Raw genomic sequence first — 288358 nt, 5'->3', positions numbered from 1 at the left:
TTCAGTCTACAGGGACATCAAATCTCAGCCAGGAATCTGCCACAAGAAAGGTGGCTGTCCTTTCTGTTTTCTGTCTTTTTCTGCTTCTCAGTGTTTCTCTCCCTCTTTCATCACTCTTTCCAATTTTTTTCTTTTCCTTCATTTAAACTTTCCCTTCTTTCCCTCTCTCTCTTCATGTTCTACTCTCGTTTGCTCCCTTATGATTTTGTCAGTTTTTGCCCATTTTTCTCCAGGGTTTGGCTCCCTCTATGTTAGGGTGACCAGATGTCCCGATTTTATAGGGACAGTCCTGATTTTTGGGTCTTTTTCTTATATAGGGTCCTATTGCCCCCCACCCCCGTAACCGATTTTTCACATTTGCTGTCTGGTCACCCTACTCGACGTGGAGCAGCTGCCCTTCCTCTGCAAGTGGGTGTACTGGTACCAGCAGTGGGGAGACAAGGAGCTGGAGGGACTCTTCTACTCTACCGTGAATGTATCCGGGACCAACTTCACAGCCAAGCCCATGACAGCTCTGAGGAGCAACAAAAACTGGGACCTAAAATGGACAAACCTTTCATGGTTGGACTCAGCTGTGTATTACTGCGCCTGCAGCACTGCACAGTGACATGGAGCCCAGAGACAGCCAGCAAAATCCCAGAGACAGAGGCAGGGGAGGAAGTAGAGGGAGCTGTCTTTGCCTAGGAATCAGAAGGCTATGGCAGGGCCAGGGTTCCCAGACATTTGGGATGTCTCCAAAGGGGCTGTAAACATTTCTAGGAGCTGCCATACCAGATCCCTGGTCCATTCACACCATTAGTCTCTGGGTTAGGAGGTTTCTCTTCATTGACCTCCTTTCTTTCCTGTCTCTCTGTCTCTGTACTTTTATATTTCCTCCCCCCTTTTCTTTCTTCCTTGAGACTTATTCCAAAATTCCGTCACTGAGCTCATTCCCATTAGTCCTGGTGATTCCTCACCTCCAGTCAAATCACACAGCCTTGTGTTTCTGGGCTTGCAGCCAAGCAGGACAGTGTGAGAGAGCTGCAGAGTGGTGGCACCAAAATAACTGGGGGAATGAGGGAGTCAGAGCAGCTCACCATCCCAGTCCCTGGCAGGTGCCCTTTCCTTCTGCTGAGTACCACTAGGGGCAGAGAGGGAGAAGAAGAGATCTGGCTGATGCTCCTTCGAATGCCATAATGAGGACACTGTCCATTGAACAAATCTCCAGTGTGACCAGCAGCAAATGAGGGTAGTGTCAGTGGGGGGACATTCTATACAAGGGAGAGCGAGTGTTGGTTCTGAGCTTGCAAATGTACCTTCACCTGGGGCTTCAGGAGACCCTGACACATCAGACTGTCAGTATCACAAGTGTGTAAACTCCATTATACAGAGTACAGAGAAGGGGCGCAAGACTGCATGATAAGAAGTAGATAGAGAGACATGATAAGTGTGGAAAATGGCTGGCTAAAGGCAATGCTGTCTGGCATTCCAATGGAGATAAAATCCCCTCATACTTAGGTTTAATCAGAGGTGTATGAGAAGAAATGCACAGGTGACTTGGGGATGAATGTGCACAAACACCATGGCTGTGTACCACATCTGAGAGAGCTGCCCAGACAGTATTATTTCTGCTGTAATAGTACATCCTTGTGAGCTCAGGAATGGTGTCTTTCCATTGGGGCACATGGTGCTGGAAATACAATGACCAGTTACAGACAATCAAAAACCATGCAACCCTAGGCCACAGGAGTGTGGAGCAGCAGCTATAGTTGTGACAGGGTATGGGGTGTGGTTGGAGAATTCAAAGAGTCACCTTCATATAGCAATGCAGTATGTCATACTGCTGTGATCAGAGAGCTGACTGCTCCATCTAAGAGCTGGCCCTGGTCTGTGCTGTCAGGTGAAGGTAAAGTTGTAAGTGAAGGAATATATTTGTTTAGCACAAGTTTTTCTTGAGTTCATGTGGAGAACAAGAAAACAGGTTCCAGTTCAGCTCTGGCAGAGAGTAAAGCCATTCCTATCTGCTGACGATTCAGAACCTGTGTGAAATGAATGGGCTGAACTCAGTGGCACAAAAAGTGATGACTACACACGTTTGTGTGTACAGTGGGAGTATCGAGAGGAGAGTGTTACTATGAGGAGGACAGAAAAAACTGAATCTAAGTATGTCACTTACTGAATTGAAAAAAAAAGACACAAAATGCACCTACCCTTCAGAAATACATCCCACACTTACAAGTAATATCCCATGCACAGCGGCACAAGGGCCATATCTTCTGCTAATTACAATTCTCTCACTGTTCAATAATTCCCTTCCAGCTCAACTGTTGTGCCATTTAATATCCTCATTCTGCCTAGCCCCCCTTAGTACAACATTCTCTCTCATTCTTTCTTTCTCCTACCAAGGTTTTTTTCTTTTCTTCTCTCTCTCGGTCATACCATTTCCTGTCTCACATGTTTCTGCTCCCTGGTTGGCCAGTGGCTGGAAGTTCTGACTCAGGCTCAGGCTGTGTGTCTACGCAGCTGTCTCGGACAGATCCCCAGCCAGATGAGCAGGTACCCAATGGCTCTCCATTTGCTCTTTATTGTTGGCCTGTCTCCCTTGGGTAAGTGAAATCTTTTAAATTAAGCAAAAGCACATGAATGAGTCTATGGATCTGTTCATTTTTAGAGACAGTAGAGATGGGACAGACTATCTTTCCCATTTCCCCCATCCCTAGCCCTTGTGGGGTGGTTTCCAGTGTTATATTCTCCAACACTTTCGACAGTGAGATTATAAAGTGAAGGCAGCAATAAGACTTCGACCCCTTTCCATGCAGCGATCGCCCTCACCTTTGGGAATGTTTCCTGATCACGAGCCTGAAATTCCCCCATTTCTCCAATTTAATCCCATTAAACTCTCATCTCATTTTATTTCTGTTTCCTCACAGGATGGGCCGTCCATCAGCCCCCATACATGGTGATCAGTCAGGGACAGCCACTGACACTGAACTGCTCCCAAAAATCAACCAGTTACACCGGCATGTACTGGTATAAACAGGCCGTGGGGAAGGATGCAAGGCTGCAGCTGGTGTTGTTTTCTATAGAAAGCTTTGATGCAACTGTTGAGAAGCCATTTGAAGGTCACTTCCAGAGCAGTGGAACAAAAAACTATGTCCTGTCTCTGTCTGCAAAGAGAGCCCAGGTGCAAGACTCAGGCACATATTACTGTGCTAAGCAAGATCACACAGTGACTCAACTGCCAAAAGTGCTTAGCATAAACCTCCCTGCAAAGGGAAAGGACTTCCCTTCCCCCACACCCATGTACAGCCCTGCCTCCTGCATAAGATGCACTCCATCTTGCTCTAACACCTCCCACCCCTGTTCCTATGTATCCTCCTCTCCCTTTCCTATCTTCTCTTCTGCCTCTCTTCTCCTCTTTTTCTGAACCTTTCCTTTTTCCTTCTCCTCTCCTACTAAGGCTATGTCTACGCTATAGCTTATGTCAGCGTAACTTATGTCTCTCAAGGGGCTGAGTAAATCACCTCCCTGAGCAACATAAGTTAAATTGCCGTAAGTGCTGGCGTGGACAACTGCTTTCTGAGACTAGAGCAGTTAAGCTGACAGGAGAGCTCTCTCCTGGTGGGCTTAGAAGGCTACATTAAAGAGTTTACAGTGGCACAGGTGCACCGGTGAAGCTGGGCCACTGTAGACTCTCTAGTGTAGCCGTGGATGACAAAGTTGGGGATTTTTGTAGTGTTTTACATGAACAGTGTGTGTGTGTTCCATGTTTAACAAAGTGGTGGGAGAGGGTTTGTTGTTGCAGAGGACCAGCTGTGACCTCGCCTTGCAGCCAGGACCCACGGACGATGGCCTGGAGATGGGGTACCCTAAAAACTGGTGACCTGGTGACTAAGAGGCTCACCCCAGCTTGGCAGTCAGCTGGTTCTGGCCAATGGGAGCACAATGGGCTGAGGAGAGAGGACCCTGGTGACCTGACCAACCAGTTCCAGCAAGAGGGGAATAAACAATGAAAGAGAGAGGGCCCAAGCGACCGTTTACCTGGGAAGGAAGACAAACAGGGGAGGAACTGTTGGGGCCAGTAATATCGGATGCCCAGCAAGAAAGCGCAGGGTCCTTGGACTGGAGAGAGAGAGCAGGCAGAGCCCACCTGGATGAGGGGAGACTTAGATGTACTGTGCTGAGGGAGGCCAGCTCTGCGGGACCTGAGAGTTTCCTGTGCTGTGTTCAGATGCTCAATAAATCCTGAGAGTCATACCGGTGTAGAGAACAGGGTTGCATTGTTCCCTCTGGGAGTGGAGGCTCCAGGGGTCCAGAGTGAGTGGACTCCCTGAGGTGGCCCATGGTGAGAGACAGGCGTGCTAAGGCTCAGAGAGGTACAGTTCCAGGAGGTGGAGGGGCTTAACCCCAAAGAGAGAGTGGACCCCCAAGAAGGGCTGTCACACTGAAGGAGGTTCCCCGCAGGGACTGTCTGGGGCCACAAGTGGGCACAACATGTGAGTCCATAACCCCGTGCCCTAAATCTTTTTCTGTTCTTCCGGTTCTCACTCCTTCTCTCTCTTCACCCTCCCGGTGTTCTTTTCTCCTTCTTGTCTCTATCCCATACCCTCACTTTTCATTTCTTTTTCTTTCCCCCTTTACTCTCTCCTTCTCTCACACCTTCCCTTCTCCATTCTCCCTGTCACCTCATTTACTCCTCCCTCTCTTTCTCCTCCCTTCAATGGAATGAAATTGGGCAATGGGAACCATTTCAAGCTGGATGTAGGAGACATTTCCATTCCTCTGTGCTCTTCTGCCTTCTCCCCTTCCGTTCCCTCACCTCACTTCCCCTCTTTTATCCCATTCCTCACTTCCCTTCCTTATTTCTACACCTCTCCTCTCTCATTCACCAGAATCTCTCCCCCTTTACAAATTAAGGGCCTGGTCTCAAGGCTGTTTCCCGGTGACATCTGTGAACCCCAAAGTCAGTTTTTCCATGGAGTACAACAATTCCAGCCCCAGGGACAGCACCACTGGCTTCTGCCTTGTAGGTGCCATAGTGCAGGAGACAACAGGGCCACAATATGACCCCTGGCCTGCCAGCCTGCTTGCTCAGAGACTCCTGCTTTCAATCCTCTCTCTCTTCATTATGGCCAATACTGAGCTGGGAACAAATATTTCAGATTAGAAAGCAGCATAATTTTCTAACAATGAGCTTGTTAGACTGTTGGATTGTGCAACTCCACCTTCAACAGCCAGCAGAGGTAGCTAGTACATGCCTTAGCAGCTCTGATATATTCCTCCCGGCAGGGGGCAGTGGTGTATAGACACACAAGCCAGGCCATGACCAGATGGGTTCTGCAGGGTTCAGTAATAAAAATAACCCCCCGTACTCTCTGCTGATACTGTTGGGCTTATGGGGATCAAGAATAGGACAGGCGCTTTCACCCCGGGGCACAGGTTTGATTTCACACAGGCTGGGAGTTACTGACTCTGGGGGCTATTCAGGGCCTTGGTCAGATTCCATGTGCAAGGCCCTGGGGGCCGCGTGCCAGGGAACTCTGTGTTTTACTATAAATCCACCTCTGCTCCTGAGGTCTCTTCCAACCCTAATTTTCTGTGATTCCATGATTCTATGAAGTGCTCAGGTGACTTGGGGATGAATGTGCACAAACACCACGGCTGTGTACCACGTCTGAGAGAGCTGCCCAGACAGTGTTATTTCTGCTGTAACAGTAGGTCCATGTGAGCTCAGGAATGGTGTCTTTCCATTGGGGCACATGGTGCTGGAAAAACAATGACCAGTTACAGAGAATCAAAAACCCTGCAACCTTAGGCCACAGGTGTGTGGAGCAGCAGCTATAGTTGTGACAGGGTATGGGGTGTGGTTGGAGAATTCAAAGAGTCACCTTCACATAGCAATGCAGTATGTCATATTGCTGTGATCAGAGAGCTGACTGCTCCATCTAAGAGCAGGCCCTGGTCTGTGCTGTCAGGTGAAGGTAAAGTTGTAAGTGAAGGAACATATTTGTTAAGCACAGGTTTTTCTCGTGTTCATGTGGAGAACAACACAATAGGTTCCAGTCCAGTCTGGCAGACAGTAAAGCCATTCCTATCTGTTGACGTTTCAGTACCTGTGTGAAATGAATGGGCTGAACTCAGTGGCACAAAAAGTGATGACCACACGTTTGTGTGTACAGTGGGAGTATCGAGAGGAGAGTGTTACTCTGAAGAGGAGACAAAAAACTGAATCTAAGTATCTCACTGTTTGGTTCTAATGATGCCTCTTTTCTCCAGCTTTCAGTTCAATCACTGAATTGAAAAAAAAAAGACACAAAATGCACCTATCTTTCACCTTTCACCAAGGGTGGCCCTGAGGAAATATCCTTGATGGAAACATCCTACAGGTCTGAGTGGGTCTGTATCATGCAGCTCAGGCTGGAGATAAAGAAATATCCCACACACAGCTGCACAAGGGCCATATCTGCTGCTAATTACAATTTTCTCTCTGTTCAATAACTCCCTTCCAGCTCAACTGTTGTGCCATTTAATATCCTCATTCTGCCTAGCCCCCCTTAGTACAACATTCTCTCTCATTCTTTTTTCCTCCTTCTAGCCAGGTGGTTTTCTTTCTTCTCTCTCTCTCTCTCTCTCTCTCATATCATTTCCTGTCTCACATGTCTCTGCTCCCTGGTTGGCCAGTGGCTGGAAGTTCTGACTCAGGCTCAGGCTGTGTGTGTCTATGCAGCTGTCTTGGAAAGATGGCCAGCCAGATGAGCAGGTACACAGTGGTTCCCCATTTGCTCTTTATTGTTGGCCTGTCTCCCTTGGGTAAGTGAAATCTTTTAAATTAAGCAAAAGCACATGAATGAGTCTATGGATCTGTTCATTTTTAGAGACAGTAGAGATGGGACAGACCATCTTTCCCATTTCCCCCATCCTTAGCCCCTGTGGGGTGGTTTCCAGTGTTATATTCTCCAACACTTTTGACAGTGAGATTATAAAGTGAAGGCAGCAATAAGGCTTCCATCCCTTTCCATGTGGCGATTGCCCTCACCTTCGGGAATGTTTCCTGATCACGAGCCTGAAATTCCCCATTTCTCCAATTTAATCCCATTAAACCCTCATCTCATTTAATTTCTGTTTCCTCACAGGATGGGCCATCCGTCAGCCCCCATACATGGTGGTCAGTCAGGGACAGCCACTGACACTGAACTGCTCCCAAAAATCAACCAGTTTCAACTACATGTACTGGTACAAACAGGCTGTGGGGAAGGATGCAAGGCTGCAGCTGGTGCTGTTTTCTATAGAAGACTCTGGTGGAACAGTTGAGAAGCCATTTGAAAGTCACTTCCAGAGCAGTGGAACAAAAAACTATGTCCTGTCTCTGTCTGCAGAGAGAGCCCAGTTGCAAGACTCAGGCACATATTACTGTGCTAAGCAAGATCACACAGTGACTCAACTGCCAAAAGTGCTTAGCATAAACCTCCCTGCAAAGGGAAAGGACATCCCTTTCCCCACACCCGTGTACAGCCCTGCCTCCTGCATAAGATGCACTCCATCTTGCTCTAACACCTCCCACCCCTGTTCCCATGTATCCTCCTCTCCCTTCCGTAACTTCTCTTCTGCCTCTCTTCTCCTCTTTTTCTGAACCTTTCCTTTTTCCTTCTTCTCTCCTACTAAGGCTATGTCTACACTATAGCTTATGTCAGCGTAACTTATGTCTCTCAGGGGGCTGAGTAAATCACCTCCCTGAGCAACATAAGTTACACTGCCGTCAGTGCCAGCGTGGACAACTGCTTTCTGAGACTAGAGTAGTTAAACTGATGGGAGAGCTCTCTCCTGGTGGGCTAAGAGAGGCAACATTAGAGAGTTTAGAATGGCATAGGTGCAGCTGGGCCACTGTAAACTCTCTAGTGTAGCCGTGGATGACGAAGTTGGGGATTTTTGTAGGGTTTTACATGAATAGTGTGTGCGTGCCTCAGTTTCCCTGTGTGCTGCATGTTTGACAAAGTGGTGGGAGAGGGTTTGTTGTTGCAGAGGACCAGCTGTGAGCTTGCCTAGCAGCCGGGACCCCGGACAACAGCCTGGAGATGGGGTAAACTAAAAACTGGTGACCTGGTGACTAAGAGGCTCACCCCAGTTTGGCCGTCAGCTGGTTTTGGCCAATGGGAGAACAATAGGCTGAGGAGAGAGGACCCTGGTGACCTGACCAAACAGTTCCAGCCAGAGGGGAACAAAGGATGAAAGAGAAGGGCCCCAGCGACCTGTTTACCTGGGATGGAAGACAAACAATAGGGGAGGAGCTGTTCGGGCGGTGATATCAGATGCCTAGCTACAAAGCGCTGGGTCCCTGCACTGGAGAGACAGAACAGGGAGAGACTACCTGGATGCAGGGGAGACTTAGATGTACTGTGCTGAGGGAGGCCAGGCCTGAGGGACCTGAGAATTTACTGTCCTGTGTTCAGATGCTCAGTAAATCCTCCTGTTTTATGCTGGCTGAGAATCGCAGCGGTCTAGAGAACAGGGTTGCACTGTTCCCTCTGGGAGTGGAGGCCCCAGAGGTCTAGAGCGAGTGAACTCCCTGAGGGGGCCCATGGTGAGAGACAGGCGTGCTAAGGCTCAGAGAGGTACGGTTCCAGGAGGTGGAGGAGCTAAACCGCAGAGAGAGAGTGGACCCCCGAGAAGGGCTGTCACACTGAAGTGGGTTCCCCCCAGGGACTGTCCAGGGCCAAGAGTGGGCACGACCTGTGAGTCCGTAACACTGTGCCCTAAATCTTTTCCCCTTCTTCCGGTCCTCACTACTTCTTCTCTCTCTTCACCCTCCCGGTGTTCTTTTTTCCTTATTGTCTCTATCCCATAAACTCACTTTTTATTACTTTCTCTCCCGCCCTTTTCTCTCCTCTCACACCTTCCATTCCCCATTCTCCCTGTCCCCTCATTCACTCCTCCCTCTCTTTCTCCTCCCTTCAGTGCAATAAAATTGGGCAATGGGAGCCATTTCAAGCTGGATGTAGGAGACCTTTCCATCCCTCTGTGCTCTTCTGCCTTCTCCCCTCCATTCCCTCACCTCACTTCCCCTCTTTTATCCCATTCTTCACTTACCCTCCTAATTTCTACACCTCTCCTCTCTCATTCCCCAGAATCTCTCCTGCTTTACAAATTAAGGGCCTGGTCTCAAGGGCTTGGTCCTGCTTTGAGCAAGGGGGTTGGACTAGATGACCTCCTGAGGTCCCTTCCAACCCTGATATTCTATGATTCTATGGCTGTTTCCCCGTGACATCTGTGAACCCCAAAATTAGTTTTTCCCTGGAGTACAACAATTCCAGCCCCAGGGACAGCACCACTGGCTTCTGCCTTGTAGGTGCCATAGTGCAGGAGACAACAGGGCCACAATATGACCCCTGGCCTGCCAGCCTGCTTGCTCAGAGACTCCTGCTTTCAATCCTCTCTCTCTTCATTATGGCCAATACTGAGCTGGGAACAAATATTTCAGATTAGAAAGCAGCATAATTTTCTAACAATGAGCTTGTTAGACTGTTGGATTGTGCCACTCCACCTTCAACAGCCAGCAGAGGTAGCTAGTACATGCCTTAGCAGCTCTGACATATTCCTCCCAGCAGGGGGCAGTGGTGTATAGACACACAAGCCAGGCCATGACCAGATGGGTTCTGCAGGGTTCAGTAATAAAAATAACCCCCTGTACTCTCTGCTGATACTGTTGGGCTTATGGGGATCAAGAATAGGACAGGCGCTTTCACCCCGGGGCACAGGTTTGATTTCACACAGGCTGGGAGTTACTGACTCTGGGGGCTATTCAGGGCCTTGGTCAGATTCCATGTGCAAGGCCCTGGGGGCCGCGTGCCAGGGAACTCTGTGTTTTACTATAAATCCACCTCTGCTCCTGAGGTCTCTTCCAACCCTAATTTTCTGTGATTCCATGATTCTATGAAGTGCTCAGGTGACTTGGGGATGAATGTGCACAAACACCACGGCTGTGTACCACGTCTGAGAGAGCTGCCCAGACAGTGTTATTTCTGCTGTAACAGTAGGTCCATGTGAGCTCAGGAATGGTGTCTTTCCATTGGGGCACATGGTGCTGGAAATACAATGACCAGTTACAGAGAATCAAAAACCCTGCAACCTTAGGCCACAGGTGTGTGGAGCAGCAGCTATAGTTGTGACAGGGTATGGGGTGTGGTTGGAGAATTCAAAGAGTCACCTTCACATAGCAATGCAGTATGTCATATTGCTGTGATCAGAGAGCTGACTGCTCCATCTAAGAGCAGGCCCTGGTCTGTGCTGTCAGGTGAAGGTAAAGTTGTAAGTGAAGGAACATATTTGTTAAGCACAGGTTTTTCTCGTGTTCATGTGGAGAACAACACAATAGGTTCCAGTCCAGTCTGGCAGACAGTAAAGCCATTCCTATCTGTTGACGTTTCAGTACCTGTGTGAAATGAATGGGCTGAACTCAGTGGCACAAAAAGTGATGACCACACACGTTTGTGTGTACAGTGGGAGTATCGAGAGGAGAGTGTTACTCTGAAGAGGAGACAAAAAACTGAATCTAAGTATCTCACTGTTTGGTTCTAATGATGCCTCTTTTCTCCAGCTTTCAGTTCACTCACTAAACTGAAAAAAAAAAAAGCACCTATCTTTCACCTTTCACTGAGGAAATATCCTTGATGGAAACATCCTACAGGTCTGAGTGAGTCAGTATCATGGAGCTCACGTTGGAGATAAAGTAATATCCCACACACAGCTGCACAAGGGCCATATCTGCTGCTAATTACAATTCTCTCACTGTTCAAAAGCTCCCTTTCAGCTCAACTGTTGTGCCATTTAATATCCTCATTCTGCCTTGCCCCCCTCAGTACAACATTCTCTCATTCTTTTTTCCTCCTTCTAGCCAGGTGTTTTTTTCTTCTTCTCTCTCTCTCTCTCTCTCTCTCTCTCTCTCTCTCTGTCATACCATTTCCTGTCTCACACGTGTCTGCTCCCTGGTTGGCCAGTGGCTGGAAGTTCTGACTCAGGCTCAGGCTGTGTGCATCTATGCAGCTGTCTCGGAAAGATGGCCAGCCAGATGAGCAGGTACCCAATGGTTCCCCATTTGCTCTTTATTGTTGGCCTGTCTCCCTTGGGTAAGTGAAATCTTTTAAATTAAGCAAAAGCACATGAATGAGTCTATGGATCTGTTCATTTTTAGAGACAGTAGAGATGGGACAGACCATCTTTCCCATTTCCCCCATCCCTAGCCCCTGTGGGGTGGTTTCCAGTGTTATATTCTCCAACACTTTTGACAGTGAGATTATAAAGTGAAGGCAGCAATAAGGCTTCCATCCCTTTCCATGCGGCGATTGCCCTCACCTTTGGGAATGTTTCCTGATCACGAGCCTGAAATTCCCCCATTTCTCCAATTTAATCCCATTAAACCCTCATCTCATTTAATTTCTGTTTCCTCACAGGATGGGCCATCCAGCAGCTCCCATACATGGTGGTCAGTCAGGGACAGCCACTGACACTGAACTGCTCCCAAATATCAACCAGTTACACCAACATGTACTGGTACAAACAGGCCGTGGGGAAGGACGCAAGGCTACAGCTGGTGTTGTTTTCTATGGAAGGCTTTGGTGGAACTGTTGAGAAGCCATTTGAAGGTCACTTTGAGAGCAATGGGACAAAAAACAATGTCCTGTCTCTGTCTGCAGAGAGAGCCCAGGTGCAAGACTCAGGCACATATTACTGTGCTAAGCAAGATCACACAGTGACTCAACTGCCAAAAGTGCTTAGCATAAACCTCCCTGCAAAGGGAAAGGACATCCCTTTCCCCACACCCGTGTACAGCCCTGCCTCCTGCATAAGATGCACTCCATCTTGCTCTAACACCTCCCACCCCTGTTCCCATGTATCCTCCTCTCCCTTCCGTAACTTCTCTTCTGCCTCTCTTCTCCTCTTTTTCTGAATCTTTCCTTTTTCCTTCTTCTCTCCTACTAAGGCTATGTCTACACTATAGCTTATGTCAGCGTAACTTATGTCTCTCAGGGGGCTGAGTAAATCACCTCCCTGAGCAACATAAGTTACACTGCCGTCAGTGCCAGCGTGGACAACTGCTTTCTGAGACTAGAGTAGTTAAACTGATGGGAGAGCTCTCTCCTGGTGGGCTAAGAGAGGCAACATTAGAGAGTTTAGAATGGCACAGGTGCATAGGTGCAGCTGGGCCACTGTAAACTCTCTAGTGTAGCCGTGGATGACGAAGTTGGGGATTTTTGTAGGGTTTTACATGAATAGTGTGTGCGTGCCTCAGTTTCCCTGTGTGCTGCATGTTTGACAAAGTGGTGGGAGAGGGTTTGTTGTTGCAGAGGACCAGCTGTGAGCTTGCCTAGCAGCCGAGACCCACAGACAATGGCCTGGAGATGGGGTAAACTAAAAACTGGTGACCTGGTGACTAAGAGGTCCTCTCCAGCTTGGCCATCAGCTGGTTCTGGCCTGTGGGAGGAAAATGGGCTGAGGAGAGAGAACCCCGGTGACCTGACCAACCAGTTCCAGCCAGAGGATAACAAAGGACTGATTGGAGAGGGCCCGAGCCACCTGTTTACCTGGGACGGAAGACAAAGGAGTGGGGAGGAGCTGTTGGGGGGAGTATGATCAGCTGGAAAGAGCAGGGTCCCCTGAATGGAGAGAGAGGGAGCAGGAAGAGCCCACCTGGATGCAGGGGAGACTTAGATGTACTGTGCTGAGGGAGGCCAGGCCTGAGGGAACTGAGAATTTCTGTGCTGCGTTCAGATGCTCAATAAACCGTCCTGTTTTACGCTGGCTAGAGTTGCTCTGGTTTAGAGAACAGGGTTCCATTATTCCCTCAGGGAGTGGAGAGCCCAGGGGTCTAGAGCGAGTGAGCTCCCTGAGGTGGCACATGGCGAGAGAGAGGCATGCTAAGGCTCAGAGAGGTGCGGTTTCAGGAGGTGGAAGGGCTTAACCCCCAAGGGAGAGTGCACCCCCGAGAAGGGCTCTCACAATGAAGGGGGTTCCCCCCAGGGACCGTATGGGGCCAAGAGTGGGAACAACCTGTGAGTCCGTGACACCGTGCCCTAAATCTTCTTTTGTTCTTCTGGTCCTCTCTCCTTCTCTCTCTTCACCCTCCAGGTGTTCTTTTCTCCTTCTTGTCTCAATCCCATAACCTCACTTTTCATTTCTTTCTCTTTCTCCCTTTTTCACTCCTCTTCTCTCACACCTTCCCTTCCCCATTCTCCCTGTCCCCTCATTCACTCCTCCCTCTCTTTCTCCTCCCTTCAGTGGAATAAAATTGGGCAATGGGAGCCATTTCAAGCTGGATGTAGGAGACCTTTCCATCCCTCTGTGCTCTTCTGCCTTCTCCCCTCCATTCCCTCACCTCACTTCCCCTCTTTTATCCCATTCCTCACTTCCCCTCCTGATTTCTACACCTCTCCTCTCTCATTCACCAGAATCTCTCCCCCTTTACAAATTAAGGGCCTGGTCTCAAGGCTGTTTCCCGGCAACATCTGTGAACCCCAAAATTAGTTTTTCCCTGGAGTACAACAATTCCAGCCCCAGGGACAGCACCACTGACTTCTGCCTTGCAGTGAGCCATAGTGCAGAAGACAACAGGGCCACAATATGACCCCTGGCCTGCCAGCCCGCTTTGTCAGAGACTCCTCCTTTCAATCCTCTCTCTCTTCATTATGGCCAATACTGAGCTGGGGACATGTATTTCAGATTGGAAAGCAGCATAATTTTCTAACAATGACCTTGTTAGACTGTTGGATTGTGCCACTCCACCATTAACAGCCAGCAGAGGAAGCTAGTACATGCTTTAGCAGCTCTGACATACTCCTCCCAGCAGGGGGCAGTGGTGTATATACTCAAAAGCCAGGCCATGACCAGATGGATTCTGCAGGGTTCAGTGACAACAATAACCCCCCGTACTCTCTGCTGATACTGTACGGCTTATGGGAACCAAGAATAGGACATGCAGCCTTTCACCCCAGTTTATAGGACTGATTTCACCCAGGCTGGGAGTTACTGACTCTGAGGCTATTCTGGACTTTGGTCATATCCCATGTGTTGGTTTCTGAGTGCAGTGCAATGAATCACTCTCTAAAAAATTGTGTTATTTCTGATCCAGGCTTGGTGATGGACACAAAGAGCCCTAGAAACAGAGACACACAAGGCACTCTGCTTTCACTTGACTGGCTGTACTTCTGTAGACTTGATTTGACTTCAATGGGGTTACTCCTCACTTACATTGGGGACAGTGAGAACAGAATAAGACCTAAAGAGAGAGAAAAACAGAAACATGCAGAGAGAGACACAAATGGAAACCCAAATGGGTGGGGCTGGAGGATTTGTAGCCCTCTTGGCAGCTGGAGATCACTTGTAGAGTGTATTAGCCCATCCCTTTCACTCCCCCTAAGGGACAGAGATGGTAACTCACATCATAGAGAAAACAGAACTAGGAGACACTACTGCAGGGATGTGGAGACATCTCCTCCCTGTACTGCTCATCTGGGTCCCAGGTATGGGCCGAGAAACACAAGGAATGGGGTTAAGGTAAAGAGGGGCAGAGTCCCATGTCTAGGGGACACACTCTCTTCTCTGAGACTGAGGGTGGAGGGGATGTCTGCTCCCCACATTTTATCTGCACTAAGACCCTGGGAGGAATAGAGAGCATAACTAAGGAGTGGGGGAACTAAAGCAAGTTGGGACACCCTTAGCATAGCTCCTACTGATTCAGTGTATGAGAGCCTGAATTCCCAGACAGGACTGGCTCAAGGCAGATCCATTTGTTTGCTCACAGAAGTCACTGTTTTTATTTCCTTCCCATTTTCTCTGCTTGTCATTCCCTCTGGGTTTCCCTTCATTCTTTTCTCACTTGTTCTCTCTTTCTCTCCTCTCACTCTCTGCATGGTTCTGTCACGTAGTTTCCCATTTCCTTCCAGGTGTGGGTTCAGCGTATGTGGAGCAGCTGCCCTTCCTTACTGGGAGCCAAGGACACTCCCTAGTTCTGCAGTGTAGACTCAAACAGTCCAGAAGGAGTGTAAGGATCATCAGGAACCGCCACACCAGATCAGTGACCATGTTGCACACTTGAGATGTAATTGGCTCTATTAATAGCAATGGGAGTTTTGCCCTAATGGGACCAGGATTTCACTGTTGGTCTCTTGAAATTGGACATTGATCATTATTGAGAACACTTTTCTGTCTTCCTTAACATTTTCTTCCATTTCTTTCTGATTCTCTCTCACTAGTTCCTTTGCTCCATCTCTCTCACTTTCCATTTATTTCTCTTCATTTTTTCTTTTTCTTTAAATTAAACCCTCAGATCCAGTTGCTGACCCCAGCTCTCACCCTGTGGTTTGGTCTCACTGTGTCTCTGGGGACTGTTCTGACCTGAATGTAATGCCTTATTCACATGATTGCTGAGCCATGGATGTCTAAGCAGGGGAATATGGAGTAAGAGCAGAGAGGTGGTATTAGCTATGCTGTATACAGAGATGAGACCATTAGTGGAATTACCTGCTTAATCTGGTGCCCACAATTCAACAAGTATGATGATAAATTGGTGAGGGTTCAGAGAAGAGCCACGAGAATGATTAAAGAATTAGAAAACCTGCTTTATAATGATAGGCCCAAGTAGCTAAATGTTAACAAAAGAAGGTTAAGTGGTGAATTGATTATATTCTATAAGTACCTATAATGGGGAAAATATTTGATAATGATTGTGACGGTGTCCCCCTAAGGCCTTATGGAAATATGCTTATGAATATATATGACATAACTGGAATATATTTTATGCTACATGCACAATGTAACATATCTCTGTAAAGGTTATGATCTACTGAAGCTATTAATCCTATTTGTATCCATGTATCATTTTGTATTCGAAATTAGGAATATTGGCTGTGTACTGACTTGATTTTTAAGTAACCTTTGTGAAGCATTTGGTCAGTTTCTTGAGAAAGGAATTTTCAAATTAAGTGCCCAATCAAGAAGCACTTAATGAATAGTGGATCTTGGAAGGCTCCAATCCACATAAGAAGTCTACCTGAGGATGTTCAAGAAAGCATGTGAACCATGGCTGCTACCTGTAAGTTCTGAGTCATGAATGGACATGTGACTTGCCCAGGTGACTCCAAAAGTCTATCTTGTAGCTGGACTTCTACACAGGGGGAGGGAGGGGTATCAACCCACAAGAGAAAGTCTATTTAAACCCTGGGGAGACACCTCCATTTTGTTTTCAGCCGGCTCAATAGATAGCCTCTCCACCCCCAAGGATACCTGAGAGAAACTGAAACAAAGGACAGTAACTACACGGGGTGTGAGTGATTGCTGGACCCAGACTAGAAGGAGACTAGTCTGTAAAAGGAAGCTTACTGGAATTTCTCTAAGAGTGAGGTTTCTATCTGTATTCAGTTCTCTTAGACATAGACTTGCAGGTTCTATTTTGTTTTGCTTGTTAATTCACTTTGTTCTGTCTGTTACTACTTGGAACCACTTAAATCCTACCTTCTGTATTTAATAACATCACTTTTTACTTATTAATTAATGGGAGTATGTATTAATACATGGGGGAGGGGCAAACAACTGTGCATATCTCTCTATCAACGTTATAGAGGGCGAACAATTTATGAGTTCACCCTGTATAAGCTTTATACAGGATAAAACAGATTTATTTGGGGTTTGGACCCCATTGGGAGTTGGGCATCTGAGTGTTAAACACAGGAACACCTCTTAAATTGCTTTCAGTTAAGTCTGCAGCTTTGAGGCATGTGGTTCAGACCCTGGGTCTGTGTTGGAGCAGACTGGCGTGTCTGGCTCAGCAAGACAGGGTGCTGGAGTCCCAAGCTGGCAGGGAAAGCAGGGGCAGAAGTAGTTTTGGTACATCAGTTGGCAGCCCCAAGGGGGTTTCAGTGATCCAACCTGTAACAATGGTCTCTTCAATCTAGCAGAGATAGGCATAACCTGATCCAGTGGCTGGAAGTTGAAGTTACATAAACTCTGACTGGAATTAAGGCATACTTTTTTAACAGTGAAAGTAATTAACCCTTGGAACAATTTACCAGGGGCCATGGTGGATTCTTCAGTGCAGCACTGCAAGACAGGATAGACTGGACAAGGTGCATTGGTGTACTGTGTTCACATGAAATTCTCACTGTATTCTGGGAGACGGCATGCGCCTGAGTTCCTCAAGGTTTAGCAATTCCTTCTACTGTCCAGGGGGCAGAGCAGTTCCTCTCAGTATGGGAGTGTCACACACAAACAACAGACACACTGAGCTAGCACATTTATCAATAGTGTTACCTCTGGCCATGCCTATTTACTACTACACTCGTCCTCTCCCCTCCCCCAGGATCTGCAACCCCCTTCCTCCCAGATACCTCCCAGTGCAGATGCTGAAGGGGCCGTGGAGTTGCTACAGCTCCTTTCTCTGCAAATGGGGCTGTTGGCCACTGCCCTCCTAGGTAAGGTCAGGGCTCCTTGCAGTAGCCATCCTGTAGGATCAGGTTCCCTGGGGAGGTTTCTCACCTATTGGTTGTGACCCCTTTGTCTTCCAGGTGCAAAGGGCAGATTAGTGGAGCAGTCACCCCCCTATTTCATGGTGAGCCCAGAAGTGTCTCAGTGACCTGCACCTTGAAGGACATGACCTACCTTTGGATGAGCTGGTACTGGCAGGTTGCCCATGCCCAAGCTCAGGTTGGAGATGCAGAATGTGACTCAGTCGCAGACCATCTACTGCACCTGCAGTAAGGGCACACTGAGAGATTAGAGTGGAGATGGTGACAAAAACCTCCCCTAGTTCAGACATGGGGGAACCACAGCCCAGCACCCAGAGTCTGAAACAAAGAGGCTGCAGGGGAACTGATTAGTTATCCAGCAGGAAGGAGATGCAATAACACCAACTGTGCAGAGACTCGTCAAGGGAGACCCTTTCTCAATGACAGGGGCACTGTTATCATTTACATCAACAGCAGCCCACTCTGAACATGCTGCTAACTCTCTCCTTTAGGTCCCCTCAGGGGTGCTGGAACAGTTTGTATAGTGGGGGTGCTGAAAGCCTCTGAACCAAACTTTAAACCCTGTATATGATGGAAACCACTTCAATTCAGGAGGTGTAGCAGCACCCACAGTTCCAGCACCTATGGTTCCCCACACACAGGACACACCTGCCCTCTGGTTATGTGTGCTCTATTCTGTTTCCCACACACTTTCATGCACAAACTGGTGTGTTACACTGACACTCTACAGATTGCTCAGTGCTCTCCACACATGAGGGGTAATATGCTCAGAGCTGTAACCTTAAACCTGCAAGCGTTTTAATTTAGAAACTGTGTTTTTTCTGGTTTCTTTTTCTTGTTCAGGGAAGAGCCAGACATACACCTGCACTCACACAGATACATACAGAGAGAGAGATAACATCACAATGAACTGCTGTAGGGAAATGTAATTTAAATAACACATATATTATCCACCCTGTTCAAACCTAAGATCTGTGGCGTGCTATGTAAATTCAAGTGTCCTCTCCTCTGATGCTGTCTTCCCCATCATCATTCCTCAGGAGGAATTCCCATTCCTGTGTTAATGTCAGGAAGGTGTCATCCAGGAGAAGGAGGCACAGACACCAGTGTCAAGGCCATTCATGAAACTGGCCAGGAAGAAAGCACAGTAAGGGTCAGTGTGAGAAACTGGTAAGTCTCTCCTGTGAAATGACACCATAGAGTTTCCCATCCCACTGAGAAGTGTATTTGCTCTTCCCTCTCACTTCCCTTGAGGCAGAGAGAGAGAAAAAACAGAGCATAGAGGAGCCAGAGAGGGGAAACCTGCCACCATGTGCGGACATCTCCTGCTCTCAGCACTGCTCCTGTGGGCCCCAGGTACTGTCTGAGTGACCATGGGGATGGGGTGGGGCAGGCAGGCCCAGAATCCCAAGCTGAGAAAGCACACTCTCATCACCGAGACTGATGTATGAGAGGATCTCTGGAGACCATGTCTCATCAGTTTTGAGTCTCTCAGATGGACAGAGACAACCAGTGAGGATCAAGGAGTTGTGGGTAAAAATGTCTCCACCTGAGATTGTTGAATCTTGAACAATTGAGTAATTCCCAGATGTAAAAAGAAAAGGAGTACTTGTGGCACCTTAAAGACTAACAGATTGAAAGACCTTCAGTGCATGTTGTGTCAGTTCAGTTAATAAGGAAGCGAGATCTCAACCCAAAATATCATCCGATGACTCCAGTGTTTTGCAGAGGGAAGGTGACTGTCCTGTTTTATTTTTTCTCTCTTTATCTCCACTTCTCAATTTTTCATTACCGCTTTCTCTCCTTTACCCTTTCCTTCCTTCCTTCCTGTTGCTCTCTCTCTCTCTCTCTTTCATCTCAAGTTTTGCCCTGAGTTGGCACCAACTGGTTCTTTCATGGGGTATGTCTACACTGCAAAAAAAAAAAAACCCTCATGGCAGCAAGTCTCAGAGTTGGTGGCAACTGACTTGGGCTCATAGGGCTTGTGCTACAGGGATAAAAATAGCAGTGTAGATGTTCAGGCTCCAGCTGGATTTTGGAGTCCAGGTTCCAGCCTGAGCGGGAACATCTACATCTAGGAAGTTTTTAGCTCTATACCATTAGCCCCACAAGCCTGAGCCAGTTGAACCAGGCTTTGAGACTCACTGCCAAGGTTATTTTTTATTTATTTTGTTATTTATTTGTTGTGTAGATGTACCCATGCTGTTTCTTGTTTCCTTCCACGTGTGGGTTCCATCTACATAGATCAGCCACTCTTCTTCACAGTGTTTCCAGGAGACTCCCCAATTTAAAAAGTCTGAATATTACCATATGTACTGGTACTGGCAGCGGGGAGGCAGGGAGCTGGAGGGGCTCTTCTACTCTGGAGGGAAGGACATGGGAACAACCTCATGCTGAAGAGAAACAACAATTGGCAGCGAACATGGACAAGCCTTTCACAGTCGGACTCAGCTGTGTATTACCGCACCTGCAGCACTGCACAGTGACACAGAGCCCTGCGACAGCCAGCAGAAACCCAGGGACAAAGACAGGGGAGGAGATGGAGGGAGCTGTGCATGCTTAGGAGTCAGAAGGACACTTAGGGAGTGACTCTGGCTCTATTAATAACAATGGGAGTTAAGACATTGATTCCAATGGCGCTAGGATTTCACTGTTGGTCTCTCAAAATTGGACACATCTTTCTACTACTTGTACTTTTCTTTCTTGCTTCCCCACTTTCTTCTATTCCTTTCCTATTCTCTCTCATTCTATTTCCTTTTCTCTGTCTCCCTCCCTTTCCCTTTTTTTCTCTTCATTTTTTTCTATTCGTTTAGATTAAACACACAAATCCAATCAGTGACCCAGCCCTTGCTCCTCTGTAGTTCGGTCTGACTGTGTTTCTGGAACTGTCCTGATCTGACTCTAATGGCCTTATTCACATGATTGCTGAGCCATGGATGCCTAAGTAGGGGAATATGGGGTAGGAGCAGGGAGATAGTATTATCTCTTTATATGGCATTGGATAAACCATTACTGAAATACTGAGTCTGGTTCTGGTGTCCACATTTCAAAAAAGGTGTTGGAATATAACAAAAGGTCCAGAAAAGAGCTACAAAAACAGTTCAGTACTAGTGGCACCTTAGAGACTAACCAATTTATCTGAGCATAAGCTTCCGTGAGCTACAGCTCACTTCCTCACAAAAACTTATGCTCAAATAAAATGGTTAGTCTCTAAGATGCCACTAGTACGCCTTTTCTTTTTGCGAAGACAGACTAACACGGCTGCTACCCCAGAAACAATTCAGGGTCTGAAAAACCTGCCTGAAAAGACAGACTAAGGCTACGTCTACACTATGAGCTAGCGGTGTGATTCTCCTACTTGGCTACTCATACTCACACTCTTTCCCATTGTACTACGGTGAGTATAAAAAGCCGTGTACCTGCGGTAGCCAGGATAGTGGAGTGGAGGCATATCTTAGCTGTACCGAGTATGGACCCATGAGGTTCAGGTGGGTTTGTACTGCCAGAACTCTGGCTACCTGTGTTACCACGGCTACACTGCTATTTACATCCATGCTAGCTTGAGGAAAGTTAGCGCAAGTATGTGCATGTGAGTGGGGGAATCACACCCCTATCTCATAATGTAGATGTAGCCTAAAGCTCGTTCTATTTAATTTATCCAAGGAAAGGTGAAGGAGTAATTTGATCACAATCAGTAAATACCTACATCGAGAGAAGATTTGAGGAATCTTTGTGAGGAATGTCAGGAATGATGTCTTCCCACTAGTGCTCAGGATGCTGGAAATGAAGTGAACAATAACAGTCGATCAAAAACCTTTAGTACCACATTTAACGAACGCAAACCATTTTCATAGCGGAAAGCTGACCCATTCAGAAGCAAACCTGTAATGAAGGCCATCTCCAATGTTCAGACAGGTTATTCTATCAGCCAAGGGTGAGTGTGACAAATATAGGGAATCCACATGTTATATAACTGTTATGTTCATAGCCTAAACACAGAGAAATTAAATAAATACAAAAAAAATTCTTGCTGGTTGATTGGCCATAACAGTGCTTTATTTCTTAGAATTCAGAACCATAACACACAAGAACCCCAAAACAGAGAGAAAGAAAGCAGGCTGCTCCCTAAAGACAGAGAGACACAACTTCCCCTACTTTATTCTAGGCTGGCTGGCTACAGATTGATGGCTGCTAGGCCCAGATCACATGCTTCCCTACAGAGCACCACAGCCTGCAAGCAGGACCAGGAAACCTCCCTGAAATTTAAAATGATAGCTTACAACTTTAAACAGTTTAAATATACCACAATTACAGGAATCACTGATAGTCCTGTGGCAGTCCCCATCAGCACCAATATCTGCTGTGGTCCCATGTACGGAGCAACTATGAACCAAGGAAAGCTGCCTGTTCCCTTTAGTATACTGGTCCTATGGGATATCATTTTCAATTCAGCCAAACCCATACCACACACTGGTGGGCCATTACCAAACTTCTACAAGATGTTAAAAAAGAGCAATCTTTGTGCACAGCATTATGTCCTAGCTGTGCTATGGCAGAAAAGTAACATGGTCTCTTTACTTTGTGTAACTCATGTCCTTTCTCAAATGCTCATATCTACATACCTTGCATGATTTTGCCAAGTATAGACAAGAGAGACAAGCTGTTGAGCTCCACAGAGCTCATCTTAAGATCTGACAAAGGTACTCAGAATGCAACATAAAATTTAAAAATTCCTCCGGACGGCGATTTAAGAACCAAAAAACCGACATGGCCGGGAAAATACGGGTGTATGTTAACCCTGCCTAAAGTTCTTTTTTAAAAAGATGGGCCTGAACTAGAATGAGCTCTGTTTCACATGTGTGGGTCTCCGCCACTCCCTGGGGGTGTGCTCGGGTGACCAGATGTCCCAATTTTATAGGGGCAGTCCCGATTTTGGGGTCTTTTTCTTATATAGGCTCCTATTACCCACCACCCCCATCCCAATTTTTCACACTTGCTGTCTGGTCACCCTAGGGTGTGCACATGTGTGGGTCTCAGCTGCTCCCTGCCCCCCCCTCATTGAAGCAGGTGTGCAGGGTTACTGCCCTGGGAACTGCAGGGCACCAGTGGACATGGGGCCAGCTGCAGACAGGGGTGTGGGGCAGGGCTAGCTGGAGGCAGGGAGTGCGGGGCTGGCTGCAGGCAGGAGGGTGCAGGGTTGGCTGGAGACAGGGCAGGGGGTGTGTGCAGCAGGGGCTGGCTGCGGGCAGGGGATGCAGCAGGGGCTGGCTGCGGGCAGGGGAGGGGGTGCGGCAGGGGCTGGCTGCGGGCAGGGGAGGGGGTGCGGCAGGGGCTGGCTGCGGGGGCTGGCTGTGGGCAGGGGGTGCGGGGATGGCTGGAGGCAGGGGGTGGCTGGAGGCATGGTGGTGGGTACTCATGGTGAGAGCGGCTGGGAGCAGCCCGAGCAGCAGGACGCAGCCCAGGCCCAGCAGAGCAGCCGGGGACCCACCAGGCAGCAGCGGGAGCCCCAGGGCCAGGGGAGCAGCAGCAGCATCAGGGCTCGTGCCCAGGGCCAGGTGGCAGCCCACATGGCTCCCGCAGTGCAGCGCCGCCGGAGGAGGAATTACATCACTTCCCGTCCAGAACCCATCAAAGCCTCAGCATCCCCTGCAGGGAAGCAGGTTAACAACCGGTTCTAAAACTGCTTCAAAATTTAACAACCGGTTCGCGCAAACCAGTGCGAACCAGCTCCGGCTCACCACTGCACATGTCCCTGTAGTGTCACAGCAGCCAGGAGTTGGATGCTGTCTGCAGCATCCTCAGGAAGCCCCCCGCCCCAGGTGGAGATAGGCTTCTTCTAAGGATGATTGTTTTATCCTAATGGCTCTGTCAAGGTTCCTCCCCCACTCTGAACTCTAGGGTACAGATGTGGGGACCTGCATGAAAAACCTCCTAAGCTTATCTTTACCAGCTTAGGTCAAAACTTCCCCAAGGTACAAAATATTCCACCCTTTGTCCTTGGATTGGCCGCTACCACCACCAAACTAATACTGGTTACTGGGAAAGAGCTGTTTGGACACATCTTTCCCCCCAAAATACTTCCCAAAACCTTGCACCCCACTTCCTGGACAAGGTTTGGTGAAAAGCCTCACCAATTTGCCTAGGTGACTACAGACCAAGACCCTTGGATCTTAAAAACAATGAACAATCCTCCCAACACTTGCACCCCCCCCCCTCTTTCCTGGGAAATGTTGGATAAAAAGCCTCAGCAATTTGCATAGGTGACCACAGACCCAAACTATTGGATCTGAGAACAATGAAAAAGCATTCAGTTTTCTTACAAGAAGACTTTTAATAAAAATAGAAGTAAATAGAAATAAAGAAATCCCCCCTGTAAAATCAGGATGGTAGATACCTTACAGGGTAATTAGATTCAAAACATAGAGAACCCCTCTAGGCAAAACCTTAAGTTACAAAAAAGATACACAGACAGAAATAGTTATTCTATTCAGCACAGTTCTTTTCTCAGCCATTTAAAGAAATCATAATCTAACACGTACCTAGCTAGATTACTTACTAAAAGTTCTAAGACTCCATTCCTGGTCTATCCCCAGCAAAGACAGAATATAGACAGACACACAGACCCTTTGTTTCTCTCCCTCCTCCCAGCTTTTGAAAGTATCTTGTCTCCTCATTGGTCATTTTGGTCAGGTGCCAGCGAGGTTACCTTTAGCTTCTTAACCCTTTACAGGTGAGAGGAGCTTTCCCCTGGCCAGGAGGGATTTCAAAGGGGTTTACCCTTCCCTTTATATTTATGACAGGCTCATTAACCTGAATGGGCCCTTCCCAGCCAGTCGTCTAGACAGAGACCCTTTTACCTAATGGGCGTTCCCCAGGTGTAAACACATTTGTAATACAGATACATAGTCAATATTCCTAACTTCAGATACAAAAATGATACATGTATACAAATAGGATAATCATATTCAGTAAATCATAACCTTTCCAATGACACCTCACATGACTTATCTTACATAAAATACATTATGATTATGTCATACTCATCATAATAATATATCTGTGAAGAATATGAAGCGCAGTGTCACAGAAGGATCTAGGAGACTAGGGTGGCTCCAAATGAATCCCAGTCCAGTGACCGCAATGCAGATTCACTGAATATTTTCTACATACAGTTGCAGTAGGGAGGATTTTCTACAGTACTTTCATTTTTTATTTCTTCCTTTTTCTTATTCTCTTTTCAGTTTATTTTTTGCTATTTGTTGTCTTTCTTTTAGCCAGCGATCTCCTTCTCCTTTTCTCCACTTCTTTCACTTTTTTCTTTCCTTCTTACATTAAAAAAACAATTGCAGCCTCTGGCTCCCTCACTTCCCTGGAATGCCCTGTAGAAGGCCATTCCACCCATCCTAGTGAATCACTTTCAGCTAGTGTTATTGTATCCATTCCTAATAGTGCTGGAAGAACAAAGTTTTACCTCTTGTAGTATTTTTCACTGGAGTATCCCCAAACAGTTTATTAAAACCTCTTTGTGGTTCATAGTATTGTCACTGTTTTTCAGATGGGGAAACTGAGGCATGGATACTTTAAGTGGCTTACTGAGGTCACATTGAGAATGAGAAGCAGAGGTAGGACTAGAACCCAGGATTCTGAATCTCCAGACCCTGCAGTAATTGCTAGACAACACTCCCTCTACTCCAGGGGAGAAAATTCTGCCTCCTCTCTCCTCCTTTCTTCTTCAGTTTCCTACTCTTTCTTTTTGTTTATCTGCTGTCTCTCCCTCCCTTTCTTCAGTCCTGCCTCCTTTTGTCACTCCTTTCCTTATCCCTCTTTCCTCTGTCCCCATCTGTCCCTTATTTCCCTGTTCCCACAGCCCCTCCCTAGGGAGCAGGATAGTTACCCAGGGGGAGGAAGGGTCCTCGTGAAAATAGCTTAATGTGCTGGAGATTGGCCCCAATCTCTAGTTCAGATCTGAATCAGCACATGAGGACCAAATCACTTTGCAACTTCCTGACTCAGGCCTGTCTCTATAAAAGGCCCAGCTGCATCACTGAATCCAAACACGCTGGAACCTTGGGGAAGTTCCAATCCAAATGGAGATCCAAATTCTCCAGCTTGGTCCCATTTCTAGGATAAATCAAGATGCAAGGGCTAATTCTCATTTGATGTTGCACAAGCACAACAAAATATGCTCATCACAGAAGTTAGCTCTGGGAATTAAGGACCAGGCCACGCAGCATTTCACATCTCAGGCCCTGCCTACATTAAGGAAGTACACACTGGAGTAGCCACATTGAACATACCAGAGTCAGATTCACCACTATAAGCCCTGATTTGCATCAGTGCAGCATTTTTGTATTAGGGTGTGTGTGTCACTATATCAGTGTAGCAACACTACTGCAAATTACTCTCATGCTGGGAGAGCCTAGGCCACAGGTGTGGCTCAGCAGCTGTGGTCATGGCAGGGAGTGGGTTGTGGTTGGAAAGTTCATAGAGAGTAAACTTCACTTAGAAGTGCAGAGCTTGGAATGTTGCTGTGATCAGAGAGCTCCCTCACAGGCACACACAGGACACCAGTCAGGTGTGCTCCCCCCTATCTCCCTCACCCTCTCATCAGCTCTGCCAGCCAATCGCTAGAGGGAGCCATAATCACATGCACTAACCGAAGTGTTACACTGACATGCCCCAGACTTCTTAGTATCCTCATAACTTGATGGATAATTTGCTCAGAGCAATAACCTTGAATCAGCTAGGTTTTAATTTAAGGATACTCAGAAACTGACTGGAATAGCTCCCTGTGAGGATACTCTTATTCCAGGATAGGTTTCAGAGTAACAGCCGTGTTAGTCTGTATTCGCAAAAAGAAAAGGAGGACTTGTGGCACCTTAGAGACTAACCAATTTATTAGAGCATAAGCTTTCGTGAGCTACAGCTCACTTCCTCAGATGCATATCGTGGAAACTGCAGCAGGCTTTATATATACACAGAGAATATGAAACAATACCTATTCCCACCCCACTGTCCTGCTGGTAATAGCTTATCTAAAGTGATTTCCAGCACAAATCCAGGTTTTCTCACCCTCCACCCCCCCACACAAATTCACTCTCCTGCTGGTCACCATGAGGATGGGGGTGGGGCAGGGAGGGCCAGTTGAGGGGACACATTCTTATGACTGAGATTGAGGTATTAGGGGATCTCTAGACATTGTCTGATCCGCTTCAAGACCCTTGGAGGAACCAAGAGAATCACCAAGAATCAGGGAGTTGTGGGTAAAAATACACCCACCTGAGACTGTCCCATCCCAGAGTGAATCCCAGATGGGAGACTCCTAGTACTTATCCTGTCAATTCTCTCCACAGGGTAGGGAAATCTCAGCCAAGAATAACACACAAAGGCCCCTGTTTATTTGCACAGACAAAGTGACTGTCTTGTCCATTTTGTGTCTTTTACTGCATCTCAAGTTTTCTCTCTCTTCCTCCACCCCTCACTTGTCCCCTTGTGTTTTTGTAAAAAACAATTCACATTTTTTCCAGGTGTGGGCTCAGCCTACGTGGAGCAGCTGCCCTTCTTCGTGGGGGGCTTAGGAGAATCCTCAACCCTGCTGTGTACCTTGAAACAAACCAGCTGCCAGTACATGTACTGGTACCGGCAGCAGGGAGGAAGGGAGCTGGAGGGGCTCTTCTACTCTCTAGAAGATGGACCAGGAACCAATTTCACAGCCAAACCTATGACAGCCTTGAGAAGCAACAAAAAATGGGACCTTACATGGAAAAGCCTTTCACAGTCTGACTCTGCTGTGTATTACTGCGCCTGCAGCACTGCACAGTGACACAGAGCCCTGAGACAACCACCAAAAACCCAGAGAGGCAGAGGGGGTGGAGATAGAGCACATGTGTGTGCCTAGGAGTCAGAAGGCTATTGAGAAGCCGTGGTTCCCAGATGAAGTGACCGGAATATCTGGGTTGTCTCCAGAAGGTCTGTTGAGAACCCCAAGAACTGCCATATCAAAGCACTGGCTCATTCACACAGTTGGTTTCAAGGTTCTGTGGCAGGAAAAACACCACAGCAGCCCAACACTGTAGCATTTAATGTCAGAAAGGGGAACTACACAAAAATGAGGAGGTTAATTAAACAGAAATTAAAGGGTCCAGTGGCAAAAGTGAAATCTCTGGAAACTGCTTGGAAACTTTTTAAAGACACCAAAATAGAGTCTCAACTTAAATGTGTACCCCAAATTAAAAAAACATAGTAAAAGAACCGAAAAAGAACCACTGTGGCTAAACAACAAAGTAAAAGAAGCCGTGAGAGACAAAAAGGCATCCTTTAAAAAGTGGAAATTAAATCCTAGTGAGGAAAATAGAAAGGAGCATAAACACTGGCAAATGAAGTGTAAACATACAAGTAGGAAGGCCAAAAAAGAATGTGAACAACAGTTAGCCAAAGACTCAAAAAGTAATAGCAATTTTTTTTTTGAAGTACATCAGAAGCAGGAAGCCTGCTAAACAACCAGTGGGGCCACTGGACGATCGAGGTGCTAAAGGAACACTCAAGGATGAGAAGGCCTTTGCGGAGAAACTAAATGAATTCTTTGCATCAGTCTTCATGGCTGAGGATGTGAGGGAGATTCCCAAACCAGAGCCATTCTTTTTAGGTGACAGATCTGAGGAACTGTCCCAGATTGAGGTATCATTACAGGAGGTTTTGGAACAAATTGATAAATTAAACAGCAATAAGTCAGCAGGACCAGCTGGTATTCACCCAAGAGTTCTGAGGAACTCAAATGTGAAATTACAGAACTACTAACTGTAGTCTGTAATCTATCATTTAAATCAGCTTTTGTACCAGATGACTGGAGAATAGCAAAGATGACGATAATTTTTAAAAAGGACTCCAGAGGTGATCCCAGTAATTACAGGCCTGTAAGACTGACTTTAATAACGGGCAAACTAGTTGAAACTATAATAAAGAATAATATTGTCAGACATAGAGATGAACATAATTTGTTAAGGAACAACATGGTTTTAGTAAAGGTAAATCATGCTTCACCAATCTACTAGAATTCTTTCAGGGGGTCAACTAGTATGTGGACCAAGGGGATCCAGTGGATATAGTGTACTTAGATTTTCAGAAAGCCTTTGACAAGGTTCTCATCAAAGTCTCTTACTCAAAGTAAGCTGCCATGGGATAAGAGGGAATTTCCTCTCCTGGATTGGTAACTAGTTAAAAGATAGGAAACAAAGGGTAGGACAGTTTTCAGAATGCAGAGAGGTAAATAGTGGTGTCCCCCAGGGGTCTATTCTGGGTCAAGTCCTATTCTACATATTCATAAATGATCTGGAAAAAGGGGTAAACAGTGAGGTGGCAAAATTTGCCGATGATACAAAATAAATAAAGATAGTTAAGACCCAGGCAGACTGCAAAGAGCTACAAAAGGTTCTCTCAAAACTGACTGACTGGACAACCAAATGGCAGATGAAATTTAATGTTGATAAATGCAAAGTAATTCACATTGGAAAGCACATATAAAATGATGGAGTCTAATGAGCTGTTACCACTCAAGAAAGAGATCTTGGAGTCACTGTGAATAGTTCTCTGAAAACATTCACTCAATGTGCAGCAGCAGTCAAAAAAGTGATCAGAATGCTGGGAATAATTAAGAAAGGGATAGATAATAGGAAAGAAAATATCATGTTCCCTCTATCTAAATCCATGGTTTGCCCACATCTTGAATACTGTGTGCTAGGTAAGAGATTGAAGTCCAGGACCTCTATGGTAGCATCCTCCAATATATCCTAGATATATTGGAATTGGAAAAGGTTCAGAAAAGAGCAACAAAAATGATTAGGGGTATGGAATGGCTTCTGTATAAGGAACGATTAATAAGACTGAGGGTTTTCAGCTTGGAAAAAAGACAGCTAAGGGGAGATATGATTGAGGTCTATAAAATCATGACTGGTGTAGAGAAAGTAGATAAAGAAGTGTTTACTACTTCTCATAACACAAGAACTAGAGGTCACCAAATGAAGGTTTAAAACAGGTTTAAAACAAATAAAAGGAAGTATTTCTTCACACAACAAACAGTCAACCTGTGGAACTACTTGCCAGAGGATGTTGTGAAGGCCAAGACCATAAAAGGCTTCAAAAAAGAGCTAGATAAATTCATGGAGGACAGGTCCATCAATGGCTACTAGCCAGGATGGGCAGGAATGGTGTCCCTAGCCTTCGTTTGCCAGAAGCTGAGAATGAGTGACAGGGGATGGATCACTTGATGATTACCTGTTCTGTTCATTCCCTCTGGGGCACCTGGCACTGGCCACTGTCAGAAGACTGGATAGTGGGCTAGATGAACCTTTGGTCTGACCCAGTAAGGCCATTCTTATGTTCTTATGTTCCTCCCTCAGTATCTCTCCCTTATTTCTTTGTTCACACAGCCACTACTCAGGGAGCAGGACAGTTATCCGGGGAGAGGAAGACTCCTGCTGCAAATGGCATAATGTGCTGGAGATGGGCCACAACCACTAGCCCAGACTCAAAACATTTCACATCTCAGGCCCTGCTTACATTAAGGAAGTACATGCGGGAGTAACCAAGTTAAACATATTACAGTAAGATTTAACACTGAAATCCCTGTTTTGCATCAGCACAGCACTCTGTATTAGGGGTGTACATCAGTGTCATTATATCATGTAGCAACACGTCTGCAAATTGCCCTCATGAAGAGAGAGCCTAGGCTACAGGTGTGTGGAGCAGCAGCTACTGTTGTGGTAGGGTGTAGAATGAGGTTAGATAGTTCAAAGAATCACCTTTATTTAGCAATGCAAGGCTTGGAATCTTGCTGTGATCAGAGAGCTCCCTCATAGGCTCCCCACACACAGGACACTAGCCAGGTGTGCTCTCTCCTATCTCCCTCACCCTTTCATCAGCTCTGCCAGCCAGTCGCTAGAGGGAGACATGATCACATGCATTACCCGATGTGTTACACTGACATGCCCCAGGCTTCTTAGTATCCTCATCACTTGATGGATAATTTGCTCAGAGCAATAACCTTGAACGAGCTAGGTTTTTATTTAGGGATTCTGGGAAACTGACTGGAATAGCTATTCCAGAATAGTGCCCCGTGAGGAGACTCTTATTCCAGGATAGCTATTGCCCTTCAAATCCACATTCTACTTTATTCTGGAATAACTTCTGACAAAACCTTAGAGATGATTTTCTTCTTCATGCTTTATCCTAATTTCCAGAAAACAGACCAAAGGACTCTAGTACTAACACACATTCATAGATAATGTAAACCTATCCTTCTGATTATCACAAGACTGTATTAAGCAATAAATATAATTCACATTCTGTCCTTCTGTGAATAATCCAGCCTCAGTACCTGAAACCCATTAAGCCTCAAGGAGTCACTCTAGTCACCTGTCAGGAGCTCCTGTCCACATCTTCTAGGATACGTGGCTTGCTACATGGCACAAGTCCTCTCCTGTGATAGCCTCTTCTCCCTCATCATTCCTGAGGAGAAATTCTCATCTCTGTGTTAGTGGCAAGAAGCCATCATCCAGGCAAAGGGAACAAGACAATAGTCTCCAAGGGATTCATGAAACTGGCTGTCCAGGAAGCAGAGAGAGAAGAGGACATAGGCAGCCATAACTCTCTCCATAAAGGGACACCACTTTGTTTCTCCTCCCACTGAGGAGCATATTTACTCTTCAGCTCGCTTTCAACTTGAGGTTCAGAGAGGAGGAAACCCAGAGTGTGGTGGAGACAAAGCAGAGGAAAGTTACCAGCATGTGGCAATATCTCGTGCTCTCAGCACTGCTCCTCTGGGTCCCAGGTACAGTCTGAATGACCAAAGGAATGGGGTGGGGCAGGCAGGCCCAGAGTTCCAAGTTGGTCCCAAGTTGAGGGACACATTCTCGTCACTGAGACTGAGGTATGAGGGGATATTTGGAGACCATGTCTCATCTGCTTTGAGATGCTGGGAGGAATGGAGAGAATCACCAAGGACCAGAGATTTATGAGTTAAAATACACCCACCTGAGACTGTCAGAACCAAGAGTGAATCCCAAATGGGAGACTCCTAATGCACGTAAAGTCAATTCAGTCCACAGGGAAGGCAAATCTCAGCCAAGAATATTGCACAAAGATCCCTGTTTGTTTGCACAGGCAGGGTCTTTTCCATTTTCTGTCTTTTTCTCCTTCTCATTTTTCTCTCTGTGTTTCTCTCTTTCAAACTTTATTTCTCTCCCTCCCCCACCTCCCCATTTTCTGCATTCACGCGTCCCTCATATTTCTGTCAAGTTTTTTTAATGCTTCTTTTCCAGGTATGGAATCAGCCTATGTGGAGCAGCAGCCCTTTCTCACAGGGGCTCAGGAGAATCCGAAAACCCTACAGTGTACATTGAAACAAACCAGCTACAACTGGATGTACTGGTATAGGCAACGGGAAGGCAGGGAGCTGGAGGGACTTTTCAACTCTGGAGGAGATGGACCTGGCACCAACTTCACAGCTGAGCCCATGACAGCCCTGAGAAGCAACATAAAATGGGACCTAACATGGAGAAGCCTTTCACTGTCAGACTCGGCTGTGTATTACTGTGCGTGCAGCACTGCACAGTGACACAGAGCCCTGAGACAGCCAGCAAAAACCCAGAGAGATGGGAGGAAACAGAGGGAGTGCAGGCATCTATGAGTCAGAAGTTTATTGCAGGGCCATGGTTCCTAGCTGAATTGTCTAGGTTACGTTCGGTGTCTCATAGAATCATAGAATATCAGGGTTGGAAGGGACCTCAGGAGGTCATCTAGTCCAACCCCCTGCTCAAAGCAGGACCAATCCCCAATTAATTCATCCCAGCCAGGGCTTTGTCAAGCCTGACCTTAAAAACTTAAACCCTCATCTAATTTCATTTCCATTTCCTCACAGGATGTGCCATCCATCTCCCCTAGACATGGTGGTCAGTCAGGGACAGCCACTCACACTGAACTGCTCTCTATCAACAACCCAATTCATGACCATGTACTGGTGCAAACAGGCCATGGGGAAGGACGCAAGGCTGCAGCTGGTGCTGTTTTCTACAGAAGGCTCTAGTGCAAATTTTGAGAAGCCATTTGAAGGTCACTTCCAGAGCAGTGGGACAAAAAACAATGTCCTGTCTCTGTCTGCAGAGAGAGCCCAGTTGCAAGACTCAGGCACATATTACTGTGCTAAGCAAGATTACACACTGACTCAACTGCCAAAAGTGCTTAGAATAAACCTCCCTGCAAAGGGAAAGGACTTCCCTTCCCCCACACCCATGTACAGCCCTGCCTCCTGCATAAGATGCACTCCATCTTGCTCTAACACCTCCCACCGCAATCCCTATGTATCCTTGTGGCAGTTCAATACAAGACAGGACATGGCTTTAGGCAAGCAAGCAGGCTGGTCTGCTGACAGGATCGCCCCTGTCAGCTTTTCCACCTCTCTTTTATTTCTCTCCCCCCTGCGCATTACATACCCCAACTGACCGCAAAAGGCATCAACAAAGAAAATAATATGACTTTGATTAATATTCCTATTTACTAGCCTCTATCTACTACAATCTTTGTTCTCAGGCCTTGAGCTTAGGCCGAGGAAGCTTCCCACGGTTGATGTCCTTATTTTGACTTCCCAGATGGTCCATGTTTTCATGGTCCATGTCCTTGGACAGAACAGAGCAATGTGTGCATTGCTCCTACACAACAGTCAGGGTGTGCCCTGACTGTTTCCAGGTGCATGAACGCTACATGAACCCTTCATATCCTCCTCTCCCTTCCCTATCTTCTCTTCTGCCTCTCTCCTCCTCTTTTTCTGAACCTTTCCTCTTTCCTTCTTCTCTCCTACTAAGGCTATGTCTACACTATAGCTTATGTCAGCGTAACTTATGTCTCTCAGGGGGCTGAGTAAATCACCTCTCTGAGCAACATAAGTTACACTGCCATCAGTGCCGGCGTGGACGACCGCTTTCTGAGACTGGAGTAGTTAAACTGATGGGAGAGCTCTCTCCTGGTCGGCTTAGAGAGGCTACATTAGAGAGTTTACAGTGGCTCAGCTGCATCGGTGGAGCTGTGCTGCCGTAAACTCTCTAGTGTAGCCGTGGATGACAAAGTTGGGGAGTTTTGTAGTGTTTTACATGAATAGTGTGTGCATGCCTCAGTTTCCCTGTGTGCTGCATGTTTAACAAAGTGGTGGGAGAGGGTTTGTTGTTGCAGAGGACCAGCTGTGACCTTGCCTAACAGCCGGGACCCCCGGACAGCAGCCTGGAGATGCGGAACCCGAACAACTGGTGACCTGGTGACTAAGAGGCCCACGCCAGCTTGGCCGTCAGCTGGTTTTGGCCAATGGGAGGACAATGGGCTGAGAAGAGAGGACCCCGGTGACCTGACCAATCCGTTCCAGCCAGAGGGGAACAAAGGACAGAGGAGAGAGGGACCCAGCGACAGGTTTACCTAGGATAAAAGACAAAGAACAGGGGAGGAACAGTTGGGGACGGTGATATTGGATGCCCAGCTGAAAAGTGCAGGGTCTCGGGACTGGAGAGAGAGAGAGTAGGCAGAGCCTACCTCGATACAGGGGAGACTTAGATGTACTGTGCTCAGGGAGGCCAGGCCTGAGGGTTTTACGCTGGCTAGAGTCACTCCAGTCTAGAGAACAGGGTTGCATTATTCCCTCTGGGAGTGGAGGCCCCGGGGGTCCAGAGCAAGTGAACTCCCTGAGGGGGCCCATGACGAGAGATAGGCGTGCTAAGGCTCAGAGAGATGTGGTTCCAGGAGGTGGTGGGGCTTAACCCCCAAGAGACAGTGGACCCCAGAGAAGGGCTGTCACACTGAAGGGGCCAAGAGTAGGCACGACCTGTGATTCCGTAACACTGTCCCCTAAATCTTTTTCTGTTCTTCCGGTCCTTTCTCCTTCTTCTCTCTCTTCACCCTCCTGGTGTTCTTTTCTCCTTCTTGTCTCTATCCCATACCCTCACTTTTCATTTCTTTCTCTTTCCCGCATTTCCCTGCTCTTCTCTCACACCTTCCTTTCCCCATTCTCCCTGTCTCCTCATTCACTCCTCCCTCTCTTTCTCCTCCCTTCAATGGAATGAAATTGGGCAATTTCCCACAGTATTCTTGTCAGCAAGTTAAAGAAGTATGGGCTGGATGAATGCACTATAAGGTGGGTAGAAAGTTGGCTAGATTGTCGGGCTCAACGGGCAGTGATCAATGGCTCCATGTCTAGTTGGCAGCCGATGTCAAGTGGAGTGCCCCAGGGGTCGGTCCTGGGGCCGGTTTTGTTCAATATCTTCATAAACGATCTGGAGGATGGTGTGGATTGCACTCTCCGCAAATTTGCGGATGATACTAAACTGGGAGGAGTGGTAGATACGCTGGAGGGCAGGGATAGGATACAGAGGGACCTAGACAAATTGGAGGATTGAGCCAAAAGAAATCTGATGAGGTTCAATAAGGATAAGTGCAGGGTCCTGCACTTAGGACGGAAGAACCCAATGCACAGCTACAGACTATGGACTGAATGGCTAGGCAGCAGTTCTGCGGAAAAGGACCTAGGGGTGACAGTGGATGAGAAGCTGGATATGAGTCAGCAGCGTGCCCTTGTTTCCAAGAAGGCCAATGGCATTTTGGAATGTATAAGTAGGGGCATAGCCAGCGGATTGAGGGACGTGATCGTTCCCCTCTATTCAACATTGGTGAGGCCTCATCTGGAGTACTGTGTCCAGTTTTGGGCCCCACACTACAAGAAGGATGTGGATAAATTGGAGAGAGTCCAGCGAAGGGCAGAAAAAATGATTAGGGGTCTGGAACACATGACTTATGAGGAGAGGCTGAGGGAACTGGGCTTGTTTAGTCTGCAGAAGAGAAGAATGAGGGGGGATTTGATAGCTGCTTTCAACTACCTGAGAGGTGGTTCCAGAGAGGATGGTTTTAGACTATTCTCAGTGGTAGAAGAGGACAGGCAAGGAGTAATGGTCTCAAGTTGCAGTGGGGGAGGTTTAGGTTGGATATTAGGAACACCTTTTTCACTAGGAGGGTGGTGAAACACTGGAATGCGTTACCTAAGGAGGTGGTAGAATCTCCTTCCTTAGAAGTTTTTAAGGTCAGGATTGACAAAGCCCTGGCTGGGATGATTTATGTTAGGATATAGATATTCAGGCCTGTCTGTAAAGGCCTGTACTTTAAGAATGTAGGTTTATTCTTATCACTTGGCTAGTTAGAGGTATAAAAGAAAGAATCAAAATCACTGTCTGCCAGTGTAAGAGCCTTCTCTTACTGTGACAGTCTGAGGCCCTGTTCTTAGGCTAAGGCCTTTGGCTAAGCAGCAGAGGCAGCCATAAGCTAGGAAGCGAACAGTCACATCCTCACATTCCAAACTAGTCACGTTAAAATAAGGTGCTATTGGGCTGTCAGGCACTATCAGGACAGGATTGTATTCCTCTCACCTCCAGAGAAAGGGAAGTGCCTAGAAAATGTAAAAGGAAACTTAGTTTGATAGCATCCTGTCAGGCAAGAACTCACTTATCAATAGCTGGGATGTGAAATCCTCACTTTTGTATTATTTTGTCATTATAGTTCCCACTTTGCTATTTTTGTCTGTATAATCTCTGTCCGGTTCTGTGATTGTTTCTGTCTGCTGTATAATTAATTTTGCTGGGTGTAATCTAATTAAGGTGGTGGGATATAATTGGTTAGCTAATCATGTTACAATATGAAAAGGAGTACTTGTGGCGCCTTAGAGACTAACCAATTTATTTAAGCATGAGCTTTCGTGAGCTACAGCTCACTTCATCGGATGCAATACATCTTTTTGCGAATACAGACTAACACGGCTGTTACTCTGAAACCTGTCATGTTACAATATGTTAGGATTGGTTAGTTAAATTTCAGTAGAATGATTGGTTAAGGTATAGCTAAGAATATTACTATATAAATTAGGGGCAAACAGGAAGTATGTTGGGATTCGAAAATAAGGAAAAAGGAACTTGTATTTAAGCTTGCTGGAAGTTCACCCCAATAAACATCGAATTGTTTGCACCTTCGGACTTCAGGTATTGTTGCTCTCTGTTCATGCGAGAAGGACCAGGGAAGTGGGAGAGTGAAGAAATAAGCTCTCTAACAATTAAATTGGGGATTGGTCCTGCTTTGAGCAGGGGGTTGGACTAGATGACCTCCTGAGGTCCCTTCCAACCCTGTTATTCTATGATTCTATGAATGGGAGCCATTTCAAGCTGGATGAAGGAGACCTTTCCATCCTTCTGTGCTCTTCTTCCTTCTCCCCTCCATTCCCTCCCCTCACTTCTCCTATTTTCTCTCATTCCTCACTTCCCCACCTTATTTCTACACCTCTCCTCTCATTCCCCAGAATCTCTCCCCCTTTACAAATTAAGGGCCCGGTCTTAAGGCTGTTTCCCGGTGACATCTGTGAACCCCAAAATTAGTTTTTCCCTGGAGTACAACAATCCCAGCCCCAGGGACAGCACCACTGACTTCTGCCTTGCAGTGAGCCACAGTGCAGGAGACAACAGGGCCACAATATGACCCCCAGTCTGCCAGCCCTCTTGGTCAGAGACTCCTCCTTTCAATCCTTTCTCTCTTCATTATGGCCAATACTGAGCTGGGGACATGTATTTCAGATTAGAAAGCAGCATAATTTTCTGACAATGACCTTGTTAGACTGTTGGATTGTGCCACTCCACCATTAACAGCCAGCAGAGGAAGCTAGTACATGCTTTAGCAGCTCTGACATACTCCTCCCAGCAGGGGGCAGTGGTGTATAGACACAAAAGCCAGGCCATGACCAGATGGATTCTGCAGGGTTCAGTGACAACAATAACCCCCCGTACTCTCTGCTGATACTGTCGGGCTTATGGGGACCAAGAATAGGACACGCAGCCTTTCACCCCAGGCTGGGAGTTACTGACTCTGAGGCTATTTTGGTTTTTGGTCATATCCCAGGTGTAGGTTTCTGAGTGCAGTGCAATGAATCACTCTCTAAAAAATTGTGTTATTTCTGATCCAGGCTTGGTGATGGACACAAAGAGCCCTAGAAACAGAGACACACAAGGCACTCTGCTTTCACTTGACTGGCTGTACTTCTGTAGACTTGATTTGACTTCAGTGGGGTTACTCCTCACTTACATTGGGGACAGTGAGAATAGAATAAGACCTAAAGAGAGAGAAAACCAGAAACATGCAGAGAGAGACACAAATGGAAACCCAAATGGGTGGGGCTGGACGATTTGTAGCCCTGTTGGCAGCTGGAGATCACTTGTAGAGTGTATTAGCCCATCCCCTTTTCTCCCCCTAAGGGACAGACAGATGGTAACTCACATCATGGAGGAAACACAACTGGGAGACACTACTGCAGGGATGTGGAGACATCTCCTCCCTGTACTGCTCATCTGGGTCCCAGGTACGGGCCGAGAAACACAAGGAATGGGGTTAAGGTAAAGAGGGGCAGAGTCCCATGTCCAGGGCACACACTCTCTTCTCTGAGACTGAGGGTGGAGGGGATGTCTGCTCCCCACATTTTATCTGCTCTGAGACCCTGGGAGGAATAGAGAGCATAACTAAGGAGTGGGGGATCTAAAGCAAAAATACCCCTCCCAGTTGGGGGACCCTTAGCATATCTCCTACTGATTTAGTGCATGAGAGCCTGAACTCCCAGACAGGACTGGCTCAGGGCAGATCCATGTGTTTGCTCATTGTTTTTGTTTCCTTCCCATTTTCTCTGCTCATCATTCCCTCTGGGTTTCCCTTCATTCTTTTCTCACTTGCTCTCTCTCTCTCTCTCTCTTTCTGTCCTCTCACTCTCTGCCCTCACGGTTCTGTCATGTAGTTTCCGATTTCCTTCCAGGTGTGGGTTCAGCGTACGTGGAGCAGCTGCCCTTCCTTACTGGGAGCCAAGGACACTCCCTAGTTCTGCAGTGTACACTCAAACAGTCCAACTGTGACAGTATGTTCTGGTATCGGCAGCGGGGAAGCAGGGAGCTGGAGGGGCTCTTCTACTCTTATGGAGACCAATTGGTGAACTTCACAGCCGAGCTCTTGACCGCCCAGATGAGCAACAAAAACTGGGAACTAAAATGGACCAAACTTTCACGGTCAGACTCAGCTGTGTATTACTGCGCCTGCAGCACTGCACAGTGACACAAAGCCCTGAGACAGCCAGCAAAATCCCAGAGAGAGGGGAGGAAATAGAGGGAGCTGTGTGTGCTTAGACGTTGGAAGGACAATGCAGGGGTTTACTTCCAAGATGAAGTGTCGGGAACATACATTGTCTCCAGAAGGAGTGTAAGGATCATCAGGAACCCCCACAGCAGATCAGTGACCATGTTGCACACTTGAGATGTAATTGGCTCTATTAATAGCAATGGGAGTTTTGCCCTAATGGGACCAGGATTTCATTGTTGGTCTCTTGAAATTGGACTTTAATCACTATTGCTAACACTTTTCTTTCTTCCTTGACATTTCCTTCCATTTCTTTCCTATTCTCTCTCATTCTCTCTCACTATTCCCTTTGCTCCAGCTCTCTCACTTTCCATTTCTTTCTCTTCATTTTTTCTATTTCTTTAAATTAAACCCCAAAATCCAGCTGCTGACCCCAACCCTCTCCCTGTGGTTTGGTCTCACTGTGTCTCTGGGGACTGTTCTGACCTGACTGTAATGCCTTATTCACATGATTGCTGAGCCATAGATGTCTAGGCAGGGGAATATGGAGTAAGAGCAGGGAGGTGGTATTAGCAATGCTGTATACAGAGTTGAGACCATTACTGGAATTTCCTGCCTAGTCTGGTGCCCACAATTCAATAAGGATGATGATAAATTGGTGATGATTCAGAGAAGAGCCACGAGAATGATTAAAGGATTAGAAAACCTGCCTTATAATGATAGATTCAAAGAGCTCAATCTTAAAAAGAAGGTTAAACGGTGACTGGATTACAGTCTATATATACCTATAATGGGGAAAATATTTGATATTGGTCTCTTCATTCTAGCAGAGAAAGGCATAACCTGATCCAGTGGCTGGAAGTTGAAGTTACATAAACTCTGACTGGAATTAAGGAATAATTTTTTAACAGTGAGAGTAATTAACCCTTGGAACAATTTACCAGGGGTCAAGGTGGATTCTTCAGTGCAGCACTGCAAGACAGGATAGACTGGACAAGGTGCATCGGTGTACTGTGTTCACATGAAATTCTCACTGTATTCTGGGAGACGGCATGCGCCTGAGTTCCTCAAGGTTTAGCGATTCCTTCTACTGTCCAGGGGGCAGAGCAGTTCCTCTCAGTATGGGAGTGTCACACACAAACAGCAGACACACTGAGCTAGCACATTTATCAATAGTGTTACCTCTGGTCACGCCTATTTACTACTACACTCGTCCTCTCCCCTCCCCCAGGCTCTGCAACCCCCTTCCTCCCAGACACCTCCCAGTGAGGATGCTGACAGGACATGGAGCTGCTGCAGCTCCTCTCTCTGCTTATAGGGCTGTTGGCCACTGCCCTCTCAGGTGAGACCAGGGCTCCGTGCAATAACCACCCGGGAAGATCAGGTTCCCTGGGGAGGTTTCTCACCTATTGGTTGTGACCCCTTTGTCTTCCAGGTGCAACGGGCAGATTAGTGGAGCAGTCACCCCCCTCTTTCATGGTGAGGCCAGAAGTGTCACAGTCAGTGACCTGCACCTTAAAGGACACGACCTACCTCTGGATGAGCTGGTACTGGCAGGATGCCCAAGGCCATCTGCACTTCCTGGTGCAATCAGGAACCAAGGGTGACAAGGAGGAAATAATCCAGGAGGGAACATCCTATCGGTATGAGCGGGTCAGTAACACAGAGCTCAGGTTGGAGATGCAGAATGTGACTCAGTCGCAGACCATCTACTGCACCTGCAGTAAGGGCACAGTGAGAGGTTAGAGTGGAGATGGTGACAAAAACCTCCCCTAGTTCAGAGATGGGGGAACCACAGCCCAGCACCCAGAGTCTGAAACAAAGAGGCTGCAGGGGAACTGATTAGTTATCCAGCAGGAAGGAGATGCAGTAACACCAACTGTGCAGAGATTCGTCAAGGGAGACCCTTTCTCAAGGTCAGGGGCACTGTTATCATTTACATCAACAGCAGCCCACTCTGAACATGCTGCTAACTCTCTCCTTTAGGTCCCCTCAGGGGTGCTGGAACAGTTTGTATAGTGGAGGTGCTGAAAGCCTCTGAACCAAACTTTAAACCCTGTATATGATGGAAACCACTTCAATTCAGGAGGTGTAGCAGCACGCCCAGTTCCAGCACCTATGGTTCCCCACACACAGGACACACCTGCCCTCTGGTTATGTGTGCTCTATTCTGTTTCCCACACACTTTGATCAGCTCTGCCAGCCGGTCACTAGAGGGAGCCAGGATAAGAACTGGATTGGGTTACCTAGGGAGGTGGTGGAATCTCCATCCTTAGAGGTTTTTATGGTCAGGCTTAACAAAGCCCTGGCTGGGATGATTTAGGTGGTGTTGGTCCTGCTTTGAGCAGGGGGTTGGACTAGATGACCTCCTGAGGTCTCTTCCAACCCTAATCTTCTATGATTCTATTCTATGATTCTATAAAACGCACAAACCGGTGTGTTACACTGACACTCCCCAGATTGTTCAGTGCTCTCCGCACATGAGGGGTAATATGCTCAGAGCTGTAACCTTAAACCAGCTACAGTTTTAATTTAGAAACTGTATTTTTTCTGGTTTCTTTTTCTTGTTCAGGAAAGAGCCAGACATACACCTGCACTCACACAGATACATACAGAGAGAGAGATAACATCACAACAATGAACTGCTATGGGGAAATGTAATTTAAATAACAGATATAGTATTCACCCTTTTCATACCTAAGATCTGTGGCATGCTATGTAAATACGAAGTGTCCTCTCCTCTGATGCTGCCTTCCCCATCATCATTCCTCAGGAGGAATTCTCATTCCTGTGTTAATGTCAGGAAGGTGTCATCCAGGAGAAGGGGGCACAGACACCAGTGTCAAGGACATTCATGAAACTGGCCAGGAAGAAAGTACAGTGAGGATCAATGTGGGAAACTGGTAAGTCTCTCCTGTGAAATGACACCATAGAGTTTCCCCTCCCACTGAGAAGTGTATTTGCTCTTCCCTCTCACTCCCCTTGAGGCAGAGAGAGAAGAAAACACAGAGCATAGAGGAGCTAGAGCAGGGGAAAGCTGCCACCATGTGCAGACATCTCCTGCTCTCAGCACTGCTCTTCTGGGCCCCAGGTACTGTCTGAATGACCATGGGGATGGGGTGGGGCAGGCAGGCCCAGAATCCCAAGCTGAGCACGCACACTCTCATCACTGAGACTGAGGTATGAGAGGATCTCTGGACTCCACGTCTCATGAGCTTTGAGTCTCTGGGACGGTCAGAGAACCAGTGAGGAGCAAGGACTTGTGGGTAAAAATGTCTTCACCTGAGATGTTGGATCTTGAACGATTGAGTAATTCCTAGATGTAAGACCTTCAGTGCATGTCGTGTCAGTTCAGTTAATAAGGAAGCGAGATCTCAACCCAAAATATCATACGATGACTCCAGTGTTTTGCAGAGGGAAGGTGACTGTCCTGTTTTATTTTTTCTCTCTTTATCTCCACTTCTCAATTTTTCATTCCTGCTTTCTCTCCTTTACCCTTTCCTTCTTTTTTCTTCCTTCCTTTCTGTTGCTCTATCTCTCTCTTTCATCTCAGTTTGTGCCCTGACTTGGCACCACCTGGTTCTTTCATGGGGCGTGTCTACACCCCATGGTGTAGGGGGAGGTTTAGATTGGATATTAGGAAAAACTTTTTCACTAAGAGGGTGGTGAAACACTGGAATGCGTTACCTAGGGAGGTGGTAGAATCTCCTTCCTTAGAGGTTTTTAAGGTCAGGCTTGACAAAGCCCTGGCTGGGATGATTTAACTGGGAATTGGTCCTGCTTTGAGCAGGGGGTTGGACTAGATGACCTTCTGGGGTCCCTTCCAACCCTGATATTCTATGATTCTATGATTCTACACTGCAAAAAAACCCAAACAAAACCTTATGGCAGTGAGTCTCATGGGGCTTGTGCTACAGGATTTCACTGTTGGTCTCTCAAAATTGGACACATCTTTCTACTACTTGTACTTTTCTTTCTTGCTTCCCCACTTCCTTCTGTTCCTTTCCTATTCTCTCTCATTCTATTTCCTTTTCTCCGTCTCCCTCACTTTCCCTTTTTTTCTCTTCATTTTTTCTATTTGTTCAGATTAAACACAAAAATCCAACCAGTGACCCAGCCCTCGCTCCCCTGTAGTTCAGTCTGACTGTGTTTCTGAGACTGTCCTTATCTGACTCCAGTGGCCTTATTCACATGCTTGCTGAGCCATGGATGTTAGACAGGGGAATATGAGGTAGGAGCAGGTAGATAGTATTACCTCTGTATATGGCATTGGATAAACCATTACTGGAATACTGAGTCTGGTTCTGGTGTCCACATTTCAGAAAAGGTGTTGGAATATAACAAAAGGTCCAGAAAAGAGCTACAAAAACAATTCAGGGTCTGGAAAACCTGCCTGAAAAGACAGACTAACGCTACGTCTACACTATGAGCTAGCGGTGTGATTCTCCTGCTTGGCTACTCATACTCACACTCTTTCCCATTGTACTACGGTGAGTATAAAAAGCCGTGTACCTGCGGTAGCCAGGATAGTGGAGTGGAGGCATATCTTAGCTGTACCGAGTATGGACCCATGAGGTTCAGGTGGGTTTGTACTGCCAGAACTCTGGCTACCTGTGTTACCACAGCTACACTGCTATTTACATCCATGCTAGCTTGAGGAAAGTTAGCGCAAGTATGTGCATGTGAGTGGGGGAATCACACCCCTATCTCATAATGTAGATGTAGCCTAAAGCTCGTTCTATTTAATTTATCCAAGGAAAGGTGAAGGAGTAATTTGATCACAATCAGTAAATACCTACATTGAGAGAAGATTTCTGAGGAATCTTTGTGAGGAATGTCAGGAATGATGTCTTCCCACTAGTGCTCAGGATGCTGGAAATGAAGTGAACAATAACAGTCGATCAAAAACCTTTAGTACCACATTTAACGAACGCAAACCATTTTCATAGCGGAAAGATGACCCATTCAGAGGCAAACCTGTAATGAAGGCCATCTCCAATGTTCAGACAGGTTATTCTATCAGCCAAGGGTGAGCGCGACAAATATAGGGAATCCACATGTTATATTATTGTTATGGTCATAGCAAAAACACAGAGAAATTAAATAAATACAAAAATATTCTTGTTGGTTGATTGGCCATAACAGTGCTTTATTTCTTAGAATTCAGAACCATAACACACAAGAACCCAAAAACAGAGAGAAATAAAACAGGCTGCTCCCAAAAGACAGAGAGACACAACTTCCCCCACTTTACTCTAAGATGGCTGTCTGCAGATTGACTGTCGCTAGGCCCAGACTGCATAAGGTAGCCTGGGGGAACACAGGAGTGTGTGTGTGTGTGCATGTGTGGTGTGTGCACAAGAAATTGGCACTGTTTTCTAGGAGTTGGAATGTGCCTGAGTTCCTCAAGGTTGAGCAATTCCCTCTACTGTCCAGGTGGGCAGAGATCCTCCCCTCAGTACGGGAGGCACACAGAGCTTAATACATGTATGAACACTGTTACCTCTGGCACAAACCTATTCACTACATACAAGGGATGTGTGAGTCTCATTTCCTCCCTTGGACTCTGCAACCCCCCTACAGACACCTCCCTGTGCAGATACTGAGAGGGACATGGGGATGTTGCAGCTCCTCTCTCTGCTAATGGGGCTGCTGGCCACTGCCTTCTTAGGTGAGGCCCGGGCTCCCAGCAGCAGCCACCCGGGTGGACTCAGGATCCTTTGAAGAAGTTCATCACCTCATGGGGCATCCCCCTTTGTTTTTCAGGTACAGGGGGCAGATTTGTGAAGTAGTCACCTCCATATTTCATGGTAAGGCTGGGAGGGTCACAGTCAGTGACCTGCACCTTGAAGGACATGACTGACCCCTGGATGAGCTGGTACCTGCAGGATGTCCAAGGCCATCTGCACTTCCTGGTGCAATCAGGAACCAAGGGTGACTCGGACAAAATACCTTGGGTGGGAACATCCTACATGTCTGAGGGGGTCAGTGGCACAAACCTCAGGTTGGAGATGAAGAATGTGATTCAGTCCGAGGCCATCTACTTCACCTGCAGCACAGGGCACAGTGAGAGAGCAGAGTGCATATAGCAACTAACCCTCCCTTCCCCTCTGCTGCCATTTCTCCTGGTCCAGCACTGCTCTTACCAACAGACTGGCAGCCTCAGTGCTTAATTTGTGCTGGGGCTTGCCAGGGCTGAGCCCCAGCACCTCTAGGCTTGGCAGTTCATAGCTCCGGCACCTCTGGGCTTGCCAAGTCTGTTATGAAAGTAAAAAAAATTGCTTGAGCCCCACCACCTAATTGCTTGATCTCTGGCACCTCTTTCATTGCAAATCAAGCCGTGGGCAGTCTGAGCCCAGGCAAACTAATTAGCTTCCCCAAAAACAGCTACCTGGGAAAGGAAAAGAGCCTGATGTAAAATCTGGTGAAAGACTTGATATTTCTACTGTAATAAACATGATGTGCTCATAAATGTCAGCATCAGCCACCTCACGTGCTACTCACCCCATCCCCCTGTCCTCTGAACATCGTGCTCTCTTCTTCCTTTCTCAGCCTGTCCCAGGCAACATCTGCACTATAGATACATAGATTCATAGATTATCAGGGTTGGAAGGAACCTCAGGAGGTCATCTAGTCCAACCCCCTGCTCAAAGCAGGACCAATCCCCAACTAAAAGCCTCTTAGGAAGGAGATTCCACCACCTCCCTAGGTTACCCATTTCACTGCTTCACCCCCTCCTAGTGAAAACGTTTTTCCTAATATCCAACCTAAACCTCCCCCACTGCAACTTGGGACCATTACTCCTTGTTCTGTCATCTGCTACCACTGAGAACAGTCCAGATCCATCTTCTTTGGAACCCCCTTTCTCGTAGTTGAAAGCAGCTATCCAATCCCCCCTCCTTCTTCTCTTCTGCAGGCTAAATAATCCCAGTTCCCTCAGCCTCTCCTCATAAGTCATTTGCTCCAGCTCCCTAATCATCATGTCCTGTACCACCCATAGCCTGTCTCCCTCCCTCCCTCTCTCCCATTTCTTCTAATTTCCTCTCCTGCATTCCACAGTTGCCAATACTTTCACTCTGGAGGCCACGTGGGGCTTTGGTCATATCCCTGTGTGGTTTTCTGAACACACTACAACGAATCACTCTCTTAGATGTTTTTTTTTTTTTCTGATGCAGACCAGGGGATGGACACAGACAGATCTAGAAACAGAGACACATTGTACATGGCTCTGCTTTCACTTGCACTGGCTGTACACATCTGGAACTGACCTCAGTAGGGCTACTCCTGATTGACAGCAGAGACACAGAGTCCCATAAAGAGAGAAAACCAGAAACATACAGACAGAAACTCACAAATGGAATCGCAAGTCGGGGGCTCCAGGGTTTGCAGCTCCTCTCCTTGTGGAATGTATAAGCCCATCTCCTGCACTCCCCCTAAAGCACAGACAGATGGCAACTCACAGCATGGAGGAAATAGAAGTGGTGGAAACTACTTCTGGGATGTGGAGACATCTCCTCTTCCCTGTCCTGATCATCTGGGACCCAGGTACCAGCCTAGCGATGCAAAGACCTGGGATGGGAAAAGCAGGTGCAGAGTCCCTTGTCCAGGAGACTCACTCATCTCTGAGACTGAGAGGAAGGGGATGTCTGGAACTCATGTCTCATCTGCTTTGAAATCTTGGGAGACAATCATCACAGAACAGGATAATTTGGGGAAAAAATCATCTCTCCGTAGACTGTGAGACCTGTGGAGAGTGATTCCCAGACAGGACATGCTTAGTGCAGCTCCCACTAGTTTAGTGCATGGCAGACTCAACTCAGTTCACAGACAGGACTCATTCAGGAGAGATCAAATGGTTCGCTGAGAGAAGGCAACTCTTTTCCTTTCCTTTCACATTTTATTTGCTTCTGACTTTGTGTTTCCTTCTTTTCTCACTCCCTATATCTCTACCTCTGTCCTCTCATTTTCCTGATGTTGTTTCCCATTTCCTTCCAGCTGTGAGCTCAGCCTATGTGGAGCAGCCCTCTTTCCTCACAGGGTACTCAGGAAACACCCCAACCCTGCAATGTACACTGCAACAATCCAACTCTGACAAGATATACTGGTATTGGCAACAGGGAGGCAGGGAGCTGGAGTGGCTCTTCTATTCTTATGAAGACCATTTGGTGAACTTCACAGCTGAGCCCAGGACAGCCCTGAGGAGGAACAAAAAATAGGACCTAAAATGGACAAACCTTTCACAGTCTGACTCAGCTGTGTATTACTGCACCTACAGCACTGCACAGTGACACAGAGCCCTGAGACAGCCAGCAAAACCCCAGAGACAGAGCGTGATATTGAGACCCTTTGATGACTTGCAACATTTCACATCTCAGGCCCAGCCTACATTAAGGAAGTTCACCATGGAGTAGCCACATTGAACATACCAGAGTAAGATTCACCACTATAAGCCCTGATTTGCATCAGTACAGCACTTTTGTATGAGGGGTGTGTGTCACTATATCAGTGTAGCAACACCACTGCAAATTACTCTCATGCTGGGAGAGCCTAGGCCACAGGTGTGGCTCAGCAGCTGTGGTCATGGCAGGGAGTGGGTTGTGGTTGGAAAGTTCATAGAGAGTAAACTTCACTTAGCAGTGCAGAGCTTGGAATGTTGCTGTGATCAGAGAGCTCCCTCACAGGCACACACTAGTCAGAAGTGCTCTCCCCTATCTCCCTCACCCTCTCATCAGCTCTGCCAGCCAGTCGCTAGAGGGAGCCATGATCACAAGCACTAACCGGATTGTACGCTGACATGCCGCAGACTTCTTAGTATCCTCATCACTTGATGGATAATTTGCTCAGAGCAATAACCTTGAACCAGCTAGGTTTTTATTTAAGGATACTCAGAAATTGAGCAGAATAATTCTTCTGCAATAGCTTGCCGTGTAGACACTCTTATTCTGGAACTGCTGTTCTGCTTCAAATTCAGACCCTACTTTACTGTGGAATAACTTCAGACAAACCCTTAGAGATGATGTTTCTTCTGCTTTCTATTTTCTACTTTCCAAAAAAACAGGCAGACAGACAAACTCTGGCATTAGTAGACATTCACAGAGAGATAGCATAACACTGTCCTTCTGAATACGAGAAAACTGTATTAAGCAATACATGTAACCCATATTCAGCCATTCTGTAAATAATCCAGTGTCAGTAATCGCCTAGACCCTGAACCCTAGACCAGGGTGCCTCTAGTTGAGTGTCAGGAGCCTCTGTCCAGACTTAGAATCTGGTGCCTGCAACACGGCACACGTGTCCTCCCCTCAGCTGCTGTCTTCCCCATTACTATTCCTCAGGATAAATTCTTATTCCCATGTTAGTGAGAGGAAGGCATCACCCAGGAGAAGGGAACCAGAAAACAATCTCCAAAGCGTTCATGAAACTGGCCATCTAGGAGGCAAAGGAGAGGATGACAGAGGCAGAAGTAAGTCTCTCCTCTAAAGTGACACCACAGTGTTTCTCCTCCCACTGCGGAGTGTAGTTACCCTTCCCCTCTCGCTCCCCTCAAGGCACAGACAGGAGGAAGCCTACAGTGTGGAGGAGACAGAGCAGGGGAAAGTTTCCGTCATGTGGAGACATCTGCTCTCAGCACTGCTCCTTTGGGTCCCAGGTACATCTGAGTAACCATGAGGATGGGGGTGGGGCAGGGAGGGCCAGAGTCCCAAGTTGAGGGGACACATTCTTATGACTGAGATTGAGGTATTAGGGGATCTCTAGACATTGTCTGATCCGCTTCAAGACCCTTGGAGGAACCAAGAGAATCACCAAGAACCAGGGACTTGTGGGTAAAAATACACCCACCTGAGACTGTCCCATCCCAGAGTGAATCCCAGATGGGAGACTCCTAGTACTTATCCTGTCAATTCTCTCCACAGGGTAGGGAAATCTCAGCCAAGAATAACACGCAAAGGTCCCTGTTTATTTGCACAGACAAAGTGACTGTCTTGTCCATTTGGTGTCTTTTACTGCATCTCAAGTTTTCTCTCTCTCTTCCTCCACCCCTCACTTGTCCCCTTGTGTTTTTGTAAAAAACAATTCACATTTTTTCCAGGTGTGGGCTCAGCCTACGTGGAGCAGCTGCCCTTCTTCGTGGGGGGCTTAGGAGAATCCTCAACCCTGCTGTGTACCTTGAAACAAACCAGCTGCCAGTACATGTACTGGTACCGGCAGCAGGGAGGAAGGGAGCTGGAGGGGCTCTTCTACTCTCTAGAAGATGGACCAGGAACCAATTTCACAGCCAAACCTATGACAGCCTTGAGAAGCGACAAAAAATGGGACCTTACATGGAAAAGCCTTTCACAGTCTGACTCTGCTGTGTATTACTGCGCCTGCAGCACTGCACAGTGACACAGAGCCCTGAGACAACCACCAAAAACCCAGAGAGGCAGAGGGGGTGGAGATAGAGCACATGTGTGTGCCTAGGAGTCAGAAGGCTATTGAGAAGCCGTGGTTCCCAGATGAAGTGACCGGAATATCTGGGTTGTCTCCAGAAGGTCTGTTGAGAATCCCAAGAACTGCCATATCAAAGCACTGGCTCATTCACACAGTTGGTTTCAAGGTTCTGGGGTTTCTCTCCATTTCCCTCTTTTTCCTTTCCCAATGACTTTCTCTCCCTTCTCTCTGTCTCAGTGCTCTCTGTTATTTTCCTTCCTCTTTTTCTTTATTCCTTCAGATTTATTCCCCTATCGAGTCACTGAGCCTATTCCACTCCCCTGCAATCACACGCTGGCCCTATTTGACCTTCTCTCTTGGCTGCAGTGGCTGCGACAAGTGCCCTGGTGTGTTGTAGGGGGATGGCTGCTGTCTCTGGAGCTGAGTGCCTCTCCCATTCCCTCGTATCTGATCCCATACCCACTCCTTCTCATTGCCGGGGTATTCTGGGGCATCCCCTGCCTCCTGAAGAACACAGCATATTATTTCATCTACTGTGACTGTCTGGCAGTGGGGATCATGCTGATATTAACTCAGATATGCAGTCAAACACATGTGACCCCCCAGATAACTACACAATCGAGAGGTATGCGTGCATTCGGTGCCAGGCGCTCCTGGCCCTCAGACACCGTGTATGGGCTTTGGAGACCAGAGTGGCTGAACTGGAGGAGCTGAAGGAGACAGAGGGGTACATAGATGAGACTTTCCAGGACACAGTAGAACAGTCCCATCCCCGGTCTGACAGCCTCTGTGCTGTTGAGGAGGATGAAAGTCCCAGGGAAGGAGAGCATCTAACTGGAGGAGGGGGAAACAATCCCATAGTAGGTACCCTCCTTCCAGATGATGTTGTGGTATCCTTTTGCACTGAGGATACCATTCCGGGGGAGGGAACTCCAGTTATTAGGAAGAGACAGGTATTACTAATGGATGATTTGATCACTAGAAACATAGATAACTGGGTTTGCGATGACCAGAAGAACCGCATGGTGACTTACCTGCCTGGTGCGAAGTTTGAGGATCTCTAGAGACATCTAGATAGATTTATGTGCAGTGCTCAGGAGGAGCCGGTGGTCGTGGTCCATGTAGGTACCAAGAATATAGGGAAGGATAGGAGAGAGGTCCTGGAGGCCAAAATTTAGGCTGCTAGGTAAGAGATTGAAGTCCAGGACCTCCATGGTGGCATTCTCTGAGATGCTCCCGTTCCACACGCAGGGCCAGTTAGACAGGCAGAACTGCAGAGTCTCAATGTGTTGATGAGATGATGGTGTAGGGAGGATGGAAAATGATAAAATACAGGCAGGGTCTGATCAGAAACAGTCAAATAAAAAAGAGTCCCATTCAATCACATCATGTAATAGCAGACAGCTAAAAGGAGACAAGTTTTTAAAGTGCTTATATACCGGTGCTAGAAGTCTAAATAATAAAATGGGTGAACTAGAGTGCCTCTTATTAAATGAGCATATTGATACAACAGGCATCACAGAAACTTGGTGGAATGAGGATAATCAATGTGATACAGTAATACCAGGGTACAAAGTATATCGGAAGGACAGAACAGGTCCTGCTGATGGCGGAGTGGCACTATATGTGAAAGAAAGTGTAGAATCAAATGAAGTAAAAATCGTAAATGAATCAGACTTCACCATAGAATCTCTATGGATAGAAATTCTCTGTTCTAATAATAAAAATATAGAGGCTGGGATATATTACTGACCACCTGACCAGGATGGTGATAGTTTGAATAAAAATAGATTGAATAAAAAACTCAATAATAATAATGGAGGATTTCAATTATCCCATATTGACTGGGTACATGTCACCTTAGGATGGGATGCAGAGATAAAGTTTCTTGACACCTTAAATGACTGCTTCTTGGAGCAGCTGGTCCTGGAACCCACCAGAGGGGAGGCAATTCTTGATTGAGTCCTAAGTGGAGCACAGAATCTGGTCCAAGAGGTGAATATTGCTGGACCGCTTTGTAAATAGTGACCATAATAGAATTAAATTTAATATCCCTGTGGCAGGAAAAACACCACAGCGGCCCAACACTGTAGCATTTAATGTCAGAAAGGGGAACTACACAAAAATGTAGTTAATTGAGGAGGTTAATTAAACAGGAATTAAAAGGCACAGCGCCAAAAGTGAAATCTCTGGAAGCTGCTTGGAAACTTTTTAAAGACACCAAAATAGAGGCTCAACTTAAATGTGTACCCCAAATTAAAAAAAACATAGTAAGGGAACCAAAAAAGTGCCACCGTGGCTAAACAACAAAGTAAAAGAAGCAGTGAGAGGCAAAAAGATATCCTTTAAAAGTGGAAGTTAAATTCTAGTGAGGAAAATAGAAAGAAGCATAAACACTGGCAACTGAAGTGTAAAAATACAAGTAGGAAGGCCAAAAAGGAATGTGAAGAACAGTTAGCCAAAGATTCAAAAAGTAATAGCAATTTTTTTTTGAAGTACATCAGAAGCAGGAAGCCTGCTAAACAACCAGTGGGACCACTGGACGATTGAGGTGCTAAAGGAACACTCAAGGATGAGAAGGCCTTTGCGGAGAAACTAAATGAATTCTTTGCATCAGTCTTCATGGCTGAGGATGTGAGAGAGATTCCCAAACCTGAGCCATTCTTTTTAGGTTACAGATCTGAGGAACTGTCCCAGACTGAGGTATCATTAGAGGAGGTTTTGGAACAAATTGATAAATTAAACAGCAATAAGTCAGCAGGACCAGCTGGTATTCACCCAAGAGTTCTGAGAAGCTCAAATGTAAAATTGCAGAACTATTACTGTAGTCTGTAATCTATTGTTTAAATCAGCTTCTGCACCAGATGACTGGAAGATAGCTAATATGACACCAATTTTTAAAAGGGGCTCCAGAGGTGATCCCAGCAATTACCAGCCTGTAAGCCTGACTTCAATAACCGGGCAAACTGGTTGAAACTATAATAAAGAATAATATTGTCAGACATAGAGATGAACATAATTTGTTAAGGAACAACATGGTTTTAGTAAAGGTAAATCATGCTTCACCAATCTACTAGAATTCTTTCAGGGGGTCAACAAGCATGTGGACCAAGGGTACCCAGTGGATATAGGGTACTTAGAATTTCAGAAAGCCTTTGACAAGGTACCTAATCAAATGCTCTTATTCAAAGTAAGCTGCCACGGGATAAGAGGGAAGGTGCTCTCATGGATTGGTAACTGGTTAAAAGATAGGAAACAAAGGGTAGGTCAGTTTTCAGAATGCAGAGAGGTAAATAGTGGTATCCCCCAGGGGTCTGTTCTGGGACAAATCCTATTCTACATATTCATAAATGATCTGGAAAAAGGGGTAAACAGTGAGGTGTCAAAATTTGCTAATGATACAAAATTACTAAAGATAGTTAAAAGAAAATGTATGTGTATGATAATGTGTACGATAATCAAGGTGGGCCATTTCCAGCACAAATCCAGGTTTGGTTGCTGGTGAGTATTCGCTTCAGGTTGGGGGGCTGTCTGTAGGCAAGGACTGCGTTTGTGTGTGGGGGGGGGGACCTGGATTTGTGCTGGAAATGGCCCACCTTGATTATCATACACACTGTAAGGAGAGTGATCACTTTTGATAAGCTATTACCAGCAGAAGAGTAGGGTGGGGGGAGAGAAAACCTTTTGTAGTGATAAACACCCATTGAAAGCTTATGCTCAAATAAATTGGTTAGTCTCTAAGGTGCCACAAGTACTCCTTTTCTTTTTGCGAATACAGACTAACACGGCTGTTACTCTGAAACCTGTAAAGATAGTTAAGACCAGGCAGACTGCAAAGTGTTACAAAAGGATTTCTCAAAACTGGATGACTGGGCAACCAAATGGCAGACGAAATGTAATGTTGATAAATGAAAAGCATAATCCCAACTATACATATAACTGGAAAAGCATAATCCCACTGGATTATGGAAAGCATAATCCCAACTATACATATAAAATGATAGAGTCTAAAATAGCTGTTACCACTCACAAAAGAGATCTTAGAGTCACTGTGGATAGTTCTCTGAAAACATCCACTCAATGTGCAGTGGCAGTCAAAAAAGTGAACAGAATGCTGGGAATGATTAAGAAAGGGATAGATAATAGACAGAAAATATCATGTTGCCTCTATATAAATCCATGGTACGCCCACATCTTGCATACTGTGTGCAGATGTGGTCACCCCATCTCAAAAAAGATATATTGGAATTGGAAAAGGTTCAGAAAAGAGCAAGAAAAATTATTAGGGGTATGGAACGGCTTCTGTATGAGGAGAGATTAATAAGACTGGGGGTTTTCAGCTTGGAAAAGAGATGGCTAAGGGCAGATATGATTGAGGTCTATAAAATCATGACTGGTGTAGAGAGAGTAAATCAGGAAGTGTTGTTTACTCCTTCTCATAACACAAGAACAAGAGGTCACCGAATGAAATGAATAGGCAGCAGGTTTAAAACAAATAAAAGGAAGTATGTCTTCACACAATGCACAGTCAATCTGTGGAACTACTTGCCAGAGGATGTTGTGAAGGCCAAGACCATAAAAGGGTTCAAAAAAGAGCTAGATAAATTCATGGAGGATAGGTCCATCTATGGCTATTAGCCAGAATGGGCAGGAATGGTGTACCTAGCTTCTGTTTGCCAGAAGCTGGGAATGAGCAACAGGGGATGGATCACTTGATGATTACCTGTTCTGTTCATTCCCTCTGGGGCACCTGGCACTGGCCACTGTCGGAAGACTGGACAGTGGGCTAGATGAACCTTTGGTCTGACCCAGTAAGGCCATTCTTATGTTCCTCCCTCAGTATCTCTCCCTTATTTCTCTGTTCACACAGCCACTCCTCAGGGAGCAGGACAGTTATCCGGGAGGAGGAAGACTCCTGCTGCAAATGGCATAATGTGCTGGAGATGGGCCCCAACCACTAGCCGAGACTCAAATCAGCACATGAATAGCAAATCCCCCCACCTTCGTGTGTCAGGTCTGCCTCTTTGAAAGACCCAAACTCCATCACTGAATCTGAACACAATGGAAGTTTCGGGAAGTTCCGATCCAAATGTAGATCCAAACTCTGCAGGATTTGTCCCATTTCTAGGTTAAACTAAGATGGAAGAACTATTTCTCATTTCATGTTGCACAACCACAACAAATTATGTTCATCACAGCAGTTAGCTCTGCGAATTAAGAACTGGACCAAGCAACATTTCACATCTCAGGCCCTGCTTACGTTAAGGAAGTACATACGGGAGTAACCAAGTTAAACATATTACAGTAAGATTTACCACTGTAACCCTTGTTTTGCATCAGCACAGCACTCTGTATTAGGGATGTGCATCAGTGTCATTGCATCAGTGTAGCAACACCTCTGCAAATTGCCCTCATGCAGAGAGAGCCTAGGCCACAGGTGTGTGGAGCAGTAGCTACTGTTGTGATAGGGTGTGATAGGGTTAGACAGTCCACAGAGTCACCTTCATTTAGCCCTGGTCTACACTACGAGTTGAGGTCGAATTTAGCAGCGTTAAATCGATTTAATCTTGCACCCGTCCACACGACGAAGCCCTTTTTTTTGACTTAAAGGGCTCTTAAAATCGATTTTCTTACTCCACCCCCGACAAGGGGATTAGCACTGAAATCGGCCTTGCTGGGTCGAATTTGGGGTACTGTGGACACAATTAGACGGTATTGGCCTCCGGGAGCTATCCCAGAGTGCTCCATTGTGACCGCTCTGGACATTACTCTCAACTCAGTTGCACTGGCCAGGTAGACAGGAGAAGGCCCGCGAACTTTTGAATTTCAATTTCCTGTTTCGCCAGCGTGGCAAGCTGCAGGTGACCATGCAGAGCTCATCAGCAGAGGTGTGATCATGATCCGTGCTATCAGAACTACATTCCAGTTTTCGAAATGCCAAAACATTTATCAAAATCTCCCAGGGCATGAAGGACCGAGTCCATAACAGGGACCCAAAGCAGTGCCGCGTGAAACTTAAGGAGCTGAGGCAAGCCTACCAGAAAACAAGAGAGGCGAACAGCCACTCCGGGTCAGAGCCCCAAACATGCCGCTTCTATGATGAGCTGCATGCTATTTTAGGGAGTTCAGCCACCACTACCCCAGCCGTGTTGTTTGACTCCTTCAATGGAAATGGAGGCAACACGGAAGCAGGTTTTGGGGACGAGGAAGATGATGATGATGAGGTTGTAGATAGCTCACAGCAAGCAAGCGGAGAAACTGGTTTTCCTGACAGCCAGGAACTGTTTCTCACCCTGGACCTGGAGCCAGTACCCCCCGAACCCACCCAAGGCTGCCTACTGGACCCGCCAGGCGGAGAAGGGACCTCTGGTGAGTGTACCTTTTAAAATACTATACGTGGTTTAAAAGCAAGCATGTTTAATGATGAATTTGCCCTGGCATTTGCGGCTCTCCTGGATGTACTCCCAAAGCCTTTGCAAAAGGTTTCTGGGGAGGGCAGCCTTATTCCATCCACCATGGTAGGACACTTTACCACTCCAGGCCAGTAGTACGTACTCGGGAATCATTGTAGAACAAAGCATTGCAGTGTATGTTTGCTGGCATTCAAACAACATCTGTTCTTTATCTCTCTGTGTTATCCTCCGGAGAGTGATATCATTCATGGTCACCTGGTCGAAATAGGGTTCTTTTCTTAAGGGGACATTCAGAGGTGCCCTTTCCTGCTGGGCTGTTTACCTGTGGCTGAACAGAAATGTTTCCCGCTGTTAGTCATGGGGAGGGGGGAGGTGTTAGCCATGCACTGGGGGAGGCAAAATGCGACTTTGGAACGAAAGCACATGTGCTATGTATGTAATGTTAACAGCAAGGTATACCATGAAAGAGTGCACCCATTGTTCTCTAAAATGTGTCTTTTAAAATACCACTGTCCCTTTTTTTTTTCTCCACCAGCTGCTTGTGTTTCAAGTATCACGGGATCTTCTCCTTCCCAGAGGCTAACGAAGATCAGAAGGCGAAAAAAACGCACTCTCGATTAAATGTTTTCTGAGCTCATGCTGTCCTTCCACACTGACAGAGCACAGACGAATGTGTGAGGCAGACAATCATAGAATCATAGAATATCAGGGTTGGAAGGGACCTCAAGAGGTCATCTAGTCCAACCCCCTGCTCAAAGCAGGACCAAGCCCCAGCTAAATCATCCCAGCCAGGGCTTTGTCAAGTCTGACCTGGCTGGAAAGCACAAAATGACGGGGAGGAGAGGTGGCAGGCTGAAGAGAGTAAGTGGCGGGCTGAAGGGAGGATTGAAGCTGAAAGGTGGTGGCAGCATGATGAGAGGAGGCAGGACTCAATGCTGAGGCTGCTGGAGGATCAAACTAATATGCTCCAGCATATGGTTGAGCTGCAGGAAAGGAAGCAGGAGCACAGACTGCCTCTACAGACCCTGTGTAACCAACTGCCCTCCTCCCCAAGTTCCATAGTCTCCTCACCCAGATGCCCAAGAATGCGGTGGGGGGGCCTCTGGCCACCCAGCCACTCCACCCCAGAGGATTGCATAAGCAACAGAAGGCTGGCATTCAATAAGTTGTAAAGTTTTAAATTTTTGAAGTGTTGTGTCACCTTGTCCTTCCCTCCTCCGCCACCCCTCCTGGGCTACCTTAGTAGTTATCCTTGGTAGTTATCCTTGGTAGTTAGCTGTGATCAGAGAGCTCCCTCACAGGCACACACAGGACACCAGTCAGGTGTGCTCTCCCATATCTCCCTCACCCTCTCATCAGCTCTGCCAGCCAGTCGCTAGAGGGAGCCATGATCACATGCATTAACCCATGTGTTACACTGACATGCCCCAGACTTCTTAGTATCCTCATCACTTGATGGATAATTTGCTCAGAGTAATAACCTTGAACAAGCTAGGTTTTTATTTAGGGATTCTGGGAAACTTACTGGAAGAGCTATTCCAGAATAGCTCCCCGTGAGGAGACTCTTATTCCAGGATAGCTATTGCCCTTCAAATTCACACTCTACTTTATTCTGGAATAACTTCTGACAAAACCTTAGAGATGATCTTCTTCTTCGTGCTTTATCCTAATTTCCAGAAAACAGACCAAAGGACTCTAGTACTAATACACATTCATAGAGAGATAATATAAACCTATCCTTCTGATTATCACAAGACTGTATTAAGCAATAAATATAATTCACATTCTGTCCTTCTGTGAATAATCCAGCCTCAGTACCTGAAACCCATTAAGCCTCAAGGGGTCACTCTAGTCACCTGTCAGGAGCTCCTGTCCACATCTTCTAGGATATGTGGCTTGCTACATGGCACAAGTCCTCTCCTGTGATAGCATCTTCTCCCTCATCATTCCTGAGGAGAAATTCTCATCTCTGTGTTAGTGGCAAGAAGCCATCATCCAGGCAAAGGGAACAAGACAATAGTCCCTCCAAGGGATTCATGAAACTGGCTGTCCAGGAAGCAGAGAGAGAAGAGGACATAGGCAGCCATAACTCTCTCCATAAAAGGACACCACTTTGTTTCTCCTCCCACTGAGGAGCATATTTGCTCTTCAGCTCGCTTTCAACTTGAGGTTCAGAGAGGAGGAAACCCAGAGTGTGGTGGAGACAAAGCAGAGGAAAGTTACCAGCATGTGGCAATATCTCGTGCTCTCAGCACTGCTCCTCTGGGTCCCAGGTACAGTCTGAGTGACCAAAGGAATGGGGTGGGGCAGGCAGGCCCAGAGTCCCAAGTTGGTCCCAAGTTGAGGGACACATTCTCGTCACTGAGACAGGTATGAGGGGATATTTGGAGATCACGTCTCTCATCTGCTTTGAGCTGCTGGGAGGAATGGAGAGAATCACCAAGGACCAGAGATATATGAGTTAAAATACACCCACCTGAGACTGTCAGAACCAAGAGTGAATCCCAGATGGGAGACTCCTAATGTACGTCCAGTCAATTCAGTCCACAGGGCAGGCAAATCTCAGCCAAGAATATTGCACAAAGATCCCTGTTTGTTTGCACAGGCAGGGTCTTTTCCATTTTCTGTCTTTTTCTCCTTCTCATTTTTCTCTCTGTGTTTCTCTCTTTCAAACTTTTTTTCTCTCCCTCCTCCACCTCCCCATTTTCTGCATTCACGCGTCCCTCATATTTCTGTCAAGTTTTTTTAATGCTTCTTTTCCAGGTATGGGGTCAGCCTATGTGGAGCAGCAGCCCTTTCTCACAGGGGCTCAGGAGAATCCGAAAACCCTGCAGTGTACATTGAAACAAACCAGCTGCAACTGGATGTACTGGTATAGGCGACGGGAAGGCAGGGAGCTGGAGGGACTCTTCAACTCTCTAGGAAGTGGACCTGGCACCAACTTCACAGCTGAGCCCATGGCAGCCCTGAGGAGCAACACAAAATGGGACCTAACATGGAGAAGCCTTTCACTGTCAGACTCGGCTGTGTATTACTGTGCGTGCAGCACTGCACAGTGACACAGAGCCCTGAGACAGCCAGCAAAAACCCAGAGAGATGGGAGGAAACAGAGGGAGTGCACACACCTATGAATCAGAAGGTTATTGCAGGGCCATGGTTCCTAGTCAAATTGTCTAGGATAAATATGGTGTCTCCAGATGGGCTGTAAAGATCCCCAAGAACTGTCATGCCATACATCTCAGGATATGACTCTTTCTCTCCTGCCCTCCTTTTTCTTTCCAAATGATTTTCTCTTAGTCCCTGTCCTCTCTACTATTCTTTCTTTCTTTCTTTCTTTCTTTCTTTCTTTCTTTCTTTCTTTCTTTCTTTCTTTCTTTCTTTCTTTCTTTCTTTCTTTCTTTTCCCCAATCCAGTCATTAAGCCCATTCGCACTCCCCTGCAATGCTATCCCGTTCTGGCCCTCCCTGACCTCCTGTCCTGCCTACAGTGGCTGAGACAAGTGCTCTAGTGTGTTGCAGGGGGGTGGCTGCAGTCTGTGGAGCTGTCTTCGCAACTCCATGGGTTTCTGGGTGTCCCCTCTCGTCCGGTGGACAGTATGTATGACTTCATATATTAGAAGAGACAGGCACTGGAAGGGATGCTGGAAGTCCTCTTCATTCCCTAAGAGGTGCAGACAACACATCACATATGACCCCAGATAACTACACAATCAAGAGGAACACAACAAAGCCCTTCATCCTTGTGATTCCCAATTGCACTTACATCACATAGCCCTGTGTTGCAGGGCCTGCAGCCGAGGAGGGCAGTGAATAAGAGCTCCAGAGATGTGCAGCAAAAGGAAATGGAGAGAAAGAGAGGGATAGGTATCTACATAGAGAGAGAGCAGCTCCCCATCCCAGTCCCTGGTGGGTGCCTTTTCCTCCTGCTTGGCATCACTGTGGAGGGAGAGGAACAGATTTGGTGGCACCCTTCTTCTATGCCCTAATGAGGCCTCTGTCCATCTAACAAATCTGCAATGTGACCAGCAGCAAATGAGAGTGGTGTCAGTGGAGAGGAAGTTCCATATAAGGGAGAGCGAGTGTTGAAACTGAGCCTACAAGGGTATTTTCATCAAGAGCTTCAGGGGACCCTGACACATCAGACTGTCAGTGTCACAGTCACCAGCTCATAGACAGACACAGTGAGCGTGGAGGATGGCTGGCTAAAGGCAGTGCCATCCTGAACTCCAGTGGAGTTAAGATCCCTTAACAATTGAGCTGAATCATAAGTTTAAGAAAAGAAATGGTCAGCTGACTTGGGGATGAGTGCGCACAAACACCACTGCTGTGTACCGCATATGAGAGAACTGCCTATAGTGTTATTTATGCTATAGCAGTCCGTCCTTGTGAGCTCAGTAACGGTGTCTTCCTGTTCGGGTCCCAGGGCATGGCCACTAGGTAAGTTGAGGGGATGGAAGGCCACGAGTGTCGAGGATGTCTCTTTGCTCAACCCCCCTTCACAGAATTCAGTCCTGGCTGGCCTGAGAAAGCCCTTGTACTCCCAAAGTAATGCTGCAGCTGCTGATAGAGCTGTTTTGTGTAAGTTTTGCTGGCGCCATGTTAGGATAATCAAGTGGAGTACCCCAAGGGTCAGTCCTGGGGCCAGTTTTGTTCAATATCTTCATAAATGATCTGGAGGATGGTGTGGATTGCACTCTCACCAAATTTGCGGATGATACTAAACTGGGAGGAGTGGTAGATACGCTGGAGGGGAGGGATAGGATACAGAAGGACCTAGACAAATTGGAGGATTGGGCCAAAAGAAATCTGATGAGGTTCAATATGGATAAGTGCAGGGTCCTGCACTTAGGACGGAAGAATCCAATGCACCGCTACAGACTAGGGACCGAATGGCTAGGCAGCAGTTCTGCGGAAAAGGACCTAGGGGTGACAGTGGATGAGAAGCTGGATATGAGTCAGCAGTGTGCCCTTGTTGCCAAGAAGGCCAATGGCATTTTGGGATGTATAAGTAGGGGCATAGCGAGCAGATCGAGGGACGTGATCTCTATTCGACATTGGTGAGGCCTCATCTGGAGTACTGTGTCCAGTTTTGGGCCCCACACTTCAAGAAGGATGTGGATAAATTGGAGAGAGTCCAGCGAAGGGCAACAAAAATGATTAGGGGACTGGAACACATGAGTTATGAGGAGAGGCTGAGGGTGCTGGGATTGTTTAGCCTGCAGAAGAGAAGAATGAGGGGGGATTTGATAGCTGCTTTCAACTACCTGAAAGGGGGTTCCAAAGAGGATGGCTCTAGACTGTTCTCAATGGTAGCAGATGACAGAACGAGGAGTAATAGTCTCAAGTTGCAGTGGGGGAGGTTTAGATTGGATATTAGGAAAAACTTTTTCACTAAGAGGGTGGTGAAACACTGGAATGCGTTACCTATGGAGGTGGTAGAATCTCCTTCCTTAGAGGTTTTTAGGGTCAGGCTTGACAAAGCCCTGGCTGGGATGATTTAACTGGGAATTGGTCCTGCTTTGAGCAGGGGGTTGGACTAGATGACCTTCTGGGGTCCCTTCCAACCCTGATATTCTATGATTCTATGATTCTATGATAATGGCAGGAATCAGCTACAAGGCCATAACCGCTTATTTGCCTCATTAATCGCAAGGCTAAGCAGGCTGTGCTGTTGTTTTGAATTGCTAAAATGCTCGTTAAAGGTTGCCGGAAAAAGTATTGTTGTACCCATATAAGGCAAAGCAGTTTTACTTGGCTGATGTGTAATGCAATAGAGATAAGAAGTATAAAGGTATGTGACCCTGCCTGCTCAATGTGCAGGATTTGAGATTCTATTCTCCCTGTACCTTCTTTGGAGCTCCAAATAAACTTTTCTGCTTCTCCACCCCATTGTGTTTATTGGGTGACGCACACTGGGCAACGAACCCCTACTGTTGCTTCCCTCCAGCTCTGGGTGCCGGCAACATTCCCATTGGTGCACACGGTGTTGCAAATGCAGTGAATAGTTGCAGACAATATTAGACCTCAAGACGCTAGGCCACAGGTGTGTGGAGCAGCAGCTATAGTTGTGACAGAGCGTAGGGTGTTGTTGGAGAGTTCAAAGTCTCACCGTCACAGAGAAATGTCGAGATAACTTGGAACTGGAAGGCTGCTGTGATCAGAAAGTTGCTGAGAGCAGGCACGGTGCTGTCAGGTGAATGTAAAGTCATTAATGAAGGCATTTATTTGTTTAACACCAGTTCTTCTTGTGTGCATGTGGAGAATAACACAGCAGATTCCAGTCCAGCTCTGGTAGAGAACGAAGCGATTCCTAGCTGCTGACTGTTCAGATCTTGTGTGATATGAATGGGCAGATCTCAGGGGCATGAAAAATGTGATGAGCCCATACAACAAACTCGAAAGTATGCTGTGTGATCTCTCTGTAGCTTGCGTGTTTAATGGGAGTCTCGAGAGAAGAGTGAGGAGGAGAGAAAAAGCTGCTTGGCTCTCATGGTGGCTCTTTCCTCCAGCTCCCAGTTCTGTTACTGAACTGAAAACAAACACCCCTACTCCTCCACACAAATACCCCCACAGTAGCAATTAGGATCATACACACAGCTGTGTATGGGTCGTATCTCCTGCTAACATGTATTACAGTGATTCAGCTGCTATCTCACTGACTATTCTCACTCTGCCTCCCCACCCCCTCCCCGTCACTTCCTGTCTCGCAGTCTCTGCCAGCTCTGCCAGAGGTTGGAAGTTCTGATTCAGGCTCAGGCTGTGTGTGTCTATGCAGCTGTCTCAGACAGATCCGCAGCCAGACGTACAGGTACCCAATGGTTCCCTGTTTGCTCTTCATGGTTGTCCTGTCCCCTTGGGGTAAGTGAACACCACTGAAATCCATTAAATTAACCAACAGCTCATAAACGCGTGTACAGATCTGTTTGCTTATCAGAGACAGTAGAGATGGGACAACTTTTATTGGGCATTTTTCCCATTGCGCACAGTCCCCAGCTCCTGTGGTGTGGTTTCCAATGTTATGTTTTCTAAGGATGTCTGCAGTGAGGTTATAAAATGAAGGCGGTAATGAATCTTCCACCCCGTGGTAGACCCCTCACCTTTGGAAATGTTTCCTGATCTCTAGCCAGAAATCACATTAAACCCTCATCTAATTTAATTTCCATTTCCTCACAGGATGGGCCATCCGTCAACCCCTAAACATGGTGGTCAGTCAGGGACAGCCACTGACACTGAACTGCTCTCTATCAACAACCCAAATCACGACCATGTACTGGTACAAGCAGGCTGTGGGGAAGGACTCAAGGCTGCAGCTGGTGATGTTTTCTACAGAAGGTTCCAGTGCAAATGTTGAGAAGCCATTTGAAGGTCACTTCCAGAGCAGTGGGACAAAAAACAATGTCCTGTCTCTGTCTGCAGAGACAGCTCAGGTGCAAGACTCAGGCATATATTACTGTGCTAAGCAAGATCACACAGTGACTCAACTGCCGAAAGTTCTTAGTATAAACCTCCCAGCAAAGGGAAAGGACTTCCCTTCCCCCACACGCACACACACCTTTGCATCTTGAATCAGAAACACTCCTTCCTACTCTAACAGCTTCATCTCTACTCCACTCATTTCCCTCTCTATCCTCCTCACTTGTCTCCTTTCTCCTGTTTTTCAGCACCTCTCCTCTATCCCTCCTTATCTCTTCTGCATCTTCCTCTGTTTTTCTGTTCCTCTCTCCTTCTCATCTCTCTTCACCCTCACTGAGTTTTTTCGTCCTTCCTTTCTCTATTCTATTCTTTTACTTTTCATGTCTCTTCTCTCCTCTTCCCTCAGTTTACTCATTCTTTTCTCCATACTCCCCTCTCCCTTTTCTGTTCCATAATTTCTTCTTTCATTCCCTCCTCTCTTCCTCCTCCTTCAATGGGATGAAATTGAACAATGGGAGTCATTTCAGGCTGGATGTAGGACTAATTTCTCCCTTCTGTACTCTTCTGCTTTCTCCCCTCGCTGCTCATTCCTCTCATTTCCCCTCTTTTACCCCTTTCCTCTCTTCACCTCACCTCTCTCATTCCCCACTTTTCTTTTTTCTCCTTTACACATTAAGGCCCTGGTTGGAACAACTGCACACCCCTAAGGCCACTGTTCCTCAGAGCACAATTCCAGCCCCAGGGACAGCACCACCGATTTCTGCTCTGCTGAGAGCCATAGCTCAGTAGGCACAGGAAACAGCTGTAATATCAAAAACTGCTACCAGACATAATTTGCTGCTTGGCTTGCACTGAGCAAGCACATATGGACTAAGCATGCTCAGTAACATATTTTGAAGCCATTGCCCTTGTTCTGCCTTCTCTTGTAAGTAAAATCTGCTGCCTGCTGTTTACAGGGGTTAAAAGGGGGCAAAGAGGGGCAAATTGGAGCAGGGGGATGGGCAAAGTCTGTGCAGGAGGCAGAAACGGACTGTGCAGGGGGCTCAAACAGCTGGAGGCAGGGGCAGGAGAGAGGCGAGGGGAAAAATCAGGGAGTGGGGTAGGAGCTGGGGTTAAGGCCCGGGGTGAGGCACTGCTAGGGTTGCCAGGCATCTGGTTTTCAACTGGAACACCCGGTCAAAAAGGGACCCTGGCAGCTCTAGTTGGCATTGTCGACTGGGCCGTTAAAAGTCCGGTCAGCGGCGCAGCGGGGGCCCGGGGCTAAGGCAGGCTCCCTGCCTGCCCTAGTTCCACACAGCTCCTGAAAGCGACCACCAGGTCCCTGCAGCCCCTAGCTCCACAGCTTACATTGGCCGGGAACTGCAACCAATGGGAGCTGCGGGGGTGGCGCTTTTGGGTGTGAGGGCAGCGCACAGAGCCTCCCTGGCTGCCCATGCATCTAGGGGCTGCAGGGACCGGGCAGCTGCTTCCTAGGAGCTGTGGTAAGAGCTGCTGGGACCCTGCACCCCATGCCCCCTCCCACACTCCAAACCCCTCAGCCCCAGCCCAGATTCTCCTTCTGCACCCCCAAACCTTTATCCCTGGCCCCACCCCAGAGCCCGCACCCCCAGCTGGAGTCCTCATCCCCCTCCCGCACCCTGACCCCCTGCCACAGCCCGGAGACCTCTCCTGCACCCCAAAACCCTCATCCCCGGTCCCATCCCAGAGCCCGCACCCCCAGCTGGAGTCCTCATCCCCCTCCTGCACTCTGACCCCCTGCCCCAGACAGGTGAAAGTGAGTGCACGGAGGGGAGAGCAAGTGATGGAGGGAGGGAGCATGGAGTGAGCAGGGGCAGGGCCTTGGAGAAGGGATGGGGCAGGGGCGGGGATTCGGGGAAGGGGTGGGGGTGGGGCAGGGCAGGGGTGTTTGGATTGTGCAATTAGAAAGTTGGCAATCCTAGGCACTACCAGGTGGTGGCAGAGGGCAAAGCCCTGGCACAAGGAGGCACAGAGTTACCCTGGTGGGATGAGCCACCTTCCATGTTTACAGATATAGGGTGGAGGGCAGAGGGGCTTTTTTATTTCCCCTCTCACAAGACGGTACGTCTCAGCACCTGCTTCCCAGGGTTGGGTCCTTAAAGGCATCCTAGTGCCTAGACATAGCAGCTCTTCCCTTTCTGATATAATGTCCTGAGGCGCTAAAGGAGATCTGATTCAGTGAAATATTTTACGCCCCCTTCCCAAGAAAACCTGTGTGGCACACATTTTGAGTATTTTAAAGATTCCCTTATCAGTTGATACACCTGCATAAAGTCTCCTAGTAGTTCACAAATTTGTCTTTGCTGCTGCTGTGATTCCCTGAATTGCACTCCCTTTCTTGCAATCCATTTTAAAAATCGTCTTGCTCCTTGTTTACTTTTTAAAATATTTATTGATTATTCTTATTAGTTTTAGCACTTCATCATTTACCTTTGTCAACATTGTGCAGAGGTCACATGGCATGGCTGGTATGTAGAACTTGGTTCCAAAGTATTCACTAAGGGAAGTATACTATCTCATAATAAAGGCAAAAATATACTGTAATTTTTACTGAACATAAGAATGGCCTTACTGGGTCAGACCAATGGCCCATCTAGCCCAGTGTCCTGTCTGCCGACAGTGGCCAGTGCCAGGTGCCCCAGAGGGAATGAACAGCACAGGCAGTCATCGAATGATCCCTTGTCACCTACTCCCAGCTTTTGGCAGTCAGAGGTTAGGAACACCTAGAACATGGGATCATTGCTCGTTCTGGTGGGGAGGGACTCAGGTACTTGGCAGGAACTTGGATGTCTAAGCAGCCCTAGTTAGGGGTGGCCTGTTTGCTCCAATCTGGGGAAGTTTCTAGAAAAGATGGGTTAAAAAAGCATCCTTCTACCGTCTTCTTTCCAGGCTCTCAACTTGTGGAAACATTTGCATTATGTTAACTGGACTTGAACTGAAAGACTATGAACTTCAGAAAACAGACATAATTGATAGAGAATTACATCAATTGGGAATTGATTTTACAGCCCTCAGTGAGATGAGGCTTTTGGAAATTGGAAGAGAATGGAGATGAGCTGTGAGTAAAGAGAAGGGAGAAATTACCTCTTTTCAAGAAAGACGTGGTGGAAAACTTCCAGTTCCAGTTCAAGTGGAGCCCCAAGGGCTGATTCCTGCATGGGTGGCTAAGTTAAGTGTTTTGCTAGAGAAGCATCAAGAAGTCTTTTCTAAGCATGAGGTGACTAATTTGGATGACTGGGTTTTAGGAGAAATATTTTGGTTTTCTTGGAATTGCACAGCTGGAATATAAATGAGTAATAGAGAAGTTTAATTGTAATGTACATTTCAGTCAAGAAAAAAATCTTAACTCTGTATCTAAAAATATGTTTAGATGCTTGTTTTTGAAAAAAAAACTTGAAATGTAAAGTAAGCTAATTTTACAATATATTATACTACAATAATAAAGTTTCCAAATTTTGAAAAATATCTCTTTTTATTTGTGTCCACATTTAAAATAGAGATTACAAAATTCTAGTAAATTGTGACAGGAACAATCCAGTCTGTCACCACTAGCTACCCCTGGAGCAGAGGGCAAGAAAGGGCAGAGGTAGCAAATTGTAATGGATGGGCATATTTGCCACCTCTCACCTTTCTCATACTCTGCTCCAGGGGTAACAAATTGTGACATGTGGTTGACTTTCTGTCAAGAGTGTGTTACACTGGACCAAAGGATGGGAAAGGTGGAGAGGTAGAAAATTGGGACAGGGCAGAAAAAGAACATCCATAGAGGCCAGTAACTGCTACTGGTAGCAAAATATGTCAGTAGCGGTTTTTGACATTACTTTTGCAGAGGAAACTTGTACATACCTGAGCAGCTACGACTAAGGCTACGTTTATGTCACAGAGGTCATGGAAGTCATGGAATCTGTGACTTCCAGAGACCTCTGTGACATTTCTGCTTCAGCCCTCGGAGCTGCAGGACTGGAGCTGGCAGCCAGCGGGGCCCCAGCAGGGTTCCAATGAGAGGCAACAGCCTCTTCAGGATCCCCCTGCAAGGTTCAGTGACAGCCTCCTCAGGGGGCCCTCCTACAGGTTCCAGCAAAGGGCAACAGCCTTGCATGGGGTGGGGGTGGGGTGGGGGTGGGGTGGGGGTGGGGTGGCAGGGACTCTGCAGCTCCCAGCCACCACGGTGGTGGGGGAAACAATGGAGCCACCGCCACAAAAGTCATTGACAGGTCACAGCTTCTGTGAACTTTTATCTGTTGCCTGTGATCTGTCCATGACTTTTACTAAAAATAACCATGACAAAATCTTAGCCTTAGCTATGACATATCTCTTGCAGGAGGGGGCAGTGGTGTACAGGTGCACAAGCCAAAGTACAAAATGGGTTCAACCATCAAAATAACCCCTATACTCCTGCTGAGACTGGCTTGCTTATGGGGACCAGGAATGGGGCCCACAGCCTTTCACCCCCAGGTCACAGATTTCACCCAGGCTGGGAGTTATTGAAAGTTGTTTCTATCAATGGCTGTTTGGTAGCCTGTGAGAAAGGAGTTTGGTGACCTCTTGCTTCTTCTGTTAGAGCAGGTGTTCCCATCACTCAAATCACCAGCACAAACACTGCCCCATTAGCAGTCTCAATATGCTGTCAAATAATGAATGGGCCATGGAGAGATTTCTGTGAATTGGGGGAGGGCAGAGGAATAGCAGGGGGAGTAAAAGGAACTACTGAAACTTGTAGAGGTATGGGGGTGGGGGGCATCAGGCTGGGAAGCAGCATCCTGGTAGTTCCTAGCGCCATTCTTTTGGCAGTTCTTTGGCAGCTGGTGCCCTGTGGACGCCCCCCCTCGGCAGCTAGTGTCTGGCACCCTGTGCCCCACCTTCCTTGACAGCTGGTGTGCTGAGCACCAATGTCCATCTGCCCTGCACCCAGGTGCTGGTACCCTGTCCCATCCTCTACCCGACCCTGACTGCTGGTGCACATGCTCCTGCTCCTTCATAGAATCATAGACTATCAGGGTTGGAAGGGACCCCAGAAGGTCATCTAGTCCAACCCCCTGCTCAAAGCAGGACCAATCCCCAACTAAATCATCCCAGCCAGGGCTTTATCAAGCCTGACCTTAAAAATATCTAAGGAAGGAGATTCCACCACCCCCCTGGGTAACGCATTCCAGTGTTTCACCACCCTCCTAGTGAAAAAGGTTTTCCTAATATCCAACCTAAATCTCCCCCACTGCAACTTGAGACCATTACTCCTTGTCCTGTCCTCTTCTACCACTGAGAACAGTCTAGATCCATCCTCTTTGGAACCCCCTTTCAGGTAGTTGAAAGCAGCTATCAAATCCCCCCTCATTCTTCTCTTCTGCAGATTAAACAAGCCCAGTTCCCTCAGCCTCTCCTCATAAGTCATGTGTTCCAGTCCCCTAATCATTTTTGTTGCCCTCCACTGGACTCTTTCCAATTTTTCCAGATCCTTCTTGTAGTGTGGGGCCCAAAACTGGACACAGTACTCCAGATGAGGCCTCACCAATGTCAAATAGAGGGGAACGATCACGTCCCTCCATCTGCTGGCAATGCCCCCACATATACATCGCAAAATTCCATTGGCCTTCTTGGCAACAAGGGCACACTGTTGACTCATATCCAGCTTCTCATCCACTGTAACCCCTAGGTCCTTTTCTGCCAAACTGCTGCCGAGGCATTCGGTCCCTAGTCTGTAGCCGTGCATGGGATTCTGCTGCCCTAATTGCAGGACTCTGCACTTGTCCTTGTTGAACCTCATCAGATTTCTTTTGGCCCAAGCCTCTAATTTGTCTAGGGCCCTCTGTATCCTATCCCTACCCTCCAGAGTATCTACCTCTCCTCCTAGTTTAGTGTCATCTGCAAACTTGCTGAGGGTGCAATCCACACCATCCTCCAGATCATTAATGAAGATATTGAACAAAACCGGCCCCAGGACCGACCCTTGGGGCACTCCACTTGATACCGGCTGCCAACTAGACATGGAGCCATTGATACCTACCCGTTGAGCCCGACAATCTGGCCAACTTTCTATCCACCTTATAGTCCATTCGTCCAGCCCATACTTGTTTAACTTGCTGGCAAGAATGCTGTAGGAGACCATGTCAAAAGCTTTGCTATAGTCAAGGAACAACATGTCCACCACTTTCCCCTCATCCACAGAGCCAATTATCTTGTCATAGAAGGCAATTAGATTAGTCAGGCATGACTTGCCCTTGGTGAATCCATGCTGACTGTTCCTGATCACTTTCCTCTCCTCTAAGTGCTTCAGAATTGATTCCTTGAGGACCTGCTCCATGATTTTTCCAGGGACTGAGGTGAGGCTGACTGGCCTGTAGTTCCCAGGATCCTCCTTCTTCCCTTTTTTAAAGATGGGCACTACATTAGCCTTTTTCCAGTCATCTGGGACTTCCCCAAATCACCATGAGTTTTCAAAGATAATGGCCAATGGCTCTAAAATCACATCCACCAACTCCTTTAGCACTCTCGGATGCAGCACATCCAGCCCCATGCACTTGTGCTCATCCAGCTTTTCTAAATAGTCCCAAAACATTTCTTTCTCCACAGAGGGCTGGTCAACTCCTCCCCATGCTGTGCTGCCCATTGCAGTAGTCTGGGAGCTGACCTTGTTCGTGAAGACAGAGGCAAAAAAAGCATTGAGTACATTAGCTTTTTCCACATCCCCTGTCACTAGGTTGCCTCCCTCATTCAGTAAGGGGCCCACACTTTCCTTGACTTTCTTCTTGTTGCTATCATACCTGAAGAAACCCTTCTTGTTACTCTTAACATCTCTTGGTAGCTGCAACTCCAGGTGTGATTTGGCCTTCCTGATTTCACTCCTGCATGCCCGAGCAATATTTTTATACTCTTCCCTGGTCATTTGTCCAGTCTTCCACTTCTTGTAAGATTCTTTTTTGTGTTCAAGATCAGCAAGGTGAAATCACTGTTAAGCCAAGCTGGTTGCCTGCCATATTTACTATTCTTTCTACACAACGGGATGGTTTGTCCCTGTAACCTCAATAAGGATTCTTTAAAATAAACCCAGCTCTCCTGGTCTCCTTTCCCCCTCATGTTATTCTCCCAGGGGATACCGAGGGAGTCAAAGTCTGCTTTTCTGAAGTCCAGGGTCCGTATTCTGCTGCGCTTCTTTCTTCCCTGTGTCAGGATCCTGAACTCGACCATCTCATGGTCACTGCCTCCCAAGTTCTCATCCACTTTACCTTCCCCTACTAATTCTTCGATGTTTGTGAGCAGCAGGTCAAAAAGAGCTCTGCCCCTAGTTGGTTCCTCCAGCACTTGCACCAGGAAATTGTCCCCTACACTTTCCAAACAGTTCCTGGATTTTCTGTGCACCGCTGTATTGCTCTCCCAGCAGATATCAGGATGATTGAAGTCTCCCATGAGAACCAGGGCCTGTGATCTAGTAACTTCTGTGTGTTGCCGGAAGAAAGCCTCGTCCACCTCATCACCCTGGTCCGGTGGTCTATAGTAGACTCCCACCATGACATCACCCTTGTTGCTCACACTTCTAAACTGAATCCAGAGACACTCAGGTTTTTCTTCAGTTTCATACTTGAGCTCTGAGCAGTCATACTGCTCCCTTACATACAGTGCAACTCCCCCACCTTTTCTGCCCTGCCTGTCCTTCCTGAACAGTTTATATCCATCCATCTATGATAGTACTCCAGTCATGTGAGTTATACCACCAAGTTTCTGTTATTCCAATCACATCATAATTCCTTGACTGTGCCAGGACTTCCAGTTCTCCCTGCTTCTTTCCCAGGCTTCTTGCATTTGTGTATAGGTACTTAAGATAACTCGCTGATCATTCTGCTTTCTCAGTATGATGGAGGAGTCCTTCCTTCTTTTGCTTCCTCCTGGTATCCCACTTCCCCACTTACTTCAGGGCTTTGGTCTCCTTCCCCTGGTGAACCCAGTTTAAAGGCCTCCTCACTAGGTTAGCCAGCTTGCGAAGATGCTCTTCCCTCTCTTTGTTAGGTGGAGCCCGTCTCTGCCTAGCACTCCTCCTTCTTGGAACACCATCCCATGGTCAAAGAATCCAAAGCCTTCTCTCCGACACCACCTGCGTAGCCATTCGTTGACTTCCACGATTCGATGGTCTCTATCCAGGCCTTTTCCTTCCACAGGGAGGATGGACGAGAACACCACTTGCGCCTCAAACTCCTTTATCCTTCCTCCCAGAGCCACGTAGTCTGCAGTGATCCACTCAAGGTCATTTTTGGCAGTATCATTGGTGCCCACATGGAGAAGCAGGAAGGGGTAGTGGTCCGAGGGCTTGATGAGTTTCGGCAGTCTCTCCGTCACATCGTGAATCCTAGCTCCTGGCAAGCAGCAGACTTCTCGGTTTTCCCGGTCGGGGCAGCAGATAGATGACTCAGTCCCCCTGAGGAGAGAGTCCCTGACCACCACCACCCGGCTCCTTCTCTTGGGAGCAGTGGTCGTGGAACTCCCAACCCTAGAACAGTGCATCTCATGCCTTCCAATCGGAGGAGTCTCCTTCAGTTCCCTTCCCTTAGATGTCTCATCTAGTCCACTCGCCGTATTCGTACCTGTGGAGAGAACATGAAAACGGTTACTTACCTGTATCTGCGTTGCTGGTACATGGACGCTCCCCTTTCTTCTTCTGGAGGTCACGTGCTGCCAAATTTCTTCCCCGTCCTCCTATCCCTGCTGTGCAGCCTGCTCTGAAGCTTCAGAATGTTATGCCCGTAGAAGCATATCCTGACGTCTGTCCAGGAAATCTTCAGTTTCTCTTATGCAACGCACGGTCGATACCTGTTGCTCCAGACCTTGAACCTTCTCTTCCAATATGGAGACCAGCTTGCACTTTGTACAGAGAAAGTCGCCTCTGTCCTGTGGAAGAAAGACAAACATGGCACATCCAGTGTAGGTCACAACCGCTGAACACCCCCCGTCCACATTGCCTTCCTTCTACGAGCTTCCTCAGGAGTTGTAGTAACCACTCAGAGAAGCCGGCAAGGTGTAAGCCTAAGCAGGCTCTCCCCAGGCAAACTCCCAGGCAAACTCCCTCTGTTAGCCGCTCTGCTGTTCGCTGCTCAGCTGGTTCACACCTGACTGGCTTTTTATACAGTTTCATTCCTGGGACATGTAGTGGCTGGAAGGCAGGAAAAGGCTGGACCGGGACTCCTCCCTGGTACCTGGTGGCTAGCCTGGTCTTGTGTGCCATGAAGGCCATTCCAGCCTGATCTCCTGGTCCAGCTCTCATCTCTGCTCTTCATCATGCATGCACATGGGGAAGAAGCATAATAGGGGTCCCATTCTTGCCGCTGTGAGATATTGGTGGGGGGAAGTGGAAAACATCATGTGTGTGTGTGTAAATATATGTAACCCTTCTGCCCGTCAGAGTTGGCAGCAACAAGGGTCAGGTTCAATATCTAGGGGATCCATTCCAATAACACAATGCAAACCGGCTCGAGCCCCCATCCGGTGACCTGGGACAAATATATACCACCCCCGCTGGGCGCCTCCAAGAGGCAATACTTCCCCTCTCGCAAGCACATAGTCTGAGTGTAGCAAAAAGCCTTTTAATAACAGAGAGAAACAATGTGGCATTATGTTGGGGAAACACCACCAACCGGATTCATAACACAACCCATGAGCAAAAAAACCCACCCCAAGAAAATTGGGGCATGCCCCTTTCCCTTTGGTTCTTGAGTCCAGCAACTCCAAATCACCCAAAGTCCCAAAAGTCCAATGACCCAAAAGTCTCTGTCCCTGGTTAGGGCAGCCCCAGAGTTCGAAAGTTTATCTGCGGAGCTTTACCTCCCAACCTGGGTGGAGATGGGACGGGGGTAAGAGGCACCTTACATGATCTGAAGCTGACCGCCCCACAGCTCCATAGGCCTTTGCTTCGCTCCGCTCTACCATCCGCTCCACGAACTCCTTCGCTCAGCTCCACTCCGTGGCCCACAAGCAGCTCCCGCCGTCCCACGAACTGCTCCACCAGCCGGTCCACAAACTGCTCCGCGTCCCACAAGCAGCTCCCACCGTCCTACAAACTGCTCCACCAGCCTGTCCACAAGGCACTCCAGCCATCCCACAAACTGCTCCACAATATATCTTCAGGCTCCCCCACTACTTAACACAACACTCAGTGATTTCAGCTCTTAGTCAGTTCAGCTCTCTGGTGAATTCAGCTTGCAGTAGGGGAGCCTCAGTGCTGGTGCACTATTAGCCCAAAGTGAGCTCAGCAGCCTGTAACTAGACTCCTAATGGAATCAAAATTAGCTCTGATATTCCACAGTGGAGAGAGGAGGAAATGCAATTAGCATGTAAGGCCCTCACCAAGGGGCCCATGCCACTAAGTATTAATACTTGTCCCCAGCCTCTGTCCAGTCACAGAGTTTTAAAACCCATGACCCTTGCCTAGTGAGTGCTACTTAGTTGATGGTGAGTCCCTCCATCATAACAAAAGGCCAAGTACAGTTCCAAGCACAGTTCCCATAATCAGGGTAATAACAATTTATTCTTCCTGCCCCAATAACAGAGACACTGGGGATCCCACAGCAGCCAAAGTGACCATTTGGGCAGCTATGGCCTCATTCTAGGCGGGGTGGGTGTGCCTATGCAAATGAGATCAGCCCCTGAAGTTCTTTTCCACAACTTGCCACACCTCACCACCAGATGTCAGGGTGGAGCTCATCCTGACACTACTTACATATAGATTTCCCCACAAGGGGCAGAGCAGACTGCAACAACTATTGTGGGATATCTTTGCTCAGCATGGTCGGCAAAGTGCTTGCAATGGTCCTGTTGAAAATATTCCAAGTCCTTGCTGAGAGAGTCTATCCTGAGAGCCAATGTGGGTTCAGATCTGGATGCTCCATGACTGATATGTCCTTCACATTATACTTGTTGCAAGAAAAAAAGCCCTGAACAACAGGCACCTATGTATGTAGCATTTGTTGACCTACAAAAGGTCTTCAACATGGTTAGTGTAGGAATGGCATCTATAAAGTCGTGTTGAAAACTGGCTGACCACAAAAGGTGCTCTCCCTATTCAAAAAGTTCCACAAGGGAGTGAAGGCAACATCCAGTATGAAAACGAAACATCATCTGACTTTAGTATTGATACTGGTATGAAGCAAGGCTGCATCTTAGTGCACAGTGGCTTTGGCGTCTTCTTCTCTGCTCTTTTTAAGTATGCCTTTGGAAATGATCAATCTGGCATACTAACTGAATCGAGGATGGACGGCAGCTTAACATCAGACAATTCCAGAGCAGAAGGCATATTACCCAGCTCACTATTCAGGATCTGCTTTTTGCAGATGATGCTTCATTCATCTCTAATTCACCTGATGAACTTCAGGTCATGATGAACAAGTTTTCCAGTGCATGCACCAAATTTTGCATAGTAATCAGTACGAAGAAAACAGTTGTCATGTCACAAGGTACCAATATTCCACCTAAAATCTATGTCAATAATGAAGTTCTGGACAACATGGATCACTTCTGATATTTTGTCTCAATTATCACCAGCTCACTTAACCTTGATAGGGAAGTTAATGCTAGAATCGGCAAAGCTTCTGTTCCCTTTGGCAAACTTACTTCACATATTTGGAATAACAAGTTGCTAACCCTGAACACAAAGGTGTCTTGTTTATCCAGCTTGTGTCCTTAGTACCCTTCTTTAGAGTTGTGAAAGCTGGGTTACATACTCCAAGCAGGACCAGAGATTGAACAGTTTCCACCTCCACTGCCTTAGAAAAATCCTTGTTACTTGGGCCCAACAGATCACCAATAATGAGATCCTTGAGAGAACTGGCCTACAGTCTATGCAGACTTTGCTGCATGTTCACAGGCTTCACTGGTTGGGACACGTGGAACGCATGCCTCAAGACTGTCTGCCAAAGGCTGTGCACTATGGCCAACCTGGCTGCCATGCAGAGGAAGGCCAAACCTCCGATACAATGACAAGGTCAAGCAAGGCCTCAAGAAATGCAGCACTCCCACTGACCACTGGAAAAATGCTGCACACAATCATTCAGTCTGGAGAAGCTGAGTTAAGACTGGTGCAGTCACCATGGAGAGCCATCAGAGAGCCAGGCTGAGGGTCACAGGCGAGCGGGGAAGCAGAGCTTCAACTTCCGTCTGGCGAGTGGGCAGGTGGGAAGGTTTGCCACTCACGCATCGGGCTCTTTTCCCATACCATTGCTGAGCCCTACTGATGGACTGACTTTGTCGCGTCTCATTGCATCTGTCAAGAGGTTGGAGAGCCATGAGCAATAGGTGGTGTTAGTATTGTACACTCAAGTGATGGCACTCTTCCCTCATCCATACTGTGCTGCAGGGAGTGTTGAGGGAGAGTCAGTAGGGGGAGCTCTTGCCTCAGAGTCAGCACTGACCCTGTATTCGAGCATGATACTAGTGAGTACAATGCTATAGGGGCTACTACTTTCAGATAAGACATAAAACCAAAGCTCTGAGCATTCAGAGTCATAAGAAATCCCACAGCACCTTTCATAACCAGAGGGGGATTAGCCCTGGAGAGCTGGATATATTCCAACTCAGATAGGTCCCTTTTACCACTGTATGATGCCTGCTCTATGTGGCAAAGTCAGGCTGGATAGCTGCCGGAGGGTCTGGGAAAACAGGTATGTTAGCCCAATAATGCTAAATGCTTTTCCTACAGGTTGGTGAGGGTTACTGTTAGGATATAGATATTCAGGCCTGTCTGTAAAGGCCTGTACTCTAAGAATGTAGGTATATGTTTATCATTTAGCTAGTAATAGAGGTATACAAGAAAGAATCTGTGTAAGGGCCTTCTCTCACTGTGACAGTCTGAGGCCCTGTTCTTAGGCCAATGCCTTTGGCTAAGCAGCAGAGGCAGCCATAAGCTGGGAAGCGAACGGTCACATCCTCACATCCCGAACTAGTCAGTATGGGGCTGTTAGGAAGGTGATCTGATCTATCACCTCCAGAGAAAGGGAAGAGCCTAGAAAATGTAAAAGGAAATTTAGGTTGATAGTTTTCTGTTTGGTAAGAACTCACTTATCAATAGACACAGCTGGGAAACCCTTATGTCTTTATAGATGTGGTGGTGAAATTGTCGCTTCTGTATTGTTTTGTCATTATAGTTCCCACTTTGCTATTATTTGTATGGTCTCTGTCTGGTTCTGTGATTGTTTTTGTCTGCTGTATAATTAATTTTGCTGGGTATAAACTAGTTAAGGTGGTGGGATATAATTGGTTAGCGGATTGGTTAGTTAAATTTCAGTAGAATGATTGGTTAAGGTATAGCTAAGAATATTATTATATAAATGAGGGGCAAACAGGAAGTAAGTTGGGATTCAAAAATAAGGAAAAAGGAACTTGGATTTAAACTTGCTGGAAGTTCACCCCAATAAACATCAAACTGTTTGCACCTTCAGACTTCGGGTATTGTTGCTCTCTGTTCATGCGAGAAAGACCAGGGAAGTGGGAGAATAAAGGAATAAGCTCTCTAACAGTTACTTCAGGACAATTAAGGACAGCTGAGTCCAATTAAGGGCTGCCTGAAACCTGTTAAAATCTCTCTCCTGGTGCTGGTGCCGGTGCCGGAGCTGGTGCCGGTGGGGGGACAAACTGCTGCAAGGCTGGAGGCAGCAGGAAGATAGGCTTCTCCAGTGTGAGAGACTGCGCTCCTCCCCATAGGGGAGACACCCAAAATCCAGTGCCTGTTTAGGGGAAGGACTGACACCTCGGGGCCAGTGACAGGACAACCCCTTCCAAGGGGTATTCCCCTTTTGTTTTGATGCGTTCTAGACTTTTTCCCTCTGTTTGGCAGAGGAGCACTCCTCAGGCCTGCTCTGAGGCCTACCAGGAAGGCTCTGAGAAACAAACCCTGAACAGGGAAGACAGACACGCTCTAGAGTGGGGGCTGATTTACCCCAGGCCCGGTTCCTGCCAGAGGAGGGAGCGCTAAGTCTGGTGAAGCAGAAGAGGTGCCTTGCCACATCTATTTTCACTTGGATAAAGTTTTCTTCTTCAGCTGTTCTCTGAAACAGTTGTGCCGCATTAATTTGACTGAGTGCTATTAAACTGCTTCTGCATTCCACTCCAGAAGTGGTTGCACTTCAATACTGGCTGAGTGAATCCTAGAAATACAGACAGTAAAGCGTTTTGAGACCCTTCCATCTGGAAGGCACTACAAAAATATGTGATTACTTTTGTTTTCAGTAAGGTTACCAGTTCCCATGTAGTATACCCAAGCAGAAAAACAGCCAAAGACCATTTATACAAACACAATGTTGCATCAAACTCTATTTATTCCATAGAGTTGGAAAGTCTCATATATGGCTGAGGAAATGGCGTGTGGAAGATAGTACTGGTCACATGACATGAGAGAATCTCAGTTGGTAGCGATGGTATTTTGGATCCAGGAGACATAGTTGCACGCTTTAGTGTAGACCCCGGGGTAGCCTTTCTGTGCACAACCAATTCCCCAGAAGACAATCCCTTGGAGTCTCCCATTGCAGACTACTAGGACACCGGAATCCCCCTGCAACAAAGATTGTAAAATGGTGTTTAGCAGGCATTACAATCAAGAGGGGATTCTGCCTTTTTGACAAAGCAACAGAGATACTAAGTCCTTTTGGTGGCTTATGAGAAAGTCTAGTAATGAGAGGGGCAGTTTGATAGTGCTGATCTCATGTCAGCCTTGATATCACATTTTAAGTGAAAGGTGCTAGATGAAAACCCCACAGGATGGGAATGCTCTGTTTATTCAGAGGGGAAGTATGGCACAGACAGCTTCACACAAATCCACCCTGTCTCATATTAATGTGCTGTGGCCTGGAGACACCATATCTAAGTGCCAAAAGGGAATTTGTTTTTCATGGGTTAGAGACAAAGGACAATCTGCAGGTTAGTCATCCACATACTGATTTGCAAGCTCCCATTGACCCCAAGATAAGTTGAGCTGAAAATTGGGCTATCGAATCATCCTGTGTTTCAGTGTCCCATCAGTACATATGAATTCTGAGGATCAATCCATTCATGTGTTCTGTCGGGCTTAAATATACATGATGATACGTCCCTCAGAACAACCTGCAGAGCCAACATTTCTAAAGTGGGCATTGATTTGGATATCTCCACTTTGGGAACCCACCTCAAGACACCTTGATACTGATTTTAACATATGTTAAGCATCTGCATCTTTTAAGGGCTTGAGTTGGAGCAGCAGGTGTTCACCGCCTCTGAAATCCAGGGCCAAGGAGTCTCAAGTCTGGCATCAAAAAATGGAGGCATTCAAAATCCATGACTAACATTGAAAATTTTAGTCTAACTAAATAAAAATCAGTCCTTGGCCTCTGCTGAGACTGCCAAGAATGAGGCCAAGAAGCACCACTAAAAATGGTTCATTATGAGGTGAGGACAAGTTTCCAACTAGGAAACAGACCAAGAGTCAGCACCATATCAGCCACCAACATATTTCAGTCCTTCAGGCAATAACGAACCATGTGTGATGCCTATTTTGCAGAGGGTTGAGTGGGGGTGGAGGGTAGAGACAAGTGAGAGGTGTGGGGGAGCTATTTTACCTGACAGGAATCTTTGCCCCCCTCCAGGTATCCGATACAGATCATGTTACTAGTGATTTGTCCTGGATAGGCACCGCTGCACTTGCTGGGGGACAGGACAGGAACTTTCAGGCACTGCAGGAGGTCAGGGTAGTTAGCAACAAGAAATGGGAGAAAATTAATAATGGAAATCCTTGAATTCACTGTGAAATTACAGCTGCCCTTTCAATAACTGGAATAGTGCCCTCTCTCTAAGTAGCATTTCTATCCCCTTGGCTTTTTCTCCAGCAGCTCCCAGCTTTCCCACAGGATCGTTATCATTGCGTAGGGATTCCCTTCCTCCAGAGGGATCAGAATCCACAACTGGGGATTTGTTCAGCCTGATCCATTGCACAGTTAATCTCTGGGTTCCAGAAAATGGGCAGCCAATTGGACTTAGAAAAGAGCATCCCAAAGATCAGAGGAAACCAGTAAATGGAAAAGACCAGTTGGATCACTCTGAGCCAGCTTCTGCACTGGAGTCATGGGTGGTGTGTAGCCTATGGATCAGTAGCCGGATACCCCAAGTGGATTTGGCTCATTCTGAGAGGCTGAGGGAACTGGGATTGTTTAGTCTGCAGAAGAGAAGAATGAGGGGGGATTTGATAGCTGCTTTCAGCTACCTGAGAGGTGGTTCCAGAGAGGATGGTTTTAGACTATTCTCAGTGGTAGAAGAGGACAGGACAAGGAGTAATGGTCTCAAGTTGCAGTGGTGGAGGTTTAGGTTGGATATTAGGAAAAACTTTTTCACTAGGAGGGTGGTGAAACACTGGAATGCGTTACCTAGGGAGGTGGTAGAATCTCCTTCCTTAGAAGTTTTTAAGGTCAGGCTTGACAAAGCCCTGGCTGGGATGATTTAATTGGGGATTGATCCTGCTTTGAGCAGGGGGTTGGACTAGATGACCTCCTGAGGTCCCTTCCAACCCTAATATTCTATGATTCTATGATCCCTGTTCCTGCTCCCTAGGCTAGTGCAGGAGTTATATTGTAAAAATGGAGTTCTAATGTAATAAACTTAAATTTGAAATAAAATATTTTCCTCCATCCTTAGAGGTGTGGATAACCCATTGAGTTCACTGATCTCAGGGGGAACTGTGGGTGCTCAGCAACTCTCAGGATCTAGCCCATTGAATGTCTCAAATAATGGGGATGGAGGACTTCCTCCTGAATATCATAGAAGAATGTGTTTGGTGCTTCAGCCTGCCCCATGCCAATAACAAAGAACAAGAGAAAATCAAGGATATTAGAAGAGAACATATTTAAATCAGATAAAAGGCCCCTGCTCTCCACAGGCTTTTCCCTTTGAGCCATAATTCCCCACATGGGCTCTCTCTTCAAACCACCTCCCCTACAAGTGCTCTCCCTTCCCCATACTCTCTTCCCTGGGGCCCACCACTGGGTCAATAAATGTCTCCAGTGTCCTAGAGAAGCTCTACACTCCCAAAGAGCACTTACTGCCACTGCTGAGGGTGTTGCCCCAGCCAGAGATCAGGCACTGGGTGCCAGTGGCCACACAGCTGGTCAGCAGGGCAATTGTGTTGATGTAGGGTTTGAGGGTAGCTGCACTGGCCAGCTTGATGAGCATGATGTCATTGTCCAGCGTCTAGGGGCTGTAATTCTGGTGACGGATGACTTTGGCTGAATTAATGAACTGTTCAGTGCCTTCTCTGACTGCCAGGTTGTGTTCTCCAAGCCTCACCTGGATAGAGCTGAAAAAGAGAACGGAATAACAGCATCCTCACCAGCACTGTCACCATCGTTATTCATCATCATTATCATAACAACCCTCACCATCACTATGGATATTACCACAACTACAGTTGCTGTCAACACCAGCACTAAGGTCTCCGTTGCTCTAGTTCAGTGGGCAGCTCTCTGGCGTCGAGTTCACACACCAGGATTTAGCTTAATACCCAATCCACAGTGCAGGGAAGTCCTGGGAGTACTGCTTTGGCTGAAGCACAACATGGGGAGCAGGGAGAGGAGACCTGGGTGATATTCTGGTTGGCCTACGCCTCTCTACACATGTCACAGAACTAGTGATGGTCAGCTAGAGTGACCAGATGAAATGGACAAAATATCGGGACACATAGGGGATGCAAAAACAAACAAACAAACAAACAAACAAAAAAAAAACACTGGAGCTGCCAAAGCCGCAATATTGGGATGCGGGACAAAGAACTAAAAATCAGGCCAGTCCGGATTTTATCGGGACATCTGGTCACCCTATGGTCAACACACGGGGTGCCCATTTTGCTCTGCTTTGCTATTCATTCATTCATTCTTTGTAAGTCCATCATTCCACTTTTTGCAACTTTGCTTCATGATCCAACTCTTACAAAGCCAGTTTCCTCCCTAAGGCAAAAAAGAGACTCCCAGAAACTACTAGACCACTGTAGGGCACTTTGATCTGGAGGGGTGATTCCAAGCTCAGGGAGACATTCTTGTGCTAGCTCTAATTGAGCAAGCATGCTAAAAGTAAGAGTGAAGCCATGGTGGTGCAAGTTGTGGAAGGCACTAGCAGCCCCAAGTATGTGCCTATGGGCTCGGGTGGGTAAGTGCTTGGGGGTGGCTAACCCTTCCTACCACTCACACTGCTACTGCCTCACTCTATTTTCAGCATGTACATCTCCTTGAGTTGGGAATCACGCCTCCAGCTCAAAGTGTAGACATATCCATCGATGGTCACCACGACAGGTGCCTCATGCTAGGGAAGATTCAGTACTAACGCAGAAAAAGGGTCACCCAGAACCGAATCATCACCTCATGCAGCAGGGCAATTGTGCCAGGCTGCTGGAGCACTGCAGTCAGTACTGACACAGAAACCAGAGCCTCTCCTGAGCCTCTCCAGAGCCTCTCCAGAGCCTCTCTCCACTTCTTGAAGGACTGAGGCATTCCTCTCCTGACCCATGCTTAGTTAATCAGATGTGACACTCTCAGAGCCAACAGGGGCATTAGGGCTGCAGGGGAAGCAGTAGTTTAACAGCACAAATATTTTCTACTCACGATTTGTAGCAGTGAGCGGCTGAGACAACCCATCTGCTGTTAATGAGGGCACCTCCACAGAAATGGTACCCGATGTTCAGGGATGCCTGGTAGAGCAAAAAGTTCTTTGGGCATGTGTAGCCTCCCACGATCTTGTCATCATCAGTGTCATCAATGGGGAAGGCAAATGGGTGAAAGAAGAAGAAATAAATTAATATCCATCATGGGGATCATGGAGCCAGTCTGGATGAGGGGATTGGGAATGGGATATGAAACCTCTCACTTGTAGGATGCTGACTTTGCTTCAAGCTCAAGCTGGTGGTAGCCAAAAGGTCTCCACAGCTGATGGCTCTTTGTTGGTTGCTCTCTGAAATCAGGCTGTGGGACTCAATCAGTCCAGCTTCCAGTGCCATGTGTCCATATCACAATGAAACACTGTGACAATTAGCCAGTGGCTGATAGTCTCAGCAGGGAGGTCAGGATGTATGCATGTTTGGAGGTCAAGGAATATTGCACTAGTGTTGCCTTGACAATTTCGGGGATAAAACGGGACTTCACCCTCCAGCACTACAGAACCTGGCCCTTTTCATCACATCTAAACTTCACTGTAAAGTAAAATAAAAAATGAACTTACCAGCTGCTCCCAGAAAGGCTACAACCAGGATGTATTTCATGGTGTCATAAATATAAAGGAAGGGTAAACACCTTTAAAATCCCTCCTGGCCAGAGGAAAAACCCTTTCACCTGTAAAGGGTTAAGAAGCTAGGATAACCTCGCTGGCACCTGACCACAATGACCAATGAGAAGACAAGATACTTTCAAAGCTGGAGGGGGGGAGAAACAAAGGGTCTGGGTCTGTCTGTGTGATGCTTTTGCCGGGGTCAGAACAGGAATGGAGTCTTAGAACTTAGTAAGTAATCTAGCTAGATATGTGTTAGATTCTGATTTCTTTTAAATGGCTGAGAAAATAAGATGTGCTGAAAGGAATGGATATTCCTGTTTTTGTGTAATTTTGTAACTTAAGGTTTTGCCTAGAGGGATTGACAGAACAAGGAGTAATGGTCTCAAGTTGCAGTGGGGGATATTTAGGCTGGATATTAGGAAAAACTTTTTCACTATGAGGGTGGTGAAACACTGGAATGTGTTACCTAGGGAGGTGGTGGAATCTCCTTCCATAGAAGTTTTTAAGGTCAGGCTTGACAAAGCCCTGGCTGGGATGATTTAATTGGGGATTGGTCCTGCTTTAAGCAAGGGGTTGACTAGATGACCTCCTGAGGTCCCTTCCAACCCTGATATTCTATGATTCTATGATTCTATGATTCTCTATGTTTTGAATCTAATTACCCTGTAAGGTATTTACCATCCTGATTTTACAGAGGTGATTCTTTTTTACTTTTTCTTCTATTCTTCTTTTAAGAACCTGAATGTTTTTTCATTGTTCTTAAGATCCAAGGGTTTGGGTCTGTGGTCACCTATGCAAATTGGGGAGGATTTTTATCAAACCTTCCCCAGAAAAAAGGGGGTAATTTTTGGGAGGATTTTTTGGGGAAAGACGTTTCCAAACGAACTGTTTCCTAATAATAATAATACCTGTGTTAGATGTTTGGTAGTGGCAGCGAAAATTCAAGGGCAAAGGGTAAAATAGTTTGTACCTTGGGGAAGTTTTAACCTAAGCTGGTGAAAGTAAGTTTAGGAGGTTTTCATGCAGGTTCTCACATCTGTACCCTAGCGTTCAGAGTGGGGAAGGAACCTTGACACATGGTCTTCCTATGGATTCCAACACAACTCTGTAAACTAGAGGAGGGAATTGCTGGGTATTTATCTTCCTGAACTGGCCTTATCACGAGCCCAAGGATTTCACCAAAGGAAAATACACAATGGAAAGTTCGAAAACCCAAATTTAGGCGTTTATCAGTCACAGGTAGCAAAAAAGTAAAAAAACAAAAACAAAAAAACCCAGAGTTAATCATAAACTTTTCCTCAATTGCACAGCTATTTTTAAAATGATTTAAAAAGTCAGCCTTCAATTTAAAAATAAAATGGGAGCTTTGGACAATTTTTCTTTGATTTTATTCCAGGTTTTGTTAGTGCACTATTTACCCAGATCAAAGCTCGAAACCTTTTCAGATTCCTCTGCCTTTCTACAATGTACATTTTCTTTCCAGTAGTTAAAATTTCTCCATGTGGGGTTTAAGATCCTATAAATCAGAGTTGGAGAAGACCTTTTATTAGGTTGTCTCTTGTCCATGTCCTCTTTCTGGTCAATGCAGGTTTATTTTTATATAGTAGAACCTCAGATTTATGAACACCAGAGTTACAAACTGACTGGTCAACCACACACCTCATTTGGAACCAGAAGTACTCAATTAGGCAGCAGAGACAAATAAAAAAGCAAATACTATACAGTACTCCGTTAAATGTAAGCTATTTTAGAAAAAGGGAAAGTTTAAAAAAAAAGATTTGACAAGATAAGGTAACTGGTTTTGTGTTTGTTTCATTTAAATTAAGATGGTCAAAAGCAGCATTTTTTCTTCTGTATAGTAAAGTTTAAAGCTGTATTAAATCAATGTTCAAACTTTTGAAAGAGCCATAACATTTTGTTCAGAGTTACGAACATTTCAGAGTTACGAACAGCCTCCATTCCCTAGGTGTTCGTAACTCTGTGGTTCTATTCTAATATACTGTCCCTGTGGTGGTGGTGGTGATTTTCCCACTTCTAATGGTAAATGACCCAAATTATGTGGCTTTCACAACTTCACTTGGGAGACAATTCTTCACTCTAATAAATCTCCCTGGACTCATCAATCTAGCCAAGTACTGCATCTCAGGTTTGTTTGTTTTTTGTTTTGTTTTGTTTAATTTTGGCATGTTCCATAGAAATGTAACATTCCAATAAAAATATAGAACTCCCAATATAATTATGATAGTGATAAATTTATGAATGAGTAGGGAAGGTCAATCAGATCCACCACACAGCACAGAAGGGAAACTGAAGGCAATGCCTTTTAAATTGATAAAAGGTATTTTTAAAATAATTAACCTGTGTAACTTTCTATTGCAATGTATTCTTGAAACACATGGGTTAGGGCCCAGTGCTGCCACCTTAATACCCTTTGAGTAATATCTTACTATGTGAGTAGTCCCATTGATATCAGTGGGAGCTGCTGCACTTTTGAAAACCAGGTCACTAATCTAGATACCTAAGTATGGATTTGGAAGGTTAAACTTTGTGACCATTTTTGAAAGTCTTGGTCAGTGTATCACTTGAGAATCAGCATGTGCTTAAATGGATTTAGTAGGGTGTATAGGTAATAATAAGACCCCCAAATCCCTGGCTGAGGTGAGAGCTCATTTCTGCAAGGACACTGGCCACCAAAGATGAAAGTGTTCACGCAGCTGCCAACTATACTGAGTTAGTGTCTGACTACCATGGGATGACAACAGGTGGTTGTTAGCTCAGGATAATCCCAGGTGGTTGTATACCTGGCCACACTCTGAATTTTCATAGGACACTGATAGTTCTGCTTTACTCTTAGTCTTCTAGTCAGCGCTGAGAGACCTGGTCTGGGGAAGGTATTTGGGAGGGAGGGGAGTTTACGGGGGAATATTCATAAGCCCCTAAAGCGAGTTAGGAGCACAACTTCATTGTCCAGATGGATGGCTGGTCCAAGATGAGCTCATCCTATGTTTTGGATTAATTGTGTAAGGTTGTAAATTTGTACCTCTGCAAGGGGTTCCCTATGAGCACTTTTTAAATCTAAACAAACAGAAAAGGATGAGAATGTTTTATTAAAAAAGAAAAGGTTCTGTATCAACAGTAGCCATGCTAAAAATTACCCGAGCCATCCAATCTCATGCTGCAAGGTCCATGCTCATCATCAGGCAGGGTAGGTGCTGAGGCAGTTGGGAAAGGAAAGTATAATATTGTCCAGTTTGATCCATTTGGGAGGCTTTATTCCCTTCCCACTGAAACAAGAGGCATTGGCACAGGAACAGGATGCTGGACGAGATGGAAAACTGCTCTGTTTCAGGGAGGCTCTTATTTTGTATTGGGTGTCTCCTGCACTAAAGAACTGCTCCAGTAGAAAAGGTGTTGGGGGAACTGGGAAGGAGGAAACTACTTGTGTACATTGGACCAAACTCACCCTTGGTGTAAGTTCAACTTCTTTGACTTGGATAAGTTTTGCTCCTTGTGGCTGAAGCCTTACCTTATACTGGTTTGAAATAAGCCAAATATCCCTTCAGATCAGTCTGCCTTGATAACTCCTTAGAGTATCTTTATAAATGCTCAAGTGAATCACTCCTCTTCCTTCTGGCCTGCGTTCTAACTTTCCTCATTTTGAGACTGTGCTTCTCCAATCAACTCTTTGGGGTCTCCTACAGAGATCCGAATCAGGAGAGTGAAATTATATTTGTTCTTTCTTTGTTATTGTTTTTTTTTAATCTAAAGTGAAAAAAAATCACTCATATTGAAATTGGACTGGACTTTGTGAACTGGAAAAATTCAACTCCAAGGGCTGTATATCCAGCAACTCTCAAGAACACTAAAATTCCTTATTAGAGTAGAGATGGAAGGGTATATCCCATTCTGCATTCTCTTTGTCCTAGTGTCTTCTCTTGCAGAAGAATTTTAGGTCAGTTTCAAATTGGCATTTATATAGTCTTGGAAAATTTTGATTTTAATATAATTTTGATGGATAAAATTGATGTTTATTTTAAAGCATATTTAACGATTTTTACTGATTTAAATTTTTACAGTTGTGGAAAATTATGGCGGGGTCAGACAATAATATTTTAATGAGAGTTGATGCTGAGATTCAAACATTAATGCTTTCTACTCATTAAAACTCAAATTGTCAAGATCACATGTCAAAACATACAGTGTAAATATCCTAAATCAAACTCTAATATATTCTCAAGCAGCATTTTTCTCACTTTGCCTATCTGTAAATTTTAATTATTATCACCTTGATCAATCGGTCCCTCAACCCTCATCCAGATTGCGCTGATCACTACACATCTTACCCTTGCCTTCCTTCTCCATGTGCGACCATCCCATGTCTTTTCATGATGAAATCTTCCCATCTCTTTGGAGGTCAACTGAGTGGTTGTTTCAGTTCCTGTGGGTAGCACTCAGCGACAGCTGGCAGTCCATTGATTGTCAGTGAGCCTTGCTATATGCCCAGCACACCACATTTTACTATACCTGCTTTCAACAACGACAACCTGCATGCCACTCTCCTGTCTGATCACTTCATTAGGGACTTGGTTGCGGATTGAAATCCCCAGAATTCTTCTTTCCATCGCCCTCTCCATGACAGACAGTTGCTGCTCCTCTAGCTTCATCAGCACCCATGTTTTGCTGCCATACAACGTTGCCAGCAGTGCTGTTGAGTTGAAGAGGTTGGCGTGTGTTGCATTTGATTTTTCCTTGGAAGACATCCTTGATAGAACTGAATGCACACCAACCAGCTTTCTTTCTCTGTGAGAGTTCACCTTCCTGATTGTGGCAAATGTTAATTTTTTTGGCCCAAATAGATGTATTACTTGACTTCGTCCATTTGTTCTCCCTTGACTGTTATCTGGGCTTTTGGCAAGGCATCAGACAGCATAAATTTCGTTTTGGAGCCAGTTCATTTTCAGTCCGACTTGGCTGTTTTTGTGTTGAGTTCTTGCAGCATTTTCTGTAATTTGATAGTATTTTTGGCAATCAGTACAATATTGTCCACAAATTTGAGATGGTTTAATTGCTATTCTTTGATGCTGATTCCATCCCTACAATTCATCTGCCTCATTACCATTTCGAGGCAGGCTGTGAAAAGTTTTGATAAAACTGTGTCTCCTTGTTTCACACCTTTTTTAACTGGGATGCAAAGGGGAGTATCAAACAGAGTTATGTCTGTAGTGCAGGTTGAATTTGCTGCCTTTAGTAGTTTGATGTAGTTTGTGTCAATGCCCTGCTTTGCAAGAGCTTTCAACATGGCATCGATCTCTACGCTGTCAAATGCTTTTTCATAGTCGACGAAGGCAATGCATAAAGGAAATAATTAGTTTATAGTGAAAACATTGTCCATTGTGCTGAAATTCCTTTGAAAACCTGCCTGCTCTCTTGGCTGCTGCTCGTCCACACTCTGTGAGAGTCAGTTTGTTATTATTTTGGTGAACAGCTTGTAGACGTGTGAGAACAGGCATATTGGACAATACTTCTTTGGATCTTCATGATAGCCCTTCTTGTACAGCAAAATGGTGTTGGGCTTCTTCCAGCTAGATGGTATCTTCTGCATTTCCAAGTAATGGCTAAACCTCTGAGCAAAGGTTTCCCAGAGGTCCTGCCATCCAGCTCTTATCATTTCAGTTATCAGTCCATCTTTTCCTGGGACTTTTCCTTCCTTCATTTGGTAAAATGCATGTCAAACTTTGCTGACAAGGACTAGGAGTACACGCTCATTGGTCTGTTGAAGGGTTGGTACTGGCACATTTATCTGAGACGCAAACAGTTCTGTGTAGCAATCTTTGTAGACGGCTTCCATCCCTGTTCTGTCAATTATTGCTTTTCCAGCCTTGTTCTTCAGTGTCATTATTGTTGACCTGTACAGCATCAGTTTCCTTTTTCATTTTTTGAGGCTTCTGTGATCTTCAGCCATCTTTAAGAGCCTTTAATTTTGGTACTTCTCAAAGTCCTCCTTTAGTCTTCTTCTTATCAGCTTGCAGAGGAGGAAGTACTCAAGTTTGTCACCATCATAAGTGGGCTTATGTACCGACTGTGGTAAGGTTGTGTGAAGAGACAGAGGTCAGGCCACTGATAGAAGTGAGGAGAGAGCAGTACAAACATAAGGTCAGTGAGGTGATTAGACCAGTCCATGGAGGCTTTTAAAATGAAAGAAGGAGTTTTGGAACTGGATCCTGAAATGCACATAGACCAGGTGAGTCTGTTCCATCCTCTATGGCCCTCATTCAACCTGTCCCCTCCACTCTCCTTTGCATGTCTTTGTAGTGGGGTGATGGTGATGCAGAAGGAGAAGTTTATAGCCACCCAGAATGGGAGCAAAGCAAGAATCCCAAGTGACAGCTCCTACTATACTGTCCGGTGGTATCAGGAGAAAAGTGCAGAAGGGCAGCTTCAGTTTGTAGCCACTTCCATAGGTGGGAATGCAGGAGAACTAGAAGAACAGTTCAAAACCTGATAGAACTTGATGTAGACAGCAACACTGACAACCTCAGCATAGGGATGGTTGAAGACACTGCAGTGTATTTCTGTACAGCTAGTAAAGCAAAATGAGAACTTTGTGCCTCACATTTGTGCAATAACCCACCAGTGCTGTTTACCCCATGTCCCTCACAACCCACACACCTCGGGCCCAGCCACACACAGAAATGGTGTGACGGGAGAAAGAGATGTCACTTAGCACTCAACAACAGTGAGGGGTACCTAGTCACCAATCATGGAAGCCAAGCCCTTTAGTTAGCCAGAGGCGGAGCAGTGCAAGCTTCCTTTCCCCACACACATATCCTCACATGAATGTTCTGCTTAGTAGCTGCTCTGAGGGCACCACAGCTACAAGGGAGAGTGTCATCTGCCAGGGATTCAGTGTAGTCCAATGGACACATCTACCACTCACTTGCCCTATGACCTTGGGCAGGTCACTTACCCTCCTTGTGCCTCTGATTCCCCTTGTAAAACAGAACAAATGATGCTCACCTACCTTTGGAAAGTGCTTAGAGATTAAATCTGGTAAGTGTTCATTAGCAGTGACAGTAGGAGTAAATTCAGTCTATGGGACATTCAGTCTTTGGCCAACTAGTGAAAAGGACTCCACTTTATGGACACCTGTCCCATCTGGAACTGGGCTGAAAGCCAGCAAATGGTTTCACACAGTCTGACAGACTGTAATGATGTAAGTGACAACTGACATGGGTGCAGGTAGAAATTAGTGACCTAGAGGTGAAAGGTTCTGTAAACCTTTCTCAGTCTGTCTGCCCCCAAAGATCTTTGCCCCAGTATGTGCCTGCCTTGCATCACAACCATCAGCAGCTCCTCCAAACACTACCACAGGGACATACCATTGGAACAGCTTTGCTATATTCCAGGAAATAAATAATGCCAAGAGCAATGTAACAGGGTCGCTTGCTTCTGAAGGGCTGGAGAGACTGGAGCTAGTCACCCTTGGCTACTGAATGAGCCACAACCAAGGAGATTGGATGATTTCCCTGTAAAGAGCAGAAGGACACTGCAGGGAATGGGGGTGCTCAGGAAAGTTGTGGCAGAGACTGAGGAAAGGCTGCTGCAGGGAAAACTCTGAAATATGGGGAGTTGCCCCAGGCAGGGGTGAAAGTGGGCCGGTATGGCGTACCGGTAAGAAGTCGGTAGTGTCCTGTACGCAGCCCCTTCCCTGTCGGCGGCCCTGCTGGTAGGGATCTTATCGGCACGGCCGACGATAGGGGAGGCAAAAGGGTCAATGACGTTAAAGTGCTACCGCAGTGCCTTTTGTGAGTTGTGTGTTGTTCGTTCTTATACTCCAGCCCCTTTTGCTGGAAAAATTCTTGCCAGATCATGGGGTCAAACAGTTCCATGGTGTACGTGAGCTGCCAACTGTCCTTCAGGTGAATTGTAAATTTCTTGCTTACAGCTCCCGTGCTGGTAAATCTCTGATTAAGCAGTTAATAGTTTCTCAACATCTGTGCTCCGTCCTTTTGTTGTCTCTGAAGAGCTAGTCTGTGGGTGTTCCCCGGAACCATTTTAGTAACAATACAAGTAAAATCTCACAGTTTCATATGTAGTGTTGTTACACACATAATAATAGTACAGTGGTGTTCATCGGATTGAGTTTTCAAATGATATCTCACAAGGCATACTTTGTATAAAATATAATATAATCATATACAAGTGGTGAATATGGTATACAGGGTTTTACATGGTGTACATGATGTCACGCAAAGGTTGTCCCCTACAACCAGTCCTTCTATGAGGTCTTCACTGTGATGCTGGCAGACCAGGTTCCAGCTCAAGCCAACACCCATAGGCCTCAGTGAACACTTACAAATGCATAGCTGGAAACCAATCTGGCTCACCTGTGCATTAGCATTGCTAAAATAGGTATTAGATTTATAAGGATGTGTTTAGTGTTTAGACTTTTTGAAATGGGGCTTGTATGATGCTGCATGTATTAATCTTACTTATAGAATCATAGAATATCAGGGTTGAAAGGGACCCCAGAAGGTCATCTAGTCCAACCCCCTGCTCAAAGCAGGACAAATCCCCAATTAAATCATCCCAGCCAGGGCTTTGTCAAGCCTGACCTTAAAAACTTCTAAGGAAGGAGATTCTACCACCTCCCTAGGTAACGCATTCCAGTGTTTCACCACCCTCCTAGTGAAAGTTTTTGCTAATATCCAACCTAAACCTCCCCCACTGCAACTTGAGACCATTACTCCTTGTCCTGTCCTCTTCTACCACTGAGAATAGTCTAGAACCATCCTCTCTGGAACCACCTCTCAGGTAGTTGAAAGCAGCTATCAAATCCCCCCTCATTCTTCTCTTCTGCAGACTAAACAATCCCAGTTCCCTCAGCCTCTCCTCATAAGTCATGTGTTCCAGACCCCTAATCATTTTTGTTGCCCTTCGCTGGACTCTCTCCAATTTATCCACATCCTTCTTGTAGTGTGGGGCCCAAAACTGGACACAGTACTCCAGATGATAATATCTGTATCCCATGTTGTAAGATAATATTTACGTGCTCTCTAAGTATACAATTGTTTCTAAAACTCTAAGCCCCTTGTGATACAGCATGGCCAGAGGGCAGCAGGAGAGTGGGTTTTTTTTTTTTTGAAGCAAAAATAATTTTATTTGTGTAACACTTACAAAGAATCACCAAAAAGGATAAAGCAAAACTATGCAACAAACCAAAGCAAACACAAGGTATAACACAGCAGCCTTCAGGAGGGAGAAGCGTTCAGGCTAGCCTGGGCCCAGAGCCGAGGGGCTTCCTCGACACTCATGGTCTTCCACCCCCTCGAGTTACCTAGTGCCACGCCCAGTGTCACCGATTATTCCTCTCCTGAGAGTGCCCGACAAGCAGGAGAGTGTTTTTTTTTTGAAGCTGAAAGAATTTTATTTGTGTAACACTTACAAAGAATCACCAAAAAGGATAAAGCAAAACTATGCAACAAACCAAAGCAAACACAAGGTATAACACAGCAGCCTTCCGGAGGGAGAAGTGTTCAGGCTAGCCTGGGCCCAGAGCCGAGGGGCTTCCTCGACACTCATGGTCTTCCACCCCCTCGAGTTACCTAGTGCCACGCCCAGTGTCACCGATTATTCCCCTCCTGAGAGTGCCCGACAAGCAGGAGAGTGTTAGAAGGGAGCCTTATTCCCTGTAGAGGGAAGAAAGTTTGCTATAAATTAATTCAAGCACCTGAAGCCAATTAAAGCACCTGAAGCCAGTCACATGATAAAAAACCCCTGCTTCAATCAGACAAAAGGAGGAGTTGAGGCAGAGTGGATTGGTGTCGGAGTGGAGAGCAGTTTGGAGGAGTTGAAGCAGAGTGGATTTGTGTTGGAGTAGAGAGCAGTTTGGAGGGAAGCAGAGGACAGTTTGGAGAAGTGCTGTGGTGGGCTAAGAAGACTAAGACCCTAGGTAAAGGGGCACCTGGTTTGTTCAGAGGTAGGGCAGGAAGCCCCACAAACTGAAGACCAGGAGAGGGAAGTAGCCCAGGGAAGGAACCACCAGTTCTAGTGGTTTACTCTAGGGCCTCTGGGCTGGGACCCGGAGTAGAGGGCGGAACCGGATCCCTCCCTCTCCACTCCCCTCCTCTAGGACACTAGTGGGGCAGGTTAATACCCCAGTTCAGGGGCAAGAAACTGTGCTCTGAACCCCCACCCAAGAAGAGAAAGCGCGAGACCCATCATAGTAGTGCTGGCAGTTTGCCACACCCATACACACAGGAAAGAAGCATTACCAAGTGTGAAATATTAGTTTACCACAAGAGGTGAAACTCCTCTCCAACAAAAGAAGGCCTACAGGACCTGACAAACCTTTGTGGAACATCAGTGAACAAAAGACTTTGTTGACTGCTTCCCTCTTGCTCATGAAGAGGGGGTGTGCACAAGCACTCATCCCATCACAGCTTGAATGATGTGGGAAGGGAATAAAAATCCATTTAGAGAAGGAATTGTTTTCACTGTGCTTCCTGGAATTTGGAGAGGGCAATATTTCTAAGCATAACCAAGGGATCTCCAAGCTGCTTAGCTTGAGTTAGTGCTAAAGGACACAGAATGTTTGCATAATACAGCAGCTTCTATTACCTTTTGGAACCTAAGACTGTAACTCATTTGTGCATGTATGTTTACCTGCTTTAATCTTGTAAATAACTTTCATTTCTTAGTTAATAAATCTTTGGTTAGTGAATATAAGATTGGCTACAAGTGTTGTCTTCAGTATAAAATCTAAAGTGCAATTGGTCTGGTTTAAGTGACTGGTCTTTTGGGACTGGGAGTAACCTGAATATTGTTGTGATTTTTGGTGTAAGGGACCATCTATCACAAAGGCAGGCTTGCCTGGGTGTCAAGATAAACTGGAGTGCCCAAGCGTGACTCCATGTTAATGGTATTATAGTGCTCAAGGAGTTCACAATTCTTACTTCAGCACCTCAGCATCCTGTGAAGAAAAAGAGATAAAACACATGATAGAGAAACAGTGAAACACATGGCTCTGTGAAAAACATCCAGAACCATGTACTGTAAACACAGGGATGGGGATTCACGTCTCAGCCAATGATTTACTTACTACCCTGAGACAAATGGCCATGTACCAAAGTATGTGCATCCCCATCTCTGCCTCACTGAGCAGGGACACTACCTTGCATTGGGTTTTACACTGCTCTGCTCTGTAGGGCTGATTCCTCCTAAAATAGACGGGATCAGTTTGTGGTTTGTCTCCAGGCTCCTACACCCACAAATGCAGCAGCTATGCCAAAAGGGCCTCTGCATGTTCCTCCCCCTGCTCTTGAGAGCAGTGATATGGATTCTTAGCAGAGAGACAGATCAGATGTGAGGCGATGTGCCAGTGTGACATAAATACAGGGGTGACTTCAGAGTGACAGGCCTAAATGATCATCTGAGCAGGGAGAACAAGGACTGAATTGGGCACATGGCTCTGGTTCCCCTGCTTAGGGGCTTCTTAAACAAAATCTACACCCTCAGCCCTCAGGTAATTTAAAACCTTCCCATTCTGGTTCTATTTACTCAGTCCTCTGGGTACACATTGGCCCTGCAGGCCCCAACCCTTGTTCAGTATCTCTCTTTGCTTTGGTAGGGAGTTCCCAGCCCTCCTCCCCAGAGCTGAGTCCCAGATCAATCACCACTCCCAGCCTGGCTGGACCACAGCCCCCTCCAAACTGCCTTGGTGTGAGGGTCGTCCTCCTGCCATAGCAGGCTATTCCGAGCCCTCCTAGCTGGGGCCAGGGGTGAAAGTAATATTAAATTCTTACCGGTACGGGGGCCGGCTCTGGCCCCCAGAAGGGGCAGGACCTCAGGAGGAAGGGGCGGGGTTTGGGGGTCAGCCTCAACCAGCCAGCCCATCTACACTTTCTGGCCCCTGCCGCTTAGGGCTCCGGCAGTGATTTAAAAGGGTCTGGGGCACCAGCTGCTGCTGTAGTAGTGGCAGATTTACCAGCAGGGGAGTTGTAAGGAAGAAATTTACAATTCACCTGAAGGACAGTTGGCAGCTCACGTACACCATGGAACTGCCTGACCCCATGATCCAGCAAGAATTTTTACAGCACAAGGGGCTGGGGTATAAGAATGAACAACACACAACACACAGATTACTTCTCCTCCCACATCTCCACTCATGGCAGCAAGATTGTTTGAAAGACAAAAAAACATCATTGAACTGGGGGGAGTGGACCTAACTGGAAGGCTTTCAAGGGAGCATGGACTGCTGAAAGTTTTTGAGTGAGAGATACCTTTTTGCTTTCAAATCTTATTTAACTTGGTAAAGCTTAGGAATTAGAGTGCAATTTTATCTCTTTTTTTTCTTTTGTAACCAATTCTGACCTTTATGCCTTACCACTTGTAAATCACTTAAAATCTATTTTTCTCTAGTAAATAAAGTTGTTTTATTGTTTTGTCTAAACCAGTGTGTTTTAATTGATGAGCTGGGGAATCTCTACTCCGGTTAGCAAGGGCTGGTGCATAATCATTACCCTTTGATGGAATGACAAACTATGAGCTTGTATAGTCCAGTAGGCCACTGGACAGTACAAGACACACGTTTCTGGGTGCAAGGCTGGGGCTAGGGAATTTGTGGGTGTTGCCCTGTATGTAGTCCATGAGTGGTTGGGAGAGTATTCATGTATTTAGCTGGGTATGACTTTGCAGGCTAGTGGCTGTGTGTGAGCAGAGCCTGGAGGGGTTTGATGTTCACCAGCAAAGCAGTATAAAAAGCACCCTGGGCTGGAAAGTTAAGGGGACACAGTAATTCAACAGTGCAGCTTGTGTCCTGGGGAATGTCACACTTGGTTTGAGTGATTATGAGTTAGAATCATAGAATCATAGAATATCAGGATTGGAAAGGACCCCAGAAGGTCATCTAGTCCAACCCCCTGCTCAAAGCAGGACCAATCCCCAACTAAATCATCCCAGCCAGGGCTTTGTCAAGCCTGACCTTAAAAACCTCTAAGGAAGGAGATTCTACCACCTCCCTAGGTAACTCATTCCAGTGTTTCACCACCCCCTTAGTGAAAAAGTTTTTCCTAATATCCAATCTAAACCTCCCCCACTGCAACTTGAGACTATTACTCCTCGTTCTGTCATCTGCTACCATTGAGAACAGTCTAGAGCCATCCTCTTTGGAACCCCCTTTCAGGTAGTTGAAAGCAGCTATCAAATCCCCCCTCATTCTTCTCTTCTGCAGGCTAAACAATCCCAGCTCCTTCAGCCTCTCCTCATAAGTCATGTGTTCTAGACCCCTAATCATTTTTGTTGCCCTTCGCTGGACTCTCTCCAATTTATCCACAATACAATTTAATTGTTGTTAATACAATTTAAACTAAAAGGATGGATTAAGGGAAGCAGTTAGGGAAGTGTACTGAACTGAAGAACTCTGGATATAAATTTGCAGGATGCTTGGAATTACTTTAAATCAAAGTGGTGGAAGTTCTCTGAAGCCAGCATCCCAAGCAAGGGGAAAAATTCATAGGGAAGGGTTGCAAACCAAACTGGATGAACAACTATTTCAAACAGGTTGTTAAGAGAAAGCATAAAGCCTACAATGAATGGAAGATGGGATGGATCTCAAGGACAGCTACATCTTGGAAGTCAGAAAGTTTAGGGGAAAAGAATTGCCCTAAGCCAAGCAGAACTGGAACTTGCATATGTAGCCCCCCTCCTGTTCACTGGCCCAGGATGAGGTTGTTCAAGATAGTCCTTGCGGCTTTTTACACAACTTTAGGAAACTGGGCCTGAGGCTCCTCTGTGTGCTCTGTGTTGTGTGTCAGTGTGTGCTTGCTTCAGACCAGTGGTGTAAGTAAGCGGGTATGGTCAAGTACACCATACTATTAAGACATTTATTGCTAATACACTCTACTGGAAAGACAGATTTTCCGAACCGCAGGGTTCTCCTGGGAACTGCAGTGGGAAAAGGGGCAGAGTGTGGGGCCATGGAGATGGAACCCATCTCACCTGGTCTATGTGCATTTCAGGATCCAGTTCCAAAATTCCCTGCTTGATTTTAAACTTCTCCACGGACAGATCTAATCACCTCACTGACCTTGTGTTTGTACAGCTCCCTCCTCACTTCTATCGTGCATTGACTTCACTGGGCTCCTTTCACCCATTTTCACTCTCTGCCTCTCTCCCTTTCTGGGAGCATGAAACTGGCTTTTATTTCCTAACACAGATGAGTCTCTCTGAACCCGAGTTAATTTTAGACACACAGACTGGGTGTCAGTAACACCTGCTAATGTTGATGCCTGCAGCAGAATTTGCACAAACACCCCTATTTAGCTACCAGCACTCAAATGATGAGTAATTGTTCTCCTGATACATGCAGCTCCTTCCAATAGTTCCCTTGCTCTGCTTTATTTCCAAAGAGCTCCCTATAATGTTCTCTTCACTGTTTGCCTGAAGTCTGAGCATCACTGAACTACAGGATCCATATCAGGCAATGCTAGACAGATGCAAATAAACACTGAAATCCCCACAGTGCCTCCCGGTCTCGAGAACTTCACAGCTGACTGTAGATTGTTCATCTAGCAATCTGCAAAATGCAGTTACACAATTGCAGGTAGGGAAGTGAAGGAAGACAATTTCTACAGGGAGGGGATGAGGAAACAGAAGGAAGTGAAATATCTAGGCAGGAAGATCTCAAGGAAAGCAAAGAAAGATATCTCAGTAGGAAAATTTGTTCAAATGTACTCAAAGAGAAGCCTGAATGACAATGAATCAATATATAAAAAACTACTAACAAATTTAAAACTAATTTATTAAACAACTGTGTATTTCCATTTATGTTTTGACTGTATTTTTTTAAAGTATCCCTGGCTATCCAATGTGTTCCGCAGATTCTGAGAAAACTGGAAACATTTCCATGGCACTGCTGATGCGCCACTGAGACTGCAATACAGTCAGCATATGGTTCAGTCTTCCAAGAAAGGTAGTGAAGAATAACTTCTACTAACATGGGAAGCAAGAAAAATGAAATTACATGAGTTGGGATTTACCCAGGAGCTGGGGGTTAACACCTCTGCATCTCTTGTAAAAAGTACTGAAGAATTTTTTGTGACTATGAGTGCGGAGGAGATCAGTTTTATATTTCATCTGGAAGAATATTATACATCATTCATCATGAAGGTTTTCCCCCTCCTTAGGTCTTTAAAGGTGAAGTCATAGCAGGGGGAGGGGCTCTAACCTCCTCATCACTTCCTGTCACCTTCATAAGAACCAAGAGGTAAAAAGAGAAGAATAAAATTCGCTGGTAAAAATATTGAGATTCCTGCTACTTCTGGTGCCTGGTAAGAACCTAGAAATCCTGCCCAAGCCCTACAAAAAACAGAGTCCATCCAAGTGCACTAGCAGAGCACAACTTCCCTAGAGATATGTACAAACTTCCCTCCTCACTGGATCTCAGAGCCTCCTGCCTGAGTCCAGCCTGAGTCCAAATGTCTACACAATGATTTTTTAACCCTGCAAGCTGAGACCCGCAAGCCTGAGTCAGCTGGCCCTGGCCAGCTGCGGGTCTTTTACTGAAGTGTAGCTGCTGAGAGGCTAAAAGCATACCTGACTTCAAAGAATCAAAACCACAGAGGAATTGTTCATTTCCATGGGAAACAGACTTTTTTGCTGCTGAATGGAACAGACACTGGCATTTAAAGCGAAAGGCCTCTTGTGAAAATCTGTGTTGTGGTTCGCTTTGTGCTTGAAATAATAAACTGTGTCGTGAGGAAAAGGCCTAAAAGAAACTGAGACATGGCATTAGACTTTCCTGACTGGGAAAAACAGGTCAGCATGCCTCCAGTTGCATACAAATATTGCACTGTGCGATACCAGGGATGACCACTGGGGGTCAAGTATTAGAATGGCCTTCTCTCTCTCTGTCCCTCTTTGAGAATGTATGTGTGTGTGTCTTTGCATATGTGCATGCAACTGTTTTTACTATTGTAACGATCAAGTGACTGTATGAATCCTAGTTTATGTTAACTATGGGCAAGGTGCTCATAACACTTCCTAGCAAAGTTCCCTGTCACAGAAGCAGAATTGTTCACACTGACACTTAAGTTTGATCTTGGCACTAGAATAATATATTTTTATTTTTTATTACAGAAGCACATATAGGCCTCAACCAAGATCAAGGCCTCACTGTGCCAAGCCCTCTACAACTCCATAATAAGAGTCTGGTCCCTGTCTGAAAGTTCAACATCTAAACAGAGAAGACAGACAAAGGGTTGGGGGAGAAACAGAGGCACAGATAGGGGGACTGTCCTCCTTGGCCTCCTTCTCCTCCCATGGCTGGGAATGGGCAGGAGCACTTGGCCCAAACTCCTCCACATCCCTGACTATCTTGTAGAGCTGGTAGAAAGGATACCATGAGAGGGAATAGGCATATAGCACATTCTCTACATGGTACAGTCTGGTGGGTTAGTCTGCAACTGGCATCCCATATCCTCTATGGCTTCGAGAATGGGAATGGGATAGTCCTTCCTGGTTCCCGTCAGCTCGTGAATCTAATAAGATCAGACTTTCTATCACGGCAATTGCGGTGCTCCAGCTCCTAGCCAGGACACACTGGTGCTGAGGCCACTGCAGAAGCAGGGGAAAACTCCAGTGAGAACAAGAGTTAACAAAAAGTTTTTGAGACATAATAGTTTTGGGTCTATTCTTATTATATCCACATCTTGGCTCTAGAGCTAACCATAGTGGTCTATTGGAGTGTGCAACTGTCTCTTCAAGGGTTGTAGTGGAAGCCCCATTACTTGAGACATCGAACACTGGGCCAGACAAAGCATTGCTCTATAGTCTGCAAGGGCCTTTCCCAACTCTGGCTTTTCTGATTGGTTTGCTTCTTTTCTACCGTCTACTCAGTTTGTGATTTCACCAGGCAGTAATTTGCAGGAAGTAAATCATGGGTTCAGCACCAGGCAGCTGCTAGAAGAAACTAGGACTGATGGAGAATTTAGGTTTCAACAGGTGACGTCACTAACAAGGGCCATGTGGGCGGCTGCTTGTGGGGCTGTGCAAGATGTATCCCCGAGCAGAAAATCGGATGTGTTCTCTAACTGCCCATTTCCATTTGAAACACTTGAATGCGTTACCTAGGAAGGTGGTGGAATCTCCTTCCTTTGAGGTTTTTAAGGTCAGGCTTGAGAAAGCTCTGGCTGGGATGATTTAGTTGGTGTTGGTCCTGCTTTGAGCAGGGGGTTGGACTAGATGACCTCCTGAGATCCCTTCCAACCCTGATATTCTATGATTCTATTTGTCTTAGGCAGGGGTTTTCAAACTGGGGGTTGAGACCCCTCAAGGGGTTGTGAGGTTATTACCTGGGGTGTCGTGAGCTGTCACCTGGCACCCACAAACCCCGCTTTGTCTCCAGCTTTTATAATGGTGTCAAATATATTTAAAAGTATTTTTAATTTATTAGAGGGGTCGCACTCAGAGGCTTGCTAAGTGAAAAGGGTCACCAGTACAAAAGTTTGAGAACCACTGGTGTTAGGTGACTCAAATGTTCCAAAATTTAGGATCTCAAAGGTGAATATGGAAACCAGCTACAAATGTTTGTAAGGTCTGAACACCAAGGGGGGAGAGGAATTATTTTGGATGGCACACAGGGGACATAATCTGGAGGGAATGAGATTAAATTGGACAGAAGGGAAAAATTTAGTCTAATCAGGAAACATTTTCTCAGATTGAGGTCTTACAGGGCTGTGGAATAATGTACTCCAGGAAAATGGTGGAAGCCACATAATTTAAAAGTAGGAGTAGATAAAGTCCAAGAAAATATACTGTTGCAAAAAATCCTGTTCTGTCTTGGGGTGGGATGAGCAAGATATGAATTTTCCCCAACTCTAATTTCTACGACTTTAGTTCGTGTCTTACAATGCACAGGATGGGCTGGAAAAAACAGCTGAGTTTTCCTGGATAGACTCCAAGTGGCTCATGTTACAGCCATTGGGGTATTTTCTAAAGTTCTGGAAATAACAGTGCTTCATTGTTTTCCATTTCTAGTTGTCATAGTAACAGAAGCTTTTCTTTTACTGGTGTATCTTGGTGTCAGCAAAAGGTACGAGATATGACAGCTCCCTAATCTTTAACCAGAGGACACATGCATTTGTTTGCTTCAGTTGAGATTTGATGAGATCTCAACAGATTTCTCCTCCACCTCTCTGGAAAAGTCTCTCTCTCTCTCTCTCTCTCTTGCTCTCTCGTACAACACCCAAACAAATTGTCAGACACATAGGTATAATTCAGTAGATATATTAATGCACAATCCTGCAGCCCTCCTCCTGTATTTATATTCCTGGCATATAGCTGATCATCAATTGAATGACTGAACATTTTTAAAAAGAACAATAAAGAATAAGGATGAAGAATAATAAGAGTGAGAAAAACAAGTAAATAGTACCATTCACACACAAAAACTCCTGCTTCCATACACCTAAGCATGCGGCTATTTATTTAACAACATGTATTCATCATAGTAACCCCCCAACCAGACTAAAGCTCTTCCGCTTGAATGTTCATTTATAGCAAATAAGTTGCAGAAAAATGGTTAAACTGAAGAGCCATTCAAAATATTGGATGAATGAATATTCATAAATACTGTTTTGTCTGCATTTGATGAGCTCATTCACAGAGATGGATAGGTAGATAGATAGATAGATAGATTAGACAGATTAGACTAGATTGACCATTTCCATACCTATATAAATTCCTACCCCAAACGATTTCACAACAATCTGCAAACTCTGAATACAGGGAACATTCCCCCACTTCCGGACAGGAACCGGCCTGCCATTCTGGCCAGTGCAGTACATGACATTAGCATAGGATGGGAAATCAAATTGAATACTTTATAGCAGGGGTGATTTTGAGAACACACAAAAACCTTTAACCTTGTTGGAATTCTCAGTCCAGGTCTGTTGGAGGTAAACACCGCAGTAGATAGAAGGCTCTGGGATCTTTAACTACCATTAATGCTCAGGTCTTAGTTTTAAAGGCTCATTGGGAAGACTGTAATATAGAGGTAAATATCTGAGACAAAGTGTCATTTCCTTCTTCCCTGACACTCTTTTCAAAGACAACTGGCAGCAATGGGAGGGGTACTGCACTCCTCTCACTTCCTGTTGCCTTAGCACAGTGGTTCTCAAACTGTGGGTTGGGACCCCAAAGTGGGTTGCAACCTCATTTGAATGGGGTCACCAGGGTTGGTGTTGGACTTGCTGGGTCCCAGGGCCAAAGCCAAGGACTGAGCACCACTGCTTGGGGCCAAAGCCCAACGGCTTCAGCCCTGGGCGGCAGGGCTCAGGTTACAGCCCCCTCTCCCCTGGGCTGAAGCCCTTGGGGTTCGAATTTGGCCCCCAGGGGTGGCGGGGATCAGGCTTCGGTCCCCCCTCCTGCAGTCTTGTAGTAATTTTTGTTATCAAAAGGGGGTCCATGGTACAATGAAGTTTGATAACCCCTGTCTTAGCAAAATCCAAATGCTATAAGAACCAATCCTGTAACATTTATTGGTAGAAATGTTGAAAATTATTCTCCTTCTGGTGCCTGGGAATAACCCAGAACTCCCAACCTGCAGTGGGCGTACTGTGGCATGGCTGAGCACAGACAGGGGTGGTGTTGGGCAGAGGACCCTTTGGTGCCGGGCTAATGTATCTCTGCTCCTTTCCCCCTCGCTCACACAGGTGCTGGGTTTGGAGTCCTCATCTCATAGTGGCCAAGAGCAGCAATCCAGAAACCAGGGAAGGCTGTGACCATGAGCTGTTACTAGAACAACACTGCCTGCACAAACATGTCTGGTATCAGCAATCCCAGGAAGCAGTGGCAGATTAACCACTGGGCTGACGGGGTCTATGCCCAGGAGCTCCGTGCCCCAGCCCTGCTCCCCAGCATGTTTCGGGCCCAGCAGCAGGACAGAGCAGCTTTTCCCCTGCACTCTGGGTCCAGCCTCAGCAGCTGGAGGCCACCTCCTGGGTTCTAGTGTTGGCCTGTTTCCTCTACAGCTCTACAGACAATCCAGGAAGTTTTTGGAAAGCGTAGGGGACAATTTCCTGGTGCAAGTGCTGGAGGAACCAACTAGGGGCAGAGCTCTTCTTGACCTGCTGCTCACAAACGGGGAAGAATTAGTAGGGGAAGCTAAAATGGATGGGAACCTGGGAGGCAGTGACCATGAGATGGTCAAGTTCAGGATCCTGACACAGGGAAGAAAGGAGAGCAACAGAATACAGACCCTGGACTTCAGAAAAGCAGACTTTGACTCCCTCAGGGAACTGATGGGCAGGATCCCCTGGGAGAATAACATGAGGGGGAAAGGAGTCCAGGAGAGCTGGCTGTATTTTAAAGAATCCTTATTGAGGTTACAGGGAAAACCATCCCGTTGTGTAGAAAGAATAGTAAATATGGCAGGCGACCAGCTTGGCTTAACAGTGAAATCCTTGCTGATATTAAACACAAAAAAGAAACTTACAAGAAGTGGAAGATTGGACATATGACCAGGGAAGAGTATAAAAATATTGCTCGGGCATGCAGGAGTGAAATCAGGAAGGCCAAATCACACCTGGAGTTGCAGCTAGTAAGAGATGTTAAGAGGAACAAGAAGGGTTTCTTCAGGTATGTTGGCAACAAGAAGAAATTCAAGGAAAGTGTGGGCCCCTTACTGAATGAGGGAAGCAACCTAGTGACAGGGGATGTGGAAAAAGCTAATGTACTCAATGCTTTTTTTGCCTCTGTCTTCACGAACAAGGTCAGCTCCCAGACTACTGCACTGGGCAGCACAGCAATGGGGAGGAGGTGACCAGCCCTCTGTGGAGAAAGAAGTGGTTCGGGACTATTTAGAAAAGCTGGACGAGCACAAGTCTATGGGACCGGATGCGCTGCATCCGAGAGTGCTAAAGGAGTTGGCGGATGTGATTGCAGAGCCATTGGCCATTATCTTTGAAAACTCATGGCAATCGGGGGAAGTCCCGGACGACTGGAGAAAGGCTAATGTAGTGCCCATCTTTAAAAAAGGGAAGAAGGAGGATCCGGGGAACTACAGGCCAGTCAGCCTCACCTCAGTCCCCGGAAAAATCATGGAGCAGGTCCTCAAGGAATCAATTCTGAAGCACTTAGAGGAGAGGAAAGTGATCAGGAACAGTCAGCATGGATTCACCAAGGGCAAGTCATGCCTGACTAATCTAATTGCCTTCTATGATGAGATAACTGGCTCTGTGGATGAGGGGAAAGTGGTGGACATGTTGTTCCTTGACTTTAGCAAAGCTTTTGACACGGTCTCCTACAGCATTCTTGCCAGCAAGTTAAACAAGTATGGGCTGGACGAATGGACTATAAGGTGGATAGAAAGTTGGCCAGATTGTCGGGCTCAATGGGTAGTGATCAATGGCTCCATGTCTAGTTGGCAGCCGGTATCAAGTGGAGTGCCCCAAGGGTTGGTCCTGGGGCCGGTTTTGTTCAATATCTTCATAAATGATCTGGAGGATGGTGTGAATTGCACTCTCAGCAAGTTTGCAGATGACACTAAACTAGGAGGAGAGGTAGATACGCTGGAGGGTAGGGATAGGATACAGAGGGACCTACACAAATTAGAGGATTGGGCCAAAAGAAATCTGATAAGTTTCAACAAGGACAAGTGCAGAGTCCTGCACTTAGGACGGAAGAATCCCATGCATCACTACAGACTAGGGACCGAATGGCTCGGCTGCAGTTCTGCAGAAAAGGACATAGGGGTTACGATGGACGAGAAGCTGGATATGAGTCAACAGCGTGCCCTTGTTGCCAAGAAGGCCAATGGCATTTTGGGATGTATATGTGGGGGCATTGCCAGCAGATCGAGGGATGTGATCGTTCCCCTCTATTTGACATTGGTGAGGCCTTATCTGGAGTACTGTGTCCAGTTTTGGGCCCACACTACAAGAAGGATGTAAAAAATTGGAAAGAGTCCAGCGGAGGGCAACAAAAATGATTAGGGGACTGGAACACATGACTTATGAGGAGAGGCTGAGGGAACTGGGCTTGTTTAGTCTGCGGAAGAGAAGAATGAGGGGGGATTTGATAGCTGCTTTCAACTACCTGAAAGGGGGTTCCAAAGAGGATGGATCTAGACTGTTCTCAGTGGTAGCTGATGACAGGACAAGGAGTAATGGTCTCAAGTTGCAGTGGGGGAGGTTTAGGTTGGATATTAGGAAAAAAATTTCACTAGGAGGGTGGTGAAGCACTAGAATGCATTACCCAGGGAGGTGGTGGAATCTCCTTCCTTAGATATTTTTAAGGTCAGCCTTGAGAAAGCCCTGGCGGGGATGATTTAGTCGGGGATTGGTCCTGCTTTGAGCAGGGGGTTGGACTAGATGACCTCCTGAGGTCCCTTCCAACCCTGATATTCTATGATTCTATGAATGCGGCCTGGGTCCATGGTGGTGGGAGGGGAGACAGAGCTTCTCCGATCTTGGGGCCGCAGTGGAGAGAGTGAGAGAGATGCTGACTAATCAACCTGTACCTGAGATCACAGACTTATGGCCTTCATAACCATGAACAACAGCAGCATTGGCAGTGACACTAGCTATGGAGCCGCATCTAGGCACTCAGATACCCCTGAGATTGGTGCTAGACTGAGAGTAACAACTAACAGGGGCATCAGTCCTCCTGCATAAACTGTTCAGGACCTGAGGACAGAAATAATATTAATATTTAACAAATAATTGCCCCTCCACACACCTGTGTCTCTGTTCCATTTACAGTATTGTGCAAATAGTTGTGGGGGAGTTAACATCTTCCTTTAAGTAGTGGCCACTCTCACAGACAGTCCACCCTATCTCTGCCTGTGCTGCTGGAATTTAACTAACTCCCCATTGCCTACAGTGCGTTGCTTCCTGGGAAAGGAGAAGAAGAAAGTAGCTAGATTATCAGAATGGTCTAATATTAGCCTTCCCCACTCTGGCCACTTGAGGGCAGTGTAGAGCTAACAAACCAAAGCATCCAAGAGCAAAACCAGAAAAGAAGTCAACAATCTTCCTGACTGAGTCTATAGCTTCACCCCTGTAACATACAGCCAGTTATCAAGTGTGGAGGAGAATATCTGAACACAGGAGAGATGGGGAGAGTCAGAGGGGAGGGTGTCCTTGTCTGAGAGTTTGCAGATGCAGAGATTATTTAAAGCACCAACATTTATCTGGTGTCTTCCATCTTCCTGACAGATCCTAAAGTATGCTGCATTCTAACAGTAGGAAATTCTCACCCACCACTGAAATGTAGCCAAGACAGGGATGGAATATGGCAGCTGTCCTTTGCCAGTACTGCTGCAGTGTCATGTGACTTTTCCCTTTGGAACTGCCAGGGGGATCTAGAGAGGCAGAAAGAGATCAAGATTTGGCCAGGACACTGACTGAGCAGGAAACAGACATATCCCAGAATGCTCACTGTCAGGATCACACAACCCTAATGTAAAAATATTTTCACTGATCAATGTGAAGCAGCAACAGGCTTTGTGTAGAGGGAGAGGGGCCGAAGTCACACATTTTGCATCAGAATGTCTAACCACCACAATTCCGACGTGTGCAGATCTGGGCTTGGAGTTTTATCCATAATGGAATGAGAGGCAGTTGCACACTTCAAATCCACATCTGGACCCTGCTTTACTACCTCTCATATTTGCACTGCCTCATGATCATCAGTTCTGCTCCCTTTTGTGGTTTTACAGAGCTCCGCCTGCTAAAGGCACCAGAACTTTGTTCAATGGAAATGATCACTCTGGCTTGTCTTTGCTGCAGACGCAATGTGGAGGGCATTGGGTCTCTTCCTTGGCTTCCAGCTGCTGGCAGGTAAGAAACTGTCTTTGATAAATGTTTTGACTCCAGGATGCTACAGCTTTACTTTAGCGTCTGAGATGAGAAGCAGAATGTGGGGAGGAGGGTGTTTGCTGCAGATGATGGAAGCTTCACAGGAGAAGGCTCCAGTACCAAACTGACAAGAACGTGTGAAGGGACAAAGGGAGGAAACCTTTGCTAGATGAATGGCGGAAGCAGGGAGGAATACGGAGGAGCTGCTTCCAGATGGCAGGAACTGGGCAGGAGTGGGCTTATGTACTGACTGTGGTAAGGTTGTGGGAAGAGACTGAGGTCAGGCCATTGATAGAAGTGAGGAGAGAGTAATACAAACATAAGGTCAGTGAGGTGACTAGACCTCACTCTCCATGGAGGCATTGAAAATCAAAGGAGGAGTTTTGGAACTGGATCCTGAAATGCACAGAGACCTGGTGAGGCGTGTTCCACCCTCCATAGCCCTCATTCACCCTGTCTCCTCCACTCTCCTTTGCAGATCTTTGCAGTGGGGTGACAGTGACACAGAAGGAGAAGTTTATAGCCATCGAGAATGGGAGCAAGGGAAGTATCCTATGTGAACATGATGTCAGCTCCTACTATACTGTCCTGTGGTATCAACAGAAGGCTACAGAAAGGCAGCTGCAGTTAGTAGCCACCTCCGTAGTGAGGGACTGAGTGTTCTGACTGAGTGTTCTCTGAGAGCAAATAAGTTTCAGAAATGGTTAAACCCGAAGAGCTATTCAGAATAGTGGGTAAATTAATATATACGAATGCTGTTTTGGCTGCATTAGGCCAGCTCATTCATAGATAGATACATACATACATGCATACACTCTATGTATGCATGTTAGTGTGCAAACAAGTTCACTGTGGGGGACACGACACCTTCTCGGCACAGGGCAATGTCACAGATAGTCCACCCCATGTTCACCTGTGCTGCTGGCATTTAACTAACTCCCTAGTAACTACAGTGGATTCCCAGAAAAGCAGAAGAAGAAAGGAAACAGGCTATCAGAAATATTTTCTATTAGCCTTCCTGGTAATGGCCACTGGAGGGGGATCAGAGACACGGGAAACCAAAGAGAAACACCTGAGAAGACCTAAATGAGATGTCAGAGGGCAGTGAGAAGGGTGACACACGTGGAATGATGTCATCAGGAGTGAGACCCAGATCTGGAGTGTCAGAGAGAAGTTGCAAGAAAGGAGGCTGAGATGGTATGGACATCTACTAAGGATGGATGAAGGAAATCATGTGAGGGAGGCACTTGAGACTAGAGTTCGTGGGCAGAGAACAAGAGGATGGCCAAGAAAATGGTGGTGGACTGCGTATGGTAGTGGCAGGGAGTGAGCCTTCCACCAGCAAGCCAGGAAAAGACTGATCCAGTGACCTGACCCCAGCTAGCTGGGAAAAGAGAGGAAAAGAAGAAGAGGAAGAGCAAGAATTGATTTGTAATCCAGTGTTTAGGGCACTCACTTGGGGGGTTAAAGATCCCTGTTCAAATCCCTTCTCACTATCAGTCAGAGGGGAGACTTGACATAGGGTGTCCTCCGCATCCCAGGTGAGTACCCTAACCACTGGACAGTTTTGAAGGAGGTTGTCCTCCTCCAGCCATTTGTGTGGAGATAGGCAGCCTCAGACCACATCTACCAGATTGGGCCCACAGACAAGATAGGCAGATAGATACCTGTCTTACCTCAGTTCGTGAATCATTCTGGAGCTAAGACGTATGGGACCCTTGAGTGAGGCGGCAGTGTGCACACCCAGAGGCAGAAAAATAGACACCAGGGGAACTTTTACTCTCAAAACTTTAGGCATTTACAGGGTTAGGCAGCAGCCAAGCATTGCAGTAGTGTCTAAATCTAGGATTTAGGTGCCTATGTATCCAGGCCTTTTTGCCTGAAACTCTATCTGATAAAACTCTGGAATAAGCAATACATTCCTTCAAGTCAATCTGCCTTGATAACTCTTCATATTGTCTTTATAGACTCTCGTGTGCCTCTGCCTTCTCCCTTTGGTTTTAACTTTCCTCTTTTAGAAAATATGCTTCTCCAACCAATTCCTTCCAGTCTCCCTCTGAGATCTGAATCAGAGAAGTGACTTTATATTTGGCTTCATATTTGTTCATTCATTTTTGTTTTGTAAAATAATCAAAAGAGCATTAGACTAGATTTTGTGACCTGGAAAAATCTAACCCTGAATGCTGTCAGTCCAACAACTTTCAAGAGCAGTAAAATTCCCTAAAAGAATAAATGGATCAGAACTCAGGTTCTATAGATGAAAAGGTCCAGATCCCATTCTGCACTATCCTTGACCCATTTTGATGTCTTGCAGAAACATTTTAGTTCAGTTTCAAAGTGGCATTTATAATGTAACCCTTCTTCCAGGTGGAGCTGTCAGCAACTAGGATATCTAGGGTTTCCTTTTCACCAATACCTAGAGGTTTCTTTTCAACAGTACAATACAGAACCAGCTCAAGCCCCATCCAGTAACCTGGGAAAATTAGACACCACCCCTGGGTGCCTCTGAGAGGCAATAATTCCCCACTCGCAAGCACAGAGTCTGAGTATAGAAAATAAACTTTTAATGAAAGGAGGGAAGTTACCTGACATTGATTAGGGAAAATGCCACGAGCAGGATTCATAAGCATAAAACTGTGAGCAGGACACCAACCCCAGAGTGTGTGGGGCAGAGTTTCCCCTAATGTTCTTGAGTACTACAACCAACAGTTCCTTTTTCCATGTCTCCCTTGGCTCCCTCTCCATACCCTACGCACAGTGGTTGTCCTTGGTGAGTTAGGAGTACAACCCAGGGTTCAGGGTGCATTTTGTGAGTTCACCTCCCATCCAGGGAAGAATGCACTTTGCTTGCTCCGCCATCTGAGCACTTGCTCTGGATGGCTGGCCCGCCAGCCACTGTTCCTCGTCACCTGGCTGCCTGCCAGCCGCTCTCCCACTCCACTGGCTGCCCCACCAGCTGCTCGTTCCAATCTGCAGGCCGTCCCACCAGCTGTCTGCTTCCTCCGGCTGTTCCCAGTAGCCACCTGCCTCTCTGCTGTGACCTCTGCAGGTCAGTCTCTTAAGATTCTAACCAACACTTAGTGATTGTCAGCGCTTAGTAATTTTTAGCTCTTAGTGATTGTCAGCTCTTAGTTGGGGAACCTGAAGCAGGCTGGGAGGAAATGCCATCCCACCACAAGTGATTTCAGCTCTACTGAGCATTAAAATAACAAAAGACTCCGAATAAAACCTATTTAGCTCAATCTTTGAACAGTAGGGAGGAACAGGTTAAACCAGATCAGAGACCCTTAGGGAGAACCCACACCTCCTAGCTGAGATACTTGTCCCCACCCCTCTTACTGTCACAGGGCTCTGACATTTGAGCCCCTGGCTTAGTGAGTTCCTTTCAGCTGAGGGTGACCCCCTCATTCATGACAGGTTAAGCACAGTTCTGCTCCCCTTTACTCATACAATAAAGATAAAAACATTGATAACAACATTTCACTACCCCACAGTATTAAAGTGGTTTGTAACCCAACACCAGCCAAAGTTGATCACTTTGAGCAACACCACTCTGTCTGCTGGATATCTAAGCAGAGTAGGTTTGTTCACGTAAATACAGTCTGCACCTGAAGTCTCTCCCCATCCCCAACTAGCTGTCAGGGGAGAGCTCATTCAGACCCTGCTTACAATACCACAACAATATTTCAGGGTGCAATGCCATGGAGAAGCATTAGAGGTCAAGTGATAGACTGGGTAGACATAGACTGGGTGTCAGTAATACCTGCTGATGTTGATGCCTGCAGCAGAATTTGCACAAACACCCATAGTTAGCCATCAGCACTGAAACAACCTTCTCATGTATAAGAGTTCTCCTGACACACCCAGCTACATCCAATAGTGCCCTTGCTCTGCTCTATTTCCAAAGAGCTTCCTATAGTGTTCTCTTCCCTCTGAGCCGGAAGTCTCAGCACCACTGAACTACAGAATCCATATCAGGCAATGCTAGACAGATGCTAATAAACAATGAAATCCCCATAACGCCTCCCAGCTTTGAGAACTCCACAGCTGACTGTAGATTGTTCATCTAGCGATCTCCAAAAAGCAGTTACACATAAGATTTGGATTTTCTCACCTTTGCAGGTAGGGAGGTGAAGGAAGATAATTGCTACAGGGAGGGGATGGGGAAACAGAAGGAAGTGAAAGATCTAGGCAGGAAGATCTCAAGAAAAATAAAGAAAGATCTCTCAGTGGGAGGGGAGTTTTTGTTCAAATGTACTCAAAGAGAAGCCTGAGTGACAATGAATCAATATATAAAAAACTACTAATGAATTTAAAACTAAATTACTAAATAACTGGGTGTTACCATTTGAGTTTTGATTGAATTTGTTTTAAAAATATCCCTGGATTTCCAAAATATTCCACAGATTCTGAGGAGAAAATTGTGGAAAACAAGAAACATTTCCATAGCCCTGGTACTGCAACAATAAAATTTCAATACGCTCAGCACAAGGCCGAGTCTTTCAGGAATGGAAGGAAAGAATGACTTCTACTACACTCCTGGGGGCAGAATGCAATAACATGAGTTAGGATTTGCTCGGGAGCCAGGGTTAATACCTCTGAATCTCTTCTATAAAGTGCTGAAGAAATGTTTGTGACCATGACTGCTCAGAAGACCGTTTTGGATGTCATCTAGAAGAACATTATACACCATTCCAATTTCTCCCCTACCCGGTTTTCACAGGGGAAGTCATAGGAGAGGGAGGGCCTCTGGCCTCCTCATCACTTCCTGTCACCTTCATAAAAACGAAGAGGTAAACAAGAGAGAAGAATAAAATTCACTGGCAAAAATGTTGAGATTGCTGCTGCTTCTGGTGCCTGGTAAGAACCTAGAAATTCTTCCCCAAGCCTGGTGCACAGGTGGAGCACAGCTTCCCTACAGACACACATAGGCCGGGAGATCAATGAGAATGTTTGCAGTGTTCTGGGAACCTGATGTAGAAGATACATCAACAAACTGGAGAGAGCTCTGAGAATATCAGTGAAAGTGTTGAGAGCACCTAGGGACTACCTATTGAAGAAGGGTTAATGGAATTTAATCTGTACAGCTCAGCCAAACTGCTAGTGAGACGAGAACTAGGTACTATGACACAACTATTTGGAGGGTTACATGTCTGTCAAGGAGGAAGAAGAATTGTTTTGGGTGGGACAAGGTGATGTAACTAAGGGTAAATGGGGTGAAACTGTGTAAAAGCGGGAAATGTCTGTCTAGACCCCACGAAAACCTTCCTAACAATGAGGCTGTGCTAGGCTGTGCAACAGTCTCCTAAGGGAAGAGGAAGAAAAAACATGGATTTGGTACTTGGAAACTGGTCTGATGAGTCCATGGAGATGATGCTATAGGGAGCAATCCTACACTGGCTGAGGGAGAGGGAGGCATTTAGAATGTGATTTTAAAGGGTTTTTACATCTCTAATTTCTAGGGTTTTTGTCTTTGCTTCTCTCACACAGGCTCTGGGCTGGGAGTCCTCATCTCTCAGTTCCCAAGAACAGCACCCCAGAGACGTGGAGAAACCATAAAGATAACCTGTGTTCAGAATAAAACCAGCTATACTTACATGTACTGGTACAAACAGCTCCAGGGAGAAAGACCAAGGTTAATAGCCCAAAGTGTGGATGTGTCTAGTACCACTCATGAGAAGGAGTATAATGCATCCAAGTTTCCAATCACTAGACCCAATACCAAGATTTCTTTCATGAGCATTGTGGATCTGAGAACCCAGGATTCAGCCAACTACTTCTGTGCTGCCAGTGAGCACATAGTGCTGTGAGGAGATCAGCAACTCATTCAGAAACTTGCCCCATAAATGAGAGAGAGAGCTGACAACAATGGGAGAGAGAGAGAAAGAGAGAGAGATGCTGACAGGCCAAAGCACACCTGACTTCAAAACCACAGAGGCATTGTTGGTTTCCCATAAAAACGGATATTTTGCAGCTGTCAGTGGCATGCCAAGTAAAAGGCCTACTGTAGCCTGTATTGTTCAGGGGAACAGCTTTGTTTTGTGTTATTCTCTGAGTTTTCTGTTTGAATTAATAAACTGAAAAAAGACCTGAAAGATATTTAGGCGTTAGTCGCTCCTAGACTTTCAGGCCAGCATTTCTACAAACCAATAAAATATTATTGAGTACAATGCTAGGGGCCACCACCCGGGATTAATCTTGAGGTATGATGGGCTCCGCTCTCTTTCTCTCTTTGTGAATGTGTCTGTGTTTGTGCATGCAACTGTTTTTCACTTTTGTAAGGTTCAAGTGACTCTATGAATCCTAGTTTATGTTACCTATGGATTGGAGGCCAGTAACATTTCCTGGTAAATCTCCCTGTCGCAGAAGCACAATTGTTCACACTGACATCCAAGTTTGATCTTGGCACTAAAATCATTTATTCTTATTTTTTTATTACAGAAACACATAAAGGCCTCAAGATCAAAGCCCCACTGTGCCAGGCCTTGTACAAACCCATAGTAAGAGACTGGTCCCTGCTTTACAAGCTCAAAATCTGAACAGACAAGACAGACAAAGGGTGAGGGGAGAAACAGAAGCCCGAGAGGAGGACTGGCCTGCATGGCTTCCTTCTCCTCCCATGGCTGAGAGGGGGCAGGAGTCCTTGACACAACCTCCTCCATATCCCTGACTATCTTGGAGAGCTGGTAGAAAGGATACAGTGAGAGGGAACAGGCATGTGGCACTTTCTCTATCATGAGAGTTGGAGGTTCTCTACATGGTACAGTTTATTCTGGGACGGGCATCCAATATCCTCTTTGGCTTGAAGAATGGGAATGGGACAGTCGTTCTTGGTTCCCATCAACTGGTGAATATAATAAGATCAGACTTTCTCTCATGCCAGTTACGGTACTCCAGCTCCCAGCCAGAAGACATAAGTTCTGAGGCCACTGCAGAAATAGGAGAAAACTGCTGTGAGAAAAATAATTAATGAAACCTTTTTGAGACCTAATAGGAAGTTTGGGTTAATCCTTACATCTTTGGTCTAGAGCTAACCATAGTGGTCTATTGGAGTGTGCAACTGTCTCCCCAAGGAATGTAGTGGGGGCCCCATTACTTGAGACATCAAACACTGGGCCAGACAAAGCGTTACTCAATAGTCTGTAAGGGCTGTTCCCGGCTCTGTCTTCTCTGATTCATTTACTTCTTTTCTACAGTCTAGAAAGTTTGTGATTTCACCAGGCAATAATTTGCAGGAACTAAATCATGGGTTCAGCGCTAGGCAGCTGCTAGAAGAAACTAGGACTGATGGAGGAAGGTGAATTTAGGTTTAACAGGTGATGTCACTAACAAGGGCCAGGTGAGTGGCTGCTTGTGGGGCTGTGCAAGATGCATCCCTGAGCAGAAAATTTGATGTGTTCTCTAACTGCCCATTTCATTTTGTCTTAGGTGACTCAAATGTTCAAAAATTTAGGATCTCAAGGGTGAATATGAAAACCAGCTACACACATCTGAAAGATCTGAACACCTAGGGTAAAGAGGAATTACTTTGGAGGGATACAAAGGGGCCATAACTTGGAGGGAATGAGATTAAATTGGATGGAAAGGAATAATTTAGGCTAGACAATTAGGAAACATTTCCTCAGATTGAGGTCTTAATGGGCTGTGGAATAATGTATCCCAGGGAGATGGTGGAAGCCCTATAATTTAAAAGTAGTAGATAAAGTCCAAGAAAATATACTGTAGGGAAAAACCCTGTTCTGTCTTAGGGTGGGATTAGCAGGATGTGAGTTTTCCCCAACTCTAATTTCTATGATTTTAGTACGTGTCTAACAATGCACAGGATGGGCTGGAAAAAAATGTTTCCTTTTCTTTTCTAGACTATAAGTGGCTCATGTTACAGCCATCAGGGTGTTTTCTCCGTTGTAAAGTTCTGGAAATAACAATGCTCCATTATTTTTCATCGTCAGTTGTCATGTTAAATACACAATAACAAAAAGCTTTTCTTTTACTGGTGAATCTTGGTGCCAGGGAAAGGTGCTAGACATGACAGCTCCCAGAAACTGAACCATAATCTTTAACCAGAGCATACATACATCCCTTTGCTTCCATTGACATTTGATGAGACCTCAACACAGTTCTCCTTCACCTCTCTGGAAATGGCTCTCTCTCCTACAACATGCAAACAGTATGTCAGACATGTGTATAATTAAAAAACATATTAGTGAACTGTAATTGAGCTGCCTCCTGTATTTGTAATTATGGCTCATAACGGTTATTCAGATAGCATGACTGAACATTGTTAAATAGAACACACACAAACTGCTTATTGCAGTGGTTCTCAAAGCCAGTCGGCCATTTGTTCAGGGAAAGCCCCTGGCAGGCCAGACCGGTTTGTTTACCTTTTGCGTCTGCAGGTTTGGCCAATCTTGGCTCCCACTGGCCGCAGTTCACTGCTGCAGGCTAATGGGGGATGTGGGAAGCGGCGCAAGCCAAGAGACATACTGGCCTCCCTTCCCACAGCCCCCACTGACCTGGAGCTGCGAACCGCGGCCAGTGGGAGCGATGATCGGCAGAACCTGTGGATGCAGCAGGTAAACAAACCGGTCTGGCCCGCCAGGGGCTTTCCCTGAACAAGCGGCCGACTGGCTTTGAGAACCAGTGGCTTATTGCATAAACCTAAGCGTGCAACTATGGATGTAACTGCATTTATTCAGCACAGCCACCACAAAACACTGATACAAACTAAAGCTCTTCTGCCTGAATGTTCACTGATCACTAAAAAGTAGCACAAAAATGGTTAAACCAAAGAGGCATTCAGAATACTGGATGAATGAATATTCATGAATATTGTTTTTGCTTCATTTGACCAGCTCATTCACACTTAGATAGACAGAATGTGCATCACTTTCATACCCATATGAATTCCTATCCCAAAGGATCTTCTACATGTAAGCAGACTCAGGATGAGCTCCACCCTGACATCTGGTGGTGAGGTGTGGCAAGTTGTGGAAAAGAACTTCAGGGGCTGATCTCATTTGCATAGGCACACCCACCCCACCCACCATGAGCCCATAGCTGCCCAAATGGTCACTTTGGCTGCTGTGGGATCCCCAGTGTCTCTGTTATTGGGGCAGGAAGAATAAATTGTTATTACCCTGATTATGGGAATTAAGGACAGTGGAACTGCACTTGGCCTTTTGTTATGATGGAGGGACTTGCCATCAACTAAGTAGCACTCGCTAGGCAAGGGACATGGGTTCCAAAACTCTGTGACTTGAGAGAGGTTGGGGAAAGGTATTAATACTTGGTGATATGCCCCCCCGGTGAGGGCCTTGCATGCTAATTGTACTTCCTCCTCTCTCCACTGTGGAATATCAGAGCTAATTTTGATTCTATTAGGAGTCTAGTTACAGGCTGCTGAGCTGAATTCACTTTGGGCTAATGATGCACTAGCACTGAGGTTCCCCTACTACAAGCTGAAATCACAAAAGAGCTAAACTTACTAAGAGCTGAAATCACTGAGTGTTGTGTTAAGCAGTAGGGGAGCCTGAAGATATATGGTAGAGCAGTTTGCGGGACGGTGAGTGGAGCGGCTGGTGGAGCAGAGCAGTTTGTTGGATGCCTAGAGCAGCCCATAGGGTGGCTGGCAGAGCGGAGTCCCGTGGAGAGGTGGGGCCATCAGCTTTGGACCACGTAAGGTGCCCCTTACCTCCCTTCCCCCCCCCCGCCCCCCAATCTCCACCCAGGTTGGGAGGTAAAACTCTGCAGTTAAACTTTTGAACTCTGGGGCTGCCCTGACCAGGGACAGAGACTTTTGGGTCGTTGGACTTTTGGGACTTTGGGTGATTTGGGTTGCTGGGCTCAAGAACCAAAGGGAAAGGGCATGCTCCAATTTGCTTGGGGTGGGTTTTTTGCTCATGGGTTGTGTTATGAATCCTCTTTGTGGTGTTTCCCCAACATAATGCCACATTGTTTCTCTCTGTTATTAAAAGGCTTTTTGCTACACTCAGACTATGTGCTTGCGAGAGGGGAAGTATTGCCTCTTGGAGGCGCCCAGCGGGGGTGGTATATATTTGTCCCAGGTCACCGGATGGGGGCTCGAGCCTATTTTGCATTGTGTTATTGGAATGGAACCCCTAGATACTGAACCTGGCCCTTGTTGCTGCCAACTCTGACAGGCAGAAGGGTTACATACAGGCTCTGAATACTGGTACCATTCACTCACTTCTTGGGGAGGAACAGGCCTGACATTCTGGCAAGTACAATACATGACTTTGGCATAGGATGGGAAATCACGTTGAATACTGTATAGCATGAAATTGCAGGGGTGATTTTGAGAACACACCAAAACTTTTAACCCTGTTGGAATTGTCCAGGGGTCTGCTGGAGGCAAACACGGCAGTAGATAGAATGCTCTGGGATCTTTAACCACCATGAATGCTCAGGCCTTGGGTTAAAAGGCTGATTGGGAAGTCTGTAATATAGAGGTAAATATCTGAGACAAAGTGTCATTTCTTTCTTCCCTGACACACTTTTCAGAGCCAAGTGGCAGCAGTGGGAGGGGTATTGCATTCCTCTCACTTCCTGTTGCCTTAGCAAAATTCAAGTGCTACAAGAACCAATCCTGTCACATTTGTTGCTAGAGATGTTGAAAATTCTTCTCCTTCTGATGCCTGGTAAGAAGCCAGAACTCCCATCCTGCAATGGGGATACAGCAGCATGGCTAGGCACAGACAGGGATGGCATTGGACAGAGGCCCCTTTTGTGCCGGGCTAATGTATCTCTGCTCCTTGCCCCCTTGTTCACAGAGGTGCTGAGACTGAAGACTTCATCTTGCAGTGGCCAAGAGCAGTAATCGAGGAACCAGGGGAAGCTGTGAACATGAGCTGTTACCAGAACAACAATGCCCACACAAACATATTTGGTACCAGCAACGCCAGAGAGAATGTCTGAAGATAATAGCCATTATTTATACAGCGTCAAATCCCTTTTATGAGAAAGACTTCGATGAGAGCAAGTTCCCAGTCAGCAGAGAACACAAAAGGCTATCTGCCATGACTGTGAAGAACATGAGAATGGGGGGATAGCTCAGTGATTTGAGCATTGGCCTACTAAACCCAGGGTTGTCAGTTCAATCCTTGAGGGGGTCATTTAGGGATCTGGGCCAAAAATTGGGGATTAGTCCTGCTTTTGAGCAGGGGGTTGGACTAGATGACCTCCTGAGGTCCCTTCTAACCTTGATATTCTATGACAGCCAGGGATGCAGCTACCTATTTCTGTGCTGCCAGTGAGCACACACAGCTGTGAGTGGATCAGTGACTCAAGCAAAAACTTGCCCTCCCCTGAGTGAGAGAGATGCTGAGAGATGCACCTGAGATCACACTTCAAAACTATAAACAACAGCAGCATTGACACTGACACTAATTATGGAACTGAATCTAGGCACTCAGATACCCGTGAGATTGGGTACTAGACAGAGAGTAACAACTAACAGGGGCAGCAGTCCTCCTGCATAAACTGTTCAGGACCTGAGGACAGAAATAATATTAATATTTAACAAATAATTGTTCCTCCACACACCTGTGTCTCTGGTCCATGTACAGTATTGTGCAAAGAGGTTAGTTATGGGGGAGATAACATCTTCCTTTAAACACTGGCTACTCTCACAGACAGTCCACCCTATCTCTGCCTCTGCTGCTGGAATTTAACTAACTCCCCATTGCCTACAGTGCATTGAATTCCTGGGAAAGGAGAAGAGAGTAGCTAGATTTCAGAGAAGCAGCATTGTTAGTCTGTATCCGCAAACAGAACAGGAGTATTTGTGGCACCTTGAGACTAACAAATTTATTTGAGCATAAGCTTCCGTGAGCTACAGCTCACTTTATGGTCAAATAAATTTGTTAGTCTCTAAGGAGTCACAAGTCCTCCTTTTCTGTTTGCAGAGTAGCTAGACTATCAAAATGGTTTAATATTAGCCTTCCCCACACTGGCCACTTGAGGGCAGTGTAGAGCTAACAAAACAAAACATCCAAGAGCAAAACCAGAAGAAGAGTCAACAATCTTCCTGACTGAGTCTATAGCTTCACCCCTGTAATATACAGTCAATTATAAAGTGTGGAGGAGAATATCTGAACACAGGAGAGATGGGGAGAGTCAGAGGGGAGGGTGTCCTTGTCTGAGAGTTTGCAGATGCAGAGATTATTTAAAGCACCAACATTTCTCTGGTGTCACCCATCTTCCTGAGAGATCCTAAAGCATGCTGCATTCTAACAGTAGGAAATTCTCACCCACCACTAAAATATAGCCAAGACAGGGATGGAATATGGCAGCTGTCCTTTGCCAGTACTGCTGCAGTGTCATGTGACTTTTCCCTTTGGAACTGCCAGGGGGATCTAGAGAGGCAGAAAGAGATCAAGATTTGGCCAGGACACTGACTGAGCAGGAAACAGACATATCCCAGAATGCTCACTGTCAGGATCACACAACCCTAATGTAAAAATATTTTCACTGATCAATGTGAAGCAGCAACAGGCTTTGTGTAGAGGGAGAGGGGCCGAAGTCACACATTTTGCATCAGAATGTCTAACCACCACAATTCCGACGTGTGCAGATCTGGGCTTGGAGTTTTATCCATAATGGAATGAGAGGCAGTTGCACACTTCAAATCCACATCTGGACCCTGCTTTACTACCTCTCATATTTGCACTGCCTCATGATCATCAGTTCTGCTCCCTTTTGTGGTTTTACAGAGCTCCGCCTGCTAAAGGCACACAGAACTTTGTTCAATGGAAATGATCACTCTGGCTTGTCTTTGCTGCAGACGCAATGTGGAGGGCATTGGGTCTCTTCCTTGGCTTCCAGCTGCTGGCAGGTAAGAAACTGTCTTTGATAAATGTTTTGACTCCAGGATGCTACAGCTTTACTTTAGCGTCTGAGATGAGAAGCAGAATGTGGGGAGGAGGGTGTTTGCTGCAGATGATGGAAGCTTCATAGGAGAAGGCTCCAGTACCAAACTGACAAGAACGTGTGAAGGGACAAAGGGAGGAAACCTTTGCTAGATGAATGGCAGAAGCAGGGAGGAATACGGAGGAGCTGCTTCCAGATGGCAGGAACTGGGCAGGAGTGGGCTTATGTACTGACTTTGGTAAGGTTGTGGGAAGAGACTGAGGTCAGGCCATTGATAGAAGTGAGGAGAGAGCAATACAAATATAAAGTCAGTGAGGTAATTAAACCTCACTCTCCATGGAGGCGCTGAAAATCAAAGGAGGAGTTTTGGAACTAGATCCTGAAATGCATAGAGACCAGGTGAGGCGTGTTCCACCCTCCATGGCCCTCATTCACCCTGTCCCCTTCACTCTCCTTTGCAGGTCTTTGCAGTGGGGTGACAGTGACACAGAAGGAGAAGTTTATAGCCATCCAGAATGGGAGCAAGGCAAGAATCCCATGTAAACATAATGACAGCTCTTACATCACTGTCCTGTGGTATCAGCAGAAGGCTACAGAAAGGCAGCTGCAGTTAGTAGCCACCTCCATAGGTGCGGATTCATCAGACATGGAAAAAGAGTTCAAAAACAGATACAGTGTGGCACGGCCAGATATTGTGAACACCTCCCTGACAATCAACCCCGGGATGGTTGAAGACACTGCAGTGTATTTCTGTGCAGTTAGTAAAGCACAGTGAGAGCTTCATACCTCACAGCTGTTCAATAACCCGCCAGTGCTGCTCATCCCTCGCAACCGACACACCTCAGGCCCAGCCACACACAGAAATGGTGTGACAGGGGACAGAGATGTCATTTAACACTTAAGAACCATGAGGGGTACCTAGCCTCCAGCTCTGGAAGCCAAGCCCTTTATTTAGCCAGAGGCAGAGCAGTGCACGCTTCCTTTCCCCACACACATACCCCCACATGAACGTGCTGCTTGGTCGCTGCTCTGAGGGCACCACAGCTGCAAGGGAGAGTGTCATTTGCCAGGGAGTCAGTCCAATGGACAGGGACTCCAGACACCGGGGCTTTGCTCCCACATCTACCACTGACTTGCCCCATGACCTTGAGCAGGTCACTTACCCTCCCCGTGCCTCCGATTCTCCTTGTAAAACAGAACAAATGATGCTCACCTGCCTTTGGAAAGTGCTTGGAGATGAAATCTGATAAGTGTTCATTAGCAGTGACAGTAGGAGTAAATTCAGTCTGTGGGACTTTGTTTAACTGACACCTGTCCCAGCTGGAACGAGGCTGAGAGCCATCAAATGGTTTCACACAGTCTGACAGACTGTAATAACTTGAATCATGATTTATGTGGGTACAGGTAGGAACTGTGAGCTAGAGGTGAAAGGTTCTGTAAACCATTCTCAACCTCTCTGCCCCCAAGGATCTTTGCCCCAGTATGTGCCCACCCTGCATAGCATCCACTGGTAGCTCCTCCACAGAGAAACACCAGTGGAAGAACTTGAATAGATTCCAGGAAATAAATAATGCCAAGAACAATGTAACTGGGTTGCTTGACCCAAAAGGGGTAGAGAGCCTGGAGCTAGCCATCACTGGCTACTGAATGATCCACACCTGGGAGATCGGGTGACTTCTCTGTAAAGAGTGGCAGGACACTGCAGGGCACTGGATGTGCTCCGGAAGCTGTGGCAGAGACTGAGGAAAGGCTCCTTCAGGGAAGACGGTGAGATCACGGCAGTTGCCCCAGCTAGGAGGGCTGGCAGTAGCCTGCTGTGGCAGGAGGAAGACCCTGAAACCTAGGCAGTTTGGAGAAGTCTGAGGTCCAGTCAGGCTGGGAGTGGTGATTGACTTGGTGATCTCCCAGTGCTGGGGACTCCCTACCAAGCACAGAGACACTGAACAGGGGTTGGGGCCTGAAGGGCCAGTGTGTACCCAGAGGACTGAATAAATTGGACCCCAGGAGGGGAATGTTTTAAATTACCTTAGGACTTGGGGTATGGACTTTGTTTAAGAAGCCCCTGAAGCGGGGGAACCAGAGCCATTGTGCGCAATTCAGTTCTTGTGCTCTCTGCTCAGATGATCATTTAGGCCTGTCACTGTGAAGTCACCCCTGTATTTATGTCACATAGACCCACTGACTTGCAGGTGATCTGTCTCTTTGCAGGGAAACCAAATCACTGCTCGCAAGGGCAGGGAGGAAGGTGCACAGGTCCCTCTGGCACAGCTGCTGCATCTGTGAGTGTAGGAACCTGGAGACAAATCACAAATGGATCCAGTCTATTGTCTCCAGAGCTGTGTAAAACCCAATGCAAGGGAATGTCCCTGCTCAGTGAGACAGAGATGGGGATGCACATACTTTGGTACATGGACATTTGTTTCATGGTAGCAAGTAAGTCATTGGCTGAGACATGAATCTCCATCCCTGTGTTTACAGGACATAACTCTGGACATTTCTCACAGAGCCGTGTGTCTCTGTAACGTGTGTTTTATCTCTTTTTCTCACAAGATGCTCAGGTGCTCGGATCAACCAAACCAGAGTCTGATGTCATAGAAGGGACACCAAGCCTAGCTCACATGTGAACAAACCTCTGGGCACAATTACATGTTCTGGTACAGACAGACTCTGGGACAGGGCCTGCATCTACTCATTTTCTCCTGTGACAAAGAACTAACAGAAAAAGGCAATGTCACTGATCGATTCCAAGCTAAAAGGCCGCAGACTGAGCTCCTTCACTTGGACATTGCACCCATGGAGCCAGAGGACTCGGCTGTGTATTTCTGTTCCAGCAGTCTAGACACAGCGCTTCAGAGTCACCTCCTCTCCCTGTAAAAATCTCCTCCCCCTGCTACTGCATCTCCCTTCCCAGAGCGGAGATTCTCCCTGGATCTCTGCTCACAACTGATGCAGGAAGAGGGAAGAGCACAGGAGAAAGTCATAGTCTATTTCCACTCTGTATTCCACCTATGAGAACAAGGGGAATGAGGCCCACACCTCTGGGTAAGAGGAAATGGGTTAGGAGTGCTCCCCTGGAAGAGCCACCGAGAAAACACAAACTCCCTGCTGTGAGTTCTACAATAAAGTCTGGGCTGATGGCAGAGCAAGGCCTAGCCAGAGTCTTCAGAGGTACTAATGTGCCAAGGGGTCTGCTTCAGGGTGTCTTGGTACATGTATAGCATTCATAGGAGTCCATATATGTTTGGACCTCAGCCTGCTTGTAAACTCATGAGAAAAAACAGGCAACGAGGAAGGAGGTCTTCTGGTGGCCAAGTGACCTGCCAACTGATCATCACAGCGCAGCCATAGCACTTCCAGTCAGAGGCATATATGAGTACTCATTGAAATACATTGTCCGAGGGGTCCTCAAACTTCATTGCTCCATGGCCCCCTTCTCACAACAAAACTTACTCCATGACCCCAGGACGGGGGACCGAAGCCTGAGCCCACCCGAGTCCTGTCACCCCAGATGGGGGAGAGGGGGACAAAGCCAAAGCCCAAGGGCTTTAGCCCCAGGCCGGAGGCCTGTAACCTGAGCCCTGCCACCCAGGCTAAAGCCCTTGGCCTTCAGCTTCAGCCCTGGGTTGTGGGGCTTCGGATCAGTTTTGGCCCTTGGCAGTGGGGCTCAGGCTTTGGCCCTGGGCAGTGGAGCTTGGGGTTTGGCTTCAGCCCCAGTACCCACCAAGTGTAACACCAGTCTTGGTGACCCCATTAAAATGCGGTCATGACCACTTGAGGTCCCGACCCACAGTTTGAGAACCGCTGATCTAGACTATCAGGAATGTTCATTCCCTCTAGGACACCTGGCATTGGCCACTGTCAGAAGACAGGATACTAGAATAGATGGACCTTTGGTCTGACCCAGTATGGCCATTCTTATGTTCTTATGTAAATATCTTCTATTAGCCTTCCTGGTGATGGTCACTGGAGGGGGATCAGAGACATGGGCAATCAAAGAGAAGCACTTGAGAAGACTTGAAGCCATTTAAATGAGATGTCTGAGGCCAGTGAGAGAGGGTGACAATGCTTGACCACATGCAGAAAGGTGTCTTCAGGAGTGAGACCTGCAGTATTAGAGAGAAGTTGCTGAAAAGGAGGCTGCAATGGTATGGGCATGTTAGGGAGGCACTAAAGACTAGAATTCATGGGTGGAGAACAAGAGGATGGCCAAGAAAATGGTGGATAGACTATATATGGGAGTATGGAGTGGGCATGGGACGAGCACTGGACAGGGAAGCCTGGAAAAGACTGATCCAGCAACATGTGACCAGCTAGCCAGAAAAAGGGGAAGAAGAGACAAGAGAACAAGAATTGGTCTGTTGTCCAGTGTTTAGGGCACTCACCTGGGGGGTTAAAGATCCCTGTTCAGATCCCTTCCCCGCATCTGACAGAGGGGAGACTTGACCTTGGTGTGTCTCCAAAATCCCAGTTGAGTACCTTAACCACTGGCCAAAGGTTATGAAGGAGGTTGTCGTTCTCCTCCTTCCAACCCAATCATTTTGTGTGAAGCGAGGCGTCCTCAGAACATGCCTACTGGCTCAGGCCCTGCAGGAGTGACAGGTGGCCAAACACCTATCATACCCTGGATCGTTCTGGGCCTTAGGTGTTTAGGCACCTAAAGCAAGGCAGAAGTGGGTATGCCTAGAGGCAGAGAAACATAGGCACCTAGGGAAGGTTTACTCTGAAAACGTAGGTGCCAAGTGAGTTTAGGGATAGGCAGCAGCCAAGAAAAAGTTTTGTGCATCACAGTAGTACCTAAAAATGGGAGTTAGGCACCCAATTCCCAGATTTAGGTGTTTATGTACCTTTGTGGATCCAGTCCTTTGTGGTCAAAACACTACCTGATAAAGGTTTGGAATCAGCTAAATACTCCTTCAGGTTAGTCTGCCTTGTTAACCCCTTATATTGTCTTTATGAACTCCCAAGTGCATCACTCTTCTTCCTTGTCCCTCGTGTTTTAACTTCTGTTTTTTACAGAATGTGCTTCTTCAAAAAAGTCTTCATGTCTGCTTCTGAGATCTGAATCAGGAAAGTCACTTTATATTTCATCTTTCTTTGTTTCTCTTTTTCTTAGACTAAAGTAAAATAATCGCTTAGATTGAAAGAGCATTGAACTGGATTTTATGAACTGGAAAAACTTTACCCCAAGGACTGTCAATGCAGTAACTTTAAAGTAACTAACAGAGCATTAAAATTCCCTAAAACAATAAATGGATCAGAACCTAGGTGTGACCGGGGGTGCCCGGGGCAGCCCTCACTGGAAATGTCAAGGTCAGGGCAGGCTGCAAAAGGGAAAGCAGATACTCCCCAAACTGGTGGGTAACACTGAAGTTAAACCTCCCAACCAGTCGCAAACTGTGCTTCTGATCCCCCACACCGGTTATCAAGAAGCAAAAAAAAAAACCAAAAAAAAAAAACCGCACAGCCCCCTTTATTGCATTCCAGTCTCTGGCTCCCAATCAGCATCTACGTCCAGTACAGTGAGAAGTTATTTTAAACTCTGCTGACATATACAAAATATTCTTCTGACCCCAAAGGGTCAGCCAAGTCACCAGGTCAGTATAGATTAGGATCTTACTCAAAATACCATGCTGCCAGCCAATCCTTTAGTATCTAAAACTAAATATATATTATAAAGAAAGAACAAGAGAGGTGTTAAGTGGTAAAGCAGTCACATACATACAAAGACTTCAAAATCCATATATCAAGTTCCTAGCACTATTGGTGAGTTTGCTGGCTTGAAAGTCCCTCTGGAATGCATCCATGGCTTGGATGGGTCATTCAGTCCTTTGTTCGGAGCTTCAGTTTGTAGCAAAGTTCCTCCAGAGGTAAGAAGCAGGACTGAAGACAAAATGGAGAAGATGCAGCTGCCTTTTATAGTCTCTTGCCATGCGGCCTGAGCTTCCTTTGTTTCAAACACAAGCTGTCCAGCACACAGCCTGAAAAACCTTAGAGTCCTGTCCATAGGCATGCCCCTGCATGCCTTGCTGAGTCATAAGTTGTATCTGCCTTCTCTTAATGGGTCAGTTGTATAATTGATGGTTCTCAATGGGCCATCAATCAGGCAAGGCAGTGCTGTTGCCGAACAATCTGGGGCTGACACCCAGAAGCATAGCACAAGTTTGAAATATGGACATACATATCTATAACTCATAATACAAAGGTGATACAAACACATAAGTGAGATTATTATATCTGACAAATTATAACATTTTTGCAGATACATTACATGGCATATCTGAAATAACTCATTACAATTTTACAATATTAATATTCATAATATCTTCGCGTGTCCCCCAGATTCCATACAGCATCACACTAGGTCCTAGAGATGAAAAGCTCCAGATCCCATTCTGCAGATTTCTTGGCCATTTCTAGTCTCTCACAGAAATATTTTAGGTCAGTTTCAAAGTGGAACTTATATCAAAACAATATTTCAAGGTGCAATGCCAAGGAGGAGCACTAGAGGCCATACATTGATGTCATTGGGCTCCTCTCCTCTGCTTTCATGCTCTGCCTCTCTCTGTGAGTATGAAATTGTTTTTTATTTTCCATCACAGACAAGTCTCTCTGGTTCCTAGTGAATGTTATAGACACAGATTGGGTGTCAGTAACACCTGTTGATATTGATGCCTGTAGCAGAATTTGCACAAACACCCATATTTAGCCACAAGCACTAAAATGACATCCCCGTGGCTAAGAGTTCTCCTGATACACCCAGCAACTTCCAACAGTGCCCTTGTTCTGCTTTATTTCCCAAGCTCTCTCTAAAGTATTCTTTTCCCTTATTATCCAAAATCACCATAGAACTACAGGATCCATATCAGGCAATGATAGATAGATGCTAATAAACTATTCCTATAAATATTCCCAGCCACAAAAAACCCACAGCTGATAGTAAATTGTTCATTTGTAGGCTGTTCATTTAGTGATCATAGCCAGAGTGACCACAGTTGATGTCATCACACCAGACATTATCTAATGAAGTCCCCAATGGTGACAGGTTCAGTCACAGAGACCCCCTTGGGACTGTCACCCGATGTGCTGAAACTACCTCTGAGCCCATTTTCCTTGCCAGCTTGGGACTCCAGAACCCTGCCTTGTTGAGCCAGACATGCTAGCCTGCTGCAACACAGACCCAGTGTCTGAACGACGCCCCCAAAGCTGCAGACTTCACTGTTAACAGCTCAGCAAGTACTCCAGTCTTCAGCACCCAGACACCCAAGTCCCAATGGGATCCAAACCCCAAATAAATCTGTTTTACTCTGTATAAAGCTTCTTCAGGGTAAACTCATAAATTGTCCCACCTCTATAACACTGATGGAGAGATATGCACAGTTGTTTGCTCCCCCAGGTATTAATTACTTACTCTGGGTTAATTAATAAACAAAAGTGATTTTATTAAGTATAAAAAGTAGGATTTAAGTGGTTTCAAGTAATCACATACAGAATAAAGTAAGTTAACAAGCAAAATAAAACCAAACACACTTCTCTGTAAACAAGACAGAGGGGGAGGGATAGCTCAGTGGTTTGAGCATTAGCCTGCTAAACCCAGTGTTGTGAGTTCAATCCTTGAGGGGGCCATTTAGGGATCTGGGGCAAAAATTGGAGATTGGTCCTGCTCTGAGCAGGGGGTTGGACTAGATGACCTCCTGAGGTCCCTTCCAACCCTGATATTCTATGACTTCTCTGTAAGCAAGACAGCATCATTGATGTAATCTTGGTTGGCAAACTCTTCTTGACCAAACTTGATTCTGACATGTAGAAGAGCAAGTCCTAATATCTAGTCAATAGCTCAACAGAATAGTGCCAGGGCAAGATTTCATCCCTGCTCCACACTTGAGGTTGGGTAGAAACATGGTAAAAGCTGTGAACACACATGCTCTCTCACACCAGTACTGGTGGGAAGATCATGCACCAGATTTAGCAGAGCATGTGGAATACCCACTCCTTTCAGTGCAAACCAAAGTGTTGACCTGTCTACCAAATCAAAACCAGCTTTGATGTCAATATATACTATGTGAAGCTGGTGGTTAAATTCTCACTGTGGCTCATCCAGAAGCTGAAGAGTAAGGGCAGCATCCATTGTTGACTGCCCTGCAGTGAAACCTGATTGCTGTGGACAACGGTATCTGTTAAGGAGCAGCTGCATCCTACTAAGAAGAAATGTAAGCAAAGACATTTCCAGGGATGGATAACAATGAGATTGGCCTGTAGTTGCCACACGTGGTGTAAGATGCTTTGCCCTTGCACAGGGACACTATGATGCCATCTTTCCATTCTGCTGGTACTTTGCCTGATGCCCACGCTCGTTGAACAGTTGACGTAGGCTGACGTTCATATTTCCAAGGCACCTATGAGCAGTTCAGGTGGAATACCAACATGTCCATTCTGTAATTTTTGGATGACTTTTCATAATTCCTCGAATGACAGAGGATTAGTGTTCATCCCTGGCTCTGCAACTCTGTGGTTCACCAGGTCACATAGCTCTAGACAGTCATTAGCAGGGCTGTGGGTCAGTGTGCTTTCATAATGTGTTTTCCATCTGTCCAGAACCTCGTCTGACAATGAGCAGGCAGAACTATCTGGTTTCATAAGGCGGATGATAGAAGACTGTTTATTGCTGCCAGCCAGGTGCATAATGGCACTGTAGGCAGGAGGAAGATTATTGTTTTTTAGTCTATCTGCTTCGTCAGCCAGGGATCTGACATAGATCTCACAGACAAATTTTGCCATGACCTGGAAAATGCCTTTCAGATATTTACATTCTTGGACATCTCCTTGCTTATGTGCTTCTGCCATTTTTGCTAATATATCAAAGGCCTCTTCAGAAAGCTGAGGTTTCTTGCATAACCATGTGAAGATGATTTAAGATCCTAGCGGATCTTAAACATAAAAAAGAAGCTTACAAGAAGTGGAAGGTTGGACATATGACCAGGGAAGAGTATAAAAATATTGCTCGGGCATGTAGGAATGATATCAGGAGGGCCAAATCGCACCTGCACCTGCAGCTAGCAAGAGATGTCAAGAGTAACAAGAAGGGTTTCTTCAGGTATGTTGGCAACAAGAAGAAAGCCAAGGAAAGTGTGGGCCCCTTACTGAATGAGGGAGGCAACCTAGTGACAGAGGATGTGGAAAAAGCTAATGTACTCAATGCTTTTTTTGCCTCTGTTTTCACTAACAAGGTCAGCTCCCAGACTGCTGCGCTGGACATCACAAAATGGGGAAGAGATGGCCAGCCCTCAGTGGAGATAGAGGTGGTTCGGGACTATTTAGAAAAGCTGGACGTGCACAAGTCCATGGGGCCGGACGAGTTGCATCCGAGAGTGCTAAAGGAATTGGCGGCTGTGATTGCAGAGCCATTGGCCATTATCTTTGAAAACTCGTGGCGAACCGGGGAAGTCCCGGATGACTGGAAAAAGGCTAATGTAGTGCCAATCTTTTAAAAAGGGAAGAAGGAGGATCCTGGGAACTACAGGCCAGTCAGCCTCACCTCAGTCCCTGGAAAAATCATGGAGCAGGTCCTCAAAGAATCAATCCTGAAGCACTTTACATGAGAGGAAAGTGATCAGGAACAGCCAGCATGGATTCACCAAGGGAAGGTCATGCCTAACTAATCTAATCGCCTTTTATGATGGCGATTATGATGGTTCTGTGGATGAAGGGAAAGCAGTGGATGTATTGTTTCTTGACTTTAGCAAAGCTTTTGACACGGTCTCCCACAGTATTCTTGTCAGCAAGTTAAGGAAGTATGGGCTGGATGAATGCACTATAAGGTGGGTAGAAAGCTGGCTAGATTGTCGGGCTCAACGGGTAGTGATCAATGGCTCCATGTCTAGTTGGCAGCCGGTATCACGTGGAGTGCCCCAAGGGTCGGTCCTGGGGCCGGTTTTGTTCAATATCTTCATAAATGATCTGGAGGATGGTGTGGATTGCACTCTCAGCAAATTTGCGGATGATACTAAACTGGGAGGAGTGGTAGATACGCTGGAGGGGAGGGATAGGATACAGAAGAACCTAGACAAATTGGAGGATTGGGCCAAAAGAAATCTGATGAGGTTCAATAAGGATAAGTGCAGGGTCCTGCACTTAGGACGGAAGAATCCAATGCACCGCTACAGACTAGGGACCGAATGGCTAGGCAGCAGTTCTGCGGAAAAGGACCTAGGGGTGACAGTGGACGAGAAGCTGGATATGAGTCAACAGTGTGCCCTTGTTGCCAAGAAGGCCAACGGCATTTTGGGATGTATAAGTAGGGGCATAGCCAGCAGATCGAGGGACGTGATCGTTCCCCTCTATTCGACATTGGTGAGGCCTCATCTGGAGTACTGTGTCCAGTTTTGGGCCCCACACTACAAGAAGGATGTGGATAAATTGGAGAGAGTCCAGCGAAGGGCAACAAAAATGATTAGGGGTCTGGAACACATGACTTATGAGGAGAGGCTGAGGGAGCTGGGATTGTTTAGCCTGCAGAAGAGAAGAATGAGGGGGGATTTGATAGCTGCTTTCAACTACCTGAAAGGGGGTTCCAAAGAGGATGGCTCTAGACTGTTCTCAATGGTAGCAGATGACAGAACGAGGAGTAATGGTCTCAAGTTGCAGTGGGGGAGGTTTAGATTGGATATTAGGAAAAACTTTTTCACTAAGAGGGTGGTGAAACACTGGAATGCGTTACCTAGGGAGGTGGTAGAATCTCCTTCCTTAGAGGTTTTTAAGGTCAGGCTTGACAAAGCCCTGGCTGGGATGATTTAACTGGGAATTGGTCCTGCTTCGAGCAGGGGGTTGGACTAGATGACCTTCTGGGGTCCCTTCCAACCCTGATATTCTATGATTCTATGATTCTGTGATTGCTGCAGTGGCAGCATGTGATATAGCGTTATGTACACCACTCCAGACAATCTCCACATAATCTGAGAGGGTACCAAAGGTATGTCTGTGACCCTTGATGGCTTGTGCGTATTTCATGGCTTTAACAAGATCCTCAGAAAGACGTTGGTCATTGTACTGTTCTTGGACATCTGGCTTGTGAGGAGTTGGAAGAAAATAGTGAAAGATGAGTGACAACTAGTCTATGGTCTGAGTTGGCTTCTGCTTCTGAAAACCCAGTGAGATTTCACTATAGAATGATTTCTAATGAGGATGTGGTCAATTTCCTTCATGGCACATCCACTGTTTGAAAACCAGGTCCAGCAATGGTTGTTAAAGTGCCTAAATGAGGAGCCCATAACAAACAAGGCCTTGGCGGCACACAATGTCAAACACCAGGTTTCATACCCAGTTCAATCACAGTCAGTCATGGCACTGAAATCTTTGAGCACTAGCAATGTGTCCTGTGGCAGAGTTGACTGGATTTTTGCTGCTAGCTGTTGGTAGAAAGCATGCTTTTCTGCAAGTGATGCATCTTCTGTTGGTCCATAAGCCAAAATGACAGTAAGTGTCCATAATGATATTGGAGCCTAGCATACCATAAGTGTGGAGAGATGGGGTTCCCTGTGATTATACTCTGTGCTAAAGGTTGTCTAATAACAAGTGCCATACCTTGGGTTTGCAGTGGACCACCAGTGTGAAGGAAGGCTGCTCCTTCCACAGTAACTAGATGTGTCAGACAGGCCTCTGTGATGCCAGTGATTGTGATCTCATAATGGGTGAGTTCTTTGACAAGAGCTGTCTTGTACCCAGTCCCTTTCTGTGTTAGCACATTCCACATGGCAACATGGAACACACTTACAGGAAGTTGGTTTTGGGGCTGTGCTTTCTTTAAGTGGGGTTTGGGTCACACCTGTCCTATGTGTGCAGAGTATACTTCTCCTCTTGGAGTTGGTAATAGCAGGGGCTTTAACCCTGGTGTAGTTGCAATCTGTCATGGCTGGTTGCCCTGTCATTTCATTTTGCCTCCTTGGCACTGGAGAGACATAGAGGGGTTTGTAGAGGATAGATAGATGCTAATACACATTGACATTCCAGACTGTGATGATGGGAGAAGCTCCAACCCTCTGGCAAATTTCAGCCCTTCCTGGGGGGAAAGCCCCCTCTGATTGGCTGACTTCCCCAGTGCCCTGCCTCTTGGGGAAGGGCAGCCAACCACAGCTTCTGCAGGAAGCAGACAAAGAGCCTCTTGCCACCAGCAGCCAACACCTTTGGGAACAAAGGTGGGAACAAAGAGACCAGCAGCTCAGTGTGGTATCACCCCTGCCTCCCCACCCATGAACAATGGGATGGCTCCTCTGATCTTTCCCCCTTCCTGTCTCTTCCCTGCAGCACCCAGTCCCAAGAACCCCACAGCTGATTGTAGATTGTTCATCTACTGAACACCAACATGCAGTTACATGACAGATTTGGATTCTCTCTCTCTTGCAGGAAGGGAGGAGATGGGAGAAGATTTCCACAGTGAGGGGATGGGGAGACTGAGGGAAGTGAAAGAGCTAGGCAGAAAGATCTCAAGGAAGGTAAAAAAAGATCTCTGGGTGAAAGGGGCAGATGTGTTAAAACATTCTGAAAGAGAAGCCAGAATGAAAGTGAATCGTATAAAAATCTACTAATGAATTTAAAATGAATTTACTGAACAACTGGGTGTTACCATTTGTGTTTTGATTGAATTTGTTTTCAAAGTATCCCCATTTTCCAAAATATTCCACAGATTCTGAGGAGAAAATTCTAGAAAACTAGAAACATTTCCATGGCCCTGGTGATGCACCAATAAAACTGTAATATATTCAGCACATGGCTCAGTCTTTCAGGAAAGAAAGTGCAGAATAACATCTTCTACACTGCTGGAGGACAGAATGGAATACCATGAGATGGGATTTGCCCAGGGTAATGACTCCTGCTTCTCTTGTCTAAAGTGCTAAAGGATCTTTTCTGACCACAAATACTCAGGAAATCAGTTTTATATCTCATTTATAAGAACTTTATTTATCATTCATTATACAGGTTTCTCTCCTCCCCAGGTTTTCAAAAGGAAGCCAGAGGCAAAGGAGGGGCTCTGGTCTCCTCACCACTTCCTGTCACCTTCATAAAAACCAAGAAGTAAAAAAAGAGAAGAATAAAATTCATTGGCAAAAATGCTGAGTTTCCTGCTGCTTCTGGTGCCTGGTAAGAACCCAGAAATTCTTCCCTGACCCCTACGAAAGACGGGATCCAGCCAGATGTTCAAGAAGAGCACAGCTTCCCTACAGATACATACAGGCCAGGACATTAATATGGATCTTTCCAGAGTTCTGGGAATTGGATGCAGAAGTGATGTCAACAAACTGGAGAGAGTTCTGAAAATATCAGTGAAAGTGTTGGGGGCACCTAGGGACTATCCATTGAAGAAGGGTTAATGGAATTAAACATATTCAGCTCAGCCAAACTGCTAGTGAGAAGAGAACTAGGTACTATGACAACAATATCTGGAGTGTTACATATCAAGGAGGAAGGAGAATTGTTTTGGGTAGGAAAAGGTGATGTAACTAGAGGTAAATGGGGTGAAACTGTGTAAAAGGGGGAAACGTTAGTCTAGAAACTAGGAAATGCTTCCTAACAATGAGGATGGACTAGGCTGTGCAATAGTCTCCCAAGGGAAGAGGCAGAAACAGTGCCGCTGAAATAATTAGAGCCTGAATTGGTGATGCCATGGAGATTATGCTATAGGAGCAATCCTACATTGGCTGGGAGAGTGGCAGGCATTTTTAATGTGGTTTCATTGGACTTTTCATTGCTAATTTCTAGGGCTTTGGCTCTGTTTCTCTCACACAGGCTCTGGACTGGGAGTTCTCATCTCTCAATTCCCTAGAAATGCAACCCAGAGACCTGGAGAAACCATGAAGATAAAGTGTGTCCAGAATGAAACCAGCTACTCTTACATGTACTGGTACAAGCAGCTCCAGGGAGATGGTCCAAGGTTAATAGCCCAAAGTGTGTATGGGTCCAATGCTAGTTATGAGGAGGGGTATAATGCACCCAAGTTTCCAATCACTAGACCCAATACCAGGATCTCTTCCATGAGCATTGTGGATCTGAGAACCCAGGATTCAGCCAGCTACTTCTGTGCTGCCACTGAGTACACAGTGCTGTGAGGAGATCAGCAACTCAATCAGAAACCTTACACCCAAATGAGATAGAGCTGACAATAATGTAAGAGAGAGAGAGAGAGAGAGAGATGATGCACACCTGGCCTCAAACCCACAGAGGCATTGTTGGCTTCCCAGAGAAACAGACTTTTTGCAGCAGACACGGGCATGCAAAGTGAAAGACCTCTGGGCACTTGTAGCCTGTATTGTTCAGGGGAACAGCTTAGTTTTTTGTTACTTTGTGAGTTTTGTGTTTCAATTACTATAAATATTATAACAGGGTTCAAAAAGGAACTAGACAAATTCATGGAGGATAGGTCCATCAATGGCTATTAGCCAGGATGGGCAGGGATGGTGTCCCTAGACTCTGTTTGCCAGAAGCTGGGAATGGGCGACGGGATGGATCACTTGATGGTGGGGACAGACTGGCTAAGCAGCATTTCTGCAGAAAAGGACCTTGGGATTACAGTGGATGAGAAGCTGGATATGAGTCAACAGTGTGCCCTTGTTGCCAAGAAGGCTAATAGCATATCCTGGGCTGCATTAGTAGGAGCATTGCCAGCAGATCAAGGGAAGTGACTATTCCCCTCTATTCAACATTGGTGAGGCCACATCTGGAGTATTGCGTCCAGGTTTGGGCCCCCACCACAGAAAGGATGTGGACAAATTGGAGACAGCCCAGTGGAGGGCAACAAAAATGATTAGGGGGCTGGGGCACGTGATTTATAAGGAGAGGCTGAGGGAACTGTGCTTATTTAGTTTGCAGAACAGAAGAGTGAGGGGGGGTTGATAGCAGCCTTCAACTACCTGAAACAGGGTTCCAAAGAGGATGGAGCTCAGCTGTTCTCAGTGGTGGCAGATGACAGAACAAGGAGCAATGGTCTCAAGTTGCAGTGTGGGAGGTTTAGGTTGGATATTAGGAAACACTATTTCACTAGGAGGGTGGTGAAGCCCTGGAATGGCTTACTAGGGAGGTGGTGGAATCTCCATCCTTAGAGGTTTTTAAGACCTGGATTGATAAAGCTCTGGCTGGTGATTTAGTTGATTTAGTTGGGGATTGGTCCTGCTTTGAGCAGGGGGTTGGACTACATGCATCCGATGAAGTGAGCTGTAGCTCAGGAAACCTTATGCTCAAATAAATTTGTAAGTCTCTAAGATGCCACAAGTACTCCTTTTCTTTTTATGAGGGGGAAAGGAATCCAGGAGAGCTGGCTGTATTTTAAAGAATCCTTATGGAGGTTACAGGGACAAACCATACCTATGTGTAGAAAGAATAGCAAATATGGCAGGCAACCAGCTTGGCTTAATGGTGAAATCCTTGCTGATCTTAAATACAAAAAAAGAAGCTTATACGAAGAGGAAGCTTGGACAACTGACCAGGGAGGAGTATAAAAATTTTGCTCAGGCATGCAGGAGTGAAATCAGGAAGGCCAAATCACACTTAGAGTTGCAGCTAGCAAGAGATGTTAAGAGTAACAAGAAGGGTTTCTTCAGGTATGTTGGCAACAAGAAGAAAGCCAAGGAAAGTGTGGGCCCCTTACTGAATAAGGGAGGCAACCTAGTGACAGAGGATGTGGAAAAAGCTAATGTACTCAATGCTTTTTTTGCCACTGTCTTCACGAACAAGGTCAGCTCCCAGACTACTGCAATAGGCAGCACAGCATGGGGAGGAGGTGACCAGCCCTCTGTGGAGAAAGAAGTGGTTCGGGACTATTTAGAAAAGCTGGACGAGCACAAGTGCATGGAGCCGGATGCGCTGCATCCGAGAGTGCTAAAGGAGTTGGCGGATGTGATTGCAGAGCCATTGGCCATTATCTTTGAAAACTAATGGCAATCAGGGGAAGTCCCGGACGACTGGAAAAAGGCTAATGTAGTGCCCATCTTTAAAAAAGGGGAGAAGGAGGATCCTGGGAACTACAGGCCAGTCAGCCTCACCCCAGTCCCTGGAAAAATCATACAGCAGGTCCTCAAGGAATCAATTTTGAAGCACTTAGAGGAGAGGAAAGTGATCAGGAACAGTCAGCATGGATTCACCAAGGGCAAGTCATGCCTGACTAATCTAATTGCCTTCTATGATGAGATAACTGGCTCTGTGGATGAAGGGAAAGCAGTGGACGTGTTGTTCCTTGAATTTAGCAAAACTTTTGACACGATCTCCCATAGTATTCTTGCCAGCAAGTTAAAGAAGTATGGGCTGGATGAATGGACTATAAGGTGGATAGAAAATTGGCTAGATTGTCAGGCTCAACGGGTAGTGATCAATGGCTCCATGTCTAGTTGGCAGCTGGTATCAAGTGGAGTGTCCCAAGGGTCGGTCCTGGGGCTGGTTTTGTTCAATATCTTCATTAAGGATCTGGAGGATGGTGTGGATTTCACCCTCAGCAAGTTTGCAGATTACACCAAACTGGGAGGAGAGATAGATATGCTGGAGGGTAGGGATAGGAACCTAGACAAATTAGAGGATTGGGCCAAAAGAATCTGATGAGGTTCAACAAGGACAAGTGCAGAGTCCTGCACTTAGGATGGAATAATCCCATGCACAGTTACAGACTAGGGACCGAGTTGTAGTAACTACTCAGAGAAGCTGGCAAGATGTAAGTCTAAGCGGGCTCTCCCCAGGCGAACTCCCAGGCTAACTCCCTCTGTTAGCCGCTCTGCTGTTCGCTGCTTGCTGACATTCTGGCAAGTACAATACATGACTTTGGCATAGGATGGGAAATCACGTTGAATACTGTATAGCATGAAATTGCAGGGGTGATTTTGAGAACACACCAAAACTTTTAACCCTGTTGGAATTGTCCAGGGGTCTGCTGGAGGCAAACACGGCAGTAGATAGAATGCTCTGGGATCTTTAACCACCATGAATGCTCAGGCCTTGGGTTAAAAGGCTGATTGGGAAGTCTGTAATATAGAGGTAAATATCTGAGACAAAGTGTCATTTCTTTCTTCCCTGACACACTTTTCAGAGCCAAGTGGCAGCAGTGGGAGGGGTATTGCATTCCTCTCACTTCCTGTTGCCTTAGCAAAATTCAAGTGCTACAAGAACCAATCCTGTCACATTTGTTGCTAGAGATGTTGAAAATTCTTCTCCTTCTGATGCCTGGTAAGAAGCCAGAACTCCCATCCTGCAATGGGGATACAGCAGCATGGCTAGCCACAGACAGGGATGGCATTGGACAGAGGCCCCTTTTGTGCCGGGCTAATGTATCTCTGCTCCTTTCCCCCTCGCTCACACAGGTACTGGGCTTGGAGACCTCATCTTGCAGTGGCCAAGAGCAGCAATCCAGAAACCAGGGGAGGCTGTGACCATGAGCTGTTACCAGAACGATACTGGTACCATGCTCTGGTACCAGCAACCCCAGGGAGAAGTTCTGAAGTTAATAGTCATTACTTATATTGGGTCAAGTCCCTCTTATGAGAAAGACTTCGATGAGAGCAAGTTCATGATCAGCAGAGAACAACAGAAGCTGTCTGTCATGACTGTGAAGAAAGTGACCGCCAGGGATGCAGCCACCTATTTCTGTGCTGATAGTGAGCACACACTGCTGTGAGCGGATCAGTGACTCAAGCAAAAACTTGCTCTCCCCTTAAGGAGACAGTTCAGAGGGGCATGGCGGGGGTGGGGGGAGTGTATGAGAAAGATGCAAGAGATCAGCTTGCAGCTGAGATCAATGACTCACAGCCTTCAAAACTAGGAACAATAGCAGCCTTGATAGTGACTCTAGCTATGGATCTGCATCTAAGCATTCAAGTAGCACTGAGATTGGTGCTAGACAGACAGAGAGTAACAGTTATCAGGGCCATTGATGCTCCTACTCAGGGCATAAGCTGTTCAGGACCTGGGGACTGAAATAATATTTAATAAATTATTGTCCCTCCACACAAACGCATCTCCATTTCATATATAGTATTGGGCGGGGGGGGGGGGGGATAGCTCAGTGGTTTGCGCATTGGCCTGCTAAACCCAGGGTTTTGAGGTCAGTCCTTGAGGGGGCCATTTAGGGATCTGGGGCAAAAATTGGGGATTGGTCCTGCTTTTAAGCACTAGCCACTCTCACAGACAGTGCACCCTGTCTTTGCCTGCACTGCTGGCATTTAACCAACTCCCCGGTGGGTACAATGCTTTGGATTTCCAGGAAAGGAGAAGAAGAAAGAAGCTAGACTACCAGAACTATCTTCTATTAACCTTCTTGGCTATGGCCACTGGAGGGCAACATAGTGCTAACAAAACAAAGCAGCAAAGAGCAAAACCAGAAAAAGAGTCAACAATCTTCCTGGCTATGTCTATTTTGTCTCTAGCTTCACCCGTGTAACACATAGCCAATGACCTGGTTTGGGTGAGAATGTCTGGACACAGGAGAGATGGGGAGAGCCATAGAGTAGGGTGTCCTTGACTTATTGTAAACCTCAAGCATTTGCAGATGCAAATTACTAAAAACTCCCACATTTCTCTGGCACCTGTGCATTCTAATTAGGAAATTGTCACCTATCACCAAAATGTAGCCAATACAGGGATAGAACATGGCAGCTGTCCTTTGCCAGTAATGCTACAAACAGGTCATGTGACTTCTCCCACTGGAACTGCAAAGGGGATTTAAAGAGGCAGAAAGAAATCACCACTTGGCCAGCACACTGACGGAGCAGAAAACTGACATTTCCCAGAATGCTCACGGTCAAGACCATGAAATCCTAATGTCGAAATATTGACACTCTTCAATGTGAAGCATCAGCAGGCTTTCTGTAGTGGGAGATGGGCTCAAGGTGCACACTTTGCATATGAATATCTAACCACTACAATTCTGGGGTGTGCGGATCAGGGTTTTAAGTTCTATCATAAATGGAACACAACATGGCTGCCAACTTGTTCTGGGTGCTTCGCCCCCTCCAATAAGTGCCCTGCCTCATGATCACCAATTCCTCCCCTTGAGTGGTTTTACAGAGCTCCTCCCCCTGAAAGGCATGCTGCGCCTTGTTCAATTATTGAGAATCATCACTCTGTCTTGTCTTTGCTGCAGATGCCATGTGGAGGGCATTGGTGTCTCCCTTGGCTTCCAGCTGCTGGCCGGTAAGAAACTGTCTCTGATATACTTTGCTGACTACAAGATGGTGCAGTTTTACTTTCTTTAGCATCTGAAATCAGATGCAGCATTAGCGGTAACATGTTTGCTGAATATGAGAGAAATCACAGAGGAGAAGGCCCTATTACCAAATTGGCAAGAGTGTGTAGGACAAAGTGAAGGGGCCTTTGCTAGATGAGTGGAGGAAACTAGAAAGGACCACTTCCAGATGGCAGGAAGTGCATGGGAGAGGGCTTATGTACTGACTGTGGTAAGGTTGTATGAAGAGAGACCATTGATAGAAGTGAAGAGGAAGCAGAACAAACACAAGGTCAGTGAGGTGATTAGACCAGTCCGTGGAGGGGTTGAAAATAGGGTGAACAGACAGCAAGTGTGAAAAATTGGGATGGGGGTGGGGGATAATAGGAGCCTATATAAGAAAAAAAACCCAAAAATCGGGACTGTCCCTGTAAAGTTGGGACATCTGGTCACCCTAGTTGAAAATAAAGGCAGGAGTTTTGAAGGTGAATCCTGAAATGCGCAGAGACCAAGTGAGGTATGTTCCATCCGCCCTGGCCTTCATTCACCCTGCCCCCTCCACTCTCCTTTGCAGGTCTTTGCAATGGGGTGATGGTGACACAGAAGGAGAAGTTTATAGTCATCCAGAATGGGAGCAAGGGAAGTTTCCCATGTGAACATGACGACAGCTCCTACTATACTGTCCTGTGGTGTCAGCAAAAGAAGGATTCAGAAAGGCAGTTGCAATTGGTAGCCTTCTCTGTAGATGGGAATCCAGCAATAATAGAAGATCAGTTCCAAACCAGATACAGTGTGGCACGGCCAGCAACGCTGAACACGTCCCTGACGATCAATCTGGGGATGGTTAAAGACACTGCAGTGTATTTCTGTGCAGCAAGTAAAGCACGGTGAGAACTTTGTGCCTCACACCTGTGCAATAACTTGCCAGTGCTGCTCACCTCATGTACTTTCCTACACATATACCTCAGGCCCAACTACACACAGAAATGGTGTGACAGTGGACAGAGATGTCACTTAGGGTATGTCACCAGAGCAAAAAAAAACCTACAGGAGTTAACAGTGTAGACATTAGGGTGTGAAACCCCATGATGCAGGAGCATCATGAAGCCTGATCTCCAGCCCAACATCCATTAGTTTTAGTCATGCAGAATGACCAGGACGGGGGAGAGAGGCAGCCGCCCAGGGTGTAAAGCTGGTGGGGGCGTAAAAATGGGGCTGCCCAGTGGTATCAGCCAGAGCCCAGGGTGCTCAGTGCCCTGTGCCCCGCAAGCTTGTGGGTCCATTCACCACAGTGAAGCAGGCTCTCCCTGGCAGTAGGACAGATAGGCAGGCAGGTCTTTGAGTCCCATCTGGTGGGAAGGGCAGAAGGCTGGTTTTAAGCGAGCTATGGGCAACCACTGGAGGTAGGAGGCCAGCTGCATAGAGTGCCTGCGGGGGAAAGTGCAGGGTTAGGGGAGAAGGTGGTGCAGGAGGGGAGTGCAGGGTTCACTGAGAAGGGGGCAAAGGAGGGAATGCAGGTGTAATCAGAGTCTGAATGAGCTCTCCCCTGACATCTAGTGGTGATCTGTGGAAAAAGACTTCAGGAGCTGATCTCCTTTGCATGGGCACACCCACCCTGCCTAGGTGATCAGTATGATGGGATTGCTTGTCCAAATGATCACTTTTGGCTGGTGTGAAATCCCCAGTCTCCTTGTTACTGGGGCAGGAGTAATAAAGCGCTGTTATCCTTGTTGTGTGAATCAAGGACAGCAGAACTGTACTTGACATTTCCTGACTGAGGGACTCACCCTCAACTCACAGCACTCACTAGTCAGGGGATAGGGGTTCCAAAGCCCAGTAAGTTGAGTGAGGGTAGGGATGAGTGATTGTACATAGCAGCATAGGCCTTGCCCAAGGGTTCTAGACACCATTAGACACTCTCTTTTTCCACTGTGTCATAATAAAGCTAATTTAGACTTAATTAAGGGTCTTGTTATGTGCTGCAGAGCTGAAATCACTGGCACCTAGATAAGGGTGGCTGCTGGAGTGGCTTGGTGAGCAGCCAGCAGGGTGGCTGCTGCGGCAGAGTGACAGAGCAGAGCCCCACAGAAAGGGACCGTGAGTGAGAGCCTGAGTAGTGGAGCAAATAAGCTGCCTCCTTTCCCTCACATCCAGGGTGGGAGGTGAACTCTGCAGATGCACTTCTGAACTCTGGGTTTCCATTGTCCCAAGACAGCAACTGTGAGTGGGGTGCAGAGAAGGGATGGGCACGTTAAAGGGACTTTTGAGTTGCTGGACTTAAGAACCTGAGAGGAAAAGGACACTGCCCAACTTACTTGGTGGTGGGTCTTTTGCATATGGTTTATGTTTATGAATCCTGTTTGCGGTGTTTCCCCAAATTAATGCTGCATTATTTCCCTCCTTTTATTAAAAAGTTTTTTGCTACATTCAAACTCTGTGCTGGCGAGAGGTGAAGAATTGCCTCTTAGAGGTGCCTGGGGGGTAGTGTGTAATTGTCCCAGGTCACTGGGTGGGGGCTCAAGCCAGTTTTGTGTTGCATTGTTGAAAAGGAACCCCTAGATACTGAAGCAGGCCCTTGCTGCCGCCAACTCTGACTGGCAGAAGGGTTACACAGCGTTAGGGGAGAAAGGGCTGCAGGAGGGGAGTGCAGCATTTGGGGAGAAGGGGTGCAGGAGGGGAGTGCAGGGTTGGGGAGAAGAGGGTGCAGGAGGGAAGTGCAGGAGTTAGGGGAGAAGGGGGCGCAGGAGGGAAGTGCAGGAGTTAGGGGAGAAGGGGACGCAGGAGGGGTGTGCAGGGTTAGAGGAGTGTTACCCAGGGTTTTTTTTAACCCAAAGCTCTTGGTAACTTTTACTTTCTGCGAGGTGGTGTTAGGAAATAAATTAAGAGAGACCCAGCCATCCAACTGATAGATGGCTGGCACAAACAGGACAACACAAGAGTGCTTTTACTTAAAGCTAAACTTTACTTAGTCTTAAGCACTTACACACATCTGGAACAGGTTAGTAAAACACCCCCAACCCTCGATAATTACCGAAGCTGAGTGTAGCTTTCGAGTGGCACAGCGACAGGCTTCCGTCGGCCAAACTTCCTTCTGCCGGTGGGGACCCCAAGATGTGTCCAGAGGGAGTGTTCCTGAAGAAACCTTCCCGAAGAGTTCAGCTACCTTAAACTTTTTCCCCTTATTTATACATTAGTAATACAACATATTACTTAAAGAAAACTTGCTAAGCAAGCAGTTTTTAAATGTTAAGCAAGAGGTTTTTTTATGACCGCTAATTAACCAGATATGTTTTTTTAGAGTGTTTATGCCTTGAGGCTCTGACAGACACATTCTTGAAGGCAAAAATAGACAAGCTTTCTGGTTTTTTTAAATACATATATCAGCAATTTTAACATTCTTAGCAGGAAGGACACGGGGTCAAGCTGCCCTTTCTGTGGCACGCAGTACCCCCTTTCCTCCTGCTTTGGTTAAGCTAAGGCCACTACATGGCCAATTTACGGCCTGCTGACTTGGCTCCTATTAGCAATAAGCAATAGTGGTTTCAGGCACTTTATTGGTTTGCCAAAGTTTTTCCATACAGGAGAAGGGTCGCAGGAGGGGAGTGCAGGGTTAGGGAAGAAGAGGAAGCAGAAGGGGAGTGCAGGGTTAGGGAGATGTGGGTATAGGAGAGGAGCGTAGGGTTAGAGGAGAAGGGTCAAAGGTGGGGAGTGCAGGGTTAGGGGAGAAGTGGAGAAGGAATGGAGTGCAAGGTTAGTGGAAAAGAGGAAGCAGGAGGGCAGTGCAAGGTTAGGGGAGAAGGGGGTGCTTCTGTCAGTGAAACTTATGTCGGTCAACTGGATTTTTTTTCACAACCCTTATCAACAAAAGTTTTACCAACAATAGTGCTAGTGTGTATATAGCCTTAGTTGTATGGCTGAAATATGACCATTGGATATCATTGTTGCTACCACTGTTATAGAATTGCAACAAATCTTGTACAAAGTATATCATGTAAGGTGTCAATGGAAAAGTTATGATTTACTAAGTATGTTTATTGTGTGTATATCTGTGTGTCATCACTGTACCTGAATATGAATATTGGCTATATAGATCTATATACCAAATATGTTTATTTCTGGGGTAGTACACAGAAGGTATAATTTACATTGAAGCCCAACAGCTTTGTATTGATGGCCCATGAAGGGCAATTGACTCTCACAATGAGCCAGAGAAGAAGCTTATCCATGTCCGGTGAGCCTTCCTGAGGATGATTTAGAAAGAATATGGGCAATGGCTGCTCCTGTGAATCAACAAGCCATGTAAGGGCATGTGACTTCTTTTTTGACGCTGGACTCTATCTTGGGCCTGTAATTTTCCACAAACTGAGATAGAGATTTGTTTGGGACAGTAAAATTCCATCCACATGGGAGAGGGTATAACATCTGGAAACATCACCATGTTGTCTTCATTTCCTCCTTCATTTCTCTGGGCTGGATTTCTAACAAGGAAGATCTAAACAAGGACTGATGACCCCCAGACTCTTTGGGTAATTTCCAGAGAGACTTTTGCACAGTAGTAGTTTATTGCATCACTGCTTCAAACCTGATATAAGAACTTTGCAGTCTCTTGTATGTAAATTATTTTCTTAACCATGTTAACTCTCTTCTTCCTTTCTCTTATGAATAAACCTTTAGATTTTAATTACTAAAGGATTGGCAGCAGCATGATTATTGGGTAAGATCTGAGTTAAAAATTGACCTGGCTCTGATCTCTTGAGATCATAGAATCATAGAAGATTAGGGTTCAAAGAAACCTCTGGAGGCCATCTAGTCCAACCCCCTGTTCAAAGCAGGACCAACCCCAACTAAATCATCCCAGCCAGAGCTTTATCAAGCTGGGCCTTAAAAACCTCTAAGGATGGAGATTTCACCACCTCCCTAGGTAACCCATTTCAGTGATTCACCACCCTCCTAGTGAAAAAGTTTTTCCTGATATCCAACCTAGACCTCCCCCACTGCAACTTGAGACCATTACTCTTTGATCTGGCATCTGCCATCACTGAGAACAACCTAGCTCCATCCTCTTTGGAACCTGCCCTTCAGGTAGTTGAAGGCTGCTATCAAATCCCCCCTCACTCGTCTCTTCTGCAGACTAAATAATCCCAGTTTCCTCAGCCTCTCCTCATAAGTCATGTGCCCCAGCCCCTTAATCATTTTCTTTGTCCTCCGCTGGACTCTCTCCCATTTGTCCACATCCTTTTGGGGGAGGGGGGGAAGGGGAGGGCAAAACTGGACGCAATACTCCAGATGTGGCCTCACCAGTGCCAAATAGAGGGAAATAATCACTTCCTTTGATCTGCTGGCAATGTTCTTACTAATGCAGCCCAATATGCTGTTAGCCTTCTTGGCAACAAGGCCACACTGTTGACTCATACCCAGCTTCTCATCCACTGTAATCCCCAAGTCCTTTTCTGCAGAACTGCTGCTTAGCAAGTCAGTCCCCAGCCTGTAGCAGTGCATGGGATTCTTCCATGCTAAGTGCAGGACTCTGCACTTGTCCTTGTTGAACCTCATCAGATTTCTTGTGGCCCAATCCTCCAATTTGTCTAGGTCACTCTGGGCCCTATCCCTACCTTCCTCTCCCGCCATTTTAGTGTCATCTGCAAACTTGCTGAGGGTGCAATCCATCCCATCATCCAGGTCATTAATGAAGTTGTTGAACAAAACTGGCCCCAGGACCGAACCCTGGGGCACTCCACTTGATACCAGCTGCCATCTAGACATCAAGCCGTTGAGCACTCCCTGTTGAGACAGACGATTCAGCCAGCTTTCTATCCACCTTATAGATCAGAAGAACCCTTTCTTTAATTAAATTGGGCTTCAGTAACCACTCATAGTGACTGAGTGGTGAAACATGGGCTGGAATGTCACAGCAGTGCGTGGTGAATTGGCCTCCAACCATTTCCTGTTACCTTAGTATATTCTGACTGTTAAGGAACATCTGTTGTTAGAAATCCTGAAAATTCTGCTCCTTCCAATGTCTGGTAAGGCCCCATAAATCCCAGGCTGCCCTGGGGGGAAAGCAGCACAGTTGTTTTTCTGCAGCTAATGAACACCCTGAGCATGGTCAGCTGGAGACCTGGCTGTCGGGGGAGGCTAGGCCCCGGCCCCTCCCCTTGTGCCAAAGACTCCATCCCTTCCCATCCGCCCCTCCATCTGCCCACACTTCCCTGCAGGAGCCCATAGCACACCCACCACAGCCCCCGGCCCCAGCACTGGGCAGCCTGGGAGCAAGGCCCCAGCCCCAGTGCTCCGGGCAGCGTGGTCAGCCCCTGTTCACCGGGCAGCAGCACTACTGGCCCTGGGGCTCCGGGCTGCCAGGCAGCACGGGCAGCCCCAGTTTACTGGCTGGTGCAGCCCCAGCCGCCCTGACTCCCTGGGGCCAGCCACGGCAGAGTGCTGGGAACCGCAGGAGGGGACCTGGCCCTGGGGCGGAGCATGGGCAGGGCACACTAGGCTATTTGGTAAGACACAGCCTACCCCACCTATGATACTCGCTGCCCATGACCCTGAGTATGGACAGAGGAGGTGGAGGACCCTTTGGTGCCTGTCTAATATACTTCTCTTCTTTTACCTCTTGCTCTCATAGGTGCTAGGGCTGGAGATCGCATCTCGCAATGGCTAAGAGCAGCAATCCAGAAACCTGGGGAGGATGTGACCATGAGCTGTTACCAGAACGACACTGCCCAGACAAACATGTCTGGTACCAGCAAACCCAGGGAGAAGGGCTGAAGTAAATAGCTACTGATATCATTGCATCACCACCCTTCTGTATGAAGGGCTACAAGGAGAGCAAGTTTCTGAACAGAAGAGAAGAAGAAGGGCTGTCTGCTGTAACTGAAAAGAAGATGCTATCTCAGGATGCAGCTACCTATTTCTGTGCTGCCTGTGAGCACGCAGTGTGGTGAGGGGATCCAGAACTCAAACACAAACCTGCCCTCCCCTGAGAGAGAGAGGGAGCAACTAAGGAGAAGAGGAGGGGAGGAAGAAAGAGAGAGAGATGCTGAGACCTGCAACAGCACCTGGCATCAAAGACTCATAATTTTCAAACTATGAAAAATAGCAGCCTTGACAGTGGCACTAGCATTGGATCTGCATAGAATCATCGGACTGGAAGGGACCTCAAGAGGTGATCTCGTCCAGTCCCCTGCACTCCTGGCAGGACTAAGTATTATCTAGACTATCCCTGATAGGTATTTGTTTAACCTGCTCTTAAAAACCTCCAGTGATGGAAATTCCACAATCACCCTAGGCAATTTATTCCAGTGCTTAACCACCCTGCCAGTTAGAAAGTTTTTCCTAATGTCCAACCTAAACCTCCCTTGCTGCAATTTAAGCCCAATGCTTCTTGTCCTATCCTCAGAGGTTAAGAAGAACAATTCTTCTCCCTCCTCCTTGTAACAACGTTTTATGTACTTGAAAGATGTTATCATGTCTCCTCTCAGTGTTCTCTTTTCCAGACTAAACAAACCCAAGTGTTATTATCCTGATTATGTGAATCAAGGACAGTGGAACTGTACTTGGCTTTTTGTTATGATGGAGGGACTTGCCATCAACTAAGTAGCACTCACTAGGCAAGGGACATGGGTTCCAAAACTCAGTGAATGGAGAGAGGTTGTGGCTAGGCATTTGTATCTTGTCGTATAGGTGCCTTTTGAAGGCCATAAATGCCAACTGCGTCACTGCCTCTCTCTATTGTGTAATAACAGAGCTAATGTTGATTCTACTGGGAGTCTGGTTACAGATTGCAGAGCTCAATCCACTTTGGGCTAATGGTGCACCAGCACTGGGGCTCCCCTACTGTAAGCTGAAATCACTGAGTACTGTGTTAAGTAGTAGGGGGCCTGAAGATATATTGGTAAGTGGCTTGCAGGAGCAGCTGGGGGTGAAGGCTGCAGCAGAAACCCACAGAGAGGTGGGACAGTCAGCTGTTGGAGCATGTAAGGTGCCCCTTTACTCTTTTTCCCCCTCCCCTGCATTTCCACACAGGCTGGAGGGGTTAAAACTCTACAGATGAACTTTTGAACTCTGGACTCACCAGAAACAGAGACTTTTGGGTTGCTGGACTTTAGGGTTCTTGGACTTTTGGGACTTTGGGTGACTTTTGTGTTGCTGGACTCAAGAATCAAAGGGAAAGGACATGGCCCAATTTGCTTGGGGTGGGTTTTTGCTCATGGTTTGTGTTATGAATTCTGTTGGTGGTGTTTCCCCAAGATGATGTCACATTGTTTCTCTCTCTTATGAAAAGGCTTTTGCTACACTCAGACTCTGTGCTTGCGAGAGGGGAAGTATTGCCTCTTAGAGGCGCCTGAGGGGGTGGTATATATTTGTCCCAGGTCACTGGGTGGGGGCTCGAGCCGGTTTGCATTGTGTTATTGGAATGGAACCCCTAGATACTGAACCCGGCCCTTGTTGCTGCCAACTCTGATGGGCAGAATGGTTACACCAGCATGGAGCAGAGCGGAAGAATCACTTCTCGTGTCTTGCCTACAACACTCCTGCTAATACATCCCAGAATGATGTCTGCTTTCCTTGCAATGCTGTTACACTGTTGACTCATATTTAGCTTGTGGTCTACTATGACTCCCCAGATCCCTTTCCTCAGTACTCCTTCCTAGGCAGTCATTTCCCATTTTGTATGTGTGCAACTGATTGTTCATTCCTAAGTGGAATACTGTCCTTATTGAACTTCATCCTATTTACTTCAGACCATTTTTCCAGTTTGTCCACATCTTTTTCAATTTTAATCCTATCCTCCAAAGCACCTGCCACCCCTCCCAGCTTGGTATCATGAGCAAACTTTATAAGTGTACTCTCTATGCATTATCTATATCATTGATGAAGATATTGAACAGAACTGGAGCCAGAACTGATCCCTGGAGGACCCCACTCCAGCATGACTGAACCACTGATAACAACTCTCTGGGAACGGTTTTCCAGCCAGTTATGCATCCACCTTATAGTAGCTCCATCTACATTGTATTTCCCAAATTTGTTTAAGTGAAGGTTATGAGAGACAGTACCAAAAGATTTACTAAAGTCAAGATATACCACGTCGATCACTTCCCCCATATTCCACATGGCTTGTTACCCTGTCAAAGAAAGTAATCAGGTTGGTTTGACATGATTCGTTCTTGACAAATCCATGTTGACTGTTATTTGTCACCTTATCTTCTAGATGTTTGCAAACAGAGTGCTTAATTATTTGCGCCATTATCTTTACGGATACAGAAGTTAAGCTGACTGGTCTGTAATTCCCCAGGTTGTCCTTACTTCCCTTTTTGTAGATTGGCACTATATTTTCCCTTTTCCAGTCTTCTGGAATCTCTCCTGTCTTCCATGACTTTTTAAAGATAATTGCTAATGGCTCAGGTATCTCCTCAGTCAGCTCCTTAAGTGTTCTAGGATGCATTTCATCAGGCCCTGGTGATCTGAAGACATCCAACTTGTCTAAGTAATTTTTAACTTGTTCTTTCTCTATTTTAGCCTCTTCTGATCCTACCTCATTTTCATTGGCATTCACTGTGTTAAACATCCAACCACCACCAACCTTCTTGGTGAAAAGCAAAACAAAGAAGTCATTAAGCACCTCTGCCATTTCCACATTTTCTGTTATTGTTTTTTCCCCCTTATTGAGTAATGGACCTATCCTGCCTTTGGTCTTCCTCTGCTTCTAATGTATTTGTAGAATGTTTTCTTGTTACCCTTTATGTCTCTAGCTAGCTTGATCTCATTTTGTGCCTTGGCCTTTCTAATTTTTTCCCCTACATACTTGTATTATTTGTTTATATTCATCCTTTGTAATTTGACCAAGTTTCCACTTTTTGTAGGACTCTTTTGATTTTTAGATCATTGAAGATCTCCTGGTTCAGCCAGCGTAGTCTCTTGCCATACTTCTGATCTTTCCTATGCAGTGGGATAGTTTGCTTTTGTGCCCTTAATAATGTTGCTTTGAAAAACTGCCAATTGTCTTCCATTGTTTTTCCCCTTAGACTTGCTTCTCATGGGATCCTACCTACCAACTCCCTGTGCTAAAGTCTGCCTTCTTGAAATCCATTGTCTTTATTTTGCTGTTCTCCCTCCTACCATTCCTTAGGATCATGAACTCTACCATTTCATGATCACTTTCATCCAAGTTGCCTTCCACTTTCAAATTCTTAACCAGTTCCTCCCTATTTGTCAAAATCAAATTCTAGAACAGCCTCTCCCCTAGTAGCTTTTTCTACCTTCTGAAATAAAAAAAAATGGTCTCCAATACATTCCAAGAACTTGTTGGATAATCTGTGCTCTGCTGTGTTATTTTCCCAACAGAGTAGTTGAAGTCCCCCATCACCACCAAGTCCTGCGCTTCGGATAATTTTGTTAGTGGTTTAAAAAAAGCCTCATCCACCTCTTCTTCCTGGTTAGGTGGTCTGTAGTAGACCCCTACCGTGACATCACCCTTGTTTTTTACCCCTTTTATCCTTACCTGGAGACTTTCCATTTCAACCTCAGTCCAAGTGCATACATTTTTAATATATAAGGCAACACCTCCTCCCTTTTTTCCCTGTCTGTCCTTTCTGAGCAAGCTGTACCCTTCTATACCAATATTCCAGTCATGCATATTATCCCACCAAGTCTCTGTAATGCCAACTATGTCATAGTGGTCTTTATTTACTTGCATTTCCAGTTCTGTCTTGTCTCTCCCTTATCCCTGCTATAACACCCCATGCTTCCCCCAAATTCCGACCCTTCTTCCAAGTCTCCATGTTTTTGACTTACCTTTGGCCTTTGGTCACCTGCCCCCTTCAAACCTAGTTTAAAGCCCTCCTCACTAAGTTAGCCAGTCTGTATCCAAATAGGTTCTTCCCCTTCCTTGATAGGTGGACCCTATCTCTGCTTAGCAGTCCTTCTTCCTGGAACGGCATCCCGAGGACAAGGAAGACAAAGCCCTCCTGGAAACACCACCCTCGCAGTCAGGCATTCACCTCCAGGATGCATCTGTCTCTGCCTAGGACAATACCCTCGACCGGAAGGATCAAAGAGAACACCACCTGTGCACCCAACTCCTTCACCCATACTCCCAGAGCCCTGTAGTCACTTCTGATCTGCTGAGAGTCATACCTTGCAGTATCATTAGTGCCCACATGGATGAGTAGCATGGGGTAGTAGTCAGAGGGCCGGATGATCCTCGATAATCCCTCCGTAAGGTCTCAGATATGGGCCCCTGGCAGGCAGCATACCTCCCAGGATGCCATGTCAGGGCGAAAGATGGGTACTTCCATCCTCCTCAGAAGAGAGTCACCAACCACCACTATCCTACGTATTCCTGCTGGGAGTGGTGGCAGTTGATCATTTGAGGCAGTTGATCATTTTTCTGTATTATTCCCTATGCACAGGCAAAGAGTAACATTGTGGAAGAGTACAGGCCTGAAACAGGAATGAAAAAGCAGGCAGCACAAGCACAGGCTTCATCTATACTTGGCACATCCACCCACCACCTCCTCACTAATGTACCTCACTCAAGAGGGTGGAGTCAGAGCTCATTCAAAAAGCCCTTTTTAGTGGTCGATCTCTCTGCTGAGATGATCGTTTAAGGTGTCATTGTGAAGTCACCCCTGTAGTCATGCCACATAGGCCTATTGACTTGCAGGTGATCTGTGTCTCAGCTGGGAATCAAGATCACCGCTCCCAGGGAGGGAGGAATATCCACAGGCCTCTCTGGTTCAGCTGTTGTGTCTGTGAGTGTCAGAGCCTGGAGCCAAACCACAAACAGACCCCTTCTGTTGTCTCCAGGTGTAGGAGAGGAACCAGCCCTACAGAGCAGTGCTGGGGGAACATCCCTGCTAGTGAGGCAGAGATGGGGATGCAAATAGTCTGGTACGTGTCCATCTGTTTCATGGCAGCAAGTAAGTCATTGGCTGAAAGGTGAATCCCCATCCCTGTGTTTGCAGGACACAGCTCTGAACATTTCCCTGTGTGACATTTCTTTTGTCACCATCTCACGTGTTTTGTCTCTTTCCCTCACAGGATGCTCAGGTGGTCAGATCAACCAAACCCAGAGTCTGGTCCTAGAAAAGGGACACCAAGCCCAGCTCATATGTAAACAAACCTATGGGCATAACAACATGTTCTGGTACCGGCAGGACCCAGGACAGGACTTGCAGCTGCTCTTCCTCTTTGTTCATGAAGAGCTAACAGACAAAGGCAATGTCACTGATCGATTCCAAGCTAAAAAGCTGCAGCCTGAGCGCCTTAGCTTGAACATTTCACCCGTGAAGCCAGAGGACTCAGCTGTGTATTTCTGTGCCAGCAGTCTAACACAGTGCTTCAGAGTCACCTCCTTCCCCTGCAAAAACCTCCTCCCCTTGCTACTGCAGCTCCCTTCCCAAAGAGGGGCTTCCCCCTGCATCTCTACCCACAACCAGTGCCGTAAGAGGGAGGAGAAGAGGAGGAAGTCTCAATCTATGTCAACACTATATGGGTACCTACAGGAATGAGGAGGGGATTAAGGCACACTCTTCTGGGTAAAAGGAAATGGGATAGGACAGCTCCCCTGGGAGATCCATGCAGGACACACAGGCTCAGCACTAATATAATCTGCCACTGTGTCCTGGCCCTGTGTCCATAGATACATCTGCCCCCCAAATCCTTAACTAACCAGTGGTGTGCAGCATCTGGGAGCAGAACCCACACTCTCCCACTCGAAAAGAGCAGGCCTCAGTCTGCCGAGTGAGCAGAGTTCAACCACTTGCTCTGCCCTCGGTGGGAACTGATAGAAACAGAAGGTTTGGCACATCCCACCCAGTAGGGGGCATCAGCACATACAGATAAAAAATGCATCATGGGGCATGTGGTCCTGTACACAGTCCTTAGTACCCTAGAAGACAGAGTCTCATAGCAGAGCAGTCATGGGAGCGGAAGAACGGCTGCATGGTGTTTGATCAGGAGCCCTCTGCCTTTGGATTTTCCATCAGTGCTGAGTGCACAAGAACATTTTTCTCTGTGGGGAGTAACACACTTCCATCTCCTTTGTTCTCTCCATGTTTGTCAGCACCCTTTCATCCTTGTCCCTCTCATGTTCCTTGTTCTCACTGACTTTCCATACCACCCCTTCCAAATGAAAAACTAAAACTGTATCTTAGTTCCTTAGTTAGTAAACTAAGAGTTGTAACTAACAGTTTACTTTTCAAATATTTAGATTGAAAGGTCCTTGGGGCAGGTGCCGTGTCTGTTTTATTTGTCTGTAAAGTGCATAGCACATTTTTGGACCCAATGGCTACGGCCATGTCTACATTGCACTTTTGTCAGTAAAACTTTTGTCACTCAGGGGTGGACAGCTCTCTCTTGCCAACAAAGAGCGGCAACACTGCGTACCTTACAGCGGCATGGCTATAGTGGCACAGCTGTGCCGCTGTAAGGTGCACAGTGTAGACATAGCCTTCGATTGTGTGTTTGAGTTTCTCTGTGACCACCATGAGACATCTTAAAGAGGATTTCAAAGGATTGGTTTTCAAAAGAAAGGTACTTAAGACTTTCTGAAAATCAGACTCCTTTACACTGTTTTAAGTTAAGTATACATTAGATATATCACTGGGTATTTTGGAAAATCTGTATGTCAGTTTATAATAATAATCAACTTCATTCAGTAGGTAGGTGATTCACTACATTAAGTTAATGGGGTACTTGGGACAGAGGAAAGATGCATTGTTAGAGTTTTGTCCTTTCAGAAGATACATTAACCCAAACTCCCCTTCTGTGGCTCTGGTGGGCTGTCTGGACAGACGTTAAAATTCCCCAGATCTTTTCTTAAGGAGATGGGGGATAACCCCAGTCCTTCAGGCTGTATCTACACTACAGAGCCTATGCTGGCCTAGCTATGTAGGTATAGCTATACTGACAGAGCCCCCTGGTGTAGACACAGCATACTCTGACATACTCTGACAGCAGGAGCTTTTCTGCCAGTGTAGGAACTCCCTCTCCCTGAATGAGATTAACTATGCTGACGAAAGCGTGCTTCTGTCTGCATAGCTGCATCTCACTGGGGTTTAGCCAGCATAGCTATGGCACTGGGGGCTGCTTTTATCACACCCCTGACTGACATAGCTATGCCGGTATAAGTATTAAATGTAGACCGAGCCTCCTTAAAATAGGTTATAAGCCTGAGGTTGCTGTGAGCTGATGCTCAGCAGAATGGCCTCTGCAGTGTCTACGCAGAGTCTATACTAGAATGCGCATTGAGCTGATTTCACAATCAGCTCATCCAAATAATGGGTTCCATCTCAGAGCTGGGAATCGAGATCACCTCTCAAGAGGGCCCAGCAGAATAAGCCTGAACCTTCTCAGAAGTCTCCCTTGGGTCTGCCTGTGCAGGAGCCAATGGTGGTGACAATGACAACAGGTCCCGCCTCTGTGTGCTGATAGAAGAGCCATATAAATGTCAGTGCTGGGGAACACCTCTAAAGATGGAAATGCAGATAGTCTGGTGCATGGCCATTTGTCTCTTAGGAGCAAGTAAGTTTTTGGCTAAGTCATGAAATCCTTGTCCTGGAGTTTGCAGGGTGCAGCTGTGGAGGTATCCCCATGAGCCACTGGTTTCACTGTGTCTCTCTCATGTGTTTTGTCTCCTTCCCACAGAAGGTGCAGATGTCCGCTTCAATCAGACACTGAGTCTGGTACTGGAGAGAGGAAAAATAGCGGACCTACACTGTGAACAAAATATTAATCATGATTACATGTACTGGTACCAGCAGCATCAGGGCAAAGGATTGCACCTGATCTATTATTCCTATGATACAGCTCAAGTAGAGCCAGGAAATATTTCTGAGAGATTCACAGCTGTCCGGCCACAAACTCAGCTCTTTCAGCTGAAAATCTCACCTGTGAAGCCAGAGGACTCGGCTGTGTATTTCTGCTCCAGCAGCTTAGACACAGTGCTTCAGAGTCACCTCCTCCCTCTACAAAAAACCACCTCCCCTTCCTGAACACCACTTCAGAAAGAGGAACGCCATCTCCCCATCTCCCACAGAGTAGGGAGGTGTGCTGCCACACAGAGGAAAATAGCTCCTGGTCTATATTAAGAGCTCCAGAGATGAGTAAACTTCCTATTATTACATAAGATGGTGCATTCCCCAGAGATCTCCAGCTCCCATTGTGACAGTCCTCTACTTTTTCAAGCACCACAAACCCCGACACAAACTGCCAAATCCAATACTAAGTCCACCCTAGCACCACTGTGATCCTGATCCCCTTTGTTCATTCCCCGTAGCCAAAGCCTCACCCCATCTTTCCCCCAAATAACCACTCAGGGTACGTCTTGACTGAAATTACAAGGTGTGATTGCAGCTCAAGATGACATACTCGAGTGACCTTTAATCTAGCTAGTTTAGGTCCTGGGGCAGTGAAGCTGCACTAGTGCAAGCTTCGATGTGGGCTAGCCCCACCAGTAATTACCCAGGGTTCTGGGCGGGTTTGTACTGAAACTCACATGGATGCAGCTTAACTACCCAAGTTAGTGAAATTAAAGCATGGCCATTCGTCTCTTGGGAACAGGGCTGTCCTTACCCATACGCAAAGTATGCAGCTGCGTAGGGCACTGGTGCCCTGCGCAGCTCCGTGCTGCTCCAGCCCCTGCTCTTCCCCAGGGCCCCTGCCCCTGCTCCGACCCACCCCCACCCCTTCCCCAAAGCCCCTCCCCCTGCTCCTCCCACCCCCGCCCCTTCCCAGCCCTGCCCCACACCCCTGAGGAGTGCAGCAGGAAGTGCAGTGGCCTGGCCCCAGCCACACCACCAGTGAGTGCTGGGGGGTGGTTCCCCCCTGTTCCCCAAGCCAGCCCCCCAGTGGAGGCCTGGGGCCCCACACACACCCCACGGGGGGGGGGGGGGTGGCTGTGTAGGGCCCCAGAATAGCTCGGGATGACCCTGCTTGGGAACATATATGTCACCTGCTGAGATATCAAACCTCATCCTTGTGTTCGCAGGATACAACTCTACTGCCATGAGCCATTTGCTTGACTGAGTACATCTCTTGTATTTTGTCTTTTTCCCTTCTCAGGACACATAGGGAGTCTGGCAATGGAGAGAGAACAGTGAGGCCATCTGTCTTGGAAACTAAATGATAGGTATGATAGTCTACCTGGTACTAGCAGCCTCTGTGAAGGGCTCTGCAATTCACCTCCTGGTCTGAGACCATAGAATATGTAGAGAAATGTGGTGTTCCAGTGGGATTTGCAGATGCTCACTGGGACATCCGGTTCTTTCAGTCAAATCCGTCTCTAACAAAGTGAATGACTCAGCTGTGTGTTTCTATACCAACATATAGACATATAGCACTTTAAGAGCTTCCTCCTGTGTAGTAGAACTTCTCCTCCCTTCTTTGGGAGAGCAGCTCTATCTCACCAGCCCTGCACACGAACAGGGCTGGAAGTGACACTGGCTATGCTCTAGATTAACCTTTAAAACAAGTAAGTTGCAACTGCAGATAAGTCAAGTTGCTTATGTAACACTGACAGACCCCAGTGGGCAGGATTGAACCCGGGACCTCAGGAGGGTTACACTTACACAGTGCTCCCAAAGCACTCCCTGCCATGTCTCCACCAGCTGTCTACTCCTGCACAGGCCCCTCAATGCCAAGCACCCAAATCCCTGCTCCAAAGTGCTGAAGCTGCTTACAATGCCTTCTTTACTTCTGGTCTTCATTTCTTCCAGACACTGAATCCTCACTTAACTACCAGTAACAACCAGGCCTTGTCTACACCTGGGGAAAAGGTGAGGTTTTTTTTTCCAGTTGTATTAGTGCAATCAGCTAGCTGCACTCCACAGAAATCCCACTTAATTCCAGTGCAAGCACAGTTTAATGCTTCTAGTTCAGTTTTATCAGATCCAGCCCAGGCTCATAAACTCCATCAGTTTAACATATGTTAAAGTACAATCGCTTTGTCCTGTCTTGAGTTTTAGGAGGTGTTAATTAGACTGAGCTAGGTAACTGGACTCAACTTCACACCTTTTAATCCTGATCTAAACAAGACCTCAGTTGACAAGCCCTATCTCATCTCCCCTAAGAAGCCCCCGAGGCAGCCCCAGCTGGTTAACCCTTACTCAGCCCTCCTAACAGACATCTCAAACCTTTACTCCCAGCTTGAACCTCCCCTTAACCACCTTGTAGGGGTCCCCGCTACCAAGTGGGGAGGGAGGCCACCCCGCCTCGCTGTATCAGGCAACAACACTTGGGGTTGAGTCTCACTGGTGGGGCCAAGCCATAAGCAGTCTATAGGTCTGTGGCTGCCTAGCAGAGGCAAAACAAGCAGTAACCATCTGATGCCCTCACCCCTCTTTGGCGGGGCAGAGCACTGAACAGTCTTTAGTCTAAGCATCCTGGCTTAGGCAGCCAGCAAACACACAGTATAGGGCTCTAGCCCTGTACACAGGGCAGAGCATGAGCAGTCTTTAGCCCACAGGCTCCAGCTGGGGCTGACAACACTTAAGAGTCTAGCACGCCCTGGCACTCAGACAGGGCAGAGCAACAAGAGATTTGGCATATTAATTCAGGCAGACCGCAGTCAAAGGTAGGCCTGTTGGGGTGGCAGACGGTATGGGGGACACCCGTCTCCACCATATCCCAGCCCAGGGCCCTAACAGTGGTGGAGTGGTCTGCCACTAGGTCGGGGGGAGGATCCATACAAAACCCGCTAACTCATGCTCTGGCAACAAAACCGGACTACAGTCTGGTTACCCTGGGCTACTTCCTACCACAGTCTGGGTGGGGAAGTCTGAGGTCCAAAGGTCCTCTGGGTACACAATGGACAGCCATCCTGGTGACTCCTTTCCAGGGACAGTCTCCTTCAGGGGCAGGACACTGCAAAGCACAGATTCAGCTCCAGGGTTCTGCAGCAAAGTGAGACATCTGTCTCTTAACTTGGCTCCCATTCAACTGAGCTGCAGAGCCCTCCCTTTCTACTTCCTGTCCCAACCTGGTACTTCTGGTGAGGCCGGTTCAACTCCACCCTACAGGGGGAGTGTAGTGGTCCCTCATTCTCAAGTGCAGAAGAAGATAGGTCGCTCTGCCTCATTACACACCTCTTAAAGAGCATACTGTTCCTTTCTCCACCAGCTGGATGTCTTCTAAATGTCATTAGGCACCATTTCTGAGGGTGGATTTGATAAAGTGCCAGGTGCACAAGAGAAAAATGACACACACCAGAACTTTGTTTTCTTTTCATTAAAAAATAGTAACATACAATCACATAAAAACTTATGGAGAGAGCAGATCTGACAAACCCTGTACAACGAAAATTCACTCAGTATGTGTATGTATGTTTTTTCTCATCATTGTTCCATGTATGGCCCCAGGCCTTATTTTCTGCACATTGTTCAAACCTTGTTCTGAAGAAAGGATTTTAAATTTCTTCATGTTTTTTCCTAGGGTGCTCATCACTACAGCACCTGAGTGCTTCACATTGACTGATTTATTTCCACAAGAGCCCTGTGAGGAGAGGGAGTATTATCTCCATTTTATAGATCAGAAGTCTGAGACCCAGAGAGATTAAGGTAAAAACTTTTCACTAATTGGGGGGGAGGGGCAGTTTGAAATGCCTAGCTCCTGATTTTTCAGAGTACTTAGAATATCAGGGTTGGAAGGGCCCTCAGGAGGTCGTCTAGTCCAACCCCCTGCTCAAAGCAGGACCAATCCCCAATTTTTGCCCCAGATCCCTAGATGGCTCCCTCAAGAACTGAACTTACAACCCTGGGTTTAGCAGGCCAATGCTCAAACCACTGAACTATCCCTCCCCCCTACTTAGCATGTTGTAGCACTTCATATGTTCAAGCATAGTTCCCTTAGGCTTCGTTGCATCTGTGATTGCTCTGCACCTCTGCAAATCAGAACCCAGATTCTCAAGTCGGGCATTCTGAAAATAGGGAAGCCTGGTTTAAGTGACTTACCCAGCATCACAGAGGAACTCTGTGGCAGAAGCTGGGATGAATCCAGTGCACCAGGGTAGCATTTAAGTTCCTTAATCATTAGACTGTCCTTTCCTTCTTGCAATCCCTGTCCTCATTCACTACACACATTCTTGTTTCTGCAACAAATGAGGCAGACAACAGGTTCACCTACTCCACAACCTTGATTCATCCCCAGAATAGGTCCATCCTGTGCACTGAATGAGGCCAAGATCCTGTAGGACATTCCACCATGAGTATCAAAGGTCATCAAAGGGAGTGTGGCCACGCATCCTTACCACTGGGCCCTACAGTGGTGAATACCCTTCACCTAATCTTCCTGCTCCTCCCACGATCCCCCCAGAAAAAAGCCCATCCCTCAAGAGATATGCCCCTCATTTTATCTAATTTGTAGTGGGGTATCGAAACGGAAGGGGTTAAAGGACAATACTGGGCCCAGCTAGCCTTGCCCCTCCAACCCTGCAGAACATGTTCCAGCTGGAAGCAGGTTTGAAAAGGGAACAGCCCCGCTCAGAAGGCTGGAGGCTGGGGAGGAATACAGACCTATCCTGAAGGCTCATGACAAAAGGAGCTAGAGACACCTCGCTGAAGTATCAGGACTGTATGCTGAGCCCAGTTGGGGCTGATGGTTGGATTTCCTTTTTATTTTTCCTTATCTGGGGTCAGAAGCGCAGGGGGCAGTGGTAGGAAGCGACCCAGGGAGGGTAACTCAGAGGGTCCAGGGTGAATGCTGCTGACCCTCCTAGGGCTCTGGGTCAGAGGCTGGTGGAGTGGGTGGGCCTGGGCTCCCCTACTACTATCCCACAACTGACTGGACACTAACCACTAGGCCAAACAGCTCACCAAGGACCCTACTACATCATTCCATCACCAAAACACTCCCACACCCCTCACATCATCCTCATTCCATCACACACATGCCCAAACACCATTTTTTTCTCCCTTTTGTTGCTCTCTCCCACAGCTCTGTGACAACACTTAGTTGCCCTGGTTTCTATATATAAAATCTGGTGACCATGTGCATCACAGATGGCTATGACATCACAGATCAAATGTACTGATGTGTTGTTTGGTACTGATATATTGTATTCTTTATTGTATTGGTATATTGATATATTCTATTGATTTGTTGTATTTTATTGATTATTATATTGTAATGATGCATTGCATAGATTATTATATTGCTATACAATACTGTACTAAAGTTTAGATTGTGTTGTATTGATATACTGATGTATAGTATTGTATAGATGTATTTTATGGTATTCATATACTGATGTATATATTGATGTATTATTGTTTTGATGTAGTCCATTGCATTGATTATCATATAATATTGCATAGATTATTGTAAGGATATATTGCATTGCATTAATTTTTATATTGTAGTGATGTGTAATATTATATTGATGCATATATGTACTGTTTTTATTGCTATATTAATGTATTGATTGTATTTATGTATTGTATAAAAGTAGTCTATCGATGTATGTCATTTTATTAATGTATCAATGTATTTTATTGATGTTGTATTCTGTATTGATATTTTAACTATATATTGTATAGACGTATTGTATGTAATATACTGATATATTGTATTGATTATTGATGTACTGGTGTATTCTATTCCATTGATTACACTTTCCATGTTGCATTTATTGTATTGTAATGATGGTTAATATTGTATTTTATTATGTAGAATTATTGTACTGATGTATTATATTGATGTACTGGAGTATTACATTCCATCCGATGAAGTGAGCTGTAGCTCACGAAAACTTATGCTCCATTAAATTGCTTAGTCTCTAAGATGCCACACGTATTCCTGTTCTTTTTGAGAATATGAACTAACACGACTGCTGCTCTGAAACATTCCATCAATGTATTTTATGGGTGTATTATATTGTGCTGATTATTGACATATTGATGGGTTAATATACTGTGATGTACTGAAGTTCTAGAATATTGGCTTGTCTTGGTGGATTGTATTCATGTAATAATATACTTCCTCCATATAGTGTATTTATATACTGATGGATTGATTTGGATAAATTTTAAAGAATATTTTAAAGAATCCTTATTGAGGTTACAGAGACAAACCATCCTGATGTGTAGAAAGAATAGTAAATATGGCAGACAACCAGCTTGTCTTAACAGTGAAATCCTTGCTGCTCTTAAATAAATAAATAAAAAGCTTACAAGAAGTGGAAGATTGGACAAATGACCAGGGATGAGTATAAAAATATTGCGTGGGCTTGCAGGACTGAAATCAGGAAGGCCAAATCACACCTGGAGTTGCAGCTAGCAAGAGATGTTAAGAGTAACAAGAAGGGTTTCTTCAGGTGTGTTAGCAACAAGAAGAAAGTCAAGGAAAGTGTGGGCCCCTTACGGAATGGGGGAGGCAACCTAGTGACAGAGGATGTGGAAAAAGCTAATGTACTCAATGCTTTTTTTGCCTCTGTCTTCACGAACAAGGTCAGCTCCCAGACTGCTGCACTGAGCAGCACAGCATGGGAAGAAGGTGATCAGCCCTCTGTGGAGAAAGAAGTGGTTCGGGACTATTTAGAAAAGCTGGATGAGCACAAGTCCATGGGGCCGGATGCGTTGCATCCGAGAGTGATAAAGGAGTTGGCGGATGTGATTGCAGAGCCATTGGCCATTATCTTTGAAAACTCATGGCGATCAGGGGAGGTCCCAGATGACTGGAAAAAGGCTAACGTAGTGCCCATCTTTAAAAAAGGGAAGAAGGAGGATCCTGGGAACTACAGGCCAGTCAGCCTCACCTCAGTCCCTGGAAAAATCATGGAGCAGGTCCTCAAGGAATCAATTCTGAAGCACTTAGAGGAGAGGAAAGTGAACAGGAACAGTCAGCATGGATTCACCAAGGGCAAGTCATGTCTGACTAATCTAATTGCCTTCTATGATGAGATAACTGGCTCTGTGGATGAAGGGAAAGCAGTGGACGTGTTGTTCCTTGACTTTAGCAAAGCTTTTGACACGGTCTCCCACAGTATTCTTGCCAGCAAGTTAAAGAAGTATGGGCTGGATGAATGGACTATAAGGTGGGTAGAAAGCTGGCTAGATTGTCGGGCTCAACGGATAGTGATCAATGGCTCCATGTCTAGTTGGTAGCCGGTATCAAGTGGAGTGCCCCAGGGGTCAGTCCTGGGGCCAGTTTTGTTCAATATCTTCATAAATGATCTGGAGGATGGTGTGGATTGCACCCTCAGCAAGTTTGCAGATGACACTAAACTGGGAGGAGAGGTAGATACGCTGGAGGGTAGGGATAGGATACAGAGGGACCTAGACAAATTGGAGGATTGGGCCAAAAGAAATCTGATGAGGTTCAACAAGGACAAGTGCAGAGTCCTGCACTTAGGATGGAAGAATCCAATGCACCGCTACAGACTAGGGACCGAATGGCTCAGCAGCAGTTCTGCAGAAAAGGACCTAGGGGTGACAGTGGACGAGAAGCTGGATATGAGTCAACAGTGTGCCCTTGTTGCCAAGAAGGCCAATGGCATTTTGGAATGTATAAGTAGGGGCATTGCCAGCAGATTGAGGGATGTGATCGTTCCCCTCTATTCGACACTGGTGAGGCCTCATCTGGAGTACTGTGTCCAGTTTTGGGCCCCACACTACAAGAAGGATGTGAAAAATTGGAAAGAGTCCAGCAGAGGGCAACAAAAATGATTAGGGGACTGGAACACATTACTTATGAGGATAGGCTGAGGGAACTGGGGATGTTTAGTCTTCAGAAGAGAAGAATGAGGGGGGATTTGATAGCTGCTTTCAACTACCTGAAAGAGGGTTCCAAAGAGGATGGCTCTAGACTGTTCTCAGTGGTAGCAGATGACAGAACAAGGAGTAAAAAGAAAAGGAGTACTTGTGGCACCTTAGAGACTAACCAATTTATTTGAGCATAAGCTTTCTGAAACAGAACAAGGAGTAATGATCTCAAGTTGCAGTGGGAGAGATTTAGGTTGGATATTAGGAAAAACTTTTTCACTAGGAGTGTGATGAAACACTGGAATGCGTTACCTAAGGAGGTGGTCGAATCTCCCTCCCTAGAAGTTTTTAAAGTCAGGCTTGACAAAGACCTGGCTGGGATGATTTAGTCGGGGATCGGTCCTGCTTTGAGCAGGGGGTTGGACTAGATGACCTCCTGAGGTCCCTTCCAACCCTGATATTCTATTAAATGGATTAAGTTGATGGAGTGTATTGTAGTGATATACTGATATATTTAACTGATGTGTTGTATTGATGTATTGCTGTAGTCTCTTGTATTGATGTATTCTAGAGTGTAGATTATTGAATTATATTGCATTGAAATAATGTATTATAGAATCATAGAATATCAGGGTTGGAAGGGACCTCAGGAGGTCATCTAGTCCAACCCCTTGCTCAAAGCAGGACCAATCCCCAATTTTTGCCCCAGATCCCAAATGACCCCCTCAAGGATTGAACTCACAACCCTGGGTTTAGCAGGCCAATGATCAAACCACTGAGCTATCCCTCCCCCCATAACTAGTATCGTATTGAACTGATATGTCTTGTCTAGATGTATTCATGTATTGCATTAAAGATATATATTGATTCATCTGTTGCATTATATTGATATAATTATGTATTGTATTGTTAAACTGTCCTGGTGTATTGAATTATTGTATTGTATTGGTGTATCACATTAATTATTGTAAAAAGAAAAGGAGTACTTGTGGCACCTTAGAGACTAACAAATTTATTGGAGCATAAGCTTTCGTGAGCTACAGCTCACTTCATCGGATTATTGTATTATATTACACTGATTATTATACTAATAATTTTGTATTGCATTGTTTATTGTATTTTATAGATGTATAACATTCTACTGATATATAGCTTTATTGAAATAAATATATGTATTTATGTGTTGAATTACATGTATTGCATTGATGTATTGTGCTGTACTGACATATTTTATTGATGAGTGCATGTATTGTATTGGGCTGATGTATTAATGTATCAAAGTCTTGCATTTATTATTGTATAGTACTGGTGTATTACATAGATTATTCTATTGTATTGTATTATATTACATTAATGTAATCTATTGATATATTGTATCGCATTGTTTTATGCTGTATTGGTGGATTGTTGTAGCATACTGAAGTGATGAACTGATGGATTGTTTTGTATTCTACCATGAATGTTATTCATGTATTGATATACTGCATGATTAATTGTATTGGTGTATTGAAGTATTGTGTTGATGGATTGTTTTGTATTGATGTATTTTACTAATGTGCTGTATTGCATTGACTTATTATACTCAGGTATAATATTGTACTGGTGTTTGCATGTATTTCATTGTATGGTATTGTATTAATGAATTCTATAGATTTGTATTATCATATTCATATGTAGTAATTTATTGTATTGATGTATTGCATTATAGTACATTGATTATTGTAATGATGAATTCTAGTTGTATTATATTGCAGATGTATATAGGTATTGTAGTTTATAGATATATTAACATATTGATACTTTATATTGATGTATATTAATGGAGAGCTAAAGAAACTTAGATGTGGCATTGTCAGTGGTTAGGGTACTCCCCTGGGATGTGGCGGCCCCCTGTACAAGACGTTCCTTCACTTCAAGGGAAGAAAGGATTTGAACAGGGCTCTGCCATGTGTCAGGTGAGTGCCCGTGCCACTGAGGTATGGGATAGTCTTATACAGGTACTGCCTCACTCTCTCCTTTTGAAAATGTCACACTTTGGATAAATAATCAAAGAACCACTGGTCCAGATAACAAGAGAGCATAACTCAGTAGCCTGGCGATTAGAGCACTTGGGAAGTGAATGACCTAGTCCCCCGACTCCAATGACTTTTCAGAATTATTATTCACAATGGAGCAGCTTTAACAGGAAGGCATGAGGGAAACTCCAAACCAGAATATCCTGTTGTCCAGTGACTAGGGCATTCACCCAACAGGTAGCAAATTCCTTCTTCCTGCTCGGTGGAGGAGGGTTTGAACCAGGAGTCTCCCACATTCCAACCAGTGGGCTAAAAGGGATGAGGGAAGTCTTTCTTCTCACCCACCCGCTATAAGCTTGCCTATAAGTGCCTGAGCTGGTAAGTGAATTCTGAGCACATTTACTGGATCAGGCCTTGCTGGCAAGTTAGGCAAAGGAATACCTTTCTTCCCTAGGTCTTGCATATCTCGGGGGCTTAGGCAGCTGGATGCCTGGTGTAGGGCAAGAGTGTGCATGCACATAGTCACTGAAGGAACTGCTACTGCAAAAATTTAGCTGCTGGTCAAGGTTAAGTGCCTATGGTGTTCGGTGGCTGCCAAGCAGGGATTTTGTGAATTCCATTGGGGCCTGATTCTGGGATTAGGCAACTAAGCCATTTTCTGAATCTAGCCTATAACTTATAGATTCATAGATGGTTAGGATTGGAAGGGACCTTAGGAGGTCATCTAGTCCAACCCCCTGCTTGAAGCAGGACCAATCCCCAATTTTTGCCCCAGATCCCTAAATGGCCCCCTCAAGGATTGAACTCACAACCCTGGGTTTAGCAGGCCAATGCTCAAACCACTGAGCTATCCCTCCCCCCCCATACTATAAAACTTATAGTATTGATGTATGGTATAGATTAATTATATTGATGTATATGTATTGAGTATCTACTTATTGATGCATTAATGTATTGTGTTGATATATTGTTGAGACCATTGATATATTGTATCCTGTTAATGTATTCATTGATTAAATGCTTTCCTGTATTGTATAGAATTGATTATTGTATTATATTGCATTGATTATTGTATTGTAATGATGTATGGGTGCATCCTATGGGATCTGTCCGAGAGGAGGTATGTTAAGTACTGCATTAGGAGGGCTGTGTTGGTGAGTATCTAAGTGTCCATTCCGGGGACAGTTTGTCAGTTTGACCGTGTGCTTGATTGTTTGAAAAGTGTGAATTGGGAGTGCTTTGTTCAGGTGGGCCTTGAGTGGGCCTGATTGTCATAAAAAGGCAGCCACTTGCGAACCAGCTGAGTGGCGAACGGAGAGAGTTAGACTGGGAGTTCACCTGGGGAGAGCCCCCTGAGGCTTTCATCTTGCAGGCTTCTCTCAGTAGTCACTTCAACAGCTGAGGAAGCTCATAGAAGGAAGGTAATATGGATGGTGAGCAATCAGCTGTTCTGACCTGCACAGGATGTGCCATGTTTGTCTTTCTTCTACAGGACAGAAGTGACTTTGTCTGTACAAAGTGCAAGCTGGTCTCCATATTGGAAGAGAAGGTTCAAGGTCTGGAGAAACAAGTATCAACCCTGCATTGCATAAGAGAAAATGAAGATTTCCTAGACAGATATCAAGATATGCTTCTATGGTCACAATGTTCTGAAGATTGAGAGCAGGCTGCGCAGCAGGGACAGAAGGACAGTCAAGAAATTTGCCAGCATGTGACCTCCAGAAGAAGAAAGAGGAGCATCCATGTACCAGCAATGCTGATACAGGTGAGCAACCATTTTCATGTTCTCTCCACGGGTACTAGTGCCGAGAGTGGACTAGATGATACATCTGAGGGAAGGGTGCAGAAGGAGACTTTGCCGATTGGAAGGCATGAGATGCACTGTCCTAGGGACGATGGTTCCATGACCACCGCTCCAAAAGGGAAGGAGGTGGGTGTTGGTGTTCGGGGACTCCCTCCTAAGGGGGACTGAGTCATAGAATCATAGAATCATAGAATATCAGGGTTGGAAGGGACCCCAGAAGGTCATCTAGTCCAACTCCCTGCTCGAAGCAGGACCAATTCCCAGTTAAATCATCCCAGCCAGGGCTTTGTCAAGCCTGACCTTAAAAACCTCTAAGGAAGGAGATTCTACCACCTCCCTAGGTAACGCATTCCAGTGTTTCACCACCCTCTTAGTGAAAAAGTTTTTCCTAATATCCAATCTAAACCTCCCCCACTGCAACTTGAGACCATTACTCCTCGTTCTGTCATCTGCTACCATTGAGAACAGTCTAGAGCCATCCTCTTTGGAACCCCCTTTTAGGTAGTTGAAAGCAGCTATCAAATCCCCCCTCATTCTTCTCTTCTGCAGGCTGAACAATCCCAGCTCCCTCAGCCTCTCCTCATAAGTCATGTGTTCTAGACCCCTAATCATTTTTGTTGCCCTTCGCTGGACTCTCTCCAATTTATCCACATCCTTCTTGAAGTGTGGGGCCCAAAACTGGAAACAGTACTCCAGATGAGGCCTCACCAATGTCGAATAGAGGGGAACGATCACATCCCTCGATCTGCTCGCTGTGCCCCTACTTATACATCCCAAAATGCCATTGGCCTTCTTGGCAACAAGGGCACACTGCTGACTCATATCCAGCTTCTCGTCCACTGTCACCCCTAGGTCCTTTTCCGCAGAACTGCTGCCTAGCCATTCGGTCCCTAGTCTGTAGCGGTGCATTGGATTCTTCCATCCTAAGTGCACTTATCCTTATTGAACCTCATCAGATTTCTTTTGGCCCAATCCTCCAATTTGTCTAGGTCCTTCTGTATCCTATCCCTCCCCTCCAGCGTATCTACCACTCCTCCCAGTTTAGTATCATCCGCAAATTTCCTGAGAGTGCAATCCACACCATCCTCCAGATCATTTATGAAGATACTGAACAAAACCGGCCCCAGGACCGACCCTTGGGGCACTCCACTTGATACCGGCTGCCAACTAGACATGGAGCCATTGATCACTACCCGTTGAGCCCGACAATCTAGCCAGCTTTCTACCCACCTTATAGTGCATTCATCCAGCCCATACTTCCTTAACTTGCTGACAAGAATACTGTGGGAGACCGTGTCAAAAGCTTTGCTAAAGTCAAGAAACAATACATCCACTGCTTTCCCTTCATCCACAGAACCAGTAATGTCATCATAAAAGGCGATTAGATTAGTTAGGCATGACCTTCCCTTGGTGAATCCATGCTGGCTGTTCCTGATCACTTTCCTCTCCTTTCCTGAGTCATCTATCTGCTGACCCGACCGGGAAAACCGAGAAGTCTGCTGCTTGCCAAGAGCTAGGATTCATGATGTGACAGAGAAACTGCAGAGACTCATCAAGCCCTCGGACCGCTACCCCTTCCTGCTTTTTCACGTGGGCACCAATGATACTGCCAAGAATGACCTTGAGCAGACCACTGCATACTACGTGGCTCTGGGAAGAAGGATAAAGGAGTTTGAGGCGCAAGTGGTCTTCTCGTCCATTCTTCCTGTGGAAGGAAAAGGCCTGGGTAGAGACTGTCGAATCCTGGAAGTCTATGAGTGGCTACGAGGAGGTGTCAGACAGAAGGCTTTGGATTCTTTGACCGTGGGATGGTGTTCCAAGAAGGAGGAGTGCTAGGCAGAAATGGGCTCCACCTAACGAAGAGACAGAAGAACATTGTCGCAAGCAGGCTGGCTAACCAAGTGAGGAGGGCTTTAAACTCGGTTCACCGGGGGAAGGAGACCAAAGCCCTGAGGTAAGTGGGGAAGTGGGATACCAGGAGGAAGCAAAAGAGGGAAGGACTCCTCCATCATACTGAGAAAGCAGAATGATCAGCGAGTTATCTTAAGTGCCTAGACACAAAGACAAGAAGCCTGGGAAAGAAGCAGGGAGAACTGGAAGTCCTGGCACAGTCAAGGAATTATGATGTGATTGGAATAACAGAAACTTGGTGGGATAACTCACATACTGGAGTACTGTCATGGGTGGATGGATATAAACTGTTCAGGAAGGACAGGCAGGGCAGAAAAGATGCGGGAGTTGCATTGTATGTAAGAGAGCACTATGACTGCTCAGAGCTGCGGTATGAAACTGCAGAAAAACCTGAGAGTCTCTGGACTACGTTTAGAAGTGTGAGCAACAAGGGTGATGTCATGGTGGGAGTCTGCTATAGACCACAAGACCAGGGGGATGAGATGGGCAACGCTTTCTTCTGGCAACTAACAGAAGTTACTAGATCACAGGCCTTGGTTCTCATGCACCTGGAAAAGAATGTGAACCAGTCACCCATGATCTGCACAAGCTGGCAACTAACAAGAATGACCCCCATTTGTGTGACTTCATTGAAACTCAATGAAGAGTTGTGACTTCAATCACCCTGATATCTGCTGGGAGGGCAATACAGTGGTGCACAGACAATCCAGGAACTTTTTGGAAAGTGTAGGGGACAATTTCCTGGTGCAAGTGCTGGAGGAACCAACTAGGGGGCAGAGCTCTTCTTGACCTGCTGCTCACAAACATGGAAGAATTAGTAGGGGAAGCAAAAGAGGATGGGAACTTGGGAGGCAGTAACCATAAGATGGTCAAGTTCAGGATCCTGACACAGGGAAGAAAGGAGACCAGCCGAATACGGACCCTAGACTTCAGAAAAGCAGACTTTGACTCCCTCAGGGAACTGATTGGCAGGATCCCATGGGAGAATAACATGAGTGGGAAAGGAGTCCATGGGAGCTGGCTGTATTTTAAAGAATCCTTATTGAGGGTACAGGAACAAACCATCCCGATGTGTAGAAAGAATAGTAAATATGGCAGGCGACCAGCTTGGCTTAACGGTGAAATCCTTGCTGATCTTAAAGCCAAAAAAGAAGCTTATAAGAAGAGGAAGCTTGGGCAAATGACCAGGGAGGAGTATAAAAATATTGCTCAGGCAAGCAGAAGCGAAATCAGGAAGGCCAAATCACTCTTGGAGTTGTAGCTAGCAAGAGATGTTAAGAATAACAAGAAGGGTTTCTTCAGGTGTGTTAGCAACAAGAAGAAAGTCAAGGGAAGTTTGGGCCCCTTAGTGAATGAGGGAGGCGACCTAGTGACAGAGGATGTGGAAAAAGCGAATGTACTCAATGCTTTTTTTGCCTCTGTCGTCACGAACAAGATCAACTCCCAGACTACTGCACAGGGCAGCACAGTATGGAGAGGAGGTGACCAGCCTTCTGTGGAGAAAGAAGCAGTCGGGGGAATAGCTCAGTGGTTTGAGCATTGGCCTGCTAAACCCAGGGTTGTGAGTTCAATCACTGAGGGGGCCATTTAGGGATCTGGGGCAAAAATTGGGGATTGGTCTTGATTTGAGCAGGAGGTTGGACGAGATGACCTTCTGAGGTCCCTTCCAACCCTAGTATTCTATGATTGTATTTAGAAAAGCTGGGATGAGCACAAATCCATAGGGCCAGAGGCACTGCATCCGAGGGTGCTAAAGGAGTTGGCTGATGTGAATGCAGAGCGATTGGCCATTATCTTTGAAAACTCATGGTGATCGGGGAGGTCCTGGATGACTGGAAAAAGGCTAATGTCGTGCCCATCTTTAAAAAAGGGAAGAAGGAGGATCCTGGGAACTACAGGCCAGTCAGCCTCACCTCAGTCCCTGGAAAAATCATGGAGCAGGTTCTCAAGGAATCAATTCTGAAGCACTTAGAGGAGGGGAAAGTGATCAGGAACAGTAAGCATGGATTCATCAAGGCCAAGTCATGCCTGACCAACCTAATTGCCTTCTATGATGAGATAACTGGCTCTGTAGATGAGGGGAAAGCAGTGGACGTGTTATTTCTGGACTTTAGCAAAACTTTTGATATGGTCTCCCACAGTATTCTTGCTCGCAAGTTAAAGATGTGTGGGCTGGATAAATGGACTATAAGGTGGATGGAAATCTGGCTAGATCATCGGGTTCAACACGTAGTGATGAATGGCTCCATGTCTAGTTGGCAGCCGGTATCAAGTGCAGTGCCCCAAGGGTCGGTCCTGCGGCTGGTTTTGTTCAATATCTTCATTAATGATCTGGAGGATTGCTTGGATTGCACCATCAGCAAGTTTGCAGATGACACTAAACTGGGAGGAGTGGTAGATATGCTGGAAGGTAGGGATAGGATACAGAGGGACCTAGATAAATTGGAGGATTGGGCCAAAGGAAATCTGATGAGGTTCAACAAGCACAAGTGCAGAGTCCTGCACTTAGGAAGGAAGAATCCCATGCATTGCTACAGACTAGGCACCGAGTTGCTAGGCAGCAGTTCTACAGAAAAGGACCTAGGGGTTACAGTGGACAAGAAGCTCGATATGAGTCAACAGTGTGCCCTTGTTGCCAGGAAGGCTAACAGCATTTTGGGCTATGTAAGCATGAGCATTGCCAGCAGTTTGAGGGACGTGACCATTCCCCTCTATTTGGCATTGATGAGGCTTCATCTGGAGTACTGTGTCCAGTTTTGGGCCCCACACTACAAGAAGGATGTGGAAAAATTGGAAATCATCCAGCGAAGGGGAACAAAAATGATTAGGGGACTGGAACACATGACTTATGAGAAGCTGAGGGAACTGGGATTATTTAGTCTGCGGAAGAGAAGAATGAGGGGGGATTTGATAGCTGCTTTCAACTACCTGAAAGGGTTTCCAAAGAGGATGGATCTAGACTTTTCTCAGTGGTAGCAGATGACAGAACGAAGAGTAATGGTCTCAAGTTGCAGTGGGGGAGGTTTAGGTTGGATATTAGGAAAAACTTTTTGACAAGGAGGGTGGGAAAGCACTGGAATGTGTTACCTAGGGAGGTGGTGGAATCTTCTTCCTTTGAGATTTTTAAGGTCAGGCTTGACAAAGCCCTGGCTGGGATGATTTAGTTGGGGATTAGTCCTGCTTTGAGCAGGGCAGGACTAGATGACCTCCTGAAGTCTCTTCCAACCCTGATATTCTATGATTCTAAGAGGAAAACAAAGTGACAGAGGCAGAGACAAGCACCTACACCAACATAAGGGAAAGCAATAGCCTTGTGCCTTTATACCACTAAGCCCTGAGGAAGATCGGAGAGATAAAAGCCTTTGGAAACCTCACCAGATGCTCCCAGGCAGGCAAGAATCAGGAGGAACTTCATAGTGTTGAATTCAGTGAGCACTGTTGTCTGTGATAGGATTTGCTGGAGAAATCACCCCACTTTATACCTCCCAGAAGGTGTTATCTCCCCAACCCCAGACCCACCTGGCTCCCATTTCCCAGGGCACTGCATGAGCAAGGACAAAGTTAGTTCCTCTATCAGGTTTAGGAGGCAATAATGATAGCATTTCCAGGAAAGGAAAAAGCAAAAATCCACTTAACAACTCTGCTGATTAGCCTTCCCTATGCTGCAACCCACTTTCCCCCTGCTATTCCATTCCTGGGCTCCCCACACAGCCCTGCCAATGCCCCCCAGCCCTGCCCTGCAACTGTCCTGCTATTCTAATCATCGATTCCCCACACAACTCTGTCAATACCCCTCAGATCTCCTCTGCTATTCCAGTCCAGGGCTCCCCACACAGCCTATACTGAACCTTGTGCCCGAGGCTTAAACCAATCTCTAATATTAGTGATCAGGATGATAAATAGTCTAGGAAGCAGATTATTCCCCATCTGCCTACTGCAGGCTTCCTACACCTTTATCTGAAGCATCTGGTACTGGCCAGTGTTGTAGACACAATACAGGACTACATGGATCCCTTGTGTGCCTCTGTGCCTTTGTAACATTTTAAATGTAGACACAGCCTAAAATGGCTGTGATGCTGTATGGAATTGTAAGACACTTTATATTATTATTAATACCAATATTATAAAATTGCAGTGAATGGTGCCAAATTTGCTGTGTAAGGTGTCAGTGAAAATGTTATTTGCCAAGTATTATAAACTTGCTTATATGTTTGTATTACCTTTGTATTGTGAGTTGAAGATATGTATGATATTTCTATATTTCAAAACTTGTGCTATATTTCTTGGTGACATCCCCAAACAAAGTGGCATCAGTACTAAGCCTGCTTGATGGCATCAAAGGACATCAGCTGTAGAATGGACCCACTGAAAAAAGCCAGGGGCTACACCTTATGAGTCAGCAGGACTTGTAGGGGCATGCCTATGGACAAGCCACATGGCAAAAGGTGTAAAAGAAGCTGCATCATCTCCATTTTGTCTTCAACCCTGTTTCTTACCTCTGGAGTAACTTTTCTACAAACTGAAACACTGAACAAAGGACTGAATGAGCCATCCAAGTTTTGGATTATTCCAGGGGGACTTTCAAGCCAGCAAATTCACCTCTACTGCTAAGAACCTGATAATGGACTTTGAAGTCTCTGTATGTATCTGATTGCTTTACCATTTAACAACTCTTCTTGTACTTTCTTTTTTCTTTGTAATAAACCTCTAGTTTTAGACACTAAAGAATTGGCTGGTAGTGTGGTATTTTGAGTAAGATCCAAGCTAGTATTGACCTGGCAATGTGACTGGACCTCTGCGGTTCAGAAGAACATTTTATATATGTGAGCAGAGATTTTAAATAACTTCTCACTGTACTGGACCTAGGTGCTGATTGGGAGCCAGAGAACTGGAATGCAATAAAGGGGGCTGTGTGATTTCTTTTTTCAGCTTCTCAGTAACCAGTGTGGGGGATCAAAAGCACAGTCTGTGACTGGTCGGTGAATCTAACTTCAGTGTTACTCCCAGAACTGGTGGTTATCAGCTCTCCCTTTTGCAGTCTGTCTGACCTTGGCATTTTCAGTGAGGGCTACCCCAGGCACCCAGGGTCATAGTGGCCACAGCTTTTGCATGCAAAAATGGAAGCACCCAACATCAGTGGTCACTTAGGAAAATTCTAAAGTATATCTTTATATTTAAACATAGTCCTCAACCCTTTATTCACCGCTCCATTGTCAATACAGAGGTGACCTGCATCTGTTCATGCTGAGAGACTCCCACTTCCTGTGCTGGGGGCACTGGCCTCTCTCCTGGGAGATGGAGGAATTTGTACAGGGAGGAGGTGATTCTGGAGCACTGTGTAGCTCTGCTGTAGGTCTGCTGTTGGTGCAGAAATACACAGCAGAATGATTCTCTGCCACAGGGGAGTTAGTCAAGTAAAGAGTGCAATCTCAGGGCTGGAGGCTATGAATCTCTCTGTGCTATCATCACCCTCTGACTGCACGGAGTTTATTACAGAAGAATAGATCAACTGCAGACCCTTCCCTTGCTGTAGCTGGTACCAATACATAATGTAATGCTCATCAGTGTGCTCACATGTCAGATGAGCTGTCTGTCCTGTTGCCAGTATCAGATTTGGTGTTTGTGTTTTGCCCACCTTGACAAAGCCCTGGCTGGGATGATCTAGTTAGGGTTGGTCCTGGTTTGAGCAGGGGGTTGGACTAGATGACCTCCTGAGGTCTCTTCCAACTCTAATCTTCTATGATTCTGTGATTCTAAGAGGATTTCAGGAGCTGACCTTGTTGTCATGGGCTCACCCACTCTGCCTAGGTGCTCAGCATGATTGGACTGTTTGGCTCAAACGATAGTTTTTGGCTGGTTTTGGATCACAAGTCACTTTACTTTTGGGGCAGTGAAACTAAAGGGTTGTTATCCTTGTTCTGTGAATCAAATGCAGCAGAACTGTGCTTACCATACCCTGATTGAGGGACTGACCCCCAAATAAACTGCACTCATTAGGCAGGGAACATGAGTGCCAAAGCCCAGTGGAGTTGAGAGAGGGTGGAGACAGGTACTTGTTCTGGGTGGGGTGTGCTTTGCTTAAGGTCCTAGACACCATTTGACCCTTCCTTTCTCCACTGTGTAGTAAAAGAGCTGATAAAGAGTCAATTGAGAGCCTTGTTACACACCACAGAGTTGAACTCACTGATAACGGGGTCTAAGCATTAGATCTGCTTTGGGACAGTGCCTCTGATGCAAGAGGCTTACCAGTGTGCATTAACAGTGAGGTTCCCACACTAACAGCTGAAGTCACTCAGAGCTGTGTTAAGTGGCAGAACCTCAAGACATCCTGGAGCCCCCAACAGATTGGAGAGAGTGGCCAGCAGGGTGTCTAGCAAAGTGGAGCAATGAGCAAGCACTCAGACAGCAGGACAAGCAAGGTGCCTTCTTGCTGGACTTAAGAACCTGAGGCAAAAGGACACTGCCCAACTAACTCTGGAGTGGGGGTCTTGTTCATGGGTTTATATTTATGAATCCTGCTTGTGATGTTTTCCCAGTTTATGTTGGGTTACTTCCCTCCTTTTATTAAAAGTTTCTTCTCTATGCTCAAACTCTGTGCTTGCGAGAGGGGAAGTATTGCCTCTGAGAGGTGACCGGGGGTGGTGCATAATTTCCCCAGGTTAGTGCGTGGGGGCTCAAGCCAGTTTTGTGTTGTATTGTTGAAAAGGAACCCCTATATATTGAATCACGCCCTTGTTGCTGCTGACTACAACTGGCAGAAGGGTTACATATAGAAAGAATTCATAATCTCAAACTGGTATCCATAAACAGTATATAGACAGATTCCCCAAATCATCACAGTGAGAAATTTGTTTTTTTTTCAATGAAAGCTGAGATTCTCTCATAATCACAGGACTCTGGGAGCTGGAGCTTAAGGTAAAAAATAAAATATTGCAAGACTCATTTCTGAAAAACATATTTTCCAAATTGGAACAAAATGTTGGAAATGCCAAGTTTTCCACAGAACAGAAATGTTCCAAAAATTCCAACATGCTTGGTTTCAGAAAAACAACATGGAATTTTTTTGAAATTTTTTGTCTGGACCCTGACTCCTCAGCTGGCAAGCCGGCCAGTTAGCCAGTCAGCCTGGGGAACTGGTCAGCCTGCCCATCTGTAAATGGTTACCCTGGGGAGCCTGGCTGCCCACCCACACACCAGGGTCCAGATAGCCCAGGGAGCTGGTCAAGTGGGCAGCCTGCCTGGCAGGCTTTGTGAGAAGCAGGGAGGTTAGGAGCACAAGACTGATACATCAGTGCAATATGTCATTACAATACAATCCAGCGATACAATCAATCAATTCAATACATTAGTCCATCCATAAAATAAATCAATATATCAGATCAAATAATCAGTGTAATGCATTGGTAAATCCTTACAATACATCAATACATCACATGAGACAGTACAATGCATCAATATATGAATACCATACAGTGCTATAAAACTATTGTATACACCAATACAATATATCAGTCCTTCAGTACAAAACATCAGTATAATACAATACATCAGTACAATAGACTATTTCAATAAAATACACGAGTACAATGCAATAACCAATGCAATATAATATGTCAGTTCAATACATTAGTGCAATACAGTAGAATACATCAAGACAAAACATTAATACATTTATACAAAATAATTGATAAATATATGACAATATTATACATCAAGAACATGCAATAGACCAATTAATCAATATCACACAACACAATATATTAATACGTTAATATAATATAACAGTATACATCAACACAATACTATATATCAACACAATACATTAATACAATAGTATATTTCAGTATATCAGTGTAATACAGAAATGCAATTCATTATATGAAAACATTAACAATACAATACATCACTATAATGCAATTCTTCAATAACTTAATAGAATCCATGATCAATCAACACAATACAGCACTTCAATACATTATCAATACAATTTTCTATATCAATAAAATGCATTCACAAAAATCAATAAGTCTATATAATTAATCAATAAATCAATAAAATACAAATGCTACAGTACATCAGTACAATACAACAGAATACATCAGTACTTTGGGGGGAAGCAGTAGATGTGGTATATCTTCACTTTAGTAAGGCTTTTGATCAGGGGTACCCGAGCAAGGGGCCAGGGGCCATGGTCCTCCCACTTTTTGAAAGTGGACAGGCCCGGCCTGTTGACTTTTCACCAGGAGCCCCACCCTACCCCTCCTCTTCCACATGAGGTCCCACCCCCTGGCAAGGCCAGCAGTTGGAGCCCAGCTGGGGAGCCCATGCAGCTGTGGGGAGTTGCGGACCCTCAGCATTAATGGGGTGGAAGGGCCTGAGAGCAGCCCCTGGCCCATGTCCCCGCCCTCTGGACCTCCCTCTCAGGGTGGGTGGAGGGCCCATGGCTCCCCACAGCTACCTGGGCAGCCCTTATATGGCTGGGCTGTGGCTCCAAGGTCCCGCCCCCTAGCCAGAGCCAGGTCAGGGTGAGATTCTCCACCTGCTCTGGGTGGCAGGCCTAGAGGGCAGAGACACAGCCTGGAGGCTGCTCTCGACCCCCCACCCAGGGAAGGTGTAGAAGCCTGGTCTCTCTGGCCCTGCTTCAGCTTTTGGCTTGGCCAGGGGCAAGGCCTTGTGGAGAAGAGGCAGGGCAGGGGTGGGGCCACAGAGGGAACAGGGCCCCTGCCCCCCCTCCCACACACACAGACTTTTGGGATGGCTCCATCACCCCTGCTTTTGATACCATCTCACATGACAGTACTAGGGAAATACAACCTAGATGGAGCTACTATGAGGTGGGTGCATAACTGGTTGAAAACCATTCCCAGAGCATAGTTATCAGTGATTAACAGTCAAGCTGGAAGGGCATATCAAGTGGGGTCCTGCAGGGATCAGTTCTGGGTCCAGTTCTGTTCAATGTCTTCATTAATGATTTAGATAATGGCATAGAGAGTACACTTAAAAGGTTTGTGGATGATACCAAACTGAGAAGGTTTGCAAGTGCTTTGGAGGACAGGATTAAAATTCAAAATGATCTGGACAAAGTAGAGAAAAGGTGTGAAGTAAATAGGATGAAATTCAATAAGGACAAATGCAAAGTACTCCACTTAGGAAGGAACAATCAGTTGCACACATACAAAATGGGAAATGACTGCCTTGGAAGAAGTACTGAGGAAAGGGATCTGGGGGTCATAGTGGATCACAAGCTAAATATGAGACAAAAATGTAACACTGTTGCAGAAAAAGCAAATATCATTCTGGGATGTATTAGCAGCAGTGGTATAAGGAAGACACAAGAAGTAATTCTTCTGCTCTACTCCGCAATGATTAGGCTTCATCTGGAGTATTAGCAAAAACAACCAGGAGTCCTTGTAGCACCTTAGCCCTGGTCTACACTAGGAGTTTAGGTCAAATTTAGCAGCATTAAATCAATGTAAACCTGCACCCGTCCACACGATGAAGCCCTTTTTTTCGACTTAAAGGGCTCTTAAAATTGATTTCCTTACTCCACCCCTGACAAGTGGATTAGCGCTTAAATCAGCCTTGCTGAATCAAATTTGGGGTACTGTGGACACACTTAGATGGTATTGGCCTCCGGGAGCTATCCCAGAGTGCTCTATTGTGACCGCTCTGGACAGCACTCTCAACTCAGATGCACTGCCAGGTAGACAGGAAAAGGCCCGCAAACTTTTGAATTTCAATTTCCTGTTTGCATGGTCACCTGCATCTTGCCACGTTGGCCAGAGCTCATCAGCAGAGGTGACCATGATGGAGTCCCAGAATCGCAAAAGAGCTCCAGCATGGACCGAACAGGAGGTACGGGATCTGATCGCTGTATGGGGAGAGGAATCCATGCTATTAGAACTCCGTTCCAGTTTTCAAAATGCCAAAACCTTTATCAAAATCTCCTAGGGCATGAAGGACAGAGGCCATAACAGGGACCCGAAGCAATGCCGCATGAAACTTAAGGAGCTGAGGCAAGACTACCAGAAAACCAGAGAGGCAAACGGCCGCTCCGGGTCAGAGCCCCAAACATGCTGCTTCTATGATGAGCTACATGCCATTTTAAGGGGTTCAGCCACCACTACCCCAGCCATGTTGTTTGACTCCTTCAATGGAGATGGAGGCAACACAGAAGCAGGTTTTGAGGACGAGGAAGATGATGATGATGATGATGATGATGATGATGAAGTTGTAGATAGCTCACAGCAAGCAAGCAGAGAAATCGGTTTTCCCGACATCCAGGAACTGTTTCTCACCCTGGACCTGGAGGCAGTCCCCTCCGAATCCACCCAAGGCTGCCTCCCGGACCTGCCAGGTGGAGAAGGGACCTCTGGTGAGTGTACCTTTTAAAATACTATACATGGTTTAAAAGCAAGCATGTTTAATGATTAATTTTCCCTGGCATTCGTGGCTCTCCTGGATGTACTCCCAAAGCCTTTGCAAAAGGTTTCTGGGGAGGGCAGCCTTATTCCGTCCATCATGGTAGGACACTTTACCACACCAGGCCAGTAGCACGTACTCGGGAATCATTGTAGAACAAAGCATTGCAGTGTATGTTTGCTGGCATTCAAACAACATCCGTTCTTTATCTCTCTATGTTATCCTCAGGAGAGTGATATCATTCATGGTCACCTGGTTGAAATAGGGTGCTTTTCTTAAGGGGACATTCAGAGGTGCCCGTTCCTGCTGGGCTGTTTGCCTGTGGCTGAACAGAAGTGTTCCCCGCTGTTAGCCACGGGGAGGGGCTAGCCACGTGGTTGGGGGAGGCAAAATGCGACCTTGGAATGAAAACACATGTGCTGTGTATGTAATGTTAACAGCAAGGTTTACCGTGAAAGAGTGTACCCATTGTTCTCTAAAATGTGTCTTTTTAAATACCACTGTCCCTTTTTTTTTCTCCACCAGCTGCATGTGTTTCAAGGATCACAGGATCTTCTCCTTCCAACAGGCTAACAAAGATTAGAAGGCGAAAAAACCACACTCATGATGAAATGTTCTCTGAGCTCATGCTGTCCTCCCACACTGACAGAGCACAGACAAATGCGTGGAGGCAGGCAATGTCAGAGTGCAGGAAAGCACAAGATGACTGGGAGGACAGGTGGCAGGCTGAAGAGAGTAAGTGGTGGGCTGAAGAGAGGGCTGAAGCTGAAAGGTGGCGGCAGAGTGATGAGAGGAGGCAGGATTGAATGCTGAGGCTGCTGGAGGATCAAACCAATATGCTTCACCGTATGGTTGAGCTGCAGGAAAGGCAGCAGGAGCACAGACCGCCGCTACAGCCCCTGTGTAACCAACCACCCTCCGCCCCAAGTTCCATAGCCTCCTCACCCAGACGCCCAAGAACACAGTGGGGGGCGGGGGCCTCCAGCCACCTGGCCACTCCACCCCAGAGGATTGCCCAAGAAACAGAAGGCTGGCATTCAATAAGTTTTAAAGTTTTAAATTTTTAAACTTCTGTGTGGCCTTGTCCTTCCCTCCTCCACCACCCCTCCTGGTACTTCTCTCCTCCACACCCCCACCCCACCCCGGACTACCTTGGTAGTTATCCCTCTATTTCTGTGATGAATTAATAAAGAGTGCATGAATGTGAAGCAACAATGACTTTATTGCCTCTGCAAGCGGTGATCGAAGGGAGGAGGGGAGGGTGGTTAGCTTACAGGAAAGTAGAGTGAACCAAGGGGCACGGGGTTTCATCAAGGAGAAACAAACAGAACTTTCACACCGTAGCCTGGCCAGTCATGAAACTGTTTTTCAAAGCTTCTCTGATGCGCACCGCGCCCTCCTGTGCTCTTCTAACCGCCCTGGTTTCTGGCTGTGCAAAACCAGCAGCCAGGCGATTTTCCTCAACTTCCCACCCCGCCATAAAGGTCTCCCTCTTACTCTCACAGATATTGTGGCGTGCACAGCAAGCAGTAATAACAGTAAGAATATTGGTTTTGATGAGGTCTAACCGAGTCAGTAAACTGCGCCAGGGCGCTTTTAAACTTCCAAATGCACATTCTACCACCATTCTGCACTTGCTCAGCCTGTAGTTGAACAGCTCCTGACTACTGTCCAGGCTGTCTGTGTACGGCTTCATGAGCCATGGCATTAAGGGGTAGGCTGGGTCCCCAAGGATAGCTATAGGCATTTCAACATCCCCAACGGTTATTTTCTGGTCTGGGAATAAAGTCTCTTCCTGCAGCTTTTGAAACAGACCAGAGTTCCTGAAGATGCGAGCGTCATGTACCTTTCCCGGTCATCCCACGTTGATGTTGGTGAAACGTCCCTTGTGATCCACCAGTGCTTGCAGCACTTTTGAAAAGTACCCTTGCGGTTTATGTACTCGCCGGCTTGGTGCTCCGGTGCCAAGATAGGGATATGGGTTCCGTCTATAGCCCCACCACAGTTAGGGAATCCCATTGCAGCAAAGAAATTCACTATGACCTACACATTTCCCAGGGTCACTACCCTTGATATCAGCAGATCTTTGACTGCGTTGGCTACTTGCATCACAGCAGCCCCCACAGTAGATTTGCCCACTCCAAATTGATTCCGAACCGACCGGTAGTTGTCTGGCGTTGCAAGCTTCCACAGGGCTATTGCCACTCGCTTCTCAACTGTGAGGGCTGCTCTCATCTTGGTATTCTTGCGCCTCAGGGCAGGGGAAAGCAAGTCAGAAAATTCCATGAAAGTGCCCTTACGCATGCGAAAGTTTCGCAACCACTGGGAATCGTCCCAGACCTGCAACACTATGAGGTCTCACCAGTCTGTGCTTGTTTCCCGAGCCCAGAATCGGCATTCCAGCGCATGAACCTGCCCCATTAGCACCATGATGGCCACATTGCCAGGGCCCATGCTTTGAGAGAAGTCTGTGTCCATGTCCCCATCACTCACGTCACCACGCTGACGTCGCCTACTCGCCCGGTATCGCTTTGCCAGGTTCTGGTGCTGCATATACTGCTGGATAATGCGCGTGGTGTTTAATGTGCTCCTAATTGCCAAAGTGATCTGGGCGGGCTCCATGCTTGCCGTGGTATGGTGTCTGCACAGGTAACTCAAGAAAAAAGGCGCAAAATGATTGTCTGCCCTTGCTTTCACGGAGGGAGGGAGGGAACAGGGGCATGACGATATGTTTTTTTTTTGCCTCTGTTTTCACTAACAAGGTCAGCTCCCAGACTGCTGCGCTGGGCATCACAAAATGCGGAAGAGATGGCCAGCCCTCTGTGGAGATAGAGGTGGTTAGGGACTATTTAGAAAAGCTGGACGTGCACAAGTCCATGGGGCCGGACGAGTTGCATCCGAGAGTGCTGAAGGAATTGGCGGCTGTGATTGCAGAGCCACTGGCCATTATCTTTGAAAACTCGTGGCGAACCGGGGAAGTCCCGGATGACTGGAAAAAGGCTAATGTAGTGCCAATCTTTAAAAAAGGGAAGAAGGAAGATCCTGGGAACTACAGGCCAGTCAGCCTCACCTCAATCCCTGGAAAAATCATGGAGCAGGTCCTCAAAGAATCAATCCTGAAGCACTTGCATGAGAGGAAAGTGATCAGGAACAGCCAGCATGGATTCACCAAGGGAAGGTCATGCCTGACTAATCTAATCGCCTTTTACGATGAGATTACTGGTTCTGTGGATGAAAGGAAAGCAGTGGATGTATTGTTTCTTGACTTTAGCAAAGCTTTTGACACGGTCTCCAATAGTATTCTTGTCAGCAAGTTAAGGAAGTATGGGCTGGATGAATGCACTATAAGGTGGGTAGAAAGCTGGCTAGATTGTCGGGCTCAACGGGTAGTGATCAATGGCTCCATGTCTAGTTGGCAGCCGGTATCAAGTGGAGTGCCCCAAGGGTCGGTCCTGGGGCCGGTTTTATTCAATATCTTCATAAATGATCTGGAGGATGGTGTGGATTGCACTCTCAGCAAATTTGTGGATGATACTAAACTGGGAGGAGTGGTAGATATGCTGGAGGGGAGGGATAGGATACAGAAGGACCTAGACCAATTGGAAGATTGGGCCAAAAGGAATCTGATGAGGTTCAATAAGGATAAGTGCAGGGTCCTGCACTTAGGACGGAAGAACCCAATGCACAGCTACGGACTAGGGACCGAATGGCTAGGCAGCAGTTCTGCGGAAAAGGACCTAGGGGTGACAGTGGACGAGAAGCTGGATATGAGTCAGCAGTGTGCCCTTGTTGCCAAGAAGGCCAATGGCATTTTGGGATGTATAAGTAGGGGCATAGCGAGCAGATCGAGGGACGTGATCGTTCCCCTCTATTCGACATTGGTGAGGCCTCATCTGGAGTACTGTGTCCAGTTTTGGGCCCCACACTTCAAGAAGGATGTGGATAAATTGGAGAGAGTCCAGCGAAGGGCAACAAAAATGATTAGGGGACTGGAACACATGAGTTATGAGGAGAGGCTGAGGGAGCTGGGATTGTTTAGTCTGCAGAAGAAAAGAATGAGGGGGGATTTGATAGCTGCTTTCAACTACCTGAAAGGGGGTTCCAAAGAGGATGGCTCTAGACTGTTCTCAATGGTAGCAGATGACAGAACGAGGAGTAATGGTCTCAAGTTGCAGTGGGGGAGGTTTAGATTGGATATTAGGAAAAACTTTTTCACTAAGAGGGTGGTGAAACACTGGAATGCGTTACCTAGGGAGGTGGTAGAATCTCCTTCCTTAGAGGTTTTTAAGGTCAGGCTTGACAAAGCCCTGGCTGGGATGATTTAACTGGGAATTGGTCCTGCTTTGAGCAGGGGGTTGGACTAGATGACCTTCTGGGGTCCCTTCCAACCCTGATATTCTATGATTCTATGTACCCAGAACCACCCGCAACAATGTTTTAGCCCCATCAGGCACTGGGATTTCTACCCAGAATTCAAATGGGCGATGGAGTCTGCGGGAACTGTGGGATAGCCACCCACAGTCCAACGCTCTGGAAGTTGACAGTTGCCTCGGTACTGTGGACACACTCCATAGACTACATGCACTTAGAGCATTTGTGTGGGGACATACACAATCAACTGTATAAAAACGCTTTCTACAAAACCGACTTCTATAAATTCGACCTAATTTCGTAGTGTAGACATACCCCAGAGACAACAAATTTATTTGGACATAAGCTTTTATGGGCTAAAACCCACTTCTTTTTTTCACTCTATGCATCTGATGAAGTGAGTTTTAGCCTACGAAAGCTTATGCCCAAATAAATTTGTTAGTCTCTAAGGTGCCAGAGGACTCCTGGTTGTTTTGCTGATACAGACTAGCACGGCTACCGCTCAGAAAACTGGAGTATTATCCACATTTCAGGAAAGATAACCTGGAGAAAGTCCAGAGAAGAGCAACAAAAATGACTAAAGGTCTAGAAAACATGCCCTATGAGGGAATATTGAAAACATTGGGTTTGTTTAGCCTGGAGAAGAAAAACAGTTTTCAAGTACATAAAAGGTTGTTACAAGGAGGAGGGAGAAAATATGTTCTCTTTAACCTTTGAGGATAGGACAAGAAGCTATGGGCTTAAATTGCAGCTAGGAGAGTTTAGGTTGGACATTAGGAAAAACTTCCTAACTGTCATGGTGGTTAAGCACTTGAATAAATTGCCTAGGGACATTGTGGAATCTCTGTCATTGGAGATTTCTAAGAGCAGGTTAGACAAACACCTGTCAGGGATGGTCTTCATAATACTTAGTTCTGCCTTGAGCACAGGGGATTGGACTGGAAAAGGTCCCATCCAGTCCTATGTTTCTATGAATAGCATACATGAATAATTAGTCAAATCCAATAGAATACATCAATGAAACATATCAATCCATCAGTACAATTAAACACAATACCTCAATACAATCCATCAATACCATACAACACAATACTTCAATATAACAAAATGCATTATGAATACATCAATACATCAATATAATAATCAATAGAATACATACATTAAATACATCAGTACTATGCAACATATCAATACATGAATAAAATATGTCTATACAATACAATACCTTAATAGAATCATAGAATATCAGGGTTGGAAGGGACCTCAGGAGGTCATCTAGTCCAACCCCCTGCTCAAAGCAGGACCAATCCCCAACTAAATCATCCCAGCTAGGACTTTGTTAAGCCTGACCTTAAAAACCTCTAAGGATGGAGTTTCAAACACCTCCCTTCCAGTGCTTCCCCACCCTCATAGAGATGTAGGATTTCCTAATATCCAACTTAGACCTCCCCCACTGCAACCTGAGACCATTACTCCTTATTCTGTCATCAGCTACAACTGAGAACAGTCTAGAGCCATCCTCTTTGGAACCGCCTTTCAGGTAGTTGAAAGCAACTATCAAATCCCCCCTCATTCTTCTCTTCTGCAGACTAAATAATCCCAGTTCCCTCAGCTTCTCCTCATAAGTCATGTGCTCCAGCCCCATAATCATTTTTGTTGCCCTCCGCTGGATGTTTTCCAATTTTTCCACATCCTTCTTGTAGTGTGGGGCCCAAAACTGGACACAGTACTCCAGATGAGGCCTCATCAATGCCAGATAGATGGGAATGGTCACGTCCCTCAATCTGCTGGTAATGCTCCTACTTTTACAGCCCAAAATGCCATTAGCCTTCTTGGAAACAATGGCACACTGTTGACTAATATCCAACTTCTCGTCCACTGTAACCCCTAGATCTTTTCTGCAGAACTGCTGCCGAGCCATTCGGTCCCTAGTCCATAGCGGTGCATTGGATTCTTCCGTCTTAAGTGCAGGACTCTGCACTTGTCCTTGTTGAACCTCATCAGATTTCTTTTGGCCCAATCCTCCAATTTGTCTAGGTCCCTCTGTATCCTATCCCTACCTTCCAGCATATATACCAATCCTCCCAGTTTAGTGTCATCTCCAAACTTGCTGAGGGTGCAATCTATGCAATCCTCCAGATCATTAATGAAGATATTGAACAAAACTGGCGCCGGGACCGACCCTTGGGGCATTCCGCTTGATACTGGCTGCCAACCAGACATGGAGCCATTGATCACTACCCATTGAGCGCGACGAACTAGCCAGCTTTCTTTCCACCTTATAGTCCATTCATCCAGCCCATACATCTTTAACTTGAGGGCAAGAATACTGTGGGAGACCAGGAATAATACGTCCACTGCTTTCCCCTCATCTACAGAGCCAGTAATCTCGTCATAGAAATCAATTAGATTAGTCAGACATGACTTGCCCTTGGTGAATCCATGTTGACTATTCTTGATCACTTTCCACTGCGCTAAGTGCTTCAGAATTGATTCCTTGAGGACCTGCTCCATGATTTTTCCAGGGACTGAGGTGAGACTGACAGGCCTGTAGTTTCCCAGATTCTCCTTCTTCCCTTTTTTGAAGATGGACACTACATTAGCCTTTTTCCAGTCACCCAGGACCTCCCCTGATCACCATGAGTTTTCAAAGATAACGGCCAATGGCTCTAAAATCACATCGGTCAACTCCTTTAGCACCCTTTAGCATCCGGCCCCATGCACTTCTGCTCGTCCAGCTTTTCTAAATAGTCCTGAACCACTTCTTTCTCCACAGAGGACGGGTCGCCTCCTCCCCATACTGTGCTGCCCAGTGGAGAAGTCTGGGAGCTGACCTTGTTCGTGATGACAGAGGCAAAAAAAGCATTGAGTACATTAGCTTTTTCCACATCCTCTGTCACTAGGTCGCCTCCCTCATTCAGTAAGGGGCCCAAACTTCCCTTGACTTTCTTCTTGTTGCTAATATACCTGAAGAAACCCTTCTTGTTCCTCTTAACATCTCTTCCTAGTTGCAACTCCAAGTTTGATTTGGCCTTCCTGATTTCACTCCTGCATGCCTGAGCAATATTTTTATTCTCTTCCCTGGTCATTTGTCCAATCTTCCACTTCTTGTAAGCTGCTTTTTTGTGTTTAAGATCAGCAAGGATTTCACCGTCAAGCCAAGCTGGTCACCTGCCATATTTACTATTCTTTTGACACATCGGGATGGTTTGTCCCTGTAACCTCAATAAGGATTCTTTAAAATACAACCAGCTCCCATGGACTCCTTTCCCCTTCATGTTATTCTCCCAGGGGATCCTGCCCATCAGTTCCCTGAGGGAGTCAAAGTCTGCTTTTCTCAAGTCTAGGGTCCGTATTTGGCTGGTCTCCTTTCTTCCCTGTGTCAGGATCCTGAACTTGACCATCTCATGGTCACTGCCTCCCAGGTTCCCATCCACTTTTGCTTCCCCTACTAATTCTTCGATGTTTGTGAGCAGCAGGTCAAGAAGAGCTCTGCCCCCTAGTTGGTTCCTCCAGCACTTGCACCAGGAAATTGTCCCCTACACTTTCCAAAAACTTCCTGGATTGTCTGTGCACCGTTGTATTGCTCTCCCAGCAGATATCAGGGTGATTGAAGTCCCCCATGAGAACCAGGGCCTGCAATCTAGTAACTTCTGTTAGTTGCTTGAAGAAAGCCTTGTCTACCTTATCCCCCTGGTCCGGTGGTCTATAGCAGACTCCCACCACAACATCACCCTTGTTGCTCACACTTCTAAACTTAATCCAGAGACTCTCAGGTTTTTCTGCAGTTTCATACTGGAGTTCTGAGCAGTCATACTGCTCCCTTACATACAGTGCAATTCCCCCACCTCTTCTGCCCTGCCTGTCCTTCCTGAACAGTTTATATCCATCCATAACAGTATTCCAGTCATGTGAGTTATCCCACCAAGTCTCTGTTATTCCAATCACATCATAATTCCTTGATTGTGCCAAGACTTCCAGTTCTCCCTGCTTCTTTCCCAGGCTTCTTGCATTTGTGTATAGGCACTTGAGATAACTTGCTGATCATCCCTCTTTCTCAGTATGAGGCAGGAGCCCTCCTCTCTCATGCTCTCCTGCTTGTGCTTCCTCCCAGTATCCCACTTACCTCAGGGCTTTGGTCTCCTTCCCCCAGTGAACCTAGTTTAAAGCCCTCCTCGCTAGGTTAGCCAGCCTGCTTGCGACGATGCTCTTCTGTCTCTTCGTTAGGTGGAGCCTGTTTCTGCCCAGCACTCCTCCTTCTTGGAACACCATCCCATGGTCAAAGAATCCAAAGCCTTCTCTCCGACACCACTGCGTAGCCATTCGTTGACTTCCACAATTCTACGGTCTCTACTCAGGCCTTTTCCTTCCACGTGGAGGATGGACGAGAAGATCACTTGTGCCTCAAACTCCTTTATCCTTCTTCCCAGAGCCACGTAGTCTACAGTGATTCACTCAAGGTCATTCTTGGCAGTATCATTGGTGCCCACGTGGAGAAGCAGGAAGGGGTAGCGATCCAAGGGCTTGATGAGTCTCGGCAGTCTCTCTGTCACATCGTGAATCCTAGCTCCTGTCAAGCAGCAAACTTCTTGGTTTTCCTGGTCAGGGCGGCAGATAGATGACTCAGTCCCCTTGAGGAGAGTCCCCGACCACCACCACCCGCCTCCTTCTCTTGGGAGCAGTGGTCGTGGAACCCCCATTCCTAGGACAGTGCATCTCATGCCTTCCAATCGGAGTCTCCTTCTGTTCCCTTCCATCAAATGTATCATGTAGTCCACTCTCCTCATAAGTACCTGTGGAGAGAACATGAAAACGGTTGCTTACCTCTATCTGCATTGCTGGTATATGAATGCTCTCCTTTCTTCTTCTGGAGGTCACATGCTGGCAAATTTCTTCACCTTCCTTCTGTCCCTGCTGCGCAGCCTGCTCTGATTCTTCAGAATGTGGTTTCTGTAGTAGCATATCCTGATGTCTGTCCAGGAAATCTTCAGTTTCTCTTAACCAAAGCAGGATCGATACTTGTTTCTCCAGACCTTGAACCTTCTCTTCCAATATGGAGACCAGCTTGCACTTTGTACAAAGTTGCTTCTGTCCTGTGGAAGAAAGACAAACATGTGCAGGTCACAACAGCTGAATGCTCCCCATCCATATTACCTTCCTTCTATGAGCTTCCTCAGGAGTTGTAGTAACTCCTCAGAGAAGCCGGCAAAATGTAAGCCTCAGTGGGCTCTCCCCAGGCAAACTGCCAGTCAAACTCCCTCTGTTAGCCTCTCTGCTATTCACTGCTCAGCTGGTTCACACCTGACTGGCTTTTTATAACAGTCAGGCCCACTCAAGGCTCACCTGGAACAAAGCACTCCCAATTCACACTTTTCAAACAATCAATCAAGCACATGGTCCCCGCAACAGACACTCAGATACTTTTCCAGACCATCTGATCCCTTTCTCTTCTCATCAGCAGCTGGAAATACTATCCTAGAGGTTCAAAGCTCCATATGAATACTCTGAACCATTTTACTCCTGAGAAGAAGGAGGGTGGAGGGGAGACTGGACACCAACCTAAACAAGTCCATTCCTCTAGGCCTCGTCCTAAATCTCCCGTAAAAGCAGAAGAGCCCAGAAGGTGCTAAGTGGAAACAAGCCGCAAGCAGCTCATGGAAATGCTGCTACCCAGAACACAGAGTCACCTCAGGCAATTGCCACTTATCATACAGGGTTTGTAAAAGCAGCCTCTGCACAGCCAGGCAGGAAGCACATAAAGGCTGTCAACATTAATGGCAAGGAACTCCTTGGGTGGAGGGATATAGGTGCAGAAATTTCTGTGTTCAGGAGAGATCTTTTTTGGAAGCTGAATTAACTGTGGCAGCAGTACATAGTAAGCCAACACAATTGTGAATTGGAAATGATTTTTTCAATGTGGCTTGGGCTGTCAAGGGGTCTCTCTGCAGCAAGGAGGAATAATATGCTGGGATCCAAGAGGGAAAGGGTGAAGTCCCAGGAACTTCAGAAAGAATGGGAGAGTGTCTCTTTAATTCCTTTGCAGCAGGGAAAACAGGCTGCTCCCAGGGGTGGGTGTGGTTGACACCAGCTCCTACCACCCCCTGGCTAAAGGCAGCATTTACTCCAGAGGGGAGGGGAGCATGTGGCCTACCAGTGAGAAAACTGTCCAGGTTGCTGACTGCTAGCAGCTTACAGTTAAGCAGGGGACACACCTCACTCTAGGGGGCATAGGAAGATGTGTCCGAGAGAAGGAGGTGAGTTTCATGAACTTATGCTGTACAGTTCCCTGTGCAGAGCAAGATGGTATAATTTTGGCTTTATCCTCCTGAGGGTGATGTGCACTTAAGTAGCTGGGCAGTTCCTTAGCTGATGCCTTCCTATGCAGAGCTGATCTCAGCGTCTGTATATAGCTGCTGCTGGGTGTGTCCCTACCTGTATGTGTGCTGGAGGGGGCTTGGTAGGCTGGTCACAGCAGCAGAATGTGAGAGGGAGCCCAGGCTTGTGAGTTAGAGGGCTCAGTGGTACCCCAGTTCTAGGTGGTACCCCCACGGGGGACCCATCACAATCTCCTTGTATAGCTTCTTGCAATTTTCATCTGGAAAATTCCAGTACTTGTATCTAAGTGCAAAACATCTTCTGCTTTACCAGTTTGTGTAAGGAATGTTGGGCCATACGTTGAACACCTGCTGACTCAACTCTGTTCAGAAACCTACTTCCACAAGTTACATTCTATGAACCCTTTTTCAGTGAGGCCCTGTCATAAATATAAAGAGAAGGGTAACCACCTTCTGTATACAGAACTATAAAATCCCTCCTGGCCAGAGGCAAAACCCTTTCACCTGTAAAGGGTTAAGAGGCTAAGATAACCTCGCTGGCACTTGACCAAAATGACCAATGAGGAGACAAGATACTTTCAAAGCTGGAGGGGGGGGGACAAAAGGTCTGTCTGTCTGTGTGATGCTTTTGCCCGGAACAGATCAGGAATGCTCTTCAGAACTTCTGTAAAAAGTTAGTAAGCAACCTAGCTAGAAATACGTTAGATTTCCTTTTGTTAAATGGCTGGTAAAATAGGTTGTGCTGAATTGAATGTATATTCCTGTTTTTGTGTCTTTTTGTAACTTAAGGTTTTGCCTGTTAGGATATAGATATTCAGGCCTGTCTGTAAAGGCCTATACTCTAAGAATTTAGGTGTATTCCTATCACTTGGCTAGTTAGAGGTATAAAAGAAAGAATCAAAATCACTGTCTGCCAGTGTAAGGGCCTTCTCTTACTGTGACAGTCTGAGGCCCTGTTCTTAGGCTAAGGCCTTTGGCTAAGCGACAGAGGCAGCCATAAGCTGGGAAGTGAATGGTCACATCCTCACATTCCAAACTAGTCACATTGAAATAAGGTGCTATTGGGCTGTTAGGAATTTAATCCTGTCCTTATAGTGCCTATCACCTCCAGAGAAAGGGAAGTGCCTAGAAGCTGTAAAAGGAAATTGAGGTTGATAGTTTTCTGTCTGGTAAGAACTCACTTATCAATAGACACAGCTGGGAAACTCTTATGTCTTTACAGATGTAGTTGTGAAATCCTCACTTCTGTATTGTTTTGTCATTATAGTTCCCACTTTGCTATTGTTTATTGGCATGGTCTCTGTCTGGTTCTGTGATTGCTTCTGTCTGCTGTATAATTAATTTTGCTGGGTGTAAACTAATTAAGGTGGTGGGATATAATTGGTTAGCTAATCCATGTTAGGATTGGTTAGTTAAATTTTAGTAGAATGATTGGTTAAGGTATAGCTAAGAATATTACTATATAAATTAGGGGCAAACAGGAAGTAAGTTGGGATTCGAAAATAAGGAAAAAAGGAACTTGTATTTAAGCTTGCTGGAAGTTCACCCCAATAAACATCGAATTGTTTGCACCTTCGGACTTCGGGTATTGTTGCTCTCTGTTCATGCAAGAAGGACCAGGGAAGTGAGTGGGTGAAGGAATAAGCCCCCTAACATTGCCTAGAGGGATTCTCTATGTTTTGAATCTGATTACCCTGTAAGGAATTTACCATCCTGATTTTACAGAGGTGATTCTTTTACTTTTTCTTTAATTAAAATTCTTCTTTTAAGAACCTGATTGATTTTTCATTGTTCTTAAGATCCAAGCGTTTGGGTCTGTGTTCGCCTATGCAAATTGGTGAGGATTTTTATCAAGCCTTCCCCAGGAAAGGGGGTGTAGGGCTTGGGGGGGAAGATGTCTCCAAGTGGGCTCTTTCCCAGTTCTTTGTTTAACACGCTTGGTAGTGGCAGCATAGGGTTCGAGGACAAGGCAAAGTTTGTACCTTGAGGAAGTTTTTAACCTAAGCTGGTAAGAAAAAGCTTAGGGGGTCTTTCATGCAGATCCCCATATCTGTACCCTAGAGTTCAGAGTGGGGAAGGAAGCTTGACAGGCCCTTTGGCCAACTTTGCCCAACTCCATGATCTTTGCATCAGCACTTTTAGCTTTATGCAGAAACATCTATACTGAAGTTAGAGCAAAGTCTTTATGTACAGTGTCTTCACACTCCTGGATGGTTCTGTCTTTGTTTGCTCATCATGCAGCAATATAAAATCTTCGACTCATTTTCCTCTGTGACCAGGTGCCTGGGATGGACCACTATGAAAATGTCACATTCAGGGCAGACTGTAAGAAACAGGGCAGACAATCCTCCAAAACAGCTGGTTTATTCTATAATTAGATTCACCAAACCAGTAAAAAAAGAGCTTCTATAGCAGCACACTGATTAACAAGAAGGCAAACACAGTCCCCTTTAGACATTCCAGTTCTTGGTTCCCAGCAGACAAATTAGTTTAATATAGTGAGAGGTTACTGAAAACTCAATTCAACATATATGAGGTCCTACCAATTCCAAAGGATTAGACACTTACCCCCAGGTCAATATGTATCTCAGATCTCACCCAAATATCATGCTGTCAGCCAATCCTTAGTAAACTAACTAAGAATTGATTAATAAAACAAAAGAATAGTTATAAATGATGAAAAGATCATATACATACTAATCATAGAAGATTAGGGTTGGAAGAAACCTCTGGAGGCCATCTAGTCCAACCCCCTGCTCGAAGCAGGACCAACACCAACTAAATCATCCCAGCCAGGGCTTTCTCAAGCTGGGCCATAAAAACTTCTAAGGATGGAAATTCCACCACTTCCCTAGGTAACCCATTCCAATGCTTCACCACCCTCCTAGTGAAATAATGTTTCTTAGTATCAAACATAGACCTCCCCCACTGCAACCTGAGACCATTGCTCATTGTTCTGTCATCTGCCACCACTGAGAACAGCCGAGCTCCATCCTCTTTGCAACCCCCCTTCAGGTAGTTGAAGGCTGCTATCAAAATCCCCCTCACTCTTCTCTTCTGCAGACTAAACAAGCCCAGTACCCTCAGCCTCTCCTCTTAACATGCCCCCTAATAATTTTTGTTGCCCTCCACTGGACTCTCTCCAATTTGTCCACATCCTTTCTGTAGTGTGGGGCCCAAAACTGGATGCAATACTCCAGATGTGGTCTCACCAGTGCCGAACAGAGGGGAATAATCACTTCCCTCCATCTGCTGGCAATGCTCCTACTAATGCAGCCCAATATGTCATTAGCCTTCCTAGCAACAAGGGCACACTGCTGACTCATATCCAGCTTCTCATCCACTGAAATCCCCTGTAATAACTGCAAAGTCCTCAGATCAGGTTTGTAGCAGTGATGCAATAGTCTGCTGGCTTGCAAAAGTCTCTCTGGTAACTTCCAAAGGACTGGGAGATCCTCAGTACATTGTTCAAAATACTCCTTTTAGTTGTAAATTAGTCCAGAGAATTGGAACAGGAATGAGGCAAAATGGAGATGTCTTGTGTGTCTTTTATATCCTCTGCCATGTGCATGGAAATTTACTATCCCAAACAACAACCACAGCCACTTTATATGGAAAGTTACTGACAAAGATGGAGTCCAATGTCATGTGTCCACATCACATGTTCTTACATGCTTTTCTGAATCACAGGGGTAGCCATTGACTCCTTGCTGTCTGAGGCTTTCTCAGAAAGAGCTATCCAGAGAGTTGATTCTTTTAATGGCCCATCGAGCTTGAATAGTCCATTCACAATGGGCTGGTGAGGCTGGATGTAAATGACTTTGTGGTGTCACCCAAAAACATACATATCTGAGACACAGATACATAGTCAATATTCAAACTTCAGATACAGTGATGAAACAGATTTAACCAGGATAATCGTAATTGAGGGATTGTAACTTTTCCATTGACACCTTACATGATATACTTTGTATCAAATTTAGTGCAATTGTGCAACATTGATAGCAAATGGTCATCTTCAATCATACAGCATCAGAGTTTCATACATCACCAGTAAGAAATAATGATTAATGAAATAACACAAAAAACTTGTATACACCTCTGTGCCACTATTTTATTATTCCCTTCAGGGAATAATATTATTATTATAGCCTTCAGGGATAAGATCAGTAGGATTGCTGCATATGCAAACCTCTCTGCGCCACAGTCAACCATACAGATAATCAGGCTTTACAGTCTTATGACATTTTGGTCGGTTAGCCATAAAGATTTATAGTTCACATTGGCTTCTCAACATACCATTTGAATGTATCAGCTAATTTAATACAAAGCAAATATGTTTTATATAGACCTTCGTTAAACATCAGTTATCTATTTCTTATTGATCCATTTCTATTTAAAATAGACTGCATAGGGTGATAGTTGCAAAAAGTTATGTTTGGGTTGCCTTGGCAGCAAAACTTCCTCAAATTGACAGGGCGTGTTACAGAATGGTTCTTGATAAACAATAGCAGAAGATTTAAGTTCTTCAATCTCTTTGATTTGTTTTATTTAATAATAAAATTATACTTTATGGTACTTCATCAAATAGTATAGATTGTTCTACTGTATCTCTATTACAAACTTATAGGAATATGGCATATAAAACAGAAGAAAACTATGAAAGAGGAAGTTACTTCACACTTTAGTAAGTTTGTGATTAAATCTAGCTAGTTAGCTGTTGTAAAAAGAAAAGGAGGACTTGTGGCACTTTAGCGACTAACCAATTTATTTGAGCATAAGCTTTCTTGAGCTACAGCTCACTTCATCAGATGCATAAAGTGGAAAATACAGTGAGGAAGTTTTTATACACACAGACCATGAAAAAATGGGTGTTTATCACTACAAAAGGTTTTCTCTCGCCCCCTGTTGTAGTTACTCAACCTACATCTCCTTTGTGTGAATCACAGAAATAGCATCTGTTGTTTGACATATTTTAAAGGCTTATGTCTAAGTTATGCCAAGCTTCTGGCCTATGTGTAGATATCTATAGCGTTATTGTTATTAATAAGATCCATATTTTCTGTATTGTCATTAAAATGACGCACGTGAAAATAATAGAAACATATGGTTGCATAGATTAGCTAAATCTACAATTTGGAGGCTTCATTGTGATTTGTTTTATTTTTAACATAAGCTAAGTGAAGAGGAGATGTTAATGACTCACGAGCAGGCCACCTGCCTAGCCTTTATAATTAGACAGCTTACCATGTGTATCAGGTGTCAGTGCCTGCAGAAAGCTCTCTCACTCTACTGTATTTCAATGGTGTTCAAATGTATAGCTTCCCCTCTACCCCCTTGTTGAATATTTCCATTGCTAGGCCTGTAAAGATAACCAAAGAGGAGGCCAGATGGTGCTAGTATGGGCACCAGTCCCACGAGGAGCTGGAGTAAGAACTACCAAGGCAGTTCATCCTGACCAAAAAGCCATCAGGTGTTAGCAACTTATGATCACTATTGATATGGACCAAATACCAATCCTAATGCTAATGGCGGTGAACATGTATTTAGCTTTGCTTTCCATGCTCAGCAAATGTCATTTTCCCCCGCCCAGTGCTGACCTTTTTATGCCACTGTTTTCAATAGCATCTACATCAATACTGACCAACTCTCTGCACATATATTAAATAACGTTCCTCACTTCGTTAAACTGGAAACCTTCCATTGCTTACCTTTCTATCTTTGTTTTCTAATCTCTTATGTTTATCCAGGAGACCTTTCCCCTGCTAGTTCACTTGCTCTAGGCTCTCTGCTGTTTTAGATCCCATCCTCATTGCTAGAATTCTTGTTATGGATTTTTTTCAGACATAAACCTTATTCTGTCAGTCAGACTCACCTTTACTTTAGATTAAGTAAAAAAACAAAACAAAGAACAAAATAAAGTCTCTATGGGACAAAGCGAGAGTGCACATTGTGTTTGTGTATCACCACAATGATAGTCTGAGCATGAAACACAAAATGGCTATTTCTCTGATATCATCATCCTTAGAATTTTAAAGGTGCAATACACAAAAAACAGTGGCATAACAGTGTGTGACAAAGCTCTGTCATAGTGTGACAAAGCTCTGTCCTTGTCTCCGCGGGTCCCCCATTTCCTGGTGGATTTCACTAGCCTCAGAGGCTCACTGTGACCCTTCATGCAGCCCTTCTCTCTCTAGAGGCAAGGGTCACAGCCTACTGAGTTCTTATATTATGGGATCCGTGCCTGGGTTTTCTCTAACCCTAGGTGTCCTCCAAACAGGTTACTGTGGGTGAGGCTCAATATTGCTTTTTGATGTTTTCATGGCACCAGAAGTTGTTGTATCTCTTGCTCCTGTATTTGCACCACCTGGTACAGGAGATCTTTCTTTACTATAAAGTAAGGTCCTGGACCCGGGTCCTTCCCATCCACAGGTATCCTGTCTATCTTGGCCACCTCTTTCCTGGCATTATCATATCTGGGGTCCCCTGCCTGGTCCCTCCCAAAAGTCTCTCTCCCGGGACTAACCTGCCCAAGCTCCCAGGGGCCCACTTCTGCTTCTTCCAACGTCTCGCTGCCGTCACGGCTAGGGCCGGCCTCTGGCTCACCTTCTGTGGTGGTAGTTTCTCTGTTGGCTGCTCATGTCCATCTGCCTACTAGGGTGGTCTTCTGGCTCTGGGTCAGGATCCGGGTACCCAAGACTTTCGCGGCCTTCTTCTCTTTTTGGTCTTCCGGGTCCTTTGGGGGGCTGAGAACAGATCCTGAGAAATCTCAGCGAACGTCGGGAGTTGACATTCCCCTGGCGATGTGTTGCTTCCTTCAGGGTCCCCACCTCCCTCCAGCCTCTCCATGGGGAGTAAATTATCAAACACCCTGGATAGTCCCAATGGCTACATATGGGAGAACATAAGAACATAAGAATGGCCATACTAGGTCAGACCAAAGGTCCATCCAGCCCAGTATCCTGTTTTCTGACAGTGGCCAATGCCAGGTGCCCCAGAAGGAGTGAACCTAACAGGTAATGATCAAGTGATCTCTCTCCTGCCATTCATCTCCACCCTCTGACAAACAGAGGCTAGGGACACCATTCCTTACCCATCCTGGCTAATAGCCATTAATGGACTTAACCTCCATGAATTTATCCAGTTCTCTTTTAAACCCTGTTATAGTCCTAGACTTCACAACCTCCTCAGGCAAGGAGTTCCACAGGTTGACTGTGCACTGTGTGAAGAAGAACTTCCTTTTATTTGTTTTAAACCTGCTGCCCATTAATTTCATTTGGTGGCCCCTAGTTCGTATATAATGGGAACAAGTAAATAACTTTTCCTTATTCACGTTCTCCACACCACTCATGATTTTATATACCTCTATCATATCCCCCCTTAGTCTCCTCTTTTCCAAGCTGAAAAGTCCCAGTCTTTTTAATCTTTCCTCATATCTGGGACCTGTTCCAAACCCCTAATCATTTTAGTTGCCCTTCTCTGAACCTTTTCTAATGCCAGTATATCTTTTTTGAGATGAGGGGACCACATCTGTATGCAGTATTCAAGATGTGGACGTACCATGGATTTATGTAAGGGCAATAAGATATTCTCCGTCTTATTCTCTATCCCTTTAATTATTGCTAACATCCCATTTGCTTTTTTGACTGCCACTGAACACTGTGTGGACGTCTTCAGAGAACTATCCACAATGACCCCAAGATCTTTCTCCTGCTTAGTTGTAGCTAAATTAGCCCCCATCATATTGTATGCATAGTGGGGGTTATTTTTTCCAATGTGCATTACTTTACATTTATCCACATTAAATTTCCTTTGCCATTTTGTTGCCCAATCACTTAGTTTTGTGAGATCTTTTTGAAGTTCTTCACAGTCTGCTTTGGTCTTAACTATCTTGAGCAGTTTAGTATCATCTGCAAACTTTGCCACCTCACTGTTTACCCTTTTCTCCAGATAATTTATGAATAAGTTGAATAGGATTGGTCCTAGGACTGACCCTTGGGGAACACCCCTAGTTACCCCTCTCCATTCTACAAATTTACCATTTATTCCTACCCTTTGTTCCCTGTCTTTTAACCAGTTCTCAATCCATGAAAGGATCTTCCCTCTTATCCCATGACAACTTAATTTACATAAGAGCCTCTGGTGAGGGACATTGTCGAAGTTTAGGAACTACACCCACTGTCACCTCAACGGGGTTCCCCTGAACCTCTATCTCCACCGGGGTGGTGGGGTAATGGCTCATGGCCCCATGCATACATGTCACGGCTATGCATTTGGCTTGTAGCAGCTGGCTACTTTTTACCATCTTACTCAATATGAGGGTGATAGCACTCCCAGAGTCCACAAGCGCTGTAGTCTCTACTCCATTTATCTTCACCAGCCTGGTGTAGTTATGCGGGGTTAATGCAACCCCTGCAAGGTGGATAAGGGAGCACGGGATCTCCCAATCCCCCAAGTTACATTGCATAGGCTCCTCTATGCTGGGACACTGTGCTGCTATGTGTCCCCACTTCCCCCATGCATAACATCTATAATTGCTTCTGATCACTCCCCTATCACAGGAGTTAGGGGGTTTAGTCCCAGGGTTCCCCCCACTTAGGCCAATCCCTTCCTTCTGGGGTCCCCTCTGGTTTTCAGCCCACCCCTTCTTCCACCTAAGACTGCCTGGGGGTTTGGTTGCCCAACCTTCCAGGGTTGGGTTCGAGTGCTTGCTCCAAAAGGGGCCTTCCTTGGGTAGTTGGGTCAATTCCCTGGCTGTCATCCATCTTTCTAGCAACGTGATCATCTTGTTGTAGGTGGACGGATCGTTTTGGCCTACCCATTTGCGGAGATCTGGCAGCAGTCCTCACATGTAATGGTCCATGACCAGGGTCTCCAAAATCTCGTCCGGGCTGCATGCCTTGGGCTGTACCCACTTCTGCGTGAGGTGTATGAGGTTGAATAGCTGGGACCTTGGGGTTTTCTTCTCCTTGTACTTCCACTCATGGAACTTCTGGGCCAGTACAGCAGCCATCACCCCTGACAGTGCTAGGATCTCTGCCTTTAGCCGGAGATAGTCAATGGTGTTCAGGGAAGGCAGGTCAAAGTAGGCCTTCTGGGACTCTCCACACAAAAAAATGGGCGAGAATGCTGGCCCACTGCTCCTGGGGCCACACTTCACACTGAGCAGTCCTCTCAAAAGAGAGGAGATATGCCTCTATGCCATCTTCTGATATCATCTTTGACAGACAACCAGTGGACCTCAGGGTTCGCGTCCCGTCAGAACCCCGGGCCTGGGTGGTGAGGATCTTCAGCTGGTCCACTATCTCTCGCAAGAGGGCATGATCTTAGGTCACCTGGCCCATCAGTAATTGATTGGTTTCCTGCTGTAGCCACATAGACTCCTGTTGTGCCATTGCCTGAACCCGGGTGGCCTCCTGCTTGGCTGCCGTGCCTTGTACCAGAGCTCTTACCACCTCCTCCACTGTGGTACAAAGCAAACAAACAATACAAAACAAAAAAAAATCCAAAACCCCAGTGCACTTTTTTTTAACCTCTTTCTTTCGCCACGCTGTGAATGATTATTCCACTCCTGACATCAGTTGTGACAAAGCTCTGTCATTGTCTCCATGGGTCCCATATTTCCTTGCAGATTTTGCTAGCCTTAGAGGCTCACTGTGACCCTTTATGTAGCCCTTCTCTCTCTAAAGGCAAGGGTCACAGCCTACTGAGCTATTTTCATCATAAGCAAGTGAGGGAGGTGAGGAGAAGCTATCCTCCCTTGCACAGTCTCTGTGGTCTCCCAGTCTAAGTGATTAATCAGGGGGCAAAGGGGGGAGCCCGGGCCCACCCTCTACTCTGGGTTCCAGCCCAGGGACCCTAATAGTATCAGCTATGGTAGCTGACTTTTTAGAAACAGGATGCGTACAATTCCCTGGGCTACTTCCCCACAGCAGCCCCCCCTTCCTCAAGATCCACCTCACCCTTACCTCAGGGCCACCTTCCTTGTGCCTGATATGGTGTGTACTGCTCAGTCTTTCCAACAGCACAACTTCCTCCTACAGCTCCTGACATGCATCCTCCCACCTGACTAACTGGGAGGTTTTTAACTAGTTTCAGCCAGCCCCTGATTGGCTTCATGTGTCCCAACCAACCTAGCTGTCTCCACTGCTTTTTGGAAGGATCCCAATTAGCCCCAGGTGTCTTGATTAACCTGGAGCAACTGCCATTTGGTTACCATGGTAACAGGGATTTGTTTAGCCTGGGGTTTACATACCTGTTTCTCACTACTTTCCTATAGCCATCTGGCCTTGCCCTGTCACAATAGGTAGATACACCATATACCCAACTCCTATGGAAATCAGTGCTTAGCATCTCTCAGGCTCAAGGGCAGAGCTGGACAAGCCTAAGTTTCTCTGTGACCTACACTGATAACTCCAGGTAAAAGGTGTTACAGTTTTCCAGCCGTGACTAGACCAACATGAGGAACAGGGTTGATAGATCCCTGCTCCTCAAGCAATGGGTGTAATCTCCTGTCTCTCCACAGGGGGAGAGTTGTTCCTGGACCACCTGGTTCCCAAAGAAGAGGGACAAGACTAGCCTTTAAGCAGATGCCCTCAATGAAGGGCCCAATTATGGGTTTTGCAGGCTCCTCAAATTGTTTTCCAGCTTCACTTCCAGCTCACCTGTGTTGAATTTCAGTCAGCTGTATCTCATCCAGGTGCTTTATCTCTCATGGACACCATTACATCCATGTGGTAGTGTTGGCCAACTCCATGGAGAATAAGATATGAAATTATTTATATAATTTTCTACAAAACATGTTAAAAATTCTAAAGCTGAGAAATCCTTGAATTACAGTTGCCAGTGCAGCCTCAATTCAACCCCTTGTACGTATGCACTATCATATAGTGTGATGCAATGATTACATGATCACATGCTATTTTTCCACACAACACCTGCCACAGAATGGATGGTGCTCAGGGAATGAGGCAGCTGTTCAACTTTTCTTTTTATGTTCATCATTCATTAAGTAACACCTGCCTTTTTTATCAAAGCCTGCACTGAAAACAGAATTCTGAATTTCTTCATGGGCTTTCCTACAGCTCTCATCTCCACAGAATCTAAGAGCTTTACAAATGGTACATTTCACTCTTTGTGCATGGAAATGAGGCAGAGGGAGGTAGGAGACAGAAGGGGCAGGACCAATGTTGATCAGAGGTGTGCAAATGATGCTGCTACGAACCCCATCTCACCAGGCTTGGGGAGTGCTGAAGACCTGTCACTTAAGAGGAGGGTGGCTTTTGCTCCTGTGCCTGCACATTGACCCCCAAGGACATAATGGTGCTTGTGACAGGTTGGATCACAGAAACCCCCTTGGGGCTGCCAACTGATGTGCCAAGACTACTTCTGCCCCTGCTTTCCTGCCCTCCCAGCTGGGGACTTCAATGCCCTGCCTGGTTTGAGCCAGACCCACTAGCCAGCTGCAAATCCAGACCCAGGTCTGAACCACGTCCCCTAACAGCTGTAGGCTTAACTGAAAGCAGATTAGGAAGTGTTCCTGTCTTTAACACTCAGATGCCCAACTCCCAATGGGGTCCAAACCCCAAATAAATCCATTTTACCTTGTATAAAGCTTATACAGGGTAAACTCATAAATTGTTCACCCTCTATAACACTGATAGAGAGATATGCACAGCTGTTCGTGCCCCCACCCCAGGTATTAATACATACTCTGGGTTAATTAATAAGTAAAAAGAGATTTTATTAAATACAGAAAGTAGGATTTAAGTGGTTCCAAGTAATAGCAGTCAGAACAAAGTGAATTACCAAGCAAAATAAAATAGAACACACAGGTATATGTCTAATACAGTAAGAAAACTGAATACAGATAAAACCTCACCCTCAGAGGTGTTCCAGTAAGCTTCCTTTTACAGACTAGTCTCCTTCTGGTCTGGGTCCAGCAATCACTCACACCCCCTGTAGTTAATGTCCTTTGTTCCAATTTCTTTCAGGTATCCTTTGGGGTGGAGAGGTTATCTCTTGAGCCAGCTGAAGACAAAATGGAGAGGTCTCCCAGGGGTTTAAATAGACTTTCTCTTGTGGATGGATACCCCTCCCTCCCCCTGTGTGGAATTCCAGCTACAAGATGGAGTTTTGGAGTCACATGGGCAAGTCACATGTCCATGCATGGCTCAGAACTTACAGGTAGCAGCCATGGTTCACATGCTACCTTGAATGTTCTCATGTAGACTTCTTATGTGGATTGGAGCCTTCCAAGATCCATTGTCCATTATGTGCTTCTTGATTGGGCACTTAACTTGCAAATTCCTTTCTAAAGAAGCTGACCAAATGCCTTACTAAGGCTATTTAAAATCAAACAAGTATACAGCCAATATTCATAACTTCTAATACAACAATGACACATGCATACAAATAGGATGAATATATTCAGTGTATCATAACCTTTACATAGATATGTTATATGGCATATGTAGCATAAAACATATTCCAGTTATGTCATATATATACATTCAAAAGTATATTTCCATTTATGGGGTGCACCGTCACAGTGCTATTGGAGGTTGGGGGGTGAAGTCCAGCAAGGGAGAATCTGGAAGTGCTGGAAAGATAGTTATTCAAGTTCACATCTCCCTTGTGCTCGTCAGAAGAAATGTCAATTAATCTCTGACCTTGCTGTTTAGTTTGTACTTTAATATGGAAAGCCAGGTTTGGTGTAATGAAATTTTCCCTCACCTCATTTGCCCTACCTGGCTTTATCCAAGGTTAACTCTTCCATTTAGAAATCACCTTTCTCAAACTGCTCTACATGCATTAATTAAGCCTTAGAACACACCTCTGAGATGGGCATTATTAGAAAGGAGGAAATTGGAGGCACAGACAAATCTGACCAAAAACACACAGCAATTCAGTGACAGAGCTGGGAATAGTGACTGACTCCCAATCTCCTACTCCAACAAGGTAACATTGCTTGACTCATGCAAAACTAATCACTGTGGACTTTAGGTCCTTTCCGGATGCCAGTGGGGAGACAAATGGGAACCATTCACTGCATATTTTCCTGTTGGGATGATACTTCACATGGTATCTGAGATTACAAATTAATTGAGCTTGTTGAGTCTCATACATGTCTCTCATTTGTGAATATCACAAAAGCTCTACCACAGGATTTTGTAGTGACTGTTCAATAGAGGCCCAAGATGGGTTTCAAAGAGCAGGGGTCAGCACAGAGTGGCTTTAGCAGAGTTCTGAAGGTTCACGTGACTGAAATAGCCAAACACACTGCAAGTGATAATTAAGTTAACAGATGGTGCTGCAGGTCAGAATTCAGATGCTTCAAAGGAGTTGTGGGGGACCCTGTTTCATGTCCCATGTGCTGGGCAAAAACATGAAAGGACTCCATGCTTGTAAAACTAAATGGGCTCTTTATTAAGAGAACTATTTACAGAGATGCTGCAGCTGCAGCTAGCATTCCAGTCATGTGCACATAGACTGACTTCCTGACAACTTGTGCTCCTCCCTCCAAGTACCATGCAGGTTGCTACAAGCCCCATGACTTAGATGGCAAGAGGTCCTGCAGGGTAGGACTGAGGGTCATTGGCAGAATGGTGTGGGGAACTGCAATGTACTCAAAGGTTCTGCACTATGCCATGGTTTTTAACCAGTCTCCTGGGAGTAACCCCTTTAGTGATCTGGATCCCAAGATCCACAGTGTTCCACAAGGGCAGGCCCATAGCCTCCATGACTCTGAAACTGGGCCTTCAGGTGCCAGCAAGCCCTGTCTCTCTCTGTCTCTCTGGAGCAAGTCCAGCTGAGCCAGACTCCTGTGAGAGCCTTTTCCGCTCCTTCAGGGTGCAATGCTCTTCAGTAAGTATCTGCAGCAACACCAGGCACTCTTTTGATAATAACATAACCTTTTTAGTCACCTGGAATACAGCACCAAAAGTCTTCATGTTAGCATGAGAGAGGCTGGCTTAGGACAGAGTTCATGGCAGTGGAAGCCAGGGCTTTGCCATGCTCTCCTTCTTCCTGAGCTCCATCTTCACTCTCCCGCAGACCTTTGTCCCTGTGCCTGTCCCAAATTTCCCACTGTTTGTCTGTGAACCCTCTTCTTAGCCCAGGCTCCTTATACCTTTTGTCTAGTGTCCTCCTGCTGCAAGCCACACTGAGTTCACATGGCCAACCAGCCTTGGACTCTCAGTTGCTAGGTGCTAAAATTCTGGTCACCGGCTCTTCCTTTGTCTCCTCCGGATCCACCATTTACATTTGCAGGTCATATGTAGTTCATGTTAATGATTCTCGTCTCCATCCATGCAGCTAAAGTGACTCAAACACCCATTGCTTCCCTTTACACTCAGTGTATGGCAATACAAAGCTCACAGGGAAACCAAGCTACACCTATGGACATAAAAATATTGCCAACAATTTCCACATTCATCACAGGAGCCCAGGACTGGCATAGCATGGGGTTGCAGAGCAGGACTGTGGGGAATTGGCAGAGCTGTGTGGGGAGCCCAGGACTGAAATAGCAGGCGTGTGCAAGGCAGGACTAAGGCACATCAGCAGTGCTGTATAGAGTTGGACATTTTCTCTTTTAATTTCATGAAATGCTTGTTTCGATCTCTGTGGCACCGCAGTCACTTTATTACCTTTTTAGATTGATAAGGTAACTATATTTGTCTGAACTGATGTAAGACCTTGGGAAGTGGAAACCTGATAGGACTTTGGGTTGGGGAGATAACACCCTCTGGGAGGTATAAAGGGGGAGATTTCTTCAGCAAAACCTGTCACAGCTGACAGTGCTCACTAACAGCGACACCATGAAGTTTCTCCTGATTCTTGCCTGCCTAGGAGCAGCAGGTGAGTCTTCCAAAGCAGTTTAATTCTCTTGATCCTCTGATTCTCTCCAGGGACCATTGGTGCTCTTCCACAAACCTAATGCTTTCCTCTTTTCTTTAGATTTCCCTATCTCTCTGTCTCTCTTTCAGTCTGTCCCTTCTGTCTCCCTTTCCGCTTTTCTCCCTTTTCCTGCCCCCTTCAGACTTCTAAATTTCTGCTCCCTCTCTGCCACACTGTTTCTCTCTCTCTCTCTCTTTCTCTCCCTCTGTCTTCTCTCTTTGTACTTCTGTCTCCTTGCAATGAAACAAAAAATTCCATTGGCAGTTTCAATTGGTCTTGACATTCTTCTTCATTTCTTGCCCTAAACTGATGTTTATTGTTTCTGTTCACTGTTAAACAGCTATCATGTTCCATGGCAGTCCTTTAGTGGTGGGTGCAGTAATTCCCATATATATATAGTTTGTAAAACACTTTGAGGTCTTTCAGGGTTGGAGATATGAGAGAAATCCCCATCATTATTTTACTGGGCAATGAAGGAGCAGAATTGGTGAGCCCAAACTTGTTTTCTTCCAGAACCAGGATAGTTGTTACAGCTTCATGCTTTAGAGCAGGGGAGGGCAAACTATGGCCCGCGGGACAGATCCGGCCTGTCAGGGCTTTCAATCTAGCAGGTGGGATTGCCAGCCCTATGGCCCAGTGGGACTAAGGCAGGCTCCCTGCTTGCCCTGGCCCCGCGCCACTTCCAGAAGCGGCCAGCACCACGTCCCTGCAGCCCCTGGGGTAGCGGGGAGTGGAGGGATCTGCGCAAAGCCCTCGCCGGCAGGCACTGCCCCCGCAGCTTGCATTGGCTGGGAACAGGGAATCGCACCCAATGGGAGCTTCAGGGTGGTACTGCAGGCGAGGGCCATGCGCAGCATAGCTGCCTGCCCCATCCTACCCCCAGGAGCCGCTGCCAGACATGCTGGCCACTTCTGGGAGTGGCGTGGGGCCAGGCCAGGCAGGGAGCCCGAATTAGCCCCACTGCATGCTGTTGCCACCCCGGAGCCGCTCAAGGTAAGCCGCACTGGGCTGGAGCCCACACCCCAAACCCCTCCTGCACCCCGTACCCCAAGCCCCTGCCCTGAGCCCCCTGCCACACCCCATACTCCTCCTACACCCCAACCCCTACCCTGATCCCCCTCCTGCACGTCTCCTGCATCCCAACCCCTTGCCCAGAACCCTTTCCTGCACACCGCACCCCCCCACACATCCCACACTCCCTCCTGCACTGCAACCCCCTGCCCCAGCCCTACATTCGTGGCCCTGCTTAGAATCATAGAATCATAGAATATCAGTCGGAAGGGACCTCAGGAGGTCATCTAGTGCAACCCCCTGCTCAAAGCAGGACCAATCCCCAATTAAATCATCCCAGCAAGGGCTTTGTCAAGCCTGACCTTAAAAACTTCTAAGGAAGAAGATTCTACCACCTCCCTAGGTAACGCATTCCAGTGTTTCACCACCCTCCTAGTGAAAAAGTTTTTCCTAATATCCAACCTAAACCTCCCTCACTGCAACTTGAGACCATTACTCCTTGTCCTGTCCTCTTCTACCATTGAGAATAGTCTAGAACCATCCTCTCTGGAACCACCTCTCAGGTAGTTGAAAGCAGCTATCAAATCCCCCCTCATTCTTCTCTTCCGCAGACTAAACAATCCCAGTTCCCTCAGCCTCTCCTCATAAGTCATGTGTTCCAGACCCCTAATAATTTTTGTTACCCTTCGCTGGACTCTCTCCAATTTATCCACATCCTTCTTGTAGTGTGGGGCCCAAAACTGGACACAGTACTCCAGATGAGGCCTCACCAGTGTCAAATAGAGGGGGACGATCCCGTCCCTCGATCTGCTCGCTATGCCTCTACTTATACATCCCAAAATGCCGTTGGCCTTCTTGGCAACAAGGGCACACTGCTGACTCATATCCAGCTTCTCGTCCACTGTCACCCCTAGATCCTTTTCTGCAGAACTGCTGCCTAGCCATTAGGTCCCTAGTCTGTAGCGGTGCATTGGGTTCTTCTGTCCTAAGTGCAGGACCCTGCACTTATCCTTATTGAACCTCATCAGATTTCTTTTGGCCCAATCCTCCAATTTGTCTAGGTCCCTCTGTATCCTATCCCTGCCCTCCAGCGTATCTACCTCTCCCCCTAGTTTAGTATCATCCGCAAATTTGCGGAGAGTGCAATCCACACCATCCTCCAGATCATTTATGAAGATATTGAACAAAACTGGCCCCAGGACCGACCCTTGGGGCACTCCACTTGACACCGGCTGCCAACTAGACATGGAGCCATTGATCACTACCCGTTGAGCCCGACAATCTAGCCAACTTTCTACCCACCTTATAGTGCATTCATCCAGCCCATACTTCTTTAACTTGCTGACAAGAATACTGTGGGAGACCGTGTCAAAAGCTTTGCTAAAGTCAAGAAACAATACATCCACTGCTTTCCCTTCATTCACAGAACCAGTAATCTCATCATAGAAAGTGATTAGATTAGTCAAGCATGACCTTCCCTTGGTGAATCCATGCTAACTGTTCCTGATCACTTTCCTCTCATGTAAGTGCTTCAGGATTGATTTCCTGAGGACCTGCTCCATGATTTTTCGGGGTACTGAGGTGAGGCTGACTGGCCTGTAGTTCCCAGGTCCTCCTTCTTCCCCTTTTTAAAGATTGGCACTACATTAGCCTTTTTCCAGCCATCTGGGACTTCCCCCGTTCGCCACGAGTTTTCAAAGATAATGGCCAATGGCTCTGCAATCACAGCAGCCAATTCCTTTAGCACTCTCGGATGCAACGCGTCCGGCCCCATGGACTTGTGCACGTCCAGCTTTTCTAAATAGTCCGTAACCATCTCTTTCTCCACAGAGGGCTGGCCATCTCTTCCCCATTTTGTGATGCCCAGTGCAGCAGTCTGGGAGCTAACCTTGTTAGTGAAAACAGAGGCAAAAAAAGCATTGAGTACATTAGCTTTTTCCACATCCTCTGTCACTAGGTTGCCTCCCTCATTCAGTAAGGGGCCCACACTTTTCTTGGCTTTCTTCTTGTTGCCAACATACCTGAAGAAACCCTTCTTGTTACTCTTGACATCTCTTGCTAGCTGCAGCTCCAGGTGCGATTTGGCCCTCCTGATTTCATTCCTACATGCCCGAGCAATATTTTTATACTCTTCCCTGGTCATGTGTCCAACCTTCCACTTCTTGTAAGCTTCTTTTTTATGTTTAAGATCTGCTAGGATTTCACCGTTAAGCCAAGCTGGTTGCCTGCCATATTTACTATTCTTTCGACACATCGGGATGGTTTGTCCCTGTAACCTCAACAGGGATTCCTTGAAATACAGCCAGCTCTCCTGGACTCCTTTCCCCTTCATGTTAGTCCCCCAAGGGATCCTACCCATCCGTTCCCTGAGGGAGTCGAAGTCTGCTTTCCTGAAGTCCAGGGTCCGTATCCTGCTGCTTACCTCTTTTCCCGGTGTCAGGATCCTGAACTCAACCAACTCATGGTCACTGCCTCCCAGATTCCCATCCACTTTTGCTTCCCCCACTAATTCTTCCCAGTTTGTGAGCAGCAGGTCAAGAAAAGCGCCCCCCCCCCAGTTGGCTCCTCTAGCACTTGCACCAGGAAACTGTCCCCTATATTTTCCAAAAGCTTCCTGGGTTGTCTATGCACCGCTGTATTGCTCTCCCAGCAGGTATCAGGAAAATTAAAGTCACCCATGAGAACCAGGGCGTGCGATCTAGTAGCTTCTGCGAGTTGCCGGAAGAAAGCCTCATCCACCTCATCGCCCTGGTCCCGTGGTCTATAGCAGACTCCCACCACGACAGCACTCTTGTTGCTCACACTTCTAAACTTAATTCAGAGACACTCAGGTTTTTCTGCAGTTTCGTACCGGAGCTCTGAGCAGTCATACTGCCCCCTTACATACAGTGCTACTCCCCCACCTTTTCTGCCCTGCCTGTCCTTCCTGAACAGTTTATAACCATCCATGACAGTACTCCAGTCATGTGAGTTATCCCACCAAGTCCCTGTTATTCCAATCACATCATAATTCCTTGACATCACCAGGACCTCCAGTTCTCCCTGCTTGTTTCCAAGGCTTTGTGCATTTGTATATAAGCACTTGAGATAATCTGCTGATCGCCCCTCATTCTCAGTATGAGGCAGGAGCCCTCCCCTCACAGACGTTCCTGCCTGTGCTTCCTCCCGGTATCCTGCTTTCCCACTTACCTCAGGGCTTTGGTCTCCTTCCCCCGGTGAACCTAGTTTAAAGCCCTCCTCACTAGGTTAGCCAGCCTGCTTGCAAAGATGCTCTTCCCTCTCTTCGTAAGATGGAGCCCGTCTCTGCCCAGCACTCCTCCTTCGTGGAACACCATCCCATGGTCAAAGAATCCAAAGCCTTCTCTCCGACACCACCTGCATAGCCATTCGTTGACTTCCACGATTCGACGGTCCCTACCCAGGCCTTTTCCTTTCACGGGGAGGATGGACGAGAACACCACTTGTACCTCAAACTCCTTTATCCTTGTTCCCAGAGCCACGTAGTCCGCAGTGATCTGCTCAAGGTCATTCTTGGCAGTATCATTGGTGCCCACGTGGAGAAGCAGGAAGGGGTAGCGATCCGAGGGCTTGATGAGTCTCGGCAGTCTCTCCGTCACATCGTGAATCTTAGCCCCTGGCAAGCAGCAGACTTCCCGGTTTTCCCTGTCAGGGTGGCAGATAGATGACTCATTCCCCCCGAGGAGAGATTCCCCGACCACCACCACCCGCCTCCTTCTCTTGGGAGTGGTGGTCGTGGAACCCCCAACCTCAGGACAGTGCATCTCATGCCTTCCAACTAGCGGAGTCTCCTTCTGCTTTCTCCCCCCAGACGTCTCATTTGGTCCACTCTCCGCAGTGGTACCTGTGGAGAGAACATGAAAGCGGTTAGTTACCTGTGTCCGCGTTGCTGGAACCCGGACATTCCCCCTTGTTCTTCTGGAGGTCACATGTTGCCAAGCTTCTTCACTGGCCTCTTGGCTTCTCTGTGCAACCTGCTCTATATCTGTAGAGCTTTGTGCCCCTAGAAGCCTATCCTGAGTTTTGTCCAGAAAATCCTCAGTTTCTCGTATGCAACGCAGGGTCATTATCTGTTGCTCCAGACCTTGAACCTTGTCTTCCAATATGGAGACCAGCTTGCACTTTGTACAGACAAAGTCGCTTCTGTCCTGTGGAAGAAAGACAAACATGGCACATCCAGTGCAGGTCACAATAGCTGAACCCCCCCCTTCCATATCCCCTTCCTACTATGAGCTTCCTCAGAGAAGCTGGCAAGATGTAAGCCTCACTGGGCTCACTCCAGGCAAACTCCTGCTGTGAGCTGCTCTGCTGTTCCCCGCTGCTCAGCTAGTTCGCCGCCGCTCAGCTGGTTCGCGGAGCTCTGGCTATTTTTAAACAGCCAGGCTTCCCTGAAACAAACAAACAGACAGCCCCAATGCCCTCCCCCTGCAGGCTACCACCCAATCAGGCACTCGCTCAGGCTTTCACACTGCCCTCCCAGCAAACACACACTCGGATACTTACTCAGCTTACAATTTCCCCACCCAGATGTGTCCCTCAGGACAAAAAGTTTGCCCACCCCTGCCTTAGAGGGTGTTGGGCATGAAACATGGAAAATTTGAGGAGGGAAGGGCTTTAGGGATGTGGAGAAGACTCCTGTAAACCAAAGCTTTTAAGGGTATGGTTAAATAATTTGCTGCTCATTAGCTGCTGGTGCATTTCAAGTCACTGGGTTCCAAGTTATTTTTTTAACACCTGATTTCCCCATTTCCCTCAGCTGCTGTCCCTGTTGATGATGATGACAAAATCGTGGGGGGCTACACCTGCTCTGTCCCCTACCAGGTGTCCCTGAACTCTGGATACCACTTCTGCGGGGGCTCCCTCATCAACAACCAATGGGTCGTGTCAGCTGCTCACTGCTACAAATCGTGAGTGAAGGTTAAAACATTATGTATTGCCTGTGGCCATGCAGCCTCTGCCTGAGATCTTGTCAGATCTAATCAGACCTGCCCAGTACGTGGACAGCAGAAAAATAAAGGAAAATCCATGTTGCAGAGTGACTTCCCAGTGCCCAAGCATGGTGTCAGGAGGTGTTTCTGACCACCATGAAAGTTCCCAAGACACTTTTCTCTGTAGTAGGGTTGACAGTCCATCTGTTCAGGCCAGTTTCCAAAATTGTTAATTAATTTCTGTTCTCCTTTATTTCTCCCAGAATTTTCAGTTGGACCCATTCTTCTTCTTTATTTCCTGACCTAAAGTGTTAAGTAACGCTGCTAGGTATTGCTAGACAGCTGCCCCATGCTTCCCTGAGATGGCTATACATCTGTGGAGGGGGTGACGTGATCCCTATGTATACTTTCTATACAGAGCCTAGTTCTGCCCTTGAGTATCCAGATGCAATTGCCATTGCAGCTCATACTGGCTGAGGACAGAACTGGATCCACCTTCAGGGACATATTTGATCTTGGGATAAAAGTTTGCTAGTGAAATGTAATATGTTATTGCTACATCCACAACACTAAAGAAACTAAACCAGTCACCATTCCTGGGTTCAGGAAGGATCCGGAGAGCTTAGCTGGTTGCGTGCTGTAAGAACCATCCTGAGCTGACTCTGGGGGATGGTCTAAATCAGGCATTCTCCAGCATACTCATTCTGCAGAGCATTTCACAAGTGAAGGGTCCTCTCCTGTACACACCCCACCAATGGGTTCTCAGAACCTTTCTTTCTTTTCACCCTGGGCCATAGCTGGAGATCTACTGGACAGGTAAGGATTTCCCATCTCTATCTTTTATTATTAGAACTGACAGAGCTCATGAATTTCACTGTTACTGTGTAATGTAAACAAATATTCAACCAGAGCAAGAATCAGTCCTCCTGCTTCTGGACATCTGTCACTCACTATTTGGGATCAGCATCAAAATTCCTCTTCCTGGTATGCTCTTACACAATTAGGCTCAATAGAAGGATTTAAGACTTTACTCGGAAGCATCTAGCTTGTGCCCCTGATGCAGGTGGGATACCAAACTCAATGGCCCATTGGTTTGAGTTCAATACGAAGACTATTATGAAAGCCAGTCACAATTATTTCACTTGTGATCTATGACAGAATTTGAATGTCATCACTGCACAGTGCACTGAACTATGTAGTGCCACCTAGTGGTCACATCTCATCATGATATTTGTGGTTAACTGCCCTCCATGTTGCCTGGTTGATTTTGCAGTCTCATCGAGGTGAGGCTCGGGGAACACAACATCGATGTGTTGGAAGGGGACGAGCAGTTCATCAGAGCCGTTAAAATAATTCGCCACCCCAAATACAATTCATGGATCCTGGATAATGACATTATGCTGATCAAGCTGGCAACCCAAGCTAACTTGAACTCCCGTGTCGCAACCATCCCTCTTCCCTCTGCTTGTGTGGCTGCTGGGACTCAGTGTCTGATTTCTGGGTGGGGAAACACCCTCAGTAGTGGCTGTAAGTATGAATGTGCCTCACACATGACACACAGCACCCTTATCTTATTATTACAGATATGGGACCCAGATATATCCCAGTCTTGACCTGCAGCTCTTTTTGCTCTTGCAGTCTTTGGGTCCACACGCTCAGCTGTGCCAATTACCCTCACTCCTTACTAGCAGCACCCCCTGCTATTCCAGTGCTGGGCTCCCCACACAGCTCTGCCAATGCCCCTCAGACCTGCCCTGAAATAACCCCCGTTATTCTATTCTAGTCATTGAGGTCCTCCTCAGAGATGGTGCAGTAGTTCTTACTGGCCTCTTCTTTATTGGATTCTCTAGCCCGGAAAACTATAAGTCTTTGTATTAATTGGCCTGTCTGCTTTCTCAGATGAATCTTAGTGTTCTCCTCTCTCTGTTGGCAGCTAACTACCCCGAGCTTCTCCAGTGTCTGGATGCTCCAGTCCTGACTGACGCTGTGTGCAGTGCTGCTTACCCAGGGGAAATCACTGAAAACATGATCTGCGTGGGATTCCCCGAGGGTGGCAAAGACTCCTGCCAGGTGAGCTGCCTTTCATTTTCTCTTGTTCTGCAGAGACGGGGCTCAGCTGCTCTTGTCCCTCCTGTTCTAGCCTAAGTGCCAGAACTCTGAAAACCTGCGAAGAATTAATCACAAGATGTGATGAGGAAAAGAATGTGCTCAAGAGTTTGGAGGGTGTGTGTTGGGGGTGTAAACTGGATGGCTCAAGGGATCAAGCTGTGAACTACAGGGCATTTCACCTCTGGATTATAAATGCAGTTCAGTCTCTGATTGAGGGTGGGGATGAACAGGATGGACAAAACAAGGACAGAGACAGGTGTCTGCTTCCAATCCAGTCTCAGATCAGCAGATTTGGATATATTAGGCTTTTACCACAGTTAGCATTTTAGTTCCAGGTACTGCTGATGTGTGTTAGGTGCGTGATGGTCAACAGAGGAAACTGGGAATTTTGAGCTATCCCCTATTCCCTGCCCATCAGACATATCAGAGCATATGGACTCTGCTGCTCTTACCTAGTGCTTTCAAGATTCACCTGCAGCTAGTTGAAACCTTTCCTGATGAGCTGAATAGATTCCTCTGCCTGAATTAGCTCATGTCTGTAACACCCAAATCCTTTCCCTCACAGGGCGATTCTGGTGGCCCAGTTGTGTGCAACGGTGAGCTCCAAGGAATTGTGTCCTGGGGGATTGGGTGTGCTCTGCAGGGTTACCCTGGAGTCTACACCAAGGTCTGCAACTATGTTGACTGGATCGAGGATACCATTGCTGCCAACTGAGACATCCATCTCCTGCTGGTTTCCTGGTGACATTTCCTTCCCTCCCCCTTTAATTCATCTTTGAAAAGTACATAGCACAAATAAAAAGATATATTAGGTGTAGCAAGTGCTTTCTTGGTGCCAGTGTTTTTTTCCTCAGGGTTTTTCATAACAACACCTTACTGTTCCCTAGCATCTCTCATTCCCATAGTGCCATATAGATGGTGCATAATGGAATCACTGTCCCAGCACTGAAGTCATCCATATTTGAGTGAAGCACAGCACACAGCAATACTGTGCATGACAAACTAGCTCAGGAAGTGAGGCAGGATAGTGGATCCAGTTGTACCTGCTGGGGGAAATTTAGGGAGCCTGCATTTATTCAGGATGGACTATGGCCAGGACTTCTCTTAAACATACAAAATGGTTCCTGAGTCTTTTAAAATGAGATTTAGTAGTTGAGCAAAGTGGTGACTGTTAGCCCTAAAGACTGATCCACAATAGGAGGCAAAACACAGACAGAAACAGAACAGGCCTCTCTCTCTTCTCTCTCTCTCTCTCTTCCCCTCCCCACTCCCTCCAGACAATGCAGGATTGTCCTATAAAATGTATTCTCTAGTGCTGAGTCCAGTGCTGTTCTAAATGACCTGAGTGATGGGGCCACCATGTCCCTGGGACACCATTCCACAATCTAACAGATCTGTTAGAAAATATTTCCAGAAATGTCTCCCCTTTGCTCAGTTTTGTACCATTTATTTGTGTACTTGTGGTCCCTTCTCCTAATTGAAATACATTTAAGATGTCTTGCCTGCAGCAGTTCCCCTAAAGGTACACAAAACATATCTGAAGCCCTCTCTTCCACCTCATCCTTTTATGTCTCTCTCCCTGTCTCCTCTTTGAATTCATGCAGGATACACTCAGTGGTGCTGGAACACTTTTTACACTGGGGGTGCTGAAAGCCAGTGGTCCCCAAACTTTTTATGTCCCACCCCCCTTGCCCCTGTCCATGTCTCCTCTCCCCAGAGCTGAGGCCAGAACCCGGCCATGGCTCCGGGAGTGGAGGGCCTCGACAGGAGTAAGGAGACTGAGGCTGGGAGAGGGACCAGCAGCAGGACCCCAGGTGCATGGCCAGGAGCAGAGCCCCAGGTGCAGGGCTGGCAGCACCGGGACCCTGGGCATGATGCCAGTGGCTGGGACCCAGAACAAAACCTGGGCGTGCTGCAGCAGGTCCCGCACCCCTAGTTCCCGCGCCTATGGATACACTTTCACTCCTGTACCTCTGACTGTCACACATACAATCTGAAACCTTGACAATTTCAAACCCAAAGTGGAGGAAGGTTTCCCTCTGCTGGTGCTCTGGAGAATTACCTCTTAAAGTTAATATCCAAGTGAAGCGCCAACATCATCCACAGGAACTCATGATACAAAGTTAAATTGAAACAAAGGGAGCAAAGTGATTGGCCAAAAGATCTCCAACTCAGAGGACACGTAGCTTGTGGGCTGGGGCTCATTAGTGACATTAAGGACATTAACAGCCACAAAGTCACTTCATTATTATCCTGAAAACTGTCCTTTTCCCTGACTACAAAAAACTTGACAACGGTTACGCTGCTGCTGTGTAGAAACCACAGCCTGTCATGCTGACCAATATTGTTTTATAGTTTCCTTGTACTTACTGTAGCCATCTGTTTTCTCTTGGTTTACACTTAGATTGTAAGCTCCTTAGGGTCTTTTTGTTCTGTGTTTGTGCAGCACCTGGCACAATGCAGTCCTGGTGCATGACTGGGGCTCTGAATACAAATAATGCAAATGCCTCTTTATATAATAATAAGAATAATAGTTGTTGTTATTATTATTAATAAAGTAGCAGTAGTAGTCCAGAGAAGGTCAAATCAAAGCATAGTGTTATAGAGACTTCGCTGTTGTGATAATGGTCCCTGTATTAATAGCTAGAGAGACAGAAAGGCAAAGACAGATAAGACACTGTCTCGTCACTGTCCAGAGACGAGACAGTGACAAATGGACTGTTCGATAATGTCCCCAAACAGTAGTTTTTTAATGTAATCCACTTTGACAAGGCAAACACACACAATTGTTCCCACAGGCTAGTGGCCCCCACTTGTGCAGAAGCATGTAGCTTTGGTGGTGCAGAACATTTGCTGCTGCAGAGATGCTCACATTTCACTAGTGCTGAAAACCCTTCGTTACTGCAGAGACGCACATGTAGCGCTCATCGAGCCAGTGCTTAAATTGGTCTGAAAAAAGTGTGTCTCTATCACAATGTGGGAATGGCGGCTTTGGTAAGACTGTTAAGGTGTGCCCCTTAACAACCCAGCTCTATTTATTTATGGAGGGCAAATCTGTGACCCCCTTGCGACACCCGTGTGCACACGCACACACACACACACACACACACACTCTTTAAGCACTGCATTTCACCAGCATCCCAAATGCCCAGCTGGATCCCCCTGCCCTGATGCTAAGTACTGCTGCTAGCCCCTCTCTCCTCTGCACACCTGCTGAGGCCTTACCGGCTGCTCCCTGCTGAATAGGCTATGTCAGGGTTTCTTGTGTGTGTATCGCTTCCTAGTTCTGGCTGCCTGAGAAGAGCTGGTCCAATAGGTAAGAGGGCTGGACTGGCTTGGGGGTGGGGGGTATGCCCCCTACTGGATGATTCTGTTACAGCTTTTTTATGTGTCCACCCCTTCCCTTGGCTGGCTCAGTGTGTGCAGGTTTTAGACTTAGCTGACATGACATCTTCCTTCCTGGGATGCACCACAAGTCCCCTGTAAATGAGCCTCTGGGGAAGGGCTCACTTCCAAAGGCTATTTTATGTGTGATGTAGGTAAACGGGATGTCATGTGACCTGACCTCATGCCCACTCAGAACGTCTATATAACGGTGGTGCTTCACAGAATCGATCATCATCTCTGTTGCTTGACCACATTACTGATCGTCTCAGGAAAAAAGTGAAGGACTGAATGGGCCACGGCGGCTCAGCTTTCTTCATGTTCCCAGATGAGATCTCTTCAGGGTAGGGACTGCAACACACAGGGAGTGAAAGAAACCTGCATTGCCACTGCCTGTGGTATGCCACTCCGAGGTTTGCCACTCCGAGGGTAAACAGAAGCCTGAGACTCCAGGGACGGTCAATCTAGCGCATCTCTCTAGCACTGCGCTCACACTCTGGGCATAAACACATACAACACAGCCCAGGTTTTCAGAGAAAATATCAAGGCTCTGGAAAAGCTGTGAACAAAGGCTCCCATCTGGCAGGCGTGCACAGGGCCTCATGGCTCAGTGCTATCAGATCTATGGTAGATTTGAACATGGGTTGCCAATCTCACAGGGAATGGGAAAGGCAGAGGGAGAAGGGGGTGCAACAGGAACACACAGAATGCTGTGGAGGTAGAAAATAGCTGTCTCTGAAAACAGCTCACTAACGAAAAAGCTTGCCACTGACTTATTCTAGCCATGCAATAAGGCTTCTGCTAAAAATATGTGTTATGAAGAGATGGCTACAGTTAGACGTAATCCTTCCTTTATACACACACACACACACACACACACACACACACACACACTTTCCTCCACAAATGCAGTAACGGAGCAGCTGAGGAAATAGATTGTGGTTTCGGAGAAGCTCTCTGACAGTGATTGGCTGAAGTCCTGGAGGGGTGGAGCCTTGGGTGGGATTGTTTTTGTATGAGATTGTAACGTCGTGGGGACAGGGGGCCCACGGTGATACATTCCCTAGGGGGGCCTTTACAAAAACCTCCCGGTGGGTTTCCCGTTTGAGAGTGTACCAGGACAGCAATAGCGCAGTCTGCAGCAGGGCAGGCACATGCTCCCTGGGCTGTGCCTCGCGTGTGCGGCAGCGAGGCAGGTGGATTGCATCTGGGGCATACTTAAACCATTCTACCGCGCAGCAGGGACTCTCCACCTGGGCCTGATATGCCTAGAAGACTGCAGCACAGCATGGGTTCTGTCTGGGATGTATCGAGAGCATTTGGCTCCACTCCAGCGGGGAGGCAACAGAAAGATCAGCAGCTCTGCCTGCATATTCTACCGGAGAAGTATTTATGTTTGGTAGGACAGCCAGTCCTGGGTTGGAGCTAAAACATATGTGAACCAAACTGATTCAGCTGGGGTATACCTAAAACGCATGTCAGTGCAAGTGGGAGAGACTTTTGCTGATGTGATAAAGTCTTGCAATAAGTGTCCCTTTATTCATGTGAAAACCCTCCCAGAAAAAGACAATCCAAAACATAACAGAGACCTGATAGAAACATGACTTGCTGTGTCGGATGCAAAACACAGAGGCAGTAGCGATGTAAGTGTAAAACTCTGTTGGATCTTTCACTCTCCAGTTCAGCTTCCTTTGGGCTTGGCTGATCATAGTGACAGGCTCAAGGCTTCTCTTTGACCCTCCTCATTATTAACTCAGGGATGGCAGAAGTTAGACTCTCAGTGACTGAACCTCCTGGACTGTCTTTGGGGCTTTGGATTGATTTCTTTAATCTATTAGGAAACCCCATAGTGTTCTATCAGGGTCTTCCTAGGACTTTGGCACTCTGACAGTAGAGGAGATGAAATCAGGAGCTCTTTGCTTTAATTCAGGGATAAAAAGGTGAAAACATCACACTCTTTGCAAGCACCTGTTTATAGTTATTCCTAGGTTCCATTAAGTAACTACTTCATTGACCATTGTACACCCACTAGTTACAGAGCGAATGGCTGCCTACTCCTTGGAGCACAGGACTGGGAATCTGGAGCTACTAGTCACCAGGAGGTTCTGTTCTTGGCACTGTCACTGACTTGCTTGATAACCTTGGGCACATCAGTTTCCCCATCTATAAAATGGGGACAATATGTATTGATCTCACAGGGGTAGGTGAGGACTGTTTAGATCAGGGGTTCTCAAACTGGGGGTTGGGACCCCTCAGGGGGTCACGAGGCTACTACATGGGGGGTTGCGAGCTGTCAGTCTCCACCCCAAACCCCGCTTTGTATCCTGCATTTATAATGGTGTTAAATATATAAAAAAGTGTTTTTAATTTATAAGGGGGGGGGTCGCACTCAGAGGCTTGCTATGTTAAAGGGGTCACCAGTACAAAAGTTTGAGAACTACTGATTTAGATAATGTCTATAAAGCAATTGGAGTGTGAAATATAAATAAAACAATAAGAGGATCAATAAATAATGAACAGTGCTCTAGTGAATGCTAAGTGTTGCACATAAGCAATGTGAACTGTTTTTATGCCAATGGTCACTAAACCGGGGCTGAGTGGCCCTCACATCTCTGGGATTTTAGATAGAGTAAACACCTCCTATGTCTGTCCACATCACCTGCAGCATGTCCCTTTCTTCTGCTTATGATGCAGCCCCTTGTCACCGTGACCAACGATAAAGTCTATTTTGGCGCAGGCACAAAACTCACTGTGTTAGGTAAGAAAATCCCATTTTTCTTTATAATCCTTTGAAATCCCAGATCTTCCCCTTTTGGGAATAACCCCCCCATCCACGTCCCCCTTTGGTTATTGAGCTGGTGTTTTCCCAGTGTGCCAATTACCCAGCCTACTTCGGAGAAGGGACTAAACTCACTGTTCTAGGTAAGGACATAAAATTCCTTGTGGGTTGCTGAATGAATGTAATATATGTGGACAATGGGGCTGCCCTGGCAAAGAATTAGGAAGGGTGAGGGGCTGTGATATATTTGTGTATCCTAAATTTGCATTAATATAACAACCTCTGAAAAATCTCTCTGATCCACAAAGGTGTAAGTATTCCCCTAGAGAGCTAGTTATTCTGGGGCTACAGAACATTAAAAACCAACACATGCATCAGCACATCTATCCAGAGGGGACTGAGTTACAATCATGTTTTAGATAGCACAAACAATAGTGTGTAGGGATCAAACCAGAGTCCATTAACTTCAGTAACTCTGGTCTCTTTGGGATTGAACATACACATGTTTTGTCTGGGATGACAAGGTAACAAACAAATATGCATGATATTTTTAACAGACAAAATAGAACAACAAACAAACGATCCGTTTTATCCCAAGCTGTGCTCCCAGATGCCTTGTGCTCTAATTCCCAGTTGCTCTTTTTCCATCCATTGGGACACAGGGCCCCTAACAACAGACCAAATGGGGCAGACTTCTTGGCACAGCTATCCTAGGAAAAGGGATCATTTAACCAATGGGAAAGCTTAGTCCAATGAGAATCCAAAAATCCCAGAAGAAGATGCTGCTTACTGACAATAGAAAACCAGGTCTAATGCATGTGGTTCAAACACAATAAAACGCTTTTGGGGGATACTCCCATGTAGGCCCTCTGTTTGGATTTGGAGTCCCCAACTTTGATAGACAAAACAAGGTTGCCTTCATAATCCTGAAAAATGGCCATTGTGTTGTCACTGGCACACAGTTCTCCCCAGGGTCAATGTACTTACTAACAACAGTTTTTTGATTGCACCAGCCCCCTTGTAATGAGGATATAGAAGGATTACAGGTTATTGATGGTGATTTCCACAACAGGGACAGTCACAAAGAGTCCTATAGTAATTTTTCAGTGATTAATAAATCTTTATGAGATGTGAGTAAGTCTCAGGTACCTGGCCTCAAGGAATTCAAGGTGTAGGACCCAGATTGACTGCAGCCAACAAAGTTGCAAGGTGCACTTTGAAGATTTCTGGTCAAGACAGGGAAGAAAAACTAATGGAGCAGAGAGGGTCTCCCCCCGGTGCTTGCTGAGGAACCATTATTCTTACTGTGTTCAGGAAACTCTGAACAGCCTGGGGGATGGGACAAGCTGCTAAGGAATGATGTGGAATCACTATCTCTGGAGATCAAGGCAGACACTAGAAGCCCAACTATTGGGGATGGTTTAGGGACAGTGAACTCAGTCCTGCCACGATGGAGGGGAATGATCTGGAAGGCCCCCGCCAACCTTAAATGAATCAATATTTGTTTTAACAGAGCATAAACATTAAGTGAGATAAAACTTAGATGGGGGAGAGGGGAGAGAGAGATGACCATGAGCAAAGGGAAGGATTCTGGATGGATATTAGAAAGTATTTCCTACAGTGAGTCTGACTGTGTCTCCCATCAGTTGAGTCATTTAAACCTGGAGTAGATAGAGCCCTGAAGAAGACACTGCAGGGACCTGTCCTGCGCTGCCCCACAGCAGGGATGGATTTGGTGTGACCTAACAGCTGGTTTCCATCTGTTATTTCAATGGCATTATAATTTGCTGTGCCTTTGGTTTCTCCTTCTTTTGGTGCATGGCGAGGAGGGGGATAGATTGCAGGGTGATTCAGCAGAGTGAGTTTGGAGGTAGGTTTTCCTGCAGCTGCATAATGGTGTGAACTCTGAAAGACAATACTTCGGCGATGGCACCAAACTCACTGTCCTAGGTAAGAGAGAGGCCTGAGTTGTGTGTTGTTTGTGATATTATTGAGGTATTGCCATTGGAGACCTGACCAGTGCTTCACCTAGTCCTATGTCCCACTTACTGGAACAGGCCTCTGGTCCATCTAGTCCAGTGACCCACAGCTAATACTAGATGCTGCAGAGGCATGTGTGACCCCCACCCCATCCATAAAGTAGCTGCTAGTGCCATCTGGTATCATAGTGGCAGGCTTGACACCAAGCAATGGCCAACACAAGCCTTGGAACCTGTGGATTGATAGTTTTGGTGTTTTTACCCTAGCTGGTGTTATTGCATGTTGTATTCTGAGCCATATATGTGTCTAATTCATTTTGGATTCAGCCATGGGACTAGGTCAATCTCCTCACTCTACAGAGCAATTACATAGGGCCAAAAAAGATAAAATGAGATGGTTGGGGGGTTGCAGTGACTCACTTCTCGTGTCCTCCCTGGGCTGAGGTGTATTATAACATGAACACTCACTGGGAGTCCTATGACAGGAGAAAGGAAGAAGTAACAGCTCTCTCCAGCCATTTCTGAAGGGAGTAAGGAGGTTGGGGATGGGGGACTCGTCCCCAGTCCATGTGGTTTTTGCAACTCTCCTGCCTCACTGTGTAACAACCGTGAGCAGTACTTTGGAGACGGGACCAGGCTAACGGTGTTGGGTAAGTAACGGGCTACTGGCTCCTGGGCTGTGGGCCATGGGGGGGAGGGTAGTTAGGGAGAGCATAGCCTGATGGCATCTCTGGGACGGTTGCGCTCCACTACATTCTTCTCTCACTGACCCCAGTAAAATGTCCGACTGCCTGTCTGTCACTCTATCTTTTTCTTGATTTTCCTCTCTCTGTAATGTTCTTATTCCCTCTCTCTCTCTTTGTCTCCCTGTGTCTCCCACACACAGTTCCTCTCTCTTGTCCCTCTCTTTCACCCTCTCTGAGGGCTGTTTTGAGATAGATAACATAGGAAGGACGTTGTAGAATCATACGCTCCTCTTTGCCTCCTGTCTTTTGCTCTCAAATGCCGGAGAATAGTCTGATTGCAGTCTCCAATAATGCAATCTAGCCATGATTGCTACAAAGTTTCCTGAGTTGGGGAGCAGTGGGGGCTGGGCCAGGCTTTAGCTGTTGTGGGTTTTATTCTGACAGCTTACAGCTGTGTTCTAATACCTCTCCCCTTATCTTCGGAGCTGGCACTATGCTCACTGTTACAGGTAAGAGGTCATGATTTATCTCCTCACTCCCCTGAAGGACGCTTAAAAGTTTCGCTTATGCTAGTGACATGTAGCATTCACACAAGTGGAAGTGAGGGAAAACTGGCAAGACAATTATTCAAGGCACAGTCTCTACCCAATTGTTCTTGCTGTGAAAATAAGGGGGAAAAAAACAATGATCGTGTACTCACCCATCAAAAAACATTGACTTTGGCAAGTGGGTATATAAAATAGACTATTCCTAGGCTACTGTATCAATAGATTTCTTTCAGATTCTCTCTATGTGTCTGCCTGTATGTCTCAATCTCTCTGTTTCATTCCTAGTCCACCCATTTCTCTGGCCTTCTATGTTTTCTGTGTGTTTTGCAGTGTTGTTGCAGCTGTGTTGGTCCCAGACAAGAGGGGAGAGTTAATATCTTTTATTGGACCAACTTCTGTTGGTGAGAGAAGTCTGGTTCCAGGCCTGAAGAAGAGCTCTATGGAGCTTGAAAGCTTGTCTCTCTCACCAACAGAAGTTGTTCCAATAAAAGATATTAGCTCACCTACCTTGTCTTTTTGTGTTTTGTCCTTCTCTAGCTCTGTCTCTTTCTTTGCCTTTCTTTCTCTCTCTCTTTCTCTCCATCCCTCTCTCTTTGTCCTTCTTTTTTTCTGTCTGTCTCTTTGTCTTTGTTTCTCTCTCTGTTTCCATGTCTCCTCCACTCTCTATTCCTTGAGGGCAGGATCTATAAGCACGCTGAGCATTTACGTATGCCAGAGAGGCTTTGAAGGCAACTGAGAACAGTTTGTAAAACAAAACACTAATTATGATGGTGGGAACAGGAAAAGGGATCATAGCTCCCCCATAGTCACAGTATTGGTTATGGGGAAGGGGAGGCAGCTGCTCAGTTTCCTACCAGACCCCTACTACTGTGCTCTGCAGCCAGCACACTAAATTTTGCGGAGGGAGCCCATCTCACTGTACTAGGTGAGCACTGACTGTCGTGGTTAATATTAATTGCTGAAATAAAGCACCAGGATTTGGAATCCAAATTAAAACTTCCAAGTCAGGTTCCACGTCAGATAAAAACCTCCACTGACTTTCACGCACCCTAGAAATGGTTCCTCTACAGGAGCCAGTCAGACCCAATGAGCTGCGTGATATGCTAGCTCTCTGAAATGGACATATCCCCGTAGGATATGCTTAACCTATTGCCTTTCATTCAGTATGGTGCTTCCAGGGATCTTGGAAAGCATTCATAATGGAACCCATTTCATTAGGGGATAACAGTAATTGTAGTTTTCTGAGTGGTAGCTGTGTTAGTCTGTATCAGCAGAAAGAACAAGGAGTACTTGTGGCACCTTAGAGATTAACAAATTTATTTGAGCATAAGCTTTCATGGGCTAAAGCCTACTTCATCAGATGCATGCAGTGGAAAATACAGTAGGAAGATACATGTATATACAGAGAACATGAAAAAATGCAGTGTGCATTTTCATGTTCTCAGTAATTATATTGGAGCTGCAAAAAGATCAGTGATTTGTTTGATTTTGCTACACAACTCTTCACTGCAAGGGTTCCAACAGGGAGAAACTTAGTACTATAATGGTGGGTGCTTTAGAAATGCTCCCTGCCTAAATTTGTCACTTATACAATATTTTCAAAACAATACACAAATCTTAAGTAAGTGTAAAGTACTGAACGAAGTGTGCCTATGCATGCTTGTGCAAATGTATGTGTGTGTTTATGCATGATGAAGTGGTTAAGTCTTCCTCTGATGCCTGACTTGGCCAGTGTTGGAGACCAGACTGCACAGACCATTGATATGGCAACTTCTGTGCCCCAAATAAAATACATAAAATCCCAGCTGACTTCTACTGAAGTCTCTTATCCTATAGACTAAATGTTATTGAGCAAGTAGACCAAAGACAAAGTTGTATGTCCTCATCACTCTTGTCCCCAAATCTACAAGAAGGATATTCTTATTTCAGGGAGGATATAAATGGGAGGATAAAGCTAATTTAGGGTGAAGAATTTAAAAAAGTAGAGATGGAAATCATATCTAGGTCACATCTTGTCCATCCCCTAGTTCATTCCCCCCACATTTTCACCAATGCAGAATCGTTCCCTTGGGGTTTGTCCAATCCCAGTTTTACATGATTTAAGTAATGAGGCTTCCAGCATTTCTTCCCTGGGGTAGACTATTTCATGCTATTCCAGAACCTTGGTATCAGGTCATGTTTCCTGCCATTCAGGAAACATTTCATTTTGCTCATTTTCATCCCATTGCTCCTAGCTATTCACCTCAGGTGTCCTTGAACAATTTCTCTCACTCCTTGGGCAATGTGGAATTTCTCATCTTATGGGTTTTCTCATATGGCAGAGAGGTGCCTACAAGGAAGAGGAAATACTAGATACTGTGGCTTCAAAACTAATGCTAACATTTTAAGGGGAGAATAAGATGATGTGAGCTTATCATCAGTAACTCAGGGCATGTTGCATCTCAGAATGCCACGTTCCCAAAGGGGTGTTCTCTGTCTGTATGCCTCTATCTGTTTCCATGTCTCCACTCTATTCCTTGAGGGTTTGCCACAACAGGCCAGCCAAGTCAGGAAAAGATTCTACATCTCTAGCAGGAGTTTGGCACCTTTGTAATAAAACAGAGAAGCTTCTGTAAGGAATGTGATGCCCCTTTAAGGGCCAAGCACACATACAACAGCCAAAACTGAAAGTCAAGATGTAAGGCTGTGCCAGTTAAGGCTAAAGCAATGATCAGGAGTTGATCACTTTGGTGAGGGTCCATCTCTCAGCTCAGCTCCAGGGCTCTTCCTGGAGAGCCTTCCTCCAGCCAACGGGGGAAGGTTAACCCCTTTCCCGCCAATGCCTGAATGGGGCCTGTGAACCGATCACACTGTAGTATAATTCTGAGTAATACACTATTGTGTCTTATTACACCTCCCCAAAACACTCTGTAATTGCCAAGAACATATTGCTTCTTGTGTCTTACGACGCAGCACACTGCCCACAAGGAACACCCTGCATGTTTTGTCTGATAATACCCATGGATACTTTTCCCTGTCAGGATGGAGGAATGGGTTTGGTAGTATCCCTTTAAATAATTTGGGAATTTGGAGTCCCCTAGTGTGCCTCCCAGTTTTCTGTTGCAGAAGGCACCAGAACTCTGTCTCAGCCATAGTTTGTATGTAGCTAGGCCTGTTATGTTCTGATCTAGTTAGTAAACATGGTGCCTTGGGATCCAGCTGTGTCTGTGTGGTTTCCTTGCATTGTCAATGTTGTATAGAGAGCAAAGACACAATCAGTACCCTGAGGGATTGTTGGCACAAGGCAGGAGAGGGTTTGTGCAGGGCTGTCTGTGCCATATTGCTTTCTGTTCCAGAGGATGAGCTCACTATCACCTCCCCCGAAGTGGCCATCTTTCCTCCATCAAAGCAGGAGATCAAAGAGAAGGGGAAGGCCACTCTGGTGTGTCTGGCCACAAAGTTCTACCCCGACCACATCAAGCTGGTCTGGCAGGTGAATGATGCTGAGAGGGAAGATGGGGTGAGGACAGATGAGTTTTCCACTTGGCATAAAACATCAAAATCATACTCACTGACCAGCCGCCTGAGGATCTCAACCAAAGAGTGGTTCAACTCCAAGAACAGTTTCCGGTGTGCTGTGAAGTTCCACCTGGATGAGATCCAGTATAAAGTGATCAGAGGTGGAGATGGTGAGTAGCAACTGAGCATTACGTTATCGTATGAAATGGAAAACAATCAAAGTGGAAACAAAAGCAAAAGGAGATGAAAGAGAGAGAAAATAATCCTGACAGAAATACAAAGAGAAAGACAGTGTCATCTGCAAATGTGCAGGTTCATGGACACACATATACATGTACATGTATGAGTATGTGCCAGGACTATATGTGTATGTTCACAGGGATACATATTTGCATGTGCATAGTCTTTTTATACGTGTATATAGTCAAGTACATTTTCATAGCTCTCTATAGAATTTAGCTAAGAAACACTCGGAAGAGTCTATAATCTAAATAATATGAGTAAGTACCACTAATACCATCAGTATGTAACATCCCAGAAACTCTGAAGCCTGTATTCTGTCAGCTCTGAGGAAAGCTGTGACTTACAATCCTTTCTTTGCCTTTCAGGATGTGGCATCACTGAAGGTAGGCATTTCCTCTCACTGCCTCTATCTCTCCAGGAGTTTAAACTCCCTTACTAGCAGACACTATGTACAGGGTGTGTCAGGAAGGGTTTAAGGCCACAAGGGACCACCGGATCATCTATTTATGAATATCACAGGCCACCAACACCACCCAACACCGCCACACTAAAGCCAACAACCAAAATTAGACCAAAGTACTACAGCCCACAGGAGACTAGACTAGTACGTGGAGGAAATGTGTTATGTTTCTCTGCGCTAAGAGAGAAGCAAGAACTTCCAGCCTAAAATGTCCGGTATAGTATATGAAGAAAAGATAACTAAAAAGTACAAAAGAAAAACCTGCATGTGAGAGACAGTGCACTGAGATTGCCACCTGCGGGGGCTCCCTTTGTAAATTTCACAAAAGGGATCATGGGACCTTCGTCATCCAATCAGATTTGCTCCCTCGGTCTTCCCTCTCCTTCAGTATAATTATGAACAGCAGATATCTTCAGATTGGAAAGTTACCGGCTTAGTCATTACTCATAGAAGGCCCATCTATGAAACAGGTATTTTCCCAATGGCTCCGTGAGTCATTAAAAGCATTAAAGAGCCAGTGAATATCAGGAATATAAATACAAATGCCATGCTATTCAGCTTTGAGTGCCTGGTGTAATCAGATATCCAGCCCAGTTTTTCAGTGATGTATAGTAAGACCTTCTATTCCTCGCTGTGGATTTCTTATTCGACTGTTGATACTCTAGATGCAGATTCCCCAGATTATATAATTCCATAAATAATCAGTGTTTGATTTACAGACTCCTACATGCGATCTGGCAACTCTACAAAGCTCACCTACCTGGTGCTCTTGTGGAAAGCCATGCTCTACGCCTTGCTGGCAAGCACTCTGGTGTGGAGAGTCAAGGTAGGCTGGCCATTGGTTTTTGTTTGGGTTGGCAAAATCAGAGGTTCAAGGATGCAACAGGGACATTGGATGCAGAGAATGCTAGCAATGGGCAAAGACCTACAATCTTATCCTTCCTTCTCCCAGCCATTGCAAGGTTGTTTTCCATATATTCTGCAGGGCTTTGTCCAGTCTAGTATAATGTCCCAAACAATGAGGTTTCCACCACTTCCCTTTCACAGTCTAATAGAAACTTGCTGTTAGGAAACGTTTCCTGATACCCAACACAAATATTCCTTTTCAGGGTACTTGTTAACACATGAGGAAAGCTCAAAAGAATTAACTATAGCTTCTCCAGAGTATGACTAAGGTGGCCATGTTAACATTCTACGTGTATTGGAAAGAGTGCACCTGAAGAGGAATAGCTAAGTGGTTTCTGAGGAGATCCTGGGGTTAATGGGATGAATTTGAATACAGGGGGGAGTTTTGACTGTTGAATGATGTTCGGTTGAATGATCTCCCTGAGGGGTGTGGTGGAAGCACCATTACATGACTCATTTAAACCTCAGGTTGGACAAAGCACTAGAACATAGACCTTATGGACTGATCCAGGGAGTTATAGACAGATGGGCACAATGTATTGAGTCATTGTTCTGTGTTTGTACAGTGCCTAGCATAGTGGGTTCCTGGTCCATGACTGGGGCTCTTAGGCACAATGGCAATACAAACAATAAAAAATAATAATACACTTGTGTGATGGCACTGGACTTTTTCACAGCATTTTGGACGACTTTTGTATGTGGCTCAGTTTCCCGTATGTGGGGCATGTTTAAATAGGTGGGAGGAAAAGTGTAGTTACTTGTTGCAGAGACCCAGAGATATAGGTGTAACTGATGCCAAGCTGCCTAGGTCCCCTGTCCCCATGCCCATGGATTATCCCAGAAGACACTGGCCGCTCCACTCACTCAGACATTTGGTACCTTGCAACAAACGACCATGGATCAGCCACCCTCCTTAGGAAGCCAGCTGGGTGTGACCAACTGGAGAACAAAGGACTGGGGAGGGACCAGGGGGGTTGTATTGTGTGGGCTGCTGGAGTCAGAGGGAAGCTTCTGGACTGGGACTAAAGAGGGGTCAGAGGGCTCTGGGTTCTAGACTGACCCAGATGGACTTTGCTGTAAATTTCCATTCTCTGTGCTAACTAAGGACTTTCTATGCTGGCTGAGAGTCACAGCAGAGTCGGGAAGTTGGGGGTGCATTGCTCCCTTTGGGTGTGTAAGTCTCCCTCATGTGTCCAACTCAGGTGGACTCACTGAAGGGAGCTCACGGCATGAAGCAGGGGTGCTGAAGGCTCTGAGGTTGGGTCCCAGGAGGCGATAAAGCCGAGTGGCTTACCCCAGTAAGAGAGTGTGACCCTAAGGGGGCTGACACACTGAAGGGATCCTCCCAGGGACTGTTCCAGATCTGTTTGAGAGCACCAGACCTGTGGAACCGTGACAACTTGTGAAAAGTTGGGTGTAAAACTCTACCAAATCAGAATGGCAGTGACACCAGATGTAAGGCAGTGAAGACTCTACTGAAAACAAACAGGGGAAGTGCACTGGGCCAGATGATGCACTGACTGTTTTGAATTGCTCTGTGATGCACAGCACCTTGTGAATCTGGACCATTGTTTCTATAGGGTGGTCACTTTTGTTTGTGTTTTTCTTTCTTCTGTTTAGGCTGGTGACAAGCTGAGCAGAGAATAAACTGGGACTCGTCTCCAGCACCTCAGGAGGAACACAGCTAAATTTATCTACTGCCCCGAATCCTCCAGGGAGAAGGATTTTGCTTCTGCCTGCACCCTGCCTATATTCCATTCCTTGGAGGGGTTTGATGGGTCGAGTAGTTCCTCTCTATCCATCTCTCTCAGTAGTCACTGATGGCTCCCCCTTCCCCCAGAGCTTTAAAAGCTAGATAGCTACTCATTGTGAGAGACTGAGGGGGCTGCCCCCTGAAGCCGTAATAAAGTCTTGGTTTCTTTTCATTTGAAAAACCTGAGTTTGTGTCTTTTCTCTGATAGCTACAGGGCTGGAGTCTACACACTACAGCATGCAATGACACACATCATCATGCAGAGCCCACGTTAATCTGCATTCATTGACCGGGATTAGAAAAGTATCTCATCTGCAGTTAGGAAAATACAGGGGTCTTCGAGTTCTCATGCATCCGGATATACACTGAAGTTCCACCCACAGTCCTTGCTGACCTCCTTCCTGGAATAAAGTGGTATAATATTGTCAAGGTCCTTCTTTTTCAGCTTTGGTTTTGTTTTTTAATTTCCTGGGAATGTATTTGTGTTTATTCAAAAATTTAAAAAAACATGAGAAAATCAGTAAAAACCAAAAATGAAGGGCAGTGGGTGAGTAGGGGAAGAGTGCTCAATACTCACATGGAGGGGAGGGGAGGGGTGCCTGGTACTCACAGGGTGCAGTGGGCAGGGTGTGGGGGAGGGTACTTACCCTAGGAAGCCTTCCACTCCTTGCTGCGGTCAGGTGGTCTCAGCTTCTGGGACCCAGCTCCCTGCCCCTCTCACTCTCCTACTGTGGAGAGGAAGCAGTTGGGGCTGCGCAGAAGTGCCAGGATCAGGAGGGGATCAGGAGGCTGCACCCCTATAAGTACGGATCCCTCTGCTGGACAGAGCCCCCTGCTGACCCCAACCCTTCAGCACAACCCCATCCGGTTGCCCTGCACAGGCTCTGTCCAGCAGGGGAAGTGGATGGGGCTGTGTGCCCTGGGCCATGCTGAAGGGCTAGTATCATGAGAGGAGCGTCTCCAAAGCAATGCCAGGTGTGAAAAAGCCAAAATCTGAGTGAAAATCAGTAAAACCAAAATACTGGCTTTTTGCACACCTGGGAATTTTTCAGCGAAAATCAATAAATAGCAAAAATGAAGGGCCTTGAATACTGTATCATTAGGTGCTTTATTATTTATATCTAAGATTAGACTGTTAGCTCTCCTGGGCATGGATTATATCTTTCTATTTGGCAAGGTACCTTACATAGTTTGGACAAAGTAAAAAATAATAATAATGAGATGTATTGCAGTTTCCTTTGAAGCTTTCAGCATTTACCCTATCAGAGACAGGATAGCAGACGAGAGGGTCATTGTATGCCTAGATGGCATTTTCCCAGGGCTTTGCAGTTGGGGAAGCTATACAAAGACCAAGACCCTCAGAGGTCTTTAGGCGCCTACTTTCACTTACCTACTGAAAAACTATGGAAAATGTCCTATTTGAAGACTGTGCTTTTTTTCTTCTCTTCTGCTTTGTTCTATATGAGCAAAGGAATGGATGGCCTCAGGTGGATCAGGGTAGGAACATCTTGGGCCCAGTTCTCCCTTGCACCAGATATGAGCTGAGCATAGGGAACAAGGGGAAGGGGAAAAAGATGGCTTTACACCACTTCTGTGCCTTTTGTATTTTAGGCCAGGCCCAGCCATGGATGGCATAAGGGCAGGCACAGAAACTAGCCTGTGGATGCCAGGACCAAGGGGTGAAAGTAGATCAGAGAGCTGGAATAGTAAAAAGGGACAAGCTGGGAGACAGCTGAAGCAGGTACAGTAACTCCTCACTTAAAGTCATCCCGATTAATGTTGTTTCATTGTTACGTTGCTGATCAATTAGGGAACATGCTCGTTTAAAGTTGGTCAGTGCTCCCTTATAACGTTGTTGGGCAGCCGCCTGCTTTGTCCACGGCTTGCAGAAAAAGCAGCCCGTTGGAGCGGGGCTTGGAACCAGGGTGGGCCGGTAGCCCCACTATCAGTTTCCCTAAGCTCCCTGTGCGGCAGCCACCCAGCAGGCTATCAATTGCCCGGCAGTCCAGCTGTCCCTCCCCCCACTGCCGTGTGCTGCTCCAGGGAACCTCCTGCTTGCTGTGCAAGGGAGGGGGGGAAGGGGTGCTAATGTCAGGGTATCCCTCTCCCCCTGCTCCTTCCCCCCGCTCCTTTACCCCATACACAGAGCAGGACACGACAGGGCTCAGGACCTGGCAGCAGCTGCTGTCTCAACTTGCTGATCTACTTAAACAGGCACTGTACTTAGAGTGAGGCCAGCGTTCACGTCTCTCTCTTACACACGGTGCGGTGTGTGTCTCTGTCTCTCTCTGCCGCGCTGTCTCCGCTCCCTCCATTCGTGCTGCCTTGTAGAGTGTGAGGCTACATTAATAACAATGTCTTAACCCTTGAGGGCTCAGCCAAGTGCTAGGTCATCATTTAGCAGTAAGACATTCATATCCCACCCTCTTCCACCCTCTGGCTCCACCACCTCAACCAAGCTTCACAATCATCATTACTGTGTACAGTATTAAATTGTTTAAAACTTATATTATATAAAATATAGTCTTTTGTCTGGTGAAAAAAATTTCCCTGGAACTTAACCCCCTCTATTTACATTAATTCTTATGGGGAAATTGGATTTGTTTAACACTGTTTCGCTTAAAGTAGCATTTTTCAGGAACATAACTACAACATTAAGCGAGGAGTTACTGTACTTTAGTCTCCATTCTGTGCTCCAGTAAGACCCACGCAAGATGCCTGACTTCCAGCTGTATAGACAGTGCAAGCCAACCAAAGGACTCAGAAGCAAATTTCTAGCTAGTGAGCCAGCCACGATCTGAACTTCCTGCAAAAAGGTGACACCTCACCCAAGCATCCTTCAAGACCACTAAGGGCAGACAGACAGCCAAACAGACAGTGCTCTCCTTGTTCTATTGTGACTGGACATCCCTTGTGCAATTATTTGATGTAATCTCTCCAGGATACATCACTGGGCCAGGGGGACTATGTACAGGATAACTACTTAACAGCCACTGTCTAGTAACCCTGCTTACATGTGTGGTTTTGTCATCGTCCACCAAGTAGCTCATGAACGTGTTTGGCTACATTCAGTGTTTTGGATTGTTACTATGGGGTAAGTCTCTGCTTTTGTCTAGGGAGCCAACTGGGACAGGGTACTCTGCCTCCAACGCTAGCAAGCGGGAATGGGGCCCTGTACTAGGAAGCCCATGGCTATTCCTCAAAACCTCATGGTGTGTACAAGCCAAGAGGTGGAGAGGAAGGGCAACTAACCAAGGAGGGAGTGAGGATGGAAATGCACCGGTACCATGGCCTGTGGGTGCCACAAAAACACACATGAAACTTGGAGTGACACTGTCTGGTGTGTGAATGTGCCATGGGACACAGAAGTATGTGGGCCAATGCAACTGCACAGGTTACATAGCCCTAAAGTTGCCACAGCATGGGACCTCCAATTATTAGAAATAATTAGTATCTTCACTTTACCACTCAGCTCTAGCCACACTGTTTTACCCAGCAATATGGTGGGACACTGGGGTCAGTGTTGACTTACATGGGAGAAAGTCACCTCCTGAGTCACCCACACCCTTTCTTGCAGCCCTGCACCCCTTAGCACCATGCAGGGACCTTTGGGTCAATGCTGACTTACAGGAGAAAAGGCCCCTTACTGAGTCACCCAAACCACTCCCTGTACCAATTGCTTTTTCCTTGAAAGTCTTCTGTCTAAGTACTGACCCTTCCTAGCATGAGAAACCTGACACAATCTTAGCCCAAGTCAGTTAGCCTGAAGATGGGGGAAGGGAGCCAAGAAGATGTGTGGTGGGGAGCAGCAGAGAGCTGGGAGGATGTGGTGAAGGTAGAGAGCATAGCAGATGAGGGGAGGAGCTGTTCATATTGTGTCAGTGCAGAATTGAAAAGGCAGCAGAAGTTTCAATAACAAGGCCCTGGGGGTTTGGTCTCTGCATGTGGTTAAACGCTCGGAGTCACAAGTGATTGGTGAGTCACCATTCCATTCCACCTGTCAGCCAATGTAGGTCTTATTCTCAAAACCACATGCAACACTGAGATGACAATGATACAAAGCATTGCCAAGAGGTCACAGCGCAGGTGGTACTGTTCTGTGGGCCACGCTTCCGAGCATTGTTCTGTCTGTGGTTTACAGATAATAAACAGGGTGTCGACCCAGCATCGCTCTCACCAGGGTCATGCAAAACCCTGCAATCTATATACCAGGCATGCATCACAAACCCCACCCCCTACAGGTGCTATTATTTGGTCTCCTTGCTGCCATTCTCAGCAGAGAAGCCGTGGAGTAAATGGGTCATGGAGACTGAACACCCCTTTCACTCATGGAGGTGGTCACTGCAAGTCAGGGATGGGACATGCTGACAGAGCAGTGTGTGAAGAAGCCTACACCAGCCACGGCCCATGCTGTCCCTGTTGGGTGGACTTCAGGATCCAAAGAATGTCAGTCCAGCATCTTTTCCCAGCACCAAATTCACTGTAGCCTTAAAACCAATCAGTGGACTCACTAAACCGCTTCAGTCGTCATCTGTGATTAGAAAGAAAGAGGTGATGTTTTGATCTTAGTTAACTAGGGAATAAACTCACAGTTCTGCAATGCCTGGCACTGCTCTGAACTGGGATGAGGGGTCATAAAAAGTCCTAGAAATTGGGGTAACTGACCTTTCTGAGAAAGGCTGGAAGGAAATGAAAAGGGAAGCTGGATCTGGAAGAACTGGCTAAGAAAACTGAAGATATTATAAACCTTGTAGAGAGAAGTTTCAAGGTAACAGATTATGGCTGCCACTGAGGAAAGTTCAAAAGGTAAGGACCAAATACATGCCCCCAACTCACACCCCAAAATAGCTGCCCTGTATTTTTGTGCCACCAGTCACACACTATTGCAAAACCCTGAAGCTGCCAGACAAAAACTGACCTTGGGACTCACAGATATACTACCTTGGGTGGCTGTGATCTGTTCAGAACTCATACACCAAGCAGGATTAGCCCTGATCAGCATATGAATGGGAGCCTTCCAAGCAAAACCAAGGCTAAGCAGGGAGTGGGATCAGTGACTTCTTCCCCTTTAGTCAGTACGGCTCCCAATGCCCCAGTGTGATGCTAAGGGGTGCTCTGCTGCTGGAGATGCCATTATTTGGAAGCAATATAAGAGCTAAAGCCCAGGGCCACTCATGATGCTTAAAGGTCCCAAAGCAATTTTTGCAAGAGTTAAGGTTTTATGGTTACCTGTTTCCTGGAAAAATTCCAGCAGGTGCACTATATTCCTCTGACCTCAGATTTCCCTTGCAGCATCAGGGGATATGGCATTAACTCCTCTCTCTCTGTGCTAATGTTGTGCAGTGTCCTTCCAAGTGAATGGCCCCTGTGTATTGTCTGTAAAGCACTTTGTGAATCTCTGGGTTCAAAGACACTATAGGAATGCTGGTCTCTCAGTCATGTGGGCCCAGATCCTCAAAGGTAATTAGATTTGAGGAGATAGGCCATAGTGCTTATACAAGTGGATGGAGGAACCGCATGAGTAAGAGAGAGACAGGCTTCTTGGGATGAAATGAGCAAGGGTAGGAAACCATGCTCTGCATACACACACACACACACACACACACACAGTTGTTAAACCTCTACATCGGCTCAGTGGGTGGCTTTTTATTTCTTCTGACCTGGCTCTCCCCATTCCTGACTTATTCCATTAAACTAAGTGCTGAGAGTCTGATTTCATGATCAAAGAATAACAAAGCCATAGTGTCTTCCCAGTATTCTCACCTGATCTCATGGATCCTGTATGAATAATCTCCTGGTCTGCTGGGATTGAGTGTGTCAGTCCATGGGCTTCTGGGTGGGAATGCATACATCTGTAGCTGTGCTGAATTTCTAGAGCTAATAAAAACCCAGGAAACATTTTTATTCAAAGATTTATCAGATAAAATTCCCGATGAACATTTTCTGACCAGCTCAGTTAATTTCTCTGTGGGGGCGAGTCTGACTAGGTATGTGCATGTTTGTTTGTGACTCTACATCTGCATCTATACATATGATTCTATGGGGAGAGGGAGAGGCCATTCATGTGACTCTCCATACCTGCCTCTGAGTGTGTGTGACAGCACATATCCTTCTGCAGTGTATTTGTGCCTTTGCTATTCTCTGCATGTTCTTGGGGGTGTGTCGGCACATTTTCTGTGTGTATATGTCTGCCTGTGCCTGTGTAACCACTCGGTATGATGTGTCATTTGTATCATGTGTTTGTGCTTGTATTCATGTCTCTATGTGTATTTGAGAGATCAGGTGGGTGAGGTGATCCAACTTCTTTGGGTGAGAGAGACAAGTTTTCCAGCTACACAGAGCTGTTCTTTGGGGCTGGGAAAGTTACTTAAAGCGTCATAGCTACATATAATATCCTGGGACCAACATGACTACAACAACACTGCCTACAATCTATGTGTATCTGTGCAGCTGTCTGTACGTGTGTGTCTAGGCTGGGTACCTCTGTGTGGTTTCCTGCCTCTCACAGCTCCCCTCTCCCTCTCGTAAGCTATAAATACCAGTTTGGCTTAGTGAGGGGTAGTGGGGAGGGAGCATAGCAAGTTCCTGCTTAGAAAAACCTAGGAACCCCTCTATCCGGCCAGGTGTCTGTTTGGTATGATCACCCCCAGCAACATCATCCGTTTTCCCTTGTTTATTCAGTATAAGCACAGACCCTGCCATTTCCCCAGGCCCTGCCTCTGCTGGGTGACTCTGGGGCGGGGCTGAGGGAGGAGATGTTTTTGCATGAGGTTGAACGATTGTGGGGACAGCAGGGCCACGGTGATACATTCCCTAGGGAGGCCTTTACAAAAACCTCCCTCATGTAGTGGATAGGATGCAAGGCCCCCTGGGGTATGTGCACTTCTTGACACCCAAGGCTCCACTAGGAGCTGCCTGCACATTTTCAAGGTTTTGTTCATCCTAACCCTGACGTGTTCCTGGGCCACAAAGAATGACTCCTAACCAAGACCACACAGCAGACCCCGGTGGGAGGAGATTCCCTTTGGCTCACCCAATAGCTCTTCTATCTATGGGACCCCCCAGGATAGGACAGTCTCTACCAGATGGGCATCCTCTGTAGAGGAATAAAATGCGGGTGGTTGCCTTTGAAAATCAAGACACATGGCAGCCACGTTCCTCCACATGCCACTTTTCTGCACCTTCCATCAGTGTCTCAAAGTATCTTTCCCAGAGGGGCCAGTGTCGCTGGAATCCCACCCCAAGGTGGCTAGGGAAAACTGTGGTTGATTTCGCCAGGCCTACCAACACTGTGTTCTGGCAGCGCCGTGTACTTTGGAGAGGGGACCAGACTCACTGTCTTAGGTAAGTGACTTCTAGGAATTAGGGATCTAAAAAAGCCTATCACCTCCCATCTTCTCCATCCTCCTACCCCAACTCTCCCAGGTGAGAGTATACCCTACAGGAGATTCTCCAGGATTCTGTCCAGACCAGTTTTCAATGTCTTACATGAGGGGCTTCCACCACTTCCCTTTGGGAGACCATCCCACAGTTATTTCCTAACACAGCCAGCCATACTTTGGCCAGGGGACCAGGCTGTCAGTGTTTGGTAACTTTCCTTTGGGCCATTCTGTCTATTATCCCAAACAGGGTCTGTTTCCTCTCCTCCCAGGGTATTACAAGATGATTATCACAGTTCCCTGTCCCTACCTTTGCTCTGGGGAGCGGTGTATTTTGAGATGGTCTCTGTAGTGCTGTGATTCATCTCCAGCACAGTTTGGTTCCGGGACACGAGTGACTGTATTAGGTAAGGAAAAGAAGCTCAGGCATTAAATAATTGGTGACAATGAAATACCTTTTTCAAGAGTAAATGAAAAAGTCATGTGTGCAAATTTGTCCAGAACAGGGTCTGAAGGAACAGGTTGCAGCATGGGGTGGGTGAAATCCAGAAGAATTCCCTTCCCCATGCACACCACCACCACTGCCCTTTGACCGCAGGAAAGGGTCACTGCTTCTAAAATTACACGAGAACAGGAGTCTCAGACTGGACTCAGTTGCAGGGTGGGGTTGAGATTGTGGAGATAGATAGTTAGATAGATAGATAGATAGATAGATTAGATGATATTCCAAGTGAATACAGGGGTTTTTCATCAAATCTGTCTTCCATAAACACAGCATTTTCTAACACTGTACTCAGTGCTTGGAGGTTGGGTGGGGGGAGCGGCAGACACATTATTTTATATAAGATTACCTAAATCTGTTGTGTCTCCTTGGATAATCCACACCCCCTCCCCCAACTGGTAACTTCCCTGAGGCTGCCTTATTCCCATAGCTGAAGGCAGGTGATTCCTGTACCCCTTCATAACACTGTGTAAACACACCACAGTACTTTGGCCAGGGTACCAGGCTGACAGTGTTGGGTAAGTTTCTTTGTGGCCATTCTGTCTATTATCCCAAACACAGTCCATTAGTGAAGAGATGTCTGATAAGAGCAACTGACAGCAGTAAGGGGTTAATTTACTAGACAGGAATAAATGAATGTAATAGCTTGGATAAAGGTGGCTAACGGAAGGTATGAGAACCATTTAGAAGGGTGCAAAGAGGGAAAGGAGGCCCCATCTCCAGGACCATTTAAAGTGAGTACTGCGACAAAGACCTAGAGACTGCACTGTAGGGGGTAATCCTGCCCTGGCTATGGGATTGGGGAAGGAAGGTAAGTCTTTGCCATCTCTAACTTCTATGATGTGACTCAAATACCCAAATTCCCAGAGGTTTGCAAATAGGCAACAGGCTGACATTTCATCAGGTAAATTCAGTATTCAAGGAAGGGTAAAAGGAGCAGAGAATAGAGTCCACCTGAGAAATGGCAGCCCCTTGGGGGACACTGGTTTTTCTAGGCTGTGGGTCTATCACTGTGTAACTATGCTGAAGCTAACTTCGGCGAGGGCACCAGGCTTACAGTGCTAGGTAAGTGAAATCCAAGCAGATTAAAAGTCACCACTGTAAAGGCACTGGCAAATTTTGGAAGGGATCAGTTTGGGGAGAATCAGGGGTGTCCTGGAATATCTCCTCTAGTGCATAGCTTGAAATGGCTCAGTGTTGGGAGGCAGGTGGGCAAAGAGGCCATGGGAAGATCTAAAGAAGGATTTTTTTTCTCTCAAAGCTTGTCACGTTCCTTGTCTCCCTAAAGCACTTTAAGTGCAGCACATTGAATATTGTGCAAACAAATGTAGCTGATGTTCTGAACTCAACTATCGCTGGTATGTAGCCTCCGGTATTACAATGTGTTTTAGCTGAAAGAGAAGAAATGTTGTCTGGACAGGATCTCTTTCCAATAAGCGCCCTGTGGGTCTCAAATCTCCACCTGGAACAGCCCATGAGGGCTGAGCAGAAGGGAACTCAGTTTAATATGTCCTCCAAAGCAGTTTAATGTGCCTTCCAAGGAGGCATCATCCTCTCTTTCCCATAGCACTGATGCTATGCCAGCACTGGGTGCTCCAATTAGAGGTTAGAGGAAGCCTGGTTTAATGTCTTCTTCACCTTAGCAGAAGTTTCAGGGTAATAATCACTGCCATTTGGGCTGCTGCCTGGAGGTTTTAGCAGTGAGCAAATTGTCTGTGTAAACACACAGCCGGTATATTTTGGAGAGGGGACCAGGCTCACAGTTCTAGGTAAGAAAATGCATCTTCCAAAGTATCTCTGAACCAAACTTAGCAAAATCTACAATTCCTGTCTGGGGGAATTTGTCCCCATATAACTATTTATTTTTTGGTTAGACACATTGCAGGGAGAGTGGGCATTTTCCCTTTAACCCTGTTAAGATCAGCGTCTAAAATGTAACCATGAGAAAGGTGGATATTCTACCTTATCATTTCAATTTTACCTTAGTAGTTAATGTTTCCCACAGTTGCACTGGTTTCAGTGGGTGGCAGGATGAAAAGTGGTCCTTGGTCATTTAACTAAACAAAGACATGGAGAGAACAAGGAAAACACACAGAAGAACCCAGGCAGGGACAGAGGCAAAGAGACATGTGGAGTCGGAGAATGTGAATCTGAAAGCCATTTGAAGAAGGGATGAGAATTCCCCGAAACATCTCGCTACTTGAACTAAAAATAACAAAGTTGGAGATAATATAGATAGCAAGGCAATAAACCTTTATGATATGATCTGAGTGTTTCAAGAGAGACTGAGGGAGCTCAGTGTATGTAACCCAGGGGAGAGCTGGCTCAAGGTGGTGGTGGGACTTGATCAGAGTCTGTAGATCCCTCCAAAGGAACAGGGAATTATCTACAGATCTGGAGACAGAAAAAACAGGAGGCAGCTGCCTGAAGCAACGGTTGGAAGGGTTTAGGGCAGGCTGTGAACAGATATTTCTGTGTTAGTGTTACATGGCATGGGGGACAATTACCTGCTGGCACAAGCCAGTGAGCAGCTTATGCCCTGAGAACACAAAATGTACAGGTTCACCCCTCACCCCCCGCTGGGATACTCCTATGACTAGTGTTTACTAGCCTCCAGCAACTGCTGGATGAGACAAGATCAAGGCTCCCTTGGGCTTTACACTTTGGGCTGCCTCTGCCTTTGAAGATGTTCACTTTGATTATAACAGTTTCACGCTGTGTTCTTACAATTCCCCACTGAACTTTGGCCAAGGGACCCAAGTGACTGTCTTAGGTAAGTGGAGGCAGCCAGAAAAACTGCAGGGATCTAACAATTGTCTCCCACTGGCCCTGGGAGAGGCTTCTATGGTGACACATTGTCATCTTCCACACAGATAGACACAGACCAGTATTTACCAGTCAGTGGTGCTCGGACCCTACTGAGAATGCTATGCATGGTATAGACCCCCTTTCTACAGCTCCGCTGAGAACGTACCTTGAAAACTGCATTCATTTCTGGGTCCCTCAATGCCAGAAAGATATTGACAGAGCAGGAGGGACTGAAGGATGGGAAAAGATTAAGATAAAATATGTTTCACTTGACTAAATGCCAGCTAAGCATTCTACATACATGGGAAGGGTAGGCAGGGGGAGGAATTATTAAGGGTGCTCCAAGGGGGTAAATGTAGGGTCAACAGGATGAAACTGAGGAAAAGGGGGGAATGCCGGGCTGCAAAGGGGTGAGTATGTCTTAACAGGCAGATCAGAAGATCTGTCAGGCTGTGCAATGGCATGATATGGGATGGGGAGTGGCCCACGAGAAGTGGGAATTGCTTAGGACAATGAAGGCTAGGATTCCATAAAGCACAATACAAACAGGGTACAAGTAACTCCCATTGGGAGTAATTCCCACTCCTTATGCAAGGAGAAGCCCTCCTGTGTGGGCTTGGAGGAGTGGGTGGAAAGAAGGTGGAAAGCTGGAAAGGGTTAAATCTGGATGGAATGTGACCTGATTCTAGGACCACAATGCTGTGTTCAGCACTCCCAAACAGGCAGATTCCCTCATCACCCAGAGGCCAAGAATTGCTCTCCTGGGGGAGGAGAGATGGGAGATTTCAGGCTCTTTCATTGACAGATAAGAGGAGGAAGAGAACTTCTCCATTACTGCAGCCCACCGCCTCCTTCCCTCCCTTCCCCTCTCCAGAGAGGACTTTTCTGACAGGGGTGTCAGGCTGTGTTCTACAAATATACTGTACTTCGGAGAGGGAACACGGCTCACAGTTCTAGGTAAGAGATACCAGCAGTTGTGTCTGGGCCACAGCCAGCAGGTCATAGGCTGGCAAATACACCAAGAAAAGGGTTTTGGGAAAGACACTGAGAGAGACAGAGGGAAAGGAAAGCAGTTGATGACTGGGGAAAAGAACAAACCCATTACTGCTATTAAATTTGTCCTGGGCACAGACAACTGCAGTGTTAACTTTGCCAACATTTTCTTGCCATGCTAAGGAAGAAAGAAAGAAAGAAAGAAAGAAAGAAAGAAAGAAAGAAAGAAAGAAAGAAAGAAAGAAAGAAAGAAAGAAAGAAAGAAAGAAAGAAAGAAAGAAAGTGTTTTAATTTCGTGGTTAATGTCTGGAGCATCTCCTTCAAGTCTGGAATAGGAGGAGATCTCAAATCTAATCAGAGAAAGAAGGGAGAGCACACGGGCCCCTAGAGTAGTATTCTATATCTAGATTGCAATATAAATCTGGTGGAAACTCCGGGAAGCCCTGCTCAGTGCCCACTTAGGGTGCTGGTTGGATTCTCTTAGAAATGAAGCCCATGCAGTGCCAGCACCCCAAAATTAGACTACACCTATTCAGAGGTGGTGCATCTGCCCCCTCCCCCACTGCGATCCAGTATAATCCCTGGGATGACTCTGTCTTCCCATTGCAATATCTAAGGGAGCATCTGTCCCTGAAAAGGGGGTGAGGTGAAGAAGACTGAGGTCAGAAGCCAGACATTCATTAATAATAGGACTATCCTGCAGCAGTTGGGAGAACAAACAGAGAGATTGGATGAGGGTATAAAGCAGGGGGGGTGGGAAGGCGGGAGAAGGAGCTTGAAGGATAAACACTGACCCTGGGAGTGTGTGGCGATGCTGAGGTTCAGAAGCAGAGGATGAGGTACTTTACTGTGGAAAGGGAAATGAGGGATCTTTTGAAATATCCAAATCATCACTGGGGAGCACATACAAGATATTAGTCTTCTAAATGCTGCTGAGACAGCACAGCTAGATGGCTAGTGCATATACTTTCTCCTGAGCATGCCTTTGGCTACGATTCTGGAAGAGTCCAGCATTTTAAGGGTTAACAATGGCATCTTATGGGGATCAGCCCAGGACTGGGTAGTGAGTAGTTTTGGTGTTGCAATGCAAAGCTGTGCTCCACAGACATCCAGTATTTTGGAGCTGGAACTCGACTGACAGTTCTGGGTGAGTGAAAATGACGGCAAAATAACATAACCTACACCCCATGCTGGGAGAGGACTGGGTTTGGGAGTGTGAAAGGGGCAGGATTCTTGAAGCATGAATCGGTGAAACTGAATGAAGAGGGAAGCCTTTGGGGTGGATAGCAGAATGTAAAATATTCTCCGCAAGTGAACTGTAGGATATCTCATTGCTTGAGTTATTTAAAGCTAGGGCAGGACAAAGTCTAGGAGAATAGAATATAGAGAACAATTCTTCACTGGCTAGGAGAAAATAGACTAAATACAATCTAAGGGCACTTTATGGAGATGGCAGCATTCCCTAGCCCCACCAAAGCAGCCCTGTTCTGCCCAGTCCCTAAGGAGTGTAGAGTGGTTTTGGTGGGGTTTGGATGGGGAGGAGGATTGGGAGGGATGGTTTTGGTTCAGCTCCAAGAGGCTGTGAACTGGAACGCAGTACTTTGGAGCAGGGACACAGCTGACAGTTCTGGGTGAGTGGAAGCAAAGAAAGAAAGAAAGAAAATAGCAGGCAAAGAGACTGGAATAAAACCCAGTTTTTAGAAGCATTTCTGGTGGCAGCCAAATTGATGAACTTGTCTCTAACGGGGTTAATCTAGAGAAAAGAGGGACAGAGAAACAGACAGACAGAGATTAAGACAGACAGTGAGGGACAAAGCAGATAAACATAAAATAATGAAACACAGGTAAGTAGAAACGAGTCCCGGTTCCAGGGCATTTGTAGCATGGGAGGAAAACGCTGTGTTCTGGTTCTGGCTTGGTGCAATATTTTGGTGACGGGACCAGACTCACAGTTCTAGGTAAGAAAAATAAATACTTTTATCATCTCATGATCTGTCTCTAGCAACCCAGTGGGATCTGTACGTTTCCTAAGAAACCCATAGACAATAAAAGGCATCTTCATTTTGGGAAGATAGGATCCGCAAAAGGAAAACACTTGCGTGAAATCGCAGCTCCCCTGGAGTCAATGGCAAAACTCCCACTGACTTTAATAAGGCCAGGATTTCACCCCCAGAGATTTTTTCTGGCTGGTATGTGATTGTACCAACCTATGTCAGAAAGAAGATAATTCTGTGCCTAACATTATGTGATCTGCCTGGGACATGTCTGGAGAGCATATTTAAGAAGAGTATGCTGGATTTGTAATAAAAAGGTGACGGGAAAAAAGGAATAAAAAGGGAAACAGACAAAGAAGACACACAAGAGAGAAAGACAGGGAAGGATGAAATACTAAGGAGGAAGATGATTTTTTTTTAGTGTAGTCCGTGAGGGAATAGCTAGGGATAAAGGGGCTGGAACTGAATTAAAGAGAAATCCTTCACATAATGTATCAGGAATAATTTCTAGAGTAGGGGGGGAAGAGATCTTGAAATAGTCTCCAAAGGGAAATGGTCAAAGCCCCTTGAGAGTGTACTGTAAGGCAGTGGTTCACAACAAGGGGTACACATACCCCTGGGAGTACACAGAGGTCTTCCAGGGGGTATGTCAACTCAGCTAGATATTTGCCTAGTTTTACAACAGGCTACATGAAAGTCTCTAGCAAAGTCAGTACAAACTAAAATTTCATACAGACAATTACTTGTTTATACTGCGCTATATACTATATCAGTGTTTCTCAAACTGGTGCTCATGATTTAGTTTATAATTACATGGTAAAAATGAGAAAGTGAGCAATTTTTCAGTACTAGTGTGCTGTGACACTTTTGTATTTTTATGTCTGATTTTGTAAGCAAGTAGTTTTAAAGTGAGGTGAAACTTGGGGGTACGCAAGACAAATCAACCTCCTGAAAGGGGTATAATAGTCTGGAGAGGTTGAGAGCCACTGCTGTAAGGAGTAGCCTTACTCTGCTTGAGAAGAGAGGGTACAGTAGGTGTAATGAAACAAGTCTTTTCTCCACGTCTAAGGGCTGGGATTCTGCTCACTCAGACACACTTATCTGCAGACACAGCTTAATAGACCCTCACCATGAGGAAATGGAGTGGTCAGCCTTATTTTTTCTATTCACAATTCTTTCCCATGTGCTCCTGGTTCTGCAATATATTAGAGTAGCCCATACAATCCCTCTGTAGTGCTGGTAGAAGAGACACAGAGATGGTTGGATGAATAGGAGCACTAGTTAAAAATAGGAATTCTTTTCTCAGAAAAATGTTGAAGGAAACAAAAAAAAATATTTCAGTCGACATTTCTATAGAATGTTTCCAATTTTTTGATAAAACAATTAGAAATAAAAACAATTTCAACCATCCATAATTAATAGCTTGATTTTTAGGCTATATTCATAGAGGTCCACAGATAACATGTTAATTTAATAATATATACTAGGAAGCTGTAGCTCACGAAAGCTTATGCTCAAATAAATTGGTTAGTCTCTAAGGTGCCACAAGTACTCCTTTTCTTTTTGCAAATACAGTCTAACACAGCTGCTACTCTGAAACTCTTCATAATAATATTTAGTATTTTTCATCCATAGATTTCAAAGCACTTCACTAGGATGGGTGGACATTACAAGCTTCATTTTACAGCGTGGGAAACTGAGGCACAGAGCAGTTAAGTGACTTGCCCAAGGTTACATAACAAGTGTGGCCTAGTTGGGAACAGAACCCAAGCCTCCTTATTCATGGCCTGATTTTCAAAAGAGCTCTCCACCCAATATGCTGAGCCTTTGAAAATCTGGCCTCCTAGTTTGCTGCATAAATGCGAGTTGAGCTCTTTTGAAAATCTGGCCCACAGAGTCTGGTGCTCTGCTCATTGCAACACACTGCCTCCTCTCTCCAGTAAGGCACTGTCTAGACATCATTCCCTTGAAGAAATAATATATGTGGAGGAAGAATGGGGATCTCTTTCAAAAGATGGCAGGACAAAGATGGAAAACCTAAGGTCCAGTAAGGAAAAGCTAGTATTAAACAATAGGAAAAATTTATTACGAGCCAGAGGAAGTGGGCCATGGAATGGACTCCCCTCGTGGAGTGGGTGAAGGATCCCCTCTGCCACTGCAAAGTTAAGAGCAGGATAAAGAAAACTGTAGTGGCAGGAATGGAGCTGATGAGTCCTGTGAAAGTGGGAAGTACATCAACAGCAGAGATCCTCCCTATGTGCTCATTTCATGGTCATATAGGTTTGTACTCACATGTAAAAAGAAAAGGAGTACTTGTGGCACCTTAGAGACTAACCAATTTATTAGAGCATAAGCTTTCGTGAGCTACAGCTCACTTCATCAGATGCATATCGTGGAAACTGCAGCAGACTTTATATATACACAGAGAATATGAACCAATACCTCCTCCCACCCCACTGTCCTGCTGGTAATAGCTTATCTAAAGTGATCATCAGGTGGGCCATTTCCAGCACAAATCCAGGTTTTCTCATCCTCCACCCCCCCACACAAATTCACTCTCCTGCTGGTGATAGCCCATCCAAAGTGACAACTCTTTACACAATGTGCATGACAATCAAGTTGGGCTATTTCCTGCACAAATCCAGGTTTTCACTTTGTCTCTATAGAGAGACACCACAGGCCTAGCCCTGCAGTCCCTATTCAGGCTAAACTTCCATTGACTTCAGTGAGAGTTCAGCCTGTGTGAGGAGTGTGTAGAGTCAAGCCCTTGAACCGTAAGTTGCTACTTTGCTGAGTTTTACTACTGCCCTTTGTCTCTGTGCTCTGGATATGAACAGTATTTTGGCACAGGAACCAAGCTGACTGTCCTGGGTAAGGAAGGGTTTCTTGGTTTGTTTGTTTGTTTGTTTGCTAAATAACAAAACATTCACAGTCTTGGGCTTCTGTCTCAAGCTTCTCTTTGGATATTTGTGGGCTGGATTTTTTATTTCTTTTGTCCTTTTTAAAATTGCAGGAGAAAAAGCAAGGAGAGCTTGCTGAGAGATTGGAAAGTTTGGGTTAGCAAAAGGAGGGTGCAGTCTTCAGCATCTTTTTCTGAGGTGAAACACAGGGCACCCCAGTGCAGTAAAGAATTAAAGAGAAACAGGCCTCAATGAATGACTGGATATAGAGACTTTACATTTACTCTGTAGCTGTCTTTTTTAAATATTGGGGCCAGATTCTGCAGCCAACACTTTCTATTCAGTGGAAGTGGTACATATACAGTAGCTACTGATTCAGACTCGAGTACAGTATAGTCAAAAAATATAATTTTCTCTTTTGGTTTAAAATGATGGGCCTCCTGTGTAGATTTCTAAAGAGGGCATTGAATTTGCCTCTAGAAGCATCTCCCTCCTCACACAACACATACAGAGTCAAATACATGGATCTGGGAGGGGTTGTTGTCACAAGGCAGGAGAAGCTTTGTGTAGGGCTCTCTGTGTCATCTTGATTTCTGTTCCAGAGGATGGATTCACTATCACCGCCCCCGAAGTGGCCATCTTTCCCCCGTCAAAGCAGGAGATCAAAGAGAAGAGGAAGGCCACCCTGGTGTGCCTGGTCACAGATTTCTACCCTGACCACATCAAGCTGGTTTGGCGGGTGAACGATGTTGAGAGGAAAGAGGGGGTGAGGACAGATGAATCTATCATGGACAAAACCTCAAAAAAATACTCACTGACCAGCCGTCTGAGGATCTCACACCAGGAATTTTCCAACTCCAAGAATAGATTCCAGTGCTTTGTTGAGTTCTACGGGAATAACACGCAAAGATATGATGAAGTCATCCATGGTGCAGCTGGTGAGTACTGAGCACAAAAGCCCTAGGGTGCTGGGGTCTGGCCTCTGCAGCATTCCCACCTCTGGGATTAGGAGTTGGAAAGGAAGGCAGGGCTCCTGCCCAGCACATCAGGGCATCACCACTTAAATCACTGCTGTCCCAAGAGATAGTCCAAGAGTGGGAATTGTCACCTCAGAGTTCTGCAAAGCAGAGCAATTTGCTAAACCCTGGGGCACCAAGACCACTGTATGCCACACTCCAGCCTCTGCCAGCCCTTGGGATCTGAGACCAGGACTGGAATCCAAATCTGCTCTCCTACAAGCTAGTGAATAGACACATAATTCTCCCTTCCGCCCTTCCCCAACCCAATTAATTGTGGGAAACTGGGAGTTCCTTGTAAAAAGCACAGATCGCTGGGCTCAGATACTAACTTCTGCTTGTTTCTCCTTTCAGGTTGCAGTGTCTCAGAAGGTCAGTTAAAGCCCTTTGTTCCTCTGTACTGTACACCTGTGTGCATGTGCACATGAATGTTCAGGTGTGCATGGGGGTATGTGTACCCTGAGGTACTGCTGTGGGGGGTGTGTGCATGGGGGTATGTGTACCCTGAGGTACTGCTGTGGGGGTGTGTGCATGGGGGTATGTGTACCCTGAGGTACTGCTGGGGGGGTGTGTGCATGTGGGTATGTGTACCCTGAGGTACTGCTAGGGGTGTGTGTGCATGGGGGTATGTGTACCCTGAGGTACTGCTGTGGGGGGTGTGTGCATGGGGGTATGTGTACCCTGAGGTACTGCTGTGGGGGTGTGTGCATGGGGGTATGTGTACCCTGAGGTACTGCTGGGGGGGTGTGTGCATGTGGGTATGTGTACCCTGAGGTACTGCTAGGGGTGTGTGTGCATGGGGGTATGTGTACCCTGAGGTACTGCTAGGGGTGTGTGTGCATGGGGGTATGTGTACCCTGAGGTACTGCTGTGGGGGTGTGTGCATGGGGGTATGTGTACCCTGAGGTACTGCTAGGGGTGTGTGTGCATGGGGGTATGTGTACCCTGAGGTACTGCTAGGGGTGTGTGTGCATGGGGGTATGTGTACCCTGAGGTACTGCTGTGGGGGTGTGTGCATGGGGGTATGTGTACCCTGAGGTACTGCTGTGGGGGTGTGTGCATGGGGGTATGTGTACCCTGAGGTACTGCTAGGGGTGTGTGTGCATGTGGGTATGTGTACCCTGAGGTACTGCTGGGGGGGTGTGTGCATGTGGGTATGTGTACCCTGAGGTACTGCTGTGGGGGGGTGTGCATGGGGGTATGTGTACCCTGAGGTACTGCTGTGGGGGTGTGTGCATGGGGGTATGTGTACCCTGAGGTACTGCTAGGGGTGTGTGTGCATGGGGGTATGTGTACCCTGAGGTACTGCTGGGGGGGTGTGTGCATGGGGGTATGTGTACCCTGAGGTACTGCTGGGGGGGTGTGTGCATGGGGGTATGTGTACCCTGAGGTACTGCTGTGGGGGGGTGTGCATGGGGGTATGTGTACCCTGAGGTACTGCTGGGGGGGTGTGTGCATGTGGGTATGTGTACCCTGAGGTACTGCTAGGGGTGTGTGTGCATGGGGGTATGTGTACCCTGAGGTACTGCTGGGGGTGTGTGTGCATGGGGGTATGTGTACCCTGAGGTACTGCTGGGGGTGTGTGTGCATGGGGGTATGTGCACCCTGAGGTACTGCTGTGGGGGGTGTGCATGGGGGTATGTGTACCCTGAGGTACTGCTAGGGGTGTGTGTGCATGGGGGTATGTGTACCCTGAGGTACTGCTGGGGGGGTGTGTGCATGGGGGTATGTGTACCCTGAGGTACTGCTAGGGGTGTGTGTGCATGTGGGTATGTGTACCCTGAGGTACTGCTGGGGGGGTGTGTGCATGTGGGTATGTGTACCCTGAGGTACTGCTGTGGGGGGGTGTGCATGGGGGTATGTGTACCCTGAGGTACTGCTGTGGGGGTGTGTGCATGGGGGTATGTGTACCCTGAGGTACTGCTGTGGGGGGGTGTGCATGGGGGTATGTGCACCCTGAGGTACTGCTGGGGGTGTGTGTGCATGGGGGTATGTGTACCCTGAGGTACTGCTGTGGGGGTGTGTGCATGGGGGTATGTGTACCCTGAGGTACTGCTGTGGGGGTGTGTGTGCATGTGGGTATGTGTACCCTGAGGTACTGCTGTGGGGGTGTGTGCATGGGGGTATGTGTACCCTGAGGTACTGCTGTGGGGGTGTGTGTGCATGGGGGTATGTGCACCCTGAGGTACTGCTGTGGGGGTGTGTGTGCATGTGGGTATGTGTACCCTGAGGTACTGCTGTGGGGGTGTGTGCATGGGGGTATGTGTACCCTGAGGTACTGCTGTGGGGGGTGTGTGCATGGGGGTATGTGTACCCTGAGGTACTGCTGTGGGGGTGTGTGCATGGGGGTATGTGTACCCTGAGGTACTGCTGTGGGGGGGTGTGCATGGGGGTATGTGTACCCTGAGGTACTGCTGTGGGGGGGTGTGTGCATGTGGGTATGTGTACCCTGAGGTACTGCTGTGGGGGTGTGTGCATGGGGGTATGTGTACCCTGAGGTACTGCTGTGGGGGTGTGTGTGCATGGGGGTATGTGCACCCTGAGGTACTGCTGTGGGGGTGTGTGTGCATGTGGGTATGTGTACCCTGAGGTACTGCTGTGGGGGTGTGTGCATGGGGGTATGTGTACCCTGAGGTACTGCTGTGGGGGGTGTGTGCATGGGGGTATGTGTACCCTGAGGTACTGCTGTGGGGGTGTGTGCATGGGGGTATGTGTACCCTGAGGTACTGCTGTGGGGGTGTGTGCATGGGGGTATGTGTACCCTGAGGTACTGCTGGGGGGGTGTGTGCATGGGGGTATGTGTACCCTGAGGTACTGCGGGGGGTGTGTGCATGGGGGTATGTGTACCCTGAGGTACTGCTGTGGGGGTGTGTGCATGGGGGTATGTGTACCCTGAGGTACTGCGGGGGGGTGTGTGTGCATGGGGGTATGTGTACCCTGAGGTACTGCTGGGGGTGTGTGTGCATGGGGGTATGTGTACCCTGAGGTACTGCTGGGGGGGTGTGCATGGGGGTATGTGTACCCTGAGGTACTGCGGGGGGGGGTGTGTGCATGGGGGTATGTGCACCCTGAGGTACTGCTGGGGGGGGTGTGCATGGGGGTATGTGTACCCTGAGGTACTGCTGGGGGTGTGTGTGCATGGGGGTATGTGTACCCTGAGGTACTGCTGGGGGGGTGTGTGCATGGGGGTATGTGTACCCTGAGGTACTGCTGGGGGGGGTGTGCATGGGGGTATGTGTATTCATGCTGTCAGGCGCGGGTGTGCATGTGCTTATGTGCATATTTGTATGTGTGGGTGCACATGCGTGTACATATTTCTTGTTTCACAGAGACGTGGGTGTGCACGTGTGAGTATGTGCGTAGGCACACACACTGGGACTCACACCCCTGAACGCACAAAAATTTCTGTGGGACTTGTTCTAACCACCAGTGGCCAGGACCTCAGCTTTAGATCTCATGCTAAAGATATCACCTTCAGCAGCACAGAGACCCTAAGACCACACTTTTCAGAGGAACAGCCGTGTTAGTCTGTATTCGCAAAAAGAAAAGGAGTACTTGTGGCACCTTAGAGACTAACCAATTTATTTGAGCATGAGCTTTCGTGAGCTACAGCTCACTTCATCAGACCACACTGGGTCATTAGGGTCAGTACTGACTTAGAAGGGAGAGTACCCCCTACTGAGTCACCTACCCCGCTCTCTGCAGCACAGCACCCCCTAGCACCACACTGATGTATTGGGATCAATGTTATCTCTGGGGGAAGGCTGCCACCTTCAGCGTCACCACCACTTCTTCAAACTCTTAGGTTTTCCTTAGCAGTCTCCAAACCAATTGCTGGCCAGGGCTGACAATCTTTAGCTTTGGAGATCCAGCCCTCCTTGGTGGTACAGCCATAGGCAGCCAAATGGACAGTAAGTGGATTTTACAGATAAGCGTTGCACCATCTTCTGCTAATCTACAGGATTAAAAGAACCCCCCTGGGTTGGATAAATTCTCCAAAGAAATTTTCACTTATCTGTTAGCTTTGATGTATTATTTCCCCCCTTGCTTTTTAGAGTCATATCTGAGAAGTGCCATGGCAGGCAAGAGTGTGTATGTTCTGCTCATTTTCAAGAGTGCCTTGTATGGGGTCTTTGTGATGGGGCTAATGCTAAGGAACAAGGTAAGAGGTGTTTTCTTATTCTATGCACACTGGGCCAGGTGCTTTCTAACTAGAAGAGAGGTGGTGGGTGGGGAGGGGACTAGCTTGGACGAAGTGAGAACCAGCCATGAACCTCTATCTTCCCCACACACACACACACACAAAAAGAAATCTCCACAACTTTTAAGATGCAAAAAAGTTCAGTGAAGTGTTTTTTCTTTTTCCCCATGTCTCTGCACCTCTTGGTTTGCAAGAGAGTAAGCTAGAGTGATGGAGAGAGTGCAAGTGTTGAGAGAGAAGGGGAGAGAGAGAATGCAAGAGAGAAACAAAAGAAGGAAGAGGAAGAGTGAAATGTGACATAGACAAAGGATGGGGAATGAGAGAAAACTGAGAGAAGAGGAAGAAAGACGAGAGAGAAACAACAGGAAAAATGAGAGAACAGAGAGAGAATCAGAAAAGATGTGAGGGAAAGAAAGAAAAAGAGAGATAAATAGATATGTGGAGAGAAAGAATAAAAAATGAAAGAGAGAGTGAGTTAAGAAAGTTTGTTTATCTAGTGGTGTGCTTGTAGTCATCCATTCTTTCTCGTTTTTAACAGTGCTTATCGGAAATATCTTGAGACCTTCTGAGCTGACTCTTTTCCAATCACACATGAGGCCTTCAGCATAGTCAAGCAAAACCACACTGTTTCTGTTGTGCAGAAACTTTCATAGCCTTAGTGACTGCATGGGAAAATTCAATGTAAGGTTTCACCCGTCAGATATGCCCCTGACCACTACTTAACAGGAAGCACCAACTGTAAAATAGCAGTGAATCCCCTCCAGCTAGAGCACTGGCTGGTGGCAGTGGGAATCTGAGAAATTACAGATAAAAAGATACATTTGGTCACAATTTGCCATTTTCTTCCCCCTCACCAACCAATAGAGGGTTGTTCCCTGAGGTCTAGTCCCAGGGACTCAATTTGTGTCTATCCTTGAGGTGTACACCATTCAAACACAGTGACCCTGATTTTTCTGTTACTAAGGGTTTGTCTACACTTAAAACGCTGCAGCTCTTCAGAAGACACTACCTACACTGGTGAGAGTGGTTCTCCTGAGAGGTGGTAGCTATGTCAATGGGAAAATTCTTCTGTTGACCTAGTGCTGTCTACACCAGGGGTTAGGTCAGTTTAACTCTGTCACTCGGGGGTGTGGATTTTTTACATCCCTGAGCAACATAGTTATACTGACCTAATTTTCTAGTGTAGACCAGCCCTTAAACCAGTATTATGTTGGTGTAATCCCATTAATGTAAATGGAGTTATCCCTGATTTACACCAGCATCAGTGAAAGGAGAAACAGCTGATCTATCTATCTATCTATCTATCTACTAAAATATTGATATAATTTGATCAACCTTCTCTCAGTTAGGTACCCAGTACATTTTTAGTTCCTTTAATGTCTCCTCATCAATTAATCTATCTAGATCCTTAATTTATGAACCAGAATGGAGATGGGGATGGCTGTGCATGAACAAGCTGCATTATGGAAAACTTGACTGTTTGCTCCTCCCCCTGGTGTTTCAATCACAGGATGATCATTGCTTGGTTCTGGTTAGCGGTGGCCCATGACTAATCTCCAGTTCTATTCCCTTCCCTCCCACAGAAAGTGCAGTAGAAGAAGCTGGCCTGAGGCGGATGGCACAGCTGCCTGGCGAAAGAAGGAGCTGCAGCTGCATTCGTTTTACAAGTCCTGATTTGTTTCAGAAATCAGCACAGCACTTAGGCTTTTGTTACAATAAATGTACAAAGACCGCAATTAGGGGTTGTCTAGCTATATTTGCTTGTTTGAAACAGCAGCTTTTAATAAACACTTATGGAATCCTTAATGAGGTTTTCTGCATTTTTTTTGTCAGCCGCTGAAGTACGAAACAAAAATGCCTGTAACATTCACAGAACTTAGAGAACATAGTGTATTAGACTGGCTTTGTTTGTGAATACATAAGTGAATGATGTCAGGCCACAGAAAGGATAAGGGACCTAATGCTACTGTTTCAGCTAAGTGGGGGAGTGGGGTTGGGTTGTCGCTCGTAGTGTAAACGGAAGAGGCCTGTGTTTCTTGAGCTGAAGAGCTAGAATTGTAGTCCAATCTCCCAAGGGGTCTCTATGTGTGAATTATGTAGCAATTGTACTGGCTGCGGTATATGAGTTCATTGCAATAGGGAGTCTCCATGCGATGTCATCCCACTGTGCACCTACTCTTGTATCGCACCCTCTGCTTTGCCAAGAGGAACCCACCTCCTGCTTCACCGAAAGAAACTCAGTGTTCCCACTAGTCAGTTTTTCTCCTTCCTGTTACAGTGGATCAAAGCATTGGACCGTCTAGTCCAGTGTCATCCTGTCTACTAGTTTACCAGGAGAGAGCCATGCATCCATCTACACTAGTATCTTACTTCTTGCTGTATTGGAAAAAAACACTGTTCCATCTCATCCCATCCTGTTTTTGATAATGGAAAATATCACATGCTTCAAATGAAAGCTTAACTCTCCCTCCCCCGTTTTGTCCAGCTATCTAAATATCTATCTTAAGTATCTCTACACAAACCCACAGGAGTACATGGCACTCTACAGGTAAAAAGAAAAGCGTCCTGACACCAGGCGCTTACACTCTCAGGCTTGATCTATACTTAAAAAGTTATATCAGCATAGTTACGTCAGTCAGGGATGTGAAAAAACCAAAGCCCAAACCAACATATCTATGCAGACAAAATACCCAGTGTAGTTGCAGCTATGCCTATAGAAGATTGTTTCTGTTGACATAGCTAACATAGTTGAGGGAGGTGGTGTTCCTACATGGACAGAAAAACTCCTGTTGGTATGGGCTATGTCTACACAAGGAGGCTATGCTGCGGTAGACATAGGCAAAATTTGGAAGATAACACAACAAATAATGACACCAGGCTATGGTGAGTTTTGTAGTGAAGAGGCAGCCATGTTTGCTCACTTCTTGAGCTGTAGCTCACGAAAGCTCATGCTCAAATAAATTGGTTAGTCTCTAAGGTGCCACTAGTCCTCCTGTTCTTCTTTTACCATGTAGCATTTTGAGTTGCACCATATGTAAAGTAGCACTGCTACCACTAGAAGGGCTCTCATAAAAGCTAGTAATGGCACATTTCGTTTCCAGCCATTTATCATTATAGTGGTGTGGAACTAAGGGAGGGGAAGAGACAATAGTGACAAATGGGAGTCACACACTGCTCAGCAGCCAGTGCTATTTTAAGCTTGAAAAATAGATAACACAAGTTGTTCTGTTTCATACATTTCTTGGTTTTGAATGGGGATTAGTAGTGGAAACCATCATAAATGGTACAATATTGTACAATAAGAGGTGTTTCTTCCTAATCACAGACAGTGAATCATGAGAACTGATAACCCCAGACAGTGTCTCTACAGATATCCTTATTCATAAGATTGTCTAATCTTTTTTTTTTACTCTTACTAAATTAATATCCTTTGGCAGTGAGTGCCTCAGGTTAAATACGGAGTGATTCAGAGGCAGCTCACTCAATCCCGAGGCACGGTGAAGGGAAGCAGGGACATCTTTTATGTAGAGATGTGTCCTAGCCAAAGCCCAGGATCCAAACACCCCCAGATTCTGGAAGTTCAAATCCAGACACAAATTTTGTGACTCATGCCCATCTCTAGTTTTATGTTTTCATAGATTCATAAATTCCAAGGCTTGAAAGGACTATTGTGATCATCTAGTCCAAAATTCTGTATAACCCAGGCCATAGAACTTCCCAAAAATAATTCATAGAGCAGATATTTTAGAAAAAAACATTTAATTTTGATTTAAAAATTATCAGTGATGGAGAATCCACCACAATCTTTGGTAAATTGGTCCAATGGGTTAATTACTCTCACTGTTAAAAATTTACGCCTATTTCCGGTCTGAATTTGTCTAGATCGAACTTCCAGCCATTGGATCATGTTATACCTTTCTCTGCTAGATTAAAGATCCCATTATTAAATATTTGTTCCCCACATAGATACTTATAGACTGTAATCAAATTACCCCTTAAACTTCTCTGTTTGAAGCTAAATAGATTGAGCCTATTGCATCTATCACTATAAAGAAGGTTTTCTTTAATCATTCTGGTGGCACTTCTCTTAACCCTTTCCTATTTATCAACATACTTCTTGAACTGTGGACACCAGAAATGCACACCGTATTCCAGCAGCAGTCGCAAAAGTACCAAATACAGAGATAAAATAATTTCTCTGCTCCTATTCGAGATTCTCCTGTTTATACAACACAGATCGCATTAGCTTTTTTGGCCACAGAGTCACACTGGGAGCTCATATTCTGCTGATTATCCCCAATGCCCCCAAATCTGTTTCAGAGTCACTGCTTCCCAGGATAGTCTCCCATTATGTAAATTCTTTATTCCCAGATATATACATTTACAGTCTTTGTTCCCAGATGTATACATTTTCATTTAGTCATATTAAAACACATATTGTTTGCTTGTGCACAGTTTAGCAAGCAATTCACATTGTTCTCAACCTGTTGTCTTTGCTATTTTTGTATCGTCTGCAATTTTTGTATCATCTGCAAACTTTATCAATGATGATGTTATATTTTCTTTCTGGTCATTGATAAAAATGATAAATAGCATAGGGCCAAGAACTGATCCCATGTGACCCCACTGGAAACACATCCACTCAATGACTATTCCCGGGTTACAATTACATTTTGAAATCTATGCAGTGTAGTTGTAGCTGTGTTGGACCCAGAATATTAGGTAGTCAGGAGACAAGATGGGTGAGGTAATATCTTTTATTGGACTAACTTTTGTTGGGGAGAGAGACAAGCTTTAGGCCACTCTACCTTGAATGATCCCTTACAATATGTGCTAACTACTTATGCTAAACAATCTGTTCCACTCTGCATTTTGCTGTGATGCTGGGAGTTCCTTTCTCAGGCCTGAAAAAGAACTCTGTGTAGCTTGAAAGCTTGTCTCCCTCACCAACACAATTTGGTCTAATAAAAAATATTACCTCACCCACCTGATCTCTCTCATTTTGAGACCTATCCATTTGCCAGTTTTTAATACATCATTCTAGTCTTTTAATCAAAATGTTAGGCATTGCCAAGTTAAACACATTAAAGAAATCTAAATATATTATGTCATCCTATTACCTTTATCAAAAACTTGTAATCTCATCATAGAATCATAGAATCATAGAATATCAGGGTTGGAAGGGACCCCAGAAGGTCATCTAGTCCAACCCCCTGCTCAAAGCAGGACCAATTCCCAGTTAAATCATCCCAGCCAGGGCTTTGTCAAGCCTGACCTTAAAAACCTCTAAGGAAGGAGATTCTACCACCTCCCTAGGTAACGCATTCCAGTGTTTCACCACCCTCTTAGTGAAAAAGTTTCTCCTAATATCCAATCTAAACCTCCCCCACTGCAACTTGAGACCATTACTCCTCGTTCTGTCATCTGCTACCATTGAGAACAGTCTAGAGCCATCCTCTTTGGAACCCCCTTTCAGGTAGTTGAAAGCAGCTATCAAATCCCCCCTCATTCTTCTCTTCTGCAGACTAAACAATCCCAGCTCCCTCAGCCTCTCCTCATAACTCATGTGTTCCAGTCCCCTAATCATTTTTGTTGCCCTTCGCTGGACTCTCTCCAATTTATCCACATCCTTCTTGAAGTGTGGGGCCCAAAACTGGACACAGTACTCCAGATGAGGCCTCACCAATGTCGAATAGAGGGGAACGATCACGTCCCTCGATCTGCTCGCTATGCCCCTACTTATACATCCCAAAATGCCATTGGCCTTCTTGGCAACAAGGGCACACTGCTGACTCATATCCAGCTTCTCGTCCACTGTCACCCCTAGGTCCTTTTCCGCAGAACTGCTGCCTAGCCATTCGGTCCCTAGTCTGTAGCTGTGCATTGGGTTCTTCCGTCCTAAGTGCAGGACCCTGCACTTATCCTTATTGAACCTCATCAGATTCCTTTTGGCCCAATCTTCCAATTGGTCTAGGTCCTTCTGTATCCTATCCCTCCCCTCCAGCGTATCTACCACTCCTCCCAGTTTAGTATCATCTGCAAATTTGCTGAGAGTGCAATCCACACCATCCTCCAGATCATTTATGAAGATATTGAATAAAACCGGCCCCAGGACCGACCCTTGGGGCACTCCACTTGATACCGGCTGCCAACTAGACATGGAGCCATTGATCACTACCCGTTGAGCCCGACAATTTAGCCAGCTTTCTACCCACCTTATAGTGCATTCATCCAGCCCATACTTCCTTAACTTGCTGACAAGAATACTGTGGGAGACCGTGTCAAAAGCTTTGCTAAAGTCAAGAAACAATACATCCACTGCTTTCCCTTCATCCACAGAACCAGTAATCAAAAAAAGATATCAAGTTAGTTGGACAGGATCTATTTCCCAAAAACCCATGGTGATTTGCATTAACTACATTACTCACATTTAATTCTTTATTAATCAAGTCCTGTATCAGCTTGTCCATTATCTTGCCCAGGATCGATGTCAAACTCACTGGTCTGTAATTACCCAGGTCATCCCATTTACCCTTTTTTAAAAATTTATTAGTTTTCTTCCAGTCTTCTGGAACTTCCCGAGAGCTACAAGATCTATTCAAAATCAATATTAATGGTCCACTAAGAGCTCTTCAGTGAGATCTTTTCAAACTCTTGCATGCAAGTTATCTGGACTTGCTATTTAAAAATATTGAACTTTAGTACATTCTGTTTAATATCTGCCAGAGATACTGGTGGAATGGCAAGAGTGTTATCACTATATGATTAGAAAAAACAAAAGGAGTACTTGTGATACCTTAGGGCCTAACCAATTTATTTGAGCATAAGCATCCGATGAAGTGAGCTGTAGCCCACGAAAGCTTATGCTCAAATAAATTGGTTAGTCTCTAAGGTGTCACAAGTACTCCTTTTCTTTTTGCGAATACAGACTAACACGGCTGCTACTCTGAAACCTATATGATTAGACTGCATCATCTGTTTCTTCCCCAAATACAGAACAGAAATATTCATTAAACACTTCTGTCTTTTCTGCATTATTATTAATAATTCTATCTTTTCCATCTAGTAATGGAACAATATCATTGCTATGTTTGTGGTAATGAGCAGGGATTCAGATGGCAGTACTCCCCCTTGGGAGGATAAATTCTTACTTATAGAGCCATGACTTCCATATCTTTTTAAAGAGTTCAATCATTATTGTTGAAGGACTTCAATGCAATACAGATCTAAGGACAGCTGCAAAAAGGCTAAGGGAAAATGATTACTAGGGTCCAAAAATGTTCAAAGCTGCCTAGACAGGCTTGGTTAAAATCACCCTAATCCCCATTTGTGCACTTCAGTATTATCAGTAATCTCTCCTAAAAAAGGAAGGTGAATAGCAGGGTTTGGAATAGCAGGGGGGCTGCAGGGCAAGACTGAAGGGCATTGGCAGGGCTGTGTAGGGAGTGCAGCACTGGACTAGCAGAGGGCTGCAGGACAGGTTGGAGGGCCTTGGCAAAACTGCGTTGGGACCCCAGAATTGGAATGGTAGGGGAGCTACAGAGCAGAACTGAGGGGCATTAGCAGAGTTGTGTGATTAGCCCAGGACAGGAATAGCAGGGGGCTGCAGGGCAGGATTGAGGGGCAGTGATAGAGCTGTGTGGGGAGGCCAGTACTGGACTAGCAGGGGGGTTCTAGGGCAGGACTGAGGGGCATTGGCAGGGCTCTGTGGGGAGCCCAGGGCTGCAATAGTAGCGGGTGCTGCAGTTCAAGGGTGAGATGGAGCTGGAGAGCTCAGCATGGGATGGAATAGAACATTTCAAAAGGCCTCGTATGCAGATTAAGAGAGGAAAGGGAATGGCTCAAATTATGAGCCTAACCAACCTTGATATTGTTCATTTACGAGAATAGCAGTTGAGTTTTATACATAACAGGATGCGGTTTAACATTTGCTTGTGAAACCGTTTCTGTAACTCATCATCACCTCTTTCCACAGCACCCCCCGCACCTCACTCTGAGGCACATGTTAGACTGAAATCGCAGTGTCTATCTGTCCCAGCTAGGCTGGTGGTTTTGCCGCCTTGTGTTATCACATAATCTTGCTGCACAGAAGGCTGCAGCGGGTGTTTGCAGGAGCAGCCGTTGCTCCTGATGTGTCACACGACAAACTAGGGGGTGTTTGTAGGTTACTGACCTGTTTTCAAAAATGAGAAAAACAAGATTTTTCTGGGTCTCTTTTGAATGACAAGCATGAGGGATTGAAAGAGAACTGCTGATTGCATATTGCCTCAGCACCCACTCTTTCCTCACAGTCACTGCAGGATTGTTCCCTACTCTCTGTTCTCCAGGGCTGCCTCTGGGCTAGTTTTAAATATCTAAGTAACAGGGCTTCCACCTTTCCCCTGGGGAACTAGAGCACAGGATAATACATTTTCTCACTGTGAGGGAATATTTCCTAGTTATCCAGCCTGAAATTTTCCCTTGTAGCTCAATGTCATTATTACTATGTATATATGAAACAGCACCATAGGTGTATGATTCTTTATGGCATGAAAACATTGACTTAAGATCTCACAATTTAATTAGACAGAATTCAGCAAGGGATGACAATAAGCAAACAATCTGAAAGTGCTGTATACATGTCTATAACTGTTAGGATTTTGTTTTCCATGTACTGCACCTTTGTCTTTCCAGAAATCTACAGTTTGCTGCAGCCAGGTGCTTCTTTGTGTTTAATTCAAATGCAGCATGTTCCACAGGTGACACACACACCATACTCTCTTATGGAGACTTTATTTTTGTGCTTTCTTATTTTGCAGCCATTTTGGGCCATTTTTTTTGGCTCCCTAACATCAAAGAGTACTTTATACCATGAATAATACCACTGAAGTCAATGGCACTATTTGTGAAACATGGTACTACGCAAGGGTGCTATAATCTACCTCTTACACTGAAAATTTATGATAGCTCTTGAGGTATGGAAGGCATTTTGGTGGGGACAAAGGGGAATGAGAATTCCAGCAGTGAGAGATCATGGTATGCATATAATTACATATGCATCTTGTTTGTTTCACCCTTTGTTTCTTTGTCTTTAGCATTGGAAAACTGGTCCCAGAGACTAGTTATCAGTGGCTCATAGTCATTCTGGAAAAGCATAATGAGTGGGGTCCCGCAGGGATCAATTCTGGGTCCGGTTCTGTTCAATATCTTCATCAATTATTTAGATAATGGCATAGAGAGTACACATATAAAGCTTGAGGATGATACCAAGCTGGGAGGGATTGCAAGTGCTTTGGAGGATAGGATTAAAATTCAAAATGATCTGGACAAACTGGAAAAATGGTCTGAAGTAAATAGGATGGAATTCAATAAGGACAAATGCACTCCATTTAGGAAGGAACAATCAGTTGCATACATACAAAATGGGAAATGACTGCCTAGGAAGGAGTACTGCAGAAAGGGATCTGGGGTGGCAGGGAGGAGGGGAGGTCATAGTGGACCACAAGCTAAATATGAATCAACAGTGTAACACGGTTGCAAAAAAAGTGAACCTCCTTCTGAGATGTATTAGCTGGAGTGTTGTAAGCAAGACACGAGAAGTAATTCTTCCGCTCTACTCTGCACTGAATAGGCCTCAAGTGGAGTATTGTGTCCAGTTCTGGGCATCACATTTGAGGAAGGATGTGGACAAACTGGAGAGAGTTCAGAGAAGAGTGACAAAAAATGACTAAAAGTCTAGAAATCATGGCCTATGAGGGAAGATTGAAAAAATTGGGTTTGTTTAGTCTAGAAAAGAGAAAACTAAGAGGGACATGATAACAGTTTTCAAGTACATAAAAAGTTTGTTACAAGGAGGAGGAAGAAAAATTGCTTTTCTTCACCTCTGAGGATAGGACAAGAAACAATGGGCTTAAATTGCAGCAAGGGAGATTTAGGGTGGATATTAGGAAAAATTTCAGTGTGGTTAAGCACTGGAATAAATTGCCTGGGGAGGTTGTGGAATCTCCATCATTGGAGATTTTTAAAAACAGGTTAGACAAACACCTGTCAGGGGTGGGCTACATAATAATTAGTCCTGCCACAAGTGCAGGGGACTGGACTAGATGACCTTTCAAGGTCCCTTCCAGTTCTATGGATTCTGTGATTTTAGGATTATAGCAGAGTGTCAATTAAGGTTAAGAGTCACTTGCTCATTAAAGGATGATGCTTTGAAGTGCTTGAAATTTGGTGTGCCTCATAGGAGTGTGGGGTAGGATTAGTGATCCAAATTTACAGTCATTTGACCAAGATACAGACCCTGAAAAAACAGTTTTTCTTAAAGTTCACAGCTTTTACAAACTTTTTGATTGCAGACTGGGCTTTTAAAGTACTAATGGCTTAATGGAATGGGAAGGGGAAGGTGAGCTGGAAATGATGGTGTGAAGCTATATGTTGTGGGGGATGGTGAGGGTGGAGGTGGAGATGGTGAGAGATACACCAGTCTTTTCTCTTATGCTTAAAGTGACTATAACGCCCATGTAAAAAAACAGTCAAGTTTTGGGGATGGAGACCATACGTGAGTTTTCTCTCACCAACCTTGTAAGAAACGACACACTCCAAACATTTCAAAGCCAGACCATTACCCCCATTCTACAATAACAAAGGGGGCAGGGCGGGGGGGAGCGACACTTAGCAATCACATAGCAGCTGTGTGGCCTCGTGGGGTAACAGTAGACTGAGACTCAGACAGTCTGGGCTCTGTTCCTGGCTCTGCCATGGGCCTGCTAAATGGCTTTGGCTAAGTCATTTCAACTTGCTTTGCTTCAGCTTCCCCATTTATACAAGAGGGATAATGATGTTTCCCTCCTTGGTAAAGTTCTTTGAGATGTACTGATGAAAAGCACTATGTCAGAGCTAGTTATTAATCTCATTACCTGGGCACAGTAGCATCTCAGCTGCATACCTGCATGATAACCACAGAAACATAAATGACCACTAACTCCTACTTTTCTCTTGCTGTTAAAAAAAAACAAAATAAACTAGGACATTTTGTGCCCTTCAGGAACATTGAGTGCCACAAAACACAAACTTTTGAAAACCAGGAAAGGAAAAGTTAAGGTAAATGTAACCTTAACTCTGTCCTCTTCCCAAAGCACCATGACATATACTCACCACCCTGCCTTTGCATTGCATTGAACAGGAGCTCCACACACCTGTCCTACACTCGAATGATTAGTGTACACACATAGACAGAATGCCAGGACTGCTAAATTTTACAACCCCTTTTACGACCCCTTCACTGTTATACACAAGATGCCATCTACCACTCTGCTTTCACTGACCTTTCATTAAACCCACAGCACACACTCATCTCCTGACTCCCACCTAACTGCTGACAGTCCCCATGGCAAGAAGACCCCTGTGCCCCACAGCTGACATGACCTACACAGTGCTGAACCAAGGCATTCTGGATCTCTCAAGGTACGTGTGCACCACTTTCCTTTGATCACACACACGGGGGTCAGGGAGAGGGGCTCTCCCCCAAGCAGCACAGCTTCCCCCTAGATACCCTCATCTCACAAACACAGCTCTGCCAAGCTGCTCCAATTAATCCCTCTACCGTTCATTACGGCTAACCCTAACCCAGTGGCTGTAGCTGGAGCACATGCAGATCATTCCCAGCGGCTATTGCCAACTCCAGGGAGGTGGAGTTAAGGTTGTGCTAAGGGTGACTTACACATATTTAGTTCTTTTCAGCTTTCCTGCTATAACATCTTGCCTGAAGACAACTTAATGAGTTTTGTGGTTGTTCTCTAATTTCCCATGTCTATTGAACTCTTCCTGGTTGGGGTGAACTTTCAAAGTGCTGTGCAGAATGTATGTCCTGAGATTGCCTTGACTTGTAACATTCTGACATGTAGGTGTCCATAGATGGCTGTCACTGTCCCTACTGGACAAGCTGTTTCGGACCTGTAACCTTTTATCATTCACTTTGTTACCCATTATTGCAGGAGTTCCCAAACTGTGGAATGCATATCCCTGCGGGTGAGACATCCCCGGGGGATACATGGGAGAATCTGTGTAATGGTAGATTTTATTTCTTTTATTTATTGCATTTTCATAATAGGCTACTCAGACGAAGCTTTAAAACTCTGTAGGAATTTGTTATATAAAATATGGTAATTAATTTACTTCAAGATGCACCAGCGATAATTCAGATACACAGGAACACTGATGTATAGTGCCCTCCCCTCCAATCACTGTACAGCGCAGGTTCAGTTGCCTAGCAATTGTCTGGTCTAACTGAGCACAGAACTTAGTCAGGGTTGTTGAGGTTTTTTCAATTGCGTACATTGCACTATAAGTATCTCTGTACATAACAGTGAAATAACGACAGATGGCTTAAGACAAGTGGTGTTAAGAAGAACACAGGGTCAGGGCACTGTGGATTCCCCTGCTCCCTACAGGAGTGCCGGGTGGGCAGAGCAAGGCAAGTCCCCGCACCCCGACCCCGCTTCCCAGCAGGAGCACCGGGGGGGAATGGAGGAGGGACTGTAGGTGGAAGGGGTGGGGAGGGGCCCCCACTTGCTGTGGCCCAGGGCCCCACAAAATGTTAATCCACCTCTGTGTGTAAGGGGGTACACAATAAGAAAAGTTTGGGTACCTCTGCTCTGTTGGCTATGAGAACGGCTCTAGGGAGAGTATTGGGTTTTTGGAATACAAAGTTATGATTTCTATTTGCCCTGTCTCATGCCTGCATGATGGGAACTGCATGATTGCAACTGTGACATCTTGAAGAAGGGACTAGCCAGTTGAACACCAAGGGGGGATATGGTTTGGGAAATAACCCATACTTAAGGGAGCTGCTCTGCCTTTGATTCCCTTCTCCCCCAGCAGCACTTTGCTGGTATTTCTTTGCATAATAGGCTGTTCCTGTCTGCATGAGAGCAGCCTGATCTCCCTGTTATGTGGAGATGGGAGGAGAAGATCTCTTGGAGGGGGGAGGTTTTTGTAGAAGGAGGAGGTGACTCTGAAGCGCTGTGTCTAAACTGCTGGCACAGAAATACACAGCCAAGTGCTCCATCTTCACAGAGGTGATGTTCAAGTCAAAGACTTTGATCTGTGGCCGGGAGACTGTGAAATCATTTTTAATGTCACTGTCACCATCTTCCTGGTTATCTTTACCAAGAGAGTAATAGATCAGCTGCAGCCCCTTCCCCTGCTGCTGCTGATACCAGTACATATAGTCATGTTTATCAGTTTGTTTGCATGTCAGCTGGGCTGTCTGTCCTTTCTTCAGTACCAGACTTGGTGTCTGGGTGATTTTAGCATCTGTATGTCCTGTGAGACAAAACAAAAGACACAAACACAGTTAAACAAAGGAGCTGTAACCTGCAGACACCAGAAAGGGGATTTCATGGCTACACCAAAGACTTACTTGCTCCCAAGAAGCACAGGGCAGCCGTGCACCAGACTAACCACATCCCCATCTCTGGGGCCTTTCCCCAGCGAAGGGTTTTATATGGCTCTGCTCTGTAGGGCTGCTTCTGCACTGATAGACACCAGAGGGGGTGCACACATAAAAACTGATGTAGGCAAGCTCAGGGCCACCCTCCCATTCTTCCCTATTTCAGGGAATCCCTGAAATTCTTGTCCTCATGCCCAGAACTTTCTGTGATCCCCATTTTCCCTCCCACATTGCAGAGTCCCCACTTCTCCCCCTCTCATACCAGTAGATCTGTATTATGTATGCACCCCCTTTTTCCATGCCATACCCCCTATTCCTCCAATCTTCTCCCCTGCCTGCTGTGCCCCCATTCTCCTTCCTCCCGATTATTCTCTTCCCCTCTATGCCAGGGGCTCTGCGTGGCCTCTCTTCCCCCATGTCCCCCATTCCCTCCCCACCCCCACATGGCAGGGGCTTCATGTGAAAACGTATTCCTCTATTCCCACATGTCGCCATTCTCCCCATGCCATTCTCACTCACATGGAAGGGGGTTCTATGTGATCCCATCCCTCCTGCCCTCATAGCAGAGTCCCCCATTCTTCCCCTGGCAGAGTCTCTGTGTCTAACCCCATTCTCCCCTCTCCCAGTTTTCCTCTCCCCCCATTAAGTGGCTCTGTCTGCCCCCAGTTCCTCCTTTTTCCTCTTTCCACCTGCCCACCCATGCTAGGCACTCTGTGTGTTCCCCTGCCTCCATATCAGTATTTCCCAATCTGACCCCATAATATTTCAATTTGCCCCATTGTCCTCTGCCCCCACACTAAGGCCCCCATTCTTCCTCCATGCCAGAGGCTGTGTACATGCCCCCCTTCTCACATGCCCCCCATTCTCTCTCCCCCCACCACCACCATTATTATTCTTTCTGTCTCAGGCTGTCAATATGTTAAACTCTATTGGGAGGGTGAGCAGAGATGAGATGGGGTACTGATATGCTGGAAGCCATTGATGGGTGCCATCAACCAGTTGTTAAAGGTTCTTGAATCTGTGGCTGTGCTAATGAGCGGCAGGGGCTTTATATGTTCCCTTTTGGTTTTCCAGTCCTCCCCGAAATCAATAGGGTTCTCACCATTCATGTATAGAACATTCCCTGAAATTATGGAACAGATCAGATGTGGTGTTGAAAAGTTAGAGAGAGAGAGAGATGCTGTTGAGTTAAATGTAAGGCCTTTGCAAGTTCAGCTAAGAACTATTATAGTTAGATGGAAAACCAGATTTTCTCCCTCAAAAACCCAATAATTTTTGTACCATTTTTCCTATTAACATAATGCAATATTTTTCTATTGACATAAAATGTCAATTTTCATTTCATTTTGCCTTACAATGTTGTTTATTTTTAGTTATCCAGTTTAAAAAAGCCAAAGGGACATTTTAAGTTGGAAAGAAATTAAAATTCTTTTTTCAAATCAAGATTTTGACATAAAATGTCATTTTCTTTTCTCTTTTTTAACCAAAAAGCTAAAATGAAATAAGTTTTACACAATACAAAAAAAACCTTTTAATTTTGACAGTTCCCATGAGAAAATAGAAAGTTTTCATTGGAATTGACATTTTCCCATTAAAAATATTTTTTACTAAACCATATTTTTGGGTGGGAAAACTTTCCAAATGAAAAATGTTGTCCCACTCTAGTCACTGTTGACACCTGCAGCCATAACCCCAGAGGTGCCCATAAGGGGAGGCTAGGATCATTCCATGGGACCCTTGGGAGTACACATCTGTAGCTCCCAAAATCAAAAGCACTGAATGTACCTGTGTGGCACAAATACAGTAAGTATAAGACAGGGTGGACTAGTGACTAGTGCACTAGACTGGGACTCAGCAAATCTTGGATCTATTCCTGGCTCTGCCTCCTGGGAGACTTTGGGCAAGTTCCTTCACCTCTCTGTGTCTCAGATTCACCATCTGTCAAATGGGGCTAACAGAGTAACAAGGTGGGTGAGGCAGTGGTGAGAGAGAGAAGCTTTTGAGCCACATTGAGCTCCCCTTCAGGGGATATGGGGATAATGACACTGATCTCCTTTGTAAAACACTTTAAGATCTACCAATGAAAAGCATTAGATAAGGGCTAGGTCTTGTTATTAAGGGAACCCTTAATGCAGGGGCTGTATGTGCAAACCACAGCAGCCATTCCACCTTCAGCGTTAGCTCACAGACCCTTAGACACCATTAGCTCTTTCACTTCCCTCTGAACAGCCCACCAGATACAGGAAAATCAGAACTTATCATCTGCTCTTAAGGGCAGCCCATGGCTGTGTGTGGGACACCCCTGCAACGTGAGCACAGAGCACCCACCAAAAGCAGATGGGACATGGGCTGGATACCAAAAGAGAGTAATTCCAACAAACCCTTTCTCCTTAGCGCTGTCCTGCCATGCCAATGTTCTATATATACCCAAGTCCTGGTAAATCTACAGTCTTCTGGTCCATATGTAAGAGCATTATCCACTAACCTGCAAAGCCACTATGAAACCTGTCAGAAATGCACACTGTGCTGCGCTTAGGTTTTCCATCTCTGCCTCTGAAATGAGACCCAGTTCCCTGCCCTACTGCAGAAACCAGAGACACCTAGAGTTTCCTCTGTTGCAATTCTCTCTCCATTTCAAAAGGGAAAGGGCACCACCTATGGGTATGGATGGATTTTACATTGATACCTAATGCCGTACTTCCCATGGTCCTCCCTCCATATGAGGAAATCTACGGACAGCCCTGATTGGACAAGGGCAAAGAGCATTCAAAGGCTGGAGAAAATTGTAGCCCTGCATTGAGAAGGTGCTGGGTTGAAACTGCTGGCTCGGAAATACACACGCCATGTTTCTGTCTCCACAGGAGAGAGAGAGTCAAGCAAAAGATCATATTCTCCAGTCAGGAGGTTGTGACTCCCCTCCATAAGGTCACCATTGCAGTGTCATTATAGGCCACAAGCCACATTCTGACCTCATAACTGAGAGATGAAAGTGACACACACGTGGAGTATATCAATGGGTTTGTGAACCAGTCCCAGTCAACAGCCTTAAATAATCGGCACCATTGGTTCATATTTTTAGCCCCTGTGGATTCTTATTTGTCCTGCCCCCATCCCACTGACAGTGCATCTCTCAAGCCAGGCATCAATGCTTGGGAATCTGCACCTTAGAGCTCCCTCAGTTTTGCGATCTGAAACATGAGGGCAATAATCCTTCCCTACCTCCCAGACTGGTGTTGTGAGGCTATTTTCACTAATGTCTGCAACACACTCTGAGATCCTCAGATGGAAGGCCTTGTGAAAGTGTTGTTCTCACATGACAACTGGGGATATTCATACCAGGTGAGTACATCCCAGAGAGATGGATTCCCCCCACTCCAGGCCTTTCTCCCACCTTGCACCTCTCCTATGTATTTTGGGAAGGTTGTGAGTTCCTGTGTCCATTCATATGTGTGTGGTGAGCTGAGGGCCACGAGGCCAGTTGTTTACAGACACATGGAAAAGGATTGTGCTGGTTAAAGCACAGAGCTGGATGTCAGAATACATACTGTTTATTCCTTCCTCTGCCCTGACTTCTTTTTTAACCTTGGGAAAGTCACTTAACTGCACCATACCTCACTGTTCCCATATCTAAAGGGGAAAAGAAACTTTTCTTGCATTGTAGGATATTGTTGTATAATTATATTCAGTGATGTCTGTAAAGCACTTTGGGATCCTCAGGTATTAAATGTATGATAAGGGTTAAATATTGTTATTCTCACATGACTGGCCGGGTGTGTGGGCCTTGTTGTTGTCCATGTGGAGGCAGCCAGCCTGGGGCTGCAGAGAGACAAGGAACAGGTGAGGTTTTTGTAGAGGGAGGAGGTGATTCTGAAGTGCTGTGTCTAAGCTGCTGGCGCAGAAATACACAGCTGAGTCCTCTGGCTGCACAGACGAGATGTTCAAGCGAAAGAGATTATCCTGTGGCTGGTCGGCCTGAAAGTGACTAGAATTTGTGCCTTTCTCTCTTTCTTCTTTAGAGTAGAAATTAAAGAGCAGCTTCAGTCCCTGCCCCAGATCCTGCCGGTACCAGAACATGTTTCTGTGCCCATCATTTTGTTGACATCTGAGATAGGCTGTGTGTCCTCTCTCCAGCACCAGACTCAGTGTTTGCGTTATTTTAGCATCTGTTTGTTGCATGAAGGAAAAAGACAAAGCACACAAGACAGAAAAAAGCAATCAGCTCAGAGTGAAAAAATGTAGAGGCAAATCCTGCAAATGCTGTGACATGGATTCCATCTCCCAGACAATGACTTACTTGTTCCCAAGAGACACATGGCTACACACCAGACTATGCACACCCCCATTGCTGTCTCTCTGAGCTGCCGCAGTCCCCCAGCATGGGGTTTTACATAGCTCTGGTTCCTATCCAGCACTAGTGGGCAGGCTCTGTTTGTGTTTCCCACATTCCAGGGGGCACGCACTGGGGAGAGCTGGTTATCTCCTGCAATGACCCTGACAAGGTGTTCAAGATTCCCAGCTGAGGAAGTTGGGCAGGGCAGCAGGTTAATCCCCACTTATCTCTTGGGGACAGAATAGCCTGAATAGCCCACCTGAGGCAGTGCCAGTGGTCAGATGACCATCTTTTCAAAACACCACCACACAAGTCCTTGTGTAGGGACTTTAACCCATGACTTTCTGACAAGGGCGCTAATTGCTGAGCCACATGTCCATTAAGGGTACAATGCATTGCCTGAGTTTGGATGGAAGGACTGGCACGACAGCTGGTAATCTGTGCCCCCTTCACTGGAGCTGGTTGGAACATTTTCACCAAAAAGTTTTGTCATCAAAATATGCTGTTTATTCAAAGCTGAATTATTGCAGGGAAATGTTTCATTTCAAAAATGTTTTTGATGGGAAGGTATCTGAAGTTAGGGTGGATTATACAGTCACCCCCAGAAAGAGAGAGAGCAAAGGAGGGTATGCAATCACGGAATGTGATTGCAGCTCCTGTAGATATACCCAAGTCAGCTTTACTCTCACTAGCTTGGGTATGGGAAGTCATGGTAGCAACAGCTTTGGCACAGGCTAGGCTTGTGAGCTATTATTTAGGTTTCCAGGTGGGCTTTTACAGATTGGGCTGAAGCACATGCTGCCGCACATGCGGGCATGGAAAAGGGCAAATATAGTGTCTAAAGAAAGGAATGTTTTAAATTTCTGTGCTGAAAATTCTTTTCCCCTGGGTTTATAAAACATTAATTTGTATTTTTTATTTTACTATTTTTTTTGTTTTAAATCAATAGGTAATCAAATCAGTCTATGAAAAAGGAAATGAGGACAACCCGGGGAATTACAGACCAGTCAGCATAACTTCAATACCTGAAATGATAGTGAAGAAAATAATAAAGCAATCAATTTGCAAACACCTAGATGATAATAAGATGATCAATAACAGTCAGCATGGATTTGTCAAGATTAAATCATGTCAAACCAATCTAATAGCTTTCTTTGACAGGCCAACAAGCCTAGTGGATAGAGGGGAAGTGGTAGATGTGGGATATCCTGACTTTGGTAAGGATTTTGATACTGTCTTACATGACTTGGAGGATTGGGCCAAAAGAAATCTGATGAGGTTCAACAAGGACAAGTGCAGAGTCCTACACGTAGGAAGGAAGAATCCCATGCACTGCTACAGGCTGGGGACTGGTTAATCATCAGTTCTGCAGAAAAGGACCTGGGGATTACAGTGGATGAGAAGCTGGATATGAGTCAGCAGTGTGCCCTTGTTGCCAAAAAGGCTAGCAGCATATTGGGCTGCATTAGTAGGATCATTGCCAGCAGATCGAAGGAAGTGATTATTCCCCTCTATTCAGCACTGGTGAGGCCACATCTGGAGTATTGCATCCAGTTTTGGGCTCCCCACTACAAAAAGGATGTGGACAAATTGAAGAGAGTCCAGCAGAGGGCAACGAAAATTATCAGAGGGTTGGGGCACATGACTTACGAGGAGAGGCTGAGGGAACTGGGCTTGTTTAGCCTGCAGAAGAGAAGAGTGATGGGGGGGTTGATAGCAGCCTTCAACTACCTGAAGGGGGGTTCCAAAGAGGATGGAGCTCAGCCATTCTCAGTGGTGGCAGATGACAGAACAAGGAGCAATGGGAGAACAAGTTGCAGTGGGAGAGATCTAGGTTGGATATTAGGAAACACTGTTTCACTAGCAGGGTGGCGAAGCACTGGAATGGGTTATCTAGGGAGGTAGTGGAATCTCCATCCTTAGAGGTTAATAAGGCCCAGCTTGACAAAGCCTTGCCTGAGGTGATTTAGTTAGTGTTGGTCCTGCCTTGAGCAGGGGGTTGGACTAGATGACCTCTTGAGGTCTCTTCCAACCCTAATCTTCTATGAGTCTATGACTTTCTCATAAACAAACTAGGGAAATACAACCTCGATGGAGCTACTATAAGGTGGGTGCATAACTGATTGGAAAATCATTCCCAGTCAAGCAGAAAGGGGTCCCACAGGGATCAGTTCTGAGTCCAGTTCTGTTCAAAACCTTCATCAATGATTTAGATAATGGCATAGAGAGTACACTTATAAAATTTGTGGATAATATCAAGCTGGGAGGGGTTTCAAATGCTTTGGAGGACAGGATTAAAATTCAAAATGATCTGGACAAACTGTAGAAATGGTTTGAAGTAAATAGGATGAGATTCAATGAGGACAAATGCAAAGAACTCCACTTAGGAATGAACAATCAGTTGCACATGTACAAAATGAGAAATGAGTGCCTAAGAAGGAGTACTGTGGAGAGGGATCTGGACGTTATAGTGGATCACAAGCTAAATATGAGCATAACACTGTTGCAAAAAAAGCAGATACCATTCTGTGATGTTTTAGCACAATGGTTCTCAACTCTGGTTCACCGCTTGTTCAGGGAAAGCCCCTGGCACGCTGGGTCAGTTTGTGTACCTGCAGCGTCCGCAGGTTTAGCCGATCGTAGCTCCCACTGGCCGGGGTTCGCCACTCCAGGCCAATGGGGGCTGCAGAAACAGCGTGGGCCGAGGAACGTGCTGGCTGCCCTTCCCGCAGCCCCCATTGGCCTGGAGCGGCAAACTGCAGCTAGTGGGAGCCGTGATCGGCTGAACCTGCGGATGTGGCAGGTAAACAAACTGGCCCGGCCCACCAGGGGCTTCCTCTGAACAAGCAGTGGACCAGAGTTCAGAACCACTGTTTTAGCAGGAGTACTGTAAGAGAGACATGTGAAGTAATTCTTCTGCTCTACTCCACGCTGGTATGGCTTCACTGTTCAGGGACCCAAGTTAGCTAAATTAAAGCTACCTCACATATTTCAATTCAAGCTCTAATCAGATCCTGTGACTTCAATCTAGACATACCCAGAGAGAGACCCACATTGACTCACTTGGAAAACTACACGTTTTCAACACCAAAATGGACATTTTCACACAATGCCATTTTGCAGAAGCCATTTGAAAGGTTTTGATTTTATTCCAATGCAGAACGAAAATGAATTTTAAAAGCTCAAAAGTTGTGGCAGAACAGAATTGTCGTTCTCCGGTCAGTTCTACTCCTGATTCAACAGCTCTGATTCCCTCAGGTAGAGAAGGAGCACCACCTAGTGGCTGGAGATGGATTTTTACAGGAAGATGTCTTTCAAGCAGGTTTCAGAGTAGCAACTGTGTTAGTCTGCATCCGCAAAAAGAAAAGGAGGACTTGTGGCACCTTAGAGACGAACAAATTTATTTGATCATAAGCTTTCATGAGCATCCTATGAAGGGAGCTGTAGCTAATGAAAGCTTATGCTCAAATAAATGTGTTCATCTCTAAGGTGCCACAAGACCTCCTCATCTTTCAAGCAGTCACTCTTGCTAGTTGTGGCCCAGTCTAGGGCCATTTATCACCTACAAATGTTTTTCTGACCAATTACATTTTAAAAAGTAATAGTATCCAACCCCTCTGCTGCTGCTGCTGCTTGTTGGGATTTTCCTTGATGTCAATTCAGCTGTGATCAAATGTGTGTAAGACACTGAAAACAGCATGTCAGCAAATAGCCAGGGGAACAGAACTGAAGTACAGTGATCTGGACAGACTGCAGGCAATGGAAGGAGACACATTCCCAGTAGATATAAAGTCACAACACAAGTAAAAGTTGGAGGCTTGTAACCAGGCAGCCTCCCCCATCATGTTAAAGCAAATTCATTTTCCTCTTTTCTTCTTCATACTGTCCTAATTATTGTAACCCACTGTGGTAGTGGCCACTGGCAAGAAGTGAGATGAGTCAGCTTGGAGGAGGTGTCTGTGACATGCTATACCTTAGTGGAGTGTCTTGTAACCTCCATATTCCTCATCTGTATATAATTGTGATATTGCATATAAAGCAGGCCATGTGAGGTATCAGAGAAAAGGTTATGATCAGCTGAAAGGTACTGTTCTATCTGTATATGTATATCATTAATGCATATGAAGTTATGAGAATTGTGTTGTATAGTTATCACTAAAACATGCTGTAAATTGGGGAATCAGCCAGGTATTAGCTTCCCAGAGGCAACAGCAAGGAAAGTAACCAACGCCCAGCTGGGTGCTGAACAGACAACACCTGCCATTGTCCAGCAGAGGAATTACAGTTCAATGACTCACTTGATGAGGCTCAACCTTGCCAGGAGACGGAGCAATGCCCACCAGAAATGCCTGGACTTGTGTTTTCCAAGCACATGGACTGAGGGTATAAAATGGAATGCAGGGGGGCCATGCTTGGCCTTCCTCCTTCACCCACCTACACTGCAAACAACGAGGACACTCTGAAGGCTCCAACTGAGGGGACCGGCCCATATTTCAAGGATGAAATCTGTGTACTATGGACTGCAATATCTGGTGGGGTGAGAAAAACTGTTTTATCTAGATGTTGACCAGTCTAATAGGGTTGAGAGTTTAGACTGTGTACTAATATTTTATTTCTTCTGGTAACTAACTCTGACTTTTTGCCTATCACTTAATATCACTTAAAATCTTTTGTAGTTAATACATTTGTTTTACTGTTTATCTTTACCAGTGAGTTTGCCTGAAGTGAATGGGAAATGGGCTCAGGTTTTATAAAGGCTGGTGTATGTCCACTTTCCATTGATGAAGTGATGAACCAATTAATAAATCTGCATTGCTCATCTTGAGCAGTGCAAGACGGTATATTCCTGGGGTACAGTGCTGGGAGCTGGGGGGATCTGGCGCTGGTGCTTTTCTCTGTGTGATTCATGAGTGGCTCTGGAAGCATTCATGCAATCTAGCTGCGTGTGGGGGCCCCACATGCTGTTGTGCTGAGTGATCACAGTTCCTGGAGGGGTTGCTGCTGGTCACTAGCAAGGCGTTGTGAGAAACAGCCCAGGCTGGAGAGAGGCACAGCAGTCCCACAGTTCCAGGCTGCATCCCAGGGATCCCATCACAGTGTCCATGTGATAAGAAGTGGTCTATGAATGGAATAGTAGTTTCAGAATGGCAACCATACTGCCTATTCTCCAAGGCTTTATCCAATCTAGTTGTAAATGACAAAAAATGGAGCTTCCAGCCCCTTCTTTAGGGAGTAATAGATCACAATGTTATAATATATTATCTTGTTTTCCTGCCTGTAATTTCCCCTCTTTTCTTAGTTCCATCACATCAGCTATCCCCCTCAACCCACCCCGTCCTCCCACTATGAAAATAATCCTCTTCCTCCTTTATTTAAAAGGAGTCTGTTGTGGAGACTCTCTTGCCAAGAGATTCTCCGCTGAAAAGGTCAGAGGGGTTTATCATCAATGAGTCAGGGACATGGCTGATGTTGCGTCCATGTCCTGTGACTTTACTCAGAGTCTTACTCTTCAAAGCTGTGTTCATAGCCAGCTTTGCTATTCCCTCTCTTCACATGCAGCTGCTGCTTGCTGCACTACAAGGGATGGGCACACAGGCCAATGAATGGGGAGGAGGGGGAGTTTTTGTCCAGGTGCTGCATACACTTGTCTCAGTGTGTGGCTCCAAGCACAGTAATATACTCCTGTGTCATTAGCTAAGAGGCTCTTGATGCTGAGGAGAAACTCCTTGTCCTTGGTTCTGCTTTGTGCTGAAGTGGCTCGGCCCAGTATTATCTACTTGACCAGTGCTTATTGAGTAGGTGAGCATGTGGATCTGTCCACCAGGAAGCTGCCTATACCAGTAGAGGTAAAGGTTAGATGTCCCTTCCAAAGAACATTTGAGGGAAGCCTGTCTGCCCAGCTGTTCCACCACTGACTGAGGACTCTGGACGATGGTTGCAGAATGAGTGCCTACAATCCAAAAGTGAAACCAGGAACTGTTAGCATATAGAATGAGATGCAGCCTCTCTTCCCATGATGATTAAAGTAATGGTAGAAAATTAAGTGCAGAAAAGATTATTAATTAATTAACCACCAATTATCAATAATTATTGGCCATTAATTATTATGAACTTATTGTTTCTCAGGGTTTGTCAACACACAAACTTAAACCAAATTAACAACATCATTTGTATGTTACACCTTTAGTTGTTTCAGGTAGACAATCTTATTAGGGAATAAAAGTGTTCTATCAATTTAGCTGAACTAGTAAAAAATAATTTCATGGTTTTACAATGTAATGGGTGTAGCCAGTGTAGATTCTTCCTTTCCTATAAAGTAAAAAAGGATACAAACTGCTTAAAGCTTTGCAGGATCAGAGTTTGAATCCTCCCCTCTCTTGTCTTTAGGTCAGACAGCTGTGTAACTGCCATCTCCTACACTGACACCTGCTGCGCATTTCTGAGGTAGCAGGGACATGGAGTGGCTCAGGTCACAGACACACAGAGCGAGTGACTGGAGGTATTGGCAGAATCACCATCACCAGGGTATAATTAAAGAAAGGGACCTGGTTCAGCAACAGTATCGCAGGGTATAATCAGAGTTATGGTCTGACTCTTGCAAGGTTCTGAGTGCCCTTAACTCCCCCTTACTTCAGTGAGGGCTGAGGGCATACAGAACATTATAGGATTGAGCCCTAGATGCTTAACTGCTAAGGAATCTCTTACCCTCGTGTTCAGGATTCAGTTGATCATCTGATTTGGTGTCTGGGAAGAATGCCCCATCCGCAGGGGATATCAGCATGAATAAAGGGGTGTCTGTGAAGCCGGTGAATGTATCACAGGGAATAATCCTGCAGTGGCTGGAAAGGGGTTGGATGTCAGATGAGGCCTCAAACATTTCTTGCATCGTGAATAGCTACGATGAAACATGACACAGATATTCCCCCTTCAAGGAAAGAATCATAGAATATTAGGGTTGGAAGAGACCTCAGGAGGTCATCTAGTCCAATTCCTGCTCAAAGCAGGACCAACACCAGTGTGGCCTCATCAGTGCCGAATAGAGGGGAATAATCACTTCCCTTGATCTGCTGGCAGTGCTCCTACTAATACAGCCCAATATGCCGTCGGCCTTCTTGGCAACAAGGGCACATTGCTGACTCATATCCAGCTTCTCGTCCACTGTAATCCCCAGGTCCTTTTCTGCACAACTGCTACTAAGCCAGTCGGTCCCCAGCCTGTAGCGATGCATGGGATTCTTCCTTCCTAAGTGCAGGACTCTGCATTTGTCCTTGTTGAACCTCATCAGATTCTTTTGGCCCAATCCTCCAATTTGCCTAGGTCACTCTGGACCCTATCCCTATCCTCCAGCTTATCTACCTCTCCCCCCAACTTAATGTCTCCCAAACAGGAGACTGAACTGGATCCAGCTGCCTGGCCTCAGACCCCCTGTAGCCCCTCCTCATTCTTTTGTCTCTTTCCTGGGCCAGCAGGTCACCTGGTCTAATTTTCGTCTATTGGCTAAACTAATGGCACTAGGAAGAGTGTCAGCCGTTCTCTGTCCCAGGCAGCCAGTCAGCAGTCACACCTGCCCCCTATGGGTCGCTGCAATGATCACACACTCTCATCCCACCGCCTAAATATTTGAGTAACAGACTTGAATCAGAGAAGACATTAAGAATATCCCCACTTTGTCACATCAGCCAAGTGCTGATCCTGAATGGAATCTTACAAACTGGTGTTTTCTGTTCCTTCAGGAACAATGGGTCTGGTAGTTGTGGGAGGAGCCCATAAGAGGGGCTGGATATCACCGAGGAACACTTCAAAGGAACTCAGGAACTGGGGTGCATTTGTTATTAATCTGCAAGGTGAAGACAGGGCTGGCACTCAGGAGTGCTTGAGTGGCTGACAGGTTGGTGGTATTGGGGAACTAACAACCAGCTAAGCACAAGCAAGACTCCCTCACAAGGTGGCTCACAGTCTTGGGTACTTTGAGAACTGTCACACAGAGCTTCCGTGATTCCAGTGGGATGAGGAGTTGAGAGTCTTCCAATATTCCTGTGATGTTACAAGTGTTACAGATGAAGAAACAGAGGCACAGAGATGCCTTAAATGTCAAGTCAGCGGCTGAACAGGGAGAAGGACCTACAAATTCCTGGCTCTTGGCCTCACTCTTCAAAACTAAAGCATCACAGTCTAAAACCAGATTTCTTTAGCAGAGCTGTTTCACCACCAACATTGGCTATACCTACTCTATGAACTAGGGCTGTGATTCTCCTATGCGAGCCCACATACTCGCCCTAGCTTTCATCAAACTAGCATGAGTTTAAACAGCAGGGTAGCAGTAGCATGGGCTAGTACTCGGCACTAAAGAACTGTTCCTTTGCTGCCACTACCCCTGCTACCACGTCCACTCTGGTACGTATACTTGTGCCAGCTTGCTGAGAATATATGTGCTGTGACTTTCATTGACTTGTACCATTCTGGCAATTATGTGTGCATGGGTGGATTCCACTGGCCTCTACTGGACAGACTATTTCAGATCTGTCACCTTTTGTAGTTCACTTAATTTTCCTCTATTGGCTAAACTAACGGCACTAGGAAGAGTCTTGGGTTTTTGGAAGACAGTTGCATTTTCCATTTGTCCTGCCTTAAATCTGCATTTGACTGATAGGAACGGCATGATTGCAGCAGTGACATCTCGATTACTAGTTAATTGAACACCAGGTGGCTATATGTTATGAGGTCTTACAGGAAAATAACCCGTACCCAAAGGAGCTGCTCTGCCTTTGATTCTTTCTGTCCCATCAGCACTTTGCTGGAGTTTCTATGCATAATCCTATTGTACAAAAAGTGAATACCATTCTGGGATATATTGGCAGGAGTGTTGTAATTAAGACAGGAGAAGTAAATCTTCCACTCTAGTCACCACCGATAAGGCCTCAGCTAGAGAGTACTGTGTCCAGGTCTGGGCCCCGCACTTCATAATAGAAGTGGACAAACAGGAGAGTCCAGAGGAGAGCAACACAAATGATTAATTTCAGAGTAGCAGCCATGTTAGTCTGTATTCGCAAAAAGAAAAGGAGTACTTGTGGCACCTTAGAGACTAACCAATTTATTTGAGCATAAGCTTTTGTGAGCTACAGCTCACTTCATCGGATGCATAAGGTGGAAGGTACAGTGACGACATTTTATATATACACACAGACCATGAAAAAAACTTACATTGTGAGGAGAGTGATCACTTAAGATTAGCTATTACCAGCAGGAGAGTGGGGTGGGGGGAGAGAAAACCTTTTGAAGTGATAATCAAGGTAGGCCATTTCCAGCACATTTCCAGGAGTTAACAAGAACGTCTGAGGAACAGTGTGGTGCGGGGGGAGAAAGAATAAACAAGGGGAAATAGTTTCACTTAATATAATGCTCAACCACTCCCAGTCTCTATTCAAGCCTAAGTTAATTGTATCCAATTTGCAAATTAATTCAAATTAAGCAGTCTCTCGTAGGAGTCTGTTTTCAAAGTTTTCTTGTTGAAGGATCGTCACTTTGAGGTCAGATATCGAGTGACCAGAGAGATTGAAGTGTTCTCCGACTGGTTTATGAATGTTATAATTCTTGACATCTGATTTGTGTCCATTTATTCTTTTACATAGAGACTGTCCAGTTTGACCAATGTACATGGCAGAGGGGCATCGCCAGCACATGATGGCATATATCACATTGGTAGATGTGCAGGTGAACGAGCCTCTGATAGTGTGGCCGATGTGATTAGGCCCTATGATGGTGTCCCCTGAATAGATATGTGGGCACAGTTGGCAACGGGCTTTGTTGCAAGGATAGGTTCCTGGGTTAGTGGTTCTGTTGTGTGGTGTGAGGTTGCTGGTGAGTATTTGCTTCAGGTTGGGGGGCTGTCTGTAGGCAAGGACTGGCCTGTCTCCCAAGATTTGTGAGAGTGATGGGTCGTCCTTCAGGATAGGTTGTAGATCTTTGATAATGCATTGGAAAGGTTTTAGTTGGGGGCTGAAGGTGACGGCTAGTGGCGTTCTGTTATTTTCTTTGTTGGGCCTGTCCTGTAGTAGGTGACTTCTGGGTACTCTTCTGGCTCTGTCAATCTGTTTCTTCACTTCAGCAGGTGGGTATTGTAGTTGTAAGAATGTTTGATAGAGATCTTGTAGGTGTTTGTCTCTATCTGAGGTGTTGGAGCAAATGCGGTTGTATCATAGAGCTAGGCTGTAGAAAATGGATCATGTGGTGTGGTCTGGGTGAAAGCTGGAGGCATGTAGGTAGGAATAGCGGTCAGTAGGTTTCCGGTATAGGGTGGTGTTTATGTGACCATCGCTTATTAGCACTGTAGTGTCCAGGAAGTGGATCTCTTGTGTGGACTGGTCCAGGCTGAGGTTGATGGTGGGATGGAAATTGTTGAAATCCTGCTGGAATTCCTCAAGGGCTTCCTTTCCATGGGTCCAGATGATGAAGATGTCATCAATATAGCGCAAGTAGAGTAAGGGCTTTAGGGGACGAGAGCTGAGGAAGCGTTGTTCTAAGTCAGCCATAAAAATGTTGGCATACTGTGGGGCCATGCGGGTACCCATAGCAGTGCCACTGATTTGAAGGTATACATTGTCCCCAAATGTGAAATAGTTATGGGTGAGGACAAAGTCACAAAGTTCAGCCACCAGGTTTGCTGTGACATTATCAGGGATAGTGTTCCTGATGGCTTGTAGTCCATCTTTGTGTGGAATGTTGGTGTAGAGGGCTTCTACATCCATAGTGACCAGGATGGTGTTATCAGGAAGATCACCGATGGATTGTAGTTTCCTCAGGAAGTTAGTAGTGTCTCAAAGATAGCTGGGAGTGCTGGTAGCGTAGGGCCTGAGGAGGGAGTCTCCATAGCCAGACAATCCTGCTGTCAGGTTGCCAATGCCTGAGATGATGGGGTGCCCAGGATTTCCAGGTTTATGGATCTTGGGTAGCAGATAGAATGCCCCAGGTCAGGGTTCCAGGGTTGTGTCTGTGCGGATTTGTTCTTGTGCTTTTTCAGGGAGTTTCTTGAGCAAATGCTGTAGTTTCTTTTGGTAACCCTCAGTGGGATCAGAGCGTAATGGCTTGTAGAAAGTGGTGTTGGAGAGCTGCCGAGCAGCCTCTTGTTCATATTCCAACCTATTCATGATGACAACAGCACCTCCTTTGTCAGCCTTTTTGATTATGATGTCAGAGTTGTTTCTGAGGCTGTGGATGGCATTGTGTTCTGCACGGCTGAGGTTATGGGGCAAGTGATGCTGCTTTTCCACAATTTCAACAAAGCCTGTTGCCAACTGTGCCCACATATCTATTCAGGGGACACCATCATAGGGCCTAATCACATCGGCCACACTATCAGAGGCTCGTTCACCTGCACATCCACCAATGTGATATATGCCATCATGTGCTGGCGATGCCCCTCTGCCATGTACATTGGTCAAACTGGACAGTCTCTACGTAAAAGAATAAATGGACACAAATCAGATGTCAAGAATTATAACATTCATAAACCGGTTGGAGAACACTTCAATCTCTCTTACAATGTAAGTTTTTTTCATGCTCTGCGTGTATATATAAAATCTCGTCACTGTACTTTCCACTTTATGCATCCGATGAAGTGAGCTGTAGCTCACGAAAGCTTATGCTCAAATATATTGGTTAGTCTCTAAGGTGCCACAAGTACTCCTTTTCTTTTTACAAATGATTGAAAGTCTAGAAAACATTACCTTTAAGAAAAGATTGAAAAAAAGATGTGTGTATTTAGTCTGGAGGTGAGAAGAATATGCGGGAATATGATAACAGTCTTCAAGTATGCAAAAGGTTGTTATAAAGTGGAGGGTGATAAATTGTTCTCCTTAAAAGCTGAATACAGGACAAGAAGTAATTGGAACGAGGGAGAGTTAGATTAGACATTAAGAAAAACTTCCTAACTGTAAGGGCAGTTAAAAATAGGAACAAATTAGCCAGGGAAGTTGTGTAATCTCTCTCAGTGGAGGCTTTTAAGAAAAGGTTAGCCAAACACCTGTCAGGGATGGTCTAGAACAGTGCTTCACAAGCTATCTGATGTTGGGGACCAGCAATTTTTGTTTCCAGTGTGCGCGCAGACCGGCAGCCGATGGCTCGCGGACAGGCACCAGTCCGCAGACCACCACTTTGAGTAGCACTGGTCTAGAATTTCAGCATTTCTCAAATGCAGCCACTAGGGTTTTTTTCTGTGGCTATGGCAGCCTCCTGGGCAGAGCTGGGGGGAGGAGGCAAAGCAGCGGCCCTTCCCTGCAGTGCCATGGGACTCCAGGGGCAGGCTTCAGCCCCTTCTTCAGCCACAGGGCTCTAGGGGCAGGTTTAACTCACTTCCCCCACTTAATCACTGTTTATAAACAAAATTCAGACTCCATGGCAGCATGTCTCCTATCTCCTCTGCAGAACTCCTTACATTGCAGACTCAGGTTGCCTGCCTGAGGCTTGCAGTTTGGGGGAATGGGGCAATGCCTTCCCATGCCCCCCACTCTACCTATGGTGATGGGGGGTCCCAGTGAGCAATAGGGGGCCCAGAGGAATCTGTGTGGGGCCCAGGGGGAGACAGTGAGGGCCAGAGTTGATGGGTGGGGGTCATGGGAGGCAGAGGGGGCCAGAGGCATCAAAATAAAACTATACATTATTTTTATTATTGAGTCTGCAAAAAAAACCTACATAAATAAATTACAATGATTTGGACATGTATATGTGAATATTTATTTGTTTTTCTAAAGTTAATTAAATATTTTAGGAACATTTGTCAGAGGAGCCAATAGCAAGAGTTGGTGGCCTCACCCAGAAGCCACCAAAAATGTTGTTGTGAGAACCCCTGGTCTAGATAAATCTTAGTCCTGCCTCAGTGCAGGGAACTGGACTAGATGACCTAGCAAGGTCCCTCCCAGTCCTATACAGCTATGATTTCTATGCGTAATAAGCTGTTTCTTTCTGTATGATAGTAGCCTGATCTCTCTCTTATGTGGAGATGGGAGGAGCTGCTCTCTCTGAGGGAGTGTTGGGGGAAGGAGGGAGGTTTCTGTAGAGGGAGGAAATGACTCTGAAGCACTGTGTCTAAACTGCTAGCACAGAAATACACAGCTGAGTGCTCAGTCTTCACAGAGGAGATGTTCAAGTCAAAGATTTCAATCTGTGGCCGGGAGGCTGTGAATCCATCTTTAATATCACCTTTCTCCTTGTTCTCTACAGCAACTGAGTAATAGATCAGCTGCAGCCCCTTCCCCTGCTGCTGCTGATACCAATACATAGAGTTATGATTATCAGTTTGATTGCATGTCAGCTGGGCAGTCTGTCCTTTCTTCAGTATCAGGCTTGGTGTCTGGGTGATTTTAGCATCCGTGTGTCCTGTGAGACAAAACACAAGAAACAAATGAGCTGTATTCTGCTAACATTAGAATGAGGATTTCATGACTTCATCAAGGACTTACTTAAGAAGCACAGGGCTGCCATGCACCTGAGTAACCACATCCTCATCTCTGGGGCGGAGATCAGTGAGCATTTCCCCAGCAGAGGGTTTTATACAGCTCTCCTCTGTAGAACTTCTTCTGCACCGATAGGTCACACAACACAAAGTGGTCACACATTTCAGACCCAGTGTAGGCTGAGCTTATTGCACACACAACATTTTATTTGGGGATATAGATAAAAAACAATAAAGTACACTCTGTTGAATATCACTTTAATGTAATTTTTTACCATGACTAAATCTGCCCACCTTTAATAAAGTGAGATAACGAGCTTCTGTTCCAAATGCGGTATTTTCTTTATTTATTAACACAATCCCTACTTTTTTTGCCTGGGGGAGGGGAAAACTAAAGCCACTCCAAGGCTCCAGCTGTGTAAGCCTGTGACACAGAGGCTCCTTGGCAAAGGATTCCCTTTCTTTGCAAACAACTCTCACATCAGACCTGACAAATTCACTATACCTAATGTGTCTTGCAATATATGTATACCCTTACAGAGCCACATGTAAGGTATTTGCAGAAAGCTGATGACTTATCAAGTCTCGTAGTCATTGTGAGATGTATATATGGGTAATATTTAAGGAATAATATAATTCTATTGAAAGTAGGCTTTATGGACCTGCAGTAGAAGCTAGTCACAAGAGGATAGATATCTTGGTGATGGCCTGTCTGGTGATAACTCCAACCTGAATGAATGGACCATCACTGAGACATCTGCCAATGAGGTGAGGTAATGCAATGCTCAATTGCCTAGCCTTGCTCCACCCCAGGACTGTCAATGGAAACCACCAGAGACAACTGCAACTGACCAAAACCACTTGGAAGTAAAAAAGAAACATTACAACATACAGAGAATTGCCCTGACTATCAGTCCAGACAGAAGACTGTTCTGGTATAATACAAAGTTGGGAGAAGCACTCTGGATCCTTTCACTGAGGAGACATCTTGAGGAGTGCGAATTTTTTCATGAAAAATTGGATCCTGGTTCCTGTGAAACCAGCCAGGTTGGCAACAGACTGAACTTTGTGGGAAATCTACTTTATTAGATGGGAAAGGTAACCATTAATAAGCAAAACAATGAGGAGTCCTTGTGGCACCTTAGAGACTAACAAATTTATTTGGGCATAAGCTTTTGTGGGCTAAAACCCACTTCATCAGATGCATAGAGTGGAACATTCAGTAGGGAGGTATAAATACATAGCATATGAAAAGATGGGTGTTGCCTTACCAAGTGGGGGGGGTCAATGCTAATGAGCCAATTCAATTAAGGTGGAAGTGGCCTATTCTCAACAGTTGACAAGAAGGGGTGGAAATCACTTTTGTAGTTCTAATGAGGCCAATGTAAACAAGGTGGCCCACTTCCAACAGTCGACAAGAAAGTGTGAGTACCAGCAGGGGGAAATTAGTTTTTGTAGTGACCCATCCACTCCCAGTCTTTATTTAGGCCTAATTTGATGGTGTCCAGTTTGCAAATTAAGTATAGGCCCAGGTTCACATTTTATTATTTGTTTTATATTGTAACCATTTTGCCCACTCTCTCTTGTTTCTAGTTGAATCAATACTCTTTCTTAGATCTTTTGTTTTCTTAAAAGCGCTGTGTGGTGTACAGGAGCAGTGGCTTAAGGTAAAACTAATAAACTGGAGTACACTGCTCCTTTGGGGGCAGAGAAGATCAGATTTCTATGAGTAGCCAATGTCGAGGACTGGGTATCACAGGGGAATGCTTCAAAGGGACTCAGAGACTGGGGTGCACCTGTTGTTAACTTTCAAGGTGAAGACAGGGCTGATATGGCTCAGAAGAGAGTGGTTGAAAGGCTGGTGGTGTTAGGGAGCTGACAGCCAGCTAGGCACAGGAAACAGTCCCACACGCTGGAGGCAGAGTGGTAACAAGGTGACTTACAATCCTGGGTACCCCAAGAACCATCATAATGCCTGTGACATTCCAGGGACTCTTTGCATCGATCCATTCCACCCCACCCCCAACCTCCCTCCCATCCCCCTCTATTTCAGGGTCTCCTTGAAATTCCCTCCAGTCTCCCCCATGCCAAGGGACCCATTGCCCCATGCCACCCATTCTCCCTCCTCCAGTACCAGGGTCACCTATTCTCCCCCATGGAAGGGACTCTGTCTGTGTCCCCATCCCCATATATCAGTGCCCAACAATTTCCCTCTGCCAGCTGTTCTGTGTGCCCCATTCCACCTCCACCCTGTTCCCACCTTCACCCCGCTACCTGGGGCTCTGTGTGCCTCCTGTCCCCCATTTCAGGGTCCCCCTCTATGTGTACCCCCATTTCCACTTCCTCCCCATTTTCCAATGGCAGGAGCTCTGTGTGCACCCAATTCCTATTTTCCGCATAACTTCCACTCCCCTCGATGCCAGAAGCTCTGTGTCCCCCATTCCCTCCTTCCTCCCCTTGCCAGGTGCTCTGTGTTTCCCATGTTGGGGACTCTTTGTGCTCCCCTTCCCTCATATCAAATTCTTCCAGTGTCCCCTATATCTGAGATTATGTGTGTCCTGCATTCCCCTCATGACAGAAACTTTTTCTGTGCCCCCATTCCCCTCTTTCCACTATCTTTCTCATTCTCCCTTCCCCCTGTACCAGGGTCCACCAATCTCCTCCCCATGTGCCTCATTCTCCCTCCCTCTGTTTCCACCTTTCCCCCACACCAGGTATTCTGTGTGGTCCTCCTACCCCATTCCAGAATCACCCATTCCCTTTTCTATCCCAGGGACCCCATGTGCACCTTACCCCCTATTTCCAACAGGGGTTCTGTGTGCCACCCCATTCACAGTTCGACCCATTCCACAGTACCTCGTAGTGCATCCCCATGGCATGGGCTCTGTGCGCCCTGCATTCCCTCCTCCCCCTATAGCAGGATCCCCATTCTTCCCCCAAAGGCAGGAGCTCTGTGATAACCCTCATTTCCCCCTTTCCCCTTGCTAATGGCTCTGCGTGCCCCTCTCCCCAGCACCAGGGGTTCTGTGTACCCAATCCCTCCCTCTCCCATGTTAGGGTTCCCTTTTCTCCCCCTCTTATACCAGGGGCTATGTACATATCTATGCCTATACACTCTTCCCACCCCCACCCCCGATTATTCTTCTTTCTGACTCTGTGATAGGTCATTCAGGGTATCAACATATTGAACTCTGCTGGGAGGAGGAGATGGAGTATTGTTATGCTGGAAGTGGCTGCCATGAACCAGTTGTTTCATCTATCGGCAATTTCAGAGGAGCTAGAAACCATGGGTGTTAAAGAACTGACCACAGATTCAAGTGTCCCACATTTTCCTCCTTGAGGTTTTTAAATTTTCACCAAAATCAAAAGCGTCCTGGCCACTGATGACTAGAGCATTCTCTGAGATTTTGGAATCGATGCGATGTGGCATTTAAAAGTTATCGAATTACAGACACACAAACGTAGAAATCCCATTGACTAGAGTTAAGGCCTTTGTAAACCCAGATAATAATTTACCTTGTCTCACTATTATAGGTATTCAGAAAAACCAACATTTTTCCTGAAAAAAATTAAAACAAAAACACTTTGTTCAAATTTTTTCTGTCAAAAAAAAATTCTGTTTGCCTACTGAAAGTTTTGAACTGACTCAAGATGAAACGTGGGCGGGGGGTCCAAAAAATTGTTGACAGAAAATGACAATTTTCATTTAGTTTTGACTTAAAATGTCATTTCATTTCAGTTTTTTTTAGTTTGAAAAAATTAAGAAACATTTTAAGTCAAAACAAAATAAAAATTCTTGTTTCAAATTGATGTTTTGACATAAAATGCTATTTCCTTTACCCACAAAGATAGTGCAATGGTATGTTAAGTGAAATTTTAAATTTGACATTTCCTGTGGGCAAATTGAAAGTTTTCATTGGAATTGACATGTTCCCATAAAAAATACTTGTTTTGACTAAAACATATTTTGGGTGGGAAAATTTGGCTTATGAAAAATGTTGCCCCATTCTAGTCACTATTGACTCCTACAGTGCCAGAGGTGCCCTCTAGAGGAGTCTAGGTTCATTCCACGGGGCCACGGAGAGAGCTTATCTGCAGCCCCCAAAATCAAGTACTTGCAATGGGCTTCTGTGGCACAGTTACAGTAAGTATGAGGCAGTGTGGACTAGTGGATAGAGCCCTGGACAGACAACTCAGCAGATCTGGCTTCTATTCTTGGACCTAGCCTGTGATTTTGGGCAAGTCCCTTCACCTGTCTCTGCCCCAGTTTCCCCATCTGTAAAATAGGGATAATGACACTGATCTCCTTTGTAAAGCACTCCAAGATCTACCAATGAAAGGGTTAGATCAGAGCTAAATATTATTAACAAAATCTTAATGTCATGGCTGTATGGGTAAACACAGCAGCCATTCTGCCTTTAGCATCAGCTCACAGTGTCCTCAGCTCAGATGCTGTTTGCTCTTTCACAACCCTCTGAACAGATCACAAAATAAAGGAAACTGAGAGCTTATCATCCCCTCCCAGGGGCAGCACATGGATCTCTGTGTGGGATACCCCTGCAACATTAGCACAGAGTCCCCACCAAAGGCAGAAGAGAGCTGAATTTGATTCCAAGGCAGAACACCTCTAACAAGCCCTTTCCCCTACAACTGTCCTGCTATGTATAAACCCATATCTTAGTGTGGAGACAAAAATCTACAGTCTTCTAGCCCATATGTAAGTGCACTATCCACTAACCTGTGATGACACTTTGAAATCTATTGGAAATGCAGACTGAGATAGGCTGAAGGTTTCCTACTGCCAAAACGCAGAGAAAGCGTCTGCTCTGCTGAGACTCTCTTTCCATTTTAAAAGGGTATGGATGGATTTTACATTGATGCTTATAGGCCATACTTCCCACAATCTTCAATATGAGAAACTCCATTGACAGTGAGCAAACAGTGGTTGAGGGCAAAGGGGCTGAAGAGATTTGTAGCCCTGTTTTTAGGAGGTCACCCAAAAACAGTTGGTTGAAACTGCTGGATCAGAAACTCACAAGCAAGTCCTCTGTCTCCACAGGAGTGATAGTCAAGCTGTGACTCCCCTCCATAATGTCACCATTTTTGAGGCTATCTGGACAGTCTCAGGAGCTCTCAGGACAGAGAGACCAATGAGCTATTCTTCCTTCTCAGCAAGTAAAGCAGCTGTCACCATGGGTATGGTCACCAGGGTTGTTATGAGAGCTACTGCTGAGTTGGCTTTACAAACTGCACTAAGAAATGCCATTCATGACATCCAGCACCCAAGTAGGACAGAGTCATTATAGGCCTCAAGCCAATTTAGGAATTTATCATCCAGAGGTGTATGTGATACACACACATGGAGTATATCAATGGGTTTGTGATCCAATCCCAGTCAACATCCCTAGATAATCTGCACCATAGGATCATCTTTTTAGACCCTGCCCCCATCCCACTGAGAGTACATCTCTCAAGCCAGGTCTCAATGCTTGTGAGTCTGCACCGGTGATGTGTCTCAGTTCTGCCATCTGAAACATGAAGGCAATAATCCTTCCCTACCTCCCAGACTGGTGTTGTGGAGCTATTTTCATTAATGTCTGCAACATACTCCAAGATCCTCAGATGGAAGGCTTTGTGAAAGTGTCATTTTTACGTGACAACAGGCTAAATTCATGACAGGTGAGCACATCCCAGTTCGAAGGATTCTTCCACCCCAGTTACCTCTCCCACTGTGCACCTGTCCAGTGCTAACCAGTACCTTGTTGCCTGCACTGGCAGCCAGCCTCCTGTTACTGGTGCTGCAGGATGCAGGGAAGGGGAGGTTTTTATAAAGAAAATTGTTGAGTGAACACCTGTGTCTGAACTGCTGGAGCAGAAATACACAGCTGCAGCCAGGAGGCTGTGATTCTCTCTCTAGTGTCACCGCTCTGCACATCTTTTATATCAAGTGAGTAAAAGAGCAGCTTCAGTCCCTCCTCCTGAACCAGTTGGTACCAGAGCATCCGAGTGTGATTGTAAGTTAGTTTGCATTTGAGGTGGGCTGGGTGCCCCTTCTCTAGGACCAGACTCTGGTTTTCATTGATCTGAGCATCCTGCAGAGGAAAGAGACAACGCACACGAGGAAGAGACTATAAAACAAATGGCTCAGAGGGAAACATTTGTAGCCACGTCCCGCAAACACCTGGATGGAGATTTCATGCCTCAGCCAATGACGTATTTGCTCCTAAGAGGCACATAGCCAGCACCAGACTATCCCCATCCCCACCTCTGTCTAACTGAGCAGGGGAGTTTCCCTGAGCACAATTTTATACAGCTGCTCTGTAGTCCTGGTTCTGCCCTCAGAAGCAAGAGATGGGTCTCTTGGTTGTATTATTACTGGTCAGTTATGTTATCACTTTTTTCTGCAGCCCCAGACCTGGATTGCTCCAGGCTCATTGCACAGGGACTTGATAAGGGGATCTGGGGTCTTGACTGGGAGCTGGACTGTTGGGACTGGGATGGGCGTGTGGGGTAACATTACAGTGAGGAATTTCTGAGTGCAGGGACTACAAAGGCCAACACAACAGCCGGTCTACCTTCAGCAGTAGCTCACGTGAAGCCTTGGATTCTACGGATTTGTGCACTTTCACATGAATACCTTTTTAGATCCAGACTGGTCTGAGGTCACCAGAGCTTATGTGGCTACTAACTTATGCAAATAACCCCATCTTTACAGTTCCCTCATCCTCTTGGCATGTTTGCCTTTACTCACCTTCAGCATGCTGTCAAAATCCTAGACTGTGACATCCCGGGGCTGGGACCCTCTTTATGTTACTTGTTTATGCAGTGCCTCATGCAATGAGGCCCTGTTCCCTGACTCAGGCCCTTAGGCACTTCCGCAATGGACACAATATGAACAAGTTTGGTATCATATCTCCTGTCAGGGACAGCCCCCCTCACTGAATGTTGCTCCCTGACTCCACTGCTCCCCTGCAGCCTGAGCACCGACTACTCAGCAGAGACAGGCAGAAGAAGCCTTGCTTTGGTGCCTCTTACTCACCATGGCACTGCTAACAATGCAGCATCCCCTCTCCCTAGGGCTGCCCTGCACTGCTAGCAGTAGGTGTGAGCGCAGGCTGGGGTGGGGATTTGACTCAGGAGGCTGGGGTGTGGGAGGGGGTGAGGACTCCGGCTGAGGGTGTGAGTTCTGGGTGGGGGCCATAAATGAAGGGTTATGGGTGCAGGAGGGGGCTCCAGGCTGAGGTAGGGGGTTGGGGTGTAGGGGGTGGGGGTGAGTACTGTGGCTAGGGGTGCAGAGTCTTGGGTGGAGCTGGGGGTGAGGGGTTTGAAGTTTAGGAGGGTGCTCCAGGCTGGGACCAAGGGATTCCAAGGGCAGAAAGGGGATCAGGGCTGGGGCAGGGGATTGGGGCACAGGAGGGTGTCAGGGGTGCAGGCTCTGGGTGGTGCTTACCTCAAGCAGCTCCCGGAAGCAGCAGCATGTCCCCCATCCGGCTCCTACACAGAGCTGCGGCCAGGAGACTCTGCACGCTGCCCCGTCTGCAGGCGCCGCCCCTGCAGCTCCCATTGGCTGTGTGGTTCCTGGGCAATGGGAGCTGTGGAGGCGGCACTTGGGGCAGGGGCAGTGAGTGGAGCTCCCTGTCTGCCCCTACTAGTAGGAGCCAGAGAAGCGATGTGCCAGCTGCTTTCTGGGAGCTGCACGGCATGGCACCACCGATCAGAAGTCAACGCCATGGTCAGCGATGCTGACCGGGGCCACCACGATCCCTTTTGACGAGGTGTTCTGGTTGAAAACCAGACACCTGGTCACCCTATGCAGCACTGGTCAGTGGGACCAGGCATCTCCTGTGTATAAGCTCCACTTTTATTGCCACAGGGAGAAGTGCCATAGAGAATAGAAATGGATTTTTACATAGGAATTCACCAGCTGCTGCAAATTTATACATACACACGCTCCACAGGAAAGAGGTGACTGTAATGCTGCCAGATAAATGCTCTTCTAAGGCATTTGGATTGAATCCAGGCTGGTAACTCCCTTTGAAGCCTCTGGTGGTTTGATGTCAAGCAACATTTCACATTAACATGGCACAGTTTTATAGGCAGGCTTCTGTATGGTTGTTTGCGGGGTACTGCTCTCCCTTCCTGGATTGATTATGACAAATGAGTCATTTGCATGTGAGTGAGTTTCCACCACTACCTTTATAACTAGAACTGCTGCTTAATACAATGAGGAAAAAACCTGATTTTTGGGAAGACTTGATTTCCAGTGTCCACACATATGTGTGTGGTTAGCTAAGGACCAGGGGGGTCAGTAATAATAACTGGGGACTGGTAGGCCTACCCCTCTTGCGAGTCTGTACTCTGGGAAAGTAAAAACAAGTTTATAAAATATCACTATAACCTGTAACAATGAATGTTAATAGAAAAGGTGCAAAAGGGAGACACAGAGACTAAATCAGTCCAAAGAAAACGACTACTGACATAACG

General features: G+C 46.1%; 2 protein-coding genes and 2 gene segments (V, D, J or C); 3 read left to right on the top strand and 1 right to left on the bottom strand.

The window, feature by feature from the left end:
- Window positions 1-77311: 77311 nt before the first annotated feature.
- Window positions 77312-82177, bottom strand: LOC140898644 (trypsin I-P38-like). Its single transcript, XM_073312779.1, is given in 5 exon segments — window positions 77312-77461; window positions 78501-78639; window positions 79976-80227; window positions 81525-81690; window positions 82138-82177. Coding segments are annotated over 5 exon segments (747 nt in total).
- A 36651-nt stretch (window positions 82178-118828) lies between these two features.
- LOC140898634 (T-cell receptor beta-2 chain C region-like) lies at window positions 118829-250477 on the top strand. The segment is given in 10 exon segments: window positions 118829-118896; window positions 119393-119520; window positions 126824-126836; window positions 138830-138994; window positions 152601-152620; window positions 235244-235277; window positions 244057-244392; window positions 244825-244842; window positions 248526-248632; window positions 250255-250477. Coding segments are annotated over 10 exon segments (879 nt in total).
- On the top strand, window positions 202493-211423 carry LOC140898636 (anionic trypsin). Of its 2 annotated transcripts, XM_073312756.1 has the most exons (5): window positions 202493-202537; window positions 208362-208512; window positions 209807-210060; window positions 210467-210603; window positions 211208-211423. In XM_073312756.1, the coding sequence occupies exons 1-5, from the start codon at window positions 202498-202500 to the stop codon at window positions 211355-211357; spliced, it is 732 nt and encodes a 243-aa protein (XP_073168857.1). In that variant the 5' UTR covers window positions 202493-202497; the 3' UTR covers window positions 211358-211423. The 2 variants fall into 2 exon arrangements, with proteins under 2 accessions (XP_073168857.1, XP_073168867.1); XM_073312766.1 differs by lacking the exon at window positions 202493-202537 and having other exon boundaries at window positions 208480-208512; window positions 209817-210060.
- LOC140898651 (T-cell receptor beta-1 chain C region-like) lies at window positions 219940-229855 on the top strand. The segment is given in 7 exon segments: window positions 219940-219979; window positions 223354-223686; window positions 224125-224142; window positions 224939-225045; window positions 226746-227308; window positions 228490-228619; window positions 229559-229855. Coding segments are annotated over 5 exon segments (501 nt in total).
- Window positions 250478-288358: the final 37881 nt, after the last annotated feature.

Source organism: Lepidochelys kempii, chromosome 1, assembly GCF_965140285.1.
Source record: "Lepidochelys kempii isolate rLepKem1 chromosome 1, rLepKem1.hap1, whole genome shotgun sequence".
NCBI lineage: Eukaryota > Metazoa > Chordata > Testudines > Cheloniidae > Lepidochelys > Lepidochelys kempii.
The sequence above is the reverse complement of the archived record's forward strand: the minus strand, read 5'-3'. Positions and strand labels throughout refer to the sequence as shown.

What these genes read in the sequence shown, in the direction of transcription:
- LOC140898636 (XM_073312756.1), top strand. Translation starts at nt 202,498, where the DNA reads ATGAAGTTTCTCCTGATTCTTGCCTGCCTAGGAGCAGCAG. An exon ending in TGCCTGCCTAGGAGCAGCAG is followed by an intron (nt 202,538 to 208,361) that starts GTGAGTCTTCCA and finishes CATTTCCCTCAG; the next exon opens with CTGCTGTCCCTGTTGATGAT. An exon ending in GCTGCTCACTGCTACAAATC is followed by an intron (nt 208,513 to 209,806) that starts GTGAGTGAAGGT and finishes TTGATTTTGCAG; the next exon opens with TCTCATCGAGGTGAGGCTCG.